General features: G+C 40.0%; 6 protein-coding genes and 1 long non-coding RNA gene across 14 annotated transcripts in view; 2 read left to right on the forward strand and 5 right to left on the reverse strand.

Moving 5' to 3' along the window:
• Positions 1–998, reverse strand: part of dclk2a (doublecortin-like kinase 2a) — a 45170-nt gene extending 44172 nt beyond the window's left edge. For 3 of the 6 annotated variants that reach the window (XM_031752186.2, XM_031752185.2, XM_031752184.2), the window contains exon 1: positions 120–996. In XM_031752186.2, coding sequence (XP_031608046.1) covers positions 120–525 — 406 coding nt within the window. In that variant the 5' untranslated portion in view covers positions 526–996. Of the gene's footprint in view, positions 1–119 lie in introns of all 6 variants that reach the window. The other 3 variants (XR_005613454.1, XM_031752188.2, XM_039613792.1) reach the window with 2 other exon arrangements.
• Positions 999–50312: 49314 nt separating this feature from the next.
• nr3c2 (nuclear receptor subfamily 3, group C, member 2) lies at positions 50313–140042 on the forward strand. 2 transcript variants are annotated; one of them, XM_039613465.1, is made up of 9 exons: positions 50313–50770; positions 52330–54159; positions 96841–96968; positions 107369–107485; positions 115931–116269; positions 117804–117948; positions 122105–122235; positions 133115–133272; positions 134482–134637. In XM_039613465.1, exons 2-9 carry the CDS (start codon positions 52349–52351, stop codon positions 134635–134637), a joined length of 2985 nt encoding a protein of 994 aa, XP_039469399.1. In that variant the 5' UTR covers positions 50313–50770; positions 52330–52348. The 2 variants fall into 2 exon arrangements, with proteins under 2 accessions (XP_039469399.1, XP_039469400.1); XM_039613466.1 differs by lacking the exon at positions 50313–50770 and having other exon boundaries at positions 52349–54159; positions 134482–140042.
• Positions 97006–110264, reverse strand: LOC120440627. The gene is made up of 3 exons (XR_005613410.1): positions 110118–110264; positions 107383–107478; positions 97006–97021 (listed from the first exon to the last, which is right to left on the reverse strand). It is a non-coding gene; the product is annotated as an uncharacterized LOC120440627 (long non-coding RNA).
• Positions 140043–142282: 2240 nt separating the features above from the next.
• On the reverse strand, positions 142283–192373 carry arhgap10 (Rho GTPase activating protein 10). Of its 2 annotated transcripts, XM_031752180.2 has the most exons (23): positions 191753–192373; positions 177526–177621; positions 177327–177388; positions 175692–175763; positions 175375–175476; positions 173773–173883; positions 173308–173412; positions 172614–172743; positions 172015–172121; positions 171777–171871; positions 171099–171180; positions 170876–170918; positions 170703–170771; positions 170190–170264; positions 166913–166997; positions 165403–165461; positions 163934–164039; positions 160546–160705; positions 158100–158241; positions 154153–154318; positions 148963–149064; positions 147452–147543; positions 142283–144114 (listed from the first exon to the last, which is right to left on the reverse strand). In XM_031752180.2, exons 1-23 carry the CDS (start codon positions 191904–191906, stop codon positions 144026–144028), a joined length of 2304 nt encoding a protein of 767 aa, XP_031608040.1. In that variant the 5' UTR covers positions 191907–192373; the 3' UTR covers positions 142283–144025. The 2 variants fall into 2 exon arrangements, with proteins under 2 accessions (XP_031608040.1, XP_031608042.1); XM_031752182.2 differs by lacking the exon at positions 147452–147543.
• A 1806-nt stretch (positions 192374–194179) lies between these two features.
• Positions 194180–210555, forward strand: prmt9 (protein arginine methyltransferase 9). Its single transcript, XM_031752329.2, has 13 exons — positions 194180–194506; positions 195987–196186; positions 197573–197721; positions 198559–198795; positions 198973–199140; positions 199291–199393; positions 200828–200937; positions 201071–201263; positions 202485–202668; positions 204321–205011; positions 205117–205270; positions 209328–209450; positions 209725–210555. Exons 2-13 carry the CDS (start codon positions 195989–195991, stop codon positions 209962–209964), a joined length of 2550 nt encoding a protein of 849 aa, XP_031608189.1. The 5' UTR covers positions 194180–194506; positions 195987–195988; the 3' UTR covers positions 209965–210555.
• A 1-nt stretch (position 210556) lies between these two features.
• tmem184c (transmembrane protein 184C) lies at positions 210557–216967 on the reverse strand. The gene is made up of 10 exons (XM_031752330.2): positions 216359–216967; positions 214682–214812; positions 214565–214601; positions 214249–214454; positions 213378–213452; positions 213185–213278; positions 212972–213084; positions 212769–212868; positions 212490–212661; positions 210557–212130 (listed from the first exon to the last, which is right to left on the reverse strand). Exons 1-10 carry the CDS (start codon positions 216473–216475, stop codon positions 211820–211822), a joined length of 1356 nt encoding a protein of 451 aa, XP_031608190.1. The 5' UTR covers positions 216476–216967; the 3' UTR covers positions 210557–211819.
• A 4735-nt stretch (positions 216968–221702) lies between these two features.
• Positions 221703–233400, reverse strand: ednraa (endothelin receptor type Aa). The gene is made up of 8 exons (XM_031752158.2): positions 233137–233400; positions 231701–232213; positions 230116–230243; positions 228140–228338; positions 225381–225533; positions 225112–225245; positions 224824–224932; positions 221703–224456 (listed from the first exon to the last, which is right to left on the reverse strand). Exons 2-8 carry the CDS (start codon positions 232166–232168, stop codon positions 224319–224321), a joined length of 1329 nt encoding a protein of 442 aa, XP_031608018.1. The 5' UTR covers positions 232169–232213; positions 233137–233400; the 3' UTR covers positions 221703–224318.
• Positions 233401–288358: the final 54958 nt, after the last annotated feature.

The raw sequence follows: 288358 nt of genomic DNA on the forward strand, positions 1-288358 counted from the left end.
AGCATGTCTGAGTCGATGCACATTAGGCCACCATTGATCTAATCTCAAGTACTGAGCTCCTGTCATCATTTGCGGTCACGCAAAGTGATTGTTGAAGGCTTCATCCATCATCACCTTACCCTCTACTAACTCATCCAGGCTGGTGATCTTCCTGCCCCCATCCAGCGTGTACAACGTCCGGACTCCTTGCGGAAGGTTGACGTTGTCTGACAGGGACCGTGTGAGCTCCATGAGCAGGGCATCCAGGGATCTGAAGCGGTCATTAGACACGGCGTACACCAAACCTTTGAAATACTTGTCACCATTGCGATAAAAGCGCACCTTCCTGGCCTTTTTCTCGGAGGTGAGGGACTGGAGAGTGCGTGTGCGGTAGAAACTACAATGCGCACTGTGCGCGGGGCTTGGCACCAGCCCGTTACCTCTAGAGCCACATTGAGACCCGGAGCCCGAATTGGTCCTCGGTGGCCGGTGAGGCTTGTCTCGTTCCTCAAAGTGTTCAAATTCAATACTTCTGCTTAGCGACATGTCGTCTCTCACTTTATCTGACCGCTGCTCCAAACAGGAAACCAACTTTTATACACAGAGAGAGAAAGAGATGAGGGATCGATGAGCCAAATGAAGAAGGCAGCCTACACGTGTGCGTCCCCAGTCTCCACTTTAAGCCCGGTGTGCCTACCTAAAGCAGCACCAACAGCTCCAAAATGAGAGAGAAAAAAGAAAGTCAGGATGTGACCCCTCAGTCCGCTGAATCTTATCAGATCGATCCGTTAAACTGATTCATCGACCGTCAACAAAACACAGCAGGAGTAATAATCCAGACGCCAGCTCGAGATCAGATATCCGGTTGAAAATGTGTCAAAAACTCGGCAGCTGTGCTTGACAGACATCGCAGTGAATCTCTGTTATCTCACAAACAGCCACGAAATGTTAGAAAAGTTCGGCACGCCGCACTGAAGCCGCCTCCTCCTCGCATCCTTTCCTCTAACTGGTCGTCAGCGCAGGCTGTCAAATCAATGGATAATGAGACGGAGGAGGAAGCCTTCCGCATCTCCGGGTCCTAATGCTCTCTATTGTTCCGTTCATGCATTCAAGACCCGAACAATGAAGTTGAGGTTTTACATTCCGGCCAGATGACCTCAGACTGAGGAACCGTAAGAATGATACACACCCTCCCCCGGAGAGCGAGAAAGTACATTCTTAGCTGACCTGGGATCAGTACAGCACAGCTACTAATCTAATCTCCAGTTATGTATTTTATATATTACCTTTAGTTTACAATTAACCCCAAAGACATATATCAACCTTGTGTATTTAAATTGCAGCATATATATCAGATGATACCATTATTAAATATTTGCTCATTTGCGCTCATTATGTGTTTGACACACTTTAATAAAGGCTGAAATCAATAGCATAATATAATATAATATAATATAATTTCTTTCTTTCTGTCTTTTTCAAGAAGAAACTTGGGGTGGCTTTATCTTAGATACATAACAGTGATTAAACCATTTACCGGGAGCGCTCATGAGCTGTGTCGTTATGGCATACAGTGGTGGTTGTGCCAAAAAGTGATCTTTCATGAATGATATGATGTCATTTTGAGCCACAAAGAACATTATTATCACAAGGTAGATGCTCCAACCAGTTTTTTTTTCTTTTCTTTTTTTTTTTTGGGTAAAGTGACTTTTACATAACTTTTTGTATCTGGTTGAAAAATGTAATTGGCATAAAAAATGTCTTTTTCAAGATAGATCTGGCCAAGAGCAGAAATTACAAGAAACATAACATTATACTTCTGTAAAGATATTTTAAGTGCCCAAAAAGGACTGGATTGGTTATAAAGTAGCTGCAATAATGCAAAACTGGTAATTTCTTCATTATAAATATAAATAACCCCTTCTTAAATCCTGTTGACCAGTACAAGCAGATAAAATACACAGAAAAAAACACACAGAAATATCACAAATCACTTTTTGTCACTAAACTTAGCTTACTGGTTAGTGCACAATACCACTGACTCCACCCAACCCTGGCTTTAGCTACTTTGTGTGTGGCATTAGTATTGTAATGGTGTTGCTGTAAGCTGTGAGATTATTCTCTACATAAAAAAACAAACAAACAAAAATGGACATTAAAAGATTTGAAAAATGTGATATGATGAGTGTCTATTTCTTTTTGTGACGTTTGGATGGTAGGGTTAGAAGTTGGTGTGAATAACATAAGCACATGGATCTATCCTACCTCGTTTTTTTTGGGGGGGCGTGCTAACCCTGCCCCTGTTTTCTTGGCACAAGAATGTTTCCAGCACCTTGTTGAATCTACATTAATAAGGATTAAGGCAGTTCTGAAGGCAAAGGGGGATCTAACCTGGTATGAGAAATGTGTGACTAATAAAGTCTTCTAAGTCTACATTAGACTAGAAACTTCTACCAACCACAGCAGAGAAAAGCCCTATGATTTAAAATTAATTCTTCTTTTTCAAACATTTGTTGAATTTGGCCATTTAACATTTACAGAATTTTAAAAAGAGGATATCAAAGAGAAGTTTGTGGATTGAATGCAGCTGTTTGACAGAGGAAGATTGCTAAATGAGTCAATTGCTATCTCAAACATCCGTCATGTTGCTTTGAAAAAAAAAATATATATATATATGTATATATACATATATATATATACACACACACACACACATATATATATGGCACATATGCATAAAAAGTACACGCATATGCGCCAGGCATATAGATCAAGCATGTTTATGTTGGAGAATGTCCCAAATACTAAGCTGGACTTTCGATTCCTGCCAAATAGTGACCTTGGATTATACTTGGCAATGCCAGGTTTACTCACCACCTGGTGGGTTCCTGAGAAACTCACCACCGTTTCCAACCAGGCTCTCACTCACCTGCGTCATAACCTGGCACAGCGCAGACCTGAGCAACACCGTCAGTGCAGCTTGTCAAAAAAAACCAGGCCAACCAGAGCTGCAACGGACAGGCTGGGGATCAGTTAACCCACTTTTAAAACACTGTAGCCTAATTCCTGAAGCCAGTGCCACAAAAACTAATGAGTCTAACTTTTGGTATAAGTCAACTTAAGGCTGATGAACAACTTCTCAACAATTATTTGACACATGAAGTCAGAAAAGTACGTCAAATATGAACATGGAAGAGAATGAGAAGAATTAAAACTTGAAATACATCCAGTATGCGTGGACTTTAGTGAGATCTCAGATGAGAAGCCAGCTTTGGATACGCATTGTTTGAGCAGCCTTTCTGGAGGAAGTTGTTTAGCAGGAACCAACCCGGCAGAGGGAAATCCTGTACAGAATGACAAAGCATAAAATCCCTCAATGACAAAAATCCCTTTATCTAAAATATAAATAACAATTAGGCTGACAATAAAGCGTAATCCTCCCCTGACCGGTTCTTTCGATACTTTCTGGCCAGCTGCTAATACAGTGAAGTTTATAAGGGATTTGGGGGATATTTCTCACACAGGGATTTGTATGAAAATCACTTAGCAAAACAATCCAGTCTTAACAAAACAATGCAAAGCAAAACGTGTGATCAGTTACAAAGCGCTGCTGGTTTCAGGTTCAAACCACAAGCCATATAAACATACTGAGAGCTATTCATTTAGAGAGATGAAGGCGTTTTGGCTGTAACAGCTCAGCCTAACACTGTACTTACACTGAATTTAGCACAGTGGCATTTCTTAAGTGCTACATAGGTCCTCGGGAGCCCACATCATGACAGCAACAGTATCAAAGCCATGTGGAAACTCACCCGCACTCTGTGCGTTATTGACACAGCAGCTGCTACAACACTCACACAATTTCAGATTGATGTGCCAATAAAAATGAAGATTTGGTTTTGGGGCCAAAGGTTAATGGAGAGAGAGGCAGATCTCTGAAACATATGGGTCAGACTATATATCACAACCTTAGCCAGACTGAACATTTTAAAATTCAGTTAAATGTTGATGTGAAAAGTTAAAAACAGGAAACCCTGACCCAAAATATCATGTGAAGGTTAAAGGAATTCCCTTCCAGTCTAGTGAAGCTGAAGAAAATAACTCTGTCACCCTCTAGTGTTCAACACTGAACATTTAATGACAAGTTTGTATATTGTGTGTATTTTGCTTTGACTACAACAGTCACAGATGACACTTTTTACTGAATAAATTTTGCATAAAAATTCACAGGAAATAAGTCATACAAACAGTTTTACCTCGGAACAACTTTTAAGCATGATGTAATCATCATGTTGGTGAATGAACATTAGTGACACGGTGAATTGAAATGACCAGTATACAGTATTTTATGTATACGCATATATAAATGTTCGAAAAAGAGATAGAACAGCCAACAGAGTTTCATTAAATCCTGATTTCATGCAGCTCCTCTTCACTCTAAGAGTCCTCAACAATATGACCATCCCTGCCAGCGCTCACTGATCGCACACACCCGTGACACTCTCTTGTGAACAAGAATGTGAAATTCTATGCCTGACCTCCTAAACCAAAGGCAGTGGCAGAGTATCAGGGATTCAGAGGGTGCTGACTCTAATTTCAGTTTCCTCACGCTTGGCTGCAAACTGCACCAGTTTTGCATTGGACTTTAGACTTTAGACAAGCCGAGATCACTGACGAGATCACTGACGAGATCACTGGCAAACAAGGGGTCTTAGGTTACCCAACCAGACATACCCTACTTCTCCGCTGCACCCAGAGGATCTGCTTGTGAAAATCACAAATACAATTGGTGACAAGGCATTACACTGGCAGAGCTCCAGGCTAGTTTGACCAGCTCTTTCATCACTGTTGTAGATTAGTGGGAATCTGGATTAGTGCTTTGACCAGCACCAGAAAATCTCTGGCCGGTTGGGACTCCATGTATCCATCCCTCCCTAAGAAACAAGGATTGGCCGTGCATTCTCAAGTTCTCCCCCACAGATTTCTGTGCATCTATGCAGTGGTAGCATCTTGACCTCACCTTCATACTGTGGTATGCCTGGCTTTAGTAGCAGGTGATTGGCGTGTCTAGTCTAAGTTTTCCAAGACATTGTTCTTATTTTCACCTCACCTCGCCTCGGGAGACCCTGCAAGGAGGTGATGCCTGTGACAACATGGCTACCAGCGATACCCAGGCATGCCATTCTTTATGCTACAATAAGCAGTTTTGACAGTTTTGTCTTATTGTACAGAAAAAAAGAAAGAAATTGATGATTGATGATGTTAAGGATGAGTGTGAAATTCTATTAAAACTTGCAAAATCCACATTTCTATGAGACATTTCCATTTATTGTTTGCCATATTATTGAAAATGTAGACATGCGGTGGAACAATAAATGAAGCAGCATATACCACATTTGCATGCTAATGAGCAGCGTCGTAAAAACCACAACTGTCACCTTAATGCGAAGTCCACACTTTGGGCCACAAGCATGAAATAAAAAATTCATCCTTGACACATGGAGGCTTTTATGTGGACAATAAATGTGAGAGTCATAAATTATTTCTATAATTTCACCAAGTAATCTCCTGGTGTAAAAGGACAAGTGGCTTTTTATTTATCTGGTAATTTGCCCGCACCACAGCTTTCACACTCACACACACACAGAGCCCATCATGAAAACAAGGACAATATTGGTCAGCTACAGGTCTGTTGTTGGTAACTGTCTGAAATGCACCCAGCACTTCTTTTGCAGCCAAAACAAATTCAGTTATCTCAGGTCACGTCAGGTTTTACACCATTTGGCAGCGGTGACTCTGAGGGCCCATGTTTTCCCACAATGACCCAATTCTCTCACATTCTGTTAAAGGTAAGGCACACAGTACTGCTGCCAGGTCAGCTGTTGCTGTAAGTGAGCAGCAGCTAGATGCCTGTGTCTGGGCGCAGAAGCAGGAGGAGTTGATAAGACAGTGTAGATACTTTATTCCATTTCCCATAGTTTGTCAGGCAGCCAGGTAAGGTGTAATCATGCTTACAGATGCACCGTGATTGTCATTCTGAAGGACACAACCATCATAAAAGACATTAAGGCAAAACCACTGTGGTGCTGTTTTGTTTAAAATCCAACTTAAAATAAAGATCTGTGAAATGTTTTACCACTGTCACATGGCTGTGAATGACATTTTATTAAAGTAGACGAAATTTTTAAAAAACAGTGAGAGACATCATATATTAAGAAACATGCATCCCAAAACCCCTTTTGCCTTCAGAACTGCTTTAATTTTTTATGGCATAGATTCAACAAGGTGCTGGAGACATTCCTCAGAGATTCTGATCCATGTTTGCATGATAGCTTCACACAGTTGCTGCAGATTTGTCAGCTGCACATCTATGATGAGTTGTGGAGGCCATTTGAACACACTGAACTCACTGTCATGTTCGAGAAACCGAGTTGAGATGATATGATGTTTGAGAGATGGTGTGTTATCCCGCTGGAAGCAATCACAGGTAGATGTCATCATAAAGGGATGGACATAGTCAGCAACAACACTCATGTAGTCTGTAGCATTCACACAATGCTTAGTTGGTGCTAAGGGACACAAATGTGTCAAGAAAGTATCCTCCACACCCTTACACCAACAGCAGCAGCGTGAGCCATTGATACAAGGCAGGATAGACCCACGCTTTTATGTTGTTTAGATCAAATTCTGAACCTATCATCTAAATGTTGCAGCAGAAATCGAGACTCATCGGGCCAGAGAACATTTTTACAATCTTCTATTGTCCAATTTTGCTGAATCTGTGTAAACTGTAGCCTCAGTTTCCTGTTCTTAGCTGATAAGAACAGTACACGGTGCGGTCTCCTGTTTCTGTAGATCATCTGCTTCAAGGTTCATGCTGTTCTGGATTCAGTGATACTCTTCTGCATACCTTGTTAAGTGACTTCAGTTACTGTTGTCTTTTGATCATTAATTCTTCTTTGACCTGTGGTATCAACAAGGCATTTTTACCCAGAGAACAGCTGCTCACTGGATATTTTCTCTTTTTCTGGTCATTCTCTGTGTAGCTTTGTGTGAAACTCCCTGCAGATCAGCCACTTCTGAAATGCTCAGACCAGACCGTCCGGAACCAGCAAACACGCCTCATTTAAAATGACTTTCAATGCAGGATTTGAACTTCAGCAGTTCATCTTGACCATGTCTACAGGACTAAATGCACTTAGTTGCTCCTATATGATTGGTTGATTAGATATTAGAAATATAGAAATGTTCAAGGAACTTGGTACATGGTATTTGTAGACTTTCTCTTTATGGCAGCAGTTTTTAGGTCTGACCACAAGATGGGGGTCTTACACCTTCCCTTGTACTTCTCTTTTTTCAGCATTGCAATGATATCCTTCTTATATTTCATGTTATAAAAGATGACAGAGAATGACTTGGATACATCAGAATAATGAGCAACATATTCATACACCTGCCATCAACTAGAAATTTTTGAGTCAGGGTATATTTCTCCCATGGCTCTTCTTCGTTCTTTTTCTTTTTCTTACACAGAAGCAATGATAATTGAAATAAAAATAATAGCAAATGACACTGCAGAAGGATCTTATTTTGCAAGGGTGCAGAGAAGGAAGATAATATGTTTCAGAGAAAAGGGATATGATTCAGTTAGGTGAGAACAACATGAGGTATATGTCTCGAAGAGATGACTTTTCAGGCTCTAAGCAAGAGCGGAGAGTATCTGGAGGAGGGGGAAAAAATCTCTACCACGAGGGGAAAAAACAGAAAAGAGTCGAGTCCCTGCAGGGAAATTGGACCTGATTCATAAAATTATTACTTTATTTAAAGGAGTAAAATCTCAGTAATTGAGCTGAAGTATCAAAGAAGGTATTCCTCATCTCTCTGTATATATTCACCCACACAATATTCTATAAAAAAAAAAAAAAACAGCCCACCTTCAAACCCCCACACTGCTATGCTACTATGTGCCACTGCATGTTCTGGCCTTGACCTAACATGACACACTCCCCTCTCATTGAGTGTTTCCCACTGAAGAAAAACACACCTCTGATCAATAACGCACTCTGCGAGTCCTCAGCAGGAGCAAAAAACATCTAGACATTAATAGCACTGTTAATCTGTCAGAGCCGGTACTGGTAGATTACAGCTGAAGGGGTCATCACATTGAACAGTCAAAACTAATCGAGGCTGACACATGTCAGAGCGAGGCATTGCTCCGGCCTGATCTCATCCAAGACATCCTGCTCCTCCCCAGAGAAATCACCGGGCCTCTGGCCTCACTATTGTGAAAAGCTGCATGCACCATTCCAAAGACATAAGGACTATAAACACCGGCACTGATCTGTCATATTGGCTCATCAGCCTTATTATACCCCATGTTTGTGTTAAAGCAGCTATGGAGGCAGAAATGTCTACACTTGTGAAATTTCTTAAGCTTTGTATTTGGCAACAATAAAGGCATAAATGCTGATATCTATGAAAAAAACAAACAGTTTCTTATCATCTTTTCAGTCTGCAGTTTCAAATGCTACACAACTAGCACCAGTCTCACGGATGCTTTTCACAGGATGACGAAAAAAATGTCGTAATTCGTGCAGCTTTAAATAGTACATTTAACTACTGTATAAGTGTGTGTGAACTGTTACAAACAGATGACTCCATCGCAAGTATTAACTGCGCTATTACCACCCTCCGTGCAACAATTACCCAACGTGAACTATGATGCAGTTTCGCTGGTCACTGCATGTCACCACAGATCTTGCATAAAATTCACAGAGATGTGTCAGAAATTAGCATTGTGAGCAGTTGGGCATTGACGGTTGTCTTTCACTGTGAATATCAACCACGGCGCTGGTGAATAAGTCCTTTCTCATCTGATCTTGTCACAAACTCCTACAGACCTCTATGATGTCAGAGCCAGTCTGTAGGTTCACGCTATCATGAGCATGACTGCTGTTAAATACAAAGGATCCTGGTAAACCTTACAATACAGTAGGTAGTAGTAGCTGTTGGTGAATAAAGTGTCATAATGATAATTTACAAGGTCCACTCACTTCAGCGTGTGGTGAGTGGTGAGTGCTTATTACACATTGTTGCTACTCTTACCACCATTTAACTCTTTTAGAGCCTAAAATTACTTATTTACAAATAAACATTTGAATATGATCAAATATTAATACAGATTTGCTTCAGTGGTGGTTGCATCTCAGTGATTGTTGCAACTGGGGTCAGCTGATACTCTAGATTTTTGTAGTTCTGAACAAATAAATAACACTTAAAGTCACCTTAAGGACCATTTTAAGTCTAAAACTATTGCATAACTATACCTGAAAACTACATATAACTATTGCCACAAGGAGGTTTGAATATATAGTACTTTCACCTGTTATTAGTTACCCATTAGTAGAAACCAGTGCATAAGTACATAACAGATGATGGGATTTTGAAACAAAGGTCCAATCATGCAAAATATTTATTTTATATAAAAAACATTTTAAATTTAGTATTGAAAATTCTAAATATGTTAGAATATGTTATAAAAACATACACCGTGTTAAACAGACTAAAAAAAACAGCTGTCAACACTTTTTGTGGTCAGAGCCAGGCCTTCACTCTGATGTGTACAGAGATTTTGCCAGTCTTTAAATATAGTGGAATAGTTATAAACTGTATACACTGCACCCATATTTACTGCATAGAATAGAACATGCCCTTAATGTCCTTAAAGGTTTAATATATCATTGAATGAATGGCAATTATTCTCCTCAGAAAACACAAAAAACCTGAAAATTAACAATGCATCACCCTAAAAAAGTCATCTACATGGATGTTTTTCCTATAGATTAAATGTCTATATATTTGCAGGATATGTATATGATTTAATAGCTGCATCTTCTTAATATTATTGTCTTTAAATACTTAGTTAACTATGTGCTTGGCATTGGTGACATGCAGGGAAATATACATGTTCAGGGGAGAAAGAAACGTCTCTATTAAACCTTTGCTGTCAGCTCCAAATGATTTACCATTCCTGCTATAACATATATGGTAGGAGAAGTACATTCAATAGATGGCACTGTTTCCCAGGCCTTGGCCTCCTTACCGTCCTCCTCACTGCTGCACAGCTCTCTCCATTTCTCTCTCTCTCTCTCACCTCTCCTGGGAGCCTGGAGTTGTTCTGTCTAGAACCCACTTCTCTAAAATGTTGAACAGACTCTTGGCCAAAGCATACCTGGAGCCATTTCAAGCAATATCAACCACTGAATCAAAAACATCGCTGCACTCATTGTATCAAAATATATAACTGAGGATTGGATAACAGTTTTGGTTGAGATGGATGATCTTGGTCTCACACACACACACACAAAATAAAAGTTATATAAAGATCAAGGAGATTTATAGGCAATAACATGCGTTTATGCTGTGATTATAAAAGTGTTATAAGTCAGTGCAGACATGACAGTGATATTCTCTGCATGGTCCAATATATTTTTACATGCAGTATTTTCATACAGTTCACAGCCATGCTGGTATGGCATGAGCATGGGCAGGTATATATAGCTACTATCCTGACTTAAATTGCTTTTTCACCTGGGAAGAGTCACTGTCACTTTTCATCGTGCTGATCATTCAGAGACGTCAACAAGTAGCACGGGTCTGCTGCCACTGCCAATCATTAAAGGCTTTCAAAAGCCTGTTTAAAAAAGGCAAGAAAGGCGGCAGGATGAACAAATGTTGATTTGTGTAACTTAGGGAGAAATATTGTTAAAATACAACTTGGGATGGGCAACGGTTGAGGAGAGAAGGAGATGGAGGAACCTACTAAATGATTTGTGAGACAATTTTTTTCTTGTCTGAATGAAAAATTAAAAAAAAATGTCTTTATGTCTGCAAGTTTAAAAAAAAATCAGGGACTTTGACTTGTGAGCGCAATTAAACCGATGCTTTCAGACAAACCTGCAGAAGCATATTGAAAATGAAATCATTTCCACTGGTGCCCCCTGAAGTTGATCTACCTGCAGATGATTGACAGCTGCAAAGACGTCTGGTTTAAGACTTGCAGTAAGCGGTGAGATTAATTAGAGTGCTGCGTGGTGTTGTTTGATTAATTATAACACTGATCACAGAACGGAAAAGTGTGGAGGGAGAGAGAACGGCTGAAGCTTGATTGATGAGTCAGTGTGACAGGGAAAACCGCCTCAGCTCATGAGATTCTCTCTTAAACCTTGAAGCTCACCAGCTCATTCTTTCTTTTTCTTTCTTTCTTTTTCTTGAAACCTCAAGTGCACAAACACAATGTGTGTTCAGCTTCCTTTTGTTTCTTCAATCAGACGAATAACAGGGTTTCAAATAGCATAGCGGCCACTTGGTTCACATCGAGCTACCTTCTTCGTGGAAGTTACACCTGGAGCATGAGACAATCAGCGTGGTTGCTAGGTAACGGGTCTCCTCATAGTCTGTACCGTAAGCTCCCAGCGAAGCAAGCTTTGCTCAGTGAATCACTCCTTACATGACAGTAGTGGACTACAGTAGAAGTAGATATCCTCTGTGTGTGCGCCTTTGCTATAGATGAAGTTTAACATCAATGCTCACAGGATGTATCCTCCACCCCCCTCGCTTTTCAGAATGTTCACAGCAGGAAAAGGACAGATTTTTAAAATAAATATCATGTCTTGCTTTCAACTCCGGTGTCCTGGTAAATGTTAACAGCTGACTGGGACAATACCCGTTAATGGAAACAACTTTGCTTTTCACAGTAGGATCATCTCTTATATTAAAGTGACTCACTGCAGAAACTTTGCTAGGCCAGTTGGCATTGGATCAGTTCCCATTTCTTCATTTCATTTCTTCTTCACAGCTACTCATATCACTTTACAAAACTGATGGGGAGTCTTTTAACCATCAAATTTGTATTTATTTGAAGCATTTCTTTTCTCTTATGATGATCACCACCAACTGCTGAAACAATGCATGTTCCCCACTTAGTTGCTAACCTTGTCTGATTGGATGATGATTGGAAACAACTAATGATGAACGAATTAGTTAGCTGCATGTAAACGATGGCCATATTGATCCAGTCTCCATCTTGGTTATTTGAATCCAAATGTGACCACAGTTACATAGGAAGGCAACACGATTAGCACTAGCTCTCTATCTGGCTATGTTGGCAAGGAGCATTTGTTATATATGGTGATATTAATTGGGATGGCAGTGAAAGCGCATCTCTTTAAGCAGCATATGCATAAGTCAAATGTGCAGGCAAGAAGCAAGATTTTTAGTTTCTGTTTGCAGTCCACTCGTGGTTCAAGTACTATTGACCAATTACAGTTGAGCAAGCTTTGGTGGTCGGTGGTAGTTTGTGTGGAAAGCAAAAGAGGAATGGCATTTGTTGAAACACATTGCATAGCCATTGGCTATTGTCTGACAACAATTTAGCTTGTTTGTTTTTATTGTGATTAACACACACAAAAAAATCTGAAGAAGTCAGCAGACTAACCTGTGGATTTCCTGGAGAATTAAAAAATATATTTACCAGAAAACCGGAAAAGCTGACTTCTTAAAGTGTGTTTTACTACATCTGAATGCTGAACAAATGAAGGGTGGATCTCACTGAGAAATCACCTCCATACTCTTTCTAATCTACTTTACTCTAAATGGCAAAATGATTTTTAGACATTAGAGAAGACTTGAAACTAACAATTGAAACTTTGAACCCATGAGGTAAATGTTTGCTTTTGTCGTAAATATGATGCAACGTAGGATCATTTTCCTACAAACTTCAGTTACAATTCTTTTTTACAAACACTCTTTTTAATCACTCTGCTGTCCATTAAAGAGACTGCGCGTTTAATTCACTTCACTTTAATTTGCTTCACTATTCAGAACCTGAGGCCCAATCCATTTCTTATATACAGGAATGAATACTTAGAAAATGAAGAGAAATAAAGAGTCAGGTGATAATTCCTTTGGGGTGTTGCTACTTCCAGCACGCTGACTAGTTTCTGTCTGTAAATTTACTTTCCTTTATTTTTAATGAAAGACTAAGTTAGTTTCTTCTGCTGCTACTACCAATATGATTTCCTCTTTTAGGAAATCAGGAAAAATAATAGAGTACAGCTGAACAGCACCGCATCAAATCCTCTGCTGAACGAAGTCAGAAGAGGTCCTTATTGTTTGTGAAGTGTACAAGTGTATGGGGATATATAATCCATGGTAAATCTCTGTGTAATGAGCAGTTATTGGCACTTGTTTTCGAGGAGCCCTTCTCTTCAAGACAAATGAATGGTTTATGATGATGGAGACGGCAGCACTGAAATCTGCCCAAATGCCTCTCCGGCTCAGCTCAATAGTGTTGTTTTCCTCTCCTCATCGGTTCCAGCCATCTGTTGCTCATTTCATATCTGTCCATTGCTTTTTGGCCCTGGAACCTCACATGTTTTGAAGCTTCGGGTTAGTGTTTGAATTAACTATTAAAAATGTGGCTTGCCATAATCAGAGAATTGTGAAGGAATAACACCATTTCAGAAAGTACCGTGCAATTTAGCGTTGCTCAAATGACACGACCATAACGCCACAATTTGCAGAGTTTGTTCACCCGAGTTACCGAGAAACATTCAGCTGTAGTGGTAGATCCACTACACTTTTAATTCTGCGGTTTTTCATATGAGGACATAATGAAAAATAATCTGATCCTTAGCAGATTTGTACATAAATACAACCTCAGATGAACTACAAAAATGACATATTGCACTGTGTGTATTTAATAAAAACTGAGCCAAAATGCAAAAGCAGTGTATGAAAAACTACATACAGCCTTACTGCTTCCAAAGAAATTAAGGGGTATTAGAAGCCAGGGCCTGCTAATCAAATGCTCCACATGAACTGATGATCAGCAAGTGTGACCACCTCTGTAAAAGCACAAGTCTCTGCTTACTGGGAGTTTCCAGGTTAGCATAATGCCAAGGAAGAAAGACATCCACAATAACCTTAGAGAAGAAAGTGTTGCTGCCCATCTGGGAAGGGTTACAAGACCATTTCCAAACATTTTGAAGTCTATCAGAAAGATTATTCACAAAAGGAAAACATTCAAGACAGATGCCAATCTTTGCAGGAGTGGAGGTCCCAGCAAATCTGCTCCAAGATCAGACCGTGCAATGCTCAAAGAAACTAAAAAACAACAAAAACCCAACTAACAGCCACAGACTTCAGTTAGCATGTTAAATGTTAGTGAGTTCAATGAGAAAGTACAATTAGAAAGCGAATGAAAAAGTGTGGCTAGTTGGAAGGGATGCCTCTTGTCTCTGAAATGAATATATCAGCAAAGCTGATTCAACTTGACTGAAATGCTGGGACCTTAAGAGCATAAAAGAATGGGCACATACCTCAACACTGTAAAGGAGAGTGGGCCAAAACTCCTCCACAATGATGTGACAAACTGATAAAGTCATACAGAAAATGATTACTTCAAATTATTGCTCCTAAACGTTGCTCTACAAGCTGCTGAATTACAGGGACGTGCTTAATTTTCCACCAGCTACTTTTGAATTTTGGTTCCGTTTTTGTTAAATAAATAATCACAGAGTGTAATATGTCACCTGTTGTTCAGGTTGTATTTAAATAATTCTAGAACCCTGTAAAGACCAGATGTCCTGGCACATAAAAACTTAGATAACTATCATTTTCTGACAAACATTTTGTGAAAGAGGATGTTTTTTGTCATATGACAGACAGAGTTCTGGTTTTACTTGTAGTATCAGACCTGTGCTGCCACCCAAATACAGTGTAGCTGTATTTCATTTGTGGTGCTCCAAGCTCTCAACAACAAACAACACGGTGCACCAAATTTGTCACATCACCTCTTTTTTAGAAATTGCCCTAATGGATCATCTCCAGAATATACTATGAAAAGTTTTGTGTTTAGGCTATTTCTTTAGCAGAAAGTCCAAAATTGTTTAAAATTGTTTAAAGTGTGATCTGTCGACTATCCAAAGTAAGATGAGGGGAAGACATCTCCATCCCTCACTTAGTTATTCCTCACATTTTGGATATAAAGTTTCCTGCAGCACCTTTGGCATCACTGCCTGTAAGTTTCTTCCCTCATGTGGAGGGTTTCATCGCTCTTCTCCCACTGTGCGCATGGTGTCCTTGAGTTTTGTGTTTTGTATGTGTGGCCTGTCTTCTCCCCAGGTCGTCATGGTGCAGACGTGGCTGTGTAGCTTTCAAAATGTATCACTGCAGATCTTTTTACCACCACATTTTAACGAGTGTGTACAGGCTACATGTAAATGACACTGGCAGAGTAGTCCACATCCCAAACCAGCATTTAAGATCGAAGGTACCGTTAGATGTAAAGATTGGGATTTTTGACCTTGATGGTGAGGAAATACCTTATTTCGAGACATAAGGTGATATAGAGCAGGCTGCAGATTTATTTTGGACTGGGACACTGTTGTGGTGCTACAGTTTGGCACAGCTGCTCTTGTAAAAAATTTTGATACCCCCAATAAGAGTTCCGTCTTTTACTGTGATTAAATCCCTCCGGCCTGTTTGCAGTAAAAAATCTCTCTCCCTCTCTTTCTCCAGATCCCCCTCCTCCCACAGCCTCATGTTTGCCTCTGCCTCCCTCATCATTCTCATTCTCTCCCACTCCCTACCTCTGGTGACCTACACAGAGGGAGACACGGGTCACTAAGTTCAAGGCTGTGTATTCACAACAACAGTCTGGTCAAAACTCTTGTAAACCGTCTTTAACTGCAGCCACACCAAGTAACTGTAAACAGGTTGTTTTTTTTAATGTCAAATGGCAGGTTGGCATTATTGGATTTATTCACCACTTCTACCAAGGAGCATGGACTATTTATGGTTGCAACTGTCTGTGTCTGGTTTTTATCTTTGTGCTCCTAACAGGGGGGAAATCTAGTGGTTTTAGCCACCTCATGACCTTTCTATTAATACCACTATTAGACCATAGTTAGCTTACTTTGGCAATGCTTCAGTGACTGAAAACACTGGCTAACTGGGGAGATTGCCATTGGTGTAGCTCTGCCCTCTGAGTGCTCTCTTAAGTGTCTCTTTTAAACAACTTGAAAATGTTTTTTAATGTAGTGTAGGTGCTGTACAGACAGATGAACACATCGGAGCAAAAAACCTGCCGTCCAGCGTTACCTTATTCATTTCTTTTTTGCAACTTGCTGGTGCAGCAGTGATGGGCATATAGTTCAAGATTTAGTCCTGACATTGCTTATATCCTGTTCAATCTCAGCCATTAGGTTTGATCTCTGCAGAAGCATCAATCAATTTGCCAGATTCTTTAAAAAAAGGAAAAATTATCCCCCACATCTGACCTCTTTTTTCCTAGAGTCATATATCTATACCTGTTTCCTTTCACTCTCTGCACAGCCGTATGACTGACTCCATTTAGCCTACATTTGTCCTTTGACGATGACTGATCGTTAACCAAATGCCCTAATTGTTTAATTAGGCTGAGGCCAGAGAGCTGTGACAGCTGCAGTGTGATTCATGTATGCTGCATTTTCAGCAGCAGTAATGGCTAGATGGCAGGCAAGGGAGGGCGGGGGGGGGGGGGATGCAAGGAATGATGCGGCCTTTGGCAGGAGAGCTGGCATCTGTCACCCATGTCAGCATAATGGGAGTGAAAAAGGCAGTCCGAAAATGCTGCCAGGTAACCCGTGGCCTCCATTTTTCACAGTGGCTGAGTTAAAACAGCTTAAAACTGTGGTCTTATGATTTTTAGCAAGTCAGACCATATTTGTAATGCTCCAAAGTCACGGCTCTACTAATAAGCCACTGACAAGTAGATGTGAAACGACTGACATGGACGTGATCAACGTGAAGCTCCATCTTGTCCGTTTTTTAGAAATTATTTTGTGGCCTTGGTCTACTGGCTGAAAAAATGAAGCTGGCTCTTTGGGCTCCGGGTAATTGTGATTGATTGGCAATAATATTAACATGCAGATTACAGTAAAAACTGTTCAAGGCTCTTCTCTATAAAAAATTAATTGCATTTAATGTGTATATTTATTCGATCATTTTTAATCGAGCCAGCAACAGCAAAAGTCGCATGCTTCCCCAAAGCCCCATGAGCAGACTGCGTGTAGTAGTTGTTGAAGTAAATATTAATAGACAGACAAGAGCGCCGGCTTGAATATTTCAAATCAGAGAGGCTGAATGGTGTGACTGAGTCCAAGCCTGTGTGCTGCGCTCCATTAGTGTTGTGTTCTCCACTACAACCGTCCCCCAGGGCCGCCGAACCAAGTGGAATACAGTACTGTGTTCGCAATCTGCGCCAGCAGTCTTTCCTCAGTGGCTGCTGACTGTCTATGGGCACGTTTACTGTGGGAAGAGTTGAATCGCATTTCTTTAAGCATTCTTCAGGAATAGTTCTCAGGGCTTCTTAAAGATCCTTCAAAGCTCTTCTTCGGATGTTGGCTGCCTTTTGTTCTGTTCTCTGCCAAAATGATCCCGCACTGCTTCAACAATGTGGAGGTCCGGGCTCTGGGAAGACCAATCCATGACTGATGATGTTCCACTGTGTGTGTTTGGGATCACTGTCATACTGAAAAATGAAGCTCTTGGCAATTACACTCTCTCCAGATGGTATTTTTCACAGAATTTTGCAGATTTTCATAATTTAGTCTCCAACACCACTGGCTGAAATACAGCCCCAAACCATGACAGAGCCTCCACCGTGTTTTACAAATGTCTGACACTCACAGTTGTACCTCTCTACTGAACGCATATAATGACCACAGTATAACCAAAACTTTCAAATTTGGGTTAAGCACTCCATCAGCCCTGTTGCCACTAATTTTCAGTCAAATTCTTGTGTATTTTGGCACAGCTCAGGGTTTTCTTCCTGTTTCCTTTCCTTAGGAATGCCTTCTTGACAGACATCCTTAAGTTAGGTGCCTTTTTTATATTTATTCTGGTTAAATAATAACATGAGTGAAAGGTCATTTTTACCTCTAATGTTATTATTTGTTAAAATTGCTTTAAATATACTATGGTAGTAGTATATATGTATTGCAGACTACTGTCTATTCCTTGGTTTCTTGAATTGGCTCTCATAATTTTTTTGCTCACTTATGGACAGAGCTTCACAAAAACCTGAACACCGTACACACATGAAATCACTCAGGCTTCATATTCTGACCTTTACTGTACGTCAGCAAGAACCACTATAGTCAGAAACAGATTTTTATATCTCTAGCTGCAATAATTGTATTTTGTGGAAAGCAAGCAGTAAGACCCAGGAGAGCAACAATCAATAACAACATATATGACAGTAATTCAATCAGACAGCATGAAAAATGAGGTGGTAGGGTGCAGGTGGGTTGCAAAGCATCCTGTAAATGCACAGCAGATGTGAGAAAGCTAAAAGATGCATAACTCACACACACCCTATATGAGACCTACCAGCTGGATGTGTAGGGGGAAATCAGCTGATGTGCAGATTACAGTCGTTTCAAGACTGTCTGGCACGGTTGCTATGCTCTCTGAGGTAGTGAAATGATAGGAAGGAAATGATTTCTCTTTGAGCTCATAAACACAATGTGGTGATGAGTAGAAGGACACTGAAAAGATGGCGCACAAAGCTGCTGGACAGACAGAATGTTGGCAGGTGCAATGTTATCGATGGTTACACCCTCGTGCAATAAAGAGGATGTATATTGTGTCACGAGACGGCTGATCAATTTGTTTCACTAACTCATCTACACGAGGCATTTTGTAGAGGGTATAGCAAACATGGCAGTCTGCCTTGAAACAACAGCTGTTATCTCTACATTTCAACCTTTTTTTCTCCAAATAGAATTTCGACTTGAAGCTTGAAATTTCACCTTTATTTTCAAAATGATCAATAATATTTTTTTTCTTAATGTCGTCCTAATTTCCTTTGAACTTCAGCAGGTTCTCTTGCCAAAACACGTTGAGTTTCTGCCATGTGCTTGGCTGATTACATAGTATAGACATTTCAGTTTTAATGCACCACATAATAAAAAGTCTGCAAAGCCTTCTTATGAATATTCATCAGTCGTTCACATTGCATTGAATTCTAGCTTTCATGATTCTTACTGTAGACCTACCTTATTTGTCACTGCCAATAGCAAGATGCTATCCTCATGCTCATAATGTGTCATCTTGTGTATGTGTATATGTGAGAGAGAGACAGCCTGCATCTCATCATGAAGGCTTTCAGCTTGCGTCAGTGAGGTTAGAGTTGTAAAACCTCGTCTCAAAGATGCTCGCTAAATTTTAATCACATTCAACAGTTTTTGAATGGACCAGTAAGCAGGTTTAGTTTGGTTAGCTAGTTTAACTTAAATTTGCCAGTGATATTGTTGGAAAACTGTTACAGGTATTCAAATAAAGTCAAATAAAGTATTGAAGGATAATTTATTTTTCCATTATACAGCCTGTCTTCACCATCGCTGTAATGTTGGCTGAGCAATGATGAAAACCTGTAGAGTTTTATTACTGAACTCCATCATAAATACTAAAATACATATTTAAAAAAATATTGTATTGATGAGTTTTAACTCTGTAGTCGTATATGAATAGCTCTCAGTGGAGTAACAGTAGAGTAAAAAACACTCCATCAGTATTTTATAACTATTTGATAAAGTTTGGAGACTTGAGCCTAATGGTTAAAAGACACCCTGACTTATAACCCTGCAATATGAGTCATGCTCCAGAAAAGACTTCCCATAATAAAACAATATTTTATTAGACATAACTATTAAAATCTGGTGCTGTCGCTTGATACATTTTCTCACCCTATAAGCCTCTATCACAAAACGTGTTATACGAGGATTCAGAGGATGAGTTACCTGACGACGAGTTTTACAACTTTGTGAACAATTTTTTTGTCTTTTTGTGCACAGAAATGTTCCTAAAAAACTTAACAGTCAGTAGTGTACAGGGAAACACAACCGGCACTGATGGTGCAACAATCAAACAAGGAAGAAGAAAGACGCAAAATAGTCAAAAATATAGGTGATGCTAACAAACCAAAACACGAATTAAAACTGCAAAATATTAAAATATGTATTTGCAATGCACAAGAAGCTGAAGAGTCGCCTAAAAACACTAAAAAGATTTGAATAAAGTACATGCATGATTAAAAGGTAATAAAGAAGAATTACTTCATCATCATCGTTCAATTATATAGCACTTTAAAAACACACCTGGTAGACCAAAGTGCTCAACAATACAACTATAAATAGTAATAATACTATTATTTAATACTAATTACTTAACAGTTACGTAATACAGATTATCTTATCGGAGATCTGAGAAACCTTCACTTTAGTTTTTCTGTGAATATTTCACTACTCAGCAACACTGTCACACCCCCCCCCCTCTCTGGTTCTGACCTTCCTTCTTTCTGTTCTCCTCTGTCTGATCTCTCATTTGTCATATGCATGTGTGTGGGCGTGAGTATTAACTCATAGGTGTGGCTGCCCTAGTTCCCACCGGCACACCTGATCTTCATCTATCATCTCCAGCTGTATATAATCCCGGTTCTCCTCCTCCTCCTGGTTCTCATATACCCCTCGTTAAGCTATTCGGTGTGGCAGAGTACTTCAGTCTTCTGAGTTTGATACTTCGTTTGCTTGCTAACCTGTGAACTTGTGCTCTGTGCTTTCCTGACCTGTTCTTCTTTGTCACATATTCTGTCCTGGTGTGCCTGTCTTCACTGCTTCTGGCCAAACCTGCCTGACCCACTCTCACTCACAAACCAGAGCCTGTGGAGAAAAAGTGAATCATTCCCAGTATATACGTTTGTGGAAAACAGAGAAGTCTTACCTGCAAATTCCACCTGTAAAAAATAACCACAACAGACCTGTGTCTGCGACGTGTGGGAACAGTGAACACTTACCAGCCTGTGGTAACTAAACTTGAACCTACAAAACCACTGTTTGAGTATCAACATCAGCAACATCCTGAAAATTTGCAAATTGTTAAAGGTCATGAATTAAAAAGTGTAAATTAAAGTCTTTGAACTTTTTCCAGCATCCAGCTGGTGTGAGTATTTCGGAAACTGCTGCCCTACTGGGATTTTCCCACACCAACAGCTCTAGGGTTCACAGAAGATGGTCTGAAAAAGAAAATATCCAGTGGGCAGCAGTTCTCGAGCCCAAAATGTCTTGTTGATGTCAGAGTAGAAAGGCCAGACTGTTTTGGGCTGAAAGGAAGGCAACAATAACTCAGATAACGTCTCATTATAGCCAGAGTAGGCAGTGGTATCATGTGCATCTATAAGAGACAAAAGACTGCACAAGGTGCCACTCCTGCCAGCTAAGTAGAGGAAACTGAGGCTACAATTCACACAGGCTCACCAAAAATGAGAAAATAGAATAAAAGTGCTTCCTCTGATGAATCTCAGCTTTACTGCTGCAAAGAATGGTTGGGCCAGAATTTGGTGTAAACAAAATAAAACCATGAATCTCGCTGTATCAACCATTCAGGCTGCTGCTGGTTTATTGGTGTGGGGGATTTTTTTTTGGCACACTTTGAGCTTCTTAGTATCTACTGAGAATTGTGTTGTCATTTTGATTCTGGCTTATTTAATATTCTAGGTTTGGTTCTTTTATTTTTTTTTCTGTTTTGTGTATTTTCTGGTCTTATGCTATCTAGTCTTTAGGTTTCTGTTAAAATGCCTCCCTGTGATCCTCATCCCATGCTTTTTCACTCTTGTCCCCATGTTTATCTCTGGTCTCTGTGTTTAATGTTCCCTTTCCCTCTCCTCTCCCTGTCCTAGTGTCAAGTCCACGTGTGTTAGTCTGCGCCTCAGTTGTTTTATTTTGGCAGTCTCTTTTCCTGTGTACATTGTGTTCGGTTTTGCTTCCTGTCTCTTTAGTCTGTGTTACCTCCAGCTGTGTTCCCACCTGTTGCCCATCCTCTCATCATCCGGTGTGTGTATTAAGTCCCTGTGTTCCTTGTTGCGTTTTCCCGTTTGCTGTGTGTTTCCCTGAGCTCCTTGTTTCCCTCTCTACTCCTAATTAACTCCTTTTCCCTCAATTCTAGTTCCTAGTTTCCAGTTTCTGTATTCTTGTATGTTTATATTTAAGCGCATCGTGTTACAGCTAATAGAGCTGCTTCTTTTGTTTATCCCTTTTGTCTCCAAGTCCTGCGTTTGGGTCCTACTGGTTTCTTGAACACAGCAGTTAGCTCTGGTTCTGTGATGCTATCATGTCAACGTGAACCAAAATCTCTGAGTAATGTTTCCGGCACATTGTTTGAATCTATGCCTCAAAGAATTAAGGCAGCTCTGAAAGTGAAAGGAAGTCCAATCTGGCATTACTAATGAAGTGCCCAGTGAGTGCATATACACACAGTCACTGGGTATCTAAAACTACAATTTTTTTATATAATCTGTAATTTGCTAAATGTTTTATAGCACGACTCATTTTGCACATGTCAAGAATAAATGGCTCCAGCAAAAATAATGATTTAGGTCCAGGTAAGCATTTTTCTTTCTCAAAAATCATACAGTTCATTATCTATTTTGCGGTTTCTATATCAGAGCAGGCAGATTCAGACAGAGGCATGATCAAAAACTGCACAGACTCCTAATGGTAAAAGCATTGTTGGCAGGAAATTTACTGCACAGTGTGGCTAACTGTATTTTTTACTTAATTCAACAGGAATATGCATACTGAATTATTAGGATGTGGTGGATCATATATTCTTCCTGCTTTTTAAAATTTTCCTATTTTGGTAATGCATACAGTAGGCTTACATGAATATGCAGCAGAAGAAAGCGCACAGTGTAATGCATGCTGAATGCAAAGTGACATCGACATAGAAATGGATGACTGATTACATCTGCTTAAATGGTGCTGTGCTTATAATAGACCATCTATTCCCCTCTGAGCAGACGCTACCAAACACAGGAGATGAGGCAGTAGTCGACTATGACCACGTTGCTCCAGAAATGAAAAGTTGTAAAGGCTCCTTTGGTATCCAAAGTATGACTTGGGTTCACGGGAAGCTCATTAACACAGCAAATCCCCTTGATCTTTTCCAATTAACTGTCCTGGCCAGGATGATGTGAGACATGCAATTAACAAAGGCCAGTGGCTGACTCACCCCTCATCCCCCTATTTCATTACTGGCAAGCCTTGGATCTGAGTCAGATTCAACAGCTGACATATGTGCTTTAACAATCTAAGTGCTGTGAGTTTGATGCGTAGCAGGTCGTCTTCCTCTGTGCTGTAATTATGGAGATGGCCTCCTGTCATTGGGAGAGTTGGTTCAAGGTCTCGCTCAGATGGCGAGGGGTAACACATAAGTCGATCATCAAATGAGGGAGACGATCAGAGAGGTGTCTGACACCACACAGATTTTACATCTATACACTGCTGTGTTTGATCTATTTGTGTAATGGCATTACTCAGCTAGATTCACCATTGTTTCCTGTTTTGTTTTTTCATTCCTGTGGTGAAACTGTGCTAAAAGAGGCAAAAGTTAATGTCACAGACACAAACTAGGGCATTATAAATCCACATGTGATGTGAGAAACAGAACATTTCTTTGTACTGTAGTGCAAAAGTAGTAGGTTAAGAAAATGTAATAATTAGGTCTGACTAGAGCCTCATGCAGATTTTTTTTTCTCATATTGCATGACAAGTACTGATTGGACAAGTGATGTAGCCCCAAGGGAGGCAACCCGATATGAGACAAAAGCGTCAAGTCATTGCATTCATTTCCATCTTCACTCTGACACTTGATCCACTCCAACACAGATTTCCAGCAGAGAGCAGTTTCAGTATTCCCCATCTAACTAGATCTATATGCCCACATGTGCCTGAATCAGTTTAATTCAACACCGATGAGTAGCCATGCCAACGTAGTGGTTTTATCTGGGTTTTAATAGTGGAACAACAAAAACAGTTCAGCATGTTTCTCTGTTTGTCATTCAGCAGCTATGCTTTGAGGGTGCTTGGGAACAAGAGGAGACTGTTTCAAACACCCCCCTTGCAGAACGCACCTTGACCACGGCGTTAATCCCCCCCGCAGCTACGATTGGCTAATTGTTAGTCCTCCTATGGTGCTCATTAAACGGATTGTTTTTTTTTTTAATTGAGAAAGTTTCACATCACAATGCCAAATGAATGAGTCAGCTCGCTGGTGTGGACAGACACAAAGGTCCTCACCCAGGCAAGAGGGGAGGGATTTCAAGGAGAAGGTGGAGGAAGAGTCAATTTGCAGAGCTGTTCCCTTTAGTATCCGTGAATCAAGCAAAGCTAAGCTGAACTCACTGCTTAAATTAAAACACAGGGAAAAAAAACAAACATATTTTCCCCTCCCTCAAGTAAAGCTGTAGGAACACAGAGAGCATGGAAGGAAAGAAGGAAGGAATAATTTCCATTAGGAAAAGGAAGCTTTGCCAAACGCAACGGCAGATTGTAGGTGTACTCAAGAAAGCTTCACTGCTCCTTCCTCTATTTGTACAAACCTATTTTTAATTGTCCAACATATCCAAAGAGGAAAACAAATAACACATAAAATAAAATGGTGCTGAAGAAATTACCATGCTTCAAATACTCTCCTGTTGAACAGCTGCCAGTGTGCAAAAAGCTCTGAGTCTTTGAAAATGTAGTCGGACTGAAAATGTGGCCTTACCATTTTGACGCAAATGACACAATTAGTGGAGGGAAGGGGAGAAAAAAACAAAAACGACAAAATGGAGATTCAGAAGCCTCTTTGAAGGTATGATTTGCATGTCCTGTGAAGCGATCATGTTAGTGGGCGCACAGACTTCCTGGCTTTAAATGAAGAATTTGCCGCCCACCAGCACGGACGCATACAGTGCCCACAAACCAACACATGAAGCCCAGTATGTATATGCACACGTGAAACATGGACACAACATTGCATTGACTCAAACGCTTTCCCTTAAAGCATGATTGTGATCATTGTTTTTGCCTTAGTTCACCTTAAAAAAAATCAAACCTGTGAGGATTATATTACTGGCTCCTTTATTTGGAAAGAAAAGTGCAAATAAGAAAAAGGAAATACTAAAACCTCCTCTGAATCCAATCTTTATTGTGAATTTGGTTTCAAAAATGAGACATGCACCAGGTTTTTCTGTCTATTCCTCTGTCTAAGGTAGCTTCTTGTTCCCAATACCCGAGTGGATGTGTGTGTTGTGCGTGTCTGTGGCTGTGTGTATTACTGCTACTGTATTTCTCTGCATGTGTGGGCTGCTGGAAATCAGTTTTAGTGAGAGTGAAATTCAAACTCCTTGGTACTGTCTGGGTAGCTGCATGGGCTCAGATTTCTGGCACTGTAATGTCTCCGTATTTTCATTTTGTTTGCTATAATATTCATCGCCACATTACATTTAATGTTAATTAAATGTAAAAAAGAATCTAACCAACACATTTTGAAAAAATGTTGATCGTTGAATGTGAAGCAATAAAACTGCCAGGGTCATGGTAAACAGGAGAGATCACGCTGGGAGGAAAGCTGTGCTAGAAGCAGGGTTGTCACAATACTGGAATTTCAAGCTTGATACCAGAAATCAGGAAAATGCAAAATGCATTTTTATACTGTGGGGCAAAAAATATAGGGGTGGGTTACACATTTGCCTAAAAAGTAAATGATCCTTCATCCAATCTTGCGAGATGCAAATCCCTTCGGCTTTGCATCTGGTGTAAAACTCTGCCCATATATACATAAATATGTGGAGTTGTCTACTATGGTGATCCCTTGTGAATACAAACAATAGTGTCAGACAAATAAACAGTTTTTAATGTGACTGATCTATTGCAATAGACAGACAGACAGACAGACAGACAGACAGACAGACAGATATCTTTAAAGTATGTATATATATATATATATATATATATATATATATATATATATATATATATATATATATATATATATATATATATATATATATATATATATATATATATATATATATATATATATATATATATATATATATATATGTGTGTGTGTGTGTGTGTGTGTGTGTGTGTGTGTGTGTGTGTGTGTGTGTATGGCAAAATGTTAAGACTGTAGTGTCAAAAAACAAAAAAAAAGTCAACAATATTTTCAGGTTAACTGAGGTAGTGGTGTGCATCTGGTGACTTGGCATCATATTTTCTTTGCTAATCAACCAGAGTTGGTAAAGTAGGCTGCCACTGTTTTTGCCTAGTTGCTGGTATGCTTTACTCAGCTTCAATCTGGGACTCTAAGAGACACACAACACTTTTTAAACACAAATAATTGTGTAATATTGTTAAAATAATGGAACACATTAGAAAATTACAGATGCAGGACTGATAACGTTTGTTGCCTAGCCCAAATATTGATGTTATAATTTTATTATTATAGCCACTAGCCACTGTTTTAATGATAACTTAACAGAGAGAAAATGTGACTACTGGATAAAGATACTTTCCTCTGTTCCCTTATTTCCATAGGAGGTGCCACAGCAGATGAATCTGAGAGTTTGATTTGGCAAAAATGTTATGCCCTTGCAATTATCTAAGCTTGTGATTGACACTAGCAGTATACTTGCTTATGACCTAAAAACATTTGGTTTAGACTTTTCTTTGTAGTTTGTTGAATCTTTGTAGAGCCTACGATTTCACCTATGTAAGTGGCCCAGATTGTTGCCAGCACTTATGGTTGTGTGTGGTAATTACATGTTAATTACCTTGTGGTGTATCCAGGTGGGAAAAAATATACCAGGACTTTATTCCCTCAAGTTTTTCCACTTCTTTGTACATTCCCTCACATCCGTTGCCACAGTTTTGGAAATCTGCCTCCAGGGATTTACTGACATTTGGACATCTGTGAGTATTATGCTGTTTACTATTCCTTATATTGAAGAAGACTGTTGACGAATATGATGAAGATCACTAATAAAAAATAGCTAGAATTGCACAGGAGGAACTGACAGTACTGAAAAGGCCAATCACAGTATCAACTTGATATAGTTACATTTCCAGGGAGTCAGATTACTATATAGGTTACATTACTGGGTTTCAGGAAGGCTTGCGGTTACAGCATACCTATTCCCCCCTGAATCACAAACCCCCAGTAAGGCTGGGTTTGTGGCTTTCATGTAAATGCTAATAGATTAACAGTCAACATTAACTGTTTAAGAGCTTTACTGACCTCTCAAAATGAAAAGTGTCGAACCGAGCTGTGAACTTCTACTAGTTCAGCCGCTAGTGAGGGGAGGGCCTGTATGCCTGTCTGTCTGCAGGGTGCTGTGTGAAGTTGTGTCTCAGCTGAAGGTGAAGAGAGCACAATACTGTTGCGAATGAGTAACCTACCAAATCCGATGGTAAATATTAGTACCGATTAGTGTCTAAATATGCACTATTCTTTTGTTACATTATAAAAAGGAAAAAATGATGCCTTTAAAAGATATTTGCTGATTACTGAGAAGTTTTAAACTGTGGTTGTGTGCAGGTTGTGAATCGCTGGGAGCTAATTAGTGACATGTTCATTTTAATAGCTTTTGTAAGGTGTGAGCGTTCACAAGAGTTGCAGACAAAAGCCTAGAACATATGCAGCTCTAAGCAGTGCCTCAGGTCTCGGCACAGTGCAGACTATTAAACTGAAATGATCTGAAAGACCTATCTGCCTCTTCAGTCAGTCTCAGTATCGTCGTGACACTATTAAACTACATCTTTAAGTGAATATGAAAAAGATGCTTGCCTTCAGTTACCTCTTATTTATCGACTGTGCGTCTTAATTTTCAGCTCTTGTCATGAAATATTCACGATAGCCTAAATTAGATGGATTGACTGGACCAAATATTGACAGCAGCAAATGCAAAAGGACTTTGAATCCCAATCGCCAAGCACGTAAGCAAAGCAAGCAGCAGCGGTGTGTCATTTTAAGATTAGCATTATGGGTCACCTTTAAAAGAGGTCTAACAAATGCCACTTTTATGTGACTTCTCTGAGCAGCGTGAAGCAACTAATGGAGCTCTAAAGTGGTCAAAGAGACGGTGCCACAAATTGCGGGCACATCAATTACGACAACCGCAAAAGTATTTACAGCAGCAGGGGTCTCAATTATCACACGACAAAATGCGCTGGCAGAGAAGAACGGCGCATGCATGTAAATGTTCACAGGAAACAAGAGACGGGTGCCACGACATGACATTATTAGTTCGATGTGTTCGTTTCAGTTGTGCCTCGTTTTTCTAAACTGTTTACTTATCAGTACGAATATTTTAGGTACTCTTGGTGGTACAGTTTGGTGGAGATTGGAAAAATTCCAACATCTGGTTGATTGGCTTTGAATATTTATGGACTCCAGAGGGTGCAGCCTAATGACTTTGGTCTATCACCATGAGGTTGACGTTTCTGGATTTAACTGAAATGTTTTTTTTAACAGTTAGAGAAATCTAACTGTTAAATAATACACTCAGATTGTGAGAATTCTGCTTATTTTGTCGCCCTTTCATCTTGCACCGATGACAAGCCAGACCATTATTTTGGTTTATGAACCAAACGGCAGCAAAACTAATGACACTTCTGTACGGCATAGTTCAGATGTTGATCTTGTGACCGTGTCAGCATGTAGCTGCTAAAGTCAATTGATGGCTTTCACGTCTGTGCCCAAGGACAACTGTAGGCTCAAATTCAAAGCAGTCATCTGGCATGTAAGCTACATGCTACACTCAGTGTGGGCGTGCAGGAAAACGTGACGATGACCCCCGCAAGACCAACAAGATCTGCAGTGTTTAACATGAAAAAGTCTAAAAGAAAAGCCAGTGTGCAGCTGCTTAGCATGGTTAACGCCAAGGACGTGGAATACAGGACTGGACATCTTCACGTACAGATGGAGTACCAAACATGCGCAAAGTCTCATATTTTCAGAAATGGGGGACCCGTGATTCATGTAAAATAATAGTTATAAATCCAAGATTTACAAAAGAGCAACAACAACTCTCTTTTATTAAAATTACAGAAGTATGTTGGGTGTACATAATGAACAATAACAGCCAGCCTCTCACTGCTGTAACTTTTATACTGCTGTGAGCTACAGAGCTTGAAAAGTCTTATTAACCTAGGTGCCATTCATTAACATCACAATATGCATATGCATTTCTATACTGTACCGCCTGCATTTCCAATCCTGCGACAATTACGCAGTTACCAAGGATTAAGGGATCCTATATTTAGGAGCAGTTACAGAGATAAGCAATTATTTTCAGCACCGAACAAATTCAAATTAGAGTCTCTCAAGCAGGGCTCTGTCATAATGACCATATAATTCTATTTTATCAGACTGCCAGCAAAATACTTGCATTAGTGTAATTTGAGATAAATAAAAACGACCTTGGACCGCAGTTTGATCGTGTAGCTGGCTACTCATGGTGCCATGTATTGTATAATACAATCCATCTTCCACAACCAGCTATATGTAACACATGTTTTGGGCTTAAATGTCATTGCTGTCATGAGCTTAACGCAATATTATAAAATGTTATTAAACATACATTATCCAACTTCTCAAGCTTTGGGTACTGGGTCACCTCCCCATGTTACGTTTAAGATTAAATGGGCTGTTGCCATAACAACGCCGAGAGGCATGGGCAGCGAGTTTCCTCTTCCTGAAATAGCCTGCAAAATTGTTTAAACAGATAACTGGGAATCTGGCTGCTGGCCAGGAGCGTGCCCCAGTGCCTCATGGGATATTAATGGTAGCCCAAGCTGAAGCAGGTCCGCAGTGAGGGAATAGATCCCAGAACCAGCACGACACATCTCCCCTAATCAGTGCTTTAAAATCAGCTGTGCCTCTGCTAATTGGCTTCATTTCAATCTGAGGATGTCTCCATTTGCTATTGAATTAGAGCAGTGAGGGAGTGCTGTGAGGCATGTTGTAGGAATACATGTTTCTCAGCTGAAATCACACTTAGGATTAGCCCTGATTTCCACATTTCATTTGCCTGGCACTACTAGTTTGTACAGTGCATGCAGATTTGTTCTTGTGTCTTTACTGACTTCCCTCTCCCTGCCCCGTGGGGCTGCCGGTAGATGAATATCAGCTCTTTTGGCAGCGTTCTCCATGTTCTTTTCCCCAGTGAGCCCATGGGCCCCTTGATGAAAGCCATCAGTCACCGCTATGGGATGACCTGTCTGCACTGACCACCGCACACCTCCCCCCTTGACCACTAGACTGTGAAGGGGATGTCTCCATGAGCACCCTCACACAACACCAAATCATGATTTAATGCCTTTAATTTACACTGTCTCAAGGGCTTATCAAAAGGTTAGCTCAGGAGCACTGAGACAAGTCTATAAAGGTTTTGCTGGGACACTGCTACACAGGACACAGAGTACATTGTAGCACTGACTTTTGGATGCCATTTAGAAGTGATATGAAATCCTGATTGCAGCAGTAAGTTCCTGCTTAGTTTAACGTTCAGTGCTGCAACTGCATTGCATTTTGGCAAGCAGAGCATGCTTGTCTGTTGTTGTATCCCAAGGGACCAGGCAAGTGAGAGCGATGTGAAGCTGAGTGAGATTAATGCATGGTAAATGGAACATGTGCTGGGATGACAGAGTAGATGAGGAATGATGCCTCCACGGGAGATGGAGAGTGACAGGCTGAAAACAACATAGTACAGAGGGGGACATTCCCATGAATATTCCTCCCAAATATTTCAGCAAGGAAGTGCAAACTGTGGATACAGTTTAAATCGGCGTTGCAGGCGTTTGACGCAATTTGCTGTAATATTTTATCACAGGAGTCACATAGTAATGGTCTAATTGAAAGCGATTAAATGGTTTATTAAGCAAGGCCTGGTTGGGCAGCAGCGAACAACACAAAATCCATGCAGGTTTCATCTGTTGTGTGCCACCATGACCACTTTATGTCTGTCATCATCATTACTTGAAGTAATGTCATTGGAGAGCATATGGAACGGTAAATCCTGTTCCCGTGGTCCTCGTTACTGTAAATGTTCCTCCTACTCAGGCAATCAAAGAGATAATTCATGTAGCAATATGCTCCTGTAGGTCAAAGTAGGACAGAGGATGCACAACACGGTGAAGATGACGACTTTATAATGAAGACTGTATCAGATGTAAACATGTAAATGTTTGATCAATTGAAAATATCAAATCTCTGCGCAACATAAAATATTCAGTGTTAACAGCACTTCTTGTGAGTGATGAATTCTATATTCATCACGGAGAGGTTTTTTTTGTGCATTATTATCATTATTAGTATAAAGATGTGCTAAATTATAGATATCCATCAACTGTAGGATTTTGTAACACTTTTAAAAAAAAATTGATTTGATTTAAAGGCATTAAAATCTTTATCTTAGGGTAAATACAAGACATATAACTGTGTTCTTAGGAATAAAACGTTTTTTTTTTTTTTTTTAATGTTTTTAAATCAAACTGATGACATTAAATATATTTTTTTAGGCCCCGCAACTTTTGAAGCATCACCTGTCCCACATTTTTCAGGATGAGGAATGATCAGGTAAAATGGGCCAGTCAGTCTGCAAAGTGAAACCTAACACTGCATGTAAATACCTTGAAAACATCAGTTTAATGAAAAATGTAACAATCGCCTCTCCTCTACCCTGATTTGGTATTTCTCTTTTCCCATCACTTGCAGGCATCCTGTTTTCTTTCTCTTACTTTCTGACCTTTGTGTCTCTTTTCTGTTCAGTCCTTTTTGATGTGCTCTCTGCAATGAATAGTTTAACATTACTTTACTTCAGCATCTATCACTTCTTTATCACCATTCCTCTTTCTTCCTCTCCATTTCATGGAGTGTGAGATGGTGCGCATGACTATGTTCACATGTGCATGTTAGTGTTTCTATGCACGGTTGTGAATATATACAATGCACACACAAATGTAGTTAAGCACACACAAACACACACCATATGCAAAGATACTTAGAAGGGAGAATGTGAGGAAGGCAATAATAAAGCATGCAATAATAAAATATATTAGCAATATCAATTATTTTTAATATGACGATCCATCAGTAAGGTGGCCCATTTTATCTAACACATTAAAGTAAATTGGGCCAGTAGCTAAAAGTGCTTTTACATTCAAATGAAACTTAAGTGTAAGTTCAATGGGAAGATCTGAATTCATTCATCTGCCTGATATCCTGGGTGTTCAGATTACCAATATATTCGTTATACATCACATCTGCTTTTCCACACTAATAATCTGAATACTGACGTCATTAATATTATTACCTCAGTCCAGTCATTCTCTTGCCCACCTTCAGAAAGCCAATCAGTCTCTATACTGTGTGCTTTAGCCCTAGTCTAATTAACAGATAGCTTATTAATCAAATTCTGTATATCAGTAAATCATGTTTAGTTCTTCCAAATGATCTCTCCTGGTTGACATTTGATTTATTTTGCAAATATCAGCACTTTATCTGACTGAGGACTTCACAAGTATGAATCATAACTTATGTATGTTCATTTTTTTCTCACTGACAAATAAGGTATCATATGTCAGGCCACTTGCCAAGCAGTTTTCTCAGGCAGGAGGCATTTCCTTGTCCATCTTAGTAACCTCAGACCAATAAAATCGAATGCTAAATGTCAACAACTAGTGTGGCAACAGTTTGCAATGGTTTACAGCCATTGCTGTTAACATTTAAAGAGTTGAGACGTTCAAACCTTAAATGGCCTGTTTTACCAATGGCACAGTGTACCTGAGTCCATCTTATATTTGGTCATAAATGTGCTGCAAGTCTGCCACAGCATTTTTGTGTATAAAGGCATCAGGAAGGAGGGTGATGGTGACTCCTGACTCACTTGAATGCAACCAAAAAGGTGACAGATTGCTAGCTTGCCTCTCACCAATTAGGGTCCATGAAAAATATATGAATTTCACTTATTACTCCACTATACCCCAAAGCTTCTGCAGTCTGAACTAATACAGTCATCTACAGGCAAGAAAAAGAGGTACACTGTAACAAAAGTCAGTAAAACACCTGCGAATTATTCACTCGGTCAGACTCCTTGAAGGTGTCTAGGAACTGAAGACTGCAAAACCTCATTTTCTATAGTACTCAGATTAAAATGCTCACAAAATTTACTCACAACACCTTCATAGCCTTTGACACTGGATTATAGCAAGCAGTTGATAAGAGCTCAAGGCACTATTTCAGTTCTTCACAATTAGAATAGGTTCCATGCTCATCATGTTACATGGGACAACAATGGAGTAAATATCAGTAATAGAAGAAGTGTTTAGCCGTGACTCTCTCTGTATTACATTCCTTACCACCGAGTAGTTTCAGTGACCTCATACTTAAGGAGCAAGAAATCTTCAGATAGAATGCACTTTACAAACTCTTTATGCACACAGTGATTGACAGAGTTTAGAAGGAAACTCAAATGTTCATTCCACATTTTCATGACATCTCTCCCACAACAACCACATGCTGAGTTGGCAGAGTGGGCGTACTACTACTAGCTCAGACAACTCTAAAGAACCGCCATGTGTCTTGGTAGAGGAAACTGGCTAGTGTGTACTCTGCTCTTCACAGCAACAAAGTTACCTAGAAATACACTTAAGGTTGGGTGTTTGAACCACAGACTGCATATTAAACAAGGCAGCCACTGGTTGCTAGGGAAAAATGAATATTCCCCGACTAGCTGCTAGTGGACAGTCACTGTTGACCTGATTGCTAAAGCCCCAGTCAGCCCCAGCCCAGAGAACATTAAGCGACTCCCTGGTAACTATTGGGTTCTAGGAAAACGTGTATTCCCTGACCAGTTGCTTGCTGTCACTGGGTGAAACTGGTAACAAAAGAGCATGTGGTTCTCTACTGAAAACCTCCCTGCAGTGTCTTTGGTTGCAAGGAGAATGTCACGATTAGCCATAGTTTGAATGGAAGATGCAAACTTGGCAGTGAAACTATGTGTGATGACAACTGGAGAATGTTCGCCTAAAGTAAAAGTTGTGCCTTTTGAAACATGCTAGTTTCTGTGGCATGAGGCACAACTGTTGGCAATTGGTCTCAATTTCTAGTTTGCACTTTTTCAAGTTTCACTAACGCTCAGTAGTTACATAGTGAATGTTTACAGAGAAGTCGCGATGATCTGCTAGTGACCGAAGCAATCAGAAGGTGGTTTTTGATGTAGTATCTCCCTGTGACCAATTTTACCCAGTGACAGCAGGCTCCAGCAATCACTCAGCTAAGGTTCAGGGAATAACCCTTTTCCCCTATCCACAGTTGCCAGTTGTCCTATCGATCACGTTTATTGGTTCCACTTGGTACTGGGATACTGGGAACTGATTCTCTGCAAGAACAGGTTCTCGATTCCCATCCCAAGTGGTCCCCACTGTTGGGTGTAATCAGTGACACTGCACACAGTGTCATTGTGCAAATGTACTGTTTATAAGGATGGGGCAACCTGCCACTTGGATGAGTGATGAAACATTTCTCCCACTGAAAATGCTACGTCCAGATTAACAGAATCAGCTTTTTGGGATTTACTTGCCTGGATGATTGAGCATGCATCAACATTATTTTACACCTGTTTATAATTTTTGAACATGTCGGGAATTTCAGGGACCGGCTTCAAATTGCAATTTGAAGAACTGCAAATTTCTGGCAGGGTCTTTCTCAGCTTCATTTTTCAGTCTCAGCAGTAGCTGCTTGCTTTGGGCAAAGCCTAGCTGTTTTGGATATTGGTGCTACCTGCAAAGCTCAAAGCTGATAGTGGTAGTTTCACATTTAGATATGAGAATGACATTGATCTTGTCATCGGACTCGAGTACAGCAAAGTTAAGAAGTAAGAAAAAAAATAATCCGTCAGCTAGCAGAAACTTAACAACAACTTCTACTGAAGTTTTGGCTTAAAATTTTACGCAAAACTATTTACAATTTGTTCGCATGTCAACAGATCCATTGTTATTAGAACTGATTATGTGCTCCATTGATGAGGATGGATCACGTAACTTTTAAAAGAAACAATAGATGGATGGATAGATAAGCCAGCATTAAGAGAAAAAAAGGGAAAATTGTGAAATCACCCCAGTCGCTGGCAAGAGGGCATATATGCCTTGGAAAAAAAATCTTTGGCTGCTCTGGAAAAAGCTATCAATAATATTGAAAATTGTAACTTTTTTTGCAGACCAAAAGGAATTCATTGTTTTTAAGAAACTGTGCAAACAGACACGCTGTAGTGTGGTCAAATAATTAACAGTTTTATAGCCTAACCACTGCTTTTAATTTCATATAAAACCTCAACACAATCATGCTGCAGTCTTTCTAAGTATGGTATTTTTTGTGTTCGGGCAAAATGTGTTTACTCATTACGGATAACCCAGTTCAATCTGATTTGATATTCTTACTGTCAGAACACACATATGTTCCTACTCCATCCTCCACGTTGCAGTTTTATTTCCTTTGCTTCAAACACAAACACACACACACGAGTGTGCTTTTGTTGCTTTGTACTGGAGAAGTTTCCTTTGACTTTGTCTTAATCCTAAGTTTAAAAATGAGAAAATTTCCTGTGTGACGCTGCAAGCACATCTGCAGCCTTCGCAAACACGGAGATAATGAGGGCGCAAAAGAATAGAAAAATTAAAAAGAACGAAAAGTTAGTTTGTGAGAGGAGATTCCTCCCAGGCAGTTGAGGCTGGTGTGTGTATATATAGCAGAGCAGCCTTGCTTGTCTAAGGGGGTGTGCATGCTGATGGCCATCGATTGAAACAGAAGGTGTTGTCTGGCACTTCGGGCCATTCACACAGACTTCTGGCTTTGAGAGCAGTTATATTAACAACTTTGCCAGTTTGTAATTAATATGAATCTGCTGTTAGAGTTTGATGCACCCTGTTTCACTGTGCTTGTTTTGTAAGTCGCGATGCTTCTTTGCCATGTCTTCATGTGTGTTTACCAGGAGTAATATATACATCTGTTTAAAGTTAAGGATCACTATGAAGGATCATAAAAGAACAGAAATGAACAGCATTTGAATCAATTTGTTGAATAATAGAAAATTATTCTACAGCTAAAAATATTTTTGATAGTTTGGCAAAACTGCCGAATATCTGTCAGTTCGACCTTCATAAATGTGAGCAATTCTCTCACGTCATTATAAAATCCTAAATCATTTTGGGACCAAGACTATAATGATCTGGTATTTTAACATAAAGAAAATAATGAATGAATCAGTCAAAGAAATAGGCCATAATTAGGTCATAATAACAAAATACAGAGCCACAGACAGAAATACTTACTATTTATTTTTTGTGTTGTTCCTAAAGTGACAGTATGTACAGTATCGCCGCTAGATTTCAGCAGAATGCCGATTGCACTCATTGACTTCTTTTCTCTTTCCCCTCCCAATTCAAGTGCATAATCCTAGCTACTGTGGCTTCTGTAGGACAAACAATCTGTAGTGAGTGTAGGCTGTCAGTCTGCTGTTTATCTCAGCTGCCAATATGTGTTCACCTCTATTTATTCTGGAGGAGGGTGTAAAACTTAGTCAAAGGAATCTGATAGGAGTTGGTGAGTCAGTGAAGCTCACTTCTATCCAATGACTGTGATACTGAGGTAAGGTTTCTGTCTATGAGAGCTCCTGTTTTTGCCGCTGTTAGCCTCTGTTAGCTGCTGTTAGCTACTGTTAGTCGGTGTTAGTAAAACTCTCTTTCAAGTGGATCTAACATCGTTGGACTCTTAGTGAATAAAATCTCATATGATGTGAGAATGCAAATGTATTGATCCTTCATATTTTCAGTCTACCTGCAGATATTGATTAAAATTTGCCTCTATGGCAACAAAAGACTTCAAGCCATATACATAACATGTGATTAGGCGTAATTGCAATGTCCATTTTGACCACTGTTTACGAGATGGTGGGTCAACATGTTCAATCTGCTATCCTTGTGCTGGTGTTGTCCCTATATCATCATAATAATGCTGGTTCAGGATCAACATCCCAACTGACCAATGACGTCTGAGCATTCAGTTAGCAATAGCCAAGAAATTAGCTAATGCTTTTAAAAACCATCACTAGCAAACAACACCAGTAATCTATATTTTCAGCAAATCTAACTTCATAATATATATTAATTTATATAAATTAAGAACTTAAACACTTGAAATGCCCCCCCACAATGGAATGCTATGAGATAACAAGATGAAACATTATTATGATGATGTAGGAACAACACCAAAACCAGGGCAACATGGCAGATTCGACAAACCGGGACCTGTTTCTATGTGTTTTTAATAGATTAAACCTAAGTTTATGAGAATGCATCAATTTGATGGAAGACATAATTACACAGTATTCTTTTTTCTATTAAATAACCTCAAAAAATTGACTGACTGTACCTTTAACTTGCCATAATCTCCTCCATGAGCATGTCTCACTTTGCAGTCCCAGGGAATTTTAAGGAAATTGGCATATACTTTTTGCTGAAATCATTTGATCTCATATCAGGGAATGTGTGGCGGTCAAATGGTGCAAATTATTACCTCTGCTAAGTCTACTTTATAGTTTGTGTGCCCAATGTGGCATTACTTCTCCTACTCATACCCTTCTCTCTCTGCTCACTCCTCTACAATCACGCACCAAAGACAGAACTTGTGAACTCGTGTTCACAACCTGAAAAGTTTCTAAGTCTTGTAACAACTTTAACCCTTCCCCATTGGCAAAACTAATCCTGTGAAGAAAATGATCATCAAAGCCAGACAAATTTACACCTTAGCCAAGTATCATGAGTCTTGCAATTTCACACAGACCCAGTTTTCCTCCACAGCAACACCAGGAAAACAGCCAAGTTTGCCACTTTCCAGATGGAGGCTAGGCTTTTGAATAATGACTAGCTCTAAAAGTTGCATTTGAATCTCTGTGCTACAGTGTTTACAAAAGTGCTGATCCCTACACCGGTGCTGAAGTCACAATACGCACAGTAAACTTTCTCACACATCAATCTCAAGAACACATTTACGCCTCATTTGAATATGGATTTCTGTAAGGAGAAACTATTTTCACATCAGTTCGCGTTAAAATTACCAGAACTATTTCTTCTCTCACATTTTTTTTTTAGGTATTTGAATATTTCTCACTTCTCCAAACATTCTGCTGTCAGGTGTGTACATGCACTGCACATATACTGTAGGTGGACAGCAGAAAAATGCGCACCGAGCTTGTGTACACAGCTCGAAGATGAGCTTCTTTCCCTTCATTTCTATCAAGGCGATTCTCCTCTTCCAGTCACTGCTCTCTCTCACACAAACACACATATGCGCACACTCACTCACACACACACACACAGAGGCACACTCAGTGCACATCTTTGTAGCGGCTCCTTCCTCAAATAGAAAATGTGCACTAAAACATGACAGCACTGGCGGCTAGTCTCCGAGAGCAGCCCCACTCTCTCTGGCCTAGATTCTTTCAAATCCGCTCTGGAAGTGCCTGCGTCCTCAGCTGCACTGCCAGCCCGCCAGAGAGTGAGTGAGCAAGCCATCTGGCTGCACAGCACATCAAATCCCAATCTGTGTTAATTTGAGTGTTATGGGCCATTGTTTATTTTTGAAAAAAAAAAAAAAAAGAAAGACAGAGAGAGAAAGAGAGAAAAAGCTCACTCGCAGGATTAATAACCCTTTTGTAGTTAATTGAGTGCTTTCCCCAAAGTTTTTGCACCATGCCAGACACGCTGCAGGTCACTGCTGAAAATTAGATGCGTCTAACCTGGCGACATAAAGATTTTATATAGCTACGAGACAATAATACCTCGTAGACTGTGCACAAATGAAGCTAATTCATAAATGGAGCATTTTTATAAATAAAAAACGACACTATCTAGGCCAGTAATCACGCTGAGCAGATAAAAGTAATTTTGCATTTGTTTCTACCACCTGGTGAAAACATTTGGACTCCCATAGGCGCTCCTTGATGTTTATTGTTTTTTTATTCAGATCCCAAATAACAGTCACCGGCAGCTACTCTTCCACAGGTTTTTTTCTTCTTCTTTTTAAATCCCTCTGCATTAAAATGCTTTGATAAACACATTGCATTTCCATGTTGAAGACCAGATAGACAGATAATTTTCTTGAGGAGTCCGTGGCTTGTAAGTGCAACACAGCTACTCGCTAAACAAGTAGTTGAAGCCATGTCTCTTTTTCTTTGTCCCCCCCCTCCTTCCTCTCCCTCTCTCTTTCGCTTTTTTTTTTATCTCTCTCTCTCTCACACACACACACACACACACACACACACACACACACACACGCACATGCCACCCACCCTGACACATGGTGTGTTATGCAATGGGTGATGCCTAATTACCACTGACATCGCGGAGACTGTTCACTGCGAAATTAATCATGACACAGGCGTCAGCTTTTGATTTTTTTTTTCTTCGCCAAGTGCTCCGAGTTCGTACCAGCCGATGTAATTAATAAACCAAATGCACACAAATACTGATTAGACGCTGACACTGATGTCTTAATAATAACGAGGCGCCTTAAAAACTAATGTCAGGTGAGAGATGAGGAGAACAGTGAGTGCGGAGAGACAGAGAAATTGAAACTAATTATTTTCCAACTATTAGGATGAGGTTGTTTTCACTTTGAGGGGCTGTGGGCACGGAGAGGGAAATAATATAAGAGATCATGTGTAACAAGGGTGCACGAGTGTATCTCCACACAAATTCCAAACAGCTGTGAGCCCACAGTAGCTCATAGAAGGCTAGAGAGCTATTTATAAACGCGGCATTGTACTGGAAAGAGCTTACAGTATATTCAGCCATGCATAACATAAACAGTTGCTTTTCAGTTAGCAGAAAAACCTCGCTGTTACTTTATTATTACAAATAGATGAACTGAGACTCCAGAAACGCAGCCCACCCATATCTGGCATAATTAATGTGACATGCAGCTCATCAGAGCACAAACCTCTCTACGAGAGCCGGTTGCTCATTTCAAGAGGTTTTTGCTGCCTCGGTGGCAAATGATTACAAGCCAAGCAGTTTGGGACGAGACGCAGGCTAATTGATTTGACATCTCACTTTTTTGTTGTTTACCTCTCATACAGACGTCCTTTTTTTTCCCTTTATTTTTTTTTTTCATTTGTGTGGCTGCGATTAGCTTTGATCTTCCACTGGCTTCAAAGTGTAATGTCTCGGAGTTGTTCATTTGGAAAACACAAAGAAAACTTGTTTCCCATTTGAGACACGACTAAAGAGAACAGTGCACGGCTTTTGCTTTAGGTCTGTCTGATGTGTCTTATGTTTTTCCAGCAAAGTGCACCATTAAGCTATTTTAGACCATTTCAACTTTAAATCTTTGCTTCAGCTATTCTCCAAAGCCTCAGCTCCCGTCTGCTCTCAAGCTCAGGTGCGTCACTGAGTGCACCTGGAAGAGCAGAGTTTGGACCTTAGAGTACTGAGAGATACTCTCAGAGCTTATTTTCCTTTTTTATTTAACATTTATCCTTTGTATTTTTTTCCCAGTGCATTTTTATATTGTTTTGTGTGATAGCAGAGAAAGTAAGACTAGGGTAAAAAAAAAAAAGTAAAACAGAAAAAGCCCTCACCCTGACTTAAACAATGTAGGCTGGAGTTATATGGTAAGTGACACGAACCAGGTAGGTCAGGATGCCCGTTTTCTTTTGATTGAATTATTATAAACAATTTTTTCCTGTCTATACACGACATACGTATCATGGGCATAGCATGGAAACTTTGGGCTTTTTTAAAAGATTTCTTTGAGCTGTTCTACTTCCAGTGTGGAATGGCCGCCCAACCAGTCACAGCAGATGGCCCCGCCCCTCCTTGAGCCTGGTTCTGCTGGAGGTTTCTTCCTGTTAAAAGGGAGTTTTTCCTTTTCACTGTCGCCAGAGTGCTTGCTCATAGGGGTCATATGATTGTTGATTTTTTTCTCTGTATGTATTATTGTAAGGTCTACCTTACAATATAAAGCACCTTGAGGTGACTGTTGTTTTGATTTGCGTTGTGAAAATAAAACTGAATTGAACTGTACAACATACATACACACATACATTTAACAACTTTAACTAACAAGAATTGGTACACAAATCTGAATTTGTTTTAGATTATCTCTAATCGGCACAGGATCAACTCTTTTGTGTGCTAAAGGCTCTACAATGTCTATTAACTTGACAATGCCAAGTTCTATTAATTTCTCGTTAGTTTCTCTTTGCCAGCATAAAAATGTATTTGTTTGACAGCAATCTTTGGATTGAGCAACACATGAACAATGAGAAATGACAAGGAAATCAATGAAAATCTAAGAAGGAAAATTGTTTGCCAAAGTCTGGACCATAATTGTCACCCTGAGATGAAAGGGAAATTGGTTATGATGTTCAGGAGCAACCCACCAAGGCTCAAGCCTACAGGAACACCAGCATTACTGTCCCTTTTTGATATGTGACAAATCAAGAGCTAAACAGTTGACACTTGTACATGGTTGGGTGTTCCAGCAAGACAATAATCCCTAACTTACATAAAAACTGGTTTTGGAATGGACAAAGCAGGCTAAGCAGCTTCTCAAAGCTCAACTTTACCCATATTGAACATTTGTGGACTACCAACAAATTTAAATGAACTCTACAGATTCTGCCAAGCAGAGTGTTCAAAGATTCACTGTAAATTATGCAAAAGCTTGTTGAAGCAAGTTTTAAATCACCATGGACTTAGAGGATGGCGACCGCGAAAGAAGCCCACATGCCGAGCCAAATACCTTCTTGAGAAAAGTTTCATGGTCAGACAAAGTTTGAGCTATTTTGCCACACTGAGAGGTGTGTTTGAAGGAGGCTTTCAAACCTAAGAACACTACCAGCTGTGAAGTATGGCGGTGGTAGCATCATGCTCTCGGGTTGTTTTGCTGGCAGTGGCATTGATACATTTCACAAAACAAATGGAATAATGAAGAAAGAGGACTTTACCTCAAATCAATGGCTAAGTGTTGAAACTTTGATACATTTGGTTGTTCCAACACGACAATGATACCAAACACAAATCAGAACTGGTTTTGGAACTGGATAAAGCAGGTTATCCCCCCCCACCCAATGCCCCAACATCAACCCTTAAAAGCTGAGATTTAAGGACATATTAGTAGAGATGTATGTGTATATTTGAGCCTGCGTGGATTAGAGAAAATCCAAAATAAATTCTAGATCTATGATCTATTTGTACAATAATTCCACCTTGGAGAAAGAACGATTGAAAGAAATCATTGAAACCCCCAAATTACAATGGTAATTCATGCCCATAATAGGTGGATGTAAACGTCTGACCACAGATATAACACACTTATACTTTGAGCGCTTTCTACTACAAGCCTCATTCACCAAATCACACAAGTGCTTCTATTTAACATTGCCATAAAAGATGCCTTGATGAGGAGCCAGAGACCTTCAGTTTGGTAGATGACAACTTTCTCAGGTGCAGTATGGAAGCACAATAAAGGCAATCAGTGTGGCTTTTGCCCAAAACGTCTTTGGAATTCACCAAAAATTCGTCTGTGTTTGACCCTAAGTGTATCATTACACACTTCCACTGTCCTGGTGAAGGTGCATGTGGAAATCCAAATATGATGAGTCAAGTCAAGTGGCTTTATTGTCTTTTCAACCATGTACAGTGGTACAGTACACAGTGAAACGAAACCATGGCGCTACATATAACAGACAATCAACACAGGACTACATAAAGTGCATCACAGTCACTTCTGATTGTGGTTGCTCGATTCTACCTGCATCTGAGGAAAAGAACAACACAGAACGCACAGGGAAAAAATAGCAGGGGAAAGAAGTTTGTAAATAGGCCAGAACGTGTTTGCACAAAGTATCAGCACAGAGCCATATGTGCGAACACATGCGCACACAAACAGAAAAACATATGACAGTCACAAGAGACCCGCCGTTAACATACAGCACAGTTGTTTCCATATGCAAAGGCCAGATTCTTAGATCAAAGTTTTTAAGCGGGATCCGCTTTGATTCACTGTGTAGATTTGTTTAGAAATGTGTTTTATCCTCTGGTGAAACTACAGGCATCTAGGGACATGTGTGTCGTACGTGACAGACAGAGCAGCAGAAGGTAACCTTTACAAATGACACACAAACAGCTAGACAGTGCATCAGAGTAAAGGTGGCTCCTCTAATCCTCTCTCCTCCTGTTGTCTGGTTTCTTTTGTCTACTGTATCACTACATTACATCCCAGGCAGAGTGACACACTGAGCTCGGCCATTTCTTTGGCTACTGTTCTGATGTTCTGTTTGCTTCAGGGCTTTACCCGCCTCACTCCTTCCACTCAAGACAGCAGCAAAGAAAGAACCACTACAGTAATGCCTGTGTGTTAGCACTGTGATAAGTGTGTTGACACTTTGCTTTAGGTAATTTAATCTATATCTTTATACAAACGGCACTGCTTACACAGTAAATTGCCTATAATAATATATCTACAGTGGGTATTAAGATGATTTTCATAATCAATCTCAGAACAAAACCACCTGTGTTGTATCATTATGTTCTGCAGAAGTTACACACCCTTAATATCTGCACACCCTCTACAGACAAAATAACAGTTGGTATAATACAAAGGCCAACTCAATTTCAACTTTATTTTATATTTCCATTTTATCTAATATGTATCGGGATATTTATATATTAGAGATATTTGTATTATTAGACCTATTTTGTAATGTTTTGTACAATTTAATATTGGCGCTTTAACTTGTTCGTTACTGGTCTTATGGTTTTGGAGCAACTGTGACCACATAATTTCCTCTGGGATTAGTAAAGTATTCTATTCTGATCACTCCAACAACCCAATAGTGTTGCAGCAGACACAGGCTGGAAAAATACTAAAGCACTGCCTGTACAATACTGGGAGAAGTAGTGTAAAGAATATCTGAAAGTCCATCCAGAGTATTGGATAAATAGGTTTGTGTCCTGTGTGGACCAAAAGAAGCTTTTTAGTTTTTATTTGTATTTTCTTATTAATTTTAAGTTTGGAAAGGTTTAGAAAGGATCATTGTTTGGGTTAAAAAAAAAAAAAAAAGGATCATTTTGCAACACAATTCACAACCAGTCCAGAAAGTATATCTTGTTGTTAAGATACCAAGCTCTGACATCTTAACAACAACTGCCTCTGGTGCTGTTGGTCAACAGGGAAACTTTGCTAGTGCTGGCAAAGAAAGAGAAAGGGGTGAAGGTGTGTTCAGGGGCAGTGAGAGAGAAGAAAAGGTGGAAGTGTGGAGGGGAGAGGAGGGGCTTTAAATGTGGGGACTCTGAGTTGTAAAGAGAGAGAGCTGACTGATATGATGGAGCCAAGGAAGGTTGATATGTTGTGTGTGCCAGGTGGAAGAGAAGTAAGTCCACAAGCATCAGAGGTGGATTCCAGCCCATAAAGTTGGTCAAGATAGGGCTCTGCGATATGACCAAAATCTCATATCCCGATATAAGGCATTTCTCATCGCCATAACTATATATATCACAAAATAGTACATTTTCTGTAAATTCTGTGAATCTCAGGCAACTCGACTTGTGTGAAGTGTTTTCAGCTGGGCGTTGTGTGCCTGGAGTCGAGTGTTTTGACCGATGCATGAAACGATATATTTTCATATATAAGTTGTAACGGCTGACATTTTCTTTGTAGTATTTGGTGTGGGGAAACGCCTGTTCTAACGTTTGAGTCTAAGGTTTATTTTGAGCACCTGACGGCTTCTCATCCGTAAACTCTCTCCATACTCTTTCACGTGATTCTTGTGTAGGTGGTTGAAGAGGTTTGCCATGTTTGAGTCTGAGGTGGGGACCAGTTTGTGCCATAATTTGCATAGTACAGTTTTCTGGTCCGCTTCAGACTTTTCATAACTAAACCATGTCCGTGCTACAGAGGTAACCCCTTGTTTAGGAATAAGGGCCTCGGTTTGTTTTGACTGGTCCTTCTGTTTGGAGCTACCTGGTTCTGCCTCATCTTCACTGGCCATGCTGGTATCCTCTGTGCCTGCATCCATGTGGTGACCATGCAAACGATGAAAAAATGTTGCCGTAAACTGTGTATTTTGTGACACCATGAAACAAACGACAGCATTTAAATTAAATTAAAATTAAATGTTTTAATTTAGTCATCTGATATATTTCGTCATATCACACAGCCTTAGGTCAAGATGACCTGCTGAAGTAGAAAGAAAGCTGATTTAAGTGACTTTAAATGTGACACGGTTTTATATGCCAGACAGACTGGTCTGTACAATTCAGAAACTGTTGCTCTGCTGGAAGTTTCCCACACAACCATGGATTTTTTTCAGCAATGGTCTGAAAAAGAGAAAATATCCAGCGAGCGCGGCAGCGAGAATGCCTTGTTGATGCCAGAGAATGGCCGGACTGCTTTAAGCTGATAGCTTCAACAATAGAAAAGTCTTGATCTCTGATCAGTCTCATTTAGATAGCAGGGTCAAAGTATGGCAGACATGAGGTCCCTTAGTACCATCATCTCAGACTGGTTTCTTGAACATGACAAAGATTTTACAGTCACCAGATCTCAATCCAACAGAACAACTTTGAGATGTGGTGTAACAGGAGATTCTCATAATGTGCAGAAGCAGTGTGACGCTATCATGCCAATATGAACCAAACGTTTCCAGAACTTTGTTGAATCTATCCCACGAAGAATTAAAGGCAGTTCTGAAAATGGGGTCCAAGCTGATACCTGATAGGTGCAATAAAAAAAGGTCTGTGGTGAGTATATTTTACAGCTACAAACAAAAACTGCCAAATTCATAAGGTGTTAACGCATGCATACCTTTATTGCTTAGCATCTTTTATTGCACATCTGCAAAACAATGTCATATTTTATATACATCTCCAATCTCCAATTAGAAAACGTGTCAAATTTATTGCGCAACAGAATCAAGTGATAATTCAACACCAAAGCATACTCGGATGTACACATTGCAATCTGGGCATTTGCTCTTAAAGCTCACTCTACCTTGGCATCTAAATGCTGCGGGAGGTGGGGGGAGGGGAGGTTGGGTGGGGTGGGAGTGGTGGGTGCAAGCAGGCACCAGGAATATGAATTCATAATGTACTTGACACAGTTTTGTTGAACAACACATTATTTAGTGATAATTTTCTGCATGTTAATAATCTGATCTGAAGTCAGGCTGTAGCCTATACGCCGTGTTCCCACTGAATATGTATTTCTGACCACACTGAGGGTAAACATGTTATTTAATCATCGCCGTGTTGTCTGTCATCATTGCTTAAGTAGGGTGAACAAACCCCAGGTGTTGTACACATAGTACGAGAGACTTTTCTGTAGGGAGGCTGGCTGAACATGCTCGGGATTTAAACGATACGTGCCATCCGTGCAGTCAGGCAACTTAAGGTGAACTGTGATCTGTGTCAAAACGTGGAGCTGGAAGGTAGCTTTATTTCTGCTGTGTTATAACAGACACAGTAAGGTTTTGCATAACATGCTATTTACTTGTAATAGCATTCTATCTATCTATCTATCTATCTTAGAATCAGTAAAATATGCCTTTATTTTAAATAAGTGTAAATTTTCACACCCATACAGTCACACTTGAATGATTCAGTATGTAATTATACCCTTGGGTGAATTAATTAATATCTTGCCAAGTTGGTTGTGTAACTCTTCAACTTTGCATTTATTCAAATGTTTGCAGTGCGGGGATATGATTTCTGTTAAATGAACTATTTCAGGAACTGGTCAACTTTGATTACCAGGTGAAAGTTAAATCTAATTAGCTGCCTCTAAATGTTTAACTACACACGATAACTGTGAATAAAAGTATCAATCGTCTTTGAAAAGCATGAATCCCTATAAAGTTAGCAAATAAATTTTCGCTTTTTTTTCTTTCTCTCTTGCATTTGCTCCATAAACTCTCTTTATTGTTATGAAATGTAAAAGAGTTCATTCCCAATGTTAATTCACATTTATTAACATTTGCAGTAGCCCAAGGCTAATTTTTTTCACATGCTGCCTACACTGACCATGGCTGCAGAGTTCAGATACAAAAACATGCTAGTTCCCATAACAACCCCATTTAAAATTCAATGGTATGTATGCCCGTGTCTGACCTTCATAGGCTTATCATCCAACTGTGAGGTTATTCAGTCTGCGAGCCAGATACGACAGCATGTACTCCTCATCTTGAAATCTGCATCGGCCAAAGTAAAGAACGGATTTTTCATCCAATCATATTAGTTATAAGAAACTTACTATGGCAAGTAGACATGTCTAATGAACTGTGAGCTACTAGACAGTGCCTGACCGCTTTCTCCTTGCCTTACAGTCTGCTACCACACAAACACTGAGCTGCACCTGACTGGTTGATTGCCTCTCAAGGGCTGTCTGCTTCAAACCAAACTAACACGGGGAGCTGTTTGCAAACTTTTTCATGTAATCCAGCAAAATGTGCTTTTTAAAAAACATCTAAAACAAGACAAGAGCCATGCAGCTGCTGAATATCTTTTCCTATTTGGGAAATCTTTTGATGATCAGAGGTACAGGTTAAGGGAAACACTCCTGTATACAGTCACCTACCCCTCAACTTTATGCAGATGAGAAGTTGTCAACTTTCTGCTCTGTTGCTACCAGATGACATTGAACAAACGGACATAATACATGGAAACATGACGGATGCTGTGAACACAATCATAATGACTGCACAGAGGCAAGAAATGTAGCTTAAGTGTTAAATGTTAGGTGAATAGTCACCCTTTAGTTTATAGTAATGAAAAGAAATTGCATTTCCCCTCACCTCAGCTTTATTTTTTATTGTTTCTAAGCTCACTTGAGGTGGCGGTGGTGGTGGTCTTGCAGCCAAAAACTGCATTGCTTTGGTTCACCCTCAGGAATCTTATTAGCAGTTAAAAGTCAGCTGTTTTCAGTGGAAACGCTCTGTTAAATCTAATTAACAGCACAAGAAAACAGGTGGAGAAAACTTGCAACTATCTGGTGAGCAGAGCTGCAGCTAAAGAGCCACGTATTTCCCTCAGGGGTTGGTGGAGACTAAAGCAGAGCCAAAAGGAGAGTCAGTGCTTGCATTTATCGAATATTCAAAGACAACTTCTGTGTGAAAAAGGCTTTTGAATCCGGGATGTAAAAATGCCAAGCTCGATCAAACACTTGTCTGATGGACTTCTTGGACATAAAGTCAACACATCATCATTTCGACCCATGAAGTCAGAGTTGTGAAAAAAAAAAAAAAGGTGGTAATGGAATAGTTTAGTAACTGGTGGAGCGACTGCATTATCGCTTTATCTGCGAATGGATGACCCTCAAGAAAAACTGAACTGAAACAATAAGCGGATTGGGGGAGGGTGTCGGTGATGGACTTCTTCTCTGATTAAAAACTACATCTGTAATTACCACACGATGGGGACAGGGTCTTCTGCTGAGTTGACGAGTGTTTTGTTTCAGAGTTAACATGCTCCAATTCACCTGTCCCCAGGAGGCGCAGCATCCACTTCTCTGTTTTGCAGCCGGGCCTTTCAGCTCCTGGAGTTGTCTGCTATGTGTCTAAACTGGAGTGGAAGCCTGCTCCTAATCATGGCAATCACTCATCTGAGAGGACCCCTACACACACACAGACACACATGCACACCCTCCCCCCAATCACTTCAAAACACAGCTTTTTTTAAACTCCCATATATGTACAGTGTTTTCAGGCTATTGCGATTATCATTGATTTGTCTAAAATGACAGTGCTTGGAAGCTCAGAGAGATTCAAGGGGGCTCCCTTCAATTTCTACCAATGAGGGAGCCAATTATTACTGATTTCATATCAGCCGTGTTCTGCTGTCAGTCTGCAAATTCTTAGGACTTTGTCACTGTGGAAGGAAAATCTGTGGTGCAAAGCTAAATTAGATTTGCCCATGATGTGTTTGACTGGCACCCATTATGCGCAATGGACAAGTGGGAGCTGCATGAATGGGTGTGGGAAACATTGCTTATATCTCAATTCTGCTGCGCTTTTTTTCTGTTTTTGTGAAGCAGGTCCCCATTCATGGGTGATTAACAGGCAGATCAGGGAGGCGGGCAGTGTTGCTTGGTTGGCTTTGACTAATCTAACTGCTGCTGCCTGGCTTGGGAAATGGCTACAGGCTGGTATGGAGTATCCAGACAAGCAACGAAGAGAAACGCTGGAACTGCTGTATAAAGTGCCACCCTCACAGTCAAAACCCCTACACACTGCCTGTTATGCAGTCAAATAAATAAAAAAAACCCTACAAAGTGTGATTGACAACTCCACAGATTAAACTGATTATTGGATGTTGCTGGAGTAAAACCAAAGTCAACACCATGAGATGTGGGTCGTGAAATGTAAACAGCAGCTTAATCCAGATGACAGAGTCACAAATGACGAACCCGAGAACATTTATTTAGTTAGTTTTTACGTTCGAGTGAAGGCACCTATGGACGTTAACCATGCACTGCAATCATCTCATCACCGAATGTCAGGTGCGACATGCCAGCGAGACAGCGTGAACACGCAGTGACCAGATGGACACGGATGTGTCACCATCAGGGATGAGTGGATGTCTTGCACTTCATTTTAAAAGAAAGAAGGTGTCCGAATGTCCACACTCAGATAGGAAACATTCTGTGACTTTTATTATTATTTTCTTCTTTATGAAGACAGATGATGTGGAGAGAGAGCTACAGGTCAACACGCAAAAGCAGAAAGTGTGCATTTGGATTCATTAGAGATTAGAGGGGTTTTTTAGTTTGACATGGACGGAATCAAGTGACAGCTTGACCACTCTGTAATTTGTTTCTGAACAGCAGCTCCACCTAGTGGGGGGCAGCCGTCGCGCTCTCACCGACTTGATTGCAGTCTTCTCTCAGCACTCGCGAGGGTCTTATTAGCTCCACGTTCACTGTGGACGAGGAGGGGAGGAGGGGTCGTGCGGGGAAAGCACCTGAAATACTTTCTTGTGGTCTAAAATTGCTATGCGTGACCGTGACGGGATCTCCGAAGTGTCAGTTGGCAGAAATGACTAATATTGAAAAGTCACAAATGAGAAAGAGAGAGAGAGAAAATATAACGTAACAAAACTTGCAAGACTTCAACAGACAAAAAAAAAGAAGAAGAAGAAAAAATGAAATCACGAAAGCCTTACTGTCGCCATCACACGAGTTTCTTTCACACAGCTCGGTGCCCTATTTCCAGACGGCTCCGTCTACCTGCGCTCCGAGCCCCTCCCTCCCCCTCTGCCACTCTCTCTCTCTCTCTCTCTCTCCTCCCCCCCCCCACCTCCACCACCTCCCTCCTCCTCGGAGTTTGTGTTGCACTCGTTGCAGTAGGAGGGTCCATGTGCACAGAATGACGTCGCTCTGACTGCAAGTCCGACTCGACTCCTTCGTTTGTTTTTATTACTCTTCTTCTTCTTCTGTTTTTTTTTTTCTTTTCTTTTCCAGAATCGTCAATCTTGGAAAAAAAATTTTTTCTTACGGCCATAATGTGAGTGTGATTATCCGTCGCTGCCGTCCGACCCATCGCTGTCGTTTCGTCCTGTCAGGAGCAGCGGCTCGCTGTTGAGGATTACTAGTGATAATACGCAGTAGACTTCTCCGGTGTGTCTATCTGTCAAACTGGCAACAATGTATTGGAAAGAGTAGAGGGGTGAGGAGGTGGGGGGCGGAGAGCACGTTGGTTGATATTTATTGACTTTGCTTCTTTTTTTTTTTGCGTTTTTCTTTTTCTGTCCTCTGGATTATCGCTGCCCAGCAACACAGCCACCTGACAACTCTGAATGTCGTAATTAAGGTAAGGACGGACGGAACCCTGTGTTTTGACTGTACATTTTTAATTCAAGGTGATAATGAAAGCAAGCCCCCCTCGCAGTTGGAGTCGGGAGAACTGGATACTTACGGACACTGGCCTTGGTGCTGTGGAGGAGAAATCTAATAACTTTTAACCGGGACCGTTAGCCTCTCCCCTCCGTGTCTGCTCCTTAATAAAAGTGGCCAAGAAGTTTATGCACTTTAGGAAATCGCCACCGTGATTTAGAGCAGCGTTCGTGGATTTAAGGTGCATGCGCTCACCTGTCTGCGGAGAGTGAGATACATATATATATATATATATATATATATATAGGGCTGTCAAATTCTGTCTAAAAGAAGTGGCTTAAATAATTCATACTTTGATTGTAGTGCACGTAATCATTCAAAAGCAATACATGCGAGTTTTAAAGCAAAAAGAAAGAAAAAAGGAGTGAAAAACGGAAACAATATAGTAGACGGACGGGCTTTTGGCTTCTTTTTTCATCTACTTTTTGTATTCTGCGCACACGCAAAATGCAGACTTGTGCATGTCCTGCAAAGGCAGAGCGATCGCGGCAGGACAACAAGGAGGGGAATTATGAGTCTGACAGCTGTTCGGGGTGGTTTTTTTCTTTCTTTTCTTTTTTTACTTTCAAAGTCTCTGCACATGTGCACAGGACAGCCTGTCTTTTTTTGCAGACAGCAACACTTTAACGCCGATATCTCGGCCGCTCGCTGCGAGCCCTTCGCGGACTTGCACCGTTGCATGCAAAATAAATAGCTTGAACATTAACCCCAAATCAGCCAGAAATGAATGCACTCTGTTGTGTTTTATCGTCCGATTGTTGCCAGTGATGTTAAATCGTTTTTAGCACACAGGGAAGCCGCTCCGGCCGCCTAAAACAACAATTCAAGTTGTGTCGCAGCAATGTTGTGGCTGCATGAGCGATAACTATTGAGTGACAGCTTTCGGGCCAATCCATGAATGGGGCCTGATGAAGCTGCTGGATTTCTGGCCGAGCTGGCCAATAGAGACGCAGTAGAGGTGGGAATTAAAAAAAAAAAAAAAGCCCAGGCGACGTCACGTACAGATAAATTAACCCTTGTGGTCTGGGTTTCTTTAAGTTATCGCTGCATTCCCTGTAGTGCGCCGATAAGGGGTTTGAATCATGTGAGAGGGAAATACTGTACAGATTTATTTTGGACTTTATTAGATTTAACTTGTTTTCAAAAAAATATGAGATACTTTAATGTTAAAAAATGTTGCCCGTGTAAATAAAACAATCAAACAGAGGCTTCACACTCAGAAATTTTTCAGTTCCTCCACTTTTTTTTTTTTTTTTTGCCTTGTTAGGTTTCACTTAAGTGCAACTTTTTATAAGCTATATACAGGAGGCTGATTAGATTTTAAAGGGAAATAAAATTGCATAATCCTGAATATGTAACGTAATCTTACGTAGTCTCTTTATCAGAAAGTAAATACTCTTAAAAACCTTTGCCAACTATTGCAGCTCGACTGACCCTTTTTTTGTTTGTTTTTTGTCTGTTTGCCATGTTTACTAGGTAACTCAATGAGCCAGCAATGGAGACCAAAAGATACCAAAGTTTCTTTGATGGAAAGGACACAGAGAACAGATGGCCTCAGGTCCCTGGCACTATGGAGTACTGCTGCAGTACAGAGGATTCAAGTCTGACTGGCAGTGATATCCTGATGGACATAGTTAATGTCAACTGCCCTGCTGGAAGCCCGGCCACCGACTGCAAAGACAACAATACAAAAAAGCAGGAGCAGCCAATGCTGCAGCTCAGCCAGAACCAGCCATTTGTTCTCCCACACTTCAACAACTCACTCCTTGGTCATAAGCAGGAAATGGACTCCAAAGAGCTTTCCAAGACTGTGGCTGAGTCTATGGGCCTGTATATGAATGCTGCCAGGGAGGCAGATTTTGCTTTTAACCAGCAGGGAGCCAATACCAGCCCAGGAAAGCTGTATCCAGCATGTGGACGGCCTTTAGAGGAGAACCAATGTGGTCCCACAAAGAGCCCCAAATTGAAGCCGTTTGGTTTCCAGCAGCCTAGCGCGACTCCCAGAGAATGCACCGCGGGGACCCCGGTTAGCTCAGCATCTATGCTGGCCTCTTCTCTTTCCTGCAGTCCCCAAACCTCCAGTGCCATTTCCAGCCCTGGAGGCAGCAACAATATGGTGTCGTCTACCACCAGTCCTCCTACGTGCTTTGCGCCTCTGTGCTCGTCTGTCAGTAGCCCTGTCAGCCAGACTTCGTGTGCTGCAACTCTAGCCAACATCAAGCGCAGGAATTCAGTCACATGTAGCCCTGTGGAGTCCAGCACCGTGGGCTCACCGCCGCTCACCAGCCCGCTCAATGTCATGAGGTCTCCCATGTCCAGTCCTCAGAGCATGAGTAGTGTGAGATCCCCTCCATCCTGCAGCACTACATGTAACATTAGGTCCTCTGTCTCAAGCCCAACAGCTGGCAGCTGCTCTGGCAACACCACCAACAACTGCAACACAGCAATGCCCTCCATCTCCAGTCCGGCCACAGCAGGCACCATGACTGTCAGCAGCCCACAGAACCCCTCCTCTGCCGGGTTTCCTGTGTCCAGTCCTGCTGACGGACTGGGTCTGGTGCAGAATGACACCAACAGCCCGGAAGCAGCAGGGCTGACCAGAGAAACGGACTTCAAGAATTTCGAGTTCCCTAAAGTAGAGATGGTAGACGGGGAGGTGTTCAACGTCGGATTAGATCAGATGGGGATGGTTAAGTACATAAAGAACGAGCCTGGGACTGACTTCAGGAGCATGTGTTTAGGCAGCTCCAAATGTAACGCGAGCAGCACGCCCTTTATCACACAGATTAAGAGTGAGCCAAACAAAAGTGAGGGATGTATGAATCACCAGCCCTACGGTGAGCAGTCACCATCGATTGGCCTCTTCCCTGCGTCTGAGACCACTTATCTGTCCCTGAGGAATAACATTGATGAATACAGTCTTTCTGGTATCTTAGGACCCCCTGTCTCCTCTGTGAATGGGAACTATGAGTCTGATGTGTTCTCCAACAATGTCCTGTCTAAAGGGGTTAAGCAGGAATCCACTGATGGCAGCTATTACCAAGAGAATAACAGCATGTCCACATCCGCCATTGTTGGAGTTAATTCCGGTGGACACTCATTCCATTACCAGATTGGAGCGCAAGGAACAATGTCTTTCACGCGGCACGATATGAGGGACCAGACCAACCCTTTGTTGAATCTAATTTCACCCGTAACGGCGTTAATGGAGTCGTGGAAATCTCACCCGGGCATGTCCCAGGGGTCTCTCGCAGCCAGAGGTGAAGGATATCCGGGTCAGAACTGCATCTCGGACGGCATGTCGAGGTAAGGAAGAAGAAGGTGTATTTAGGCAGTCTCTGTGTGTGCCTGTTTAGTGTAAATATCAAATCATGTTTGGGTTTTTTTTCTCTTCAGTGTACCTGTATAATAGTATGTCTCTCCAGGGTCTCCCATAGATGGAGAGCCAGTTTTTTGTTTAGTTTTTTTTGTAATGGGACTCCTGTTGCACAGGGGATTTAGGGCGTTTGCTTTGAGAAGTGCAAAATAATAACAACAACAACAGGGCTTGGGAAAGGCAGCGGGATGCTGGCTGGGGGAACAGGAATTAAAGGACAGGGTCCAGGTCATTGTTGTAGCAGCAAGTGACCACAACATCATCGTCTCTCTTATTACAGGCCTGTGTTCTACTGTAAAACAGAGGCAAAGTTTGCTTCTTATCAGGGGCCTGTGTGTATGTACAACAACAAAATTTATTGGTCTGTTATCAGAAGGTCTGGCTGAGACCTTGTGTAATGCAAATATCTGCTTTTATGGGCCCTAGGCCTTTGGCAGCATTATAAATTATGAATGATTGATCACAGGCTTTGGTTGCCAAACTGATGAAATAAACAGTTGATTTTTGTGAGGGTGGTGGGGGGGGGGGGGGGCTGGAACAAAACAAACAGGCCGAAGGGGGAAAAAAATCTATAACAGCCGCCAATCTGACATAGTGGAACTTTGACACAATTGTTGTGGTTCCAGTGTATTCTAATGTCCCGGCTGCATGTGAAGGAGGTGAATTATCAGCACGATTAATAATAGTGAATGCCACAGCCGTAAGCCATAAAACACACGGTTGTGTTGCTGAAAATACATCGCTACATTCGCCTAACAGTGACGGATGCTGCTGTTTATTTACAGTAAATCAAAGAATGGTTTGTGGTATATGGAGAATTTGCACGTATTATAAATGTTTTTAAATAACAGCGAGTGCCTCCTAGTGCTTTATAAAATACACTTTGCTATAATCTATTTATGCTTGGGGATGTCATAAATTCACAGTTTTTATGAGCTCGAGCAAAGACGCACTAAACAAAACCATAAATGACTTCCTGCTTACTTGGATCGCTTTTGATAAAAGTCAGACGCTTGCTGTAAGATAAGTGCAGCGCTGTATCCGAGCCTCCGCTGGGATTTTGATGTACATTGCTTTGCTATGTTTGACTGACCATGCCAAGTCCAAGCTGAGCTCGGGCCGAGATGTTGCACAGAACCCCGTAATGGACATGTATTAGATCAAAAGTTTTCTTGATTGATTTAATTTAAAAAAAACAAACAAAAAAACTCTGCAGATCTTTTTTTTTAATTTCTCTGCCGTTTTCCATCATTTTCTTCAGCTCAGTTACTATCATTCAGATTGGAGGGATATTATTTTAGAAAAAGCCGGCATAATAAAGCTCTTGATCACTGGATATTCAATTAGGTCATCACTAGAAGTATGATTTACTGCAGAATAGAAATGTAATCTATATAATTGCTACTGCTTCTAAGGGGTTGATTGTTGTGTTTAGAATTTACCTTAAAAAGAGAGGTGTCAAACACGAGGTGTGCGGGCCAGAACAGGCCCGTGAAAGGGTCCGCCGGAAGTGAAAATCGTGGAGAAGGAGAGCAGCAATTTTCAGTGCACTTTGCACCAGGAAGTATTCTGTCTGCAGGTCATTAAGATAGACTCATGTTATGGGAGTGATTGTCTGGACTGTTAATTTCATCTGAGACAAAGATCTGAAACATCATCGGTTTTACAGCCTGCTTACTGACAAAGACGTTACCCTTAGCCAGCCATACGTCTTCAGGGGAAGGTGGTTAAGGCAAAGAGCCGTGCCGAGGCGCTGGTGTTTTGTTTCTAATGACTGTAAACAGAATGATGTGAAAAACAGAAAAAACGTTGAAATTGCAATTAAATTTCTTAAGATTCCTTAAAATTCTGCTCATCTTCTGTTGTGTAAACGGATGGTTCATTAAACATGAATAGTTTGTCAATGCACGCTGAAAGAAATGTAACACTTACATCAAATTCAGCTGCATGTGGTCTGTGATCTACGATGGGTTTGACACCCCTGAATTAAAGGTTTATGTACTTATAATAACCATTATTCAGTGACACAAGATAACCAGATGAATTCCTTTTAACCTTGTTCACACCTCACAAAAAATTCTTTTGTCTTGGTGTCATTTTTGTTCTTTTATGTGTTAAACCTATATAGCAAGCACTCTGTGCTCTGTGCCTGCCCCTGTGTGTATCTGTGACAGTGTTTATTTCTTCTGCATCTAAAACATTTGGCCTGATTATCATATCAAAATTACACGCTTTCTCCCGTTTGACGCGCTTTTCAGCTTCATACGTACACACTTGTCTAGAAAGTAGATACTGCGTCTGCTTGTTTGTGCATGTGCTATAACAAGGCTTGCAGCTCCGAGGAGACTGATACAGCCCCGTTACCTTGGAGGCGACCCATATGGCAGGAGCCAAAGCGATGTTGACGGGATCACTGCCACCTTGGTCCTAATGAGATCCAGCTTAGCCCTAATGTCAGACAGGATGACAGTAAGAGGTGGGCCACATGGCAGGCAGTCAGGCAGACAGGGAAGCAGACAGATGCAAATATACATGTGTACATACAATACATGCACACACACACACACACATGCATACTGTATACATATATATATGCATTAGGCAGAAGGCAAGACTGCTTTTTTTCTTCAGAGGTTACTGCCTTCTTTCAGTTTCCTGTTGTACTACTGGTGCTGTATTGATTGACAGCTATACTTAGGCATAAACACAGGCTTAGTGTATCCTGCCTGAAATTTGAAAGAGCACTGCAGGAAAATCTGTGGTACTGTCCAGCTTTGGACTGACTGCATGGTACCCGGGCCCAATATTTCATAGGCAAAAATGTTACGTAACCATTAAAAAGCACAACTAAAACTCTTTGATCCGCTGAAGCCTTGGATGACAGAGTGTTAAATCCCTTGGCTCTTTTTTTCTCACTTTGGTTTCCTCTGTAAATGGTTTTAATTAAAAATGGCTGCTCATCTGAGCAGTCTGGATTACTTTGTGCAAAATGTTTTAACTTAGATTCAGAGCAGAGGAGGAAGGGGGGAAAAAGGAGTCGTGGAATATTTGTATTTATGTGATGTTTAATTTAAACCTAATGCTAGGATAAAGTAGAAAGCCAGAATGGAATATCACATGTTATTAGAAGCTTGAATGCAGAGATGTTCATTTAATATATGTGTTATAAATGTATCATTTCTGTATTTATTTGATTTTTTTGAGGAAAAAAAATAGAGTGCGCTGCAGTTTTGAAGATATATAAATATGGTAATGATCATAAAATGACCTACATTAGGGCTCTGGATTATGTTTGCTCACAGCCTAAATCTCCAAATCTCTTTTCACCCTATTTAGGGCATTTTTGTGTTGGTTTTCACAGCAATTTTGCACCACATAGAATTTCTCTAAAACTTGTCAGTGCTAACCTTATAATTTCATAATCCGACAACTCGAAGCCAACAATGCTTTTTTCAATTTAAATAAGCCCTGGCTGAAACTTGTAGCTTTCAGCCCAGCAACAGGAAAAGTTGCCCAGCGCTGACAGACACTTTCATTTGTTTTAAACTCGCAGCCGGTTTCTATAGATTGAACGAAAGCCCGTCGTGAAGAGGCACCAGATTCGAGCAAGGAGAAGGCTTCACGCTGGACTCTGGCCAACTCTCAATGTTCTGCAGAGGGATGAAAAGGCATACTCCTGAGAGCGCGCTAATAAGGCTTTAATTGTATGTTCCTCCACTAAATTAATGGATGGAAATGATTTGATTAATTCAGACACTGCTGGATACTAATATCCAATTAAACCCCAACACCAGGCATGCACAGGGGCTCCCGGTGCATTATGGGTTCCTGACTATGAAGCGGACAGCTGTTTCTTTGGGTTGTGGAAAAGGACGTTACAGGTGAAGGTGCTGGGGAATGGCTCTCACGTGTCTGCCCAGCAGACATAACAGTGTGGCAGAGATATTGTCTTTTGTTGCGCTCAAGCGTTTTAATTATATGCACTCTCATGTGTGCCGGTGAATATTTAATTATATTGTAGTAATTAAGTGAAGACTATGATCATTTAATTGTGCTGGATATCATTTAAACCACTTATTCTGGCAAACTTCAAGGAGCAAGTTCAGATTTCTGCAGTATTAGTGTTGCTCTTCTTCTATTGTGTAATAAAATGTAATGAATGTCAGGCTGCTTTAGAAAAACTCTCTTAATCTTGAGTGTGTACGAGTTCTTGTTAACTACGTCTCAAGTGCAGCCCTGATACTCATCGAGCGTGAGTGCTGTTTTATGCGCTCGTGAGCAAGATGAGATTTATCATATTTATATATGTATATATGGAACTAGCACATAATAGCATAGAACTTTTTAACTAATACACTGGGTTTAGCTTTATGAGGATTGAAGATATCATGTTGCCATGCAGATTTTAGTTGTCACATGTATACAAAAACTATTAATAAATAAATAAAAAACAAACTAGATCTAAAACTATAACTCCATGTCAAAATAATAGATATTTGGTGGTTTAGGAAGAGACTGTGTAACCAGCTGTTAACAGCCCACTATTAAGGGGCTCTCAAAGGATGTTGGGAAAAGGATACGCGCTATTTATTTAGAAGAAAATGAAGCTACATTACGTAAAACCAATTTAGTCAAAATGCGTTAGCCACAGCGTTGGCACGGCATACAGAATAATCCTTAAATAAAAAGACAGGTAGACAGCCTATGCTTCTACAATCGAGTTACACGTCTTTTAAATGAAGTTAAATGCTGCACGTAAAAAAAAGTAAAGTACAGTACGCTAAAATGCACAAGCACATCCGTGTACGGGGCTTTCTGTCTTCTTGGCTTCAGTGCAGCATTTAACTAAACCAGTCCTGCCGAGCACTCCTCACATTGAGCACAGAATAAAGTAAGGACAGAGAGTAGTCTAAATAGGTTTAGATTTTCAGCCTGTGAATCGTATTAATAAAATAAAGCAGTGGGATACCGCGGCTTGTAGATGCAAACTGGATTTTCAGTGTAATAGGATTTGTTAAGTTAAATCAACTTTAAATGTAGATCTCACAAATATAAATCCACACAGTGTTTGTCAAGCCCACAGAGTGTTATTGCCTGAACCATACTTTTCGTGACCTCATCATACGTATTTAAATTTTTATCCCCTTTTATTTTGAATTGATGTAAAAACAGATGCATTGAAATGCAATAAAAAAAGATTAATGTCTAGAAAAAAATGAAAAAAACAAACAAAACGTGTGCAGAAACACACAAGTTAATGAACACACACACAGACCACAAGGATCCAGTTCTTTCAGTTCTTTTCTGTCTTCTGGGTAGCCCAGCACTGGTTGGTGTGGGTGGATTGGAGGCTGTGTAAAGCAGAGTCGAAAGGCAGCATTCAAGGTATGAATAGTAAGAGCTTGTCCAAGTGGTGAATTCAGCTGTCTACAGTTCTTAAAGTCTAAAAATGTATCCTTAAAAGTGACGGTAAAAGCTCTCCGTGAGGCGTTTCGGCTCAGGAAAACCTGTAAAGAGCAGTGAAAATGTATTTTATGGAACTTACAAGTTCGTACAACTATGAATGTACATATTTTATGTATAGTAACCTGTGTTTGTGATGTTGTTGGCCTTTTCTCTGTGTAATAGTTAACCATTTTATGGGCTTATGCTTGGAAACAGTTTTGTTCTTTTCAAAACAGAATTTCAGTATTGCAGATATCCTCAGTTCAGTCAGATGTTCATGGTGTTGTTTGGCCATGGTGTTGTTTGGCCAGTGTGTTCACTTAGGTTATAAGACAATGAGTGTAAGTTTTGAATAATCAACACCAAGCTTTTCCTGATTGATTGGTATCACTCGAGCAATTGGATCACAGTTATCTAAGCATTTTGAGGACATTAAATTATCACCAACTTGACTTGGCAGTAGTGTTTGCAATTTTAGTACCATCACAGCCAACTATTGCTGTGCTGCAGTTGCTCTCAGCTATTAACTGTCCCTGGTGTGGTCTTTCAGGCTGTGTGAACCATGTTTACAGCAGCAGCAGCAGCAGCAGCAGCAGCGGGTCACTCTTTTCCACAAAAAACTGATAGACCAACTGGTTTCTCAGGAGCAGTGAGCAGACATATAAAGTAATCCACTAGTAAGTATAGCTGCTGAATAGTCACATATCTCGTTGGGTGTGGCTGTATACCCGAACAGAGCTAAAAGGGCGTAAATGTTGAGATTTCTCATATCAAACAAAAGCTCATTTGTTTGATTTGTCTGCATTTGCTGGATAATCTGGTAGTTTTTGCTAAGAGGTTCACCGCAACAACTTTATAAGGTGATAATATGTCGGTGTTATGTTTATGGCTTGTCGTGCTGCCCAAACTGTATTTATGGTGCTTTAAGGGGGAAGTAATGGTCACCATTAAAATGTAAAGAGACATATTTTCACCTCTGTCAGCTCTACTTTCGCTTCTACGAGATTTGGTGTTGCAAGCAGCTCTGTCCAACGCTCTGTTTCCATTACTTCCTTTACTGTTACTGCTCCAACACAGCAACGCTGAATTCATTTGTCGGCTCCTGCCGGAAGAGCAAAATTACGTTAAGAGTTGAGCTATTTTTCCTGCTATAAAATAATCTTAAAACCAGCTCTAAATCGGGTACACATCTGATCAGAACATCCCCCCTTATTTTAACAAGCATAGCCATGAGGATAAAGTGAAAGCCAGTTTTCCTTTCCAGCTTTTATGAATGGATATGTTTTTTACCTTGTGCTACCAGAGTGTAGGAGTAGATGCCTACAGTGGATGTAATCTTTTTAAAAGAACGCAGATGATACTGTGTAGCACAATGGTCGGGTGCTTTTGTTGCACAGAAAAGAAATCATGTTAAAAGTTCCCACTCAGCCTCTCCCACACACAGCCATGAAGGCGCGCGCACACACACACAAGTACACACACATACAAGCACAAAACGCTGCCGCCATGGTCGCCAACAGCAAGAACAACAGCACACATTCTAGGCCGGACTTGACACTCCAATAAAAGTGTGGTTACTGCTGGCCAAGGCTCCTGGGATTTCAATGCTTGTCTTGTCCTCACTTGAACTTCTTCCTGAAACACAGTCTGGTGACAGAGGGCCAGATTTCCACTAGGCCGGTCCTGTAGTTGGAGATCTACCCTCTATTACCTACCGCTGACATTCCCTTCTTTTGTTGAGGTTATTAACAAACTGCATAAAGGAGGTGGAAACTAAATACCGGAGCTGCAACAAAGCATAGTGCATGCTTCTGTGTGTTGCCCTGATTTCTGTGGCGTGCTGCTGTGTGAGATGCTGTGGCCGTCTTTTGTGCACCAAGTACTTTGTTTACCTAGCATGCAAGAAGTCTCAATGATTTCTCACAAGTGCTCTTGAACATCTCCTGAGTCATGAGCCTTGTGGGTCAGCTTGGCGATTTAGTCATACACCGCAACTAGAGGAAAATATGCGCATATTAAATCACAAATTATAGAGATTAACTGGTCATAAGAGCCTATTGCTATTGTCATAAATAAAGAAAGTACCGCTTGTTGATCTAAATGCAAGGTGATGTCTCTTTCACTGGCTGGATATTATTCATTCAGCGCTATAAAGCCCAATTAGATCTATATTTCATTTTTGGTGGAGAGGATGCAGAGAGAATCCATTTCGATTCACTCTCTCAGCATATAATTGTGTTCCTCTTGTATCCTGATATATTTGACTAAGCAAACAAGGCATGCCTTTATCATTCATGTTTAATTAGAGCTTGCCCAAGTATTCGTGCCAGAGTGCTTACGTTTAAGCCTGGTGTTTGTCTTGTCACTTTCTCTATGGAAGGGATGCCATGAAGGAAGACACTTCCAAAAAATGTTAATTGTTCAGCTTGAAAGGTTCCCAAAGTAGGTCATGCATAGTTGGCTCAAATAAACCAAAGGAACTGCGTTTGTGTGTTGCTGAGTTGTTGTTGGTGGTGGTGGTGGTGAGGGGGGGGGGCTTCTGGGCGTTTTACATAACACTTTCATTCTTCCCTGAATAAAACACACACACACAAACATAGACACTCATACGAGGTGCATCCACTTTTACGTCAGCAGAACCCGTGATTCAGAAAAGTGTGACTGTGACTTAAAACCATAACTTTGTCGATTTTACATTCACAAATACAAATGCGAAAAATCTGAGTAAGCAGCGAGCACTGATCGATTTTCTGAATCGCAAATTGTAACAAGTAAAGTTGAACTCGAGCCTCTTCAGTGAACCTCATAGATATTAGTTTAGTCTTGTTTTCACTCTAGATTAATACATCAGTTCTGTGCAAAAGTATTATTTATTTATTTATATTTTCCTGCTGAGGAGATGTTCTTGTAATTTTTTAGAAGTGGTCTTGAGCAGTAGTTCTCCTTTCTAATTCACTTTCAGTCCAGTTCTTGTACCTGGCCATTTTCAGAGGAATCATTTAAGCATCTACTGTACCTCAAGGGATGAACAGATCTCGTGTCTATACATAACAAGCAACTTAGCAAAGAACCAATTTTTAAATTGTATTTTTAGGCACTTTGTTCCCACCAGCGTGCCACAAAAACACAAGTTTGTTCCAGATTTTGTTGAATCTATGAAAAACACAGTTTGACGGGCATAAAATTGTATTTGTGCACAAACAAGTTGATTTCCAAAGACCCACTGGCTTAAAATTTGACGTGTCTTGGCTTGGCATGCTTTGTGTCCTTAAAAATGTTGAGGAAACTGAACAAGTGGAAGACAAAAGGAAAGTTGGCAGGCCTAGAAAACAATCTACAGCAAGGGCGAGGAACTCCAGGTCTCGAGGGCTGGTGTCCTGCAGGTTTTAGAGCTCACCCTGGGCCAACATACCTGAATTAAATGATTAGTTCATTACCAGGCCTCTGGAGAACTAAAGGGCATGTTTAGGAGGTCATTTAGCCATTTAAATCAGCTGTGTTGGATCAAGGACACATCTAAAACCTGCAGGACACCGGCCCTTGAGTTGCCCACCCCTGATCTACAGCATATAAACAGCATGTGTAATTCCTGTCCTTAACAATAAAAAGTTCACCAAAAACCTGATACATGACCCAAGAGATGAATCAGCCCTTTCAGTTAATCCATATATCGTTCACTGAAGCATCATCAGAAATGGTCTCAGTGGAAGGATGCCTGTAAAGAAGTCATTCTTAAGTAAGGGAAACGGGGATAAAAGACTGACGTATGCCACGTTACCCAAGGAATGGATCAGTGGCAACAGGTCTTATGGACTCCAATTTTCGGATTAGTTTTCATCAATATATATGGAGAAGGTCAGGAGAGGTACAACAGTGAGTCTCTACATTCATCTGTAAATGACAGTAGAGGCTCTGTAATGGTTTGGAGCTGCATTTCAGCCAGTGGTTTGGAGGATTTCGTCAAATTTTATGGAATGATTATCCCCAAAAAGTACCAACATATTTTGATCCACCATGCAATACCAAGTGTAAAGTATTTTAATTGGCAACAGCTTCATTATTCAGCATGACAATGATCCCAAACACACTGCCAGTTCAGTAAAAGCATACCTGGATATAAAAACACACAGTCATGGACTGGCCTCCCCAGAACCCGGACAATAACATGATCTAATCAATGTGGAATCATCTTGACAGAGAACAGAACAAAAGGCAGCCAAAATCCAAAGAATAGCTTTGTGTTCTTTAAGAAGCCTGGAAACTATTCCTGAAGACTTAGAGAAGTTAGAAGACAGCTTTCCTGAGAGAGTTCAGCCTGTACCGAATAAAGGCGGTGATACCAAATATTACATTACAAGGTTGTTAGAATTGTACAAACTCTGTTTTTGCCTTCGATACTGTTACTTCCTTTATGTTTTCACACATTTCAATAAATCGCTGTACCTATTTCTCATTTCCTAGAAAAACATTAAAAAAATGAGAACTAGCTCAAGAGTTTATCAAAGTAACTTTAATAGCAAATAATATTAAACCATGTGAAGCACTGAACTATTTAACAAACTACATATACTACATATCTAGTAGTGTAACTACTAGTAACTAGTCATGTTCACACTTGTGAAGCTTTAAAATGGCTGCCATCATGACCTAGAAAAACATGTTTAGTGGGTACCCCGGGCTTCCTGCTTTGCTGTGGGATAAAAAACATTAAATGATTTGTGCGTGTCCTTTGTCAAGCATTTAGAAGAATCCATATGAGACTGTCCCACAAAATCCCTGTTATTGAGGATGGGGCAGCTTCCTGTGATACACTGACCCAGAAAGTAAAAGGAAGCTTCCGAGGATCAAGTGGCAGCTCGGAGAAAAGATACTATATTATAACTGAACCTGTTGCTAAAGAGAGAATTCACTAGTCTGGCGCTGCAAAGGGGTAAACATGTTTGTCAGGAAGTGTAATATGAGCCTGGTTTTCTGTAGAGGAGAGAAGAAAAGCCATAATTGAAGGGATATTAAAGGGTCAGCGTTCAAATTACACACACACAAAAACAAAACAAAAACTTTTCTTTCTCTTTTTTTTCATGACCTTGGGTTGTGTCTAGTCATGCAGAAAGTATTAGTTTCCCTTGTCTAGGTACTGAAATTGTTTTCATTGTCATACCTGTCAACCTTCCTGTTTTTCCGATGATTGACCTGTATTTTTTTTTACTTCTCCTCCACCATCCTCCCATATTTTCCCATATTTGTTTAAAAAACAGAAGAAAACTTAAAAAAGCCCAGCCCGTTAGATGTGTTTGTTACGATACATTTCGCTGTGGTGTAACAAGAAGAAAAAGCAGGGCGGCCCTGCAAACTTTCGGGCCTTTGTTTTCTGGCAGTATGGGTGTGAAGGCGGGTGCAGGCATGATTTAAAGGGGAAAAAATGATTATTAACACTTGTGACTCACAATTTAATAACAATTCTTGACTCAAGTCAAGAATTTGAATATATATTTTTGGGACTTCTGGTGTCATTTCTGACATTAATAAATGTCATTATATTAGCATGAATACGTCTGAATGTACTAGTGAATCTCAAAACGTATTTACTTACCTCCAGCAGTACTGAAATCTTTTTACTAGATAAAGCTGGTTGTTTATCTATCTTTTACTTTGTTCTAATGAATGGTGGATGTTATAATTTATCATATAGTCACTAGAATGTGTTTGAATGTGGTTGAGTGTTTGGGAAAAACAATTAAGACACTGTTGATTTAGCATGAAGTCCGCAGCTCTGGAAAATCCTCTGATCTTACTGTTCTCCTGGTAGATTTTACTGCACTGTACCTGGCATAGACAAACGTGCCACTGTTCTGTGTCTGCATTTTGTTCTGCTTGCCTCCCTCTGACTTGGCTAGTACTGCCTGTTTCACTGTAACAGTCAGTCTGGGGCTGTTTTGGGTTTCGACTGTTAAGCAGCAGCTTTCTTTTTTATTCACATTCTTGCTCAGCTGCTGGACCTTGGATAAAATGAAAGAAGCTGACTCACCACCATACCGTAATGTCGGACTTTTAAGAGACGCAAAAGGCTGGAACGTGACATTCATAACTTCATTTTTTAGTTTGTCTGACCACATGCATACTTTCCAAAAGACTGATATCTACCTTATTGTGGTTAAAATGTGAGATTGGCATTAAGATAAACAAGACACAGTGTAAGATGTGATGTAAAGCACGAGTCAGGTTCATCGAGTTTATTCACTCCGACTAGTTGCCAACACTTCAGTGATCTCTCATGTAATATGTACATTGAAGTTGTTCGTACAGCCTGAAACAGTCAAATCCTTTGCGGCAATGATTGCAGCCTTTTAGGTGTGTTGTTGTTTTCCGAGCAACAGCCCTGCATTCAGCTACAAGGATGTACTGTATCCCTGGATTGCAGAAAGTAAGCATCGTCCGTGAGAGTAGGCACATTTTATAATTAGAAATGAAGACTGATTAAATTAAGGCTTTGCTAACTCAGACTGGTAAAGCCTCACATTAGTTTTTACTAAAATTTGAACTGGATTGTTTTTTCTTTTACCCCAATCTACAATCTAAGATGGTTCACTACCAGCATGCATAGAGGGAATTTTGATGAATCACACTGTCAATATGGGCATCACCATAAAACATTGTTTTTCTCATTATGAATTTGTAATCCTAATGTTGCAAGCTGTTGCAGAATAAATGGCAGTGCAAATGAGCTTTTGAGCTACACTTATGGCACTTGGAGTGCATACAGTGTCTCGGTGAGCATTCACTATTGTATAATTTAATACCTTATGTGTTGGATGGTCAGAAATCATTGTTGCATTCAGCTGGCAAGTTTACATTTTAAACCTCCTTTCATTGTGCCAGTGCATTGTCCTCTCACACAACACTAAGCTAATGCTGAAAGGTGTCAATGAATTGCCATTTCAGCACAATTTGTATATGGAAGAGGGAAAGAAAGACCAGTTGTCATTGAATGCATCTAGTTTCTTCTGGGTTGTCTGTGAAGGAGGATCTTATCCTGTGATTGTTGCTTACATGCCTGAAGTTCTTTCTTCATTCCAGTATTATTACTCACACTTGTTTCACTGCCTCAATGCTGGTGCGATGCTGTGTTGTTTTAACTACCTTCGCAGTGGTATGTTTGATGAGTTGATAAGATGACTGTCTACCTGAGCATGTCTAAAATAGAAACACAACTGCAGAAAAAGGGAGATGAGGAAGTTATGAAAAGTGATGACCTACTTTTTCATATGACCTGCTGCATACAGGTTAACCTTGGTCAATAGTGAGGTGGGAAATTACATTGAGTTTATAATAGCACGAGGCACATGACTACACTTCAAAGCATGTGTGTCAGTGTTTGCACAAAGAATTAAAATTGCTCTCAGAAAAGGTCAGATTTTTTTGCCATGAATTTACTGACTATGGAGAGTCATTGGAAAAAGCCTAAGAAATGTTTCTTCCCTTTAGGTTGAATACCAAACCATGGACACATTTGTCTGCTGAAACTTCCATTAAACTTTGCTCAAATAAGGCTACTGTGTTCTCATTGCCAATATATAGCAAAAGCATAAGCACTACTTTGTGCATATTTTAAAACTGAAACTGGAATAGCTGGCTTTTAATGTAGAATGAATGTGTTTCACTGATCTTAATGGATTTTTTTAACTTGATTTTTTTTTTACATGAAAATCGTATCTCATTGGCAGTATGCAGTGGCCAAATTTTAGCACTCTACCGTTTTTTGTTTTGATAACATGTCGAAAATTCAATTCCAAAACTGAGCCGAGTACTGAAATGTGAATGTTCTCCACCAGTGTGATTTTTAAGAATGATACCATCACTGATATTTGGTGATTTAAAAACCTGATATATTGGTCGATATGTTTTTTTTGTATGTTTTATTACTTACGATACTTTACTACGATAACATGGCAATGCAGTTTAATTTGTTTTTATTGTGAGTGCAAACAATTGTACTTAAACAACTGTGCTTAAAGGAGATATATGACTGTTACACGTTGTTGTGTTTGTGGCGTTCCAAACATGTATTGCCAGAGAGCCCTCTAGTGGACAAACTATGCAACATCAACGCTCGTAACATGATTGAAGGGTGTTTCTTCTTTTCTTCTTTCTTTTTTAAAATTTTTATTTATCAGCTGTTTTAAATACATGTACTGATATATTGGCAAATAGCTTAAATCAGCCAATTATATCACCCAGCCAATATCAGCCTCACGTTTTAGAGGAGGAAACTTAACATAAACCATTTTTATACTTAAACTTCAGGCAGTTTGGAAAATCAGGTCAGGACATCATACAGAGTTGCCCTCCTCACATGTAGCACAGAACAGGAGATAGCCTGTGGCAGATGTGTTCTCACTGCTAAAAATATTGCTGGATGTTAACCTTGGTAGCGCAAGCAGGGGGCAGGACACACGGCTATGAATTACCGGTTTCATTCCCACTCAGGATGATCCCTGCCAGCTAGTATTTGATTTGGGGAAAAATAAGACTGATCGTAGCGAAACAGCCCAAATGAGCAAAATCCAATAGGCAAAGTTCAATATAGTCATTTGAAATATTGTATATAAGAGCCATTTGAAGACGGTGCTCACATTCAGTAAACTAAGCGTGTTTTAAAAGTTGCTTAAGTGTGTGGCTTCTTTTTGGGGTGCATAACATTGCACACATGCAACATCAAGTTAGTTTGCTGAGCGTGGCTAATGTTAGCATTGCAGGCACCAGCAGCCTTGGTTATATGCCAGTTCCCTCTGACACAGCCTACACACAACGGTCAATTTTCCACATCAAAGTGCTGGAGAACCACATTGGTTAGCGGGGCTGTCATCTGTCTCACTTCACATCTTGCTTGTTTACAACTTCCTGTCGGCGGGAGAGAGAGGTGTGCTGATGTGTGCCAGGGCTACAAGTTCACTGGCATTGCGCGTTACTAAGTATTTTAACAAAGTAGTTAAACGTGCAGTCACATACATGCCTGATTCTCTTATATTATGAAAACAGTGTACTGGGGCGATGGTGGGATGGACACAGTCGACCATCTGATCTAAGTTGTACTCTTGTATTCTTCTTTAATGTTGAGTAATGGTGAGAACAGTTCAGGGTTTAAGGTTTTTTTTTCCTTACTGCTGTCCTGATTTCTCCTTGTGACCTACTGTTCATTTAATCCAGCATTAGCGCGAATCAAACAGCCACTTTACCACTGAGGAAACAAACTATCCACAGCTCCATTTACGTAAGAATAAGACTGTTGCTGGGAACAAAATCAGTGTTGATCAAATCACTGAAAGTAGTGGTGAATAATTAACAGAACAGCGCAATTAAAAAACACTGAATGAGTCATCGTTTATAGCCAAATTCAGAACAGAGATTAAAATAAGTAACTTTATGATTATTATCAGTAGGTGCCATGAGCCCGATACAAATTGCTAGCAATGTAGAGCAGCGTGTGCCCTGTATATTAAATATTTCACGTCTGTAGACTAGCAGGTGCTGTCACATTAGGTACAGGTCCCATTTATTTGTTGTTTTATTCTCCTGGCCCTGCTATGAGTTATTAGAGCTCCCATCTGTGGGTTGTATTAGAAAAGTTATACCGACAGCATGGCATTGTTTTCCCTGTGTGAACAGAGCTCCATGCTCATTTCATGAAATATGAATTAAGGGACAAACACTCAGAAGTGTTCAAGGGGCGATTTCCCCTTAGCGATTACGCTGGAGAGGTGCCAAAAAAAACTAAACAGGGGAAAATTACCATACTATAGCAAGACAGGAAGAACCTGCTGTAAAAGTACGACACTTGATGCGTTTGCCACAGAGAGAGAAGGAGCAAGATAAAGAATATAGACTGAGGCGGAAAGAAGGAGAAGACTGTTGCACATTTTAATGTACTGCATCGTTTAAAGGGAGTTTTTCTGATTCTTAAGCAAAGAAATGTGACAGGTTTTTCAAAAAGACGTGTGAGTAGTAGTGGTTAGGAAAGCAGGAAAGTTAGGAAGTTGTTGTGGAAGGATGGAATAATTTTTTTTCTGAAAGGATTAAAGGGAAACTTAAAAGTACATTTCAAAGAATTTTTTACAGCAAGGAAAAAGTACAGTTAGGTCCATATATATTTGGACACTGAAACAAGTTTTGTTTTTTTTACCTCTTTACTGAAACATATTCCAGTTATAGCTATATAATGGACATGATGTAATGTGTAGACTCTCAGCTTTCATTTCAGGGTATCCACAATCAAACTGGATGAAGGGTTTAGGACCAAAAGTAGTTGGACAATTGATTCAAAAGCTATTTCATAGGCAGCTGTGGGCAATTCCTTTGTTATATCATTATCAATTAATCAGATAAAAGACCTGGAGTTGATTTGAGGTGTGTTGCTTGCATTTGGAAGATTTTGCTGTCAACAGACAACATGCCGTCAAAGGAGCAGGTGAAACAAGCCATCCTTCAGGTGTGAAAACAGAAAAAACCCATCTATTAGTAGTGGCAAAATCTACACTTTGATACAGTCTGAGAAACAAAGAAAACACTGGTGAACGACAACAGTGGTGGATGATCGCAGAATCGTTTTCATGGTGAAGAGAAACCGCTTCACAACAGCCAACCGAGTGAACAACGCTCTCCAGGAGGCAGGCACAACGATAGCCAAGGCTACCTTAAAGAGAAGACTGCATGAAAGTAAAACACAGGGTTCACTGCAAGGTGCAAGCTACTCATAAGCCCAAAGAATAGAAAGGCTGGATTGAACTTTGCTAAAAAACATCTGCAAAAGCCAGCACAGTTCTGGAAAACATTCTTTGGACAGATGAAACAAAGATCAACATCTACCAGAATGATGGCAAGAAAAAAGTATGGAGAAGGTGTGGGACAGCTCATTTCACTGTTTGAAGACTAAACATTGGACAGAAAGTATTAGAAATGAACATTTTATTTTCAGTTATTTAATTTGTCCAATTACTTTTAAGCCCCTGAATTGAAGGGATTGTGTTAAAAATGCTGTTCCTCACATTTTGTTGCAGTCTTGTTCGACCCACTGAATTAAAGCTGAAAGCCTGCACTTGAACTGCATCTGAGTTATTTCAATTAAAATCCATTGTGGTAATGTAAAGAACCAAAATTAGGAAAAAGTTGTCTCTGTCCAAACATATATGGACCTAACTGAATGCAACTGTGCATTAACTAATGTTTTTTTAATTGTTTTTAAGGCCTCCCCTCTCAATCATGTCTCCTAATACTGATTCATATAATCAGTGCGCGCGATTATTCGGTTTCAGACCCCGACTCAGCACACACCCCCATTTACAGTCCTTAGATCACTTCCACGGCAAAATGCTGAGTCAAACCCCGCTGTGATTAATGGTGTTGAAAATGAGGGCATGTCACATATGTTGCCACGTTCAGAGATGCAGTGGCCTCAGCAGAGATGGCCCGAAGGCTCAATCACTGTACCGCCTGCTGTGTATATAATCTCATCATGAAGCATCTTCCACGTGTTGAAATGATTTGAATTCTGGCTCAAGGTTTATTTCTTTTTTTTGCCACAATTTTCATTTGCGCTAGTAAGGCAGTTATCTCATTGTCACGTTTGTGTGCGCCTCTCTGTCCTCCTGTGGTCTAATTTACATTTGATAGTACTGCACAAAGGCACCATCAAATGGATTTGGAGATGGATTTCAGTTCACATCTATCTAATGGATTCTAACAAGTGGTCAGACTGGATTTGATTAAAAAAAAACACACACACACATCACAGAACAATCTGACAATTTTGGACCCCTCATTTTTTTGTCTCTTTGTGGCATTTAACAAACATCTGTGGGCTGCATGATTTAGTTATTTCCCCTCAGTGGTCTCCCTTTGGTTTTGGTCCCCTTGTGGCTCCCTTTTGGGGTGTGCACACACCATCAGACACACATAAATAAATGCACACTTGTAAACAACCACATCTGCTTAGCGGACATGTTAATATTTCAGTGTGGCTTCTCAGTTTTGTGCTCTTTTATATTGTATCCTGAGAGAATAAATGTAGTTTGTAAAAGATTTAAAGATATATATATATTTTTTTTTTTTGTGAATGATGCAATTGAGAATTTTCTGGAAGAAATTCTGGAAGCAGAGTGTTATCTAGTGCTCGCAGGGTTTGGCACTGGTAGGAAGGGAATGTGGCTGAGGTAATTATTTGGACATCGGGAAGCCAACGCGATCACAGAAATGTAGGTAAACGTCTGTGCTTGAGATACCAACAAATCCTGTGGTGTAACCATTAGATCACAGGATTCAAATGAAGCTGAACCTTTATTTAGCAACATCTACACAAACATAAGAGCAGAACCTATAACTCGAGAGCAATGTCTGACCAAGGTCTCAAAGCTCCATTAAAACACAGTGAATGCACGACAACGGGCTTCTTTTTTTAGATGGCTTCGATCTATTTTGAGAGATGGGTAATGATACAGGACAGATACTGAAGGACATTCAAACCTGTCAACTCCTCTTTCTTCACACCTCATTGGGCAGAGGGAAGATGGCATTGATGAAAGGTCGCGGTGACTCTGATTAAAAGGGAATATATTCAGCTAAAGCTCGGACAGCACGGGGTAGTTTCTACTCGCTGTCTATTGATGGATCGGGTAATTGATCCGATCTGTCCTCGCAGAGCTGAGCTCTCTCTGCCTCCAGCATCAGTTAACCCTGCAGTGTATTAAAGTCAGATTAGGCTCTTCCACATAAAGGAGTGTGCCAAGGGGAGCGCTGCTGCACCTTCACGTGCGCTAACACACCTGTACTCCACAGGATGAGGAAGAAGTAAGCCAGATTATCTGAAGAATACAAACAACCTAATGGATAGCAAGTTATTTCTCCATGATATTCATTTTCCAAAATTAGGTTTGCAGTTACAGTAATACCTGCTAAAATGACACTAGAAAAAAATGCATGAAATTGTACTTTTTGTAGCTCTCATGTTACCTCACTTTCTAAGTAGCTAAATTAATGTACTTATGTTTTTCTATGCTGATCTTATGTTGTTTTATTGTGATGTTTTTTGCACTTCTGTAACACTGGCATAACACTCTGCATTACTGAGAAAAGGGAGGTGTTATGCGAACACGGTTTAACTTATAGCATACTATCACTTTGCAGGCATATGACACAAAGAAGGTGCAAAAAAATGCAGGAAATTGTGCTCAAATGAAGCTTCTACAAAAATGAAGAAACTGAGCGACACTTTAGGAAGAAATAAAAAGTTTTATACTTCTTTTCCGGGATCTACACACGTCTAGGATCTGCTAGAGAGTGCATTGGAATTTCTGGGGCAAATGATTAATATGCACTACATCTCATTTACATAAAATGATTTTTTTTTCTGCAAATAAGGTCTTATTTTACATCCACTGTTAGTATTTTGTCCTCATTTTTCTAAGATATCACCACCAACCCCCAAGGTGCCCTGGGAAAGACTACCTTCTCTATCACTGCTTTAAATTTTTTCATCCAAATACGTTATATTTTTTGTGGGCTTTATTAATATTGCACACTGTCAATATTGGTGGGTAGAATATGAATATAATGGATTTGCTTCACAACAGAAATTTGGTAATGTTAAAGAAAAGTAATGCAGATTAAAGAGTGGTATTAAATTGTAGTGGTAAAAAATTATATAATAGCATTGTAAAATTATACCACTAGTGATATTACCCATTCAGTATACATACTATGGGCTAAACACACTCATGCATACACCCTGGTAGTAATGGGTTGGATTTTTTTCCCCTTCAAAATTCTGCATTCTTTGTGGCACAGATTCAACAAAGTGCTGGAAACAGAGATATTGGTCTAGCATCACACAGTTGCTGCAGATTTGTCAGCTGCGCATTCATGATTCATTCACCCACATCCCAAAGGTGCTCTACTGGGTGACTGTGGAGTACAGTGAACTCATTGCCATGTTCACGAATCCAATTTGAGATGATCTGAGCTTTGTGACATGGCAGATTATCTTGCTAGAAGCAGCCATCAGAAAATGTGCACACTGTGGCCATAAAGGGGTGGACTTGGTCAGCAACAATACTCAGGTAGGCTGTGACCCTTGAACGATCCTTAGTTGATATTAAGGAGCCAAAGCGTGCTAAGAAAATACCTCCCACACCAGAATGGATCCATGCGTACGTGTTGTTTATGTCAAATTCGGAAAAGCAGAACCAGGTGGCATTTTTCTAGCTTGTGACAGGAGTGCCGCTTGGTGTGGTCTTCTGCTGCTGTAGTCCATCTGCTTCAAGATTCGACATTTGCGTCCAGAGATGCACCTCTGCATACCCAGGTTGTAAGAAGTGATTATTTGAGTTACTGTATCCTTACAAAAAGACAGAACTGCTGCTCACTGAATATTTTCTCTTTTCTCTGTAAACCCTAGAGATAGATGTGCAGAAAAATCCCAGTAGATCAGCAGCTTCTGGAATACTCAGACCAGCCCGTCTGGCACCATCAACCACATTTAAAGTCACCATCACCTTCCTCACACATTCTAAAACTCTGGTTAAGCTTCAGGAGGTTGTCTTAACCGCGTCTGCATGCCTAAATCATTGGATTTCTGCCATGTGATTGACTGATTAGATATTTGCATTAACAAGCGGTAAAACAGAACTGCACGGCGAGCGTGTGCATGCAGGAGGGAATCAGCCTAAATTAAAGCTCGTTCAGAAACGTGAAATAAGCCCTCCTTTGTCATTTATTATGGGAGCCACATAAAACTTAAGTACTGAAATAACTTTAAAAACGTGTCTCACTTAATTCATAAAAGTGCCTTTCGAAGGATATGTAGCCTAATTTAAAGTGAAAAGAAAATGAAGAGGAGCAGAAAGATGGATAGAAACTGATGAAGTGCTGCACAGAAATGGACAGATACTGATCAGAGAGACAAAAGAGCAGCGGGTAAGGGCATTTGTAAGTCCCCTTTTAATTTATTCCATATTGTTGAGATTTCAGTGTGAAAAAATCTCAATAAAGTACCCCACATGACCATAAGTAACCCTCATATATCAACCCACATGTCAGTAAACGTATCCCCATGTTTTTAATTATGTAAAAATTGATTTACCCAGGAAATACATGTGCCTAATAGTAATGATTATAGTTGCTAAAATGAGACATGGGTCTGAAAATAGCGCAAATAGTATGAATAAGTTGCTTTGTCCTTGTGCTACATGAGAAGCACCATTAGAGAAAGCATTAAGGCCATGTACAGTATGCTGTTTATTTTAAACAGCAAGAGGAAATACCCTTTACAGTGGATGCCTGAAGGGAGAAAGGAATGTAAGGCAAACAAAGTCTCTTGCCCTTCCTGTCATCTTTTCCTTCTGGCTCGTAGCCAGAGACTTGCCACTAAGTTTATGCATCAGGCTTGAATTTTAAACATTAAACAGCCCGGCTTGCTGCAGCTCAAGGTGAGGCACCGAAGACCAAGATTTAGCTTCCCTTTGACATTTTGAAGTGAAACGAACATCCACGTCTGAGCAGAGACGGTAGCTCGCTATTGTTAACAAGATATTTTAATGATTTTTTTATTACCTAGCTTGATGTCTACTAACACCGTAAGAGAGCGACAAGAAATAGATATATGGAGCGACTGTTGTTCTGCATATTGAACACAGTTCAGAGAAATGACTGCTTAGAGAGGAAGAGCGAGTAGACAGACCAGACAAACTTGGCAGGAAGACTGAGCTCTCACAAGAACGTAGAGGTTTGTTCCAAAATCAATGCAGCCTACTAATATTTGATTCTCCAAAAAACGAGGCTTCCATTGGCAGACGCGATGCACGCAAGCACACACTCTCCCCAACTGCAAAACCCTGCACTGCCCTCCAGATTACATCAGATAGATGAAAATTTAAAGTAATCTGACACTTAATTTGTTCAAGTACACCTTAGGGGAAATAATAAGATGTGGAATTTGGTGGGTTGCAGCTGAAGCAAACCACAAATAGTGCAAACCGCCAATCAGCTGTAACAACTGTTTAGAGGGTGTATAATATAGCGAACGACTCGTATTTAGATGTAAAACCACAAAGCCTAATCAAAGCAAAGGTTTGACCACACAGTATATGCGATGTGCCGTGTGGGATTTGCCCTTTTGCATTGTCTTGACTGAAAATAAAGAATATGAGGTTTTGTATACTAACAGGTTTTAGAAATGCCTCGAGTCCTCCTTCACTCCTTGAAGGTAGCTACTGGGGATTTCCTGAGGGTAACTACCTGCTGTGATGTTCCCCCAAGAACTACATAACCTCAAGGGGTGTTTTTTCTCTGTTTGCACTTGCACATCCAATAGGAAGGTTTATGCTGCTGGTTGGGATAGCAGCAGTAAGGCTACAGCAGCAGCAAGCAGGTGGATGTTGCATTTACCTCTGTGTGTTTTCAAAGTTTCCAACATAATTAGACGACTTGTGAATTCAGACTTGTGTGTTGTCACCTATAGAATAAGCCACTAACCTTAGAGGCTCCCTCCATCGAACTGAAGCTCACAAGTCGCTTATGATGGTGTCCAAAAAGTAGGCTAATGTTACCAGCACATGCTAGTCAAATCTGACCAGGGATAGCATCTAGTAAAGGTGATTTCACATCTGTTTGGTCTACTTAAATCAGTCTCTGGTTCATTTACCCCCTTGGTGCAATTGGAAGTTAAGAGGAAGTTGTAGCTAAGTTTTGAAAAATATTTTGCTTTGATGAGTCAGAATCACCTTGTATTTCCTCTGTTGCATATAGATTTAATAAAGCCTGGATCGTACTGCCGGGCCATGTCCTTCTATAAAATGTCTATGCTGATATTCTTTAATATGGAACTTGAAAGTGCTGCACCTCTCAGCGTACACTGAGATGAATCAGCGTACACGTCACTCAAAGGTTCCTCTTGTGCTGGAGGGTTTCCCCTTGAAGTATGAGCTAAAATAAGGGAAAGAAAATTTTAAAGTAATGCACTTAAGGTGATTTATTTATCACACTCACACAAAGGTAGATGCATAAAGAGGAATTCCAAGTCTTGCCCAAGACATGCAAACATGGATAAGGGCACTGAAGCATTGATCTTCTGATTAGCGGACAATCTGCTCTATGTCCTGTATGCATTTTTCATATGATATTGGCAGAGGCTTGTTTAACAATCTGGAAATAAACTGCAGATAAAACTGGGGGGGGGGCAAACGAAAACATTAATTCCCAAAAACTGAATGAGTGAAGAAAGAAAGAACATCAAGCTCCACTGTGAGCTGGATGTAAGCAGAGGATGCAACAGAGAGATGCCTGAGAATAACTGGAAGTGCAAAACTATACATTGTATGCAAATCATGTGTGCAATCACACACCGTCCTGATAGATGCGAATGTGGTAATTTCACTCTTCACTTCTGTCAAGACAAAGAATTGTTTCTGTGTTAACCTTTAAAAATCTTTCCTCATTACATAACCACCTACTGCCCAGTCTTTGGCATCTGATAAGCCAGCACCTGGAGCAAAACACACCCACCACACGGCCCCTTGTTTAGTTTTATTGCTGTGCTGCTTTCAGACTGAATTCCTGGTGGTGCTCAAAGTGCGTGAGAAGGTGCCCACATACATCCTTACAGAATAAACTGGAACAAAATTCTATACGAAGCTAGAATATTTTCAGCTGTCTATCTGGAGTATATTAGACAAAAAGCCACAAAAAAATGATTAGAAATTATTGCTTTTCAGATTGCTTGAGACTGCCTTCATTACGACTAATTGGATTGAATGGTGCCCACTCATTGGCCCACATTTATACATTTACATCGTATTTAAGGCGCTTAATCTGAGTGGCACTGATATCATGAGACTGACATTTAAGCTCTTAAATCCGAAGGATGTTATAAGGGTTTTAGAGAGAGAGAGAGAGAGAGGGAGGGAGAGAGAGAGTAAGGGGGAGGGAGGGAGGGAGGGAGTGCAAAACAGGGTGAGGGAGCAGAAGAAAGAAAGCAGCGAGAGGGTCTCAGTGACTGTGTGCTCAGAGAGACAGTAAAGTAGGAATGACAGTGTATGGCTTTTGTTAGAAGGACTGCCAGCACGTCAATTTCGATATAACATTTTTATCGACACCCTCCTCACCGCAACCTGACAGGCGGGCAGGAGCTCAACTTTTTACGTTCCACACCAGAAGTTCAGGGTTACTGAAACAGGTTTCTTTGGCAAACTTTGGAGGAAGTCTTTCTTTTACCCCCTGTTGTCTGCTGCTTAAGGAAGTATGCGAGACTGGCAATATTTATTCAGTTGACCTAGAAAAAGCTCTTGCTATAACTGCGCACATATTCTGAAGTCAAAAGTAATTTTTGATTTTATAGTGGGACTATACGCTGCATGTGGGTGCACAATGTACCATGTAAGCTATTTACTGCATGATTTGCTGTTGTTTTGGAGAATCTCAGGGGGAAATATATTTTTCTTTTTGGGGGGCTTCTACATCAGGCAGTGTACTGGAATGGTGATGGCTTTATTCTGTCAGTAAAAAACATACGTGTTAAAGCTCCTATTATTGCTCCCCCCTAATTGACAAACAAGCCAAATATCACCTTGTTACTGGAGTTACGCTACACTCGCCAGACACTTTATCAGGTACACCTTATTAGTATTGGGTTGGATCACCTTTTGCCTTCGGAACTGCATTAATTCTTCATGGCATTGATTCAGCAAGGTGCTGGAAATTTTGGTCCATACTGATATGTTAGCTTCAGACCGTTGTACAGATTTGTCAGCTTCAATGATGCACATCTCCTGTTAGACCACATTCCAAAGTTGCTCTATTGGTCTGAGATCTGGTGACTTTTGAGTACAGTGAACTCATTGTGATGTTCAAGAAACCACTTTGAGATCACTTGAGCTTTGTGCCATGTTGCACTGTCTTGCAGCCATCATAAGATGGGAACATTGTGGTCAAAAAGGGATGGACATGGTCAACAACAATACTCGGGTAGGGCGTGCCATTTAATTGATGCTTAGGGGCCCAAAGTTTGCCAAGAAAATATCACGCAGACTGTTACAACACCATGAGCAGCCTGAACCATTGATATAAGGTAGGATGCATCCATAATTTCATATTGTTTATGCCAAATTCTGACCCTATCATGGGAAAATTGTAGCAGCAATCGAGACACATCTGACCTGGCAACATTTTTCCAATCTTTTGGTGTCCAGTTTTGGTAAACCTGTGTGAATTATAGCCTCGGTTTCCAGTTCTTGGCCGATAGGGGTGGCACCTGGTGTGGTCTTCTGCTGCTGTAGCTCATGCAGCTTCAACATATTGTGGATTCAGAAATGCTCCTCTGCATACATTAGCTGTAACAAGTGGTTATTTGAGTTACTCCAATCAGCTGAAAGCAGTGTAATCATTCTTCTCTGACCTCTGGCATCATCAAGGCATTTTTGCCGAGAGAACTGCTGCTCCCTGGATATTTTCACTTTTTGGACCATTTTCTGAAAACACCAGAGATGATTGTGCCAGAAAGTCCCAGTAGATCCACGGTTTCTGACACCGAAAAAGCTAATTTCTAAATCCCAACAACCAAGCCACATTCAAATTCTCTTAAATCACCTTTCTTCCCCAATCTGCTGTTCAGTTTGAACTTTGGAAGGTCGTCTTGACCATTTCTGTGTACCTAAATGCACCAATTTGCTGCAATGTGATTTGGCTGATCAAATATTTGCATTAATGAGCGGTAGAACAGGTTTTCCCTAATTACAGGTGTCTGATAATCATATATATTACTAACTAAATTAATAAGTTAATCAAGTCGACAATTAAAAGAAAATGAATATCATTGTTACGTATTATGAGTAATCCTTTTAGCTGCTTTTGAAGCAAGGAGCTAAATATTTTCTGCTTCTAGCTAATAGGATGCGAGGCCTTGCAGCTTTTCTTTCTCATATGTCAAGTTTAATTGTCTTGATTTAAGGCCGGAGAGTGAGAAAGCTAAATTTGTCATTACATCTGCAATTTTTATGAGTTTGTCACAGCAGCTATCTTGTATTGGCTCACTGCTGACATGCTAGCCAGCTGAATTTTGCTAACACTAGTCAGTCAAAATATCCGTGAAATCTTCTAATAATCTTTTAATATTGTGAAGATTCCTTAAAAGGATGGGAAAACTTTCTGAGCTAACTTAGGTGGGGACCAAATACTGTGTAAATACTGTGTATAGTTATTTATTTATTTGTACCGTAAGTCTTGCCGTTCAACTTATTAACACTTTAGTGGTTATTTTTTTAGAGATTCATCAAATTAATAAATGCTTACAAATATCCTTAGTCAAAATCTTACTATTTTTTTTAAAAATAGGTCATAGTCTACGTTACACAGACTACGTTACAGAGTGAAATTCTTACGATGGCTTCTTCCTTATTTCCAATCACTTGGTTTATGCTTCCTTTCACTGAAGCTGCTGCTATATTTAGCCAGTTTATAGCACTACCTGGCTGTAAACAGAAGTGCTGCAGATTACAACACAACTGTCCATCTGGACATTAATACACAATAGGAACCCAAAGCCATTTCACCGGCTACGGACAGACTGTGACGTTCACTGCAGGGCTCACTTTAAGCCTTCCAACATACATTCATCCAAATCCACCAGAGCAGGCTGGACAGGGAGTGTTTGCATGGAGGAAAGATTCCTTTGATGTCTAATAAGCAATTATTGACATATCACCACAAGTTCCTCCTAAACTCACTAATCCCGAACAGCAACTTGTTTGATTGCTTTATTACACTGATTGCTTTTGACCACCACAAATGATGCAAGCGTTCCGCATTGATCCTTTGCCTTGTGTCTTACGTTTGTTTGCAGATTGCTCAATAATCCAATTATTGCAGCACAGCTTTCTCTGAGCCCCTCTTATGTGTTTAGAGACACCTCCTTAGCATGCAGGCGAGAGGAGGAAGAGAAGAAGGAACGGGGGAAATGGGGGAAACAGACAGAAAACTCGGAAAGTCGGAGAGGCTGTGCGAGACGGCCGCTGTGGGAGGGAGAAAGAGACAGAGGGGAAGGGGAGAGCGAACGAGTGAAGGAGAAAGCAACCACTGAGGGACTCTGTGGCTCTGTGTGTGTTCATGTGAGAAAAAGAAAAAGACAGAGGGGAGAAACAAAGACGAGAACGTCACAGGCAAAGCCAAGGTTACCTTTACAAATGTACTGACCTTGTGCACTTCACATTAACCTCCCTCTCCAAGAGAATTAGTGTGTATCATTCCCCACTCTGCCTTTCCTAACTGCACCAATTGATTTCAGTGGCTCGAAACAGGGAAATTGAATGTCCTGTTATTGTGGCTAAAGAGTGGAAATACATGCTAATGCTGCACAGACCTGCAAAAGCCCGTATTTACTCTCGGTCCACTGTTGTCTCTCTGGATAGATTTGGTGTGACTAGAACGGCCCCCTAGGGTGCAAGACTGTTGGAACAACTTCATAAGCCGTGGGATGGCTTAAACTCTTTCACAGTTTTCTCACTCTTCCTCCTTGATGGTCGGGTTTCAAATTCAGGTAAGGAAAGAGAACAAAAGAATGAAGAATGGGTCACTGAAACAGTTTCAGTGAATGGCATGTAGCATCGTTGTACTGCATCGTGGCAGCCGTTCTAACCCCGTTTAATCGGCGGCGAGTGTATTAGTTCTGAATGATGGCCGAGGGCGCCAAGCTGCAACGGATTCATTTACGCGATGCTTGCGCCACGTTAATAACACGAAGCTATCGAAACAAACAAACGAAAAGTTTTTAAATAGTCGTTTGTACGTTCAACCCAGACACAAAAGGGCTCCGGGGTTGCAATGAGTTTAAAGAGACAGCTCAACTAACCATGTATGGATTTTTTTTAATGCTTGCGGTATACAATAGAAGATCTAAGTCTTCAGCATGAGGCTGATGTTGATGTTTGGCTTCGTGATGGCACACTTTGCGATCTTCAACAAATGGCTTTAATCCACATAAATTAGAAGAAGTTGCTCAGCGGGAGTCAGAGATTACGGGGATAATGCACGGAGTGTGATTTGTTCATACGAGAGGAGAGACGCGAAGGAGCAGAGAGCCTCTGACAGAACAGCTGAGGAAGCAGGAGTGTTTACAGAGGCACTGTTAAAGAGCAGCAGCTGGGGTAAGGACCTTTCAGCAGCATACCAAAGTCAGTCCTCGACACGAAAAAGGTGGCAGGAGAACATCAGTGGAGAAATCAGTATGATGAAGTAATAAAAGTTTCTTTTGAACCAGAGAGCTTAAAAAGCTTGAAAGATGTGGCCAAATGGCAATTGTTTCACATCTGGGAAGAAAAAAGAAAACAAGAATTTTTCTTTTTTGAAGAGTTACGCTTTTGTCTTTTGCTGAAGAGGATCGCGAGTTAACTACAGAAACAGAGAGACGTTGTTTCACTGTAATGACGGGCCAAGCCAGTTGCTGATTTATTCAGAACAGAAGAGAAACCTTCATCTTGAACCTCAAAGGAAATGTACAGCCTCTCCAGTGGAGCAGCGGGCCTTCAAGTTTCAGCCTTTTGGGAATTATAACTTCTGTATTTAAAAAAAAAAAAACCCACACAGACAGAAGCATATGCCTGCTTTACATTAACTTGCTTACACCAGCAAGGCTTTAAACAATAACATCTATGTGTAGGAGAAGTAGGTGTAAATGGAAATCATGACCTCTGTTTCCCAGTGGAGTTTGCTGGTGACAGATCTGTTCAGAGCAGCATAGCACTTCTTCTGAATTTACAGTAACTAGGGTTTGTATACTTTGGCCAGGCATCCCAGTGCAACGGGGCATGCCTCACCCTTCAAAATGGCTGTTATGACAGGCGTCCTCATATAAAGCCTGTGTGGACAGACAGAGGATGGATGGGGGGGAAATTTACATAAAGGGGCGTTAGTGGCACACTGATCGGCTGCCAGTTTGGTGTCAAAAATCTTTATGCGCCGCGCCAGTCATGTTCTGAACTGTGCAAAAGTCATGAGCCACCCCTCATTTCTTTATATTTTGCCTCCAAGGAGCCAGACTTGTAATTTAATTCAACTTTACAAAAAATACATGATATCTCTATCTTATTCAAAATCATCTTCAAAAAATTCCAAGGTGATTTCCAAAGAGCTGGTAGCTGGAAACCTGGTATATCTTGGCATGATCTGCAGTGTGTCCTAAAAATGAAGGAAACTCAACATGTGCCGTATAAAAGAAGAAATGGCAGCCCTAAAAAGCACATGACCAGTATCTGTAAGACTCTTCAGAGTCCGGACTTCAACGTTTTTGAAGCAGTGTAGGATCATCTTTACACAGAACAGAACAAAAGGCAGAAACATCCAAAGAAGAGCTTTGAATGTCCTTCAAGAAACCCTGAGACCTATTCCTGAAGACTACTTAAAGAAGTTCAACGGGAGGAAAACTTGCTACGAGAGTTCAGGCTGTATAGAAGATAAAGGTGGTCACACCAAATATTCACTTTCAAGATCGTTACAATTGCTCAAGCTCTGTTTTTTGTCTTATATACTGCTTTTCAATGTATATTTGCACACTTTTTTAATAGATCACTGCACTTGGATATCACTTGCATATCAAAATATAAAGAAATATAAAGAGGGGTGCCTCAAGACTATTGCATAGTACTGTATATTAAGGTACAGTATACATGTATGTGAATATATGTGCTTTATGTGGGTTTGACAGACATCTTTCCCAATTTCACCCAAGTCTCTTCATGTCTCAGAAAAAGCAATTACGCTCTATTTCCTTTTATAAAGGTACTCATTAGTGCTGGCGGGCTTCGCAACATGAAGCAGAACAGTGAATAGATAGAAAATGTAGAGCTACAAGCTGCTTTTCTGCTGCACAAAGCAGTGTTTCAATAGGGAATCCTTTGTTCACTGTGTAAATCCCCACGGCCTCCTGTTTAAGAGCTCAGCATGTCACTTGAGACTAAACGGCTGCTCACAAAAAAATGTAATTCAAATATTTTTTAAAATCCTCTCAGGTTGGACTCTGAGTAGTCTCTTTAAGAAAAAGATCTATCTTTAGAAAAGCTACACTCTAATTCTATTTTTTTTAATCTTAATCTTCATAATAACAAAAACCTCTCAAATAAGTTACCCTTACCATTATGCCACTGTGCTGACTTTCACCGTCTTCTCCACCTGAGGCCCGTCTCCTGTTCTTAAATATTTATGCAATGAGCCCAAGATGTTATGTATTTACCATAAAATTCAGTTTCATACACCTCAAACAATGACATGAAGTGTATACACAATGTGGGGAGGGGAAGAGCAGCAGGGAGTGAGAGGAAAGAGAGAACCTCTGAATCAACAGTATTTCCCACACATGGAAAATGTGGGAGATATTCTGGGCCCCTGGAGTATTTAGTTGGGCTAATGTGTTATTGGAACAGGACATCTTTGTGGTAAAACCTGACGATTTATTAAAAGTGCAGCATGAAGGGAAATTATAAAATGGAAGGAGATTTTTACCTTGTGCACATGTCTGTACTTTTATGCATAGGGTTTACATGGATATATTCATCATGTAGTATGTTGTTGCTAGGTGTTCTTGTAAGTAGATAAACTGAATTTAATTAATAGTTACTAATTAATCCACTTACTGTCAGAAAATGTAAATATATTGGTTTCTAGTGATTGTTTTTTGGCACAATTTCTTTAAATATTAGTTTTTCTCCAATATAATCTCAAAGATAAAGACAAGAACCAGTTGAGAAGCCAGAAGTCATTGTTATAAACTGTATGACAACTTATCCATCCATCCATCCATCTATCCAATATAATTCAAGTGAATTATATTTTGGCAATATATGAGATTTATAATGAAATATATACCAAAATAATTAAATATTTAATGATAATTATTTTATTGTTTTCACTAAAAACTGTCAGAAATCCAAATGATTGATATTAAAAGGATGGGATGTGAAATGAGTGTGAATACGCATGAGAATTTTTGCTGTTTTTATTTGGTTAAGTTCTGACTTCAAATTTCTGGGCACTGTATACTGTAGAGCAGCGGTCCCCAACCCCCGGGCCTCGGACCGGTACCGGTCCGTGAGTCGTTTGGTACCGGGCCGCGAGAGTTGAGGCTCAGGTGTGAAATGTATGGTTTTCAGGGTTTTTATCGGTTTTCAACGTTATTTTGTTATCGTTTTTATCGTTAACTTGGTTTTCCTGGGTCTTTTCACGTGTGTTATGAATAAATCTTCTTTTTTTCGGTACCGGCACTAGTTTTATTTTGTTGTATTCATCCGCGACACCTCATTGCCGGTCCGTGAAAATATTGTCGGGCATAAACCGGTCCGTGGCGCAAAAAAGGTTGGGGACCGCTGCTGTAGAGGATGTTTTATTTCAAAATTCTCTTGCACTTAAACACCAAAAGAACAATCTGTAATACCTGATATGGTGTTTACCACAGATAGGCTTTTCAATTTGAAAAAAAAAAAAAAACTGCATCTTTGGTGCAGACGCTTTCATTTATTATGGCTGTAGTAGTTTTTTGCTTTCCAGGTTTCTCTTATCTATACATTAACATTCAGTCTTTCGGTGTCACACACACACTTTACGTGTCCCGAGGCTGGCAATCTACATTTTGAAGCTAATGACTTCTGTGAGCCAGATGCTACCGTTTAATGAAAAAGCGTGGAGAGCTAAGTTAGGTAACACTAGGTAGCTAGGTTAGCATGCTACATTCATAGACGGTATAAAATATGCACATATGGTCATGGTAACTACGTACCTGTTGGTTTCTGAAGTGCAGCTTTGAAGCCGTGAGAGTAGTGCCATCTATGAAATTACAAAAAGAATAAAAAGCAGATGTGACGAGGAGGGGGGCATGATACTGTAAGAGCACTTGCTCATTGGCTAACAAATTGTCAATCATAAGCCATTAGCCAATGAGTGTACCATATTTAATACTCGATGTTAGCGTCATTTTTCTGCTCTGGAGGTTGGTCATTAGTAGCTTCTGTCTTTGTTCTATAATGTCAATGGGCAAACAGCTTATAGGTCCATAACCGCACCCGCCCCTTTGGCAACGCTAGGCTTATACAAACAAGGGGAAACTTGCACTATATTTTTGACACTAAACTGTTTGCCTTTTTTATTTGAAAAACTGAAATCCACAATGTTCACCTAATTGCAGGGCAATTATTTATGTTATAAGAAATTTATCCAAAATCACTTATAATTTTAAAATGATTGATTTAAAATAGGTTCAATCTTGGTGGTTAGTTTGAACTGAATTTTTTTTAACCTTTTATTTTCCTTTCCTGTGCCTCATCATCACTCATCACCGTCCCGGAAGTGGCTGGCCATAAAAGGTGACATGAGCGCCTGCTCTGAAAGGGCAGCCACATGCACCACTGCAAATCTTTCACCTTATTAAATATAGATCTATAGTCACCTACACCTGTGAAGCCAGTCTCACCTGAGCCAAGGTTACAATGACTGATGTTATTTTTAACCTCTTGTTTTGAACAGGAAATTGGGATCCCATGCGTGTTACAAGTTGTGTAAGTGCAGCGATGATGTATGCTGATAACAGTGGGTAAAAACAGTGTCCCTTGATTTTTCAGCCACTCACACCCTCCCACTCCTCATCGTAGTCTCTGCACACAGCAAGCACACATCTCTTTGTGCAACATGTTAAATAGACTTTGGCGTTAGAGCAAGTCCGGGCACTGGGCAGTGATGGCCGGGTGCATCTGGTGCATGATAGAGATGCAAGAGGTAAATATGCTTGATTTGCTGAATCGTGTAATTACACCTGCACCGCTGAGCTCCTCGTATTTCTTTTTTCATGAAAACAGTATTAAGTGAAATCATTCAGCTATTCTGTTTCCTCTTCGTTAAAGCCTATCTGGTCAAGTTTCACTTTGTTTGAAATGAGAAATCAGAGAGTATTTGTTTTCTGTTTGTCACGCTGCTTAAAACATTTCATAGCATAACAGCAGGAACAAGGTGAGACAGCTTCACAAACATGACACGCGATACTTCTTTATCTTCGCTGCAGATGCTCGCCGAATGTGAATAAAGTTACCGAGTGAGAGTCGGAAGACTTAGGCGTCCATTGGTTTTAGGTTTTAGGGGTTGACCTTGATCAAAGATCAACTGGGTGTCGGATTAAGCCATGGTTAGGGTTGTAGTCATGCAGAGATTAGCCAAGAGTGAGATTAGTCAGCACAAGCATATGTGTACCTTTGATGATTCACTTTAGGTTCTCCTTTTTTGCTGTAGTTTTTTTTTTTTAATGTGAGAACCTAATTGCACTATGTCCGTCAGCAGGTGTTGCATTGTTCATCCAGAGACCATCTGGGCCTGTAATCCTTCGGAGATGAACACCAACATTGTGTGTGTGTGTGTGTGTGTGTGTGTTCATGTGTACCAAATGTATGGGACCTTTTGTACTTGTGAAGTCCGAATTGTTAAGTTGACCTTTTAGGGAGTAAACATTTATAATGAGCAGGCGCAGTGCTTCTGGACAAACTGTAGACATGATTCTTTGAACTATTCATTGTATCCGCTGACAGTTTTGGTTAATGTGCATTAGCTTATTGTCTTGGGGAAGAAAAAAGAAACACAAAACTGTGAAATATGGAAACTGTCCTAACCGACTACCTTGTTGAACTGCTCCTAAGTGCATAGAAGTCTAAAGAAAATATGTGAGGTTCTGCTGTTGTTGTTTCTATCCATATACATTCATTACCTGATTGGCTCCTGATTGTTGCTGTCTGGAGCAGTTTGACTAAGTGGCTGAAAGCAGGCAGGAAGGAGACTCCTAGCAGTTCGTAAGACTGCTCTTCTGCTGTTGAACCTGTCAGATGCTATAGAAACGCTGACTGACTGGAGAGCAGCTCACAGCAGCCGACATCCAGAATGTAAGCTGTGGTGTTAACCACCTGGATCTCGGCCAACCCCAGACTTGGTTTTGGCTCCTGTGCACAGCCAGCTTCTTGAGGTTGAGGTTTCATACCCTGTGACTTTAGTGAGCCGCTTGACTATTAGCTCTACATACAATAAAGCCCCTAAATAGATCCACTTGACAGCCCCATTGCTAACTCTATCCCTCAGTATATATCTTAATGTACTATGGTTTGTGTGTGCAGCATTTCCCCTCGCATATATACACTGGACTCGCTGTCTGCTCATCTGACACGTTTGTCCTGGCAGAATTGTAAATGACTGGTGGGTGTTAAGGATGATCACATGTGACAGCCAATGCGTAGGGTTGCTGGCAACATGTGTTAGCGCCAGTGTACATTAACCTACATTCAGAGTGAGGCCTTTTTGTATCACAAGGGAAAGGAAAAGGTCATCTCTTGAATAAAATATTGTCTGGCACATTTCATTTCTCTGCACTCACAAGCTCAGGTCTTTTACATTTACATGCTTTAGAGTTGAAATGCCAACCTTTGGCCTATGATATACTTTAATTTTATTCGGTAGACCCTTCTTGCTCACAGGAAGGTCAATGTAAACAGGAGTCAGCTGCGTACTAACTGTTGCTAGAAAGTGGAGAACAGAGGTTAATGAGTTTGTGGCATGGAGGTGGCTCAGGTCAGAGCTGATCCCTTAAAGATAATCTCCCTGTCTAGGGATTTGTTTTTCTCATTTGTCCTAGGGCCTCTAAGCTGAGTTTGGAGGTCACTTCCTGTGCAGGCAACGGGGCCCAAATCTGGCTATAGACAAATAGTACGTAAGGAGCCAGGTACTGCTCGGAGTTGGTGGAAGAGAGAGTGAGAGAGAGCACAGTAAGCAGGAAATAAAGCTGAAACATGAACATCAAGGGAGGTCGGGGCTAGAGTTTATTCATGCCACTGAAATCAAAGGATTTGCTTCTGTAACAAAACCAGATTTATCAGCGTGACTTTGAAGTGGTCCATTTGTGTTTTCCTTCGTGGAAGTGAGTTTGATTCAAGTCATTCCTGAGCCGTGCTTCACAAAGGTGACGAAAACAGGTTCCCCTTTGTGTATTTAGTTAGATTTAAGCCCACTGTCCTGCTTATTTTTGCTGTTATCACATAGGTTTAGGTTGGGGAGGGAAATGCGAGTTCGGGTTCTAATCGTGGAATTTCATGTTCCTTTGTGTGCTGAACATTTTGTGTTTATCGCTGGCCCCTTGTTTGCATTGTTTCTCAATTTCCCATGTCTGGAAGTCAACCTGATGCCCAACAATGAAGTTTCTCAACATGTCAGCCGAATTGTGTTCCCAGCTGTTTCGTGGCTGTTTTCTGATTCCAGTCCAGAGCAGCTTTGAAAACTGGCAGCTCAAAACCAGAAAATTAGCGAAGCAGCAACAGATTGGTGTGAGGAGCACGTGAGGAACTTAAGTTCTCCAGTGCTTTAAAGACAATGCTGCAAGACTCGAGGAGGTGGTTTGCCAAAGCTGCTGCAGAGCTCAGCAAATGAATAGTAGGATTGTTTTGTCTGAATAAATTCAGCATAGTAAAAGCTGTTGCCTTGTTTTCTGTTGCGGGGTTATTGAAAAATACATTTTACAGGTTTCTGAAGGCGAGTCCACTCAAGTCTGAAAAAGAACACTCCAAGTGGAGAAAGTTTTTAAGATGTGGGACTTGCACCCAAACTTCTGCTCATCCGTTGTCCGTGTACATCATTTCTAAGGCAGGGGATGCAAGATGCATCTAAATTAAGCTTCTTGCAGTCCTGGACCTCTTTGGCCTGGTTCAAGCTTTGCGCGTTACCCTGTGAACTCTGTGGACTGCGTGTGGCCAAATGAATGAGTGGGTGTGCTGACCCCTTAAACTCTATAGGAACTGTCTATTTTTCGTGTAGCATTATGTAAAGATGAATTTTATCACGGCTACACTAAACTTTTTAATGTACAGTTTGAAAAGTATGAAAAGCATGCATGCGAATACAGCTCACCAAGGCTCACAAAGACTTTAAGGGTAACATATAATACTCGTTTTTTTTATTCTGGGACTCCACAATTGTGGCTTTGCATGATTCAGTTCAAGACTCTTTATTTTCATTATGCAAGCATAATGAAATTATGAAATTAAGCAATACTCCCTCACATGGCACATAAAAAGACTTAGATAACATAAATATAGTGACATAATATGAATACAAATACAACAAGACTTAATATTGGATGAGGTATATACCTGAGGGTTGCTATCATGTGAAGGTGAGCAGTAGAAAGTGAGTTGTTTTGCATATTATGAAATGATTTACAGTTTATTCTTTAAAAAAATCCTTACTTATTCAATGTATTAAATACATTTTTTGACATAATGTAAAGTAATCTTGCGATACAGAGAAAAAAATTACCTCAAGTAAGCGCTTGGCGACAGAACTCTTAACAGAAATAAAACGCAGAGCAAACCGAGCTCAGGAAGGCTCTCCATCTGCCTCAACCAGTCTGGGTGAGAGGAGAGTGGAAAAGAGAGAAAAGATTATTTAACTCATTCTGCCTGTTATGCAGCTCCTGAGTTGAGCCTCTGCCTGGAAAGAGGCAATATTAGCTCAGGGCTCCTTAGGCCATCGTTTCTAAAGGTCAGCTTTATTCTGATTGGTCAGCTTCAGGAAGCCAGCCAAGGGGCAGCACCTTAACCCCGTGAGTGCTAACTCATCCTTTGGTTGGTGTGAAGGTTCCTAAATAAAAAACACTATGCAGCTATCCATCCATCTTCTTAACCGCTTGTCCGGTTCAGGGTTGTGGGAGGGCTGCAGCCTATTCCAGCTGTCATAGTACAAAAGGCAGATTACATCCTGGATAAGTTGCCAGTCTGTCTAACATGCAGAGACCACCATTCAACACTCACGGCCAATTCAGACTGAACATTTAACCTAAAACGCATGCCTTTGGACTGTGGGAGGAAGCCGGAGTACCCGGAGGAAATCCACGCAAGCACAGGGAAGAACTTGCAAGCTCCACGCAGAAAGGCCCCGGCCAGCTGGTGGATTTGAACCCAGGACCTCGCTGCTGTGAGGCGACAGCGCTAAGCCCTGCAACCAAGTAATATATTTTCACTTACTTGAGTGGAAACTGGCAACTTCTCAAACCCACCCATAAATGTTCAAGCCTGATCTGAGTGAGCAGCACAAATATTCACAGAAACAAAGACAACAGCAGCACATCTCAGCTCGGTAAATAAAACATTCGCTACCTGACGCACGACATATTTACCCTGTGCTGTAAATAGGTGTAAGTGTGGAAAATGTGCTTAAATGTCATCTCCTATCATAAAACATGAAAGGTAATGTAGCTAGTAAAATGTTTTTGTTTGTTTTTTTCTCCCGTTGTCACCAAACAAACGTATGGTAGCACCACACACCGACAGTTATTTGCATGCTGGAATAATTTAATTGCTTATAATACAACTCAGTTAAATTGTGAATGCAAGAAGATCACCATATAAAGAAATGTGTGTAGCCTGAAGCCTGAGTTTTTGGTTCAGGAGAAGTACTCAGAAATTTGGATACCTAAAATCTGATGTAAAAGGTACATATGTGCAACATATAAAAAGCATGAATGAAGTTTTGGGCATCCGCTGGCTTCCCAGTGTCTAATTTTATACTGGATGCATGCGATCAGTCCCTCTCTGTCCTCGGCAGGCACGAATTACGGGAGTTTCCAGCCATGATAATCCTCCTCACCAGATAATAACACCCTGCCACATCTTTCTGAGATTCATGCCCCCATGCTTTACCACTTAGCCAAAATATCTCAGGTGATTAATTTCATTCAATGCGGGCGACGGTGAGGAATTAAGATGAGGTTGAAATGCTCAACCGCTCCGGCCACTCTAAACCCGGTGAGTTATCCTCCCGCTGCTCTAAAGGTACCCACTGCTTGTGTAAAAACAAAGCCTCTGGGCCGTTCAGCTGCAGCTGCACGCTGAAGAAAAGGTTAAAGTTGGGCCAAAAAAAGCATCTGTGATGTTGATGTTTGTAAGTTGTTTATGGAATTTGAAAACGGGTACAGCTTCAGACATGTTGAGTCCAAACTGGATACTGTGTAGATCAGAACGATAGCGGGCGTCGTCTGTATCCTCCCGTCGACCAAGGCGGTATGAACGCCTTAAGAGGGCGGAGTGTCTGCGTGCGTGTCTGCATTTCTACGGCTTTGTTTACAGTCAAAACAGTGGATTTCTAAAAGGAAGATAAATGTGATTTCGCTCTTATGGGTAAGGTCACCTAAAGTTTGCGGGAATAATCCATGGAGGTGAGACAACATGACAGCTTTGGGTTTAACATGAGAAATGCAAACACGGCTTACATAATACAAATTATTGGCTGGTGAAATACTCACATAAGCCCTGTAGTTTGACTCTTTATCAATTGTAATGTAGCAAGAAAAAAGAAAAGGCAATAAACATTCACAGGTGTGCTAAACATCTTAAGGCTGATTCCTCTTTCTTAACCAAAAGCAGCAGTCAGAGTAGATTATACTGTAACCTTAACACATGTGTAACACAAGCCTAGCAAAGAGGAAATCTCATATTTCTGTATGCTCAGGTACTCTCTGCCCAATGCCAGGGTCACCTTCACCAGGAAAAATAAATCCCTCGTGGCTCATTAACACTACCCATAAGACCTCTCTCCCTTTGAGAGGCGGCGAGTGGGTGTCAGCCTAATGTTTATACTGTCTGCTCATGGTTATGTAAGCCATTTCGTCCTCTTTCTAACTAATCTACCTTTACCTTTCCCAACATGCCAAGTTATGCGTTACATAAATATTCTTTGAACTGGTCTAGCTTAAGGTTTTTCAGCATGCCAGGGTGTGTATTACATAAATATTGTAGGCCAGACTGTAGAGAGGTACTGTACCGTGGAAGCTGTTTTTTCTTTTCCCTTTTTTCTCTTTCCAGAGTCAAGGATGCTTCTCTTTCATGAAGGGCAGGTTCAGGGAGGCTGTGGCACTTAATCTGAACTATCCCTGTGATAACAGCCTCTAGAATGAGCGAGTCAGTGCGTCTGCACGCGCGCACGCACAAACGCGCGCATTTATCTGTACAGTAGGCGGCCGGCTGTACAGCGGTGTAAACAAAGTTCAGCACACACGCGTGTGTTTGTGTGCGACAGGCAGTGTAACATGCATGATGAGGACATTGTTTCTCTGCATAACAGTGCCCTGTCTGTGGTTCACTCGCTTGTTTACTGACTCTGTCATGCTAATGTACTTACAGCATGCGGGTCACAGGGTTCATTTCTAACCACGAAGGCTCGCTGTCGTCCATCATAAAGCCGTTTCGTGCCCAGTTATTCACCCATAATGACGTTATCTTGATAAACCCAGAATAACTCCGGCCCCCTGGACTTCCTCTATATGTCTCCCTCGTTCGTTAGTTTTCTTCAACGGCGTGGTTTCTATAGCAACTAATTGTTCTTGTTATGCCTTAGTCAAATGATTGCTGCCCCTTTGTTGTGACCTGTATTAACCTTTTTTATGGCTATCGGAGGATATGCACTTGGGCCAAAGAAGACTCCCTGATAAAAAAAGAGAGACCAGCTGTGAGTGACTAGAGTCATTATCAGTTTTCCGGATTCTGATAAATCTGTGGCTAAAATGACCATCCTTCCTGGCTGTAGCTCTTAATGACTGAGCATTCCTGCTGCAGCTGAGAGAGGGTGGAGATATTTGAACCATTTGAAGAATGCTCTCAGTGTGACATCCGAATTACTCGTAAAAAAACCCCCCAAAAAAACAAACCACGAGGCCAATTTGAGCAACATCTGTCCTGCGGTTTGGTCTACACACAGTTTGGTGGGCGCACTGGGCTTTTCTCTGCCTTCAAGATAACACGCTTCTTTTCATTTTTGGTTTTTTCATTAATATCTTCCCCAAGCAGCACGTTGGTCTGATAAGGAGGGAGCAAGAGCAAGTACAAGACACACACTTCTGTTTGTACATTTTGGTGGGAGGAATCGGGCATTGTGTACTCGTACTCATCTGGGCCCTCATGGGAAATACACAGCAACTAAATCAGTTGTTAGCTTTGTGTGTTATCTTTTAAGATGAAAGGACACTGAAAACAATGAAACTGCTGCCCTGGGGTTTCAGTTTGAAGGGAAAAAAAGCAACTGGAGCGAAGAATGAGACCTTTGATCTGTGCAGTCAGTCCCATTGAGTTAGTCTGAGACTGTACCCAGAAATAGAGAAGACAGGGGTCAAGAAAAGAAAAAAAAAAAGGTCCCATTCCCGGTTCACAGCAGTTGCCTGCAGAACTTTTTGCAGAAATAATCATCCTGTGCATTGTTTTAGAACTATTATTAGGGATACCCCCCCAAAAAAGAACATCTGTACTGAGTCACCATTAACTCTGCTTTCTGACTCTGTTTTTTTTAGTCTTTTTTCATGATGAAATGTGACACGAGGCTGTGGGAATTAACATTTTAGACATCTAGCTTTAACAAGACATTTCACCAAGTCGCGCATCATCATTTAAGTTTCATCAAAGCAGACATAAACTGTGACCACTTAATATTTCAAACCACTAAATTGGCAGACCTAAAAAAGGAAAGTCATTCATTTGTTTTGTTCTTGTGGCCCAGTAGTCAGATACACACACACAAAATATAACCACTATATCCCCATTTTGGTTTCAGCTAGGGGCTGTAATTGCATCTACTGTAAGCTTATAAAAATTGTTACAAAATTGCTAATATTCTTTGTATATTATGTATGTGCAAACTGTAGGCTTATAGCACTGCTAAAACAGGCTGATTTGGGAATGTCTGGCTGCTCGTTTTTAGTTCTGGGCTACTGGCAGACGTTGGTGCACAGTCACTGCAGCCTGGCCTGTCTGCTCTGGTTTCATAAGCAGAGAGAGCAAATGACCTATATACTTCTCTGAGGGAGGGGAAGTCACCTTGTTGGTGGACCAGCAGGCAGGCAGGCTGGCACGCAGCGACAAGGCTTTAATGTGCGGCACTATTAAAAGGTTGACCACTGACTCGATATTAGAGGCATACTTTAGAGAGACCTCTCATCTGCTCCTCGTGTTGCTCTTGGCCGTGAAACTTTCCGGGGCTGTTTTTCTTGGATTGGATTGTCTTCCCCTTAATGCAGTTTGGTGATGGTGTGAAAAGGCCAATGTATGGGGGGAATATTCAGCATATAAACATGCTGGAAACACATCTTGATACGTATTGGATTTGTGCACGCACACACCCTTGCACTCACATTAAGCTGAAACCGTGAGGCCCGCTGCCAGAAAGATCAAGTCAGACAAACACCTCACCAGAGACTCCTCTAAGCGTCCTAACAAATTGAATGTGTGTGTAGATGGACAAGAGGGAATTAGATCAGTGGTCCTGATTGTATCTGAGTGTGCTGTTGCTGTACCCCTTTCCAGCTCGTCCCCTGGAGGAAATGCATGTGCATGAGAGAAAGAGACTGGGAAAGAGACAGAGAAAAGGGGAGGGGGGGGAGAGAGAGAAAGAGAGCGCTTGGCAGCTGGTTTGATGAAGGATGTACGGAGAATGTTAACCAGACAATCACCTTGCATCTTATTGATTGAGATGGAAGAGAGGTAATTAGCACAGAAAAGAAGGGGAAGCTGAGGCCACTTTGAATGTTTTGATACAAGGTGTTCTCTCTTTGTACCAATCTACATGTTGTGTTCTTTGTGTGTGTTTGAGCATGAAGGGAAACGTTTTGTTAAAGATTATAGTGAATGTCCTGATTTTTTTTTTCTCTTGTGTCTAGACGTGACAAAAACTTTTGTGCACGTAGAACGTAAATGTTAACCGGTTCACTGTACAGTACAGCTGTGCTGGTGGTTACTATAGGACAGCTGATTAATGTAGGCCCATTCCAGTTTTACTCACACCATCAAATCTACAGAAGAAAGAGCAACACCTAAAACTCATTAGATTGAAATTTTATATTAAAATACTGTGAATTCAATGCATATATAAGACTGGACTTCTTTTTTAGTTTGAAAATATAATTTGTGGTCTTTTGCAAACTGGATAGGGTTTTTAAATGAGACTAAATGATGGGAAAAATGTCAGTGTTACTTCATTGGAGCTCTTGCATTGATAATCCACAGTTGCTCATGGTGACGATATATCAGATTTATGGAAATGTTTCTGTTTTCTACCAGAAGAGATTTGGGTCTAGAGCTCCACCTCGTCAATCAGTCCATCGGCCGGTATTTACAGATGTAAACTAATTAAAAAAAAGAAGTTACATCCAATGTAGAATCACTAATTAGCTTCTACCAACTCGATTCTCGATCTTTTATCCAACATCTTCCTGGAATGGTCCACATTTAGGTTTGGCAAGCAGAAACATTACATAAAAATAATGATCTTTCTTCGGGTGGAAACTGACACATCAGGTTTTACCAGTGACACTCCTCGCCATGACCCCCATGGTCTCATTTTCAGGAGTGGGTAAACTGCAAGTCTTAACTAATTCTCCCATTTAACGGCGCATTAGTAAGAACATACTGTTTATCCTGGGATTTAATGAGCCTGTAATGGCAGGAATCAGTCAGTGGTAAAAGAAGTAAATGATGCCAGAGTAAACAACGCCTTAGATCAGCAGACTCATCACTCGTGTCGTCTTGCCTGTTTGTTGCGTTGTTTCGAGTAAATTCAACACGTCATGCTATTTACAGTACAGCACACGTCAGTGCTCATTCACACCCGTGATCTTTGGCCTTAAACTCGATATATATAGTTTTACCTATAACACAGTAGGGCTTTTGTTCCACCGTCGTTTTTGACATTTTAGTCCACCTCTGAACTCTTTTTCCAGTCCGGTTTCATGCCAGAGAAGAGGTGTTTTGGATCCTACTTAAATTTGACACCCTGCTCTGTGTCTCTCTGCTTATTGAATTTAAATAATCTCCTCTATAATTCTTTCAGTGTCATCCTGGTAAGCTTGGAGAAACCATAAATCCGAGGAGCGTAAAGCCCTCCTCTCCCGGTTGGCAGACATTTTTATGGCTAGCCACATTGTGCTGCTACTGTCAGTGGGTTGTAAAAACCCAAGAATGTTTCACAGGGCGCATCATGCCGTAATGCAGATGGGAAGGGGACAGTCAGCCCTGGTTTTATTGTTGACTTTTGAGTATTCCTTGTTAATTTATGCCTCGTCTGAAGAACTCTTATGTGTGTCCTTTCAGCTCGCCACTGAGACAACCGTCCTCGACGGCCAAAGTGTGCCTGGTTTGTGGAGATGAGGCATCGGGTTGTCACTACGGCGTCGTAACATGCGGAAGCTGCAAGGTCTTCTTCAAAAGAGCTGTGGAAGGTATGGCATCATCCCACATTTAGACGAGATGTCACTGGCTTGAGCTTAAAACCCTGTAGATTAAGCAAACACAAGGGAGTGCAAGAAAACATTACCACCTCTCTGACAAGATAATAAGTAAAACAGCAAGGAAATCAAGAAACATATCGACCAGTTGATAGCAAACACAGTATGCGGCATAAGAAACACACAGTGTGTACAGGAAACAAGCAAACAGAGAGACTGGTACAAGCCAAGTACACAATAACTGCATTTGAGGCAACACAAAAAATAATGAACAAGTAATTGGTAAAAAGCTGAACCTAGGTATGGAGCCATTATCTTTTGATTGCTCTTTTGGAACAACATTGATGATTAGTTGACGTCAGTGTTTTTGTATCTGCAGCATATGCAGCCTTACGTGTTTTCAAATTGGCGAATGCGTTTCTTAATTGATGTTCTAGAAATTCTACTTTTGTGACTAAGATGCTAGTTTTGTTTGCCTCTTTTCGTTGCTGTGCTTTGGACTCTCATATTTTTTATACAGGAAAAAAAAGAAAAGACACATTAATACTGTTCAATTACGCTGCAGGGATTTCTAATTAATTATTTCACTCAATATCAGATAAATGAAGAGAATCGCTTAAACTGACAGTTACAGCTCTCAGACTTATTGGCCGATATTCTGCTTATGTGGAGGATCTTATACCAGAGCGATATGCTATGAAGGACACTAACAGCCAGGCTTTCTTTGTGTTAGCTGGCGTGAAAAAACTTCAAACCCAGTCTTAGATAATAGGTATGACATCGATGGTCACCATCTTTCTTTGTTAAGCCGTGCCTTCTGTTTCACGCATCATGTGACTCTTCTTCTACACAAGACAATCCTTATGAGTGTCACCTACTCCAATCAGAGATACTGTTAGATGATGATGACAAAGTGGTGAAATTAAAATTCAACAAATTCTGTAAAGTACAAAACGTATAACAGTAAAATGCAACACACAAAAAATAAGATGGAAATAAGACCAGAAAAGTGCATTCAGCCATTCATACCCATTCACGCAAGTTTGTTTTCTATGCTGAAGTGCTTTTTATCTAACATTCACTCACATTCAGAACAACTTGGGTACTTTGACATGTAGACTGGAGCAGTCATGGATTGAACTGTCAACTTTCCGATTAGTTTCCTCCTATACCTCCTGAGCGACAGCCACCTCATCCATTCATTCTCCTCCACTTATCCAATTCAGGGTTTCGTGGGGCGAGCTGAAGCCTATCCCAGCTTTCACAGTACGAGAGGCGCAGGGCTAACAGAGAGAGACAGACAACCATTTGCACTCACATTCACACCTATAAGCAATTTAGAGTCAACAATTAACCTAACCCCACTAACTGCATGTCTTTGGACTGTGGGAGGAAGCTTAAGTACCCGGAGGGAACCGACACAGTCACGGGGACAAGATGCAAACCCCACACAGAAAGGCCTCGGCCAGATGGTGGATATGGACCCAGGACCTTCTTGCTGTGAGGCAACAGTGCTAACCACCATGCCACTGTGGTGCCTACCTTTGCTTTAGTTTGTGACATATTAAAGTGAAATAAATTTATTGATTGAGTAGGTATTCTTGGTCATAATTAGTTTTCAGTTTCAGTGATCTAATCTCTGCCCCAGGAGCTATACATCCAGCAATGTCAAACAGACTAAAACTAGAAGTATTAAAAGAAAAATCATACACAATCACCAACTGAAAACATTTAAATTCCAGTGAGAATATCAAGTTTGCGCAGCTGTAACTTGTAACAGCTGGACTTCCCTCTGTGGTTTTAGTACGGTTAACAGTTTGCACATATAAAACATATTCCTACAACTCTATCATACTTAAAACATGCTCTAAATAAAAGAATCAGTGAAACATGACGACTGCTCCCGACCAGGTTATGTGTTCAGCACAAGTTACCACGGTGATTTATCCAGGTAAAAAGACTGATGACTTTAATCTCACTTCGTAATGTGCCTCTAATGTTAGGTATGAAAATGTTAATGAGAAAAATGGAATAAGTCATTTTCAGATGTGACAACAAAGTTTTAAAGAGCTCACTTAAACAAGGACATGGTGGCAAGTTGCTCTTTCCACACATTCAGCACACTGTGCTTTTTTGCAAGAATTATTAACCAATAGTTGCTTTTTAAAATTTCCACTACACTGTTGCATGTATGCAACAAACTACTGTTTAATCTCACTAGACCATCTGTTTATTTATTCCTAAAATATCATTGAAATGACCAAAATTAGGCATTACATTTATAGAGTGAGTCATCGGGGAAGAAAAAAGCAATTCAGTAGGTAAGTCTCCAGCAGCAGCCCTTTATGTTATATTTAGCTTGGGGAAAATCAGCACCAGTCATAATGTGCTTTTCATGTTGTGCCTGTTGCCTGAGGCTTTGGCCTAACTCATTTAGATGAGTGTTTGAATGCAAAACACACTTTTACAGACCCAGTGAAGGCGGGGGGGAAAAAAAAAACAGGAGCAAACAAGGCTGCTAGCCAGCCAGCCGTCAGGCCCTCTAGGTGTTTTCCTGACCATTGAAGGAATTGCATTCATTCCCAATCAAATCATGCCTTAATTTGATGATATTTACACACCGTCATTACGTAGAGACCTAAAACCAGATTATGTGTCTGGGGTTATCGAATCAGACATGCCGTTGTTCTTGCTTCAAGCCTGTCTGGCACAACGCCGGCGGCAGATACTCAAGATCGGATTTTGTGCGGGAGCGCTAGTCAGGTGAGGCACCGGACAGTGCTCACATCTCTTTGTAATTACGGCACTAAAACCATATTTGTTGCTCTTATAAAAATACCGAAAAGGCTTCAGTGATTGCATAATGCCTTTCAAATTTAACACGGTGATCCTTACATTCATATTTTCTCAATATTCAGTATTTCTCAGGGTTTTTTTATGGGAATTTCCTCTTGATTCTGCACAACCAAAAAAAGAAAAAAGGCAACTGTGCAAACTATGAAAGCAACCCCTAGAGTGGTGTTATGTCATCAAGTTTGCATGAGACATGTGAGCTTTTACCTTACTTGACCCCCCTCAACAGCTACTGCTGCCGCTGCTGAGGTGGATGGAGAGCGAAGCAAAGGATGAAAATAGTGAGAGAAGGATTTTGCAAAGGGAAGAGAGATAGAGGACGGTGAAACGGATACAGCGAGGGAGGAGGGGGAGGAAGGACAAAGAAAAAGTCAGACGCAGACCGAGATAAAGAGAGGAGGAGCTGGGAGTAAGTAACATGGAGAGGGATGGAAAGTGATGTGTCAGCAGCGAGTGCCGGAGAGGTGTAAGTCAGGACGTGAGGAGACGTTTCACTCCGCCCCTCTCCCAGTATTTCCTCCTCCTTCTCCTCCTCTTTTCTCTCAAAGTTAAAAACTTAGACTTGGCATGGGAGATATAAAAGAAGACTGCAGAGAGTGGGCATCTGTACAAGGGGAATAATCCAGCCCATGCTTAATTTCTTTTGGCACGGCCTGCCTCGGGGGACACAAGTTTTCGGTCGGCTGTAGCTCATTAGACGACTAACTGGCTCACAGCCCTTACTACAGAGCTAGCATTCTGAAGTCATCAACAAATCAGATGATATTCTGTGATTGTGAAGAGTCTGGTTTTCAATTTGAGTCATATAGGTCATTGCTAGGTAGCTTTTCTTTTCTTTTTTAACATCACCGGGCCTCAGCACGGTTATCCTTTTGAAGTCTACATTTTAGATTTACATTTAGACCATCTGTTTGGAATATCTATTGGCCACATGGGCCCTTCACTGTCCAAATCTGTTCACTTACAGTTCTCCTCAAGAGGACTAATATTCATTCCACTTAATGTTGTCATATCTACCAGAAGGCGCTGCCAACTGTACACTATAAAGTTTATAACCATGAGCCTGTGAAATATATATTAATATTAAATTAGGTGTTGAGAACTCTCTGGCTCCGAGTTTGCCAAAGAAAAAAAAAACAGCCCTCGGTTCATTCTTACCTCACAACATACAGTATGCATTAAAATGATTTATTCCAATGTATTTATTATTATATATTAACATTACACGCCCTCTAATTGCTAACGCTCACGAGATAAATGTATATCAGAGGCACTGCATGAGAAACACATGGCACTTACATAATCCCCAGTAGCAATCAGTGGGAGAAGTCCATCACGCCAAAGCGGGCATTTTGCTGATTACTGGGAAATATATAAGCCAATCAAGTTGCTACATTAAAAGTTGAAGTTTACGACACTTTGTACCGTGTGGGGGGCAAACGTTTCTATTCGTAGTGCAGATGTAGATAAGTGCTGTTATCATTTGTCTTGACTTACTGTGTTAGCAGTGTGAATTAGCAGGACATTTCAAGCTCTTTGGTGGGATGAGGCATCAAAGCGCCGCGAGATGCTGTGTCGGCAGTCGGGGTTGAGCCGTTAATTAAATCACAATGCTGTGTATTTGTGCTTATGTAGAGCAATTATAACCTGCGGGAGGAAAAAATAATAATTTTTTAAACTTGTTAAAATGGCTGTTGACATTACAGCTATATTACTATTCATTTAGATAGTCCAAAATAACTCCCTGCTGGCTGCTGGTGGCAAAACGTCCTTTTAGAATACAGAGGGCAGCAACAACAACTTATTAAAGTACCTGCTGCTGCTGCCATTCATAGATTAGAACTATGCAACACAATGACTGATAAGCAAAATAATATTTAAACACTGTGGTATACAGTACTGCGAATTAGGCTCAAACTACACATTTTGTGTTCACTTTGGATTAGCCACCCAGCTGTATTAGCACCATTCACTCAGCATCATTTTTGTCCATTCAATCATGGTGACAATGTAAAACCAAGGGAAAAGATTAGTCACATAGGCCTAGAGACTGGTCTGCAACCATATGACAAACACATGAAGCCTCTTTGTGGTTGTTTCAGTCACTGGTATATTACTCCAGCTTTAGTTTTATTGGAACAGAAAAGTGTGACACAAACCAGAAATGTAGAAGGTTCACTTTCAATTAACATATTTCACAAGGCACAGCTTTTACTTTGAAGGTGAACTTTCTCCACTTCTGGATTGTTCGCATCGCACTTTCCCAAAATGCACTATTTGCAGACCAATGTGAAGAACTACAGGCAACCGTGGCAAACTGCTAGCAATCAAATCAATTGCTAAAAGTTTTCTGCCGCTAACCAGTCGGGGAAAACACATTTTTCCCTAGCAACCAGTGGTTGTACACGTATGGCAGACAACTCTAGAGCAATGTGCGCATGACATCTTGTGAGAAACCTCGATTTCATTTAGCTGTTTCTTGTCCCGCTGTCTTGGACTGCATTTGGCAATGACAGCCCTTCTTCTACAAATAAGATGTGCTGCAGAGATTCATTGTGAGCTCCTGGGCCACTTTAACTTGAACCTGACAAAGGTGGAAATATAGTTCATGTGCCAGCACTGCAGAGCAGAACAGGGACTATATGGTTGGCTGCTGCAGTCAAAGCCAATAAGGTTGGAGTCTGTCCACGGGATCTTATTTTTTAATAATACACAAAAAGTATTTCAGTCTGTGGGAAAACTGCATTATTAAAACTACTGTACTCTGGATTATTCTGGCTAAAAGGCCAAAATAATGTTGGGATTTAGCCTCTAACCTAAAAGGCCTGTAGAAACTGTCTACAAAGTGCAACACCTTAACAAAACAACAAAAAAAAACCCATCTCAGTAGTATTTAGTAACTTTGCTCTCACACAGTGCTGCGACACCAAAATATCAGTACATAGATAAGCAATTACTACAAATAATCCACTTTATCTTTTAGAGAATGGCAGCTTTTGTTAGACATTAACTGTATTTACCGTTACATCTGACATGTTATTGTCCGATAAATAAATATAGAATGACTTATGAAGCTCACAAGGTTTTGCAGCTGTACTTATGTTATTGACTAAACTGTCATGCAAACCTGCAGTAAATGTCTTGAAGTTAATTCTTCAGGTTATGGATTAGTCCTGCGCTGCAGAAAACAACCCTCTGACATAAAACAGCGCTTTGTAAATATGTGCCATCGCTGCTAATGAAATGTGGAAATAGCTGAATGCATTCATATGTGCTTCTTTCCTGCTTTCACTCCTCTAAAGACAAGTTTGTTGATACAAGACAGCTGCACTCAATAAACGGCTCCATGTGGCGCACATTTGAAGCGTTCAGCGCCAACTTATTATTCACATGTCATCAGTGGCTTGGCATGTCTGCTCCTCGTAATAATACCAGGCCATGCTTGGAGTTTACTAGCTGCTCTTACTGTTCCTCTTTTTTTTTCCTAAACTTTGGGTTTACGTGATACACGAGAAATTAGTCAACCTTGCTACGCCCTCATTCAGCTCTAAAAATCCGACTGGGCCGTGGTTTCCATGGCGCTCGTGTCAATCCAAAAAACTCACTCTTCCTTGCCTCCTCAGAGGAAGAGGTCGTCTGAGGACACGTCTTGCCCGGTTTGTGTTTGGATTGGCAGCTCTGCTGTCCAATCCCGTTGTTCAGCTCAGGCTCGGGGGGGAGGGAGAAAGGCCTCCCTGCAGTGCCTCCTCGGTGAATGCTTCAGGTTGTGTGTGCAGGAGCTCATGTAACGACGGTTGGAGACAGAAGTGTTGTCCCGATCTCAGCTTGCCAACACGTTTCCCACATTACACATCCTTTAATCAGAAACTGCATAACAAAGACACAACCGGAGGCACAAGAGGAAAAGGAATTCAGGTGCACGGCTCAGAGTAAAAATGACTTACTCTAAGCACGTGTGTCGCTCCGATTACAAATAGGCCTGTAATGATATTAGAAGGGATATCTTATTACACTATTAAATACTGTTAAATTATGCATTCTTTTAGGAATATTCATATACATAAACAATACATGAGGGCTACAAATTATTTTTTTATATTAAAATTGTGCACTTGAACAACATGTCTTGCACTACAGACATATTCTTGTTTAAGCGGCTGTTCACTATGTTCTATTTAATGCCTCATTTTAGCAATAAAAACAACATACATAACACTGTCTACTGTCCTATAAAGCCTGTTGTGGCACTAACAAGTACACCATATGTTTTGGTGCTTGTGTGATGATATAACTCGCACTACTTCCTCCATGCCTTCAGTTCCTCTGGCCTAGGCTGACCTGCATGTCTCCCCAGCGGATATAATCTGACCTCCATCTCTTCCTGCTCCCTGGTGATACCTTTGTTCTGTGACTTCAATGTGGGTTACACCTTTTGTGTTCAACCAAATAAGGGCCGCCAATCTGATGGGCTTTATCACTGTCTTCACTGGTAATTGTTTTTTTCTTCTTTTTTTTTTAAAGATACAGCACTAAGGGAGTGGCGTTACGTTATAAAGTGCTGCTGCAAATATGCTTGCCGTACCAGCTCCTGCTCTGTCCATTAAAAATAGGTATACCAGCACAATTATGCAAAAATGTCTTCATCCTTTGCAGAGGCGTTCAGGATGCTTATCAATTTGCAGAGAATTATTTTCAAAACGCGCCTTAGACAACAGAAAGTTTTCGCATAGTTATATTGCAAGAAAAAAAAATGCCTAAAAGCTGGGACCACTTGGCATCTGAGATTTAGATTTAGTAGTTTTAAATAAGAGTAGACAGCAATATTGCCACAAGTGGCTGCTGTTGTACATTATAAAACTCTAGATGCTACATTATGGGCTAAATCATAACTTAAAGCATGACATACAACACAAAGGAAGGAGATCGGGGGCAAATCTTGGCCCTTGGAGTCCATCATTATAAAAGGAGACACATTAGTAAACAAAATAATAACAGCTTCGATTTACATCATAATATAACTTCTCCAGCCTCTTTTTGTGACGATCCAGACGGGAAAACGTAATTGTGTAAAGCCTCATCCAACACAGCTGTTTGTGTGCTGTCCAAAGAAGCGGAGTAGCGATGCCATTGCAAGGCAGTGATTTGCATACTGCTGGCTCACTGGTGACAACAATTACATCTCTGTTTTTTTTGTTTGTTTTTTTTGTGTTTGCTATTTTTGTATCTGTGTAATGATAGGTTGCATAAACACCAATGAACGGTGATCAGAGAATTGACCAAATGCTTTGCGAGTCAATAATTAAATTACTGTCGTCCACGATTGCGTTTTGTAGTTAGGTCCACAGCAACAGTACCCAGTGAAGAAGTGTGCGTCCACTGGCGAGTGTCCTTCAGAGAGGCACGGCACCGTTATCGATGCGCGTCTGCATCTGTATTTGTGAGGTTATTGTCACAAACAGGGGTCTGACCACTTGTGTTTACTGGCTATTTAAATATGTCAGGTTAAAGGCTGTATTTTAGCAGAGGCCTGAAGCTGATTTTCGCTTTTGAGAGCAGACGTGGTGTAGCTTCCTGAGTGGCCAGAGTGCTGTAGGTCAATTGGAAAGAAAATTTCCTTCTTAGAAGAATTTCCTAATAATGCTTCTTACATTCGTATTTTCTAAATATTTAAAATTTCTCAGTTTTTATTAAGGGAATTTCCTCTTCATTCTGCATGAATCAAGAAGTAATTTAAAAGGTAAACATGTTGCGCGAGTATATGTGAGCGCATGCACAGTGTGCATAAATAAATTCTCATGCTTGACACACACACACCTACACACATACTCACACACAAAGTTGCACACGTATTACCATCGGACTGCGACTTTGGCTGGCTCTTAAAGTGTGTTTCACTCTAACAATTATTAACAAGATTCACAGGAATGAGCCAAACAGTTGACACGAGGACTCCAGACTTTTCCGAACTGCCTTTCGGTCTGGCCTAAAGAGGCGCAAATGTGTGATTGTGTATACTGTAAGCATGTGTGTGTGTGCGTGCCCGCACGAGGATTGGGGGGGGGTGCAGGGAATGGGATGGCTGCGTTGTGTTTCCTGTGTCGCAGTTTACTGTTTTTTAGAGCAAGAAAAATGGGCTTATGTAACGGTCATGTGATTTAGCCAGAAATAGTGGTGGGGCTACAGCTGCTGCCTCTCCTCCTGCAGCTCGGTTCCTTGGCTTTTGGCAGCAGCCAGACAGACACACTGCGCACTACTCCTGCTAGCTCAGAAAACAACTTCTACTCAGTCCTACACACAAATACAGTTACTGTACTGTAGGTGCAACAAAATGCAATGCACAGCAGCGTTGTCGCTGGAGATAAACTGCATGTGAACGCCACACGGCGAGCTCCTGTACTAAAACCATTGCAATCCACGACAGAAATTGCGCGTACTTTGAGAGAAACAAACAACTGACAACAAACGTGCAAGGGAAAATACGGAGCAATATGCACAGACATGCAAGCATTTGCATGCGCGCAACCATGTATGTGTTTGTGGGAGGGACACACAGTTTTAACATAAGCCCTGAGGGAGCTAAGCCTTATACTTAGGTCACTAGGGTCACAATGGCACACTGTACCACTCCATCCGGGTTGGGTTGTGATTTCAGTCCCTGTGTGTGTGTGTGTGTGTGTGTGTGTGTGTGCGTGTGTTTTTATTTCTTTCTGGAATCAGATACAAGATTTGCATTATTTATTTATTTTATTTTTTGAAATTGCCAAGTGGAGCAGCTTTGGCTGTATGTGCATGTGTGCGCATGTGAGATAGTGAGAGTGAATGACTGTATGTGTGCATGTGCATGAGCCTGTCTGTGTGTGGGCGTATGGCGCTCTGAGGCTGGCGGACGTGTGGAAAAGGAGGGATGGAGACGCAGGCGTAGCGAAGGAGAAGAGTGGAGGAGGAGAGCGGAGCTGTACAGTGAAGAGCTAGTGGAGCGGAAGGAAGCTCTCTGAAATGGGAGATCATTGGGTTTAGCTCAGGGCTAGGCAGGAGGCAGGAGGGATTCTCGCCATGTTAGCATCACTGTCAGGAATAGTCTAGCTGCAGTCAGAGTCCTGGCTCCGGCGAATTCTAAAAACCCTCATGCTATTTACTGTCTAATGCACTATTAGTCATACGCTGCGGAAGGTGAGAGTGGAATAATCACTATTTTAATCATTTTCACAGTCAGAATCGTGAAAACCGATATTGCCACACATTTTTTTTTACAGCTTACCTTGATGACCTACATTACAGTGGCTCACAGAGATCTGACATTAGAATGAAACATTTCCTGCCATTCATGTAATTGGTTGTATATTTCCTGGAAAATGTTCAGAACTATTATCCTTCCTCTATAAGTAACCAGCTTCTATCTCCTGCTTCGCTTTTTTTTCTTCTAAGAAAAAACAAAAACAAACAAAAAACCCTGTTTTCTCCACTTTGAAAATATCACTATTATTCTGTGTCAAGCTGCAGGATTGTCATCATCAAACTGACAGGGTCTTGTCTCCCTGTAGGTCAGCATAACTACCTGTGCGCTGGGAGAAACGACTGCATCATTGACAAGATCCGAAGGAAAAACTGTCCGGCGTGTCGTGTACGGAAGTGTCTCCAGGCTGGGATGAACCTAGGAGGTAAGGAGTCACATCCTCATTACACATTTGCCCGGTCACTTGTCTCAGATGTGGCATTTAAGTCAGCCTCTGTTTGCTTCATAGAAATTATAAATGTAGGTCCGTATATAGTCACAAGAGGCCCTGGGATGCTGAGTCAGAGGATGTTTGTGTTTATATTATGTGTCTGAATATGATATGCATAATGCATCTACAGCAGGTGTAGCTCAACAATACTATATACAGTACAAGCTAAAAAAAAGCCTGCAGACAAGTTGCAGCATTGTGGTATAAGGAAGTATGACACTGTATTTTAGCGGTGAAAATTTGTGTTTTATTTATTTATTTATTCTTTTAAGTGAAATATATTCATTTTTTTGCCACAGGCATATTCCAATTCAGGGTCACAGTGGTATGTGCAAAGCTAAAAGCACACTTGATAGATTTTCACTCCATTAGAGAGATTGAAATTACAAATGGTTTCCTATTCTACGCTCCCAAAGGGAAGTGAATTTCACCACAAATGTAAACACATAAAAAAAGAGTCCGCTTAAAATTGTACAGACATTTGAGGATTTTAGCAATTTACTAGATAAACAATAAAATATATGCATAAAGGCATATTGGATATTGTAAAAACTCAGGGAAGCTTCAGGACCTTAAAAATAGGATAAATAGTTTTAGGTTGACTAAATAATTGAATATTCAAAAGGATTTTTTGTTAAAAAAAATCCTCACCAATGCACTACTGAAGCCATGTAAAAGAAATTCTAGCTCTGAATGAACTATTATACTCTTTTTTTTAAGGGATTTCTATAATACAATACCTTTTAATGTTACAAAAATGTTAACCTTCAGAATTACACCATAAGAATGGCCACTTGAAATGAACTCCTCAGAATAAGAGTGAAATGCCAAACTTTTTAAATGAGAGTACAACCTATTTTGTTATAAGGCCTATGATTTGAAGTGGTACATCCAATATTTGGGGCAAAGTTTATCCAGGAAGCCGGCCAACCAACTCACAGCATAACAAAACTCACATAAACAGACGCTGATTAGGAAAATCAATTTCGGAAAAGGATTTTAAGATCCATTTTCTGTCCTGTAAACTTCTGGAAGCTTACTTTTCCACAGACAATTTAATTTGCCTCTATATATTTCAGACAACAAAACAATATGAAATGGATGTAATAGTGAGTTGCTAGTGTATTAAAGAAACAGAGCCCACTTTGTTTTGGTGGGTATTATAACGGTCTGAGAGCAGACACAATGTTCACTGTCCGTGAAGAGCTGGGTATACGAGGATAATAAGTCTATAGGTGGATGCAGGGGTGAAGCTGGATTTTAAAGCAGAATACCAGAGCTAGATAGCCACAGTATTATAAAGTGTTAGTCATTCAGTCACATTAAACATTGCCCTTCAGCACAGCAAGTTCAGCACACATGGGGCTGGAAAATGGCACCAAAAAAGTAGTTTGATTACAGATACCCTCCAGTAACTAGCCACATACAATACTTTCACACCCAGCAATGTATCAGCACTCATAGCTTGAAGTAGTGAACAAGTAGTTGAACAGCTTGAACACTGTCTCTTCTCTCTCTTCTTTCAGTATTTCTACGAGGTGTTGAAAAGCATCATATGACCATGAGTCACAAATAAATAAAACTTAAGGTTGCCAGCAAGTGTATTTCTGAGTAGCAGCAGTGTAATCCATTGAAAGAGACTTCAGCTGTTTATACCTAATTACTGTATGCTGTGAAGACCAGTAAAGAAAGCTGACATGTTCCCAAAACTTAATAATAGACATATTTTTGTAATGCTCTTTTAATATCAGAATTTTTTTTGTGAAGTTTGCCTTCCAGCCAACAAATCTGAGAATATTATTTCATGCTGTGTAAAGTGTAAGTAGTCCCTTTTATAAATATATATTCCTACTGCCGCTATAGCATCATTTACTAGAGACATGGGATCTGTACCATGACGCATGTTCAATCTGGAAGTCGTCTGCCTTCACTTTGGCTACCAGTGGTTGTCCTGGCAACATTAAGCTAGTTATTGGCTGATTCTTTTAACTTGGAGCATCTCCGTGTGAAAGAGGCAGAGTTGACCAGAAGCAACATTATCAGAATCATGAGTGAAGGATGAGTTGCAGTGATTCGAGCAGATAAATCAAACCCCAGATGGATAACCCCTCTATCGTACAGGCACCACTGAGTTAGTCAGTTCAGCCCACAGCTACAGTAAGTGCAAATATGTAGAAAGCAACTATAAAAAACAACAAATTAGCATCATTTTAAAGAACTTTAAGAAAAAAGTAATGGACTAGCTACATGAATTTAAAGCAGCTCATGCAAATTACACCAACCTAGTGAGAGCCGAGAGCACAAAGAAATAGCAAATTTGGTAACTGTATCTAGTATGTGATATTTATTATCGTTAAAACAAACCTGAAATACCACTGAAAATTTAGCTTATTGACATTTGTTTATTATCTAACGAGTAGCAACAGCTTTATGTGGCTCAGTAGTGGATTATACATGTGGCAACAAGTGAAAGCTCTGGTTTGATCCCGGGATGAGACAAAAATCACTTTGAGTCAGGAAGAAGGAAAAAAAAAAAAATCTGTCAAATGAAACATTGGGGAACTACCTGCTGTGGTAACCCCAACAGGTTTGTGAGGTGTCGTCGTAGACGGCATTGATTTTTATAGTCTCGATTGATGCCACGAGATTAGCGATTTCACCGTCCTCGTCTTGGTTTGGAATAAAAAGAAGAAAAAAACAGACAGTGATGAGGAGAGGCGGGTCTGTCTGTAAAACCAGTTGTTAATTGGCTAATGGCTTAATCACAAGCAAATGAGCTTATTGTGGCAAATCCTCTTTTTGAAGTATGACCAGGATTTACAAACTAGATGTAATATTTTTCATTCAGCATGACCCAGAATGGGCAGAAAAATGTTTACAGAGATGAAGTCAGAAAGCTGTTTTCCCACAGTGAACTATAGCACGGGAAGGCTCTTTGTAATCACAGCTATCGCCATCTGGTGGGCTTCGGGTAAAGTGCAGGTTGAAGGTGCTCATTTTTCCAACCGGAAGCTAGAACCGTGTTTTATGTTGTCTTTGGGTATGTCTGTGTGTGCCATATATGTTACTGGTAAAAACAGCTTCGGAAGAGAACTCATTATTGCTACGAACAATAGGCAGCCAGGAAAACTAGCTTGAAGTAACAGCGTGCAGTTACGTCAGAGAGACATCTAGCAAGTAAACTCAGATATCAAAAAAAGGTGGAGCATTAGCTGCTAACGTTAGCAAACAATATCCTTTTCTCCATGTAATTAATAGTCTGAGTAAAAGAAAGAGGCTTGATATGAATTGGAATATTGTAAACACTCAATAATTTACAATGGTGTCTGTAAATATTACACTGCATGCACTGATAAGAAAAATCTGTGTGCTGTAACAAAAAAAAAACAGTTATAATTGTGATAAGAAATGCAGAACTGACTGTTTTATGTTTAAATATTATCTGAAAGCAAACACATTTTCTATGCACTGAGAAGAGGCGAACGTGTCAGTAATAAGCAACCTCACCGGCTAATAGGAGTAGATAGGTGGGTGCAAGGATGAAGGTGTCTTCTAATATGTCAGAAGCAGCAGTGTTGGTGTCTGATGCAATGTAGCACAACAAGACAATAGACACAAATTTCTAGGTTTAAGTAGATTACTCGATTTCACTTAGTCTGTCATGTAAAAAAATGATTCTAGCCTCAAATTTAGACACAGATGAGACCAGACAGGAGCACATAAAACTACAAGAAACAAAACGGATGCAGTGTTTGACTCCAGTCAGATGTTATAGTTATGGTTACCCTCTGATAATGCACCTCAGGCCTCACCACAGGCAACAGTTGTAAAACCAGCAATGTTAGCGCATGCGAGTATAGCAAGACGCCAGTTTAAAAGCAAACAATTGTCACCTTAAGCATACATAGCTTGGAATATACGTATCCTCTTTCTGTAGTGCTGGGGTGTTGAAAGGCATCACATAACCGTGACTCAAAAACGAACTTAAGGTTGCCAGTGAGGCCTCAGCTGTTTGTCCCCAATTCTGTTGTGATGACCAGTAGAGAAAGCTGCTGCATTTAAAACCATTTTAGTGAGGTGTGCCTGAAAGCTAACATTAAGGAAAATTTCATGTTTTGTAAAGGACAGCAGTCTTTTTCATTTTTCTGGTGGTGGCAGAGCATCAGCTACAAGAGACCTGGGGCTGGCATCATGATGCAAATTGAACTTGGGGTTAGCTGGCTTCACTGAAACCAACATTTTACTGTTATTACCGCTATTATGAAGCTGGTTTAAACTTTTAAAGGCGCTTTTTAACTCCAGCTGTGAGCACACTCAGAGCTGCCGATTTGAATCAGCATCGGAGTCGTAAATGTAGTGCAGCGTGCAAAGAAGCACTGATAAATTTCATCGTGACGACGGAATAAAGTAAGATATCGAAAAGCGAAAGAAAAACCACGTAAGCTGCACAAATATACTTATTATCAGGGATGCAAACATGGAATCCATACAAAAGGTGAGGAGATTGTCAGGTCAGAGAAAACCTGCTGGGGTGAATAGTCACTTTACATGCTAATAAACTAATTCTGTCAGTTATTATGAGTTAAAACAACTCTGGCTAAAACATATACAAAGAACAGATGTGGGAGCTGATTAGGAGCGACCTGTTTTTCACACAACCCTTGAAGCTTTCTCTCGATTCTCTCAAAAAGATGCTGTTTCCTTCAAGCCATGTTTGCTTACATTAAAACTCGTTTGCTGTTCAACCGCCGTGTCTGCACATTTACACCCGACACATTGTCGGGTATTGCTCGTGGGGTTATCTATGAGCATGTTTGGAGCTGTTGATTAACATCTATGACAGAGCGATTAGAAAAGTATGATACATAATGAAAGAGTGATACCTGCAAGTTGAAATTAAAAAATAGCTAGACTTTTTTGTCTGGTTTCCTAATGATGAGGAAGCTGTTGTAAATATGTGATGAAGCATTGCTGTCTAATGCGCGATGAGATCAGTGGAACTGAAATGCTTCATTTATATTTGAGGGAATAATTTAACAGCGTGAGGGTTTTTGTTCTAGTAAAAGAAAACAGAAGGCTTTTACTGTACTTTCCGTTTCCAATTATCATCACAAAGACTCGCGTGTTAGTTTAAGCTGGAGCGATGAAGAAAGTGTGTAAAGACACTGACATTTTGGAGCAATTAAAACGCTGCTATTTAGGTTTCCCACACGAGATCATGCACACATTCCTCAAGAGTTGTCTGCCATATTGGACGTGATACATAGGGGTGGGGGAAAAAATCGATACTGTGTAGTATCGTGATATTTTGTTTGCTAATAATGTATCGATACAGGGACAGCAGAAATCGATATTTTGTTACAAAAGAAGTTTTTGAGGACTGGAACATGCTCTGACTTCAGAGCATGTTGATCAGCTCCTTTTTCTGAGCAAGAATCCTGACATTACTTCACTGTCCAAATGTGTTTAACTTTTTTTATGGCAGCAATAAACATGAGTTTGCTTATTTTAATTTAAGACATGTTTTATTTTAATTAAGTTTAAAACTTTTTTATTTAATGTAAAATAATATTTTATTTTAATTTACTTTAAAATTCTTCAGTTGCTGAAGGGGCTGCATAGTTTTCACAAATTGCATAGTTCAGAATAGCTATAATTGTACCAGATGGTTGCATTCAGTTAAGTTGGACTAGACTGTAATACAAACGGTTCAGTTTGTCAACAATAAAACTGACTGAAATGAGAGAAAGACTGAGTGTGAGACTTTGTTATTAGATAAAATGAATATTGATAAAGTTTACCTTTATGTACAGAATCTGAATATCGCAAAATATTTTAAAAAATTGCAATAATATCGTATCGTGCGTTAAGTATTGTGATAGTATCGTATCGTGGGATGTATGGTGATTCCCACCTCTAGTGATACAATCATTGGTTGCTAAGGAAACGTATTCCCCAGACTGACAAGTATAGGTTCCTGGAAGTTGGTGGCCCTGGCTAAGTCCAGACCCTGATGAAGGCCACATGCCGAAACGCATCAGCCACCCAAAAAAGTTGTTGTCTGATACATTAAGTGTCGCTGGAGTCTTCACGTCATCTTCTCCATGCGCCTTGGAAATAGGTGAAGTTGTGCCAGAAAAAAAATTGTGGCTCTGGCTAAGTGAAATTGGTTGCAAAGAAGGTCCTACCAGCGGTGGGGAAACTCCAGGCCTCAATGGCTGGTGTCCTGCAGGTTTTAGATACGTCCTTGATCCAACACAGCTGGTTTAAATGGCTAAATTACCTCCTCAGCATGTCTTGAAGTTCTATAGAGGCCTGCTAATGAACTAATCATTTCATTTAGGTGTGTTGACCCAGGGTCATATCTAAAACCTGCAGGACACCGGCTCTTGAGGCCTGGAGTTCCCCACCCTTGTCCTACAGCAGGGGTGGGCACCGAGGGCCGGTGTCCCTGCAGGTTTTACATGTGTCCTTGAACCAACACAGCTGATTTAAATGGCTAAATTATCTCCTCAACATGTCCTGATGTTCTCCAGAGGCCTGGTAACGAACTAATCATGTGATTCAGGTGTGTTGACCCAAGGTGAGATCTAAAACCTGCAGGGACACCGGCCCTCGGGGCCTGGAATTGCCCACCCCTGTCCTACAGTAAAAAAGTATTTTTTGATTGCTTTGGTTGCTAGCACTTTGCTACGGTTGCCTGTAATGTTAGGGCAACCGCAGCAATGTACTAGCAACCACAACAGTCCTTGCCAGGTCCTTGCTAACAGCTTGGGGAATACCTTTTTTCCTACAACAGGTGGTTGCCAGGGGGTCATTGACCACTCTGTAGGCCTGTGTGATTGGGACTTTATACTTTTTTGCCAACAACTTCCAGCAACCACTCACAACCTGTTGAGAAATACTTATTTTTCACTCACAAATGGTGGTTGGCAGATGGTTGCGGACTGGTCTCTAGTCCTGTGTGACTGGGGTCTTGTTCACTTGATCCTACATCGTCACCATGATTGTCACACATCCAAAATGGCCCAAGGAGTTAACGTCACATGGTTAGTGGTCAGATGTCCTTTATTGGTTAGAAGCTCTGTTTTAAAAATTAAAATCCTGACAATAAGACAGAATTAGAAAGCAAAATTCTGACTCAACTAATCTCTATAAACACGTTATACTTTAACACTTAAGGGATGAAAATGGAGGAGGAATAAGGAAGGTAAAAACCTGCCTATACTACGAGGGCCTGGGGGAATTACTTCTCCAGAAGGAAAGTGTTAAATTTCAAGGTATTACAACTGCATTTGCAGAAAGCTAATCCTAGCCATCATTATTGTCTGTCTGGCTAATGGCAATGTAATTAGGCTCGTCATCAGAACTGTGATGTATGATACACAATGAAACCGCAATACCTGGAGATGAGGTGGTTATAGCGACAAAAGCATCAGGGCTGGGCCGGAGCCTATGCCACCTGTCACAGGGTGAAAGGCTGTCTCTTCATGTCAGCCTTGTGATAGATTGCCTTCATGCTCAAAATCACACCTACAGTTAATTTAGAGTTACCAGTTAACCAAACAAACCTGGCTTTGGGAGGAAGTTGGAGCATCTGAAGAGAAGTCACACTGACATAGCAAGAGTGCCTGTCAGGAACTTTTTATACCAGCAGTAGGATGGCCAGATGTCCCACCTTATGTGGGACCGCACAGAATTTTCATACCCCGTCCTTCATCAGACAACGTCCCGCATTTTGATTGGCTCTAGTTAAGTTTCAGTTTAAGTATTTACCAGCTGTGCTCCCACAAATGGTTGATTTTTTGATATACTATGAGATTATACACCCTAGACATGGCAGAAAGAGTTAAAATTAAACATGCTTGTATCTGTTGTTTAAAAAGCTCCATGAGGAGAGAAATTATGAAGGCTTATGTGCCTATATCTTTGAGTTTTGAGAGAACAAAGAGAAAATGCCAAGAATCAGATGACCCCCTATGAGCGAGAACTTGGCGACAGTGAGAATGAAAAACTTTAAGCAGGAAGAAACCTCTGGCAGAAGCAGGCTCTGTTAAATTACTGACTAACCCTGAGTTTAAAAGGAAATTAGAATAACACTTATATGATAGTATTGATAACTTATAACTAGTAATTAGCTGGTTTACAGTGCAGTGTAGGTGACTGTATTGCATCTTAATGTTTACCACCTGCCATAAAACTATATGATTGTGTGAGTAAACAGGAAATTGAACAAACACTTTTTATGTGATAGCAGCACAGCAGACATAAATGTTTGACTTAAGTAGTATGTTATTTATACCCATAGAGTGCCTGCCACATAAATAGAAAAAATACCACCATTAACACTGTTAATAAAGGCTCTTTTGTACCCCGCAGCACGGAAATCCAAGAAGTTGAAGCTGAAGGGAGTCAGCGAGGACCTGCAGGGCTCTAAGGATGGCCAAACTGCCACAGGGGGCGCTGGAGGCTACCTGTCCTCAGAGAAGGAGCTGAATGCCAGTGCTGCCAATGCCCTGGTGCCCCACAGGCCTGGGGTGGTCACACCTTTTCTGCCGCCCTCCATCTGCAGCGTGTTGGAGCTGATTGAGCCCGAAGAAGTGTACTCTGGCTATGACAACACACAGCCTGACACCACTGACCACCTGCTATCCAGTCTCAACCGCCTGGCTGGAAAGCAGATGGTACGCATGGTGAAATGGGCCAAAGTACTTCCAGGTTAGTGACCATTAGTGCAAGAGGGCTGAAGCCTAAGTGCTGTTTAGGAATGTTTGCTAGGAATGTTTAGGAATGTTGGAAAAGAGTGGAAGCAGTCCCTAAAGACATGTCTAAGAGAAGTAGGTTATATGTGCACGGCCTTATAGTTTACTGCTAACAAAAGAATTGATATTCAGTTTTATTTACGGCTGAATCGAAAAAAGTGGTAAGCTGGTAAAAATACCAGCCTAATAAATCAGAGGGGACTCTATATTGTAATTATGAAGAGGGGTTTTAATGAAGATAACATGCCAACATCTTCACTTTTGATCTTTTTCGGATAAAACACTGCCAGTTTTGTCAGAGCACCCAATTTTGATTTTAAATATTAGGTCAGGAAATAATTCTGCGGTGCATCAACAAGATTAGAGATGAATCCTATTTTACCATTTAATAAAATCAAGATTAGGATTTCTTATAGAAGAAAAAAAAACAAAACTAATTTACATCAGTGTTGCCAGTTGTTATGTGAACAGTTTTCTCATTAATTTTTTCATATACACCAGAGTACGGGAAGCTGAGAGAAAATAATGTTTGAGGAGGAATAAACACGTTCCCCTAAAATTCCAGTCAGTGGCAGACATAATGAAAGATGCCTCACAGGTAGCTCTTTGAGCCTGTTTAATTTGCTGTATTGCAAATATTTGATACCTCCACGGTGTCTGCTTGCCATATCCGGACATATAAATAGAAGCCAGACAGAAGGGTCAAAATGAGCACCTTCGACTTTCAGATATGCCCCCTGCCTGCATTCAGTTTACATTTGGATGTGGCAGAGCGACACGCAAGGCAGCACGGGCCAGCAATGTCAGTAACAGCAATGTGCCCAGTCTCTTGTTATGTTAGTCATTAAGCACACATACTTTTCTGATGTTAACTTTAAAGCAGCCTGTAAAAACACACACACACACACAGATCAGATGTAACAGTTTAGAGAAGACTCTCATAACGTGATATAAACTGACTAAACAGTGTTGACAGCCAGGCATTTGACATACCTTTCCCACAAATGTTTTCATACAAATCATTGTTTTTGGCAGATTGACACGCATATAGACTGAAATAGTCCCTAAGCCCTGATAAGTCACTTGGGTGTCCTTAGTTGGCCTGTGTGTTTCGGATAAGGAGGGGTTCCTTGCCTGAGTTTGATTGAGAGTTTGGCAAGTTTCCTATTTGAGTCTATTTTTGGAGCTCCGTAGATGGCATGCCAATATCTGGAGGCCTTGTGGGATTTGCATGAAACAAGAATGGGTGAATACTTCCCAGTGGTTATCATGTCTAAATAAAAAACTGGCACAAAACTGCTCGCTGTAGCACAGATACACGCCGCTTAATGCATAGACATGAATAAACACGCGCACGCACACACGTGCCCGGCTAGATAAAGGCCTCTTTAAGTTGCTGCTTAAGTCCAAATGCATTAGCTCAGTGTTCCTTGCTGCATTTAAAACGTGACGTTATATCTGTCTGCTGTGCATGTGTTCATGTGCGCTAGGTTTCCGGAGCCTGCCCATTGAGGACCAAATCACCCTGATCCAGTACTCATGGATGTGTCTGTCCTCCTTTTGCCTCAGCTGGCGCTCCTACAAACACACCAATGGACAGATGCTCTACTTTGCCCCTGACCTCATCTTTAACGAGTAGGTCCACACTTCCATATCTGCAATATAACGCACACACGGCTCTCATGTTATTAGATGGTATTGGTCGTAACAGTAAGCAGGTAGCAGTACTGACACTAAATGTGTTAAGGCAGTGAGGAGATATGCTTTTTATCAACCATCTCAGTCATCTATTAAAGACATGAAAAAGCACAATTTGGTTGTTAGAGTAGTTAATTAGTCGATATAGTAATTGAGTGAACAGCCAGGCTTAGACTGTTAGTGGCTGGTTCTATTTTTAAGCCACTCTTGAAATGCTAATTTATGCATAAACATAAGGAAGTAAGCAGTGCATTTTGGTTCTGTGCTATTTTAAGCATTTTATTAAGCCACCCAAAAGCTACTAAAAGGCCACAATGAGGTTTTGTGGTAATGACTTTCCTCTCAGGAAGTCAGGATGTACTTTAAACGAGGTCATAATCTCGCGCCAGATTTCTGGCACTTTACAAGAAAACACGTTTGTACTTTCTGATGGTCCTTTAATTGCATCAGGCACAGACCATCAAAGCCTGGCAAGAGCAGTCAATAGCCCAGTTGATCTGTGTTAATATGTTTGAACAGGGGAGCAAGCAGAAAGGAAAGGTATGCTATATATGCTATACATATACATATATATATATATATATATATATATATATATATATATATATATATATATATATATATATATATATATATATATATATATATATATGTATGTATTCTGATTGGAGCTGCAGTGCGTGGCCAGTAATGAATTGAATGTTGTAGAATTAATCAAAGAGGAGAACGGTAACCTCTCTAGCCAGCCTGCTGTAGAGGAGCATGTTCAGTCAGAGGCTGCTTTAAAAGCTCCCAACTAATAGCTTGTATAAGTCAATGTCACTGGGTCAGTTTGTCCCAAATAAATAAATACAGAGACACAAACAACCAAATAGGAGCACAAACTCTATTGTGCAACACAGCTACAGTAAAAGCCCTTTTTTTTTGGTTTGGGACCTAGGTGTTGTATTACTGTGCGCTTAGCTCACATCCTAAGTTTCATTTAGCGGCAAATGAGACACAGTGGGTTAAGAATTGTGTTTCCTACTTTGAAATCGGTTTTAAGGGGAAAATCTTACGCTGTGATAGAAACCGAAAGGTTTATGTGACACATTCAGCTCTGAATAAGTCCTAACACAGAGAAAAGATGTTAAAAAAAAGTAATAGCATGAGTATAATGAATGATTATTCATCATTTATATATAAATATATATATATACTTTGCAGTTGCTGTGTTGGTTTCTATACAGCAGCCCTTCCCTTTGACAGATGGGCCTGGTATTAGGCTTGACAGAGCAGAGGAGATGTAGACTGGCTGTTGGTGGCGGCCTGGATGTTGGTCACATGCTTGCTGCTCTATCAGGGCAGCCTGGATGTCACTGCCATGTCACTGCCATCCCCGTTGAGTCTTTCTGAGCGAAGGTGTGTGTGCGTGCTTGTTGTTGTTGTTTTGAGGTCAAATATGGGCACACAATATGTCCATAACTTTTTGAGGTCCGGTCAGTCTTCAGGGCAGAGGACGGTGTCCACTTGTTTCTATAGCAACAAAGTGCTTATTGGCCTAGGGCATTAAAGCATTTATTGAGCACCCTGTCCCCTCACTTAGCTGTCTGCAATTGAGTCTAAATACAGCAAGCATGGATGTTCATTTTACATTAAAAGCTATGTACATCTGTCAAATTTTGTCCATTATTATCAGTAAATTCCTTCGTCAGATCAAATCAATTGCCCTAGATTCAAATATTATAATTATAGAGTGCAAACAGTTGCTTTTACTTTGTAAAAATGTGGAAACTACATGCATCACAGATGTATAAAAATTATTCTGCTTATAGCTGTTCATATAGGAGGTGGCTGTGGCTCAGGAGGTAGAGCATAGAAGGTAGAAGATTGGTGGTTCAATACCTGGCTGCTCCATTCTGCATGATAAAGTGTCTTTGGGCAAAATACTGAGTTACCCGTGTTGCTCCTGATCTGTTCTTCAGAGTGTGAATGTTAGATATGAAGCACTTAGATAAAATAAAAAAAGTGCTTGTGTGAATGGATAACTGTGACATGTCGCATAAAGCACATCTCAAATAGAGTAAAACTGTGCTATATAATCCATCCATTACCATATTATATTTTTTGTTTCCTTTGTATTTATCTAACTTGTTACTTTCATTTGAATTTAAATTTTGAACACAGGCGAACAGTTTAACTGCTCAAAAACATACCTAAAGTCAAACAGCTGATCTAAACTTCTCTTTATTCTTTGTTATCAAGTGTTAACGACTCGTTGTCTGTCCTTAGTGTGTAAAACTGTAGCCAGTGGTACAGCGTTATTTAAACTGTGCCATTGATCCCGTGGCTGCTCAGCTGTCAATCAAACACATATAAGAGTCCTCCCAATGAGCCCTTGTGATCTGCAAAGACCCTTTTGTGAACCTTTAAATTATATTAACAAAGTTTTTGAGAAATTATGTTGACATTGATATTTGACAGTTTGAAAAAAGAGAACACTAATTGTGATTTCATTTGAATTCTAAATGATTTCCTTTGTCCTTCTCTTGTGAGCAAATATATTTTGGGGAGCTCCTCACAGCTGAAGGAGACTCTGAACTCTCCTTTCTCCTCAGTCTTGTGCTTCTTCCCTTTTTTGCCTTAGAAACAGAGAAAGAAAAGGAAACCGAGTGAGAAGAAGACAGACACACAGAGATACAGAGAAATTGGAAAGCAAGAGGGAAGGAGAGAGATTGCTGCTGTCTTCTTTTTTCTTCTTCTTCTCCTTCTTCTTCTTCTTCTTCTTCTGCTTCTTCCCTCCCCAAAACCAGGCGCTCATTTTGGGCAGTGATTCAGCAAAATTGATTTCAGGAAGGGAGTGAGTGAGCGCGAGAGAGAGAGGTAGCGATAGAGAAAACGTGTGGAGACTTTAGAAACTCCAGCCCAAAGTTGTATCAAATGATATTACACCGCACTTTGCGAAACTGCTCACATACACGGCGCTGCTCAGCGGGGAAGCGGGCGTGCTCAGACGTCACAGTTTATCAGTTACTTAGCGGAGCCGACAGCTGCACAGTAAATACTGTAAAGGCGTTGCGTGTCTTTTTTTTTCCGTGCTTTAATGGGAATATTATGCACTCGTTTCCAATCGGCTGCTCCCGGTCCCCTCTACAAAATATTACATGTAGTTGTTATCAGAATAAGTCTCCGCCCGCGCTGCCTGTGTAATGATGTGGTGTCACTGCATTGTGGTTAAAAGTCCAACCTCTTTCAAGTCAAGGCGCACCACTTGCATTTAATTACTGTAGTCCTGATGCGGTGGTGATTTATAGCAGAGTGAAGTGGCATCCAAAGCCAGAGAATCTGTGGCATCTGCAGAGAGTGTTTCTGATTGGCTTGTGCTTTATCTCTTCTAGTGTTTCTTGCTTTCCTGTTTTTTGTACCGTTTCTTTGTGTGTGTGTGTGTGTGTGTGTGTGTGTGTGTGTGTGTGTGTGTGTGCGCGTGTGTGTGTGTGTGAGTTGTGTAACGTAGCCAAGATGATTTTAGCGATAAAATGTGTGTGAAAGAGAAGGGGAGTGAGACAAATCAACGCAACTGGTGTATTTTTGACACTCCGGTGCACAGGCACTGATGCTGATTGGTAAGCATGCACATGCGTACTTAACATATGTTTATGTGTGTGCCATTTCTGCCAACATGGATGTGTTTGGAATTACACACAATTTTTCAAATGTGTTTTTCTTGTGTTTTTTATGGGGATTGGGGTTAGATATGGGGTCTGATGTAGGCTGCCACAGCTTTGGAAAACTGGTGCATCTGTGCAGTGAGACCGTACGCAGCGCTCTGCAATCTGGGGGGATTTGGTATTCTGGTCTTAGCCCAGACTGGAAGGATCCTCCTCTGCACTGTGTGGAAACACTGTTTCACTGGACTGAACTAGTTTTGGTAGGAACAGAGCGAGGAAGCCTGTTAGTGAGTTAGCATCGACAAAGAAAATAAATAAATAAATAGAAATAACCAGTGAATGAACTGAGAATAAATGTGAGCCTGTACTGGGGAAAGGAGTGTAACAGAACACCGACACAGTTGCTAGTTATTAATTTCTTTTTTTTTCTGTCTGTCTCTCTTCAGGGAGCGCATGCAGCAGTCGGCAATGTACGACCTGTGTCTGGGCATGAGGCAGGTGAGCCAGGAGTTTGTGCGATTGCAGCTAACCTACGACGAGTTCCTCTCCATGAAGGTCCTCCTGCTTCTCAGCACAGGTAAGCAGTGGACTGGAAACCTGCATGCAGGCTCTTATTTATTCTCCACTTACACACCTGGCTATCATAGACTGCACACTAATAATCGAGGCATCTGTTCAGAACCACTTTGGACCTTCCTAGTACCTCGCAACACCTGCCACATTTCATGTGCGTGACTCAGCATTCAAACCGTAGGTTCAGGCTCCCAACATTTCCGCTGATGCCAAAAGTGCCCAGATGAGATGAATCCGATGTTTTGTGAACCCGGGAATGCTGACGGGCATCTAACGCTGTCTTTGTACTGCACTGTTTAGTTGGTGTTTTCAACAGCGTTATATAATACAGATGAACAAATCCCAAATCTCTTTGTTTTCATTTCATGTTGTGACCTAAAAAAACCTCCCTCATATTTAAGGATAGCGAGTGTAGCTTTAGCAGAATCAGTATGTCATTGTTGCGATATAAATCCCCCCTCGCTAACTTTAGGATCACAATTATGGGTGTCATGATGTGGATTGCTACAGCCTGAGACAAGCTGCCTCTTCTTAACCAAAAAGGTTGCCATCTCACAAAGGAAACGTGGCGATGGGGTGTTTTCTGTTCAGTTTCACCACACACCTTCGAAACACCGTTGGCAGTATCTGCCTTCCTGGCGCCCACGGTTCAATTCTTAGTAATTCTTCAACATAGACAAAGAGTGTGAAAAATAGACTTGGTGTTGCAGGCACCTGTGGCAAAATGCAGTGTATGCAAAATGAAAGAGAGATGGTGTCATTTCTCGGTTGTGCTCTGGTTTATTTTCCGTTGCTGTTTTTTTTTTTTTTTTTTTGTTTGCCAAGGATTAACACTTGTGTCGCTCAGTACTGAGGGTCTCACTGTGATACCACCTCACACACACCACCACTACAGCCACACAGAGAAGATACGTTGGACCAAGTTGCTCAACTGGAAACCGAAAGTAGCCTCTGTTTTTTCTTTTCACTATGACAACAGAGTGAGTGGCTGTGGTCAGGTCAATAGTAGCAGTCTATCAAAACTTTACTGTCCACACACACACACACACACACACACACACACACACACACACACACACACACATATACACACACACACTTGAATTAATGAAAAGGTAAACACAAAGCTTTAAATCACAGCAGAGACCTGATGCAGTCTTGCGTTTGTCTGTGTAGGGTGTCGATAGATGTGCCACATTCAGAAGGGCACAGAAAGGCTGTAGTGAGCGATCTCATGTTTCCATATAAAAAAACTTGTTGTATATTTTTACTGGACTCATTTATTTGTTTAAATGAAAACTTTTTCAAATACTTTCAATTAAGTACATCTACTAAAATACTTAGAAATCTTGATAAAGTTGTACTTGTGTCAGTATTGCAGACATTGTACTTTATGCTCCACAGTCTGTATTTGTATTTGACAGCTGTAATTACTTATTACTAGTAAAATATACAGACAGGATATAATACATGCAATACAGATTTCTGAGTTGCAAGCATATATATCTGAAAATGCGTCTGTCTCCAGTTACAAAGAGAAGGATTATCAGAATGTAACCAGCACAGAGGCCAGAGGGGCTCCAGCAGCGCAATAGTCCAAACACATTGGTTCATGTATCATGGATGCAAGGCATGGAGAATAACTACAGTGGACAGTTTCAGCATATTTTCAGTGCTTGGGTTTTTTCTGAAATACAAGGAAGCTTTGGTGCCTGTAATGACTTCTCTCTTTACACAGCAGGGACAAAGCAAATGTTAGTAGCACAAAGAAAGTGTAGCCCACATTTCTTCAGGTTGTTCCAAATAATTTTGATCCAGCGGGAATGCTAATATTACTAAACTGTATTTCTATAGCACCTTTCAAAACTGGGGTTAGGTGGCTGGCAGAAGTTACAAAAAATAGAAACTACAAAATGAGAACATTTACACTAGATAGACCATAATGTGTTATACAAAAGCAGGCTATGAAGTCAGAGAAAGTTTGATTTTTGAAACTGAAGGGCTGATTGAGCACTTTGAATGCTTTAAGTAGAACCTTTAAGTCTTATTGACTTATCATCTTAACATTTTTAAGTTATATCGATACAGATATGGTGTTTTTAAATCACTGATATTTTTTTTTCTTTCGGCACACACTAAACCTAAACAGATTTCCCAGTTATTTATGAGTCCTTGCTAAGATAATGTGAGAGTTCAGTTTAAAAATAATCTTGTTTTATTGCCACAACAAGACGTGGATGACCCTTTTATGCCCGTCCCGACTCTGCCCAGATCAGCTGATTGTTGGGTTTGTTGAAAACATTTGTTGCCAACAGGGAGGTTGCAGGGTGCAAATTATGCAACATCAACCCTCATAACATGGTTCAACTTTGTTTCTCCCGTCTCTTTATCTAGCACAACACAACAGATATATATAAAACCAGACATCTGGGAGCATGAGCAACAACTCTAGTTTGTTTGGGTTTCACTTCTAATTGCTGTTGCTATATTTGTGTCACGATTGTGTACACATGCTTTATAGCATGACATATATAGATATGTTTAACATGTTTTAAAGGTGTCTTTCTGTTGCCTTGACTTGCTCTTTTCTTTTTTATTTAACTTATTTAATTTTTTAGATACACACATAGCTAATATCAGTTGAGCTCTAGCTTTAAGCCCGGAGTGTGGAACCTGTGACAGCTCCTGATTCTCTGATCTGAGAGCCTGGGTGCAGAATAAGAGGTTAAGAGTTCTGAAATATAAAGCAGAAAGATATTATGTAGTGATTTCAAAGTAATCAATATGTCCTTAAATTAGATTCTGTCACAATTGGGAAGCCGGTTTAGTTCTGGAGTACTCTGTTTATGAGTGTTTATGAGTGGCCTTGCTGCTGTGCTTTGCACCAACTGGAAACTGGAAACTGCAGCATCATTTTAGGCATCTATACACTGAGATGCAGTGCTGTATAAAAAAGAAGTAAAACCAGCTCTAAAGTAAAAGGTCTGTTACTTATGAACCAGCCACTGCTGAACCAGTCTAATAATGTACTGCAGTAACATATTATATTAGTCACAAAGGTAAATTTATACTTTATACTTTAAGTGTGTTTTGCTTCTAATAATTGAACAGGACTATACTTTTGACTTTGTCTGTCATTATTATTATTATCATTTAATATTTTCAACTTAGTTAAGCGAGCAGTGAATACTTTAAAAAAACACTTTGATGAAATTCAAAGTATTGAATGGAAGGGAAGTGAAGTCTACAAGTATTTTAAACATGCACTGTACCGCGAGTAGCAGAGGAAGGCCGATTTTGGCTCTATAGCTCAGCGACATATGGAAGAAGAAATGTGAAAGCGTTTCCCTGAATATAAACTCTGAAAGAAGGAGAGCTCTAACTGGACTTTAACAATGTGGATGTCAGAAGAGAAGAAGAAGCGAGGCAATGCGGAGAGAATGAGAAACCAAAGACGGGAAAGTTCGATTTAAAGAGTGAACACACTCTATGGAGTTGACGGAGCAAGGGTTGGTGAGAAAGAGACAGGTGCACAGCTATGGGGAGAAAGAAAGCGAAGACAAAGGGAGTGTTGGGATGGCGGAGCTAGTCCTTCTGTTGCCGCGGCCTCCCTCTCCCTCTCCTCACTGGTCCTCTGGAGGTTTTCCAGAGAGCCCTGCTGTACTTAATAAAGGCCAGTCAAGCACCAGGCATTGCTCCAAGACCTGCTATTTTTCTCCACTTCCTTGAAACCCGGGCTAGAATTTTGAAAGCGAGGGTGTGGATAAAAGAAAGTGGGATGCAGAATCAAAACAGGGAATTTAAGATGCTTCACAGTTAGCTCAGTCTGCTGCAGTTATTGGATTTAGTCAAAATATAACATTCAAAAATGAGGGAAGGGGAGGGAAGAAAATAATCATTCAACGCTTCATCTTTCGTGTCTATTCCGAAATGATGGAGTGACTGTACTGTACGGAGGTTTGGCAGAGCACTTGTGGGTAATTTCAAAAAAAGGAGCAGTCTATTGCAGGATTTTCTGAGGCGCTGTAGGAGGCTCACTTAGTTACCATCATTCAGATATAATACTCGGGCCTTGTGGAAGGAGTAGCAGGAGAAATGTTTACAGAGGAGGTGTCAGAACTTGTCAGCTGAGCAAGTACTACACAGTCACCGAGTTTGCGAGTGCCTTTAGGCTGCTTTGCAAAAGGGAATGTGTGCGCTGCATGGAGAGAGAATAAACGAGTGAAACAGACATGCGAAAAGGGATAAAGGGAAAAGAGACAAGGGCTGTTATTCCTCTATGACCTTGGCTAAGGTTTCAGTCAGCCCGCGGTGTCTCATGACCCTGTTTGGATTCGGTACAGTAGCAGCGGCCTGCTTGAACCGGTTATGCTCCTCACCTCTACAAAGATGTAGATAAAGTTGATGATCTCAGTTATTTGTTTTCTTTCCAAACCGTCATCTTGCTTCTCTCCAAAATGGCTCCGGAGCCTCATTCCAGATGGGACAAGTGTGTGTGCATGTGTGTGTGTGTGTGTGTGTGTGTGCTGAGCTGACTGGGGCATTTTGTGTGACACATTTTTGACTAAAGTAGTTACAATCTCAAATACTGTGTTCCTTTTATTGCAGCTGGTTATTTTCCTGTTGCATAATCTTTTAATAAATACTTATTGTCATTCAGCACTTTCACCTGCTTTATATTGCAGTCATAATCAGGACTAGCTGCAAACTTGGTTACTATCAGGAAGTAAATCACAACCAAGAGCCACCCTGTCAGTTAGGCATGTAGCAACCGAGAGCAGGAAGCTGAGTTTGGCAAAAACGCATGCTAAGAGCATCTTCTCTCGGCATCAGATATGTGCTTCTTCCTTTGAAACACATTAAGAAAAAGAGCTGTTGGTGGTTGCGGTGCACACGGTGCAGCGTCTTAACTTCCAAAAAAGAAATGCAGCCCAGTTGAAGGTGCTCTCGACCTGCAGCAAAAATCAATTTGACATCATTTATAGTGGTATAAATGCCCTATTTCAGGGCCGGTCATGGTACCGCCCCTGAATGCCAGATCAGTTTCTAATCAGGGTGTATGTGGGTCAGTGGGAGAAAAACAAAAGGTCCAAATGCGACCAAGGGTTTTAGCACATTCTCATCATGTCAGCCATGAAATCAGCACAGAAATCACAGCACCAGGGTACAATCTGTTTTCTGGAGGTGATTGTGCCTAAAAGTATGACGAAAAGAATTACATAGAAAGAGACAAGAAGGAGCACACACACACACACACACACACACACCAAAATACACATTCTCAAAGTTATTGACCTACAAAGATCTGTTTTAAAAAACCTACAATTTTGACTGACAAGATGCCGGCTTTGCCTGTGAATAGAATAGAATAGAATAGAATTCAACTTTATTGTCATTGCACATGCACAGGTACAGGGCAACGAAATGCAGTTTGCATCCATCCAGAAGTGCTTTAGCCATGATATAGATATATTACAATATATATTAGCAATAATATAGATGTGTAAGTATATTACAGAAATGGGTATGTTATAATGTACACGGTATGAAGTATGTTATGAATATGCTATAACTATAAGTATGTACAGGCTGTAGTGAGTACAAGCTATGTACAGGCTATGAACAGGATATAAATATGAAAAAATCTATACAGAATATGAAATAAAAAACTATACAGAAATATGAGATATACAGTTATACAGAAATGTGAACTATGCAAGTTATAAACAGTTGTAGGATTAAAAATTATTGTATGTACAGAATGATTATTTACACAGAACTATACAGTAGTGCAGTTAAGATAAGTGAGATATGTGGATAATTTCTACAGAGGCTATATAAAGTGCTAGTGGTTGTGGGTGTGTGTATGTTCAGTCCATGAGTTTAACGTGGGTCAGATGTCAGGAGGCAGAGTTCAGGAGTCTGACAGCTGTGGGGAAGAAGCTGTTCCGGTACCTGGTGGTCTTAGTCCGGAGGCTCCTGTAGCGCCTCCCAGAGGGCAGGAGGGTGAAGAGTCCATGTGATGGGTGACTGGAGTCTTTGATGATTTTCCCAGCCCTTTTCAGACACCGCTTCCTGTAGATGTCCTTTATGGCAGGAAGTGGTGCTCCGGCGATGCGCTGGGCAGTTTTCACGACCCTCTGCAACGCCTTCCGGTCCGAGGCAGAGCAGTTCCCATACCAGACTGTTATACAGTTGGTCAGGATGCTCTCGATGGTGCAGCGATAGAAGTTCACCAGGATGTCTGAGGACAGGTGGTTCTTCCTCAGAGTCCTCAAGAAGAAGAGGCGCTGGTGAGCCTTCTTGACCAGCTTGGAGCAGTTTCAAGGCTGTTCACTCTGCAGAATTCAAACAAGCCCTATCAGCTGATTGTTGTTGCTAACGTTCATATAAAATGTTTGGAGCTTGAGGCCAGCAACGTGTTCCTATTGAACATGTTTCAGTAGGTAATTAGGTTAACTAGCAACAAGTCATTAACAAGATTTGGTAGAAAAAAAGAGAGAGGCTGACAGTGTTTCAGATAATGAGGGGTTCACCAGTGTGTAAAGACTGTGTGGTTGTGTAGTTAAAAAATACCATTTTTCAAGATAAAAATTGTAAAGAATTTGGGGGGATGTCATCATTTACGGTGCCTAATATTGTAAAACGATTAAGAGAAACTGATTAAATTTCTATATGGAAGTGACAAAGATGACATCCGGTATTAAATGACCATGATCTCTGAGCCCTTAGTCACCAGTGTATTAGAAACACATAATTCTGTAGCAGAAATCACTGCATGACCTGAGCAACATATTTTTGTCTGACCATTCACAAAACTCTATCATGTAAAAGAAAACACACACACACACATATATTTCTATAAAGATCCAGAAACACTTCGTTTCTGATCCTGAGCTAAATTAAGAGGGACTGAAGTGAAACAGAAAACTGTCATTTGGTTTGATATAAAAAATTGTTTAATTCTTTATGAAAATCACAGATGCTGCATCCTCCAGGCTAAACAGGAGATGAACCATCTGGCTTGTGAATGACTGTGCAGTTCAAAAGCCAGTGATGGTGGAACAGAGTTAATTATTGCACTTACCATGTGTAACTTGCACATCTGTGAAGGCACCATTAATACTGACATATTTTAGAAATATCAAAATCAGCGTGTCATTTTCAAAACACACTAGACCTTCCAGCAGCCTTTATGTTGTATTAATTTGAGGTCTTACTGTGTTGTAAAGCATCATTTTTTAAATTTTGGCTTTAGGAAAACTAAAAATGTTGCCTCAAAGAGCACACCTGATTTTTAGCTTTGAGAGGTGAGATGTTTCTTAGTATGGCAGCAGCAGAATGTTATTTAAGAGGTTTAGCAGGCATGCATACAGTCAGAAAGAAAGGACAGCCTCTGAGGTTTTACATATCAGGACATGATACAAATGAATATATGAAAACAAACAAGAAGAAAAAATTGAAAATTAAATACACTCTTACTGCTTCTTTAGGAAATAAGAGAAATAGGAGGATGATCAGCAGCCATGGTGGTGCTAATGAAATGCACTTGATTAATTTATCATCTTATTGATCATATTATTCACAAGTGGGAAAACGTTCAGAAAGATTCTCAGTATTCCCAGTGGTGGACATTCCCGTAACTTCCCTCCAAGGTCAGACTGTACAATGGTCAGAGAAACTGCAACAAATGCAAGAGCTACACATCAGACTCAGGTCTCAGTTAGTTGATGGAGGGATGTCAGAAGAAAGGATTTTCTCTCTAAAAAGAACAGCAGCACAGCTTTGTTTCCAAGGTTGCATCCGAACAAACCACAAGGTTTCTCAAACAGTGTCATTTGGACAGACAAGATTAAAGTAGAGATGTTTGGCCAACATCCACAGTGCCACATTTGGTGAAAACCATTAGCACAAACACCTCATGCCAACTGTCAAGCACGGTAGTGGAGGAGTGATGATTTGGGCTTAGTTTGGAGCCACAGGTCCCGAGCATCTTATAGTTGTTCTGCTGTAGTATAAGTATTCTAGAGTCAAATATGAGGCCATCTGTTCAACAACTATAGCTTTGCCTACACTGGGTCATGCAGCAGATTGGCCTGAACAAGAAAAGAATCAAGGTGTCCAAGTCTGGACCTCAACCCTGATAACAGTCCTGTGTTGGGACTTCAAGTTATTGCTGCAACATTGCTTCTACAAATTGTTGAGTCATGGGTTGTACTCAGTATTGCGCACCCCGCTTTTGCAGTTTTTGCTTAGTTGTGTTAAATAAGTAATGACACAGTGTAATATGTTGTGTTGTTTTTGTTCATCTCAGATTGTATTTAAATCATTTTAGCTGGTAAGGCCTTGAGGCAACTGCTGTTATGATTTGGTGCTATATAAATCAAATTGAATTCAACTGAATAGCTCGTTTTCTAAAACCCCAGGGTGTACTTTTTTTTTTTCATGTATCCATGACATGATCCTTTGCACAGGTGGGAAGACAGAGTGAGACAAAATGATACTGTAGATGTTTAAATGGATCTTCGTGGTGTAATTACTGTGTTTTATTCATTATTATCTAGATTTCTAATAGACCAGTTTTTAATTCTAAGCGCCACAGTCCAAGTCATTGTTATAAGAATGAAAGGTTGACGTTATTTAATAGCTCCGGGCGCCGAACGTTGCGCTTAATAAATTAGGTTTGGCTAACAAAATTATTAGGCCCTTTAAATTACATAAGCACCATTGTTTCCTTTTCTGCTCTCACTGTTTCTGAGATAACTTTTAATCAATGCCTTTCACTATATCTGTCATCCTTCATGAACCAGCTGCTACACATGGAAACTAATTACTACTTGAAATGGTGAAAGTGGTTGTAATGAGTTGCTAAATAGGCTCAGGTCAACAGCACAGGAAAAATGTGCAAAAACAGGCTACTGTGTGGGTGTCAGAGCATAATTCACTAAGCACCTCTAATTACCCTTAACACAGTTACACATTAAAGGAACATACCGCGGGATGTGCATGGCTTAGCCCATTACCTGCAAATCATATTTAACACGCATGTTCCAGCCATTTTTAAAATGCGTCAAATGTTTCAGCACGACAGGAAAATAAATTCAGAGACATGCGAGACAGGAAAACAGTCACAGTTAATTAGTAATGTGCTTTGTTTTGAGCAGAGTTACTATGAATGGTTAAAAACAAAAAACAACTTCGCTTTTGGTGTTTTCAAGAATTCTCAAACAACTAAGAATGAATGCTGTAAAAACCACAACCCGACCAACATTGGATTGTTTTTTTGGGGGGAGGGGGGGTAAAATGAGTTGCATGTGCAAGATGGATGCAGCCATTGTCGTGTCAACCGCTGATTACTAAAGCTGTTTTTTACACCCTCAAGATGAGCATTTTTTTCTATCACCATCGTAGCTTTTGAGAAACCACCCATCACACGGGGGTGGATCTGACTGTGAAACTGCATGCTCAATGGCTGATGACTCGTCACTCACATGGTGAGGAGTACCTTACTTTATCCTCCTTTTTCACTATACTTGCTACCATCATTTACAAAATGACCTTCATGTTTTACTCAGTAACACTTAAAACTAGCGATTGATGTCATCACAAAAGTGCTTACTGAGGTCAGCAGAGGAGCTGAACATCTCTTTGCAGCTAGTGGAGTTGCCCCTTGCTGCTCATTAAGAAGAATGCACGTTTAGAAACTTTCATGTTGGCTAACAGCATGTGATTGACAAGTCAGCAGCCAATGAGCTGGAGGTGTCACAGTCACTCCTGCCCCTCCTCATCACATCCGTTTTTTGAAGCTAAAATGGCAATAGTAAAAACGCTAACCTCAAGGTTTCAAATTGAGTCTTCACAACCCAACGGATGGTTCACGGTAGCTATGTCCATCTTTATGCCCACAACCCGTTTCCATCTTTTATATACAGTATATACAGTTTGTAAACAGTGGAGTTGGAGCCACAAACTATAAGATGAACCCATTTTAAATTACTTCAGGCATCTATTTGTAATATTTGCGTTTTCTAAAAAAATAAAACTCTTATGTTTATGTGTAAGTTTAAATGTGCCAGTACTGATATAGATGGGATAGACCAAGATCAGGTGTTAATGTAATATCAGTCAGTATATTGAGCTACATCAGGAACAAGCTGCCAATCTAAAACTGTATGAAATATACATTTTGCTTTTTTTAACGTTTGTTCTTCAGGCTTTCAAATCAAAAGCTTTTTGGATGTCACAGTACAGTACTTACTTTTAATTTCATCACATCATAACATCCCAAATACAACCAACTTGTTGGGAAAATGTGGATAACTACATTTTTCTAATGTGGGATTGATTTTTACTATGCTGGTGTACTTTTAAAAAAAATTAAAAGACACCTGTTTTTGACTACTTTTATAACGAATACAGAAGTAATATAAAGAAAACCAACACTGTCACCCAACAGTCCTGATCATTACTTTAACACATTGCCCTCACTGTTTTAAAATACAACCACAGATGACAAATTGAACATTAACTTGCTCTTCAGATTCCTGTTTTTTAAAACCAACCCTACAGCCCACTGAATATTTATTGTGATAACACCATTAATTATCTGAAAAGCATTCAGCAGCTCTCAGCGTAGCCCAGATAAAGCACAATAAAGACACAATAGGTGAATATTTCTTCCTGTATATGTCTAATGGAATCGCAGGCTTGGCTGTTCAGTACAAAGTCCCCTGCAGTCACGTCACAACGGCTAACAGGTTTAAGAAGAGAAGTCTGCACTGTTTAGTCCTGATTGCTAGTATTGGGTCATTAAAATTTAAATCAGGATTGTTGTACACTCATTGCACCCATATGAATGACGTAATGATTTGTCTGATTCCCAGTTCCCAAAGAGGGTCTGAAGAACCAGGCGGCGTTCGAGGAGATGAGGGTTAATTACATTAAAGAGCTCCGGCGTTCGGTGGGAAAAGCAACCAACAACTCCGGCCAAACCTGGCAGCGCTTCTTCCAGCTCACCAAGCTGCTGGATGCCATGCATGATGTAAGTACCCTTGACCCCCTTTGCCAGTTGCATACAGTACAGCCTTCCCTTGGCAGTCTTTCTAGTTATGCACTTTAGGGCTCTGATACGACTGGAAATGTTCTCAGTAAAATGGCAAAATAGTGGATTTGGATAATGTGTTTACTTAGCAGTTCAATGGTGCTGTGGCTTGGAATAAGGATTATTACATCCCATTTTCTCCCTGAGGGAAGGTTATTTTGGAAAAGGCAGTGATGAGGCTTGTATTGGTGAATGGAACAGAAGGGGATCGATACCAGCTTGCAGTTTATTGGAGTTCACACTGGTCACCGTAGCAAATGTGCAAAACCAGTTTTTTTGTTTTTTTTTTAAATGCATGGGTCAACAAGTGCGTGGGAGAATGACAGTGTAGGCACAGCCTCTGGAGGTGAGCGTTAGCAAGAGAGAGCAGTCATAGAGATTCAACGACCCTAATGACTGAGTGAATGGGGTTAGTGCTGGGCAGATGACCTTTCTTTTAAAGAAGGGCTGCCCAGACAAAAATCAGTGGTGCCCCCAAGTGGTAAAGACAATCAGTGAAATTCAGTTGCAGTTTACACACATTTAAAAAATATACATGTACAGTACAGTACTGTGTGAAAGTATTGCGTCTTTATATTTTGCTTCCAAGGAGTCAGACTTTCTTGCAATTTTTTAAAGTGGTCGTGAGCAATTGTTCTCCAGGCTTTCTGAACTTCCTTTATTGGCTGCTTTTTCACTCATTTTCAGTCGGTACAAGAAGTGGACTGAAAATAGTGTACCTGTGAATAATTCAAGCGTAAAACACAAGAGATGAACCAGTTTGAGGTGTATTCTTAGGCGCTGTCATGAAGCCATTCTCAATGAAAGGAAACAGATTACACTTTCAGCACGTCTGATGAAGTGATGAATCCAAATATGACATTTATGGTTGAAGTCATCAGTATATATAGAGAAGGTTAAGAGAATAGGCCCTGCCATGGTTTTGGACTGCATTAGAGCCAGTGGTGTTGGGAATCTTGTCAAAATGTATGTAATTCTGAACTCAGAAAAGCACCATCGTTTTTCTAGCGAAATATAAAGAAATTAGGGGTGGCTTAAGACTTTTGCACAATGCTGGTAAGTAGGACATAATTTAGAATTTAGAAAATAAAGTGAAAAAAAAAAACAGTTATGTTTCTAATAATCATATTTTCTCTCTGTGGTGTCCAGTTGGTGGGGAACTTGTTGGACTTCTGTTTCTACACCTTTCGTGAGTCCCAGGCCCTGAAGGTGGAATTCCCCGAAATGTTGGTGGAGATCATCAGTGACCAGATACCAAAGGTGGAGTCAGGCCTCACTCACACGATCTACTTCCACAAGAAGTGACTCTTTACACAGATGGGACAGAAGCGGCATTAAGAACTCGAAAAAGAGGAGCGAGAAAAGTTCAGGGAAGAGAAGAAATGTGCTGGGAAGGCCCGTCCTGCTGGCCCGCACCGTGTCGCTCAGTATGCCAGCGTCCTCGTACTGTATGGAAAGATTTATTGATGATGGTGACAGAAGCAAAGAAAAAAAAACAAAAGAAAAAGTTTGGGGGAGAAGGATTTGACCCTGCAGTCACCACGAGCGGTTTAGAGCTGCGGATAGTTTGAGAAGCCGAGCGTGACACACCGAGAAGGACTTGTGACAAATGTGACAAAGCATCCCGAAGTACACCAATGTCCCCCTGCCCCAAAGACGATAACAGTATTTTCTATGGAGATAAAGCCATACATTTCTTAGGACGCGCTAGACACATTCACTAAACACACAAACACACACACACACACACACACATAGAGGAAAATCGACACACTTAACTGTCCACATGCCTTCACACAAAATGCACAGGTGCACTCCACATGCACTAGAAATGGGACTCCCTTACTTACAAATCTAGAGAAAAGGTTTTGTTGCAAATATTAACTCTGGCTTATGCAGTCTTTCACAGATAATAGCACTATGAAAAAAAAATTATGCCAATATTTACATTTGCTTTGCAGTGTAGTGACGAGACTGCAGGGCAAAAAAAATAAAGGACATTAATAAGGAGGCACAGAAAATCTAGACTTAATAGACAAAGGTCTATTTGAATATATTCCAAGGGCTATACGAGGATCATCATAAGCTGAATAGTCGCATCAAATTTAACAAGGTTCAATTTTAAAATCGGTATCATATAAGCCATCACTGACATTTACATGCTGATTTTTCTTTTTCAAAGTTAAAATGTGTAGTCAAACAATCAAAACTAATATGCAAAAGTCCAAAGCTAAAGCTGTTTTGAAACACAAACGTCTCTCTCGCGCGTAAAAGAAAGCTTTGCACGTGATGCTCCCATGTCATAAAGTCACTATTTTAGAGGCATCGTGGTGTAGAATTAAAGACAATATTGACGAGAGACTTTTTACCTTTGTGCAGAAATGGTCAGGAGCGCGGCAGGATGGAAAAACATAATGCATTTACGGAAACAATTTCAGTACGGCCCGCTGGTAATGGATTTGACTGAGGTGCATCCATAGTAATTGCTGTTATTTGTGTTATCTCCAGAGCAGCTGTCCAAATGTCTGTTTTTACTCACAATGAAGCGAAACCAGCCCTTTGTGAACCGACACTTATCTACTCTTCCCAGAAAGAATAAAAAGCATTTTTTTTTAAATAAACGTGTGTTGCAAAGGTTTTAAGTTTTTGACAAGCCAGTCGTTTTACATTTAAGGTGCTTCGTTTCTACAAAAGCCAGGCAAAACATAACATGTACAGTAACTTGGTAGAACAGTCCATGCAGTACGCCACGTGGGCTCGCAGTTCAAACACGCATACTCTGTAAAGTCGATATAATCCAAGATGGAGCGTTAACTCTTTGCAGTGCTTACAGTAAAAACAGCTAACGTATCAAACCCCAGGCAGATGTGTACAGGTATTAACTTCTTAAAAACACACTCTATTCAGCTGTTGTACAGAAGATGTTTTTTGAGGTACACGAGGACGAGAGCTTGATGAAGAACAGACTTTTCGTGTTGGTATGATCACTTTTCCCTCACTTTGCTTATTTCCTTTTTTTTTTTTTTTTCCCCTATCTTTGGGCCAAGTGCTACTATTTTAAAAGCATGGCGAGGCCCAGTCATCTGGACCATTAGCTCGTCTCACACCCCACTGGTTTCCGGGTGGTTGTGGAACACTACTATGATGCTACTGAAAAACGACGAGTCGCTGGGGAAGAAAAGCAGTGCGCGTGTGTGTAGGGGGGGGGGGGGTCGGTGTGTGAATATTACTATTCTTTTTTTCGTGCCCTGTAAGTGTGTATTTACATGTGTGTATGGAGTGCGTGTGCGTTTTTTTGTTTTGTTTTTTCCTCCTGGCAAGCATGTGCATAGATGATCTGCTCTTTCGGCGTGGGTATTATGCATTAATGTTATAGGATTATCCTATTTCCACATTTAGATTTTTGCACAGAGAAGATACAATGTGAAATGAGGCGTCGGTGCAGCTCGTAGGAATTCTCTGTTTCGATAAGCAACTGTGATAATGCGAGGGGGGCAAAACATTCTGCATGGTCACCCCGGCCTAAAGTTAGACACGACATCATTACCACATCAGGGTGGCCGCGTGCTGTATTTGTGGCCTCGTGCTCATCTGAGGTCTCGTCTGTGTTGTTATTTGCTTTGAAGTTGGCACAACAGATTAAGTAGGTAAGTAAAGTAACTTTACTTACTTATAGCTCTTTTGCACTTGTACCTACTCAGGTTGACTCGACCCGGTTTTTAAGGGTTTTCGAGTAGGTGGTGTTACCTGCTACCAGGTTCTTTTTTTAGGACCTTCTCGGCGGTTTTTCCAAGCAATTTGAGGCAAACCGAAAATGTTACATCAACAGGCCACATGGCACTGATTGCCTAGTCAGTGGCGTCATTCCACAAGTCATGACAGCGACTCCTTCACCAAAATTTTTGAAACCCAGCAACGAGAAAAATGGCTACACAAACAAACAACACTGTGGTCCTCGAGTTTGACAAAAAGAACTAGACCGAGCAGCAGGTAGCTCATCCTCCATTGTTGTGTTGTGTTTGTGTCACGGGACTTACTGTACTGTATTTGGTACTCGATTGTAATGGAAAACAACCAAAATTGAGTCAGTCGAGTTGAGTAGGTACTAGTGGAAAAGGGCTGTTACTTACTTCATTAATTGCTTGGACGTTGGCGTAAAAAGATAAAAGGTAAGTAAGTAAAATCAGTCAAAGTGATTTTACTTACTTATTTACATAACTGCTTGGAGGTTGGCATTGTTGGGATCACGACTGTCATTCGATACTGTATTTTTGGGGGAGAGGAAAGCAAAGCAGGGTGTTTTAACTTTTTGTCATTCCCAAATCCGAATCCTTTTTCAGTAATTCACAAAGAGGTTGGTGTGTGTGTGTGTGTGTAGGCCCGGTTCACTCATGAAGGCTAGGATTCTTGTGTTTTGCCATAAACTTTATAATAATTTCTCCTGCGCAGTCATTATCATGCAGTACCCGATCCATCTTTGCCGTGCCCTTATGCTGATCTGTCACTGTTTCTTTATTTTGCTTCTTGTCTTTTTTTTTCTTTTTTCTTTTCAAGAATTCAAACTTAAAAAAAAACTATCTAAAGGTTCATAGGATGAATGGGAAAGTATTTTTGAGAGAATTATATTTTGCTGGAAAACAATATTTAAGTACTTTGTCTAAAAACGATATCCTTTTTGTAAAATGAAATGTTATTGCATGCTTTTTGATGAGATGTTTACATTGTATTTAAAAAGAAAAAAAGGGAAACTTGTGCCTTTTTATCTCACCTGATTTACAGTTTTACAGTATATATTGTAAATAATACAGCAAGTCCTTATGTTGAGTGTAGTATAAAACATTTCTACTTTAACCATCTTGTTGGAATATTGGAAAAAAAAAGACAAAAACAAACAAACAAACAAAAAAAAATTAATGTGTGTTTCCCACTCGCCATGTCCTGTGTGTCGGATCACAGAGGAGAATTTCAAGAAAGGGGTTGGCACCAGGAAAAGGGCCAAACAGAGAAATGAATGTATCATACATCGTGAGAGACTTATGGAACTTACTACCTGAATGTTAGAGAGAGAACATTTATTATCTTCTTATTAAGTAAAATTATTTGATTCTGCATCTTTTTCCTTTTTTTTTTTTTTTTTACTTTTTGCATTGTTGTTCCCTGACTCATAGGAAAAAAACGATTTAAAAAAGGATTTATTTTGTAACGAGATGTATGAAGTGATGGATCCTTGTTGCTGTTGAAATGATTTCCTAATCCGTGGCGGTAATTGTTGATGAGCACCACAATAAAAATCAAGAAGTCACAAACGATTGAAACTGCGGATATGTGACGGAACATTATTTTTGGCTTTGTGCACACACTGAGAGAAGCTGCGGTATACCCGACCATCCAGCCAATTTCAATTATGACCCCCCCCCACCACCACCACCTTTTTTTTCTGGACCTTCAAATTAAAAGTATCAAGAAATGCAAAGATGATGATGTTATCAAGCTCCATCTCCTTTATCGTCCTCCAGATATATAAGCTGGCTATTTTTTTAATAAATACTTTTGGATATAGTTTAGTGGGACACGCACTTGTTCGCTTGCTTGCAGAGAGCTAGATAAGAAGATGAGTGTCACTCCAGTGTCGAAATCAGAAATCTGCTTAGGCTGAACATAAAGACTGGAAACAAGGGGAAACAGCAGGGAATGGTGTCGTTTGAGGCGCCGTCAGGTGGGGCTCAAGACCACAGTGTTTGAAAATGAGCCACTGCTGGCATAATAGGAGAGGAGACAGACCTGGCACTCGCACAACGGCAAAGGTCACGGTAGAAGTATCATTTTTAGAGGTAAAACCTTTTTAAAATGTTATTTCGGGGCAGATTCTGCAATTCGTTTTAAACACTTACGGAGGTTTAATGTCCCAGTGAGCATTCAAATTCAAAATAACTGCCCGGATCAACGTGTGGAGGCATTTGTTGAAGGGCTTTGGGACCATCAGTGGTGGAGTTGCATTGTGGCTGATGTGAGAGTGTCTACGGTCAGTCTGGTAAATTTTGGGGAAATTGAATTCTAAATGAGCCGACTGAGAGCGGTATCAAAACATCTCATCTCCTAACTCTCCGCTAAAAGGGACTGTAAGTGTGTTTCCCCCAAGTGTCGAGGCAATGCTTCGGAGGAGCGAGATTAATGTATTGTTTACTTAATGGTCATCAATCACCGCCCACTGCAAACAATAAAATCAACCCTTACCCCCTACTTGGGGGAGCGGCTCTATCTTCAAAGCTGTCGGCTCCTAAATGAACTCCCTCCCTGTCGGCTCGGGATAACTCGGGATTTTTGTCTTTTTTTTTTTTTCTCACTGCTGTGTCACAGTACACTTTGGTGGAGTCACTGTACGTGGAGTCCCATCATCACCATTCTCTGTTCACAATAATGATTCGGGTGTAGAGAGACTAAGCCATATCTCCACAGCCATGGCAGTGCATTTTCCTATAAATATATACAACCTTTTTTTTTTAGTTTCTTTCTTTTTCCAATTTGAAAATTGACTTTTTTACTCAGATGCTTTGTATAATAATTCTCAGCAAACATACAGTAGACAACCCTCACTATAAACCAATAAAACATCTTCGAAAGCAGTTACTACTGTATATCTTGATGCAGATATTGCCATACTTGTGTTTGCAAACTATTGCAAGATTCTAATAAAAAACCATTAAATTGAAGCATTTGTTGTAATTTATGGGTTGTGTGCAACTGTGTGCGTGTGTGTGTTTTAAAGGCGCATCTGTACCAATGAGAAGCTAGAAAACGTTTACATCATGGGACACATATAGTCCACTTTGATCTTAAGTGGGCCGGGCCATTGAAATTCACTCTTTCTGTCAATATAGAGTTGAACTGAAATTGTAAGTAAATAAATGTGAAATAAAACATAAAAAGCTCTGGCTTGTAGTTGCCAAGACAGTCCTGTGATTAAACTACATTTTTACTCTGGACCATCAAGAAGAACAAATGAAAAATAACCATGGGAAGATCTTTATTAGGAGGAAAAGGTCTTTGCCGGACCGATTCTGGCCCCCCGGGTCTTGGATTTGATACCCCTGCCCCAAACTATAAGAGTTGATGGATGTATTTGAAACAGCTGCATTTGTTGGGTGGTGATATTAATAAGGTAAAGAAAACAAAACAAAACAGAGAGTTAGAGGCAGCAGCAGGTACGCCATTCACTAGGAGAGGAGATGAAGAGAAACAGAAAGAGGGAAGAGTGAATAATGACAAAAAGGCAGCGGGCAAGCGTGAGACTTTTACAGTAAAACGGCGCCTGTGGAGAAAAATCACCATTAACCTTGTTAAAGGCTGATCTGAAAACACGCCTGCTTTGCCAGACTGTAGAGCAGACAGTATTACTTTTTTTTGCTCATTTTCCTCCCTCTCCCCCTCTCTCTCTCTGCGAATCCACAGCCCTCTCCAAATCTCCCCCAGATTTCCAATTGCTTTCACTTGTAGTCGTGCCAGATAAACAGAATCTATTGGATCAGGCTGATTTCACGGCTGCACCCGCACACATGGCGGCTTCTGTGGCCCACTTTCTCAGCTGAGGAGTCCCCCCCCCACCCCCTTTCCGCACACACACAAAAACACACTCTTTCCTTTATGTTTGAAATTCACTTTCCTCCAAATTCCCACTCAGTTTTCAGCCCCGGTAATACACCGAGTCTACGAGTGTGAAGCGTGATGGAGACACAGGAAAGTATTAAGGCAGTTGTGTCATTTTCTCACGGTTGTAGGTAAACTGCTGCGCTGCTTTGATCTGGGCTGAGTCACGGCATGGTGTGTGTGTGTGTGTGTTTTGGGGGCTGAAGGACACTGCGTCATGGGAGGTAGAGGACAGCTGGCACACAGCCGGTGGGGGCCTGGGATGTGAGAAATGAACACATCTATCTGGATTTTTTTACTCACACGCATCAAGTAAGTCGACATGGTGACACTGATGTATACATCACCCCAGTCTGATGCACACTGATGAATAATGCATGCACAGGTAGGCTGACCTCAATCTTAAGTGGCAGTGGAGGGCAGCTCAACAAGCCTCAAATATGAGAAGCCCATCGCTGTTCCTATTCAACAATTTCACACAATGACGAGAACTAATAAATGAATGGAGCTTAATTGATTTTGAAACTACTAGAGTCTCAATGAATCACTGGCTGAGGCGGCAGGGAGCAGAGATGAGCCTAAATACTACTGAGAGAGAGATAGGTAGGCAGATCGTTGCAGCATGGCATGCTTTCTGACTGACAGTCCAAAGCAGAGTGTGAGAGGCAGGCAGGGCGCACGTCTATGATTCAGCAGTATTCTGGTGGAGGGAAGATGATGAAGAGCCATAGGAGTGGGTGGCAGTGGTGGTGGCGGTTGTGGTAGTTGAGGGACTATTGTGCCCATCTCATTAGCTCTGCCTCATTTCATAATGTTAACGTTACAGTTGCTTCAGGGGGGCTGGTGGACATGTGTCACCCACCAAAACCACAGCTAAAAACCTTTAGCATTTCTTTAAATGGACAAAGCCTGCATGTGTTTACGCTGCTAAACAGCGCATCAGCCCGCTCACTGGAGGCCTGAGTGTAGCAGGGGGTGCACTGATGGTAATTATGTAACGGAGGCCGAAGCTCTGGGTCTGGAGGCCATTTGGTGTGTTAATTACACAGATGTAGTCTAAGAATTAACATGCGTGAGGCTGAGATGTTAATGGATCAGGGAGTGTTGGGGTGGGGGTGAGGGGGTTGGGGGGTGGATTAGTGTGTTTTTCCTCCATAAAAGATTAACATCTATTTTTAATCCCTTTATGGAAAGTTATTTTGGAAGTAGCTTTTAGTCGGAGGGGCCCAGCGTAGGTCAATATAAAGAGGAAGGCTTACATTACACTACAGGGTTCAGTGTATGTGAAGTGGCTGCAGCATGAATCCACATTTCATCATTTTATTCTTAGACTCTGTGGGAAACTGGGAGCCTTTTCAGTGACACAAGGGATGAATCAGCAAAAAAACACACACGTTTCACATTAATAAAGCTGCACATTTCCCAGACAAAGATCTAAACAGCAAACATTCGTTATAACTCTCAGTCGGCACAATACGGCCATGAAATGTGTGTCGTTTAATAGGCTGTTGTGAGATTAGTCCAATTATTAAAGAAACTGTTAAAGACCTCAATCTGTAAAAAAAAATAATAAAATCAATTATTGTATTTTTTCATGACAAGAATACACAATGCAGTGAAAGAACAAAAATAGATATCTTTATTTGTTTAACATTGATCAAGAAGTTACCCAAAGGTAAATTTTTAAAAAAGAGAGAGAGAGAAAAGCCAAGAACCTTTACAAACGTCATAAATCATTGTCTTAAATTATTGTAACCTCAGCTGCAAACACAAACAATCAGCTGAACCAAAGCTCTCAGACAAATTAAAGTGTTTCGCTGAACAGCTGAGGGATAAAATGTATTATGGTGTGCGCACATGCTAAAACCAAATCTAAATGACAACCTAAAAAAACCCATCCATTACTTAGCGCAGTAAATATACTTGGTCGTAACTCTTTAGGGCTTTGAAAACTCGAAGGATGCGAAACGGTAAAAATATTTTAAAGTACTGCATTTCATGGTCTTGCTCACAATAAAACACACATTTCCGATAAGTTAATAAAGAACTAATAAAAGTCCAAATTCAGACTTTCTGGGAGTGTCTCATTCCTTTGCTCTGAAGAACCTGAGTAACGTTGAACAAACCAAACGGAGGATTTCAGAAGAAAAACACTTGGCTTCGATCACCTGCCGAAATCGACTGTGGCTGATTGTCAGATGTTAGTGTTTAACCCAACAGGTTCCATCGGGTGGCTAAGAGGCGTTTCTGAAAAAGGAGTGTGGCAGCAACGATACGGCACTGTAAATTAAAATGAAAAAAAAAAAAAAAAGAAGAACAAAACAAAACGTGCAATCAATGCGCCAATTACACAAAATACAATTACATCAGCAGTGTGGCTCCTTCTGGATGTCTAGCTATTCTCAAAAGAACAGAACATCGCAAAATGGTATAAATGAAAAGTTTGCCTAATCGTTTTCATACATACCCGTATGCATGTTTACACCGGGTGCTTTGACTGTGAAGGCACAAAGGGCATCTCAAACAAATTTGCGTGGATCAATGTCAAGGGCCATGAGGGGTTGTGAGGGGGTCAAATGTTACAGTGGTTTTGAGTGCTGACATTCTACTTTTTGGTTTCTGAGGATCACCCTTTGACTTTGAGCTCATGGATACCATGTATAACAGGGCAGAGGGCGCTCAGAGAGACGCTTCTCCTCTGGTTCTGCTAAGTTCCTTGGATAGAGGCTACAGCATCTTCATATACAGCAGAGCACTGGAAGTGCAATCCCATTTTGCAATTACAACAGTCAAAAATCAGGTGAACACTTGGCTAAAATGAACAAACACATAAACATGCTTGCAAATGCATTGTAAAGTCTACTTGCCAGCAACAAACAAACAAACAAACAAACAAAAACAAAAATGCACCAATAACATCATATGGTGTTGTCATTACTGATTGAGAAAATTCAGGGCTTCGATTGAACGAGGCTATCGAGGCACGTGCATCTTCCCATACTTCCCTTGGTGAACGTGATGAAATGTTCATAAATATTTCCTTTTGGTTCTACAGCATCTCCACATAGTTTTCAGGGATGAGGCCCCTCTTCCCCTCCAGCTCCCCCTCCAGCCAGCCCGGCTCCCTCGACTGGGTCACTGCAAGAGAGGACACAGTGTCACCGACGGGGGGGAACAACAGCATGGGAGGGGATGAGGTTGGGAGAGAGACAGAGGACACTGGGCCTCCAGTGAGTACACTGTTAGAGAGTGAGGAGGGCAGAGGTTTAAAGGAGGATACAGCGATTATTCAGTTACAATAAACTACACTGTGACCCTGTTAGCAGGACAGATATGTCAGAAAGCAAATCCCAGGCTGCCTCGGAACATAAAAAAAAGGCCTAATATTTACTTTAAGTCCAGTGGTCATTTTGTTTTTATTTGGCCCTTTTAGTTTAGTCATTTTACTCAAAACTGAAAGAAATAAGAACTTAAAAAACAACTTTCATATGGGTATAGACAAGTTAAGTCACTGCCAAAACCTCAAAGCAAAACGGAGCCCGTTTTTAGAAGGTTGCGTAAATTGAAATAGAAACTAACATCTCACTTTTTCCTGGAACAGAATGGGAATTTCAAAGAAAATTTTTGCGATCTCTGCGACATTTTCGACATTTAGTATCTGACGTCACCTTGCCATACAGGTTTATCTGTTGAGTTGTGGTGGTATTAAATGAAGTGCATAATGAGTGGTGTAACAGTTAGTTGTGAAAAGGGAAGCAAATGCAGAGAAGCTTTAAACCTATGTTTGTTAAACTAGCAGTCCCCAATCCCCGGGCCACGGACCGTGAGTCGTTTGATACCGGGCCGTGAGAGTTGAGGCTCAGGTGTGAAATTCATGGTTTTCAGGGTTTTTTGCGTTAACTTGGTTTCCCTGAGTCTTTTCCTGTGTGTTATGAGTAAATCTTTTTTTTGGTAACAGTACTGGTTTTATTTTTTTTATTGTATTTGTCCGCGACACCTTAAAGGCCGGACCCTGAAAATATTGTCCGACATGAACCGGTCCGTAGCGCAAAAAAGGTTGGGGACCGATGAGCTGAACGACCAGCAGGGGGCGACTCATGCGGCTAGAAAAAAAAAAGCCCAGCTAAATAAAAGTCCATGAAAACATGGCTCTTAGGTCTCTTACTCTGTGACTTGAGTGAGCATTTTCCTGATGAGGTTATGGACCCAATCCCTCATGTCAGCTCTTGTTAAAAACAACATGACATTCATTTTTAAATCATAGCACCATTTCAAACTGAGCGCATTGCAAAAAAGCGACAAGAAATTCAAAATTTTCCAGATGCAGACTTGCTGTGTAACATATACACTTTAAACCCGTTGCATTTTTGCGAAAAATGAGTTTTTAAAAAATGCACCGTGAAAAAAATTAAGCTGACATTAAGTGATGATGAGCTGGTCCTGATGTTTCTGCACAAGAACAGGAAGAAACTAAGATTCTGGGTTTATTCATTTTTCAGGAAAAGACAGCAGGGAGAATTTGGTTTGATCCAAGAGTTGAAGCTGTATCACGGTAGACGAAGCTTGAAGGTGTATTATATATATAAAAGACACACTGAACCTCCAACCAGTTCACAAGTGGTTTCTGGTAGCTGTTTACCAACACTTGATGAAATCAGTTGCAAGGAAGGTGTTGCACCAAAACCCTGCTTGTGATCGTGTTAGTCTCTAGCAGGTTGTTGCCCTTAGTGTGCACTGGCTAACTACTAGCAAAGTCGCAGTAAAACCTGGAAAAAGTGCAATACAAACTGGAAACAGAAAATGTTGCCTTCAAAATAAAAGCAGAGAGTAGTTGCAGATATGCCGGGCATGTTCCATGCAAGCCACCAGCCACCACAGCAATCTGTTAGCAACTAACACAATCGCAATGAAGTCAAGGGAACACACATTTTCCACTCACAACCATCTGTTGCCAGATAGTCATGGACTGATCTCTGTGTCACTGGGGCCTTATTTACCTGACTGTACACTGTGACACATCCAAAATGGCAGATAAGTTAATGTCACGTGTTTAGCAGTCACGTGACTGAAAAACTGCAATAAAACTCAGAGGACGAGAACAATTTCAATCGTACCCATGCTTTTAAAATAATGTTAAAATGTGTTCAAAATATAGAAACATGGAACACAAAGAAAAGTTCTGCAAAAACTTTCTGCTGGAAAGATTACACAAACTGGACATAACTCCAGTTCTTTATAGTGTGAATGTAGCCCCCCCTTCACCACCACTGACTGTGTGGGTTGGCTAGAGGGGGTCAAGTCTTCAGGCTTTCATGGCCATAGCCACCCCATGTCTCCGCCCCTGGGACCTGTCTTCCAATGCAAGGACTGTTGTTAAAGGGCCGTTTGCATCCACTATGGTTTGAACTGGTATATATTTTATAGTACAATGGAACAACAAAAAAAACTTTAGGTCTCTAAGGTGGCTAAGAATCGAAGAGAATAAATTATAAGCAAATAAGAAATGCAGATATGTTCTGCTAATTTTAAGGGTTAGGAAACATCAATATATGTCAACTTTGTCTTCACACATATGCACAGACTTGGTAAAGAGTCAGACCTCTTGACCTTCTGCACATCTGCTATGCTCCAGCTTTGACTTAAGACCACAAATACATTTAGAAATAGAAGTGCAGCAAAATGTCAAGGGTTTTGAAGACACAGCAAGTAGATGTTTAGTTGATTAAAACCTCGGCACGTAACATTTATGTAACAATGTCAGTCGCTTCCTTTGAAGCCAGATTAAGTGCTGAAGGACACACAGATAGTAAACAAAGCTGTACTGAATGTGCCCAAACTTTCTTAACAGGATAACTGGAGATTTATGTTAAAATCAAGAAGAAACAACTTCAACAAAATAGTTATTTAAAATGTGAGAAAAATAAAACAGGCTCCAGAGTATGGTTTAATCTGACTTGAATGATTACTTTCTTAATACTTATAAATCCACTTTCTATTAAATTAAACGTTGCTACTGTAATCATGTTTTGAATTGCATATACTCCTCACACCAATACTAAAATACAGATGCACACATTGCAAACAGTGCAAAAATGTAATGCTACGTAATCACAACAACCAATAAATTCTTGGGTCATATCAAAAGCATCTCCACAAGCAGGTTTGCTTGTACATAATTCACTATATACACTTTATACTATCTGTGTCTCATAAAGGAGGGTTCTGACAAAAATATAAAAAATAGGGACTTGAAAAATCCTCATTTCCTCTATGAGTGATTAAAGCTCAGTTGAGCTTCGTCTCAGAGACACCACAGACCAAATCTGTGTCTCCTGCGCAGCCCTCCCCGTTCTCCCCCCTCCTTGTCTCATCTCTCTGTTCAATTGAAGATCAGATTGGCTGTTCGGTTTTCCTCCAAATCCAATATGCCAGGGCTGGTTCTGAGTGAGCGACTGGTGTAGGCGATAACACTTACCACCGTTGAATATGTCGCCGACGTGGAAGGAGAGCTCAGAGTCGTGCTCAGCCTCACATGGGTACACTGCCCTGGCTTTCCTGCTGGTGACACTGAAAAATGAAGGCAATCAGTGAGCTGGCGGAGCTTTGGGAAGGATTACCGCACAGTTCAATCTGGGCCTGGGGCCTGCTTGTTCATTCACTCACTAGCCTGAAACAGCAGAAATGGGCCAGGTTGGAAAATAAGAAAAAAAGTACTGAGAGAGGAGCTGGGCCACTACACAGCCTTGTCTTGCCCTATCTCTAGTCTAGACAGTCCAAGGAGCGAGTCAAAACACAGCTACAAGCACGTGTGTGTGTGTGTGCTCAGACACAATGGGATGCAGCACTGTTTGCAGCAGATTTTGTACAGCCAAAAAGGAAAGCACACATCAGGTCTGCGCAGCAGACAACCATCTATGGTGAGATAATTAAAAAGTAGCAGGGGGATTCTAAAGTAGGTTTGCACACAAACACAGGTAGAAAAGAAATCTCCCTCCGCAGCGCTTCGGCTTTTAAATTCCCATTTGTGAGCTCAGAAGCTGCATTTTAAATCAGCCCGATGTAAAAGAGCGCCGTCAAAGAAACCATATTCATCGCACCGCAAAGGTTAGTAAAAAGACGTATTTATGCCATTCGGTTGGCAAAAACATAAAAACCGTCTCCACAGAAAGCTTGTTTTGCCCACCATTGCAAAGTGTTATCTCGAACGCCAGCAACATTACCATGTAGAAATTGTGCCTTCAACGCACGATGCCCTGATAAATATTTCATATTCTTTTTGCAGAGAGGCAACAATGTAGGATGAGAAAGGAGAAAGAAGATATACAAACTGAAAAAAGTTTGTGGTCACAGAGTTGTCAATACAACAATGCTCAGCCAAGTTCCTGAATTCAGAAGAATTTTGGAAGAATGCACTCATGTGGAACCGCATTTGGAAAAACGAAGACTTTTATTTTGATGAAAACAACATTGATGGATTGCCCATAGAATTACCACGCTGTTTGCATACTCCTCAGCAACATCTGAAGGCACTGAAAATGAACTGAGCATTTATTTGGAGGCAGGCAGGGCAATTGATCAGTGCAATGGGCTGACTGCGTGCACAGTCCCATCCACTTCTCTCAAGGTACCATTTGAGGCTTGACAAAGGAGAAGGTTGCTGCTATGGCCGATGCTTGTGTGGCATTCAATTCCTCAAAGGTAACCAAATCACAGAAAGAGTGAACAACATTAAAAAGAAAAAGAAGGAAAATATTTGATGTGAAAAGCTGCGCTGATGCTAGACCATTGAGACACGCAAGATAAGACCAGCGAGTTAGTAACGGAGGAAGTGATTTAAAACAGGAAAAGAGAGTGAAAGAATTTTTCCGCATGACATTCAAACATGATGCGAGCGTGATAGTGAACAATTCAGACAAAACAGCAAGGAAGGGAGGCCAACTGCAATTACGAAATTAGAGAGGAAACTAGCAAAGAGCCCTGTCTTACCTTTCCTCTTGCCTTTCTTTGTCAGAAGTAGCCTTGGTAGCAGCAGTTTGACTCTCTCCTGACGATCCAGGAGCAGAGCAGGAGGCTGCTGCTGTGCCAGATCTGCAAATAAAACAGAGCAGCTTAGTCACCACAGATTCCATGGTGTCGTCTACTGACTGAAATTATGGTCAGCATTATGTCACCCATCGGTTTCCCTCTTTGGATCTTTGGATTTTTAGCTGCTGACAACTTGTTTTTTGAACACTATGAGAAAGGGGTGTCTCTGACTGGAATATTGCACAATTTATAGTTTATTTAACTGTTAATTTAACCATAAATGACAAAATGAAACATTTAGACTTAGAATTAGCATTTAGTGAGGTCATAAATCAAAAGAGAAGTAGGCTCATGTAACCACACCTTCTGTACAATCACTTTGTTTTGCAACTAGAAGAGTCACCCCCTGCTGGCCATCAAAAAGAATGCAGATTAAGGCTAAGGACATCTTATACATAGAGTAATGTTGGCATACTACAGTATAGCATGTGGTCATATTTCCATCAAAATAACACGATACCAGCATTAATGTTCTTGTGTATTCACACGTAGCGTTTGTCATTAAACTACTCCCCCTGCTTTCTACATAAAAACAAAATTGTACACCCTGGTCTTGACTTGCCGAATTGAACTGAACTGAGAATCTAAAGTTAAAAAAATTATATTTTTTCACCCTCAATAAACACGAAGCAAAGATTTTAATATAAATGCAATTGAAATATACGAACTCAAAGGTTTATTTATTCAAATGCAATTTTTTTTGTAAGGAAAATGTGCTTGGTGTAAACTAAACATATACCAGTCAATTCAATTTTATTTCACCAGATTCCATTAAATATAACATTTATATATACAATATAGCAAAATCACAAGGAAAATTTAAATTAGTTAACGTCACCATTTTGAGCTGATTTTTGTGTGTGTACCCAGTGAAGATGTTCTCAAGCCATTATGCGTTTCTTTTCTTGGTAAAACCTGTGCCTACAGTAGTGTGCGCAGGTTCTGCACAGTCACACGTTGACTGTAGTTTTATCTGTTGCGGTAGTAGCTGTGCTTTAAACTCGTTGTCAGGGCCAACAAGTCTATGGCCGACCTGAAGGACTGAGGTAGGGGTCCTGATAAAGGGAGAGTGCAGCAGAGGAGAGCAGGAGTCTCAGCCAGGCATCCCTCTGTGCTCCATGCCTGCCCCAGGGCCAGTGCTAATACAGCACATAATGAGCAAATTGCTCCTAGCTGCCGCTCCCATAGAGACGTTAATAAAGGCAATTAGAGGGAGCAGCTGGGGAGGGGCTGGAGGTTGAGAGGATGTTGTGAATAGTGGTTACGTTGGCACTAGCAGGGGTGGGGGGAGAGATAGCCTTAAGGGAGAACATGGTTGGGGATGTTATGTGGACATAGGTGGAGGTGAACACAGCGCTGTGCTCACGTTTTCGTCCCACGCCACCCCCTCGCCCCCCGTAGCTGCTTTCTTCCCTCATTTCTTCCCCTGCTTCTCTCAGTGCTCTTGTCCATCCCCAGCGGTGGCTGTTCTGTTTGGGCCTGGCCTGACTGTGGGTGATTTATAGCTCTGCAGCAGTGTGGGGCCACTGTGGTGCTCAGCTGCTCCACATCAGCATGGGGGACAGTGCGCTGCAGTGCAGCAAATCCACTCATTAACCTGGTCCCAGGCACAACCACTGTCCGCCTGGGTCGAAGCCAAAAGAGAGGAGAGCCGAGGAGCGCCAACACTTGACCCACCAGCAGGTGAACTCACTCACCTACACGCCACATCCAAAATTAGATGATATTGAAAGGAGAAAATGTGAACATCCACATATTTCAGAAAAGTTAACTGATCTGTCTGACTGTTTCTCACTGCTGGGAAGAGGATTATGCAGCTCTGTGAAGATCTTTAAAATAAACAGATATCTAAATAATAATAACAGAATAAACAGTTAGGGAAATCAGGAACGCCACATGGCTGCCCTAGAAACTTGTTAAATGCACCAGAGGTAAATGGATTTATCCAAAAATTGCTTTCACAATTACAGCTAAGCCAAAGCGAGGGAAATCGTTTGCCGTTTCTCTTCAGCAAAAATAGCATCGAGCATGAATTGCTCTTCGTTGTTTTTTACCCGTCACAGGCCTAGCTAAGCTTTTTCTGTAAAGATGATTAAATACAGTAAATAGGGACTTGAAAATGCAGTGCATGAAAGGCCTGGATGAAAATCCCCTTTCAGATGCCGGTAATATTTAGAGTTTTCTTTAAGAGTATTAAGTTTCAAGTTGGGAGGATGTGCATGTATATTATATTGAGCAGAGGGCATACTGTAAAAACTAAAGGGCATCATTATATCAAACTCAAACAATATTGCAAACACGGAATTTCAAAGTGAACGGCACCTGGAGGTCTTCTGGTTTATCGTTATGAACATCGGGGTTATCACGCACTGCCAGGTTAGTAGCAGGGAGAAATTCATCAACAGCAGAGGGCTGCTGCTTCTCATTACTGCAGGAATTTCAGCCTGGAGGATCCAAGCCTTGTTGATCCTGGCGTGGAGCTAACATGGGGATGAGCGGGGCTATCGACCGTCTTTCTACCAAAGGACGAAAGGCAGCGGTGGGATTTAGTACTGTTTCTAGTAGAAAGTGGGATCAGACCTATAGCCGAGCTGCTTGCCCAGCAATCTCCAGTTTGGGTGGGCAGGAAATAAGCTCTGATCCACCATTTTATGATCCACAGCTGTCTGCCAGTGGGAGGCTTGGAGGGCTGGAGGTGGGGCAGCAGCACAGAGATAGAAGGAGGCCAAAAAAAAAAAAAAAGGCCAGAAAATGTAACCTCATTGGGCAGCACTTCGGGCAACCGAGCCGCTGGGAGAAGCTGTGAGTGAATTCAGGAAGAAGAGGAGAAATGAGGCAAGACATGGAAGTAGACAGAGAAGATAAATCGTGCCACTGCCCACAAAGAGTTACTGTATGATACAGTGAGTCAGGATGCATTTTTTTGTATGACCATGCAGATTTTTGCCATGCTGCAGGACAGAGACTAAAATATGTTGCTTTCCAGGTGCGCCTTTGAGCACGCCAGAGAGCAGATAACACATTTCTGAGAGTGGCTGGAAGTAATGTAGCAATTGCCATCCCTACTGCTCTTTTTGGCTACGACTCACGCCGAATCCCTGGGTTCCACGCCAGAGAGCTGCTGTGCTAACAGGTCTCTACCATCTCACATGCTAAGATTTATGAGCGAACAAAGCCAGGGCGACACCCTGTGACATATGGCGCAAGTCTTCATAAAGGGACAGGGGCTGCGGCTATAAGGGTAAACAAGATGAATATCTCCCCAATGTCAATACGATTTACACGGCCAACGCACGGCCACCTGTCTCCCAAACAAATAAGAGCCGAGATTTACGACCTCCTCCTGGTTGCTCCTTCCGTCCTCCAACATGATGCCACATATGTGGGAAAGCACAAAAAAATAAATAAATAAAATACCCACAGGGGAAAAAAAATAGAGTTGGTTACATAAGGGCTAGAGAGCCTTGTCTGTCTAATCCTGCAACTTAGAAAAAAAACAAAACATGCCTACACTCACAGGCGGGCAGGCACCCACAGAGGTCACAGAGAGAAGAATCACATTGTCCTCTGTCAAGTTGTGAGGAGGATTTGTTTTTATTTTACAACTCTTTTCAGCTGATGGAAAAGGAGAGAGGGACAGTGAATGAGGAAAAAAAAAAACCGAGTCTATTCCAAGGTGAATCTGTAGACATGACACAGCAGAGAGTCTAACATCTGCAGCATAACCCAATAATTCATCTCTCACATCAGCATTCAAGACAAGTCATAGGCTGAAAACAACAAAAAGGACCAAGGACTTAGCAGTGAGGACAGAAAGGAGAAGCCAGCGAGGGAGAGAGAGAGAGAGAGGCATGGCAATGCATTCCAGCTATTAATGCATTTCCCATCTAGTACAAAAGACTAATAGCAAGAACAATGGGGCTGACACTCTAATAATTAATTCCACTTTACCTTGAATAATCTGTTATTTAATTAAACTCAAAAATGGCAACTGTGTAATGTGCATTACAGGTTAGCAAACGCGTGATTCACACGAGAACTGAGATGCTCGTTTTCCACGATTCACAATGTTCAAAAATAGGTAAGTGTGCATTATTAATAATGATTGTTTTATCTTGCCAAGTATGCTTTTTGCCCAGAGTGGTAAAGAGGGAGCTGAGATGCAGCTGCTAAGTGCAGAAAAGTGCAACTGCTTCCCATGATGAATGAAAACCAAAGTGTTTACATGAATTTCCTTTTTAATAATGTCCACAGGAAGAAGTCGCTGGACTTTTGGCTTAGATACGCTATTTTCAGGTTCTTGTTGAAATATGCGCGCTAATATTCAAAGGATTTCATTCTTCATTTTAGTCCGCAAGTGTGCATCAAAGTTACTGTCGAGCCAGATGATGCAAAACTGTAAAGCCGTGAAAGGGAATTTCAATTTTCTGTCAGCTGAGGATGACCAACGGTGCCCTGAGACAAACGCTAACATGTTGCTAAAAGATGGGCTTTTCTAAGGACATTTTCAAACTGGAAGGGGGGAGCATCGAATCCCCGATGGTCTGATTAAACTACACCGGCTTGAACTGGAACACAAAAAAACTAAAATCCAATTGTTTTAATGGAAGACTTCTGCTCCAAAAACACTAACAAGAGACTAAAAAGAATATGAATATACATAAGAACAGGTACTCACAGAACCACAGTAACCACGTCAATACAAAATGCAAGTGAATAAAAAGCCTACAATTAAAATAATGTACTTCTCTCTTATTTGTAGTTTGCCTTTTCCTCTGAATCATCCCCTACACTTCTGAGAAGTTCAGCGATTCATATCTTAAATTAATCAATACATTAAGTGACAGGAAATTGGCCCAAAGTCTGATTACCAGACTAACAGCTGTGCTTTGGAAGCAAAGACCAGTTAATTAGAAAACACTCTAATCAAACATTAGTTATTAAAAACAGAGTTTACCTTTGAGAATGGGATAACTTGACGTGAAGCACTACTAATTTGAAATCATTTTCATCTGTGCCCTGTTAGCTGAAGATCTCACCTCACAAACATGCATTCTGACATATCGATTTGAGACTTCGTGAAGAACTCACCCGGAGTTGCTGCCTGAGGAGAGGCTGGCATTAAGAGGGACGTGGTCACTCTTCTCCATATTCACCTCTGAGGCCGAGGCTGATGATGACTGCGATGATACAGATTCATTGCTTCCCATCGATGTCTCATCTGGAGCTGGGCTGGAACCGTCTCCCACTGCTGACGCTGGAATAAACAATTAACACGTGTTTGTTTGAGTTAATTACATCTTTTTAAATAATTTTAGTCGACGGTAAAAGGTTCAGTCTGCTCAAGCTCGCCGACGATAAAACAGCTGAATAATTTATCAACACATGAAAACAATGCTGCATCAACAAGGGACTTTGTAAATCAAACTGCTGTCAAAGCAGGCGAGACTTACAACCAAGTTTGTGTTGTTCGTAGTGTTACACTTGTGAAGTCATAGACAGGAACCTAAGAGACAGCTGGGAGAGCCGAGCTCTTGTTTTTCACTTTTACTGTGAAGTAAAGATTGTGCTTTTAGGAGATGAGGGAGGCACAAAAGGGTAAATGTAAAAAAAACAACAACAAAAAACCACAAAACAAAACCAATAAATACAACATTTATCTTTCCCCCAATAAATACATCAATTATGAAAATGTCTAAGAACCGGCTTTATGTACAGTACAGTGATAAACTCTTGAGCCACCCTCATTTCTTTATATTTTGCTAATAAAATAGGAAATATGTGCAGTGATTTATTGAAACATGTGCAAACATACATGGAAGTACAATATATAGGCCAAAAACAGAGTTTGTACAATTCTAATGAACTTGAAAGTCAATATTTGGTACAAACACAGCCTGATCTTTCTTAGGCAGCTGCTTCAGGAATAGTTCTCCAGGCTTCTTGAAGGACATTCAAAGCTCTTCTTTGGATGTTGGCTGCTGGCACTGTTCTCTCAAGATGATCCCACACTGCTTCAATAATATTGAGGCCCGAGCTCTGGGGAGGCCAATCGATGACCAACAGTGTTACACTGTGAGTTTTTCTATCCAAGTATGCTTTTACTGCACCGGCAGTCTGTTTGGGATGATTGTCATGCTGAAAAATGAAGCTGTTGTTGTTACAACTTGCTTCCTATACGCAGCACTAGATGTGAGCAGAAAATTTCTGCTAGCCTACTGTTCAAGTTTTTGGTTTAGAGGTGGAAACCCATCAAAAGAAAGTTTGCTTAGAAGGTGGTGATGCCAGGATATAAATCTGGTTGTAAGAGACAGAAGATGGCCTGAGGGTCTGCACCAAAGATTAATTTGAACTGTAAATCATGCAAAGCTTCTCTAGTGGAGTCCAAGAATTAAAAAAAAAAATCTATTGATTAAACTTTAGACCACTTTATAATGAGTTCAATTTATTTTATGTATTATTATATCATTGTATCAACAGATTTTGACAGTACATCTTTTGTAAAGGGCTCACACCCAACAGTAATAAACTGGCAGCTAAATCTTTAGCACCTTTTACATTTTAATTAAATCAGTAACAAACATGCAAGTGATCTGTAATCATCTTGAGGATAAGAGCCTTGTAAACTGTAGTTGTTGGAAAGCTTCCTGACACAAATACTCTGATTAATGCACCTCTCTACGCATGGTGTGCCGTCACATCTGCGCGGATATCAGACACCCAGCACGGCACGTAGACTCATAAGAAGAGTCACATGCATACATAAACACTGCTCTCTCTTACCCACTTCAGCATTCTTAAATTGCTTTTACTCTTATTATGTGGGACCCATATAAAAGACACAAAGGTTAAAAAAGGATTATGCCTTTCATCCCTGATATTAAAATACCCCACAGTAAAAGCTAGCACAAGGGAGACAAAGAGAGGCAATCTGGTAAGCAGATTTAGACTCCTTTGGTATTGTAGAGGGGGGGAAGGATTTAACTGGCTGTGGATCAGAAACTGCTAGAGTTAGAGTGTTTGGGTCAGTGGGTCAGGTGACCAGCTCTCCTGATGTACCAGAGTGGGACTCTCTTATGCTGCAGTCTCCCAGTCAATCTTTAGAGAAAGTAAATTTTTAAGTAAACAAAAACACAGAAAAGTCCCAGATGCAAATCCCTTCAAACAGTATTACAGAAAGAAGGTGATTAAGTTCAGTGTGTCATCTGTAGACACTGTTATTCTGCATAGCACTCATAAGGGAACAGACAAAGTGAGTGATTTAGAGCTCAGCAGGGATCAGCGGTAAATACACTTAGTTGCCAGTTTATTTGTTACACCTACCTCAAACTAATGGATACTAATATTGTTGCATGAATGCATCCGACAGTGATAATGTTTAGTTTTTGTTTAAACCCACCCATTAGAAAGATGCTGATTCGACTTCCTGATAATTCTGGATATTAACTTTGTGTTTCTGCTCAACAACACCGTATTACATAAAGCCTAACCTCCTTGGTGCACCTCACAACCTGGCAACACTCTATTATGATAATTAATGCACAAAATATGTTAGAGAGTGAGTGTACAAATTAGCACTAAAATAAATTAGCACTAAAGTTTTCCCTTTTCAGGTTCTTTAAGACAATACATGTTGGATTTTAAATTGTCCCCCAACTGAATCTCAACTGGCAGCTTCCTTGTGTAGACCTAGTACCAGGGTGGACCCCCTTTTTCCTTCAGAACGGTCTTAATTTTTTGCAGCATAGATTCAACAAAGTGCTGAAACATTCCTCAGAGGTTTTGGTCCATATTGACATGAGAGCTTCACAAATTTGCAGAAAATTCTTTTGGCTGCACATCCTAAAGATGCTCTATTGAACTGAGATCTGGTGACTGTAGAGGCCATTTGGGTACAGTGAACTCATGTCATGTAAAAGAAATCAGTTTGAGACGATTTGAGCTTTGTGGCATGGTGCGTTATCCTCCTGGAAGCAGCCATCAGAAGATGGGTACGCAGTGGTCATAAAGGCATGGACACAGTCAGCAGCTATACTAAGCTAAACAGTGGCTTTTTGAATGATGGCCAGTTGGTACTAGTAGGCCCAAAATGTGTCAAGAAAATATTCTCTGCACCACTGCACCACTACCAGTTTGAACCACTGACACAAGCCAGGCTGGATCCATGCTTTCATGTTGTTTGCACTAAATTCTGGCCCTATCATCTGAATGCTGCAACAGAAATCGAGACTCATCAGACCAGGCAAAGTCCATACAGTTTTCCTTGTTGGTCCAGGGGTAGCCTTGGTTTCCTGTTCGTAGCTTAGGACCGACATCCAGCGTGGTCTTTTGCTGCTGCAGCCCATCTGCTTCATGACTTAATGAGTTGTGCATTCGGAGATGCTCTTCTGCATACCTTGGTTGTAACCAGTAGTTACTGTTGCCTTCTTCTCAGCTTGAAACAGTATGGCCATTCTCCACTGACATCAACAAGACATTTTTACCCTCACTGTATAGTTTCTTTTTTGTTTCATCTCTGTAATCTCTAGAGATGACTGTGTGGGGAAAATCCCAGTAGATCAGCAGTTTGTGAAATACTTTGCTATTTTCTATAGACCAGCCTGTCTGGCACCGACAACCGTGCTACAATCAAAGTTATCAGTTTGAGCTTCAGCAGGTCATCTTCACCATATCTACATGCCTAAATGTATTGAGTTGCTGTCATGTGGTGTATCCACATATCCACACATGTAAAATGGAAGTAAAATAATATTTTCCAGCATAACAGATTTATGTTCAGTTCATTTGCACTTACTAAAAGTCTCAGGGCAGGTATTACTCATTTGTTGCCACTTAAGACCTCTTGGGCCCTACAAATGAATAAATGCTAAGTGAGATGCTTGCTGAATCACTATAGTGCTTTACAGCTAAAGTGAGGAGCATTTGAACTTCTAGAGCAAAAAAAAAAAAAAAAAAATCCTAAACACATTCACAACACCTTTCATTTAACACACCAAGAAATGTGAAAATATACAGGTACAAACTTGTACATCTCTTACCATTCTGAATGTCAAGGGCTTGCGGATTGTAGACAGCCAAAGGCCGATTCTGTCGACTCATTTTCTTGGAGTGCCTCGTGGGAGCAGAGAGCACCGGGGCATCAGGTGAGAGAGGGCATGACTCGGGAGCATCTGTAAAGATCTGAATACACATGTGAATAAGTCTGTAGCAAAACACAGCATACACAGTGCAGATACTCCTAGACTGTTGAGCTGCAGCATGTCCTCAACTGAACCAATGTGTTTTGAAAAACTCACAGTCTTTATGTAGTTGTGGATGGAAAAAGATATTTGCAGCAGCAGCAAGTTCTCCTAGGAAAAGTTGAGCTGCTCATTGATTGGACCCTAAAAACTGCATGTGAACAGATTCGTGTGTGTGTGCGCGCATGTGTGTATATGTGTGTGCCAAAAATATTAAAAAATAACTAACTAAATAAATAATCACTTCCCCCATCCAGAAATCCGGGTCTAAGTTAAGGTGACGTTTCTCCTCCGAAAAAAATTGACCCAAAGTCAAATAAACAAGGTTTGGACTTGAGGAGGACTGGCCAACTGGCAAAGCCTGTTTACACCGGGCCCGTGTTTACATATAAACTTCAGATGTGGAGTTAAAAGAGAATAGGGCTGCAGAGAAGAGGAAGTCTCAGCAGAGCCTCAGAAAGGATCACAGATGAGGAGAGGAGGGAGGTAGGGAAGGGAGAGGAGAGAGAGAGAGAAAGTGGCAGAGAAAGTGAGCGAGAGTGTGAACGGAGAGGCAGATAGAGGAGGGGGAGGGGGGGGGGGCATGAGAGAGAAAGTTTGTAGGAGAGAGGCAGATAGAAAAAGTGAGAAATCTGATATGGCTGAGAGTTTGTGCTGCCTCTCTCTTCCCCTCTCGCCTCTCTCTGCAGATGGAGGTGAATGTAAAGCAGAGTCTACTGTTGGTATCTGGGGGTATCAACAGTCTGGAGTGGGACTCAGCTGTGAGGGAAGTTAATGCCCGTCTGTCTGTCTGCTCAACTTTTCCCCTGCTCAAACATGCTGTACTTTCTAAAATGCTCTTGCTGCATTCTAACACTACATCCTTTATCAGCCGGCCAGTGCTGGATACCTCTAGGTAGTCTAAGGACACTAGCGGTGCACGCGGGGCTGGCTGGTGTTGTTTTTGCACATTTGCGCACTCTGCCTCTGTATTTTCTCACACCCCATTTTAGATCTGTGAGTTTGGGTAGAGACATTATTCGCAACACGCCTCGTCTTCATTTTAATGAAGCTTGGAAGGAAAATAAACACGACGAGCTCCCGGTTTCATCTGATTCTATGCAGCGAGTGCAGCGCTGCTCCAAACAGATTAGAAAACTAATCTCAAACCTTTTTCTCTTCTGACACGGAGAATTATCCCCGTTTGAGGATTGACACCGATTAATGACATTCTGGGGGAGATTACATGATCCTGTGAACTACAGGTTATGAAACAACTCACAACCAAAATAAATGCATTCAGACAGGCCTTTCTGAATGTAATAAAATGTATGCAACAATCTACGGAGTAATCAAAAGGCTGAAATTGAAGAGAAAACCATGTGTTTGATTCTGGTAGAAGCACTTAGGGCTCCCCCTATTGGAGAGCCACACAAAAATATGTAAATTAAACTAACATCGAGCTTCTCTGCACCTCAATAACTGGGTGAAGGGTATTCTGTCCAAGCATGTTTCATTATCTGAGCTCTATGTCAGCTCAGAAAAGCTTCCAATAGCCACAAATTACCCCATCATCTAGTATGATGCATGTTTTTGCCAGAACACTTACTCAAGAAAGCAAAAAAAGATTTTCAATGTACACATATAAACCACCCTCACCAAAAACAAGAATACCTGCAGAAGAAAAGAGCATCACATCTCCCCTAATTGAGACTCTTATTCGATCCAGATGAAACTCTTCTGTCAGACATAGTACAGTACGTGCACTTCTGTTCCAAATAATAATTTAGGAAGCGAAACACAAAACTTCTAACAGTAATAAAGCGCCCCATTCCAAAAAAGACTCGCAAACACATTTTTTGCTGCACTAGCACATTTATAATCTGTCAGTTTCGAGTAATTATGCGCCACACAGGTAGGTAAACAACAAGGTGCTGTGAGCAGCTTACTGATGTCATGTCACCTCAGATTTCATTTCGTGCTGTCACTTGTTACCTGGCACTGCCTACAGTGCTTAGGTTTTAGTGAATATAGTTGTGGACTGCGAATTGCAAAACAGTTGTATAGAAAATGTTGCACTCGCAGGATGAATTCAATGTGAAGAATCAACGCAGTTAACGTGTGTACAATCAAAAAAAGACAATAGAATACAATAGAGGGATATTCCTATAGACACAGTATATATAGACAATAGTGTTAGACACTTACACAGTCTATAGAGTGCACTGCACTAGGCATATGATAGATCATAAAGTCTGTGTGTTACCTTTTCATGGTGTTCAATGAGGATTTCCACCACAATGTTTTGGAACTTAAGGTCCATGATGGCGGCGACAGTCTCCTCCTGTGGCCTCATTAATGTGGGTCCGAACACCACGCCCAGGTTGGCCACGGTCATCAGATTCTGCTTGCTGTGTGCCGCCACGCTGGGGAAAATAACCACTCGCATTATAGCCACTTAATTTCAACTAAACAACTTAACTTCACAAAGACAGGGTAGTCCAAGAATTAAAAAGGGCAGAGCTCCAGTAGCGTAACTGTAATGGATCATTATTTCCCCCTCCCCCCAAAAAAGTTACATAAGCAGATGAGAAAGGGAATCCAAAAATAATGTTAAATAAAGGCTTAGTCACTGGCTGAAAAAAAGCCCTTAAACACAAGACAAGTTTTTTTACCCTTCAAAACTGGAGGTGGTAAACCACCCAGATCTGGATGCACTCATCTTCCAGCTCATTAAGTTAGTAGATGGTGGCCTATGCAACAGCTAGTTCAAAGACATTTTTAAACACAATGTAAAATAATGAATTTGATGCCAGCAACAAATTCCAAAAAGTTAGGACGGCTTACCGCTGCACTGTAGCAGCTCTCCTGTGACTGTGACTTGTTATTTGTATTTGTATTTGTAATTTCATTATGACGCCAATAGGCCCTTTCAGACATGCACTCCTTCCCATTTATCTGATGGTGTTTGAACTTGTCGGCTTCGTGTCTGTATGAGCGCCCTGGCCACAGTTGCGATTGCAATCTTACCAACTTGGCGTGTGTGACTTTTACTTATTTTCTCTACAACACAAGCCTAAACTGCATGCAGTCACATTAGCAGATAGAAACACACGATTAAGACTGAATCTTGTTCAGCTCACTGAAAGGCTTGAATGTTTGCTTTTGTCATCTAGAATCGCTATTCCTTATTCAGTAAAGGGGTCGGGGCAGCTGAAGCACACACAGGCCTGAAAACAAAGGGACACTGCTTCTAGTGACAGTGACAGATGTAACTAAAGAGTGAAGTTACACTACTCTAGCGTGACTGTTGACAATGCTTGTGGGCACACAGGCAACAAGTCTTGAAGCACATTATAGCAAATATGCGCGCGTATGGTGTCTCTTTTTGTCATTGTTACATTTCTCAATTAACCCAGGGGGAATACTAATGCAAACATGACCCAGCATCCAAACATGACCCTGTTGTACCATGTACAATGTTTTTCATGTCAGGAAAGGACTCATGGATGACTCGTGAATGTAGGATTGTAGGTAGAACCAGTTCAGCATCCTGAATCTTTTATTTCGGACTGTGCCACGGACTGTGGGTTAGCAAAATCTGTGCACATCTTTTTAATAATTATGGTGCCTTCACAGATGAAAATCACCCATGCTATATGCACTAATGTAACCCCATGCTATTACAGATGCTGGTTGTGATTCCCAAAAGTAATTACTAATTTCAAATGCTCAAATTCTCTGTAATTTTAGTTTGAGAATGCTTAAAACTGCTACCGAAATATTTGCTCCTGTAGTCTTTCACAGCATAGAAGCGGTTAACACATTCACCTCACATCCAAAAGATCCCTGGTTTGAGACGGGGAAGAGACACGAACCTAGCCTAAAAGAAGGGTGGCTTGTTCGTGAACTCCTAGTGCTGGTCCCAAGCCTGATAAATGCGAGGTTAAGGGTATTTCATGTTAAATGTGTGCCAAATCAAATATGCAGATCCATTTGCTGTGCTGATCCTTTGGGAGCAGAAATAAGGGAGCAGCTGAAAGTACCACGGAGTCTTTTCCTCTGACTCAGTGGCATTCACATCACATTACTGATCAGTTCTGTTTGTTTTTTTAACTTTAAACAACCTGCCTTTTATTGTTTTGTCACTTGTTGATGGCATCAGAGTCAAGCATATATTTTTTAAAAATCACACTTTCAATAATTTGGTCTTCTTTTTACTTTAGTAACTGTAATTACAGTGTTGGTTCACATCCCATTAATATGTGAAAGAGATTGGCCAAACTGACACCTTGCAGCACTTTATGGTGCTTTGTGTCATATGAAATGTATATAAACCGCTTCAAATGTAAAGCTCCACACTACAAAAAGATACTACAATTAAGTTCAATTACTATGAACTTTCTATTTTTGTTCACATATAATAACTTTTGGGGATTTTTTTCAGATTTTCTTTTCAAAAGCACACAACATGACCATTGATTAAGCCTTCTCTATGTGTTAATCTCAAAAGTGCTCTTTTAATCATATTGCCAACACTGACATGCAAAGAGGCCAGGGGATGATCCACCTTACCAAATGATATTTACATTGAGGAAAGACTGGAGTTTCATTTAATGTCACCTACATCCATTCCAAACCTGGGAGTTCAGTAGGTACAACTATATTAAGTGGTCAAAAAAAAAAAAAAAGTTGGGAAAACCTTTATTTGAAGAAAAAGTTATAGGGACAGGTGAAGAGATTTCATACTCCAAATATGATGATATGCAGTGCAGCTGCAGAGAGACAGTTTAAATAGCTTCAAAGGATGCCTTTGAAGACAAAAACATTGGTGACAACTCACATTTATAACATCTCTGAAACCATTTCAGATAGGAGTGTGAAATTCTGGCTTTGCTTCCTTCCCCTGCAGGACATGCACACACGCCAACTTCAGAAAAATATTCGAGTCTCTCCAGTCTGGAGAATTTCACGCTGGATAATCCAAATTCAATTTCAATAGCGCTGCCTTTTTACCACAGCCTGATTCTGCAGCGGGTTTCTATGAAATAAGATCCACCAGACTTTCACTGCCTCAGGGAAGAGGGATTATTTACTTATCTTCAATTTGCTCATATTTAGTTTATAAAAAGCTTGCTGAGGTAAAACCTTGTAATGTTAGCTAACATTATTTCTTAAAATCTTTCTTCCTATCTAATCTCGCAAATGGAATGATGCACAATAGTGGTCCGTCCAGGGGTGTATACAGTAATCTCAAGAGAGGGCTTAATTTGAGTGGTCTATTTCATTTCGTTTCACCCGTGGGCTGCAAAACAGCGTGATGAACAGGTACGGCAGGCTACTCAATCCTCCCTCGACAACTTTAAATATACAACAAAATGACCTTAGAGAAAGCAAAAAAAAAGAAAAGAAAAAAGAATCGAGACGCTAGTGGCATCAATTTTCTTACCCAGCAGTCACTGAGTAGACAGAGAAGAGATGGAGTGACAGCAGGGAAGGGGGAGTGAAGAGAGTGGGAGTGAGGGAGAGAGAGAGAGAAAAAGCATGTGGAGTGAGAATAAGGAGACAGACAGGAAGAGCAGAAAGAGAGAACTGAGAGAGAGAGAGGGGGTGGAGATTGGCTGAACTATGACCAAGGAACTATGAACACTCACTTGGCCAGATGCTTCATAAGCAGCCCGAGGACTTGTCGATTCCTCTCCGGTAGTTTGTGGACCAGGCAGTGGACGGCTTGGATGCGAGACTCGGGACTACCGCCCTCTGTTCAAATGCAGAAACAGCCGTGTACTCATATTAAACTACAAGGAATTCTCTGTGCTCCTCGCGTGGCAAGGAGCCAGCACAGCTCAGATGGTACACTGTACAGTAGGAAATTTAAATAGATGATGAAAAATTCTAGTCGCTGCTGATTTGAGTGAGCCCTATGTTACTTCAAAAAGGCCTAAAAGTATTTATCGGAAGTCTGGAAATGTTTTAAAATGCGCAAAAGTTGGTGGACCTTTAAGCGTGCAACAATCAGAGGCTATCACTCTCAAGTGTATGGGATTAAGCATTAGAGGAAAATACATCCCAGTTCAAATAAACGAAGAAGAGGTGTGATGGTGATATATGGTCTGAAGCCTCCCAGAATTTGGCAGCAGGGACCACTATGCTGGCGGAGAAGATAGCTTTACGTTACTGTCGCTACCGTATAAAGGGTTGTGTTAAAACCCCCGAGATCATCTCTTAAACACTTCCTCACACATGGGCATCTGACCGCCCACACGCTAACACACACAGGCACACAAAATATCATTACTATGGGAACGACAAGGATTTAAACATGGCAAAAGCTTCTTATGGATGCTGTCATCCATCAAAAAAAATATTCATTGCTAATCCATTTTTCCCCCCTCGTTATGAGGGCATTGCGAGCGCCTGATAAAAATGTCAACCTGATCCAATTATAGCACTTGTTGTAATAAGATTCAAGTTTGGCTTGATTTAAAACATTTCATACAGAAATTATGTTATGTGGGCAGAAAAAAACCCTCTTTTTTTCCCTTCTTTTTTTTTTTTTCCTCTTCAAGGTCACTGGATGATTTGGATCCAGGATCTTTAATGGCTTTTTTGGCCACAAATTTAGTCCCATGTTAAACAGGTAGAGATTATATGGAGATTGGAATAAGCTCGTCTACAATGAAAAGACAAATGCAACTAAGCCAACGGGAGCTGAAAGCCTCTTTGGTAGGGTTAGAATCAAGAACAAATGCACTGAGTGCTGCGAGTAAGTAACACATTACTGATACCACGCAGGAAGACATAAAAAGGCAATAATTAGCAATCAAGACACGCGCACCACACAATAGCTTTCAGACATGAAAAAGGTGACCACTGTTGCCCAACTTCCCTTAAAAGCACAAAGTTTAAACAAAGTTTGTAAAATTTAATTTAAAAGTGTTTTTACTGTGTCTCACTTCACTGCTCCTTTTCAATAACCCCCTGAAGAAGAACTAAGTAATGAACTCAGCTGCTTCAATTGATAAAATGCCCATTTCGCACTGATACGGCACATACATACACTTCTGTTTGCGTATGGTCTGCGCTCAGATGAAGAGCTGGTACATGAGGCGGTAGAACTTACTTGCGGGGCTAATGAACTCTTTGTAAAGTTCATAGGTCATCAGCGGCTCAGGAAGGCTCCTTCGCAGAGATAGTGAGAGAAAGAGAGACGGGTTGGGGGGGTGGTGGGAGGGAGAAGGAGAGTTAAAGTGAGCAAGAGGGACAGAAATAGCTGGCACACTGTTTTATAGGGTCTGCACACAGCAATGATTAATGTGGCCAGGCCAGGAGATGGAATTAGACGGTGCACACGTTGAGATAACCAAGTTCATCTGAAGGTACTTTCACACTGCAGCTGGATAGTGGCCAAAGCTACTTAGCCTCAGAGGAAACTGAGGAGACTGAGGCTGTTTTACTTCAGCAGGTCATGCAAGTAAAAGACAAATTAGAAAAACACTGTGTTGATTTAATATAGCATGTCAATAATGATAAGAGTATGGTAACTAAAATGCTGAGGTAAAACTTCCCAACTAAGTAATGTCCTAGAGTCCACAGTCCTCTACATCAGTCTGCTTTGTGGAAATGGTCAGTGCACACAAGTTTAACCCCTCTGACTAGGTTTAACATTTACATCCTAATTACATAGCAGTGACTGTTTGAAGACCTCCATAGTGACAAAATAAAACAAGTAATCAAAACCCCCCACCCCAAAAAACTGTATTAGTTTCTTTTTAGTATTTTTAATATGCATAAAAGAAAGCAGGCAAATTCCCAACTTTAAATGCAAATTTTCCTCCAATCAAGCAACAAGCAAAGCCAACTCAATTTGTTGCAACAGCATGTCGACAAAATCAGATTGGCATTTAAAATTATACCGCTTCATCTTCTTGCAGCCAAACTACATTTTTAATCTCTGAACTTCACCCACACTCGCTGCCAACCTGGAAGGAGTTATTGACTGTGGAACATGCATATCATGAGCATTATGAGCTCGCAAGGAGTTAATTATACAAAGGCACTCTGCATAATTAAATCTGTAGCCATTTTATAAAATAAAGCATCAACGCTGGATGCAGTGTTTCGCATTCAAGCAAGCGGAAAGGACCGCATTCATCAAAGGAGTTGTCGTGGGGTCAGAAATAGACTTGCTTGGATACACAACAGCATAGTTTGACGGTTTACAAGATGAAAAAAAATAATTACCTACTAAGCGACTTTCCCCCAAAATAAGAGTACCTGCATTCTTAACTGTGCAGCTATCATCATCTAATGAAGACAAAAAGCTACTGTACTCTTGAGCTGCTGAGAAGCAGGTTACAGAGATGGCGGTAAGCTCTATTTGTCATATTTCGAATTAATTAGAGGAATTAATTAAAAGTTTGTTAATAGGTACAAAATACAGCAGTTCAACCAGAGGGTTCAGGTGTAATGTTGAGAGCTGAAGTGACTGCAAAAGCAATCAGAAGAATCAATTACCTTATTTAAACACTGCAATGTTGTAGTATCAATGCTTGCCACTGCTTGGTGAAACAAATAACTCACAGGTGTGTGTGTGTGTGTCTTTCACATTAAAACATCACACTAATCCTTACCTCAGATAAAGCTTCAGTGCACTTGTTATTGTCTTAACATCCCAGTCTTCGCTGGCTGACAAATCCACTTCGTCGCTCTTCTCATCTATAAGAATCACAAACTTAGCATCACTGCAATTACTCACTGACTGAGGTATTCGCACCGAGGCGCCAATTAACTACCCTGTTCATATTATGCATAACATTATGTGTTATTTGATGGGCAACCTAGAAAGTCCAAATATGTGATTTAAATATGTAACTTGTAATTAGCCATATGAGGATAAAAAGCATTCCTGCTAGCCTTCGGGGGTCGAGTCTCGCCCCAGAGGATATGGAAGGAAGTTGCAGCATCTGTAGAGGGCTGCTGGCTTTATACTCATTACAAGTTTAATTAATCCCTTACTACTTCACTGACTCCACAGGGACTCCAAGGGTGTGTTGTGCTGAAAATTCGCGGGGGTGGGGTAGGGGGGGCTTTAGTCACACCGTAAGTAGCCTCTGATGAATTACAGAGGAAGTGCAATGTGTCAGTGAAGTGTTTGGACTCAGACACGTGTACAGCTTAGGGTCTTAGCCACCACACAGACTTTAGCTTCACGGGTGTTAGGTGGTCTGTTAATAGGAAACGTATTTATTTATTTTTTTCTTATTTGATCTATCAACTGCAGGCAGGAGGACCGCGTGTCTCTCCATCTGCGTCATCCACAATATTGCCTGTCCAGTGTCAACTTCTGAAAGCAAACGTTTTTAGGAAGCGTGTGTAGCCAGGTGTGTCTCCATATGTGAGACTGATGGAGTTTGCAGAGGCGCTGTACTCTTGCACAAATAGGCCTGATTTGGCCAGGTCGGTGTATGCAGAAACACAGCTGGAGCAGTTGGAGCAGCACTGATTGCAAAACTGTTAACGACACAGCATCCACCGAGGTGCAGTTCTATATTATTTTCTTTTGTGTTAGCAACAATAAAGACTAGGGAACCAACACCGTGCTGTGTGGGGACTTAATAAGCACAGTGGCAGAGTGATATAACACCAGCAGAAAAACTTTTCATCATACAGAAAATATTAAGAAGGGAAAAGTCTGTTAAATAAAAATAGGGAATTTACTCTCCTTCACAGACTTTCAAATTTGAGGATAAGCTGATTGAAAGCCTGGTCCAGTATGAAAGTAAGCCTATTCATGAGATAAGTAAATAGCACGTCCTGACCCAAACCCAAACAAACAAGTGATGTGCAGAAATTGGAAATGAAGCGATGGTTGTGTGACGTATGTGCTGTAAGGATGTTCAGTGCCACTAAAATGTAAAGACTAAGATGTGCAACTGATGCCAACTGGAAAAAGAAGAAGGGAGGAAGCAAATGCTGTTCAGGATTAAGATGAAGCAACAACCACATGCAGCACCTGTCAGTGTTTGCTTCCTGCGTGACTGATTTGTTCTTTTATTCTCAAACAACCAGCTCACGGGTAATTCTTTCCAAGTGCCTGATCCACGGTTAAACACTTTTCCCCATAACTCTATCACGGTGGATTTAGGAAACGCCTATATCCCCACCTTTCCTGAAAGGTCTCAAACCAAAAATAGCCGACATTCAAACTAGAAAGGAGTCGGAGGTTATAATTTTTCTCTCAAGATTTTTCATTTATTAATTTTCTGTAAATTATACAGTCAAAAAAGTACCTCATTAGCCTCACATTTTAATAACAGCACAGTTCCTTCTTACTTCAGGTGTGGCTGTTCAGAGCAGCTATTACATGAGTTTATTTTTGTGTTGTGCACACTCACACTGCAAAATGTCCTAACCGCCTGCTTGGCTGATCTAGCGACAGATGACTCTCCTTTATCATCTGGTTTTTTTGGGCATAAAGAGGCCACAGTGTGCCTGGTGGGTCAATATTCAAGCGATATCGTTTAACCAATGAAGGTGCACCATAAACCTTTTCAGCAGCTGTTCAGGTCTAATTCAGTGTTTAACAACTTTTGCTTTGAACTGTAAAATATTAAATGCCTGACTTTGCTCCTTTAATGTGCATTCATTAAATTTACCTATGCAATTACATCTGGAGGACCAAAACCTCCAATTCAGCAGCTATTATGACCATATCTCAACCGACACCACACGCTGCCCTGCCCGTTCTGTCTGAACCACAGACAGGTCAGAGAGGGATCGGAGCTCACTTTTACAGTCTTCTTCCTGTTATATTGTTGTCTGTCATTCAATAGGTGCCGCTCTCTTTGTTTGTACTGTAATATGATGGGAGAATTTTGTATCACTTTGTCCTCTCAGATTGGACCGTGGCCATGTTGGTGGGTGAGAGATGAAAAGGAGGAGGTGTGGGAGGATCCAAAGTCTTTCTTCAGGGTTTAAAGCTTGTTTCACCCACTCACTGTGAACTGTTGTATGCAAGAAATGTTTGTGAATGTGTCTGTGGAGAAGTAACACACAACTGCTGTCGTACATATTAGTCATTTCAGGGATAAAATACGAGTTGCGTTTAGATAGAAATATTTAGGCGCAGATGAAATCATTATTTTTCTTTAAATGAGCAACATGCAAATTCTCAAGACCAGTGATGGAAGTTTTCTATACTTTAAGGCTTTAAAGAAACTTCTGCAGCGGAGCATTAATGGAGTCTACCGCATGAGTCGGCAGGCTGGGAGGCTGCAAGGTTTTGGAGAGGAAGCTGAGACAGGCTGGCGGCTCCCTGAGTTTGTTGTCATTCTGAACACAGAGCTGAAAGTGAGCTGGTGTCTGCTGGAGACAGCAGGAAACCAGAGAGCAGACAGGGAGCAATGGAAAGGACAGAGGACAAGTTCTATAGAAAGGGAGTTGAGTGAAAGGGATTCGAGACGAGTAAGAGGCATAAAGGTAATTGAGAAAGGCAACTGACAGACTAAGCCATCTGCGAGCACACGAGAGGCCATCTTACTGGCGTGCTAATGAAGGAAAAGCCAAAAAGCAGAAGAATGTGAATAGGATGGACCTCGTCGGGTTGTCTCAGGGGACTTAAAACTGAATGAAAGCGAAGCAAAGCTACACGCTGGCACTTGTTGCACTTCAGAGAGACATGGGTACATGTGGGCTGAGTCACGGGATGATTTCCAATCGCTATCTTTTTAATATCACCCCTAACAGACACATCCATTACATCAGCATATTCAACTAACTAGGGGCGACCTAATTTCAGAGAGATAGTGCACCGGCATTAAATTAAAATTTTTAACTTTATTTAGTCCTTACTCAAAAAAAAAATTCTATGTGAGAAAATCCATTTACAGAGGAGAATGAAGAACTTACCAATCATTAATGAGAGGAGCTTCTGGACCTTGGAGCTTACCCCCACAATCCTATACAGGCCTTGGTCATTAATGCCTAGAATATAACAATAATAAAAATAATACACCTCTACGTGCTTATTACTTACAATACAATAATGACAATACTGTATTTACAAATAATAGATTTGCTGCATGACTTCAATTTTAACCACATTCATTATGAGGGAACAACGTGCATAAAAATATCAGTTATTAGCGCAACTTTTTATGAAAAGGTGTCCAGATAAGAGCAAATAACTAAGAATAATGCAGTGAAAAGGCAGTTGCATATCTTCAGTACAAGGTGCCTGCAGGTGATGCTGGGAAGCCTGTTTCCTTTTCAATACTGGAGAAAGTCTGCCCCCTTGTGTACAGATAAAGGCTTGCATGCATGTTATCTATTACTATTACTATCCACCAACACTGAAATTTACTGTAATTTTCCATACGCTAGTATCAGATGTTTACATTATTAAATATATTTATAGCTCACCTCTTTTCTCTATTGCACTGATGGAATTCTTCACAAAACTGAAACCAACATCATCCAACTGAGCGTCGACTACAGGTAGGGAAAAAATGAAGAAGAAAAAAACGCCCATGCTTATAAAATTGTGATATCATATCATTTTACAGATTCAATGTCTGGCACAGCTGGATCCTTACTTCCTCGCTCTTTAGAATAAGTCCTTGTAAGATAATGCCCGATCTGTTAAAGTAACAAAAAAAACAGACAGTTTTAAAGTTACACAGTATGTTTTTGGGGAGTTCTAAGTATATGTTGGTGTAAAGCTACACGTATTTGCTCTCTACAAGATGGCAGTTAAAAAGAATGTATTAAAACTCCATGATTGAGTGGTAGATGATGACATTGTGGAAGCTGACTCACAGGCTCCTTCCCACCCATGGCTTGCATCCAAAACTTGTGGTCATCCTCAGACAGAGCCTGCACTGTAAGCACCGTTCCTGGCCTGGGAGAGAGCCATACCGCACTTGTATTAGGCAAAGCATCAGAGGTACAGTTTTGTAAAATATTAAGCAGTGGATGAAATGTACTTGCAAAAAAGATTGCTTGTACTACAAAGAAGAGGCCAGCTGGTTTTATGACACTTCCAATCATGTAGGAACAGATGGATATCAAGTTACTCATTACAGGCCAAACAGATGTGTGCACTCACATTTCCATTCTAAATTTAAGGTATTGCTCTTCTATTAATATTACAGAAAAGGGGCGGGGCAGGGTTAAGTTCTGTGACAAAATGGGATATATATTACAGCATGATGCGTGAGGGCAGTCCTCCAAAGCAACCCCTGCAGTGCTGCCCTCGGCTATGCAAAACACATAGCAACAAACACCAAGTGTGTGTGTGGAGCTAGGCCCTTTAGCATAACAGATCTATGTGCTCTGTGGACAGTCTGTGGACAACATTTACATTGTCTTCAAGCAAAAGTCACCCAGCAGGCAATAACAAATAATGTGTCACTAGTAATACAAATTAAATGACAAGTTTAATACAAGCAAGATTTTATCACCATGTGTTTGAGAACATAGTAAGTGACAATATACCGATCTGTTATATCGAGGTCTAAACAGAACCTCCGGTCCAACACATCTGTCGTTTTCCGGACACAGGATTTGAGTGTGATGGACTCCGTTTCCCCCTGGAACAAAAAAAAACAAAATATGGTTGGTTATTTAAAAAAGAAAAGACATGACAAAATGAAAGTTGTAATGGAAAGTAAAAGACTGAATAGAGTCTGATTTTTTTTTAAGTGTGCGGCACTACAGCAGCACTGCCACTCACAATCTTTCCCCCTGATCGATGGTCAAAAGTCACCATGTGCAGGATCTTTTGCTCTTTAACAAATGTGCAGTAACGCTTGACCCAACTTGAACCAAAAGGAGGTGGCCCTAGATGAAGCACAAATATTAACGACATACTGTAAACATTTCACGTGGTTTAAGTCATAACAAGCCCTTTTGGGGTCTGCTGCAACACGCTAACACACAATTGACAGTTCCAGTGTGGTTCTCCCTGGATAACGCTCGCAGTTTTCGTAATCTCCGTTTTAGCGAGCGAGTGACAAAAAAATAAGCAGCAGTAAGCAAATTCAGTTAAAACATCTACAGTGTCAGCAACTCGTGCAACTTCAGGAACTTAGCCTGTGTTTCAACTTTCTGTGTCACGCTACATCAATGTTGCTGCTGATTTACATAAAAATATCTGATATACCAGCTCCATTTACACATTTGTATAGCAGCAACAACAAAAAATCCCCTCTTCTAATAAGGAAGGGTTATATTTGTGTATTTTCTTGCTTAGAGTTTGGCTGCCTGCTGTACTTTATATACTAAAATGTTATACACATATTATTACACAGTCAAAAACAATACAAGTCTTACGTTTTTCCTGTACATAGAGGTAGCCTTCAAAACTGATGGGACTCGTCTGTCTGTATTCTTGCGGTGCCTCCCTGATCCTCTTCATCAGCTCGTTTACTTCCGACCGAGTGCCCTCAAATCGATTCCTTGTCTAAGAGGGAGAGGAAGCAAGCGCACACTCCAGGAAGTCACTTTCGGCCGCTTGGTAAGGATGACCTTCCTATCCAGAGTCCTTGTATTTTTTTCTTGTATTTTTATGGTTTCCTTAAAACACCTTCAACTTCATGAAATTATCTGCTAATTTACAGTATATAAATGTAAATTCAATAATCAAAGGGTGTCCTGCAGAGTAGGAAAAATCGAAACAACAAAGGTATGACCTGAAGCGGTTAAGAAAACAAAACATATTTTTCTCAGGAGTTGATGGCCAAATGAAGATAAACAGACAAGTAAATACTAGATCTGAACACGAAAGGTAGAAAGAAGGCAGATTTATCGTGAGTTGATGTTTTTATAAAGGGAGTGATATGAAATCGAGTTGTGTTCCAGTTTAGTTAGAGGCCTTTTTCCCTATTTACTGATCAAAATGTTCAATTTAATCTTCTGTTTACTACACTTAAGACCTTTCTTCTGTTCCTCTCACAGGGCAAGGGAAATGACATATATAAACATTTGCTATCATGATAACAATTCAGCAAAAAAAAGTATTATTTACATTTTGAATATTAATCTGCAGCGCTCGTTTATAATGGTCAAAGTCCTTGGCGAGCTCAAAGCCCTGGTGATAAAAGGTGAAGACTGTCTGAAAGAAGGCCAGCATCTACAAGGAAAACACATGAGACAAAGAAAAAGATCAGAGATAAAAGGTCAGCAAGTGAAAGAGAAACTTGCAAACTATATCCACATAATGACAGGATATGATGGAATTGATTAGTAACTTTCCAGTCACACTTTGCACAAGGGGAACTTTCAAAGACACAAACTCGATTTAGTGTGGGGTTGTTGAAAATGCACCCCTAGAAACAGAGCTCTACCTTTAAATCCATCATTTCTTATTGTAAATCAGGCTAATCCCATGTACTGTATACACTAGCACATCAGTTTTGTTTTAAGACATTCATTGTGGTATGAATGAAACACCACGCCAGTGCTTTCATGCCATTTTAGGTCAGTTACTCACCGGTTCCACACACTCAAACTTCTTTCTCTCTTGGATCTCCTGCAGTTTGCACACGTAGTCCAGCGACTCCTCCTGAAAGTGCTTCCTCATGACTTCCACCTGCGTGTCTGCCTGGAGAAGTGGAGAACACACCCCATCATAATTATAGTTACAGGCAGAAGCGGGGAAGCAAAGAAGAAACATCACAATTTTAGTTTTTTTGGTGCAATTTGGGACGCTTGAGGTCTACCTTGGTATGGCCTTATATTGGTATAGAAGACACACTGAAGTTAGTAAATCAAAATCTGACACCAATGTTTAGCTAATTTCTACCACCTCCACCAAAAAAACAGGTTTGCTGTGTGATCAACCTCTATTTTTTGTCTCTTCAGACAAAGAAAAGCCACACACGCTAAAACTTTGACAGGAAAGAGACGAAAACTGAAGGAAGTGCAGGGATCCGTCTTCAAGGACGGCAAAAGCAGTCCTTGAAGTCAAAGCGAACTTAAATGTCATTCAGACCATACAAAGACTGCACAGGACACCACGGCTTCCTTCCTTGTAGCTTAATGTGCATCTGTTGATAAAGTGAGAAACACAATCTATCTGATATCTATCTATCTGGCCATTATCACTGCTTCTTGTGCTTTGCAAGCCAGAGCTAACCCCACTGACCGAGGGTGAGAAAAGACACACCAGTATTCACATCTACAGAACAAGGGGGGTCACTTAACTCTAACCTTATATATATTTGTCCTACCAGTAGGGAATTTCGACACAGAAAAGATCTACTTATTTCATTTCTGCGATTGTTAGCATTTGAAAAAATGCCCAGAAGTATCATAACCATCCAGGAACTACAAAGCAGCAAGGCTTGAAATACTAGAAATACATTTTAAGTGCCATAGAGTATACTTTCATACTACGGCAAGTTTGTTTCAATATTGTCAAGTAAACATCCAGCTCTGATTACTACAGATACCAAAATTCTCACTTGTAGTTCACACACCGGGTTTATATTTAGTATAAACTGTTCACTGAGTTGTCCTAACAGCTGATGGAGTTCATGATCCTTGTGGTGAGGAATGAAATACTGGGTCTATTTATACAAGTCTGCTAAAAATCAGTGTTGGTGCCACAGACTCTTGTCTTATAAGAGTCCCAAAGAATACAAAACCCCGCAGTCATGATGTTAACAGTTCTAACCACCCTCTGGTTGGTGGATCTAACGTATGGGCAAGCCTTACAGGGTTTCATCACAAAACACAGACAAAAACACTGTTTTGTAAAAGGTGGCTCAGTTCGCCATAACTCAAAAAATGTCAGCTCGTGGTGGTGCAGCAGGGATTGATCCACAAACTGCAGCAGCCACGGTCGACCTCGGAGGTGCGGTACAAAAGAGCACGCATTTCCTTTTCAAACAAGCCAGGAAAACTATTGCTGTAAGGCATGCCAGTGGAAACCCAAAGCAGTCGACCAGGTTTTGCAGCCTCATGCCACCGAAAGATAAAGCCAGAACCGGAATTCAGACACTAAACAAAACATCTGCTTGAATAATCTTACTGTCATAATAAATTCATATCATGTACGTCACATAGAGAGGTCAGGCAATGATAAAGATACCTCTTGCAGTTGCGGCTCTTTCTTCTTTGATGACATATTTAGAAGCTTTTCCAAAGAACTGTAGTACTTCTCTGTTTCCTTTTCATATCTCTTTCTTTCCGTCTTAACAAAATACAGGGAAAAACAGCAGTAAAATTAAAGGAGAAGAAATACTTCCTTATTTTGGGGAATTAAAGTAAGAAGCTGTATGTGTAGTAAAATCCATTAAATATTAACATGAAACTACAAAATGCATTTTTTTATAGTTATTAAGGGCATCAAGCCTACAAAAACCAGACTCTTTAAGGGAAAAATATTTTGGAATGAGAGGCCCTTACCCTTAATGCACCAAGCTGCTCTTTCCTGAACTTCTCCAGAGGTTTCATTAAGGTTTCTGTGATGTTCCTCATCTACAGAGAATAAATGCCTTCATTAGTGCTCATTTCAGTGACATGCTTCATTAGTAAAACTTTTACTTACTTATTTACTTACTCACGACATTCAAAACTTTCCAGTCTCAATGAATGAGCAGCTCTCTGTAGTTACTTGCCACTACTCTTGCCACTTGTACCATGTTGCATAACCCATCCTTTCATTTTAATAATGCTTGCATGCTTTTCAGACATTTGCACATTGCAAAACAATGACAAGAACATGTGGAATTTTTATCCGTTACTGTCCTTCCTTACTAGGTCATTTAAATAATGCTGCACTGGCCCATATTTACATACTTGAACTGCCACATGAAAAAACTGTGGACTACCACCTGGAGCACATTTGGCTTTGCACCAGTTGTTGTCTATTAGCATGCTAGCAAGGTAAACAGACAAAGTATAAGGCCACACTCTGCAGCTTCTCTGCTCAAAGTGAGTCAAGATCACATTGAACTGTAAGTGTAAACATTGAGACTTCATTCCCAGCTCATCCACTGCCAATTCCTAAAAAATAAAAACCCAACCCAAAACATAAATAAGTATTTAAAAAAACTGTACTGCAATCATTCTCAGCCAAGATGGCTGTAACTTTATATAAACAGTAACAATAGAATCTTTGTGGAGATTTAAAGCTGAAGTTCGATTGTGGCTTCTTAACAGTTGCCAACATTTGAGCGGCTCAGTGTTTCGCTTTTTACCTCTAAACACTACTAAATACTAAAAAAAAAATCTTTTTTTTAACTTCCAGTAGTGCATTATTAAAGTTACTGTACATTAATTCATTCCTCCAGAGTTTCTCCTGTGCTGAGAACAAAGCATGTCTGTACTTGTTTGGCCATAGTAGTTTTCCTTACGCTGCATGGTGATGTCATCACACTTTACCCTGAGGAATCCTGCGCTACGTCTGTGCTTACGGTCTGAGCCTGATGCTGTAACAGGCATCTCTGCACGCTACTGATGATGGGTTCACTCCCTAACCACAGACACTACACACACAGGCATTACAAGAGGATGGCTGTTTATACAAAGTCCCAATCCCTGGAAAGTCTGCATCTGCATTGTAAGAATGTTTCAAACTAGCAGCACTGACAAGTGTATCAAATCACTTGTTATAAGATGTGATTTTTGTGGTTATACTGGCAGCTATAATATTGCTACCTGTGGCAGAATAGTTTTATGGCAATATACGGTCATAAACACTTGCATTGTTATGGATCTTGTTGGCGGTAGCACTTTATTTGATCTGACTTGGTACTTAAAGTTTGGGTGTGTGATGAGTGTTGTGTGTAATGTAGTTATGGACTCCTGCTCTCTCTGTAGCCACGCCCAGGCAGGGCATGTGACAGTGACCCTTAGACTGCCAGAAGGGGAGGATATGTGCAAACGCTAACAATATTGCAACAATAGCAGCATATAAATAGATGCAAGTATCCTACATTATGAGTTACAACACTAGACACACACACACACACACACACACACACACACACACACACGCTACAGCTGGCTTTCAAGTAGGTTCTAACTGGTCACTCTCACCATCAGCTCTCTTTGGTCTTCAAGGTTTTTGAGGAATGCTGAGAACTCTTGCAAAGACTCATCTGAAGAAAAATCAAAAAAAGAATAACACATACAGGGTTAAAGATATTATAATTATCAGTTGCACTCTTCTACAGCACGTGTTGGCAACAAACTTATGGTTAGCGCCTTCAATATGAGGTGGTCAGCCCACACTTACCGATACATTTCTCATCATCGGTCTTTGCATCGCCAATGTACTCAAACTGAAACTCTCCCAGGCACTGGGCGAACTTGCGCTGCGCCATCCCAAGCTCTACAAGGAAATGTCAAAAACATAGTAAACATCAGACTCATTGTATTAAAAAAGGGTTACAATATAAATCATCACACACTACAACTGTGTGTCATCCTGGGCACCACCTGTGGAAAAGTGACATAATAAAGATAGTCTTGAAAAGTAGGTCTGCTGCACTTAGCTTGTAACCACAGTGCAAACATCCTGTCTGTCTACATCCTGTTGCACATCAAACCCTCGTGCACCAGCAGTGCAGGTACCACTGCTTCACATTTGCCACAAAACAGGGCAAACTATTTTTAGCAAGTCACACAATACACGAGCAAATGCTGTGATGCTTACAATGTGATGCTTAAAACCTAGACAGCTGTAAGGCCAATACATCTAAGTTAATATACACAAATTACAATATCGATTTCTCAAATGCAAATGCAATGCAATATTATATTTTCCTTTCCTAAATAAATGAAGAATTACATGAACCCCAAAACTAGGAAAATAAAATAAAATGTGTGGTTTCTACAGCACATTCTTTGGTAATGCTTTTTACAGCCTGACTGAAGAGAGGTGACTAGATTACTGGAAACTTAAAATCATCACACATACAACAGGACAGCACAGCAGTTAACGCTATCGCATCAGTGAGTGCAAAGGAAGCAAAATTGGCCAGAGGTGTGAATGTCAGCATGAATGGCTGTCTTTCTTCCTGTGTTAGCCCTGTAATGGACTGGCAACTGTTCCAGGGTGTAACTTGCTTCTCACCCTAAGACAGCTGGGAGAGTTTCCAATATGGATGGAAGGACGGATGGATAGTAATCTGCCCCAACATACCCTAAAAACAGCATGAAGCATTCCTCAATCAACACCAAACTTAAGCAATGGAGATAACTAAAAAAAGTCTTTCACACTGTTATTCGGATTCCTGGCTTGTTTCACATAGAAAGCACCCTAAAGATACAGAATACTCAGGTTTAAGAATGAACGTCTGTTTAGTCATATTTATGTTAACCTTGTAGTATCTGGTGGCTCAGCTATTAAAAGGCTAACACTTTCAACCTCAACTTTATTCGGCTTGTTTATCTGAAACCCACTGCTGGTCACTCTACACTCTAAAGGTGTTAAATCTGTACAGTCCCAAAGTACACAAGGCATATTAAAACCAAAACACCTGTGGTTTGGGTCCTCTGGCCAGTTGACGTGGAACTACAGGAAGTTTAAAGGATCTTCCAGACAATGGGGCAGCTTCTTATTATAGTATTGTTTGTTCTCTAAGCAGTTTTTCATATAGCATTTGGAGGAAATGCTTTATTTTCTTGTGAGTGAGATCCTTGTTGATGTAAGAGAAAAGTATAAACAGCAAATGAAGCATCTGAAATGCATACAAGCAGAACTTCCACAATCACTTTCTTCCTCTTTAGCAAATATACTATAACAACAATAACTAAAACACAAGGATTCATGACTTGGTGGTGGCTAATGACAGATCATTGCCTGACCCCTGAACAACTGCAAGACACAGAACAGAGTAACGTCACATCGTGAAGATTGAAGTGAGCTATAGTCATCATTTTCTGTATATATAAATAGGACACTGCACAAGTTTCATTAAGAGATGCAAACAAAGACCAGCAGTGGAGTATCAAAGACTGACTCCTCTTTAAAGGTTGTAGTCTTTTATTTTAATAAAGCCAGAAGAAACGAGAGGGAGGTGTGTTCGGGATGCCTTATTATTGTCAGGAAAGAATCACACAAGTTTCTGTAAGACTTTATTAGACAAATATTTATAGAAGACAAATGACGTCGTAAACTTGTTTGAATCACACCAAATACATGTGCAGCTCATATTCCTATTGTGCTTGTACTATAATGAAAACTTCATTCTGTCTCAGAGGTGACTTCTACCTGAAGTAAACAACCTGGTGAATGATGTGTGTTAATGCTCTAAATATGGGTTAAAAAGGTATTATTTTCAAAATAAAAGTATAGCAAATATAAGCCTGCAGGTCATTATTTTGGAAGCAAACGCATCTAAGGTGAAGGTGGGAATTATTATTTTTGAAGGGACTGTAAATCTAGCAGGAATCTAAACCACACCGACAGCAAGAATTCAGCTCAGGGTGTGCAAGTCCATAAAAGGTGACTCTGGTCAGACTGCTCTCATCCTTAATTGGCAGAACACGGAATGACTACAGACAACAGAGGCAGGACATGTTTGCTACCCACTTTGATAATAGATAATTTATTGAGTAATACACAGTACTGCATAACATCCAATGCTTCTCTTTGGATCCGGCCTCCTGCAAACGTTATGCAATGTCTTCTAATGTGAAGACCTGGCACTGCTGTTTAGGCAGTCCACGAGAGGGACAGTGAGATTCAGCTGCGTAATCAATTAGTCAAAAGCACTCAGAAATTTCCCCCAAATGCTATTAAGGAGTCCTTCACCGTAATGCTGTACATGCTGAATGTGGTTTGTCGCCGGCGTGCTGAAATCAGCAAGGCCTTCGGTGAAAACACCATCTTCTGAACTGCAGCATATATTGATGCTTTGAAGTAACATATGATTCAGCATTAATGTGCTGTGAACAAATGTTTGAGTTACCCATTCCAGCTGCATCCCTATAGTATCAAGATCCTTCTCTAACTAGCTAGGGGGATATGCAAAAAATAATTTCATATACATCATTACAGGGCCCAGACGAGGTTTCCAGATCCTTCGTGTAAAGATTTTGATTTCACATGGTGGAGTTTTAACTTTTTGCAGATGGCTGGAAGATGGGCTCAACATGAAATACATTTCTGGAAAGTTTAGCTAACTGGTGAGCAACTTGGAGTGAGGATACCATTTGATACTCCACCATGGTCACGTACTCTGCAGACAGTCCTGAAAGCACTGTAAGAAAAGGAGGCAGAAAGTGTTCACAGATTCTTAATTACCAAGCATCATTTCTGCCTCATTTTTGTGTGAAAAGGTTCTCATATTAATGTGTAACAGTAAATCTAAATGCTGATACAGCTGTGAGATTTCCCAGATTTATTGAACTTCTTAATAATGAGATACACTTACTATTACTTAATTATTGTAATTCTTAAACTGTTTACCCAGAACGAAGCAGTCCCTCACCACAGACAGACCACACACTGTTTTACTTCTGCAACATCAAGTTGATGCAACTTGATGCAACTTGGTCGAAGGCTGCATCGTAGGGTTACAAGGCGTCTAAATCACACCTGAGTGGATGGGTGTTTCCTCCCGTTTTCTAATGTCTTTAAGTTACCTTTTTTGAATGGAGCCATTACCGGAAAAAAAGTTTTATCAGCATGGAAACCCTTTAAAAGATAACCCCCGCTCCAATGCATTTATCCCCATTTGATGACTTCAACAACAAAGTATTTGCAATATGAGTCTGTGTGCTTTGAAGCAGCCTGCTGAAGAACACAAGAAAAACAAGTATTGTCAATTAAATCCTTGCTCAAAACCTTTTATAGAAAAGCAGTTTTACTGGAGTGCATTGCTTCTTTTCATTCTCAAAATTGTGCTTCTATTGCTCAGTCCCCTCTGTTGCTTTTGGCTTTGCTTGTTTGTTGTCAATGTTAGATATACCTTCCCCCCCCCCCCATATTTTAAACTTACAAACTTTGTGTTGGTCAGTGTTATATGCGGTCATCTTTAGTAGTAGTATTAGAGTATAAGCTTTTAAAAGCATAGCTCATTACCAACCTTTCATTAAGGTAATTACTTGATAGGGTAATGGGTAATGAGTGACCTTTATGGAGTCCTTGGTCACCTGCAGGTCTCGAATTATGCAGAAACATATAAATGTAGAGTGGAAAGTTCAACTGCTGAATGACACAGTAAAAAGATGTTGTGACAACATTGCACTGAACACTGCCACACCTTAAAGCCTCAACACACTACATTGTGCCTGATGTAAGGTCTGAATCACATGTCACTAAAATTCAATGCCATTCAAGCAATTACTGTTATATTGCAGAATGTAATGTGCATGCTGTAATACACAAGTTTTCTGCAGGGGTCTTTTTTTGCAGTGTTTAAGTTGCCTCAGGAATTCAGTTCTCAGTGAGGCGCTCGCTTCTCTGCCTTTCCAGATTTAAACAACTTACACAATAAGTTTCCAACAGAGTTGGGATGATTTATAATTATAAAATTAATGATGTATAAAATACAAACAAAAACAGGGTGCAGTAATTTGCAGTAATTTTTAAAAAATGACAAAGACTTTCTGTTCATGAAAGTTACATTTAGCCTAAAAAACAGACAAAAAGCTGTTTGCAACTTTTTATGCCCACAACTTTTTTTAGAAATTCGATATCTTCTTGTTGTACTATTTACAATAAAAGGTGAAATTACAGAGTTCCAGATGTTTTGGGTTGTAATCAGTTTTTGATGACATGTACTGTTAGAGAAAGATCATGGGGGAAAAAAAGATACAGGTCTTTACTTTATTAGGATATGAAACATCTTTTGTGTATTAAAAAAAAAAAAAAGGTAATACGAGGCTAACAACACTGTGGATAATTAATATGCACTCCAGAACACTGATGTCAACGGACAGATTTGCATGGTTTTTATTAGAGCCACATGTGCAGTGCAGATCACACCCATCTGCAATCTGATTACATAGGCTGCAAGCATGTTTAACACACTTCAGGGTGGACAGTTCAGGCCAAACTGTGGACTTCATTACATAAAACACAAAGAATGAATGTTATCCAGTTACATGAAGCTCCAGCAATAATCAACACCAGGCAACACTCAAAGAAGGGGGAAAAGCCCCCCCACAAAAAAACCCCCAGCATTGTTTTCCTGTACAGTTTCAACAGCATAGATTAATTGGATACAATCAGTCCAGTGATAAACAGTGTGTCAGATGAGAGGTCTGCAGAAGAGATTGAAACGATATTTCTTTCCTTCAGGACAGCAACTATCACATACCACACACACTAGGGCACGCAAGAGTCCAAGGCAAAGGCTTCGTCTGCTTTTTGCCTTTTAAAGCAAGGCATTTCAGAGCAAACCTGGGAACTGTCAAACTTGGCTAGTTTCTCCGCAGAACACCAGAGACCCTACTCTTCTGGATTTACAGTGTGAGTCATACAGACCCCACCTTACTTGTATCTGATACCACAGGCTATGCTGTTCTATAACCGGAAAGCAAAGGAAAATAAGTGGCCAGCTATGTGACATTAGCACTGGCATGCCCATTCAGGAAGAAAAGACAAACAAAATGTGAAGGGTAGTGAATTAAAGGACTCTGGTTATTGTAGAGTGTCACCGATCAAAGGGCAAGACTACTTAAAAAAAAAAAAAAAGAAAAAAAGAAAAGAAAAAGAAAGAAAGAGCAAAACGAGTGAAGAATCTTTAATAGAAACCTCTGGAAAAAATATTTTAAAGCCAGACATGGTGGTTGTCCTGTAACGCCCCCTAAAAAGCCAATCATCTGCTTTATATCAGCTGAACTAAAAAAAAATAAGCCCATTGTGCTGTTGCACATAGCGTAGAATGTTCTTGTACTGCATGGCATTTGTTTAGTGCTCTGATGGGATAAACCAGAGACCTTGCTTGAGTTGGTGCTCTGGATTAAACCATAAATGATGGAGTAATGCTGTGAAATGCTGCTCTTGCATACTTAAAAAAAAAACTTTAAGTATCTTTTCATACTTAAAAAAAAAATTTAATCAGATTTGACTGTTGAGTCTATACATAGAGTTTTTTATGCCTCAGTCTCACTGAATCAGAGTTTTGACTTTCTCTCTATTCGTGTTTCTAGTGTCTTGAATTGTCAGCCCAAAATAATGCTTAAGCATTACCTAGATGGCTGCTGTGTGGCTAGACTTGTGATAAGTACTATGCATAACTGCCAATCATCCCTATTGCCACTTCTCCCAGGAAACTTCTGTAATCTGCATGTCCCTCAAGCTTTATAATTAATAATTGAAATACATCTTACCCAACTTACCAGATAGTCTATGAAACACAGTGTATGTACACAACCCACATACTAAATAAAATTTCAACACATCTGTCAGCGCAACCTGGCAACCCACAACCTTATTCAAGGGTGTGTGCTCACTGTGCAAGCAGAACATTTAGATGCTGAATGCATTAGCTCATCATTTTAACTTTAGGCTTGCCATTCCACCAAAGATATAGTAAACAGCAAGACTTTAAAGACACAAGACAATAAATAATGGTTAGTCTTGCCTCTGAGGAAGGTCTGAGGAAAAATATAAGGACCATTGATTTGAGCATGACTAAACTGTTGTTTAAAAAAAAAACCCCTCCTTCCAACTGTGAACAAGTTGGAAGCTGGGCCACAAAGCACTCATCTCTATAGAGCCAGCTGTGCATCGACTTTGTTGGGACCAAGTTAAAAGTGAAACACCTGGAAAACACCAGAAAAAGTCAAATACTACAAAAATATATACAATTTACACAGTGAAGTGTCACCAAAATCACACATTGCTGATCTCCTGTTAGTTCTGCAATAAAGGGAGCTTTAAAAATTTTTTTAAATATATTTGATAACTTTGATGTTGTACTGTGCTATAAAACTCACTTCAGACAAAGGTCTGGTGGACAATAGTGATATTAAGTTCCCTAACTGCCTGGTCCTTCACTAAAAATCACTGATGAATCCATTTAATTTCTCAAACACTGTGTTAATATCAGGTGCTTTAAGAACTGGCATTCACAAGAACAAAAGCAAAAAATAAAGTCAATGACAATAATGAATCTAACACCAGGAAAAAAACAACAACTTTGAGTCATTGTACTGTCAAGATAGTTGATTAATCTACAAAATGGTCTGTTGTTACAGTGGAAACAGCTTCGTTAATGGAGCCTGATTGCTTAAAGCACTGTGTTGTAACATATATTATTAAACTGTTTAGAGCAATCTACCCATTGGAAAATACTGGCACTTACAAGCTGAATATTAATGTCAGGAAAATGATTGTAGAGTTACTGGTTGCACGCTCACCAGTGCTCTTTATAATAAATGGCCTCATGTTTTCTGTTACACTGGGCTTTACAGATTAACATCACTGATAATCAACATCAGTTACCCCAAATCCTTTTGAACTTGCTGAGTGTTTTAAAGCAGAAAGTTTAACATGCATGTTGGGACTGCAGTAGCTAAGGTTTTCTCCATAACAGACTATAAAATGTAAGTCCATGTCAAAGGTCAGTTGCAGAAGAAGTCCACAGTGTATTTATTGGCATCTGTTGGAAAGTTGTTTGTTATGATTTCTATAGTCTCACCAGATGTGCCACTTAGGTCAGGAGTTGCCTAATGCAGGCCCACAGCGTTTACATGCCGCGCCTTTCCACAGTCTTTCCTGTTCCACTCTCCCATCTTTTCCAGGCTGTATCCCAGCTCCACTTGCGTTCCACCTTTGCCCTCCCCAGAGCCAGCTCACCCGACCCCTCCCACAGCTCCCTGACCAGAAAGCATGCATTACTTCATTTACGTATCCCTGAACCTCAAAACAAGTATGCTGGGTGAGGCTACGCTGTCAGTAACAGCCAAGAGGCTGATCACAATATTTCAGTGTCTGAGGTATTCTTACCCCCTCAGATACCAAAAATGCTTTTCTTTCATTATGCAGTGAAAGGTGTCCTCACCAAAAAAGGAGCCCTTCAAAACACTGCAATGTAATATACTTTTATAGTAGACCTCTTCCTTGGAGAGAGAGAGATAAGGAGCGTTCCTCCCACATGACTTCACGTCTTGTGCTAATGCGATTTTAATGAAAGATTGTGATGTGGCTCTTTGGCAGAATCAGTAATGTGATTACAGAGACAAGCAGTGAGCCAAAGCACACTATGGCAGGCTACTCTTAAACCTGTCTGCCAGACAGAAAGAGACCTTCACATCGCTGGGCTTTCAATGTGGAACCAAAAGTGAAAATGAAGTGAACTACAAAAAATTACACTTATGGAATTGTTTTTCTGAACTGTTTGGTCAATTTACCAGAGCAAGTCCAGCTGTGGAAGAGACAGGCCTGATCTTGCTGCAACTTTGTCTAACTTCAGTTTTCCAGATTATTACAACACAAAAACACAATTTGCAAGGGGCAGTGGAGAAGTGGGCAGTGACAAGACTGCCCAAATAACAAGATCTTCAGAAACTGAGAACTCAAAACCTCCTGGGGGAGCAAAGGAGATATCTCTGTTTACTAAAGACAACAGTGACGTGTAGCTGAGAGGGTACAGACAGGACACAGTTCCTGTGGAGGAAACCCTCTGAAACAGAAGCACATCTGCATGCTGCTCCTCTAATGGGCACTTCCATGTCATGGCTCTCTGGCCCAAGGCCCCGCTTCAAAGTTTCCTCCCAGAACCAAGGACTTTCCATACTGGCACATCCTCCCAGCTGTAGCAGCCAAGGGAGTTACTGAAAGGCTGAGAACTGACTGCATTTCTAGAACAACAACTGTGTTTTGAACTGCCCAAACAACTGAGCCTTCCGAGGGCAACACTAAAGGAAAAAAAAATTATCATAAAACTCAAAAATCCATACCTAAATTGCATTCAAGATTAAATCTGTTGTTCACTGCAGACATCTAAATAAAACATCTGTACAATACTGTCGAGTGTTGCAGCTTATTGTGAAGCTGATAGTGGCCATCTTATCCTGCAGATTAAACAGCTTAGCGGCCTCAAATCATCTCTACGCATCAAGAAAAAGCACACAATCTTGCATCTAGAAATGTGACCCTTTTAACTTCAAAGTTGCAAACTACAAAAAGCATACTTAGAAGAAAACTTCTGATTGTTTGTAGGATTCTCTCTAAAGAGACTAACCAAACACAGGGTTACGGTCTCAAGAGACGCTATTATCAGAGTGTATCCACCTAAACAGAGCTAGACGGTGATTGAGCTCCACCCTACGAATGTACATTAACAACACTGTACCTTACTTATACTTTAGGTATAGCCCAAAATACTGTAAACTTTGTAATACCCCTGTGCTTAGAGAAAGGGCCTGTTCCCACCCAGCATTAACATGAGTGGTCTGGCAATAAGTGGACAGCTTCACAGTACAGATGTAAAGACACTTAGGATGCATTCAGCCATAGTCGTTTTGTTTCCTGTGTACTGGACTATACTGAAGGACCGCCTAATCAACTGGCATGTAGGTCCATGCAGGACCTCTGCAAACAAATCAGGAGCGGGAAAGGCAGATTTTGTCACTTCGAAAGCATCTAAAGACTTTTCTACTGCCCTCTGAAAACTGATGTACTTTGATCAAATCACCCAAGAAATAGCTATGCCAGCTATGAACAGGATCAAAAGTTTAGAGCAGGGTGACAGACTTTAAATCTATTATTCTATTTTAAGAATCAGAATATTTGTAGAAAATTATCTATATAGCTTCCAATCCATTTTAGGCCGCCAAACTCTACTACCTTCAGTTATTGAGCTGACAGTTCTGACATTACAATGACAACCCATTAAATTACAATTAATTGCAATAATTAATTTTCTTTTTTCAGTTATACTAAGCAGACACATATTTACAGTTTGACAGAAACCTGAAAGGACTATATGAATTATGAGGTTTACTTAAAACTAAGTAAATGTTATGAGTTTAGCTTGTACAACCATCCTTGGCAACAATATCTTGAAGTAACCATTTTCTGTATGGCTATCAGTCTCTTACATCATTGTAAGATAGACTTTTAAGACTGTGCACATTAAGGTTTGTGGACATTTGTAAATGCACATCTCTCTTAATGTTCCACCACACCATTTCATTCAAGTTGAGGTGTGGGACTTGGCCATTGCAACAATCTGATTTTCTTCTTTTTCAGCCATTCTGTTGCAGATTATCCGATGTGCTTTGCATAACCCAATTTGAATCAACCTTGAAATGAAATGAGGCCATCTGTTTGACAGCTAAATTTGGACCAACCTTTAGCTGTCGTACAGATGACCTCATTTCATTCTGCAATACTTTGGTATACAGAGGAGTTTGTGGTCAACTCAGTGACTGCAAGGTGCCCAGGCCCAAACCAATACCCCCCCACCGCCATGCTTGACAGTTGGTATGAGGTGTTTGTGCTGATATGGTGTGCTTGGTTTCCATCAAACATTGTGTTGTGTCTTACAGCCAAACATTTCTACTTAGGTCTCATCTGTCTAAAGGACATCGTTCCAGTAGTCTTAGGGTTTGTTCAGATGCCTCTTTGCAAATCTAAGAAAACACTTTCTCCAGCCAACTCTCCCAAACAAGCCAAATGTGTTCATTTTTTTTCCTAATTGTATTGCTATGAACTTTAAAATTTAACATGCTGCAGAGTATGAGATGTATGTCTTGTTTCCCCCCCCCCCAGGTTCTCTGAGCATTGCACTATTTGACCTTGGGGTTGAATTTGCTGATATGTCCACTCCTGGGAATATTGTGATATTGCCTTAACGCACCTGAATACCCAGACAAGCAAGCTTCTAAAACTTGTGCTTTTATATAGCACTCACACTTGCTAATGATTAATTAATCAACTTCATTTGTTTAGCTGGTACTCACTCTTAACTTCTACAGACTGAGGAAGTTGTAAGAGTCCTTTTTAAAATACTACTACTAAGTGCCAAAAAATTACTTTACAAATTTTCTTTTGTCCTAACAACAAAAATATTGTTGTGCTTAAGACAAAAAAGACAATAAGAAGTCATCAAACTTGAGGCACTGATAAATTATTGAAATTGATGATGCTTAATTTTTTCTTGATCATCTGTTGTTCACCAATAGAAGAAAGCTACTCAACCCTGGACAGACTAGCTTTGTTTTAAATTAACCTTCAGCACAGCACAAAGAACAGCCTGAAATAGAAATAGAAACCAAAAAGTGCTGCTTTAAGTCTAGATAACATCTAAAGCAACCAAGCCATGTCTAACAATCTGCTGCAGTAGCTCTATAATGTTTAAATTGCTCTATTGCTGCCACTACCAAATAGTGTAAATGGCTCCTGATTAGAATGATAAAAATACACCAAAAACAGTTTTGTTGACAAAATAGTTTCCATTAAAGGCTTCAGCACAGGCCAAGTGAATTAGGCTGAGCAAACTTCATTAATGTCAGAACATAACATGACCATCACTTCCTTCCTGAAACAGATTTTGCAACAGTCCCATTGGGAGAGCATGACCAGGGTTTCCTACTTCTTGTCATTTTCTGAAAACACCAACACAGACTTAGTGACAGCAGTGATACGCTAGCATGCTGACTCTACTTTAAATCTACAGCAAAAAAAGTACAGTCACATACGATGTTAAATACAAGATACCACATGCCCTACTGAAACTAGACACTATGTCACTGTGCCAGTTTATACCAACACAGCAGAACACCAACATCACATCGAATGCCAGTGAGTCACCAGAACACTGCGGAAGTTATTCAAATTTTTTGTTGGTGCAAGTAAAATACTAATACTACCAACATTTCACTTTGTGCATCTGCAAAGGTCTGAGGCATATGTGACTGTATTGACATCTGCACACCCTCAACTGTAATGGCACCAGCTCTGGACCCATTTTCCAAGAGGACTGAAAAGAAGCATTATAAAAATCCTAGCTGAGGGGTCCGTGTACATGTCCACGGTTTACCATAACTCTGGCCTAAGGCATGAGAAAGTCACGAAAATTACAGCAGGCATTATTAAACGTACATAACATAAGGACCGTTTCCTCATGGTCAATCATTGTGACAGTTGTATAGATGAAACATGTGTTTAGACAACTTTACATAATGTCCATAATGTCCTTTTAGATGGTACACAACTATCCTCCTAAGATCTTTACTCAGATTGAAAGAATTTAAGTTTATCTGTTAAGTTTTAAAGTTTAAGTGTCAAGGGAGTCACTATGATGAGAGGGGTCAGAGTAGCAAAGAGCTCCAATGAGACCATGGAAACATTCAAAAAGGCAAAGACACAGGCCGACAATCCCGGCTGTGCACAAAAAAGCAGCCAAGTAATGACACAATCAAGAAAAAACATTTTTAAAAATGGACTTTCCAACATGAAACTTTACTATCTGCAATTATCTCTCAAAACTGTGTCCAAAAAATGTAATTTATTGAACATTTTCTGATACATAAAGTGCGAATAATGCACTATTGTGCGCTGAGTCCTTGTCCAGCCTAACCTCTCAGTTGTGAGGGGAAAAACTCACGCTCAGTGCAGCCACACATGGCTTAGGACGCGACCCGCCCAGTCAGAAAGCAAAATCTGGTGACTTCTGTGCCTTTAATGTATGCATTTAATAGCTTGCTAAAAGTTCCTATTTACGTATTTGGATCATTACTAAACCACAAAAAATTCAAGTTTAAATTTTGAAGCAAGTAAAAAGATAAATGAAAAATGTTTTGTTGCATGTAAATCTACATGTTTTTTACATTTCTGGGGGGAAAGAAATGGAAATTTTGAACTGCAGATTTTAAGTCCATGTAGAATACACATCTATAACATGAACAACTTGATGTGATACATATTTTTGAGTCACACATAATTTTGTCTAATTAAAGCACATTTAAGTGACCTAATGAACAAACAAGCACACACCACATAACAACCAGTTAATATGCACCTTTGTAACAAAAAAAGATCTTAAAAAATGCACCACCTCAACTTTATGTTAAAACAATGTAATCAAAATAAAAAGACAATCCATACGCATTTAAAAATACATAAAAGGTTAAAATATTTTGTAAGTGCCTAAGGTTTTTTTGTAAGCTAGAGTGTGGCTAAGACTGAATCTCAAGACGAGATGCAAAGGTAAATCTCCTTTAACACCACAAACTGTTTGCATCAAGAGTACGGTTTTCATGTACATGCAAGAACACTTAAATATCTCACATACCACACACCTTGACCTTACAATAAAAAACTTAGGATATAAATAGAAACATTAAGATCAAAATCAGAGAGCCAGTTTTGAAGATCTGTCAAAATATTTTGTTGCTGTAGGAAATATTTAACCAAACTCATATACATATAATCTTATGTTTGTGACACGCTAATACTTTACAATATTAACCCTGACTTTGCCTCAAAGTCTGCTCATGCAGTGCTTGTGTGCTGTGTAGTCAGCATGAAAAAACACACTAGTAAATGTGAGCTTTGGGAGACTTTAGGCTTTCCTTGAAGCAAGTATGAAAGTCACACCTGACACTAAACAGCAGCACAGAAACAGACAGACAATAAAGCAAGCCTGAGGGTAAATTTTAGCACTCATCAGCTTAAAAAAATTTCAGTAAAATGGGATTGGTATTATTTTAAACCTGTCAGATACGGTGTTTCAGAAACTAGAAATGATTCATAGCATTTCCAGTAAGGCAAAGCAGTCTGTTTTATAAGTGTTTAAGTCCTAGCGTTAAGCACAGGGCAACCTACAGACAAGCCCAGCCCATGAGATTAGAGTTCAAGGAGATAATGTAATCATTTTAACCCAGCTGAGGTGTGTGACTGAATAAATAGTGTAAGGTGTTATTAAAAAGAATCCAGAGCACTGGTTCACACCGACTCAAAACTTTCCCCATAAAATAAAATAAAAACTCTTACATTTGGCTTCCCCCACATTATCTCGTTACAATAACCCTTCAGCTACTAACGAGTGCCTCATAAACAGAGATGCTACAAGCTCTGCAGTTTCTTATTAGGATTTCGTTTTTCACTTCTCTTGTATTTCAGGTGCTTTCCCCAAGTGTCTTTGCTCATTTCTCAGCTTTATTCGTCTCACGGCTAATTTTCATCTTTTTCCCTGTTTGTTTAATAAGCATTATTTTTAAAATAAGGGCGATATGTCTGGAGCAAACTTTGATGAATTAAAACACAAACGTTACACTCTGCGAAGGGAGTGGACTCTCAGTCATGTACACATCCCCGAGTCTAAGTAAATATTTGCACTAAAGCCTGGCACTGCAAAGTGTTGACAAATTGAGCCAAACTGAGAGACTAGATCTAAAAACGTTTTTCCTCTACATGTCCATTATATTCTTCACAGCTAGCTTTAATTAACCTCAACAGCCTCGCTCATAACATAATCCATGCCGAGTGCTCGATTTTTCTGTCACTCAACACTGATTTTCTTGCACCATTTGAATATTAAAAACGTCAAACTTACGCTTGGTTGCATTGATGAGGTTCTTCCCATCTTTGTACAGCTCTTTGATAAACCTGTTAGTTTTGTCCAGCTCTGCTTCGTGTGACTTTATTTTGTCCCTGAAGCTCGGGCTGTCCAGATAGCACTCACTAAATTCCAGCGGGTGTAGTCCCATTGCTGTGACAGATTGATAGCTTCGTTTTCAAACAACGGAAAACTCACACACACGAAAAAAAGAAGCGCAAAAAATCCCGGTTCAGTTTGCAATTCGAGCAAATAAATAGTCGCTGCTGTTAAATGACGGGTCGTTTTTTAGGAGGCTCCGAGTCGGGCTGAGAAAGCATAGCTACGTGAAGAAGTAGCAGCAGCAGCTAACGGTGTTTAGCATGGTAACTTCTGACACGGGCTCATGGGTGTTGTTCCACGGCTGTCAAATAAAACCAGAATGGCTAGCAAGTATAACGGTTAAGAAGTGATAAAGATACGATATCGCCTGAAGTATTCATCGGAAGTCGGTTGACATGAGTGGTCAAAAAGTCAGAGTGTCCTGTGTCCAAGTTTTTCCTTCCTCCATCAAATGTACTCCACCTAGCTAAAGTGACAGATTGAGAAACTCTGCTACTGACATCTGCGTGTAGCAAACTTCTGCCAGCAGTGGTTTGCGCCAGATGGCTTAGTCGGGATACTTCCGCCTTCGTTTCTTCGCATGCCCAATGATCGTTGTTTTCGTTTTGTGGTGGGAACAATGGTGTAATGGCAGGTTTTATTTAACTAAAAGTAATAGTAGTATACTATAAAGTGGATGAAAGGTTGTTTTGCGCTGGAGAATCAGGCGGTGCTAACTTTACAGGTGTGTCTTTGGAAAATCAAAGCTCCCCTCTGGTTCTGTGTGGGCTGAGGATTGACTTGTAGTCTTGCCCATCCTTACTGTAAATTCTTTATAGGTTGCTTCTAAGGGGACACATTTTCTCTTATTTATTGATTTATTTTTTACTGGTTTTATGCCATAGGTCTCCAGGCTTTTTCAAGTTTTTCACTGCAGTCCTTGTACCTGACCATTTTCAGAAAATATTTTTTAAGCCATTCAAGAGTGACCTGAGTCATTCAAGCCTATAAAAGACATCTAACACAAGGGATCAAAAGGTGTTGTGTCTCCACAAATAGAACAAAGGACCACTTTCAGTTTGTATCTATAGGATCTTTGTTACTAGCAATCCATTACAAACAAAAAAAATGTTTTCGGGGCAGCCATAGAAAACAGCTTGACTGGGAGAAAAGTGTTTTTGCACCAACGGATAAATCAAGTCTTCTGAATCTGAATCTGAATCTGAAAAGGTCAGGAGAGAAGTCTAGAGAAATCTTTAGGACAAAACACCGTGGGGACTCTGTCATGGTTTGGGGCTGCATTTTAGCCAGTGGTTTTGGGGATCCTGTAAAAACGGATGGAATTATGAACACAGAGAAGTACAGTCAGATTTTGATTTACTATGTAATACCATGTGGAAAGCATCTAATTGGCAAAAGCTTCATTTCTCATACTAATGCTGTGAGACATCTAGATAGAAAAACACACAGGAACACTATCAGTCATGGTCTGGCCTCCCCAGAGCCGTACCTTGATATTATTGAGCAGGTTTGGGATCATCCTGACAGAGAACAGAACAAAGGGCAACCAACATCCAAAGAAGAGTTTTAAATGTCCTTTAAGAAGCCTGGAGAACTATTCCTGACGAGACTAACTATAAGAATACTTGCCTAAGAGAGTTTAAGCTGTGTTGAAGAATAAATGTGGTCATACCAAACACTGACTTTCAAGCTAGTTGGAATTTTACAAACTCTGTTTTTGCCTCATTTACTGTGTTTTTGTGTACGTCTGCAAATGTTTCAATAAATTCCTGCACCCAGCAAAATATGAAGAAATGAGGGATGGTTTTTACACAGTACTGTATAGGCTTTGTATTTCGGTCGGAAATGTGTAACTTTAATACAACATAAAAAAACACAAAAGATATCAGTGTGGTCTAACCCCAAACCACATAGATAATTGGATAGCAGCCTTGACTAAAGTCTGTACTACCCAATTCTTGTTTAAAACAATAACTATATTTTTCCCCGTATTGTAAAAGAAAACGTTTCAGTTGGGTTAATTCACCGAAATTGCCAAATTACAGAAGGTCCCAAAGAGGGAACTTCCATAGGGATTTTCCTGGCTGGGAATTATCTTGACTTGTCGCGGTCTTTGATTTTGCCTTAAAATCCGCCCGTGACAAGTTCCGCGGGAGTAAAGTACGAGGCAATGGCGCTCTTTGTACGTCGGTCTGCAAATAAACAGATTAAAAAAATTCACTACATTTTTTGCGGTGCGTTTGTCCTCTTCACAATTTCAAATCAAATTAAACGAGTGTAAAGGCTGCACTTTCGGAACCTTGCTCTAGTTGGCCACATGTTTCCTTCGGAGCTATTCAGCGCACGGACACTTGTCTTGTTGAACGGTAGATGCACGATTTATAGCAGAAATGTAATTGGGCGTTTGAATCAGCAAACACAGAGCCTGAATATGAGATTATGTCCATTTTTTGCGGATAATTTTTGTTAGCAACTTTTAGAATATCTTCAGGGTGCTGCTGGGAGAAGGACTGTCAAACAAACATGCTAACGGCTGTGTTGGATGTGAATTCAATGTTAACGTTTGTGTATTTGCCAAATTAACAGCGCCACTTAAACATCCCCGTAGTTTATTTCTAAACATCAGCCTGTGGACAAAACCAGCATACAGTAAGTGAACGTTAGTGATGCAAGTTAAGGAGTATTTTTTAATTGCTGTTATAAAGCCGATATTATGTTGGGAATAATAATGATAACTTGGCATGCCTATTTCGAGAAAAAAAATGAAGATCTAAAAAGTATGACTAAATGGAAGGTACAATATACAATCATAAAAGAAAGTTTTCACAGGTCTGCACCCCGGATTCAGGAGCAATACCTGGAGTAATGGTTTCTGTATCATTCAGACTCGCATTGTCGAGGAACTTTATAAAGTTGCATTAGTTCATTGAGGTTGGAAGGCATTCATTTATGCACACCTCTCTAAAGGTCCAGCCACAGAATTTTAGCCGGCTTGAAATCTGGGCTTTGATTGAAATAGCAACGACTTGATTCTTTTTCTGTTGTAGACTTGCTGCTGTGCTTGGCATCATTGTCCTGTTGCATGACCCACCTTGCACCAAGCCTTAGCAGCTGGATTAATGTCCTTACATTTGAGTGTAGAATGCTGTGGTATATGGAGTTCATGGTTGACTCAGTGACGGCACTGTACCGGGGCCTTGTGGCTGCAAATCAAACCCAAATCTTCACCCTTCCACCACGATGCTTGACAGTTGGTTTGAGGTGTTTGTGTTGATATGCTGTGTTTGGCTTTCACCAAACAGCTGCACTTTAATCTTGTCTTTCCAGAGGACATTGCTCCATCAGTCTTGTGGTTTGTTCACAAGCATCTTTTCAAAGCTAAGCATTGTTCTTTTTTAGAGCGAAGAGGCTTTCTCCTGACAACATTTCTAAACATTTCTTAAACAACACTTGTTTAAGGTTTTTCCAAATTGCAGTTTTATGAACTTTAACATGCTAACTGAGGCCTGTAGAGTCTGAGTGCACCCCCCCCACACACACACACACACTCCCACTGTAGAAGGATTGACTTCAAATTGTTTGGAAATGGCTTTGTAATCCTTCCCAGACTGATAGGCACCAACAGTCGCTTCTCTGAGCTCATTGTTGACGCTTTTCCTCCCTGGCACTGTATTAACACACACCTGAATGCTCCAGACCAGCACACTGCCAACACCTCTGCTTTCATGGAGGCGCTCACACTTGCTGATGATCAGTTAATCAAATGTATTTAGTTAGCTGTACCTGGCTACTACTTATGCTCTTAATTCCTGTGAAAAATGTAAGGATGCACGTTAGCTGCTCTTTTTCATATGGCTGATTAAATATATAGCATTTTAATTTGTGTTTATTTATGCAGTATTTATCTTCTGCAGCATTGCTTTACTCAATATCAAAGTTTTACTTGATTTTGAAAACGAATCTCTGTTATTGACATTTTTTATTTCACTGCACAGAAAAGCTCCTTTGTTTTTGTCTTTTCTGGGTGTAGTGCTCTGGGCGGGGTGGCTTGAAAGTGGCTTCAGATTGTACATATGGTATCATGATTATCTTTTCTTAAAGAATTTCCATTTATTGCTCTTAATTTGAGGGATGCCTAACACCAGCACACGGCAGAAGCACAGCAGGAGGACTCGAAGGCGCCGCCGAGCCGATCCTGCCAGGAACGAGCTGGTCTCCAGCTCTCTGGAAAGTGCCCAGCAGTGCTTGTTCAACCAAGATTATGGAACTGCGTTTGCGCACTACCTCCTGGTGCTCAACCTCGCACCTGTGTTTAAGGACTTTGCAAGGGTAATTACTGTTTACACTACACTGAAAACCAGTCCGTCAGCACTCAGTGCCAAACGCTGTCCACAGATAAGCAGTCACAATTATACACGCACAGGTCAAATTTTACAGCAAGCGAGCAGGATTTCCTGATACAGTGCTTCTCTGAAATGAGGATCACCAAAAACTCACAGTTATTAAAAGCAAAATGAAAGAAAAACATGGAAAAAAGTGTAAAAAAACCCCGTAATTTAAAATACCCTAATCAGTGCATACAACCAGACTTGGAAAGTATGGTGTCACTGGGACAGACAGTGAGTGAGTGAAGTGAAGATGAAGGAAATTCGGTGCACACGCTGCACGTAAGAATGAGAAATTTGATGCTGAACAGAGAGCCGGTGAAGAGTCATAAATAGAAGTGTGATGTGAAACCATCTGTGTGGTCTCGTAAGTCATCAGTTTCATGTAATGTTAAAGCACATCACAGGTCATCTACTTTAGAAAATGTTGGTCTGTGTTTTGTATTGTTTTTTTTTTTTAAGTCAAACAAAAGAAAATATGGGTGTCAGTGACAAAGACTAATCAGAATTATCCCAGACAATAGATAAAGACTATGACTGATCCTTGAGGAGCACTGAGCACTGAAATTTAACAAAATCTGGTTTCAGATAACAAAAGGCAGATGTTTTTCAGAGAAAAAAATCTGAATATGATCTGTGGATAAATGGTATTTATGCCTATAGCAGCGAGCACTTAGAGAGTAATAGGGGTGCTCGAACTGAACCCTACACAAGCCCCGGAAGACTGCAGTGGAAATTAGGACTCGAGGACTGTTACAGAGATGGTGAAACTTTTGTTTAAGGGATAAAATCTAATCCAATGGTGTGCCTGGAGTACTGACCTAGTCACATGACCTCTATGGATATAATGATCTACAGTGTCACAGAACTGATGTCATTCAAAGACGATTTGAAGCTTTAGAATTGCAGTCTGAGTTGAGGTCCTTTAGTGAAACCCAAACTGAGGCTTGTTTTTATGCTGTGCTTCTTTAATGCATACAAAATGTTTGACCAAAAAGTGAGTTTGGATATAGATGCATAGTTCCTGAACACAGGAGTTCTAAGTTAGGTTTCTCTGAAAAGTGAGCTGGAAGGGAGCATGCTTAAAATACAAAGGGATACAGCCTGTGGGCAAGTAAGAAACCATAGCTACTACAGAAGGGGGAACGCTTAGCTGCCTTTAGCAGTGAAGAGGATCATATTACAACCGAAGAGCTAGAGAATGGTTTAACTTTTCCCTTTAAAGGCTATAAAAAAGAGGAAGAGATGATTACTGGGCCTAACAGCCATCATCTTATAACAAAAAAAAAAAAAATAAATCCAAAGACATTCATTGAAATCTCTCCTTTAGGAGTCCTTCAGGTTCACTCTCTTCAAATGGGCAGAAGAACTGGACTCTCTGGGCCGCATTCAGTACCTTTTTGATTGCTATGAACAAGCTCTGGAACTTTTCCCCGATGACGAGGTGATCCTAAACAGCATGGGCGAACACCTGTTCAGGTACTCTTCTCTGCAAACTGTTACCACAGATACTGTGAGTGTAAAAAAAAAAAAAAAAAAAAAAAAAAAAAAATATGTATTCAATTTTATTATTAGTTTCTCAGTTTTTTAAAAATTGTTCACGAGTGTGAGGAGAGTAGGGTGGGAGGGCGCAGATGGATTTGTGCAGCGTGCGCAGTGACGTGGAAGCTGTGACAGTCTTCTCTAATGAAGAGAGAACTGTAAAAAAGTTGCTTCCACTTTTGGCCATGAGCTGTGGGTAGTTACCAAAAGAACAAGATCGCAGATACTGACGGCAGAAATGAGTTTAGTCATTCTTCGGGGTAGCGGGGGTCTCTCTTAGAGCTAAGGTGATGAGCTCTGTCATTTGGTAGCAGGCTACAGTAGAGCTGCTGCTACTAAACATCTAAATTAACCAGCTCAGTGGTTCAGGATGCCTCCTGGGTGCCTCCTAGGTGAGGTGTGTTGGGTGTGCCCTACCAGGAAGTGGCCTCAGGGCAGACCCGGGATACGTGGGAAAGATTACATCTCTGGGCTGGCTTGGGAATGCCTTGGCGTCCCACCCTGAAAAGCTGGAGAAGGTAGTGGAGGAGAGTGAGGTCTGGATATCTGTGCTTAGACTGCTGACCTCACAGCCTGGACCCGAATAAGTGGAAGAAAATGGATGGATGGATTTAAAAAAATCCTATTATATTACTTTGCTTGTAGTATATATTATATTATATTATATTATAGGATATGTGTTTTAAGCACTTGTGTTTCTTAGTTCTGTAGCATTTTACATTCTCTCAATAAATTATATTTTAATGCTTTTTTTTCCCCCCTTTTACCATCCAGAATGGGATTTAGAGATGAAGCTGCAGGTTATTTTCACAAAGCTCTAAAGATGAGACCAGACTACCCAGAAGCCAGAGAGAACTTCTACCGTGTGGCCAACTGGCTGGTGGAGCGCTGGCATTTCTTCATGCTCAATGACCACGGGAGAAACCAGAAGTACCAGCAAGCCATTCAGAAGGCTGTTCAGAAGGGCTGCAACACTGTACTTGACATAGGTACTGGTACTGGAATCCTTGGGTGAGACATTTTCCATTAGAATTTGAAACCTGTTCATTTGCTTAAGTTATCCAGTGTGATTTGAAAGTTAAATTTTGACTCTTTGATACAAACTCCAGAGTTAGTGGCGGATTTATGCTTCTTATTGTGGCTTCAAAGGTGAATTCTTGTCCTGATTTCCTGCTTCTCTCTGTGAAGTATGTGTGCTAAGAAGGCAGGGGCTGCTGAGGTGTACGCCTGTGAGCTCTCAAAGACCATGTATGAGCTGGCCTGTGAGGTGGTGAGTGCTAATGGAATGGACGGCAGCATCAAGATCCTCCATATGAAGTCCCTGGAGATGGAAGTGCCAAAGGACATACCGCACAGGTGCACTTTGTACTTAAAATACTTCTTAATCACCCTCCAGGTGTTGTAGTTTAGCCAGTCTCAGTGTGTAGTGGTGTAATGATCTTTGTTTTATGAAGTCTTTAAAAAAAAAAAGGTTTTTCCATAAATGCTTTTATGCTTCCTACAAAGGGTATCACTGGTGGTGACAGAGACAGTAGATGCAGGATTGTTTGGAGAGGGCATCATAGAGAGTCTGATTCATGCTTGGCACCACCTCCTGCTGCCGCCCAAGGTAACTCCTAATCATTAAACACAAAGATGAGTCTATAAACACGGCAGTCCTTCATAAACTAGTAAATAAACTGCAGATGTCTAGCTGCAGTCATTAATGCATTCATACACTCACAGAGGGATGACACTGGGTTTGGGTGAAGTTCAGTTTCTCCAATGTTCAAGTGAAGTACTTTAATAGATTATTAAAAAAAACACGGACAATTGAGCGCTCAGTACTTAAAGTTAACACATATCTTACACAACAAAACAAACTGAACCATGGTTGGGGCTTTGTCTGAGATCAGATTTAAAAAAATAACGATTGAATGTACGAAAGAAGCAATGCTTGTAGCTTAAAAATCCCACATAAATAAATAAATAAAACATTTAGACAGTTTTGCACATAAGCCATGTGGATAAAACGAATGTAATTAATTTAAAAAAATCACATAAATTCAGAAGATGTATGTAGGTAGGTGAAACAGAGATAGAGAAGGTTTGCTTCCGATTTCTAGGTTTCAAAAGTCTTCTAGTGAGTAACACTTCCTATTGAACTGATGGGACAAGCATCAAGAAAGCGATCATGTGTTTTATCCCAAAAAAAGAAGTTCTGGCGTAATCTCTGTGTCACAACTCAGCGTTACCAGTTTGTAGGGTACAGGGATTAAACCAGTTGTTGTTGGTAAAACTGCAGGGAGGAGAGGACCGGTCAAATCAGCGAAAGGAATAAAAAGACAGAAGCGGGTTAACAAAGCAACAGTTACTTAGTCAGTAATAAAAGGAAAATGAAAGCAACACTCAGGATATAATTATGTCTAAGAAGTGACCATTTGAAACGTCTCGCTGTGGTGTTTATGTGTTTGTGTGTGTATCTGTGTGAATGAGAGAGCTGAGCCTGACCCAGCCCGCAGCCAGTAAAAGAAATACCTCAGAAATGCAGATAAACTCCACTTATTGCATGCTCAGCCTGAATCAGTTTAGCTTATAAGACGTTTGTCAGTGGCGTAGACCAAAAGGTGCAGTGGTGGGCTGCAAAAAATGCAATTCTAGTCACCTGGTATTGACCTGAAGTGCTTAAATAAGGCAACAAAAGCAGGTTGAGCTTGCCGATTGGTTGGCAGAGTAAGAGGAACTACAGAGCAGGATCCGCCTATGACAAAAGCACAGAAAAAGCTACATGCGGGCGACACTGGCCTGGGTGGTAACACAGTGTCAGCACAAGCATCTGTTAATGTATAGCCAAGGAGCTGCCTGTTAAGTGTCAGAATAACACATACAAAATCAGAGTTTATAGTGTGAGATGTGACAGTTCAGCACATCCAGTAACTTACAAATAGTTTTACCCTGCTGTTAAAGCCAAATGTATCCAGTCGACTTTTATGTGAAATGTTAACAATATTAATAGGATTAAATGCTTAGTAGCATTAGCAACAAATATGCCTTTTCCCCACAGAGGGGTGAGAATGAATTTGGGGAGCAGTCTGCCACAGGACGGGTCATCCCCGCAGGAGCCACGGTCTTTGGTATGGCTGTCGAGTGCACTGAGATCCGCCGGCATCACAGGTAGACCCAGGAGTCGATTTGTGTTCCAGCGTATAGGCTACTTTTCCTCCAGCGACCTTAAAAAGAACACTTGTGTTCACTAGCTGTCTGCATCAATCAGCTGACTGCGTGTCTTTTTTTTCTTTTTATGCAGGCTGTGTGTGACAAAGGTGGGCGGTCTCTCCATGGCTGCAGCTGGAGAGCTCCACAGCCCAGTGAGCTGCAGCTCCGAACCAGACGACTCCATGGAGCCGTACACTACAGAAAGACTCAGCAGACTGCCAGGAGGATATAAACCTCTCACAGAACCATTCACAGCCCTCAACATAGATTTCAACAATGTGCAGGTGATGAGGGCTGAAACATATTCAGTAATAGCCAGTATGATATTAGTTTATTTTGACTTTACTTTTGCGTGTTCCTTATCTGCCATAGAAATGACCGGAATAATTTAATAATGAGAAAAAAATGATCTGACCACGTTACAGGCAAAGGATATTTATTCACACACGTGCAGTAAGTGGGCTGTCGCCTCGATGCAACACTGCCACTTTAGCAGATAAGTTATACTTAGATTTATGCTGAAACCTGCTGCTGGTGTCTTGAAAACTATAGAAAATGAAACTTTTCTGCACTTTGTTCTTTAACATTTGGAAGGCGTTCCTTTAAGAACCTCTTGCTTATGAGATTAAGATTATTATGTGTAGATATTGGCTATTTGCTGATAGATCGTTATTGGCATTTATATTGGCTGATAAATTACATTAAAAAAAAAAAATTGAGAAGCGATGGGAGAAACACCCTTCAACCGTGTTTGAGTGTTGATGTTGCAGAGTTTATCCACTCGAGGGAACTCTGCTAATTCCCTTTCAAATCAACCTTTTCATAGATACGAGTGCAACTTGGAAATTTATTTTTCTAGTATTGGCGTTCAAATTTTGAACTATTTTAACATATCCACTGGCATGCTTGCACTAAAGTAAATATTGTTATTTTTAGGTGGAATTGAAACATCTCAGATGATGTTTGCTGTATTGCATATTAAACTGCTCTTTGCGGTAGATGAAAATGGACTGGTACTTGTGTAGTGCTTTTCTACTCAATTTGAGGAGAAAGTGCTCATTACTACAAGCCTCATTCATCCATTCACATGAGTGCTTTTTTTCATTCTTAAATGCCTTTGTCTAACATTTACATACACACATGATTAGAGATTAGAGGAACCAGTTATTGAGCCACTGACCATCTGATTAGCGGACAACCTGCTTTACTTCCTAATCTGTAACCGCCTCACTGCAACTCTCAGTGCCTGCCAGCAGCATGAGAGGAGAGATTTAATAGCAAAACAGTGGTAATGGTCTTGGAGACTTGTAATTTATGAAAGTGCAGAACAACATCTGCTTATTGCTCAGTCTAACAAGCAGATTGTCTTTGAATTACTTTAAAAGCAGTAACATCTGTCAAATTTATCAGCCCTTCCGAGTTTAAGCTTGAATTGAGTTTTGATTTTAGCTCCTTCACAGATCTGTTGCTTCTGCTTTAAGTGTGACATGTTTTGTAACCTGTAGGAGCTGGAAGGTCTGAGCTCCAGGGAGGTTCAAGAGATCCGGCTGCCCGTCATTCAGCAGGGAGAGCTGGATGCTTTGGCAGTGTGGTTCCAGCTCCACCTGGATGAGGAGAACAGTCTGTCTACTGGACCCCAGGAGGACACTTGCTGGGAACAAGCCATCTACCCCTTCCACAGTGCCAAGGGTAAGATGGGTGGACACTTCCACATAACCAGTCCACTTCTTCATTTGCATGAATTGAGCATGTTTAAATGTAACATCTGATCTGCTTGTGTTTGCTTCTTGTTTATCTTGCATTTCTGTGTTACATCAGATGAGGGCAGTGTGTGTTAAAGTCTTCTCTGTTTAATAATGTGTGGATTACTTTAAGAAACATTTTAGCTTCTAATAATCACTTCTGTGTTGTTATTTTCTGGGAATTTTCCACTACAACATGTAATTTATTTATAAAAATCACATTTAGTGAAAATGTAAGACCCATTTAAGAATTATGGGATCGTCTCAAATGAAAAGAGCGTATTTTTAAGGCTCACAGTAAGGCTATTAAAGTAGCATAAAATGGATACTATGAAACATTAAAACTGTCAAGACTTTTAAAAAGTTTTAATTGCTTTCTGAGCTTTAAATTAACTTTGGCAAATGTACCTAAGGGCACTGCATACTCTTTACTTTGCAACCATCCCAGGCCAGCGTGAACTTAATAGCCACCGACATTAGGTGACATGTTCCGGTTGGCATCGCAGTACATCATCTTTGAAACAGGCCTCTACAGCATTTCACTGCAGCGCTAATTGGCGAAGGCAGCCTCAAGGGTGCTGCCACCTTTCCCGGTGATCACCAACATCCGTTTCCCCGCTGCCCTGACGTGTGCGCCCTGATCGCCTGTGACACTCTTTAGTGTTCATGAAATTCTTATAGGCAATAAATATGCATTTTCCTCCAACGCCTGTGACGAGCCGCGTGTTGACGCGAAGACACGAGCAGATGTTATTCCTGTAGGAATCCTCTCGCTGCCTGGTCCCCTGAATTATAATTTCTCTGCTGGATTCCTTTCGTCTCCTCTGTGCTTTTTGTTTTCCATCCTGCGTGCCCATTTCTCACATTTCAGCAGCCATCTAAATAGTTTTCAGTATATATTTAAGATGTTTTTAACTATATTTTTTAGTGTCTATAAATCATGTTTATGTGTACTTATTTTAAAATAATGGTTTTGACACAAGTGACGTTTGTTGCTAACACAAAAAGATTGAGAAGGAATCTTGAGAGCAGAATTTCTACAGATTTGGTCACAGCCCACAGGGTCATAGACAAAGCATGTAAGAGCAGACGTTTCCTTATCTGGAAGGAGGCAAATACTGAATAGTATGCAGTCAGAAAATACATCCTTTTTTAGTTCGAATCAGTGTTACAAAAACAAAACGTGGTGCTATTTATTTAACAAAATTTAAATAAATAAAAATGATTCAGTAGCTTGTAGAAGCAGCTTTAACAGCATGAACTTGGAGTGATCATTTTCTGTATGACTTTATCAGTGTCTCTTATTATTGTAAATGAATGACAGACAGATGACCTCATATTTACTTTAGAATACTTTGGTACACAGGGTTGTTCGTGGTCATTTGAGAAGCCATACACAAACAAGAACCAATAAAAATGATCAAAAACAGGCAAAAAAATGTATAATTACGTGTTATTTAAGAGTAATGCATCTTCAGTAAGGCCTAATGGTTACTCTGAATTTTCAGTATGATTTTATCTCTTGAGTATCGCATCAATCAGAGGCTAATTGTTTGTCATCAGGTTGATCATTTTCCTTCATTGAGTTTTTTTTCTCAGGTTTTGTCCTGAAGCCACGAGATGAGCTGATTGTTGAAGTCTCCTGCCGAGATGCCTACCTGAGGCTCTGCAGTGTTGCTGTGCTGAGAGACGGGCATAAAATCAGTTTAGACAAACTAATGGATTCTCAGTATCCTGTTTCAAACCCAAACCCTGAGGCAGAACTGTGCAGTGCATTAGCATGTCTTCAAACTGATCAGAGTCAAGCGAGAGACTTCTGCATGCTGGAATGTTCGGAAATGGCGCTCCTGAACAATCAGGATTACCATCAGAGTTTTTGCACCGCGTTAGCCAAACTCATCTCCCAGCTGAAGGTTAAGTGCCAAAACCAAGAGCGAGGGTCCGCTTTTCAGCCCGGCCCCGCTGTCGCCACACGCTGCGCGAGCCCGTTTTATGTGCTGGACGTGTCGGAAGGCTTCTCTCTGCTCTCCCTAATCGCTGCCAGCCAGGGTCACGTGAAAGCCTTCAGCTCGGTGGAAAAGAAGAAGCAACAGGAAGTGCTTAAGAGACTGGCTCGCTCCAACAATATCTCGGAACAGCATTTGGAGTTCTGGCTCAACAACACGGAGGATGAGCAGGGGATGCTGCAAAGGCCTTCCAGGGAGAAGCTCTGGAGTGCCATCATCCTGGACTGTGTAGAAACCTGTGGCCTCATACGGCAGAAGCTGATGGAGAAAGCGTCACTGGCCAGGTAGGAGTGTGCGACTGATAAAGTATTTTGCTTTCGCATGTTTTGATTCCGTTTTTAGTGCTTTGCTTTTAGACGTGTCAGCTTAATTTCTATCAATTATCCCAGATGTCTGCTGGAGGAAGGAGGACGTATTTTCCCGGGAAAGATTGTGGTGTACGGTATGCTGGTGGAGTCTGAGACTTTGCTACTGGAAAGCGCTGTCCAGGGTCAGGAGCCCACACTTGGATTCAATATTGCTCCTTTCATCAACCAGTTCACTGTAAGTATGCCTGCAAAATCTACCAGAACACTTTATTATGGTGTTTTATTTTGCATGTAAAGGACTCTGTGTGTGTGTCTTAAATTGGTAAATACGTTTGTTTGTTTGTTTTCTAAAAATATGCCTTTGATTATGATCCCTCCTAATGTTAGTTTCTATAAACTTGTCACCTTTAACATGGATTGCTAAGCTGTGTACAGAGCACCATGTAGTAGTGCAAAGTTCAAACAACTGTTTGATCAGAATCAAACAAAAGTGCCGCAGTTAAAGTTTGGAGCTCCATCATTCGGGGCAGCTGTGGCTCAGGTCAGAGTCAGAAGGTCAGTGGATCAGTCCCTGGCTCCTGTAGTCCATGTGCCGAAGTATCCTTGGGCAAGCTGCTGAACCTGGAGTTTTGTGTGAATGTTAGCAAAAGGGCTTGGGGACATAAAAGCACTGTATGATTGTGTGTAGGGTGAATGAGACTTGGTAGTAATAGAAAGTACTTTGAGTCTTGAGTAGAATGGCGCTATGTAAGTACCAGACAATTTACCATAATTTCCATGTACTGTGGGTGAAAATTATACTTATTTCCATTTAGTTTAGAGTGGTTTTTAGGTAAAAAAATAAATAAATCCTTTTTTATCTTCTTACACTGGGTGTTGATGCCAGCTTTCAGTTCATTCACCTTTGTACAGACTCAGTTTTAGCTCTTGTCTTTTTAAAACCACCTTCCCTAAAACCACTTTCTTTGATTTGCCTCCAGCTGGCTTGTGCTTGTGTGCACCATCTTTTCCACTTGCCGACGTGGAGGTTGTTTAAAAAAAAAAAATGGCAGCGTCTCAGATCCATCTGTACATTGAATCCAATCTGGAATATGGAGATTGTGAACATCCACAGGAAAAAAAAAATTACCACAGTTTGATAAAAATTATATGATTACCTGTGAAAGGACGAATCCACTGGCAATCAGTATTGACTGTTGTTTGAAAAGTAAATTTGACTTGCTTTTTTTTTTTTTTTTTTTTTTTTTTTTTTAAGTTAGCCTCCAAAACATTTGCAACCTGCAACGTATGGCTAAACTTTCTGAGTCGGATGGATCAGGTGTGTATGCTACGCTTAGACCAGGGGTGCTCAATCCCAGTCCTCGAGAGCTACTGCCCTGCAGCTTTTAGATGCGTCCTTGTTCCAGCACACCTGAATCAAATAAATGGCTCGTTATCAGGCTTTTGCCAGACTTGATGGCATGCCGAATTGGTAATCCAACTATTGGATTCAGCTGTGTTGGAGTAGGGATGCATCTAAAAGCTGCAGGACAGTAGCTCTCGAGGACTGGGATTGGGCACCCCTGGCTTAGACTGATACCTCTGGCTGTGCCTGAGAATGACCATATAAGGAAATCCCCTCTTGCTGACACCAGCCAGACCCAATAATAGAAGAAAAAATTTAGGGCAGCCTGAAGCTTGAGCTTTTAGCTTACAGAGATTACTTGTATGTAATTATTTAAAACTTTTATACCTTCTAAGGTATGCAGAAGAGGGTCAGTGAGCAGACATGTCAGCTAATAACAGGACACTGAAGCTACAGTTTACACAGGCTCACAGGAGTATTGTTGCTGACCATGTCCACCCTCTTCACTCCATGTCACAAAGATCAAATCATCCCAAACTGGTTTCTTGAATATCACAATGAGTTCACTGTACTCAGATGACTTCCACAGTCACTAGATCTCAAGCCAGCATTTATGCCATGAAGAATTGGTCCATTATTCCATAACCATATTTGTTCCTTCTAGAAAAAAACCCAAAAAACATTTCTATCAGTGCTTTTTTTATTTTATTCTAATTTTTGCTTCATAACTTTTGCACTGTCCACTTCCTGCTGTGACAAAACAAATTTCCCACGTGTGGGACTAATAAAGGTTATCTTATCTTATCTTATCTTATCTTATCTTATCTTATCAAACATGCTCCAAAACTTTAGTTTTTGTATTATTTCTTCATTCATGCTTAAGCAGACCAGAATCCTTGTCTATATTAGCATTTTAAATTAAGCGACTTATATTCTTCTCAGTGTAGATGGCACAAACATTTTTCAAGACTTAATTTCTAAACAGGAGGATGACATGAAATAGTTGTTTTACTTATAACAGCTTCATAATTTCAGTTACGAAGGGTCTTCTTACGATCTATAGTGGTTTTAAATTAAGTCAGATCTGGGCTAAATTACAGGGAATCACAATCAACCCAGATTGTAAAGCCAAGACTTTTTTAGTTTTCATAAAACAGTTTTTACTTTGCTTTTGTACTTCACTGGCTGCTTGTATCTGATATTCTGTCTCATGTTCATGATGCAATAACAGTCAATATTGACAGTTTTCGCATACAGTATGCCATGTTTGTAAGCCTGCATCATTTACAAAGATCGTACAAAAGGGTTATTTTAAATAGGACTGACACGTGGTGCAGTGTTATTAAAGTATAAAAAAAAATATCTCCGATCGAATGTGACGTGCCAGAGATAATCAGGCGGATTGGTAGAAAACACACAAGTACTTCATTTGGAATACCAAGGTCCAGGACTTTGTTTTCTGTGCTCCTCTTTTGAAGTGTGCCTCTGCGTGAAACAAGCTGTGAATTTCCTTTGAATTTCTTCTTCTTTATTTGGTCTGGAAATATTTTTTCTTTCCCTAGCATGATGTTTGTGCTCTAATTTTGCAGGCCTCTCTCGGGACGGTCGTTTGTTTTAACAGATGTTGTCTTTGAAGCCCTCGGCGGAGGGCACTTCCTAACACAACTGTCACACAAGACACAACACATAGCTTGGCCCTAAGACATTCCTACCTGAATACATCAGTGCACATTACATCAGGCACATCAAACGGTGGGCTCTGAGGTCTACACAACTGCGACAGGGAGGAGAAAAGCTTCTTTTGTTCTGTAGTCAAGGAAACTGTGGCAGTTTCTGTGCTGCCACTTTCTGGCAGGTTTTTAGGTCTGCTGCGGCCCGTCTGGATGAGGTGGAAGATGTGTTTTTGAGCTAACCCGTGAGGGAGTGAAGTCCCTGCTGAAAATAACATCGTGTGGTTAAATACTAATTTTTGAGACCAACAACACTGAGTCAATTTAGCTGTTCCTTTATTCTTTTTAATCTTAGCCTGCTATTAAATTTTAAAATAAATCTGTACCTTTAGCAGAAGTAAACTGTTTTTTTCTTCTTTTAAGAAATAATAAGAAAGATTCAACAAAAGCTCCTTTTTTAATCTTCTGCCTGAAGCTTACTTTCTTAAAATTTTGGTGACTGAGTGCCAATTTCAGAGCCTGTACATGAGTGAGATCCACACAAGATTAAAGCCTATATACTTACCAGTCACTTTATTTTTAGTTTTAAGTGCTTATGAAGGCAAATATTTAATTAGCGAATCACATGGCAGCACCTTGTTGCATCTAGGCATGTAGACACGGTGGAGACGACTTGCTGAAGTTCAAACTGAGCATCAGAATGGGGAAGACGGGTGATTTAAATGAATGTGAATGTGGCATGGTTGTTGGTGTCAGACAGAAACTGCTGATCTGGTGGGATTTTCCCACATAACCATCACTAAGGTTTCTACAGAATGGTCCTAATAAGAGAAAATATCCAGTGAGCAGCAGTTCTCTTGGTGAAAATGCCTCATTGATGCCGGAGGTCAGCTGATGGGAAGGTGACTGTACTTCAAAAAATTACTTGTTCTGAATACACAATGTGTTAGTGGGTGACAGCAGCGGAAGACCACAATGCATGCCAGTAAAGGAAAATGGGTCCAACCTGGTACTTGCCGGGTGTACCTAATAAAGTGGCGTTTATGTGACATTTTCAGAGCATAAATGCCTGTTCTGGGCCATACTGGGTAATAGTATTTATGGGTAAGTATTTAGAGTACCTATACGTATTTATAGTAGTTATGGCATTAGTTGACACGATCAGTATTTGTTAATGTTAGGAAGGCTTTGTCAGGATAGAACAGAAGTGCTATGGTTGAATTGTGGGTGAATGAAATGCAGCATAATTGTTCTCTTTCCTTTATTATATTTTTTAGGTGCCGGTCCATGTGTTTCTGGACTTTTCCACACTGGAGTGCAGACACCTCAGTGAATCTGTAGAGCTCTTTGTTCTCAACCTCATGGATGCCAACGCAAACTACATTAACAGAGAAGTCAAGGTTAGTTGTACATCAGCACTTTCAGTGATAACATCACGACTGGAATATGTATTAATTTTTTTTTCTTTTAAAGTAAATAAATTTAAAAAGAAATATCGCCTGTGATAGAACAGGGCTGAAGTGCTGAAAACTGATTTACACATGAAATCTGCTGATAAAAAATCCACAAGCATGAAAAAAGAAGTAGAAATGAGTCAGATCTGTATTTGTCTCCCCACAAACTTTTAACCTCACTTTACTTTCTGACTTTGCCTCTTTGGTTGTGAATGAACAGGTCCAGGCTACATCTGCAGGCAGGATAACTGCAATTCCCTTCTGGTATCACATCTACCTGGACGAAGAGATCAGTGTGAGCACCCTCGGCCAGGCTTCTCACTGGAAGCAGGCCGCCGTTGTTCTGCAGCAGCCCCTGGAGGTACGAGCAGGAGAGTGGGTCCGCCTCGCCGTGAAGCTTCACAAAAGCACCATCTCCATTTTGGCCCATATAGAAAGCACACCTGAGCAGATGGAGTGATAATCGCTCACTTTTTAGCTTATTTGTAATACATTTCAGCCGACTGTTGTATCAGCTGAGTGATAACAAAGACAGTATTGGTCTGTCAGATGTATCAGAGTCGGTGTACTTGTTGTCTGATGGCCATTTTTTTTGTTACAGATCATATTGCAGAAAAAGATGCTTGCGGTAAATTGCATGTAGAAATTGTGTCATCATGTTTGCCCAGCAGTTCACAGCCTGCTGTTTACAATACTCTCAGCACTGTCTGCAGAATACGGATGAGAGTATATTTCAAAGAACACTGCTGCTAATATTACATTCCTAGTATTTTTTTAATGCCCTTTCTCTATTGACATTTTTCATGTAGTACCAATCTCAAAACATTGGGATCACAGTTTAGTAACTCCCTGCATGAAAAAACCCTTGTTAGAAGTTTAAGGAAAAAGCCTGCTGTATATTTTGTTAAAGGAAAATAGGTCCACAAGGACTTGTACTTACATTTGTAAGTAGATAATAAACACACACACATAATTACAGACTCAGTTGTTTTTGTAAACATCATTCATTTGACCTATGTTGCATTTTTATAATAAAGGCAAGAAAAACGAAGTCATATTTCATCTGATTTATTGAGGATATCCGAGATGGAATTAAATCAAACAACGGATGTAGAACAACTGATCTGATGCAATTGTGTCAGTCATATTTTGAAAGAAAAAGAAAATCCCATAAGGCAGTGCGACACACCAGAGTCAGGCATGATGCCAATTACCCCTCGCTGTGCCACACACTGATATCCCAAAACTGTACATTAACGATGGCAATATCCCTGAACAAATGTGTGAATTCACAAAGAAGGAGCCTTTAAAAACCTATGGAAAAACAAATGGCTTTAGTGCAACAGGTGCAAAATTATTTCAGTTTACAAGAGACAGAAAACATCTTACCAAATAAAAATGATCCCAGATTGAAAAATAAAATAAAAAACATTCCACATGGAAACATTCCACTAGTTACACAGCACACAGAACAAGGCATCTGCGAAGACTAGCGGATTTTATTAACTGTCGAGTAAGCCGTACGCTTTAAAGCATAGATAAGAGCCAACCAGAAGGTGCTGATTGTACTTTTTAAAACTGAATTATGATTTTAATAATACTAGGATTGTTTAATTGTATATATTCGTACTCTTCTGAAATGGAGTATACTACATTTATATTGATACTGTGTGATATTGTCAGTTATGACCCCTTTTCTAGTGATGTACACGTCATTGTACCACGGTTAATTTTTCAAGTGAAACACGATCGTGTTACCTCTGCTCTTTTCTCCCCTCTGTATCGACTAGTTAGAACGAAATGACTGCAGATATCTGTAGTTATACTAGTGCAGGTTTTCAGTTTATCGAAAACCAGTAAATGCATGATTTTCAATTTAAAGGTTGCATATTTCCGTGTCACATCTGAGATTACGGCATGAATGACACGTAAAACGGTATAGTTTTATTTTTGGAAAACATTTCTCCATATTTCACTTATTCTTCAGCGAGAGCCATGTTTTGTCTGATCTTGTGTCTTTCCTGGGTAAAACCAATTCTAGTTTAGCCTACTCTCTAATAAAACATAAAACAGCAAATTGATGTTGCTTACTAGTCTTTTAGTACCATTAAATCACCAAACATTCTTGAAGCTGTCACTGGAAGCAGTCCATTATGTCTTGCATGTTTTTTGTCAGACTTTGACTACTACATGGTCATTGTGCCCTTTTAATTGAGTTTGTCTTGTTTGCATCAGTGACGTTTGAAAAAATGTGGCAAGGCTATAATTGGGCCCTGCCCAACCATGTCTGGCAGAGTCTGTTTGCGGCACCTAAGCTAGGTGATCACAATGAGATCTGCCTCTGTCGGGTCTTTGGTTTGGTTGGTAGTTTCTTCATCCTGGGTTTCTTCAGGTCTAGCCTCACACCCTTCCTCCCACAGGGCTGAGCCGAGCCCAGCGGGTGCTGACAAAGAGTGCGGTGCGGGGGTTCTGCCCAGGCCCTGATAGTGACCCTTAGGAGAAACTGGATTACAAGCTGCTTCGGTGATGGCATCTTGAGACGCAGAAGAGAGCAGGCCTGATCGCTCACCATCACTTTGCGCCTCATTGAAGTAGGACTTTCTTGGACGACCCATAACTGTTCTTCCTGCAAATGTGGACAAAGAGAAACTTATTTTTTTAGAGAGGATGCAGTAAAGATCATGTTACGATGGCTCACACCAGTAGCAATGCTATTCATGTAGCAGTGCGTAGTAGTCAGTTCTAGATTATCACAGGTACATCTGCAGCAGGAACTACAGTACAGATGGTTTTGGTAGGTGTTTTTGGTTTGACAGAGTTTTTTCTGCTTGAATGGGATCACAACCATCACGTGGTCATTGCCATTACCATTTTGTACAGTCAGAAAACTGCACAGGAATAGCTTAAATAATCACTCACAAGGTGAACAACGATACCAACTAGCTTATGATACTGTAGCACTTATAGTACAGCAGGAACACGTACCAACATTGCGGACTTGTTCAGAAATATCTGCTCTGACATCGGAGATGTCCCACATTGCCCTGAAAGAGTCCAAACAAGACACCTCTTCGGCCTCCTGCACGTAAGGTTTGTAGGTGAAGCTAAAGTGATGGGCAATGGCTGCGAGAAACATCTCCACGCATATGATGAAATCCTAAAGAAAAAAAAAGTGGACAGCTTCATTGTGTTGCACTATTAGGTCCCATAGAATATATTAGTTCTGTTGACCTTGGTCAGAATGTTTGAACTATACTCACGTACCTGTAAGCCAGTAGCTACAGCTTCCACACTTTGCCAGTCCCATGTGCGCTTCTCTGAGATAATGCCCACTTTAACCAGCAAAGCAATGACCACGGCTTGCCTAAAAAGATTTACAGCAATCACAGTTTCATTAGCCTTGTTTTTAATGACTTTTTCAGAAATATCTGGGTCATGTCATGAAGTTTTAACACACTGAGATTTACCAGAAAGAGACGAAAACCACCATTTTCACACACAGGAATTTGCCGACTGGTTTGATTGGATTCAGCTCCTCTCTCAAAGCCTTGTAGAAGAGCACCAGGCAGTACATGGCAAACTAGATCAAAAGAAGACATAGAAAGGAATGGGAATGAAGGAAGGGAATGCTTGTAACAATTTTTAGTCCATCTTTTAACAGGATTTAGAGCCACCATTACCAGCTGTGACATATTGTTGAAGATCACCAGGTATGTCCATGCGTTTTTGAAACTGAAGTTGCCTTCATCGTACACTTTACACAGCTGACAGATTCTAGGAAGGAAGAGAAACACACAGCTGACATCAACAGACACCAAACAAAATGTGACTACAGTTAAACAATAAATCAGGTAATAACCAGAGGTTACTCACAAAGCAATGACTGTGGTGACAGGTCTTACTACTGTGTACTGCAACACTCCCAGCTTACATCTCAGCAGCAGAACCCTGCAGAGGAATTTGATCATCTGAATTAGAAGTGAATTGGTCTGAAATTCCAAGCAAAAGCCCGGTGAGCAGAAGTATCTCAGGATCACTTGGGCAGAAGCCCGAGACCGGCTTGATGATAACAGTTAACACCGAACTGTCTAAGTCTCCTCAACACAAACTAAGTTATGGCCCATTTTAGCCACATTGTATTTATATTCCTATTAAAACAATGAGGTTGATGATGCTGGCCATTAGGACTTCTTTTTATACATCTACACCAGTTTCTTATATACAAAGGACACCCAGATAAATATGGGCTAAATTAACAGCACACTTGACCAATTACCAATTACAGATGTTGTGTGACTGAGGCTAATTTGAAGCTTGTGACTTTCACTGACTTGTTTGCTTTGAGGAAAAAAAAAAAAAGATTTGAGCTCCAAGAGTTTAGTACATTAAGATGAACCAGTTTCATTTGTTTAAATTTACAAAACCTCTCTGAAATGAAAATACATCGAAAGAGAAAACATTGTGCAAGAAGACCGATGCAGATTAAATCTCTAAATTTTGGCCATTTCATTGAGACAGTAAGGAAACCTGACTATGGCCAATAATCCCAGTAAAACGTCAGTAGATTGTCCATAAAACTAACATTTTTGGGTCAAAGTATAAACAGATGGTAATGTTTAACTAACATCGCTTTTACAGCAAAGGTATGACCAACACTCGAGTGCAGCTAAACTCTGGGTCAGTGAATTTAACCTGCTGACAGCTACAGTTTGACATAAGAGGAAAAAGTTTAAAGGGAACTCACTCTCCCATTGGCCACGGTGGGCAGCAGCAGAGAGGGGGCAGGTGTTTCTGCTGCTCCTGAACCTCCAGCATCAATACCAGGTTGGGGTACTGGTTTTCCAGGTAGTTAAGCAAGAACGTCATGAAGTTGTAAATGACATACGCCTCGTAGCACTCCCTGCATGTGTCAAAATATATTGCTATACTGGGGTATTTCAGTGCAATCCACTGGAAACAAAAAAAAGATGAAAAAGGAACAATAACAGGAAAAGCTATGAGGTTATATAAACTCATAAACCGGTGTGCGATGGCTTTCATTATAAAAATACATAACTCACACTGTCCAAGCTGTAGATTGGAACCATCCACAATATCCTTTAAATAGAAAACACAAAAGCCTTAAACATCTGTTCTGGGCTCCTATTTGTGGCTAAAATGACTGTTAAGATCTTTACCTGATGATAGGTTTTTGAAGCTCTGGCTGAGTATAATGCACTAGATGCTGAAGGATGCCCCATAATGATATGGGTATGGTCATGAGGACAAAAATCCCAGCGATGAACCATGCTTTGTTATGAGTGCCAACCTGCCGGGACATGGAAAGGAACAGTCAACAACATTTAAGTCATTTAGCCATTGGAGTCTTGGAGGGTATCATTTAATACAAAGTCAATGGTGAAAGCAGTATTCAGATTCTGAAGTACAGAAACATTACAACCATGTAAAAATACTTAATTTCAAGTCCCGTATAAAGGGGACGTGTTTAACTAAATTGCAGTGCAGTGTGATGACTTGGATAAAGATAGTTTTTAAAGAAAGTACAATTAAGGAAAGACTGTTTTAGTAGAACACATCTGAAGAGCAATGAAGATGGTGGTTATTTAAAAAAATAAAAAAGGTCATCTATATTACTCTAGCAGACTTTGAGTTTTGAAAAAATAAAACAACACTTCAAAGTCTTTTTAATATGTAAAACATCAGCAATCTTAACAGTTATAAAACATTTAATGCCTTATTTACCATTACTCGCTCAACAACCTTAATATAGATTCCTATGAAAAAGTATTTGCCCCCTTCCTGTTTTTTTTTTTTTTTTGCATGTTTGTCACACTTTCCATACTGGATAAAGATATTCTGAGTAAATAAAAAAAGCAGTTTTTAAACGACAAGCTCTTTTATTCAGGGAAAATAAAGTTATCTAAACCTACCTGGCTCTATGTGAAAATGTAATTGCTCCCTAAAGCAAATAACTGGTTGTGAGACCCTTGGCAGTAAGAACTGCAGTGAAGCATTTGTGATAACTGGCAGTAAATCTTTCACATCGCTGTGCAGGAATTTTGACCGAACCTTTTCTTTGCTGAATTGTTTTAATGTCAATGCACTCTTATTTTAGTGGGCTGAAAACTCTTGGGAAGGTTCACCACGGCTCCAAGGATTCTCTATTTTTGGATAATGATCCTCAGCTGTTTTGACTTTCTTTAGATCGAGCTATGATGCTATGAAGCAGGCTAAAAGTTGAGATTTTTAGCCTGCTACGCTTTGTCAGACAGGTCTAATTTATGTGATTTCTTGATTTAACAGGTCAGCTAAATTGAACTCAGCGTTCCAAAAATGGGGTTAATCACAGTTAATTCAAGATTTAACAAAGGGGAGAAAGTTACTGCTTCACAGTGTGTCAGATCGATCTGGATAGTATTGCCCTTAATAAATTAAATTATCACTGAAAAACTGCATTTGTTATTTACTTGGTTTAACTTTGTCTGATTTTAAAATTTGTTTGATGACCTGAAACACGTACGTGGGGATGTAAACAGGAAGGTTGGACATACTTTTTTACAGCACTGTACTTTGCTATTACTGCACAAACTGGTAGGTTTGCAAATGCATTAATAAGTGGTTAATGATGAATAATGAAGAGCTAACCAGCTGCTAATGTACATGATAACAAGTAGCCAGTTGATGGTGAACATGTTTGTCTTTATACACAGTTGTACCCAAAATAACACAACGTCACATAAGTACTGTAACAACTCACAACTCTATTCAAGTGCAGTATGTGAGAACCACGTGTTATCTCTGTGTTAAACCAACACATCTCCCCAGAAAGAAGCATGAGCAACAACTGCACTGACCTTTGACTTCTGCAGTTCCCAGATGCACAATGGCAGGACCACTAAGAGCAACAAGATGTACAACACAACGACCAATGGCCGGATCCATCTTCTCCAGTTCCCACAGGAACACGGCATCTTTCACAGAGACACTACAGGGCACCCCTTTCTTTTACTAAAGACCTGAACAAACGTCTTCAACACTTTACGCACTTTACGTTAGCTTAGCATACTGTTACCCTCCTATCGGCTAACCGCGACTCTAAAACAATCCTTTACTAATGTGTAAACGTATGTCGACTTCTTCTCTAACGTAGCGATTCATTCATGAGAACAAAGCTGCTTGATAACAACCAGCTCATATGACTCCAATTTTAAAAGCGAGGCTGCTAACATTAGCTTGTCAGCTGATTCACCATGTAAACAAACGGTGCTGGAATAGTTCCATACTGCCAGGACACCAGGCTCCACAAATCTGTAAAATTATAATTCACACTAAATCAAGAGACTAGTTAAAAAAAAATATAAATATAAAAAGTTACAGCCGGGAGAGGTTTAGAGATTAAAAAAGTTTCCAAACTGCTGTTATTGTTGTGTGAACTTCCTGTTTTTTGCTTCAACTAAGAGCTCCACCTAAACCCCTCAACCTGATTGGTGGAATTGTGGATAGTTTGGTTGAGCTATAGCTTCCTGACCGTATGATATGTGGTTTCGCCAGCAGATGGCAATGTGAATTAACAATTATCAGGATCCCGGCTCATTTGCTATATGTAGGGTATCAGACGTGAAACAGATTCAAAACATTGATGCTGAGATAGTAAATATGTCACTTTTAGGACATACAGAGCTTGAGTATATGTGGCATTTTTTTCACATAAATTTTGTCTGGCCTATTTAAGAAACGTTTGGGTTACTGGTTTCAGTGAAATGGCAAATGGGATTTATTCCCATTTCCACTGGATACAGAGGCCTGTATGTAGAACAGTAAAGAGTTTGTTTTGTTTGACTCTCAGATGAGGCTGTGCAGAAAGGATCCAGAGCAACACTAAGAACAAAACTATTGGTTTATCTCTGTTCCTATTTTAAATTTCTATCTAAATTCATAGAAATGCACTGTCTATATTTGGGCAGGACTACAACATATCAGAGGACTAAACGAAGCTTTAAATTGGGATTATTTATTGTCTCTTGTTTATTCCATTTACTTTCAAAACCAAGCCAAAGATGAACATTTGTGGGTCGAAGTTGCTTTATGGGTATTATTTTCTTTAAATAATAAAAGTTTAAAAGGAGCCCTTTTCTTTTTATCCTTTCTTCTTTGTTTGTATTTGTATGTGCAGGCGTATGAGTGTGTTTCTCTGTAAAAATGAAGGGAGGCAGAACTTTCCTTTCTGTCGCACCATGTCTACACTGCCCCACAGTCACAGAAATCACTGGTTGTTGGAGGACAGATTGTTCATGAATTTTGTATCAATCCTTTTGGCTTTTATGAATTAGAAATAGTCTTTGCCACAAGTAGCGCATGCGAGTGCCATGGTGGGTAGCTTGGAGGGATTGCCATGCAAAGTGGCATACAGGGTAGAGCCATGTAAGGGCAGGGTAGATAAACATATGCCGTGTTTGATCAAACCCAAAAACATATTTAAGCATAAAGGATGTGGCGTCCATCAAGTCAAAGTGAATCGCAGCCATAAGTGCAGTATCTCGTACGGTATAAATGGCAAATGAGATGAACAGAATGGATGGGTCTGCGGAATGATAATAATAATAATCAATACAGAAAGAAGGAGACATACTGTCTGGTTGCTGATGCATCAGCCAAAGTGCACCTCCTTTGTCAAAGAAATATGTAAGACTCCAGTAGTTCAACAATTACTTATTTATCTTAATATGTCTGCCAAAGGCCTTTGTGTCAGGAAATGTTTAGACTCACTCTTACTCTCACCACTTATAATATTGTTCAGGAAAAGAAACACGGAGAGGAGGGAATCAAACAAGTTCTTCCAAGTCACACATCTATCTATCTATCTATCTATCTATCTATCTATCTATCTATCTATCTATCTATCTATCTATCTATCTATCTATCTATCTATCTATCTATCTATCTATCTATCTATCTATCTATCTATCTATCTATCTATCTATCTATCTATCTATCTATCTATCTATCTGTGTGTGTGTGTGCGTGTCTATGTGTGTGTTCCTACATTACCAAAAACAAGTTAATTTTTATTTATTTCCATGTACTACATTGCTGTGAGTTCTCTGTATTTTTATTTGTTTGCATTTTTGATTGATTTTTATGAAAATAAATTCAACTTATAATTCAACATTGCTCTTCTGTAGTTGTTTGCTTGTTTAGTAATCCAACCTTGATCTCAAGCTTTAAGAAACTCTGTTCTAATATAACCAGTCAGCTCATGTTTGGAGTCTGTACACTGGATGTAGTTATTGTTGGATCTTGTAGTTGAAGTTATTTTAAAACAGATTTCACTTACCATAAATAGATCCCATGAGCCAATAAATTAATAAATTAATAAAATAAATATCTGTGAAAGTAACTAATTCTTCTTCTTCTTTATTTTATTAAGAAAATATTATTAATAGAACCAATAAAAGCAACTATATAGTATATATATATATTTAATAATTTTAAACAATTTATAAAGCACACCTATTGAAAAAAAAAACACATTTTAAAAGTATCCATATGTTAAAATAAGAAACAGATTAGGATACAGTAATGGTAAAAAGGAAGTACACCCTGTTCCAATTCTAAAGTTGTCTTGTCAGGATATAATAACAATAATCTGATTCTTAGCAGATCTTTAAATTAGGAAAACCTGAGATGAACAGCAAAAGATGATATGACACCATTTTATTATTTATTTAACAAAAACTGGGCCAAAATGTGAATTGTGTATGAAAAACTAAATACAACCTTACTACTTCCATAGGAATTAAGAGGGTAAGTAGCAGCCAGATAATCACAATGATTGATAATCAAATGTGTGTGAGTACATATGATCAGCAGACATTTTGCCAGTTTTCTAGCCTGAAGTCTTTTAGGTGTGTGTGTGTGTGTGTGTGTGTGTGTGTGTGTGTGTGTGTGTGTGTGTGTGTGTGTGTGTGTGTGTGTGTGTGTGTGTGTTAACACAAGGCCAAGGATGTAAAACATCAGCAATGATCTCAAAGAACCAATTGTTGCTGCCCATGAATCTGGGAAGGGTTAAAAGGCCTTTTCCAAATGATTTGAAGTCCATCACTCTACAGAGAGAAAGATTATTCACAAATGGAAAATATTCAAGGCAGTTCTTCCCAGGAGTGGATGTCCCAGGAAATTCAACTCAAGGTCAAAACAAAGATAAACTGCAAAAGAAAAAACCCCAAGAGCTAAATCTCAGACTCTACAGGCCTCAGTTAGCATGTTGAATGTTAGAGTTCATGACAGTACAATTAAAAAAAAAGACTTAACAAGTTTGGAAGGGTTGCCAGGAGAAAGTCATCTCTCTAAAAAGAACATGGCAGCACAGCTTAGGTTTGCAAATGAACAAACCACTCAAATGAATAATGTCCTTTGGAAAAACAAGACCAGAGTGGAGCTTTTTGGAAATGTTTGACAACGCAGTCTTTGGCAAAAACCAAACATAACATATCAGCACAAACACCTCATATCAACTGTCAAGCACGGTGGGGGAGGGTAGATGATTTGGGCTTGCTTTGCATCCACGGGACCTGAGTACTGTGCAGTCACTGAGTCAACCATGAACACCTCTGTTTACCAAAGTAGTCTAAAGGCAAATGTTAAGCTGTCTGTTTGACAGCTTGAGCTTGGGCCAAATTTGGTCGTGCAACAAGACAATGATCCCAAGCACAGCAGAAAATCTACATGAAGAAGAAAAAGAATGGAGAATCGAGTTGAAATGGCTGAGTCAAAGTCTCGACCTTAGCCTGATTCTAATGCTGTGGTGGGACCTTTAGAGAACTGTGCATAAATGAAAGCCTGCAAAAATTAATTAAATTGATGTTGTAAAGAAGACCACAAGAATGCGAGAGACTGATAAAGACAATAATGTCAAGTTCTTGATACAAAAGATGTTCCTGGATTTTAGTTTTTCACACATTGATTGTGCATTTCGGTTTATTTTTTGTTAATGACACAATGACAGGGTGTAAAGCTGTGTTTTGCAGTTCATCTGAGGTTATATTTACTTAAGTTTAACACCTGCCAGTGACCAGATTTTAAAAAGTTCTTTTGTGATCTGTAAAACCTTGGGACTGAAAGAGCATGTGCATTTCTTTTTACCATGACTATATAGGATATGACGGCTGCACAGACTTGACACTAAAACTCTTGGGTCTTTCCAAATTAAAAGAAAATGATATTGTTTGTGTCCTCCTGTCTAAGAAAAAATCTTTCAAAAATAGGAATTTCTTTTGATTATATGAAAAGGTCTTGATAACAAGTAGCCATCAAATATATTTGCCTTGAACATTGACTAGTTTTTAACATATTTTTACTGTATCCACCAAATCAGAGTTAAGCTCTGCTTGGACAAGCAGTCTGGATCTTTCAGATCCTCTATTTGTTTCCGGGCTTTATTTAATTCACTGCTGGCAGAAGACAAGATTCCCACCAAATTCTCTCCTGGCTTATTTTTTATTTATTTATTTTTTTGTCTCCACTTCATTGAACTGTAACATATGACATTTTAGTGACTGCAGTTTTGAGGAATTTCTTCAGAGTTACAGGAAACCGGTTGTGATATAATGCAAGGAATATGAAACTATGTCATAAAGTTCATGACCAGGCTGAGATTTATCGCCAATAGCTGAAACATAAACCAGACCGATGTCTGATAAACCTTGACTGCTACAATGGCCTGTTGGTCTTGGATGATTTTGACTTTGTATATAGGGTTACACAGTTCTGGTAACTGTCTGCTGTTGAGTGTGATGGAGTGTAATCTTGGGTTATTGGCACATTTGCTCACAGCCAAATTGTCACATAATACAGATTTAGGGAAGCAGGGTTTAGATGCATTTAGACAATTAAAGCCATGCTAAAGACAGACTGAAACGAGGACTGCACAACTATGCAAACTATGCTGCTAATGGTCAAACTTTTCAGTCCTCTGCCCTACCCTCTGAGCGAGTGAATTATAAGTATCACATTCCCACCATCCAAGCCGTTCCACATCCTCTCTCCTGACATTCGCAACCCTTAGGGCTTGAGTGCCAAGCAGGTCAGTGTGTTTCAAATCACTCCCAGACGCCTCTTTCTCACAGTTGCAGATGAGAAACAGGAGGGGAGGGGGGACCTTGACTTCTTAGAGCAAAGCAACACAATGGTTGAGTAAACGTCCTTGTTTCCTACGATGGAAATTGATTTATTGGTATAAGCAGCAGCATTAACATGAGGTTAACACGTTAAATCAGTGACAACAAACATATACGCAATTCATTTTTCTACAGATTATTATGAATAGCTTTTGAGTAGTGGTAAAATAACACTGTACAGATAGAAACTGATCTATACATAAGTGTGCAAAACACTCCAACTAAAGAAGTGCTAGTATTTGCAGACACAGCACACACTCACACACATGATAGTGCACATTCAAAGTCACACAGGTTTACGGGTATCTCTCACAGATGTAGAACACCAGAAAGGAGCTATTCTGTCCTGTCTCCTTAGCATATCGCTGCCATCTTACTGGGGGCTCCACGACAGAACAAAATATTATGTTGATATTCACATAATGGAGCGCCTACCAGCTGTAACAGTTGTTTGTGACTTCTGTTGCATTGCATACTAACCCGTGAGTAAGATGGCAGAGAGTTTACAGCTTATTGCTCAGTCGTTGGGTCCTTCTAGATCAATGGTGTTCCCACATCAAATAGAATAAGGCATTATAGTTGTTTTGTGGTGGGACACGGGTGCCACATAAAAATACTTGATCATCATTTTGGGAAATGCTCCTCTTCGCTCTTCTGGCATCGTTGAGTTGAAAAGAGATACAGTACAAAGCTTAAGCCATCAGTTTGTAAATGTAAAGGATGTAAACACAGGAAGAAACTAGCAGCGATTCGGATTTCTGGGAATATGAACGGAATTTTGCAAACTTATCGCGGCTTTGGCACCACTGATCGGCAGTGGGATCAGTGAAGTGATCAGCAGTGGGGGCTAGGATTACTGTTTCTCGACACATGATTGGAAAATATACAAAAAGGCTTACACATGCAACATAGAGCTTTGGTTGTCCACTAGAGGCCCATTGTGAGTAAGCCCATAAAGCAATGGGCTCGTAGCCCATAAGCTCTAGGTTAGGTTAGCTCATCTAGGAAATAACTGCACACAGTTGAGAAACAGTCCAGATTTGAACAAGAATGTTCTTTACATAATTACCTATTACATTATACTATTTGACAAAGTTGCTAAAAATGGCTAACATGGCTAAACTTGATACATGGTTCAGTTTATTTCTCAGTCATTAACTTCACTAAAAATGCTTTGAAAACATCTGAAGCCAGTGTAGCCACACCTCTTATTTTCTTTCAATACCGCTTATAAAAGTAAAACAGACACCATGATTTTACAAGAAGCCAAAATATGTTTTGGAGATATAGAGGTATCATTAGCTAGCTTAATGTTCTTTTCTGTGACCCCTTTGAGTTAGTTATGTTCTACCAGTGATGCATATAAGTATAGATGGATGTGTTATATATATGATGAAATGTGTTAATAATAACCAAGTCAGGTCCCCTGTTTTCCCTTGTTTCCTGTCTTTATGCTAAGATAAGCTAAACTAAGCTAACTGTGTGCTGGCTGTAGCTTCACAGTGAATTAAATGACCGGCAAAAAACCAAGTATACACATTTCCCAAAATGCGAACCCACCTCTAAATGTGGAGTGTCTACCATCTCACAAAGTATTCTTTACCTATGTCTTTATAAAGGTGATTTAGGCTGAGTAAAAATATTGTTACTGCAGTCTAACACTTTATAAAAGTGGTCATTACATGAGTATATATTTGCATTGGGTTATAAAGCAGAGATGTCAAGAAAACTGTTGTATTTGTATGTTGAAATTCACAGTGTTGTAGGAATTTGTTTTGGTCAATGGTCAGACTTTTGGTTACTCCTTTATCTACCTGCAACCCCATGTTTCCTGTTGAGTCAGCTGCTTTAAAAGAGGACCTGACTTTTTGTGAAGTCTACTGTGCAGTATGCTCACTAGAAACTAGAAAAAAAATTGTGTTTTTGTCAGTGATTTTGTTCAGATACATCCAGAGTGCACCCCTTTCTTGATAACTCAAAAAAAGCAGTGGGACTTAAACATCAGGCGAATAAACTTTAAAGTCATCCTCTAGTTTATACCACGTAGTAGCTCAAGGAATAATAAGTATGAGCCAAATACACTGTACAACAACTGTCACTAGCATGCTTTCCTGTTTTTCATTATCAGTAAGTAGCAAACTCCAGGGGACTCATCACTCGTCATCCCCTCTGACGGAGAACAGTCAGCTTTTTCCTTCCTGCAGCATCCTTCCCAGTGGTGCTGCCCTTTACAGGAATAGCACACTTGGCTCCTGATAGAGAGCAATTTATAGTGAGGCTCAGCTGCTTCCCTTTAAAAGTTCTCCTCCTCCTGCTTTCCTCCTCCTTCTTCTTACAAGCTACAGAGTCACTGTCCGTGGGTGTGGGAACAGAAGGAGTTTGTTGGAGGAAGTTTAGTCTGCTGAGAGGCTCAGGAAACACCAGCGTATTGAAGTTCCCCAATCCATTTTCATCCCTTTTATTCCAGTTCCTAATGCATGCCCGCCAGATTCATGTTTTGCTTCTGCAGTCCTCACGTAGATTATTGTCTGAATGTATACATTTTTTTGATTTATGTATTATAGTATGAGTATTGGTCACATTTTAAGTGCTTGATGGGGATACGGAAAAGCTTCAAAGACCCTCCTCAGCCGGGAACTCAGTTGCTGTACTTTCTGATGCTGCGGTCAGTGTGGAAGTTGTTGGGCTCTGGACTTTTACACTGAATACTGGTGCCATTCATGGGTCCGGTGCTGCTCAGCTGATTGTCGGAGTAACACCAGCAGCACAAACACGACTTGGAGAACATGTGAAGAGAGGAAAGGGAACATTTTAACATGGCAGCGTTTGCAGACAGGATTTTTCACTCTTGTAGATCACATTTCTCGTTTGCTCCCTCGACTCCTTTCTCGTGCAAGCTTGAAACATGGTTAATCTCAGTCTCGGTCCCTTTGACATAAACTAACTCGTGACCTCGGCCAGTAAAATTAGTACATAAATCATCAGGCTGCTTTTACATTTTGGTTACCAAAAGTCATCACAAGCTAAGAGTTGTTTGCTTTCCCAGCCTGACCAAAAACATTAGAAGAAGTGTGGGTGTGTGGAATAAAAAAAGAGTGATTTTGCATGCATGCCACGTGTGTATATATCCATGCCTACCATACCTTGAAGCAATTTTTGAACTTCTTGCTGACAAAGTAGAGGATAATGGGATTTATGCAGGAGTTGATTGTTGCAAGGTTGAGTCCAAAGTAGTCCAGGATCAACAGGAAACTAAAAACAGAGAACAGGAGAAATATTGAAGAAATAATTTTCAAACATTTTTGGAAGCCTAGCTTCCAAAGAAGCTAGTGACACCCTGAGTTAAATCGCCCCGTGCACTCCCATACTCTTTTTCCCAGTAGATTTTTGAGGAACTTGTTTGTCAGAAGTCTATTCTTCTAGAAACTCACTTGAGCAGCTCACATCGCATTTTCTCTGTCTGGTTGTAAATCATCTTCTTAAGAAGCCTGCTAAGGTGCAGTGGGAACCAGCAGAGGGCAAAGATGAGGACGAGGGAAAAGACAGCTTTGGCCACCTCTCTCCTCTGCAGAGGGAAACAACAGATTACTGTGTAGTCTGAAGATGATGTTTAGCTAATGAAATGTCAAATGTTAAAGCAATGGAATAAACACTGGGATTATATTTAGAGAGAAAAGGCTATTTAGAAATGTTGTTGAACCTGTTTGAGGTGCTCACTGAGAGCGATCCGGAGGCTGCCATTCCTGCGGTTGAGCATCTCGCAGGTCATGAGAGTGTAGAAGATAGCTGTGCAAATCAGTGGTACACAAAAGTAGAAGCCAAACAGCCACCAGTCCTTTGCATCTCTGTAGAACTAGAGAGCGACAAGCATAGTGACGCAGTTAGTTATGAAAAACTGCAATAAATTCATGTTTTGCTGCGACCTGGGAGTTTGAGACTAGGGAGCTGAAGGTTTATGACCTACTGGGAGTCCAGACCGCCGAGCTCCACACATTTCCCATATATACATATTTATTGATGCCCCTTAAGCTTATCTTTGCACATACAATAATGTGAAAAAAGTACTTTTTCACATGATCACATACAGTCCTGTGAAAACACCCCACGATTCAATAGCTGGTTGAACTACTGTTAGCAGCAATAACTTGAGGTGATGATTTTCTGGAAGACTTTATCAGTCTCTCACATCATTGGAGGAATTTTGGCTCACTCGTCATTACAATGTTGCTTCAGTTCATTGAGGTCTGTGCGAATCTGTTGATGCACAGTTCTCTTAAAATCCCACCGCAGCATTTATTTTTTATTGCTTTTTCTGGTATGTTTGGGATCATTGTCCTGTTGTATGACTGAATTTTCAGACAGATGGCTTGACATTTGACTCTAGAATACTTTGGCATACAGAGGAGTTCAGTGCTGACCTCAATGACTGCCAGGTGCCCAGATCTTGTGGCTTCAAAAAAAGCCCAAGTCCTCACCACTCCACCATTGTGCTGACAATTGGTATGAGGTGTTTGTGCTGATATCGTGTGTTTGGTTTTTGCCAAACATGGCATTGTCAAACACGGTCAAACTTTCCACTTTGGTCTCGTTTGTTCAAAGGACATTGTTCCAGATGTCCTGTGGTTTGTTCAGATGCAACTTTGCAAACCTAAATTGTGCTGCAGTGTTCTTTTTAGAGAGAAGAGACTTTCTCCTTACTCCACTTCCTTTCTCTTTCCAAACAAGCCGTACTTGTTCAGTCTTTTCCTAATTGTACTGTCATGAACTTTAACATTTAACATGCTAACTGAGGCCTGTAGCTCCTGGGGTTTTGGCAGCTTCTCTGAGCATTGCATGATCTGACCTTTGGGTGAATTTGCTGGGACGTCCACTCCTGGGAACACTGGAAACTGTCTTGAATGTTTTCCACTTCTTAATAATCTTTCTCTCTGGTGAATGAAGGACTTGAGATTCTTTGAGAAATAGCCTTCCCAGAGTAATGAGCAGCAACAATTTGCCTCTCTAACACTGTGTGTACTCCTTGACATGGCGCTAAAACACACCTGAATGCTCCAAACCAGCAAACTGCTGAAATTTCTGCTTTTATAGAGGTGCTCACATTTGCTGAGGATCAAGTCTCCTCTTAATTCTTATGGAAGACTTTTTTTTAACCCTTTAAAACCAAGCGTATCGGATTTGATACATGTGTTTTTGTGAGTTTTTGAGACTTCTGCATCATCAGCGTGACTTTTTTTTTACCCTCAAAAAATCATATAAATTGCATGACAAATTTGTAATGACTAAATTGCAAAAATATGGCTTATGTAGCAAATGTGATACAAATTAAACCTCATATATGCAGATTCAAATTTTAGCTGTTTCTATACATTTTGTCTAAAGGTAATAATCTATAGTTCCATTTCATCTGCTATTCACGTGGCCCTAACATTTTTAAAAAGCCTAAATAAGATGTCATATGTGGTGTTGGGCTATGGAAGTAAATTGAAAATCATTAAACTGGACTTCATGCTATAGTAGAATCTATGCTTTTGTAACCGAAACAGTTCTCCTCACACCACTACCAGCCTCCCCCTGTACTCCAGTGTTAATGAAGTCCATGTGAATGCTGCTCTGTACACAGACTGTGTAGCAAGTCTGAAATCAAGCCGTTCTAATTACACTGTGTATAATAAGAGCCTCTGGTTTTCTGTGGTTCTAAAAAATATTCTAAATATGCACTTTCAAAACCCTACAAATCAGACCAAACCTTATTACACCAAGTTTTTCTGGACTCTTTCACTTCGTAGAACCACTTCAGGTTTTGGTATCTCGTGCTTTATGGACAAAACAGAATTTGGTGTCTTTCAAAAATATCCTATTTCATTGCTATTAAACAATGGCACAGACTTTAGCACTGTATTGATATCTGGGAGAGATTACCTCAAGGGTATGCACATGTGGCCTGAGCCTGAGGCCCCAGGTCTGTGTAATTGCACTTGGCCTGCAATCAATTACGTGGCCCAAAATTGTGAAATAGAGCATAATCGCTAAGAAAGACTAAGACGGCCAGGTCTATTCCTTTAATATTCACTGGAACGGATTCATGTCTGCATTCTAGTTTTCTCAAGGTCTAAACATGCTTTACTGGGGTACCGATGCTTTAAAAACATGCGCCCATATATGATAAAAATAGCACACCAGTGCACCAGCTGTCCATTAGAAACACTTACCGACTCCAAACGAACAATACAATGCTTTTACGATGATGGCAATGATCATGATGGAACTATTATGCTGATCTTACACTCTGAGTAGTTCTCCCACGTGTGTGTGTCCCATGTCAGCAGTCCAGGATGAGCATTTTGCCTCTACATTACAGAATCCAACAATTCTTTTGCACATTCTGGCTTTAGCGCAGTCTAAAAAGTCGGGCACAAAATGCAATTTCTTTAAAGGGATGGCAAAGTGGTAACAGCGCACCTCCATGAAGGCACTCTGGGGACTAAGCATGCAAGTGCGTATGGTTTTGTTGCCATAGTCGAAGGTGATCAAGTCGAAACCGATGGCCTCCGGCACAGCCAGGATGAGTGAAAGCACCCAGATGGACACGATCTCAATGACGGTGATCAGAGGGATGCCCACGCCCTGCACTCTGCTCCACGATGCCACAGCCCGGTATCTGAGACACAGCAAGACACAAAGTTATCACCTGGCATATGGCTTTTTATGCCATAACTGCTTAGATTAAAGCACCGGCTGATTTTAAGTTACTGCAGTAATGACTGTAATTGCTGCAGTTATCCTTACAGCACCCTGGGATACAAATAATGTAAGACGAATATAAAATGTCAGTTTAATGTTTAAAACAGGTCAGCAAGAGTTCAGCTGTGTGATAGAAATGTAATACTAAAGTAAAGTTTTCTTCATCTCTCCTGATTGACAAAGCTAACAAGAGCTTCCTTATGCATGGCAGCACACCAAGCACAACAAACTGCTCAGTCAGCAAACACTATCAAAATGTTAAGAATTCATGAGCAGAGATGATCAATTGTTTATTTTAAATATCTAATATTTATATCTTTGTGAAGCCTCCAAACAGACTGGCCCATGTTGGCAGAGGGGTCTGTGTGTTGGCTTGTGTTTCCCGTGCACTGAATACTTGTTTGCTTGTTTGTTTCATTAATGGAAACCACTTGTCGAAATGTTTTAGTAAAATCGGGCATCAAGATTTTATAGCAAAAACAATATATTTTTCATGACACATTTGAATTTCTCTGTTGAACAACATGGTGGCATTTATATTTTACTAAGTGGTAATGTATCCACCTTTTCCTCTTCCTCCAACATTGAAAAGATACAAAAGGGACTCAAGCACTTTCATAATACACACACACACACACACACACACACACACACACACACACACACACACACACACACACACACACACACACACACACACACACACACACACACACACACACACAGATGAAGATATGCTACATTTCCTGGAAACAAATGGAGAGCATCTGCACTTGAACTACAACCGTACAGCGCTGCAGCCTGGCTTTTCTCATAACAGAGGTCATTAATATTGTCTTCTTATAGCTGAGCCCCGGTGCTCTAGGTGAGCCTCTTATCTATAAAGTTGAGCGTAGTAGATAATATGAGATGACCGTGAGCTTCAGCACTTCATGATCATCAATTATTCATTAAGGAAATTCTATTAAGGTGCTATTAAAAAAAGAAGTTGTCAATATGCTTGCAATCAACATACTGTAGACTAATGTTAACATCAGAAGTAATGTGTGCAGCTTATATATAATATACGACTCCATAAAAGAAGTAAAGAGTCTCTTTTTTTGAGGGGGGGTTGGTATGAAAAAGCACAGAAGTTGCAGTGAAGCAATAGAAAAGAAAGCAAAGGGATGACTCTTGAGTGATTATGCACAATCAGCACTGACGTAGTGTAGCAAGTTTCCTGGAACAGATGATCTTAGCATTCCTGCCATTATCCTGAAATCCAATCGAAATGCTCATACATTTTGTTGAAATTAATTCCAACATCTCCTGTTTATGTTAGAAAAAAATATTTGCGAGCAACTAATCTAAAGCAATGTTCTCTTGTGCCGAGCACAATATGGATTAATTGGCACGGCTGGTCGGCCAAATCGAATTTGTTTAATTTTCTTTCCAGTTGTTTGGCTGCTGTTTTCAGCTTCTAATTTTTCCATCTAAGAAAAGCGTACGCTCTGTAGGAAGCTGCTGCTTTTAATAATGGGGAAAAAGCAAAAACTGGTTCACTAGTTAATAAAACTGAAGTTCACACTTAAGCAAATACACGCACAGATGTCAGGGAAATATTGGTGTACAGTGTGAGCTTTTTAAATGCCAGATCCTCATATAAGAGCTCTCTACTATGTGACTGAGCAGTGTGGCAGTGTGGCAGCACTGACCTGTCGACGCTGAGGGCGCACAGATTGAGCACTGTGATGCCCACAGATGCTTTCTGCAGGAAGGGAAATAACTTACAAAGGTACAGGCCCACAATACTGTCATTGAATGGGAAGCTTGATGCCAGGAGCTGGAAAAAAAGAAAAAAAGAAAGAATTTAAATCCCATTTAGTACGTATTCTTTACGCACATCAGCAAAACTCACACTTCCCCGATGTATCGTTAAAAAGTAAATAATTTTCTTTGTCTTCACATGCGTTTTACAAGCCTGCTGTTACTGTAGTTTTCCCGACTAAAATGAATCCTTTTGCATAATTAAGACCTTCTTAGTGGATTTTACTTTGAAGCCCGTCAAAGATCCGGCAGTGTCATCTTAACACCACTGTCAGTCTGACAGGGACCACTTCCAGTATTGGAGAAATCTCAATATTGGCTTTATACTTTTATCACTAGTGTCTAACAGTTGTTTTCTACTACTTCCTTTGGTAAAATTAGTCAGGGTCACGTAAGCACTTGGACACTGAAGCGTTTTTCAGCAGCACAAAAGTTTTGCAAAGCAAAACAAAAGACAGTGTTTCTGGAAACAATGTCTTTGCCCCGAGGAAGACAACAGGAGGTTTCAACATTGTAGATGTGGCTCTTTCTTTGTTTATGCATAAACTGCTCCCCCATGCAGAAGGATTGTTGTTTCCTCTTTGCACATGTGTTGCTCAGACTACAAAGTCACTCTGCCCTCAAAGTCCCAAGATAATTTTAACCAGGTGCTTTTTTTTTCTTGGTTAAACCACATCCTATAATGAGCTCAAAGGATCAGGTTGACTGATCGCTTCATTTTGCCATCATTCTTTATTATTGCAAAAAACCATGACAGTGTTTACTGAAAGAAATCAAACGAAGGCAGGGGGCCCTGTAATGATTTAACATAGTCATTCACATTCTGAAGAGGTTCCAGCGTAAACAAAAGCGTCGACTCAAACCAAACTGAAACGAGCTGCAGTTGTGCTCTCGTGACAGTGTCTTTTAAAGATGCTGATAATCATTAAAAGACTGTTTAACATGTTTAACAGTTGCTTATTTGGGTAAAACTAATAATAATAATTATAATCCTCATAAAGACAAGAATAAAACCAGTCGATTTTAAACATGACCAACCGAATAAGCTCCCATGTTCCTATTTAACCTCACTTTTATTTGGATTATAAAACATTTAAGTACAACAGTTATTTATCACTTGTGGAGCAGTGTGATTTGAAAAGCCTGTCTCAGGTCAGCGCAAGGCCAGTGATGTGTGTGACTACAGACTGATTCTTATGTTTAGTTATGTCAGCCATACTGCTGCTTGTCTCATCGCCACACGAAGGCGATAACAACCCGGCTGATTAGGCTTTCCCATCTATTTGTACACTCACTCAGGCCCTTTCCCACTCACCCCCCTCTCCCCTCTTCTCCAGCCTGCCTGTAATATTCCACTTTATCTGTGCATATCGCCTTCGCTGTCCCTGCATTTCATCATATTCGCAGCGAGACGTGTCACTCAGCAGCCTTGACATGAAAATAAGAGTTTAGAGTAAGCAAAAAAAACTGTACCTTGTACACATTGATGGGTATATCAATGACAATGTAGATAAGGTCGCCCAGGGCCAGGCTGGCAATGAGGGCGTTGGGTCCATTCCTCATGCATTTGTGCTGGTATATAATCCTCAGCAGGGTGCCGTTGCCCAATATCCCGACTACAAAGACTATAATGGAAATGGTGGTGTTGATGTACTTAAAATGCGCGCTGATTGAGGTAGCTACAGTGCAATTAGGTGGCTTCTTTACTGTAGTCACGTTGCCAGAGCCAGATACCACCGCTTGTGTCCACTGGTGGATGCCGGGCGCCGTGCTTGGACTGACAGTGCTGTAGAGACCGGATTGGAGGGTGGAGTGGACGAGAAAGCTGGAGAGAGGGTCCTGCTCCGCTTCAGCTCTGTTTATCTGGCAGATTCCTCTGGCTGCCATACAGGCCATTAGCAAAAACACATGTCCAGCTGGAGAGCCCATTATGGGACGCATTGAGCGCTTTGATATCACTGACAGAAAGATGGTCCCAATGTATCACTGGTAAGAAGAGAAAACAAACAAAAGCAAGAAAGACGTGGTTATTTTTCAGAACGCTCACAGTAAATCTGAAAAGACGGGAGTGTAATGTTAGAAGTCAGAGATGACGAGAAAGTTTGATGGCCTTAATGTCCCTTTCAAAAGCTATGAGGAAGTTCAGCAACATCTTTATGACTTCAAAAAGGTTTTGCCAAGGGGGCACAGATGGATGATGCCAGGAGTAGTTACAGTGAGGATGAGGCATCAACAGAACACGTCGGGGATCTGTTTTGCTCTCAGTCAATCCTGGATGAAGCAGCACTTGGTTGTATCGATAATGTTGCAGCTGGACGTTGGGGTTTTATCTCAGCTTGTGCCTTTTTGACAACAAGCCCTTCATGTGAGTTTGATTTCCTATGTTCTGCATTCTCCATCTGTTTCTAATTTCAAAAAGTTTAGACTTGCGGTACTGAGCTTTTTATAGACACGCTGGATTGATTTCTAGTTAGCTGAGTAATGCAAGAGTCCAGGTTAAAATAAAAACCAGATGAAGACCCCAAACCCACAGAACTAAGAGATAGTAGTAGTAGTTTATAACTTGAATCCCTCTTCTTATTAAAAGGAAAAAAAACAACAACCCTACAACAACAACAACAACAACAACAACAACAAACTTTCTGGACAAAATCAGAGTAAGAGAGAAAGTTTTAAACTATCACATCCACGGTGAAGCGCTTTTCATCATGTCACAGTACCGGCAACTCTTATAGCCCAGAGTTCTTCCTGTTCAAAGTCCCAGCTGTCACCAAGTACACAAAGAACTATTTAGCAGCCAGCCCTTCAAGTAGCATCACAGTTTAGCATCAGCATGACACTGCTGGGATCTGTGACAGCACACAAACTGATCTATCCATAAATAATAAATACATTTGGTTTTCACCTACCGCTTCTAAAATGTCTGCCTGGCCCCCTTGGAAAGCGTCAGGCAAACTTTCAGCTGAAGCCCCCAGACATCTGTATCACATCACATGAGTAATTAACGCACTATCAAAGCCGCAGCGTATCCCACTTGGTTTGAGCAATGCACCCGTCTGCTCTGAGGTGCCTTCGCATTATGGCTCAGAGTTTCCTGTGGAGAGTTTGCAGTACGTCTGAGTGTGCGCGTGCTCAGTTGTGTGAGTCTGAGGTTTTGTGTACCTCTACATGTGTATATGTGTGGGTGTGTGTGTGCGTGTCAGAGCACCAGTGAGAGACACTTTGACTGGGTGGGATAGTAAATCTCCACCTCCCTTTGGTAACAGACTGGGCCCCCTTTGGAAACATCACCCTCCTCTCTTCTCTCTCCTCTCTCAGAGGCACCGCCTGCTGACAGTCATCTCCAAGGCGCAGCAGCACCCACACACACACACACACACACACAAGGGCAGGGGCATCTGGGAGCCCAACGCCCCTCCAATCTGCCCCTTTCCTTAAATCCCTCCCACCTCCACTTTCAATCCCCTCTGACTCGCATTATGTCTTGTATACATTACATACAACTGTTTCCTCACACAAAAGGCAGAAGAGATTAGACTGGAAGGAGGAAGGCAAGAGGAAGTCAGTGTCCATGTTGTGATGTTGTGTTTGTTTCATCTAAGAGTGGGAAACGGAGACGGGAAGTGGGAGCTAACCATCAGTCAGCCTTTACATCAACATACTACGAGCTGTGTGGGTGGCCGAGCCACATCACACTTTCTTAACTTTTGATTTATTTAAGGTGTGAAGATGTATAATATCTGTTGAATAAGTGATAAGTTAGGGAAAAAGCATTAAACAAGCGTTCTGCTCCATTACCAGACTTCTAAATGAACAAATATTAAATCAGCTTCACCGTTTTAAGGGGGAAAAAAAACCCAAAACAGAGGAAAAATAAACAAAATTCCCAAACTGAGTGCTGTCTGAGATAACTAGACGCCTGAGATGGGAGAAGAAGCCATTTCGATGTCAAGCGAGAAGAGTGCTTGTGCATCAGTGTCCATTATGGATTTCAAAATAGTTTATGATGTGAGCTGAGAGCAGGAAGAAGGCTATCGAAGTCACCGCAATCTCTGCTTTGCAATGCCAAAAAAGCTGACGCAGCAACTGCACAAAGAGGAAAACACCACTCAGTTGTATGCCATTCCTGATACAGAACTGGCTGCATATAAGCTAAAAGTGAAAAACTGTTTTCTCAATAGATTAAATGGCCAAAAAAGCGACAAAAAGTTGTGTTTTATGTTGATTCTGAGCATTTGTGGACTTTCCAAAGTTTTCTTTTGCATAGAAATAAGCCTAAACCTGCACTTTATGTCAAAGGTATTTCATTTATTAGGCACTTTTGAAAAATTTAAGCTGTATCTACGTTACAGCGATACATATACACGCAATTGTTAAGAAGCAGTAGATATAGTTTTGTGTGCAACATGCTGTAGAAATCATATATTTATTATTGATCATGCACACACTACATGACGAAAGAAAGAGAAATCCGGGTGAAACGTACACATACATGCACACATGGTATATGCAAGCACTCACTGATTGGCTGTGGCCCTGAGCCCTTCGGTGTCAAAGGGCGCTGAGTGAATATCCACTCAGTCTCTATTGTTTAAATATGTTTTCTCCTGAGAATTTTAATTTCTCGTGTGAGGCTCCGTGCCGTAGGTTTGTACAAAGGTTTCCTTCTACCATCGTCAATCCAAACTAATTGATGAATGATGAATGACCTCTTTGCAAAAGTGATTAATCACTAATGTGTTATAGTTATGGGCTCAGTAAAGGTTATTTATAATTATGAGAAAGCATGTCACAAATTATTTTCTTGTTTGCATCATGTCATTATAAAATATTTGTCCTGATAACCTTAACTAATAAAAAATATTCAATTTTCAAGATGAGGTTAAAAATTTATATTATTGCTATCAAATGTAAATTAATACTATGTGTTAAATTCATATATAGTTTAACAATAATATATATATATATATTGTGAATAAAACTTTTATGCTTCCTCAGATAAAGTATAATTTCAGCACATATGGTTGATTTTCAGGTACTTTTCCTACAGTCAAATGTGACTTAATTGGGTAATGCCAATATTTACAGCCATCTGAAATTAAAGGGATCGTGTTTTCTTTAATTGTAGTCATGAATATATCATGGCTTCTGAATTAGTTATGGTCAGCAGTGGCGAATATTTAATTTATTGGAACGTGATTTGCTGACGGCATCTGATTTCGTACCCCTATTTTTTCCCCTCCAAAGTCCCCTGATTGTTGGCAGCTTCTATGACATTTTAACTTTTTTTTTTTTTTGGAGGGGGGTGGGGGGTAGAGTCTTTGTTAGTAAATCCATTAATATATAAATGATGAAACCTTTACCTGCTCCCAGTTGCTTTGGCTTTCATGTTGTTGTTGTGTTGTTGTTTGGATCGTAATCAGGTATTAATGCCATTCTGTCTGAACTCAAAGATGGCAGGCTGCCTGGTAATTCATATGCTTGTTCTCTGATGGCATCTGTCGAAGTGTGCTCTCTGCATATTGGTACATACCCTATGGGAAATTTCAATCCAGCCCCAGACTGAGTGGGATGTAAGCAATTTCTTAACTGGGACACTTGCGTGAAAACAGAAAGAACAGAGAGAGAGAGAGGGAGCGAGAGAGATACTGGGAGAGAGGGACCGAAGCAGAGAGGGAGGGAGAGAATAGGTTTGAGGCCAATCCTACAGTGACAAGCAGCGACAGAGTGAAGAGGGCTCAGTATACTGCCTGGCTTTATTAATTTGGGCCATATGGCTCACGCAAACAAAAAGTTACAGCACACAAGAAATTTTGACTCTGAATGGAAGAAATTTTCATTGTAGTCTGATTAGTGCCAGCACTTGACTTCATCTGAAATTTATCAATATAATATTAACAGACTATTTTAATTAGAAGGAGGGAAGCTTTGTCAAAGCGGCGATGATGATGACGGCTGATGAAAAGAGCCTGTAGAAAAAATCTGTTCATGAGAACTCGTCTGTTTTAAAGTTCATGAAACTTACTACACTGTGGCCTTGAGGCAGTGGCAGTATGTTGTTTTTGTGCAACTTTGGCTATGCTAAATCTGCAGGAAAAACAAATTGTTGGGGTCTGGGAGCTCCTTATCTTTTGGAACTGCACATTTTCCTCAAAACAGTAATGTAAAATATGACAGTAATCCAGATTTTTTGTCTCATTAGAGAAATAAGGTTAATAAAACTAAAAGCCAGTTTCTAGAAATATGTGTATTATTTCCGTACTTGGCTTACGGTACATCTTTATCCAGAGATGGCAGAAAGGAAAATAAAAGGAATACTTCAGATTAGCTCAAACAGCTTGCTGTGAAATGTGAGGTGGCAGCTTGTTTTGCTCTTAAGAGTATTGAAGCTTTGTTGGTTCATGTCTCAGAAATACATTACTAGACATCAGCTTGGAAAGCCAAATGCTCTCCCACTCCGGCCTAATACTGCTGTGATTCATGCAGAATGTGGTTTGTCACTGTCTTGCTGAAATAAGCAAGGTTGTCCCTGAAAACGATGTCATTTGGCAGCACAGGTTGCTTAGAAACGTGAAGATATTGGTCAGGGTATTGCTTACCTCCTGACCTAAAAACTGATTGGTCAGACTACAGGACATTTTTCTGCTTCGAGCTTGATTTTATACGTTTTACTTTTTATATGGTAGAGTTATAAGTTACATTTGCGGATGCGGCAAAAAACTGCTTTAAGTGTCCACAAACACACATTATTTACAATTTATCAAATCTGTCTTTTTTTTATTCTTATTTTTTATATAATGCAGAACACCAAGGTCACAGCCATGCGGTGTTGTTTTTTGGCCTTGTGTTTTTGCAAACAGAGATTTCACTTTTTTTATCTTATGTATTAGTTTTTGTTCAGGACATCTTTAGGACAGTGTGATTGTGTGCGTGTGTATGGGTGTGTGTATCTAGCCCATTAGAGCCCAGACCCATTTTTATTGTCAGGAAAACTTTGGGAGAGTCAAAGTTGGAACTTTAACAGGAACTTTCCTCAATGTGTAAAGAGGCGGTGACACATGTGTGACCCTGGGTTCTTATGGGCCAGACGTCAGCAGTTTATCTGCATTGGTGGCTTTATTAATGGTGGAGTCCTCAGTATTTACATAGTGCGCTGTTATTAGCAGCTAACTGGCGTTAGCTCTGTCCAGGGTGTAACCCACTTTTTACTCTATGTTAGCATAGACAAACTCCAGCAAACCTGTGACTCTAAGTTAAACACGCGGTTAAGTGGGTTGATTAAGTTGCATTTTTATGTATTTGACAAGCGTTCCTTTACAAGTGACACAAAATCCCCTTAGCAAACCAACTTGTTTGGCGAGAGCATCCAGACTAAATCATGACCTCTTATAAATGTACCTCGGATCTACTCTGCAAGCACTTCTTTTCAGAAAGGTGTTTGCTTTCCAAACTTTCTAAAATCAATCTGGAAACAACTTGGATATGTCAAGAATGGATTTAGGCTGGTATTTTGAACAAGACTTTTCATTTGCTATGAATTTTCAAAACTATCATCATGCCATGCAAACCCAGTACTGATGTCTAAACATAGAGCTCTCAGACAACATGGTAACTGATAGTGGAGTCTCTCACAGCGCAGCCTAGACACATTCCTGTTTATAATCTGGCTCTTGTTGGACAGAGGCTCAAAGCACTGATAAACTCAGTCTCTGCCCATCTCACTTTGCTTTCCCCTATCAGAAAACCCATGAGTGCATGCTCAAAATTTCTAGGAATAATTATAACTCCATTACACTCTGACCAGTAAACACTTCAGAGAATACTAATCGACTATTAGATATTTTCTTTTTGGTATTCTTTTAAATTATTGATTTCTTGTGTATGTTCTCTGTAAATCTTCACATTTGCGTAGAGCTGTGGTGCTGCTGCGCTGCAAGTCTCACCAAAATGCAGTATAAACAGCCACTGAAGCCGCGATCAACACTTTGCTGCCTATACTTCAGTTAGGTTACATTTGAAAAACATCTGCGGACAATTTGAACATGGCACGCTACTGGTAAACACAGCTGTAAAGATCAAGTGGCCAAACAGAAGATAACAAACCTCCGTTAAGAAAGACTGATGGGATTTACTTGTTGAATTTCCAGATGTTGCTCCGGTCAGTTACCTGATAATGATCTAATATTAGACGACAATTTCAGCTTCTTTTTAGGAAACTATTCTGGCCCTCAGAAAAACAAGAGAAAGTGTTGATGAAATGGCTGTGCGTTTAGCTACAGGTGGTTGAGCCTAAAATGATTTACTTCAATCTGAAACACCGACTAGTAAGTTTACATGTGTAAGTGACGGCAGTCTGTCAAGAGCTGCCCTCCTGTCTGCCAAACCTGTGCATGTGTTTCTTCCAATCAGTTCCCAACTGCCCATTATATATACAGTTGCTATTTCAATCAGACAAACCTCCTGCTTTGCCCTCCGTCTCTCTCCAGAACACTTAATCCCTCCACTCATTTCCCTTGATTGCTAGCAGTGTTGCTTTCTGCTTTGATGTAGGGCACTGGGCCCATTTGTATTCCTCTGTTATACTGCCTTATGAAACTACTGAAGGGGATTTTTTGTGTGTGAATGCTTAACATTTATAGATGGTTTTTAGATGGATTTGTGAGTTAAAGGTTGATGTGGTGCAAACTACTATAAACACCAGTTTAACATAAAAAAGTCAATAATGGGGACTCAATCCCAAAAATGATTTCAGTTTTGTTGCCTTTATTAGAAACAATATGAGTTTTCTGTTTATTATTGGTTAAAACTGGCATTGAATGCAAGATAAACAGTACACCATGTTTTTTGATTGTATTGATTTAAAGTTAGAACCACTGTATCTTCTCTGCATCGTCATTGTGGATCCCCCCATCACGCACACGCACACACACACACACACACACACACACACACACACACACACACACACACACACAACAGCAAAACAAAAAAATAAAACAAAATAAAACTGCACATTGGATTTTTAAGCAATAAATTACAAAAATGCTGGATGTACCAAATATGATGCGAATTAAACGTTATATATGCAAATCAATATTTATTTATTTTTTTAATTAGCATTTAAAAAAATGAATTTTATGGTTTAGGCTTTAAAGAGTTAAACATAAACCCCTTTAAGAAAAGTCATTTTAAGTCACTGACCATTGAGTAGTGTACTACTCGATTATTAGCCATTTTTAGCATTTTAGCCTATGTAACTGATTTCACAGCATCAATATCAGCTGTTATTGTGCATATAGAAATGCAAGGTAATCCCATACCCGACTATATGCTGCATTCCTTTTCCTCAGAAGTTGGGTGTTGGGAGTTACATCACTCCCGTGTTGCGATACCTGTTTCCATTTTTTGTGCAAAAACACCACAGCATGTTCACGAGGGAGCGCCTGGTCAGTGGTCTGTGCATGGTTTACTTAGCAAGTCACAAATACAGTGGCAGTAAACATCCCAAGTTTTACAGTTTTACTAATGGCACTGTTACCACCTTTGATTTTGAACTTGAGGTTGGTGGACCATCTCCAATTTTCTAAACTGGAAATCTGACTTCAGGGCTCATCTCTAGCAAAGTATAGACATCCCTCCATCCTGAGTAATAAAGCACACCACTACCACTGCTGTTCCACATCAAATGGTATACAGCATTATTTTTGTGCCATGTATGGTTACACTTGTGGGAATCTTCTTTTCCTGAGAAAGTATTGGTAGGCTCCCACACTTGTACATATTTGCTGCCCCTGTTAGTTTTAAAAGGAAGCCTCAGTATATATCCAGCCTACAGTGCAGTATCTCTTTAACCTTAGACTTTTTTGAGTTGTTGTTTCACAGCAAAGAACAAAAAGAAAAACCTTGGGGACTATCGATAATAGAATTTTGCAGGTATTTTGAATTAGAAATAATATTTCTGAATGAGAAAATGACCACTAAAAGTATTTACTAGTTCTTGCAACTTTTAAAATGTAAACTACATGGACAAAAGGACAGGGCCCTCAGGTGTACTGGATCAGTACCTCGCAGCTTTAACATCACTGTGGGGGTTTTGGCTAGCTTAGTGTTAGCATGCTGTCTGTGCAGGCCAGTCAAGTTCTTTCGCACCAAACTGACTCATCTATGTCTTTTTGAACCTTGCTTTTTGCACTGGTGCACAGTCATGTTGTAACAGGAAGGGGTCATCGCCAAACTGCTCCCACAAAGGGAGCATGAAATTGTCCAAAATTCCTTGGTATGCTAAAGCATGGAACTAAGGCAGCAGTCCCCAGCCTTTTTTGCGCCACGGACTGCTTTATGTCTGACAATATTTTCACGGACCGGCCTTTAAGTTGCCGTGGAAAAATACAACAAAATGTACTGGTACCAAAAGAAAAGAAGAAGAAGATTTATTCATAACAGACGGATAAAGACCCAGGGAAACCGAGTTAACGATAAAAACAATACAATAAAACTGATAAAAACCGATAAAAATCCTGAAAACCATAAATTTCACACCCGAGCCTCAACTCTCGCGGCCGGATACCAAACGACTCATGGACCGGCACCGGTTCGTGGCCTGGGGGTTGCGGCCCGCTGAACTAAGGGGCTTAGCTCAACTTCCAAAAAACAACCCGCACACCATAATCCCCTCTACACCAAACTTTATACTTGTCAGACAGTGCAGTCAGACAAGTACCGTTCTCATGGCAACGGCCAAACCCAGACTTGTCCATCGGATTACCAGATGGAGAAGATTAATTAGAGAACACATCTCCACTGCTCTAGTGTAAAGTGGTGGCGTGCTTTACACCACTGCATCTGATGTTTTGCATTACGCTTGGTGTTGAGACTTGGAAACCCATCCATGAAACTCTCTACACTGTGTTCTTGGGCTAATCTGAAGGCCTTATGAAGTTTGGAAGTAATTGACTCTACAGAAAGTTGGCGACACCTGCACACTATGCAACTCAGCATCCACCAGGTGCTTGATTTGACACACCTGTGGCCATGGAGCACCTGAATTCAATGATTTGGATGGGTGGGTGAATACATTTGGCAATAAAATGTAAATATGCTTTATGTTTTTCAAGCCTTTTGTGTGGCAGTGAAAACCAGTGAAATGATACCTCACAGATGAATACATTTAAAGGGAAAAGCTGATGAGATTTTGCGTGTATGTTTTTTCACTGTTAACAAGCAGCCAATGTCTGATGTACCTCGTTTCTGCGTGCCAAAGATCTTCATAGTCTCTACATCAAACACAATAACCCCAGTGTGTTGGGTTATTTCCTTTCATTACAAAAACAAAAGAAAATAAAAACATATGGATGATGATTATACATTTGGTGTCCTGCTGCGTGAAGCATCCAATACTGCACCACATTCACAAGTGAAAACAGTCCAAAACAAATGCATTATCTACTACAGGAAATGATTTTGTTCCGCACCGTCTGTTTTAAAGATTTCTTCAGCTGGAGCTAATGGGCCTGAGTGCCAAAGACAGGATAGAAAAAAAAATTAAGAACACGCTCGAATATTGTTAGCGTTGATTTTTTGTTTTATCTGAAAGAACGGTATAAAAATGACCAGCTTCAACCTCCAAGCAGAAGAAGTGAATACACTGTCTGTACTGTGTTTCACAGTGTTTCTAAATGTTTTTTGACGTCTCATGTCATCATGCTGCCAAACAGCTGCAGTGTTGCAGACTGCAGTTATCTCATAAGACCCTCTCACATTAATTCATTACCATTTGTGGTTATATTTTGTTTTTCCTTTCTGTTGATTAAGAGACCACAGGGATTTCCTGGCCTCATCTGGCACGTCATACCTTATGACCTCCTTCTGAGTTTTACTCCTCTGGCAACTCCCCGAATCTTGTCATTCTCCCTCGGGTGCATGTGTAAGGCACAGAGCGAGGGGGAGTCAAAGGTTAGTGGGGGGAGAGAAGACCGACACCATCTGGCAGTGATTACGTGTCTGAAGAGAAGCCGAGATATCACTCCCGATGTGCTGTGAATGTCTATTTGTGGTGTTTGTACTGAACATGTTCGTCCTGTATTCTGATAACAAACAAAAGCCTGAGCTAAGATAGTCTGATTTTTTATGTATTTCTTTATTTTTGCTTTATTTACTGTTTGGAGCACATTACTGTTTTAGCACTCTATCAAGCAGGAAGTGAAAAACTGTTGCGGTAAAATCTATAAAGAAATTATAAAACCTTTGTTGGCCTCTTGCTTTAAAATACAAGGATAATCACGATAATTGCTGTGATTCATTGGATATGCATATCTAAGCACTAGCCAAATCAATTAGCCTCAAGCATTAAACTGACCTTTGACTTCCATAATGGGGCCCCTATTCAGCCCTGAGGGTCAAAGGATACTTAGAGGCCCACCTGTGTAGACAATTAAAACCAGGAAGCTGCTTTTTAAACTGACACCCAGCACTGAGAAGGTAATTTTAACATGCGGCTCATGTGCAGCACTTCAATATTTACTTACGCGTTTCAGTGGAATTAGTTTACAATATAGCATATTGTAAAGGGTTTAATTGCTTCTCTGGTGAGTTGATTAGTTATTAATAAATAATTTGGAATACTTCACAGATTCTCCACGAGGGGCTCAACGTACAAATACAGACAATAAATGTGAATGAATGCCTCATTGTCTGCAAAGCACATATTAAATTGTATTAATATTTATAATTGCTTTAATATGTGTGATTTACAATCAAAACAAAATTAGATTGTTTCAGTAGTAATAGCCATAACACTCAGCGTAGGCCTATAAAGCTGTCACGGCAAACATGTTAGCAATTTCACATCTAGCAGCAACATTAGCTTCAGTTTGGACTCGGCTTCAATACTCACGCTTTAGCTTTACCTTTAGCTTTGTTCTTTTCTCTGAAAACACTGCGGTGGCTGAAAGTGACACGTGATGATGGTAAATCAAAACAGCAAAGCTGTGTTCAGTAACCTCACAACAGTGGAGCTCAAAGATGACAAGAAGCTAATACGATGGCGCTAGGCACAGTGCAATACAAGAAGTCTGTAAGAGGAAGACCGGGGCTGTCTACTAGATGGAAGGTCAGTGGTTTGATCTCCGGTGTCCTGGTATTTAAGCTGTCAAATATGTCTGTCATGAATGATATCAAGTGATTTTAAGCAGAAAGGAAATTCCTGTCGTGATGCAGAAGCTGTAATTAGTTTTTAGTAAAGTGACTTTCATATGTTTATCCATTTATCCAAATAAAACTGTCATTAATGTTAAACATGCCAAGATCTAGTGTAGAGGTGAATAGAAATTGCAACATAAATAACACATAACATATATCATATAGATATTTTAAGTGGCCAAAAATGACTGGATTGATTAGAGTGTAGGACACAGAGCAGGTACAATAGAGCAGGGTCATAAAAATGCTTGCAAAACATGTAAGTTCTTTATTTTACATAAAACCCCTTTGTAACTCCCTGTCATTACAGGCTATTTACCAACGTAAACGAAGATATTAGACATAAAAAACACATAGAAACATCAGAAATCACTTTATGGCAGACGATTACTTTTTTTGGTCCAACACCAGCCTCTCTATTCTGCAAACATCTTTAAGGAGCCCCTCTGATGACATGGTCCAAAAAATAAATAAACTGTGGTCACAAAATACTACTTCGTGGGCACGAAATAGGTATAACGTGCGCACGAAATGCTAATTTGTGGGCGAAACACTTGACCGATAACCGTGATCCTTCCCAGGCCCTTGTAGTTGGTTGACAATAAAATCTATCCCAGTGTCCAGGTCGTACTTATGTCTTTAAAGCAACTGGGCTCTCAATATCCTGTTTAAATGTCTCTCTGTAATAATGGTTCCTTGCATTGCCAGGCTTTTCAAAATGCATTTGTAGCTCATTCCCAGCCTAAAATAAAACTCAATCATACTGTCTCTGTCCATGGTGTATAGGTTAAGCCTACTCTTATGCTTATGTCTCTACGCAGCTGTCCAGGAATTGTATCAATATGATGTGCGCACATTGTCTATTTCGTTGCCACAAATGCGTAATTGCTGCCACGTTATACCCAATTCGTGCCCACAAATTAGCATTTCGATGCATACGTTATACCTATTTCGTGCCCTCTCGATATAGTATTTCGTGGCCACAAATAAGTATTTCGTGGGCACGTTATACTATTTCGAGGGCACGAAGTAGTATTTTGTGGCCACAATTTTTTTTTTTTTTGGACCATGTCATCAGAGGGTCTCCGTACATCTTGGGGCAAGAAACTGAGTTTTGAGTTTCCCCTGATGCATCCATTGGAATGTGTGAATGTTAGGTTAAAAGCACTTATGGACAGAAAAAAAGCACGTGTGTTAACATGTGTGTGAATGGGTGAAGGAGGCTTGTAATAGAGTGAACTCAAATAAAGTAGAAAAGTCCTGCATAGTTACGGGTCCATCTTTAAGATAAACTGATGCACCCTACAGTAAGCGATAACTGTTAAGAACCCAAATGTCACAACTTATGATTAATCTGTGTGTCATTCATAAAAAAATAAAGGAGAAAACCATTAACATATTTCGATATGTCTAGCTTAGAAATTGTGTACTTTTGGACACATTTTTCTATGTTTTTTTGCCACGCAGTTGTACCAGAGTCTCTTAATAGCTGCTTTCCGTCTTCTTTCCTTATCACTCATGCAATTAGTTTCAGTGTACAAAGACTTTTACTCACCCCGTCTTTCACACTGACTCATGTTTCCTGTGTGCCATGATCAAATGAGGGGAAATGGGCACTGCCTGGGCAGGGCTACCAAGTACCTTGCTGTATGTTTTGGAGATTTGGGTTATTAAGCACAGGCGCCATGCCTTTATAAAGCTACTGTGTGTTCATTTAGTTTGCAGGATTTCCCCGAGTCTTTTAGTGGTTGTGGTTGATAAAGATTGTTTATGGACAACATAAAAAAACACTTATTTTAAGAGAAAATTTAATAAAATGTTTTTAAAAAGTAATGAATTGAGAGATATAGGACCAGACTATTTAAAGGTATTATTTTTCTAGTCTTCTAATAACATTCATGGAAACTGGTGATGAGAGAGTAACTTCTTTTCCATACTGAGAGATTTGTTGACATGGTGAAACTGAATTATTATCACGATAAAGGCAGACTGAATGTAGTATAAATACTGACTATTTAAGGCCCGAGAAGCAAGAAACTTTCAATTCCAACTATGAATATTCACACAAAAACAAGTATTATCAGGGGGCCAGCGTGTCAACACCCTCATGATTCGCAAAGGGCATAAACTCAAACTAGCCGAGTGCCAAAAATGAAATCCTGAAAAACTATGAGCGATCATCATCGTCATCACCATTTCCTGTATTTGTTTACGCAGAACGTTCTTGCAGAAGATAGAACTGCTGTGACTATCGGTAAATGTTAAAGACTATCAAAAAAATGCCAGATAACAGCTCAGATTTAATACATGACTGTGCCAAGACAAGCCTGGAGTGAAGCAGACCGTTTCCTTGGTTGCCCAGCAAAAGTTCAGTTAGTGTACACACAGAGTCATGTGGGCACCATAGCCAAAAACTTCATTCGGTAGTATCAACAAAGCATGCGCGGTAAATCTGGAACAAAAATTGTTAAGAACTTTGTTGTGTAAGGCTTATCCAACTCATTCCTCCCATTCTCTGTAAAACTGTGCAACAGCTCTCCTTGTTGTGACAGCTGAACACATCTGTCAGGACGGATTTCACTGACACAGTATTAAACCTTCATCTTGCTGTTTCTTAGATTTACAGTGTACATGTTGTTTATTTATTTTGGACATTTTTTTTTTGCCATTATTTGATAGTGGAGCAGTGCAGATACACAGAAAGGGCCGCAGGTCAGACTCAAACCTGGACCACTGAACTCTGGCCGTGTTGCATACACTTACCTACCTACATTTTGCATGTAATTAGTATCCCTTTAAAACCTGAACCATGAAATAACTGCCAGAAATCTTTAATTTTTTGATAATGGACTGTTTGTTGAACCTTTAGACAAAATATATAAAAAGATATCAACTTTTAATCTGCATATATGAGTCTTAATTTGTATCACATTTTTCTACATAACCCATATTTATGTAATTTATTCATTAAAATTTGTCATGCCATTTATATCATTTTTTGAGGTTAAAAAAAAGATGACGTAGATGTCTCAAAACTCAGAAAAACACATGTATCAAATGTGATATGCTTGGCTTTAAAGGGTTATGTACGTTTGTAAAATTTAGGCACTGGAATTGAGCAGAGAACGAAAACAGGGGAAAAGACAAGGAAAAGTAGTAGAATTCCAGTGAAAGAAAAATTTCTTAATCTTTGATGTAAACTCCACATTTATTTTTTCAGTGCTTAGTAGTATCCCTCATGATCAATCCGCATCAGTCTATTTGTGGTCATTTGTTTATGCACAGCTCTCTTAAGCTCCCAACACAGCATTTCATTCGGGTAGAGGTCTGTACTTCTACCTGGACCACTGCACCCTTTTTTACATAGCTGTTGTAAATTAGCTGTTGTACTTTGGATTCGACACTACCTGAGCAGTCAAAGTGCTTTATGCATATTTATAAAAACTCTTTTTACAATGCTTAAGTGTTTTCTATCTAACATTCACACTCGAACTGATGCATCACAGAGCAACCTGGGTTTAGGAAGTTTTGCTCAAGGATGTTTGGCATGCAGACTGGAGCAGGCAGGAACTGAACCACCAACCTTCTGATTAGTAGGGGTGGTGATACATAAAACCATAGGATTTGAAGAGGGTGTACTTTCTTTTTGCCCTGACTTTATGTACATAGTGTATGTATAAATTAATTTCCACCTGTCAGCTTTGCTACAGAAGGAAATACTGGGATGAGCATGTGATCATTAGCAAAATGTTCTTGCTATACTCCTGTATGGGCGTCAGCCAAGCTAAAGTAACAACATTAAGAACACAATAAAAATAATAAATAATATATAAGTATTATTTTTATATTACAGCTGCTAATAATAAAATTAATAGTAATACATTAAAAAATTAAATAATGAAAAACACAGAAAATACAATTAGAATCAAATTAAAATTTTATTTCAATAACAATAATAAAATATAGCATTGACAACAATTAGTCACAGTAATGGGCCCTCCTGAGCTGTTGGCAGCATCTGCTGTAACTGTTGTTTACAACTGAGATTGTACATCTCAAAACTATTCTTTACCTCATAAATCTCTCATGTTACGCAGTCCAATTGGAGTTAATTTGATTATATCTATTTTTCTTGAACTATGAAAATAAATTTAAAAAATCAATAGACTAACTCAAGTTACAGACACAACACAGACATCATAAACAACAGGAAGGCAAGCTGGATCAATGATTTAGAAATATTTGTATCACTTTTTCAGTGCCATAAAAAGTATAAGACAGATCTCATGGATGTATAGCTTTATTGGTGAAACTGGGTGGAACATGTTGGAAGGTGCGCTGAGGCCACGAGGCACAGATCAGTAGAGCTGCATGAGAGGCTTCGTGTGGTTAGGGACCCTCAGAGGAGAATAGATTACATGTTTAGAAGTCTTGGATCACAGTGCAGCCTACAGCCATACCTCCACCTCCATCTGGAGCCCCGGCCACAGCAGTCAAGATAATGACCCAAGTCATGATCTCGGCTCAGATGGGCTTCAGCCATCAATATGTCTAACCTGAGGATGGACCTGACACTGCTTCTCAGCAGGAGGTCCACTGTTCCTGATGTCTATTTTTAGATCGTTTCTTACAACAGAGAGAACAAAATGCGGTGTTAGAGACCACTGAAGCGCAGTTTTTACAGGAATGTACTTCTCAAACATTGAACAGCAACAACACCTAAAAGCAATGAATAATTAGCATTTTAAAATGTAAAATTAGCATCTAAAGTTAGATAAGTGCTTTATTTCATCCTCTAATAAAGACTTCCTTAGGTATTTGTTTAAAGCTGTACCTGACTTAACTATTAGGGTGGAAGGTAGTTATATGAATTTCTTCACACTCTGCTTTTGATTGACTGCAAGTAGCATTTCTTCAGTAACAGAAAGTGACTAATTCACCCTGTCATGTGACTTTAGTTTGGAGTCAATGTAAACTTCCTTTACATTGTTTTGTCACATTATTTTTACTAACCTAGCATCTATTTTCTCTAAAACGCAACCACCAGCACCTCACAATGTCAAATGCAAGGTGAAGTTGTTCTCACGCTGGGTATGAATTGTGAAACTTTAAATATTACTTCCTGAGGCTTAATGAATACTGGCGCCCTTTCACTTAATCTCAAACATGTTGGCTTTCACTGTAATGATCATTTGATTAAAAGGCCAATCTAGAGCCTTATAGTTAAGTAAAATGGAAAATAAAAAATGGTAAAGAGATTCTTAATGTCTTCAATCGCTCTCCTGAGAAATGCTCTCAGAACAGAAACAAGCAAACCTGCTTGATATGAACTGTGAAAAATCACCAGTTAAGAAATAAATCGAAAGACAAACTAAGACAAATGCTAAACTTTAATAACTCTTAATACCCCATGATTAATACAGAGAAATCCATAAAAACCAGTCTGAAAGTTTTAGGTGTGATTGAACTAAATGCATTATTTAGTAAATCATGCATTTGGTGCTCATTAAATTTCAGTAAATAATGCTAAACTATACTTTTAATGGAGGGAGAATGAACTTTTCTCAACCTAACAGTGACCTTCTTATGAAAGAACGCCTACTAATGCTTGTTTTCATTGACAGGAAAAAAACCCAGTGAAAATGGATTACTTGTAACTTTGTAACATAGTACACTTGCTGTACACTCACTGGCTTTCCAACTTCGATCCAAGTACTGACAAATTCAAGAACTCCTCACCGATTGTGTCCTGTAAAGACTGCAATCGTTAGTTCCTTAATAAATTATAAACAGAACCTGAGCAGACCTGACATGCCCTCTAGCATATTGTGAATGCAAGGCCACCCACTGGGAGGCTCTCCAATCAAAGATCCGAGTTGCTCTTGGTGTTAGGGTGCAAGACCGGGATGAGTCTGTTCTCAACATTTTTTTCTGATGTGTATGCTCCAGAGCTCCACCGTTGTGCTTTTGTTCCTCCCCAAAGGACCCGGTTCCCAGAGAGAACACAAGCACTCTCATGAAACTTGTCCAAGAAAAACAGCCACCCCTGCGACCTGCAGGGACTGTCAGTGTGGGCCTCCAAATCCTCCAGGGAGCTCCCATGGGCTGAGTATGGGGCGCTTTAATTACACTAGGAAAACAGTGTATATGCGTGTGTGTGTGTGTATATATGTATAGCAATTTTGAAAGACTGTTTGAACCAAATGTTCTTTTGAATGTCTTGCAATTTCCAAATAGTCCACCGGACTACATGAATGATGGGAGCAATAAAATGTTTGGAGGGACTGTAGAAGGAAACAAAGGATACGTGTGAGTGTGTTTTGGTATGTGTGTGTGTGTGTGTGTGTGGAAAATTGGCCTGGGGTTTTGTGCATAAGGCAGAACAACACTGTATTAAGGACAGAGAACCCAAATGAGATCAGAAAAGGTTAAACTGGTCAAAATACGGCCTGTTTCTATTCATTATCACTCATTATACTGTAAAGAATTTCTGAAGGTTTCTCGGTATGGGTGAATCATCTAAGAAACAGTTCCTGTTTATCACTGAGATAAAGTAAAAATACATTTTTTGTTGGAATCATATCATTCAGTTATAGACATGCCCATGCATCGCACTGATATTTACAACAGATACCATTTTAAACCCTGCCAAAACAAACAAAATCCTTTAAATGACAGTAATTACAAACCAGGACCATAACATATACACATTTAGGTTCGCTCCCTTTCCCTCGCTGCAAATGAGAACCAGCATATTTATTTCTCAGGCACAAGCAACATATTAAAAAGTTATATTTTGTAGTATCACCCACACTTGCGGTGGAGCAATCAGCAGTCCGCAGAGTGAGTAACACCATCGCCTTGTAAGCAGTCCCCAAAGTACACTTTAGTTCAAATGATCCTTTTTGTAAACAAAACCTCTCAGTGCAAAACAATACACATTAAAACAAGGAATGAGAAAAGATAGTGTAAAAAAATACTCAGTGCAAAAAACGAGGGTAGAAACACAGACAGGGCTGTGTATACTGACCAGTCAGACCAAAAAATAACAAAAAACAGAGTGATTCCAGTGACTGTTATGATTTATTATATATATGGTGAGCCCTGGAGTTCATAAAAATGAAAACAAAACTACTATAGTGTGACTGACGTGGGTTGAAGAGTGCAGGTTCTGACAAACTATCATTTTATCTGAGAGATGCCAGTCAACAGATCTGTCAGCAAGCAGCCTTAGTATTTTTTTTGCATCTCTGGAGAGAAGATTCATTGCTAATAAATCTTCCAGATTGGGAATTTCCACACAACTTTCCCATAGTTTTGCATTTCGTATCCCCTGTCAACAAAGTGCTGATTAAACTAAAGCCTAAATGCCTCGATGGCTTTTAACAAACAGGCTTTAATACGGCTTTAAATACTTCCCGACTTTACATATGGCAGCACTTAATTGGGAGAGACTTGATCTTGGTCGAAGGATTAAAGATGAAAGAACATACAAGTTTGGAGAAAAAGAAAAAAAATAGTAACGCAAACAAATAAGAAATACGACTACACGGCGTTTTGCTTGCTAGACTGAGCTGCGTTTGTTTCAAAGATGTTTCAGATATCACGTAAAAGCTACGTGAAAAAGACTGCTGTGAAACGGTGACCTCAGTGGAAATGGGGAGACCTTCCTCTGATGTTGGAAATATTTATTTGGCTATTCAGCCTATCTGCTGATAAACTTTGTTAAGTACTTGTGATAGACGTTTGCACTTTTTCTTTTATTTAGCTTACCGTTACTGATTTCCTCACTATGAAAAAAAGCAGTTTAACACCATAATTTGCTATAATGAAGCTGGTTACCTCATTGTCTATAAGATAATGTTACATCAAAAGACCTTAAAGGAAAACAGAAAATCCACAGCAGGGTAAACTATCCACTGCCATGCGAAACAGATTTTCTTCTAACCTCTTTTGAAGATAGGGAAGAGACGCGGTCAAATTCTAGCACATTCACTGAGCAGAGCCTGCTTTTGTGCTTCTCCTAAAATGGCACTAAATTAACAAAGGTGCCGAGATGGATTATATACAACTCTGAGCATATGTAAATATCCACAAATAGATGTAACTGTCTAAGATAGATAGATTGATATTTGAACCCTTTCTTTGTGCACTTCATGAACAGCTGATGCGTAATGACATATGGCAGATCCACCAGTCGTCTCCATGCTAAAAGAAAAAAAGTATATTTAGAAACATGGTTATCATCATCAGGTTTGTTAAAGTCAGCTGTGGCAGCCGACCACACTTTGGGTAATCCCTTCAGACTAACTCGTACCGCTCCAAACTGAGAACAGCAAGGCCGCGTGTATAATCTTTTGGAAATGATCTCGTGCTGCTTACTCTTATTGGCAATAAATTACTGAAGCGCAGACTTTGAGTGAAAGGCATGTTTGCAGACCAGCTACAAACATGCGTGAGAAATTTCTAACCTCTCTCAGGGTTCAGTGTGCTTTGGCTCACTGCCTGGAGTCATCAAGCTGCGGCTGATGTTTTGGGCCTCCTGAATATTAACAAACATATAAGAGGATAGTTTCTATAAAAAGTATATCAAATAAATGATCGAGTTGAAACAAACTTTTTGGATTTTGAATTGTTTTCATAAATATATGAAGGAAAAACAACATTTAAAAATCTTGTTATAAATTATGTGAACATGAGATTTTGTTATAAAAGTTGAACATTTTACATTTTCTACAACCGCTTGAGGACCTTGTTAGAAATGGTGGTCTAATGTTTAGGTAGTCAGATCACTTCTAGGAAGATTTTTTAAATTTATAACGCCTGGGAAAGATTAAATGTAATTTTACCGGTTTTTTTAAAGAAAAAGCTGAGAATGTGAGATTGTTGGTCAAGTGTTGCTTATTTGTGCGTAAGAAGATAGTTTGTAAAACTGTGTTTTAAGGAAATGACCACTAGATGTCATAGTTGCTTGGTTTTCAGGGATGTCAAGCAGTGCGGTTGCAAATCTTTCCAGAGTTTCCTCTATACCCTGAGAAATCTGATCAGGTGGTTTGTTCTTTTGTTAGCAGGCTTGCAAAAATATAAACATTACTAATATGGCATTTTACATCATGTGTTGCCAAGAGTCACAGTTTTTCAGTTTTTCAGTTAGTGCTTTTGCTGGTTTACATAAGTGGGGCACAAATTTTTATTTGAACACTAATGTAAATTTACACATCTGTAAATGTGAGTGTTGCTTTATGTGTTTTTAACACAAAAAATATATAAGGTTTATGATGGGACTCTACAGTCCTTTTAAAAATATGAACAGCATCAACACCTGAGCAGTAGTCAGGAAAAAAACATTAAAATCAATCATAAATACAATCTCCAAATACAAGGTAATACAGCAACTCACTTAAACTCATTTGCAAAACTCCAGCGTTAATGCAGAAAAAAAAATCACTCTACCTTTAACATTTCACTTTCCTTCTTCACAGTTTGAACAAAAGCAGGGTATCTGCCCCCACACGGGCCACAAACCCCCCACCTCCCACCCCTCCCTATGCTTTCTTGCTTCTTCAATTTCTTCCCTCTATAAATTTCTCTCACTGTGCATCTCTCCATCTTTCCAATTCAAGTCAGACAGATGCCTCTCCGGAACTTCAGAGCTGTGGAGTGGAAGTGATGAAAGCCACAAGCCGGGTCCCACTGCAAGACCCCAGCTTCTCGTCTGCCAGCGCAAACTCCCTCATTTAGAAGCACATCCTGGAACTGGGGCTGCTTTTTAATTAAAGCCTTGGTGGATTGGGCGAGACCCAGTAGAGGTTGCGAGGGAAACTTTAAAGTTGCACTTGACAGGTATATTTAAGTTCACCAAGTTTGACCAGATGGAACATGTATATTGTATAAGTCTTTGAATATTGTGGTGGTGGTGGGGTGGAAAGAAATATATCAAACAAGCAAAAAGAAAAAAAAATACATTGGGGGGGGGGGGAGGAGGAAGCATAGAAGAGTGGGTGCTAGTTGAGGGGATGCAAGCATGGGGGGGTGGATGAGGGAGCCCAGAGCAACTAGCATGGAGCAAGCAGAGCACAGCCTTCTGGGTGAATCTTAGATGTTTCGGCAAGGAGCATCTCAGGCATTAATTCACTAAGAGCGGCAGTCTTTATCTGGCATCAGATAAAATGAGACATTTGAAAGACTTAATTGTTAATATTCATCAATATGTCTAATTATGCAGCGGAAAGTTGAAAAATGCATTGCGAGTTTCTCCTCAGATGAATGGACGCGTCCCTCGGAGAGGACACTTCTAACAAGTCTTTTTATGATTCATTAATCCACCTTCACTAATCAGCAGCATCCCAACATCGGACAAACAAACACCGCTAAGTCAACGGATCAAAAACAGCCCAGTGTGAAGTCCTGAAGCGCACAAGGCACAAACATCCTTCAGCTGTGCTTTGGAGGAAAAACAAACCTCATTAACCCTTTGCTATTGGTGACTGTTCTTCATCCAAAATGAAAAGTTTTCAAACTGTCAGTGCGAGCTATATGAATAAAAAAAGTACTGCACAGAAAAGCTGAGCATAGAAATATGTGAGGAGCATCAGGCCTTCTATAAAAAAAAGGATTAGAAAGATATTTAATCGTTTCCTACTGAGTATTTAATTTTAATAAAAAACAAACCTAAAAAAACCAAAAGGGTACAAACAGTCCATTCTTATCTTCTGAGTGGAGAAAGACTCAGGAGCTTTGTATTTGCTCCCTCTAGTGAATCATTTTAGCAATGACAGACTGGACAGCTGATCATGAAATATCATGAATTGTTTGTGAATGAGAAGGAAAAAAAAAGACGAGACAGTGTCTTGGGTCTCTGCGTGTTTGTATTTTACATGCTGTTTTCTTCATTAAGCTAAAATAAAATATTATCCTGTGTTTTCTGGCAACTCCTTTCAAAAACCCCTTCAGTCAGAGAACATCTTAAATCCTGAGAGCTCAGCGGGTCAGCTCAGCTATTTCCCAACACCCAGCACTTCTTACCCTTTGGCCACAACCCAGCACCCCAGCACTTTCACTTTGATTTCATCATCATCCTGGACTTAGGTAATTGGGGAATGTCAAACTGTTAAACAAGCACTTTAAAAAAAAAAAAATTCCGATATATCCTATAGATAGAGAAATTCATAAAGTGTGCACAATTTAATCTTTCTTCGTTAAATAATTTATCACCATTTTTTTAAAACTTTATGGTTAGGTGTATGTCATATATGAAAGTATAATAAATCCATCCTCTGTATAGTTTCCATTTTACGCTACTATTTTACAATAATGTAACAGAAGGAATATTTTTAGTGGTTTTTTTGACAAAATCGCTGTAGCATTAACAGCGTCTCTGTTACATCTGCACGTGCTCACATTTTACACTTGCGCCTTTCCCTATTGTGCATGTCAAAAAACATCTGATGTGAAACAAGGCCTGCCTGCCCATATCAAAGTCATGTGTTTACCCACTGTAGGGTCCATCTAACCCATAGATGGTACTTCAGTGAGCAGTTAAGATTTAAAAGCGCTGTGCAAGTTCTCTTTTGCTTCTGTGAATTAATAATCAAAGAAAAAGGGAAGAAGGAGCGAGGCCTTCAAAAATCAATGGACCCATCAACAAGCCCTGGTGTTGTGTGTGCCTTCCTTCACCTGGGTGACTGAGTGTGTGCATGAACTTAGGTGTGTGTGCGTGCGTGCGGGCAGGCGCGTGTGTGTACTCACATGCTTATACCCATAACTGCAGTAGTATGTCGATGTCGGCAAAGCTGCACAAAGCGGAGCAACCGTTCCACCGGTTGTACATCTAAATCACTGGCAGAGAGTGGATTTAACTTGTGTAGAGCTGCAGCCCTTTTTTTGGATTTACTCCGTCTAAACACGATGTCTCTTCCAATCAGTGTGGTCGTGTCTGCATTATTGATACAGTACGGGGCCTGAAGGGCCCAGGCTGAGATGGTACACAGGCTCACATTTGTTCTCCTGTGAGTCTGCAAAGGGTTTGACTCTTTTGAGAGTTTAGAAGTAGGTTTGGACAAAACTAAAATTACGGTTTAACTGAACATGATATTAAGGCCTCTTTAGAAAGAAGTATTAGTCGGGGATCACGTCAGCTGCCTGTACAGGAAGAGGGTGAGAGGGACCGTGCAGAAAACGAATATAGGTTACAAGATGAAGAAAAATCAATATTTTGATTCAAAGTCTTTCTTTCAATCCTCCCCGATAATCACTTAATAATACATATGACCCATCAATGCTGTCATAACGGTTGTAGCACTAGTATTATCCCCTAATCACATACTGAAGGAAATAATTACTCTTAATTATTAGAAACGTCATTGTGGATTACGTGAGACATCTTTAATGAGCAGTTAAATGACAAATTACATTTTTAAGCCTAAAATTATCCAATTTTAGCTTTTTAAACACATTTCATAAATTAAAAAAAACTGAGAAATTATGAATCATTCATAATAACAATTAGTTACACCATCAATAATTAATTTTACAATATCATGTACAGAAGTGACACGAGTGATTGATATAATGACCGACAAAAAGTTCATGACTTAATTTTTTTCCTTCTGTTATTGGACTCCCACAGTAACTGTACTAATTTTATTCAGCAAACATTTAACATTAGAAAGTCGACTGATGAAAACAAATTTTTAAAAACGTCTTTTCACAGCATTCCAGCCTCACAAGGCTACATTTTTAATTGAAGCGTAGTTTAGTGAAACCCTGTAACAATTAGCTGTAGCACGAGTGAGGATAAATTTAAGAGCAGGGCACACTTCTGACTTACTGGGCTAACGTGATTTCGCGTGACTGTGATTGGCTAGATGAGGGTTAATTTAAAATCTTCTTTTAGCGTGAAAGGATAAATTTAAACTAAAATTTAAATAGAATTTCACGTTTAATTTGATAGCATGCATGGGCAGGAAGTTTTTAAATGTGGGGCTATTAAATAAATATGAATTAATTTTTTTAAAAAACAATTTGTTTGTTTTTTCTGTTATTGACTTATAGTAATTTGATATGACTAAAACTGATTTGGCAACACATAAAAGGATTAATTCAAGAATGAATGCATTATTTTAGCAGTAATATTCACTGTTGTTGTAAGAAAAAACCTTCAGAAATGACAACATTTTCCCTGAACATCTAATTATCTTTAACAAGATTCTCGAATGAATCTATTACATCTGTGGGCTCAGCTGAATACGTTTTCCACACTTCTAATGAATATAAATCACAAATCTATCTGGAACATAAAGACCTAATCAAAGCTGGTGTCAAAATATAAAACAGCTCGTGATGACCGAAACGCCGTGTTTATGCAAGCCAAGTTTAGATTTTAATATTTTAAGTTACAGGGCAATATTTATTTTCATCTGTCATAAAGGAATTGGGGATGTGGTTTACCTTGATGTGTTTTGATTTATTCTGCAGGCCCTCAGGTTATACCCGTGAATTAGAGCGCATCAATAAGGAAAGACCATCTCCCCTATCCCAAAAGTGATAATTACCAACATCACTATTGATCTGACTATTGATGCATTGCTAATTGTTTCTTGCAGTTTATTTATTTAATTCCATCTCTTGCCACGTGAATGTGTTGACCTTGTGCAGCAGGAAATATAAGGGATGTTGAGCGGAGAAAAAACCCCCCACACATTAAGATTCGACTTAAAACCTTAAAACAGCAAGGACTTTTCTCTTTTTTTCCCCATCCTAAGGAGAGAAGTTGGATCTCATGAGGCTGACGAGCACAAGCTGAATGGCAATTTGAGTTGAGCATCAGAGGATATGTTAGTTTCACTCCAGCGCAGCCTTGATGATCTTCCAGAAAGCCTCCGTGGACATTACCGAAGGTTCAAGATGGCATCATATTGATCAACTACAACACCGCATTATCAGAGATATAGAATAATGATGAAGATTATTCATCATTAAGGCAGTATTGGATTTAACGCATCAAAAATGTATTCATAGCTCCTAAATTAGTTTCTCTACACGTTGGCCGTAACAGAAACTCAAGGTCTGGCTTCATGTGTATGTAATTATAGCTGGGATAAATAATAAAACAGGAGAATAGTTTTAGAATTTAATCTTTGTTTTTGTGGCCAAAATCCATCACATAAGTTTAAAGACTATATAGACGCATTTAGTCTACACATTTACATAAAAAACGTATTTTCTATCGATTATTTTCACTGAAAAATGCCGACCATGTAATGAGATTCGATTAGTTATCAATGTTTTACATGCTTGCAGGGATATTTTAACCATCAGAAACTATGAGAAAACTTTTTGGGGACTGTGTCATGGTAGTTGACCAGGGTGTAGGAGTAGCCTATAAGATTTAATTCACTTTTAACATTTGACTGCATAAAAGTTATGGTGATTTTACTGTAACACTATAAAATACTACACAACTGCAACACAATAGGTCAAGTCCACTGTGAGGAAAAACCACTAAAAAAACGTAATATATATAAGAAATTAACATTTAAGTTATGAATATAATTATAAAGAAAATATGCAAAACTCTTTTTGTATTTTTACATTTTTCTTACTTTTTATTTTTCCTTTATTATGTATCTGTAACAGTATATTGAGGATGGAAGTCATTAAATTGGTCTGCATTTATATCACAAGCTGTGGCATGTAATACAGACCAAACCCCTTGAAATCAAACAACTGACTTCCAGCAGGATTGTCTTTGCATGCAGGGATGAATGAACTGTCTGCATCCCGTGTCTTTGTCGTAACTCCAAAATATATTTGCGCTGTTACATGAAGGTAGGTGTTTGCAGCAAGGAGTGATAGCACACACTAATGTGGGCAATCCACTTACTGTGTGTCAGACCACAGGTGATTTGGGCTGCATAGGACCCGCATCATAGCCAAACGCAATGTGTGCGCACATGTGGGTGAGCGGCTGTGTGTATGTGCATTAGTGTGTGCGTGGGGATGTGGGGAGTTGTCATCCATGGAGACAGTTGGCCCTTGCCAAGACATCTGGTACCCGTCACACACTTTGCGGGTGCATGAGCTCTTCATTGGCGTGACCTGCCCAGTTGTGCCCACCCATCAGGTACCTGTTTAGACCTTTAGTCAGACCTGTAACAGAACATCGGCTGGGGCCATGTAGGTGTGTAATGCTAGGAGTGTGTTAGGCTTGTGTCCCAGCATGATGCTAGGAAGTCCTTGAAGAGGAGTCTCTTCATTCACCACACATTGAGAGCTTTTGGATTTTGTCCAAGAGTGAGGTGATTATCTAAGTAGATACGACATCACTGGCCTGAGGATCAGCCTGCATGACTGGTGACCTCGGTATCTCCACGCATAACCCGTCTGAGTCTCATCTAATGAATTATTGTGTTGACACAATGGAAGGTGATGGCTTTTGCTGCAATATGAACACATACACACATGCACATATTTACAATGGATGTCAGTAGGTGATGATTTGAAGATAATTACAGTGTATTTATTTTCTCCTGCTCTTCCCTCTGTCTCTCCCTTCGACTCCCGCCCCTCCAGATTGTGAAGCCAAGCCTCTAGCAGTGTAGTGCTGAAGGTGTGTTTGTGCTGTTATGCCCTCTGGCTTGGCTGCCAGCTTACTCCCACTGATCTGAGCCAGAAGGCAGACTGCCGAGGAATACCGATCACCTTGCCCAGACCGAATCCTTTGAGCTCTCTCTGGCATCTTTCCCCTTTCTGCCAGTTTCCTCCTCTGCTCCTCTCTCCCCCCTTCTGAAGTTGACAACAAAGACATCCTCGGGGTCCTCCTTGATGTGAGACCCACTCTTGATCTTTTTTCCCTATGTTTTTGTACCTTATAGTTGCACTACTTTCATATTCTGCTAGCACAATATTTACACACTAGAGGACAAAGAAACAGGGGTCTTTTCATGTAGGAACCCCTGCCAACATGTTAATCACCCAAAGACCTGAAGTGGTCATGTTGGCCCGGCAGAGGCAGGATGGACATTAGCGAGACACCTCTCACATTGCTTTGTATTTGGCCAAATCCTTAAGATTATCCATCTATCTGTCTATGCTTCACTTCGTACACCTGTCAGTAAAACAACTAGTGCACCGTCATCTGAGCCATCCTATCCAAAAGGACTCATCACTCCTCTGCGCATCATTCTGCTGCTTCTTTCCTTACCCCACCCCACTCCGCCCGTCAAGCCCCCAACACCCCACCACCAACCCCCTACTTCCATGAAGAGAAATCTCTGAAGAGCTAATTAGTGGTGGAATGGAGTCCAGGAACAGCCAACAGAGCTGAAGAACGGAGATTGGCGCTCGTGGTAGTTTTATCGGTCAGGGCCTGACAGAGGGGTGACAGTGAGTGGAGGCAAACCACCAGCTCACGACTGACAGAGACAATAAAGTGAGCCTCTGAGACAGAGGCAAAGAGAGTGACAGATAGGCAGGTGATGTGAATGCTTGCTTCTTCTAGGGGCTTTTCCTGTGACCTATGCAAGCTGCACAGACACAGCCACCATCCCGTCTCATATTGATAGAGAGACGGGATAGAGAGATGAGATATCTTGGATCCGCTACAATTTCAAAGCATGTGCTTGATCTCAAATAATAATATGCCACCATTAGTACTACATAAACATTACTACATGTATTCTTTAAACTACACTTCACATATTTAAAACCCTTTATATCCGATCCCATTAATGTATCCGGTGGATGAGAATGAAAATTTTATACAAAACATTAGTAAAAAGATATTCCTTTTTTTTAACGTGCATTATTTTCATACTTAAACCACTTAAATCAGCTCATGGCAACAACAACCAGAAAGTATTAGTGCACAGAATAAAAACATTATTTAAATATAAGAACAAACTGTGGTCTGGTCATGTGAGCAACTAAAAGCTGTTCTGTAAATTCTTATTTAAGGTTTTTTTTTTTTTTTTTTTTTAAAAACTGTGTATTTTTAACCAAATTAGCTTGGGTTTAATATATCAGAGTACAATGGGTATTTTAAATATTGAAGAAATTATTATTGTAGATATACTCTTCATTATTTATGTGTGTATTTGTATTCATAACTGTAAGTAAATGCATTACAGATAAAATGAGAAAAAATGCTTCTAATAGCACAGCTGTTAGAGCCCTAGCAACAGGTCTTGTGCGAAAAGGATGGATGGTAAAATAAGGGGGTTCATTTTTACAGAAAAAACAAGAAAAACAGAACTACTGCCGATATGAAATCAATGCCTTACTTTAGATCACTGCCTTGAAGAAGTTAATGCTGGTCCTGATGATTTAATAATGCCACAACTTGTGGAAAGCTGTAAAGCTCCAGGAGTTTCTTTTGACTTTTGAAAATTTGGAAAACCTTTTGAAAACTGCTTTTACCTGTGCCAGTAAATATGCTCTGGGCTGCGAGCTGGAGATCGCTGGGTACTGAGAAAAAATAATTGTGTTAACTGAACTTACCTAGAATTTACATCAGTGGCTAGTAGGTATTTTTTTGTCCACATGTTGTAGGGGTCAGGTTACTTGAGTATCCCACATTAGTTTCTCAAGGACCGAATGTTAAATTTATGATTTTAATACATTTTGAGAGAACATTTAAAAATAAAGGGGAAAAAAGTCAGTTTTAAAAACTTTGTATCAAATTAAAAAATGGTTGTAAAAAAGTAATGAAACACTATTGGTCTCACGGTTAATAATCAGTCAAGACAATTGAAGTGTTAAGCTGGGCCAAAATCCAATCTGGTTCTTCCACCCTCTCTCCCGCTCCGTGATGAGTATGAATCTGCGTTAAGTCACGACTGTGGTGGGTATCCTAATTAAGAGTTAATGGAGAAATTATTATATATTAAGCTATATTAAGATCATATCCCTCACCTGTTTTCATGGCACAGACAAAAACTTTTTTTCCCCCCTAAAATGATCCCACTGTCTTCATCAATTCTCTCTTTTTTTTTTTTTTATCATTTACTATTACCATTTATATCAAGGACCTCTATTCTGGCCATAAAACTGGTGCTGCGCTTGCCCGGAGTGGTTATCAAGCCCTCATCAATGTAGACTTGTGTGTTGGGGCCTTTATAAAACTATATATACTAATGTTAGCTTTGCGCTAACAAACTTAGTCAGCTAAGGCCCTTGAAAATATAACATTACTCACAGGTTTCTAATGGACCACATCCCACTGTCAACATCTTTTAGCTTATCTAACAGAAATATAGATTATAATAACCAGCACTGGGTGTTTTAATCACATTACAGTGTTCTGTAATGGAGTAATTATCTTACAGTATTACAGTAATGCATTACTGCAATGTAATAATTCAATAATCACATTACAGTTGCATTTATGCCTTTACTTGCATTGCAAAGGGTGGACATTTATCTGTGTGATGGGCAGACAGAAACTATTTTTTCTGATCAAATGTGTCTTTTTTCTGTGCACTTGCATTTCAATCAGACAATTTTGGTTTGTGTGGAAAGGGGGGTTAAAAATTGTTGAGTGATCCACAGCTTTTGTGGAAGTGGAAATATGGACATGGCTTTTATTTTCATGGCGCAAGAAAGACAACAATGTGATGGTAAAGAAGAAACGCCAGAAATGACTGCTGATAACACAACACTGACTGTGCAAACAAATACAATGCAAAGCCAACAAGCTAACATAAAGGTATGAGTGAGTGATGCTAAAGCTGAGTATATCAGCCTGAGCCCAGCAGCCAGAGCCTGATCTTCAACAGGTAACAGAAGCAGAGATGAGGAGCTACACTTGTAGCTTTGTAGCCTCAGTTTTTGCTCATCTTTGTTTCTTCACTGGAATGAATGGCAATCACTGTGAAGTGCTCTTTGGGCTGTCCTTTTGTTTCTTTCTTCTCTCTCTCTCTTTTTTTTAAAGTGTGCTGTCAGCTTTGTGTTTGCACTTAGGATGAGCAAACTAGTTTTGTGCTTGGGTCTGTAGCCAAAGGCTCCTATTGTTAACTGGAAGTTATATGATAATGGATCCCAAGCCACGTTATGGAGTAAAAGAGAAGTGTAATGCAATGTTCCCTCTAAGCTGCGCACGTGCGCAGTTGCGCACTGCTGGCACGTCTCTGCGCACAGAAAATCTGTGTTGCGCACAAAAAAATTAACCTGAATTGAAATTAAAATTAATACTTTAACAATTCTGTTTTGCAGTGTTAGTCAGTGAGTGACTGGCTGCTCCCATATTGTATTAGAACGACCTTATCCCATAGTCCAGCCAATAATGCGATTCACATTCGTATATACGCAGCTAATCAACGTGGTTGACAGGCTATGACAGCGTCCTTATGTGCCGACACCGGTCTTTTAGCTGGCAAAGCGGCGTGGCTGATGTGGAGTGAAGCCAAGTTAATGACAACGTGTACAACCATTGGAGATGTGAGCAGGACAGACGGAACAATTGACGGGAAAAGTGTGGACTTTATACCAGTTTTTAAATTGTGTTGATAGTCCACGTAAAATCAGAGTTGTGATAAAAAAAATGCAATGTTTGGTTTTCTTCCTGAATACTATCGTTGTTTATATTTACTGCAGGAAGAAACGGTAAAAACAAAAAACTGCGTTTTATAAGGAAAACGCTCGAAAGGACTCTCCACCTGTGAGCAAAAACAAACTCCACCCCCCTCTCCCTTTCCTATTCGTCCAAAAAAGTACCATGTCGACCAATCAAAAAATGATATGGCAACGTGGCATCTAGTTGTTAAGAAACGGGGGGAAGTTTTAGGAGTGACGGCGGTGCTTTGATATGTGAGAGATTTGCGACGTTTAGCGCAAATCTTGTGTAGTTAGTGTGTAGTGTAGTTTTGCTGTGTGTGTCAGAACAATGAGGCGAGTACTGAATGTTACAGGTGTTACAGCAGTGATACATCTCATGTTGTCAGGCCTGCAGGTATCAGGCTGTTGTTCTCCTTTATCTCATAGGGACAGAAATTATTTTTTGGAGTGGCACAAATGATTTGTGTGGCATCAGATTTGATGCAGAACAGCTGATTGTTCTGTAAATAGTTTGAAATGTTTATTTAAAAATGCCTTGGCTGCATTTAAAAAAAGTAGCTGCAAAAATATTTGTTGTTTGCCAAACTGAGTTACTTTTTTGAAGAAGTAACTATATAATTAATTGCCCAGCATTGGTCATTATATACTGTATTTGGCAGACAGAGAGTTACAGGACTCTCTCCCAGACCACAGACTCATAATACAAGTCAGAGCTTTTTTTAAAAAGAAAGAAAGTTGTGTTTTCAAAATTGGAGTTCAAGTTATTTTTACTTCCAATAGTGTTAACATACTACACAGGTCAATGACTAGATTTTTTTTACATTTTCATTGTAAGTGGGCTAAAGCAGTTAATTAAAAGTAGTCTAACATAAATGTAAATGCTGTAATTTGATTATCTTAATAAACCATGTAACTTGGATGGATTAGATGCCGGCGCGACCACAGTGCACAGGTCTGATGTCGCTCACAGTGGTCCAAGGGACCGCTCAGGGAGTTTGTGTGTTCGCTCAGACACGTGAAAAATTAGAGGGAACATTGGTGTAGTGTAACAAATAGTAGTATGTAACACATTTTTTTTGCAGCATCACAGGCATTCTAAATGTTAGGAACCTACAGTTTCCCCATCTTCTTGCTTTTAGCACTTCACATCCTTTGGCCACATTCTGCCATTTTCTCTTTAAATGCTCACTTTTTTAAAAATTTGCAAGAATTTATTTGCTAGAAGACAAAAGTGACAAGAAGAACCTTCAAGTTAAGTTTAAGCATTTGCGAAACCACTGTTCAAACAGCCGTTTTATGCAAGAACACAATGTAGCAGGAAATATTGCAGAAAAGGGCCCCGATGGCTCTTAGCTATTGCATGCAAGGTTAATAATGCTCTTAAAAATAACCATATTGGGCATATTGTACAATATTATTTACATATCTTTTTTTTTTGGCCTATATTAGTTATAAAAAGAGAAGACTTTGCAGCTTTCTGTGGCGATAACGCTTGACTCTGCACTGCCTTCTGCTCAGCTGTGATGCATATGGCTGTTACTAATTAAAACTATGGTGTTAGGAAGTTGTGCTTGACAAACTTTGTGATGTCACTGTTTCTAAATTACTCTTATTCTGTAAAAAGTTCTCAAAAAGAAAGAGCTTTAATATTGATACATAATAGAAAATGTGCAGTGTATACCTGTACCGACATTATTTATTCACACCAAGGTTGTGTGCATGCATCTAGTAGGTGGCCATGATAAGCCCCTGTCAAATCTGATTTTAAATTGAAATGTCAAATGCTGTAGCTGTATCGCTTGGCAAGTGAAGCCAAGTGTAGGCACCAAGGCTGGAGGCAGCGGAACTAGTTAAAAGGCAGTTTTATTCAAAAGCTGACACAGAAAGCAAGGGAATGAACTGGGCTGGGAAAAGAGGCTGGAAAAGAGCTAAGCTGGTAGTAGGAACATTAGAGCTATGGCTTGGACTGATGGCTCGGAGCCTGGGGCTGTGGCTGGGCTGGAAGCTGAGCTGAGCAGGGCAGAGGAAAATGCTGAGAGGAGGCAGGCGGAAGGGATTCAGGGAGCTGGAGCCGAGCTGAGCCAATGAGGGGATTAGATGAGGCGGGAGGTCTGGTAACAGGGATTGTTCATAAGAAAAACTACACAGGAAAACAAAGGCATGTCCTCTGTACATTGCTCATGATCAGCTGGGCAGTCACACTATTAGGTTCTTCAAAACCCCAAGGAGGTGCTTGGTCAGAGAGGGATATAGAGCGGCACCAGCATCCCGAATAAGATTGCCTTGTGTATATTGAACAAACCCTCTTTCTTAATAGGTTTGGCTTTACTAATATGTTTTGATAACCAGTTCACTGCTTTTAAGAATAAAAGAACTGTTGTGCCACATTGTTTAAGCTGGTGATGTTCTGCTTCTGGCCTCCTGTCTCCACTTCTGTGATCCACCTTTACCAGTGAAAAAGGTGCTGGTATTGAATCTATTTCCACCATACTGATGCAGGCACGGCACCATAAAATTGGAGGGGCCAATTACCGACATCAGTGGCGAGTAGAAGAAATGAATAGATGACTTTTCAGATGCGAGCTGTAACTTCTGTCCATCATTCAATTCAGACCACTAAAATTCTTCCAGTCAAAACCTGATCATCAAAACCTTTCATGCTAAGCAACAAAGGGTTTTGATTAGCAAATAAAAACAGTTTCAAAAGCCACAAGTACATAAATGACACAGCACTGGCTTTTGGAAAGGCACCATTCAAAGCCATGTGGAAGAATAGACAGGAGTGGATATAATATGGTTATATAGTAACCACTCAGCTACTATTACAAGGAAATTTGGGACAATATTTTGCATTTTCTGCATTCAAGTCATCAGTTATTTCATAATTTTCTTGCAACATAGTATATACTGTAGGTTATACAGCAGCACTGTAATATAAATCACAACAAAACTTCATGTGCTTCATCCCAGAGTATCCCAAAAGGTTTAAAACTGCCATGAAATGAGACACAGTAACTACTGTATAATAGTAGTTACTGTGTCAAAACAATGTTAACGGAAATCTCTAACATTATTGTATTGTCTATTAGTCTTCCACTCATGTTATTCTTCCATGTAATTTAGATATTTTGATTAGCTGTTGGTGTGAACTCACCTAATTTAACACATAAGTGATTCATTTACCAAAAAACAGAAATTAGCCATTGTTCTTTACCCACAGAGAGCATAATTTCTCCATTTGTATATGACAGGTGATATCCATGCACTCAATGTTGATATCAGTGGAGGATTTCATAGATGTGCTGCACAGCCAATTCGGCTTACTAAGGGGACATTAGTTCCTATCTAATGAGGCATTAGTTTAATCAGATTGAGGATCAAGAACCTGCACTTGCATCCAGAGAGAAATAGATTACTCCTGCCATCTTTACTTACTACCTACACCTCACCAGCGTTACCTTACTAAAATGTTGGAGTAGTAAAATTTTACTTGTGACTTTGGAAAGTCAGCTGTTTCAGACTCCACCAATCAGTGCTTCCAAGCAGTGACTTCAGCTTCTATTCTTATTGCTCCAAACATTATTGATATTTTTCCACTACTTTTCTTGCTTCAGTGGAGTGAGAGCATTAGCAGACGTTAAATCCACATAATAAAGCTGTATTTCATATTATGATGTAGTTATGTGCACCCACATGGTTGGGGACTGTAAAAAACAGGTGGATGCCCAGTCATGCATTCACTTTTTTTTTCTTTTTCTTTTTTTGCTGTCAGAGAATGATTGCAACTAGTTGCTGTGACCAACTTGTCTCCAAACAATCGTGGTCTGATGTGGATTGACTGCCATCAGACAGATTGATGAAGGTTTGCAAGTAACAGCTGTTTAATTTATAAATGCAGACACATTGCAATCAATCAGAGCTTCTCTGTAACTACGTTACTATTTGTTGAGAAATTTCTGCAGTTCTGGACTCTAGAAGTAAATTTGAATTTCTCCTTCATTTGAATTTCTGTTTTGTAATTTTCACTGATTTGACATGGCTAATCACTAAATTATCACAAACAAACTGCATGTAACTGCCTACCTGACACCTTCAAATGCAAACTAACAGCAGACTGAGTGTATAATGACTCTGTCTTATTGCTGTTTTGAAACCAGCAACTAACCGTGAGTAGTCACGGACATGTTTGAGGCAACCATTTTAAAGGCAGCAAGACTGGAAGTTCCAGTGTTTAATTAAGTTGTTTTTTCTACCAGTATACTACAAACATTAAACACAACTGTTAAGTTAGTAGACTAACATTGCCATGGCGCTGGATCTTCAACCCATTTTTTTGAGTTTTTGCATTTAAGAGATGAATGCAAATTATGTTCTAGTTCTGTCTTATTTAGTCTTGAGGTTAGTTTTTGCTAGTGCCTCTGAGTTTTGTTTCTAGTTCCTTGTTCCTTTCGTGTATCTTAGTCTCATCTCCGTGTTTGTCTCCCCAGCCATGTCCACACGTCTGTCTGGTCTCTCCATGTCCTGTCTGTCAATTTGGCGTGTCACAGTCCTGGTCTCAGTTTTCCCATTTCCTATTTTACTTTGATAGTCCCATGTGTTATGTGTGATATGTTAAGTTTTGCTTTCCCTGTTTTATTAGTTAGAATCTGTTCAGATTTGCTCCCAGGAGTACCCACTCTGCCCTAATCCCCCTTGTATATATTGTGTGGGTCTCCCTCTGTTCTTTGTTGCGTCTTCCCTCGTGGTGTGTGCGGGTCTGTTAGTCTGTTTTACCTCCAGTTAGTTTGTCCCTGCCCTGTTTTGTGATTTTATAATAATCTTATTATAAATAAAGCTCTGGTTTTGAGCTTAATTCCATCTGCAGAAGGTCAGGCAGGGAGTGTGGGTCCACACTCTGTTGCCAGATGACCGTCACATCACAAATATATATTTTATATTAGCCTGCTGTTTTGGTAAACAATTTTTTATATGTATAAAACCACCTGTAAGATTTGTGAGCCATAAAGCAGAAGAAAAAGAAAAGTGTTTCATATCTTTTGTCTGCTGCCCTCAACTAAGAAAATCAAGTTTATCAGAAGTTTATATAAAACCAGATAAAACCTCATTCATCACACCATGCTGTGTATCTACACAAGCCAACAATTTCTGCTCTTATATAAAAAGTGCATCATATATACTGTATTCATCTTAACTTTATCATGTCAGTGTCTTCAAAGACAGAAGCAATGACAAGAATCAGCAGGCAGAATATGAGTGAGGAACACACACAAGGATTTTTCCCTGGCAGGTATCAAGAATGGTTTAAGAGTGAGAAAGTATCTAACACAGGAACAAAAGATTCTAACAATGTTTGCTTCACTATACCTTTGCTAACACGGCCTCAGTAAGGTCAGAGAGTTGGCATTACGCTTTTATGATGATCATTTATTTATTTTGTGAAGTAAATCCAATCAGAATGCCTGGAAGCTACCCAGATAGCAAACAGGGATAATTAGCATCACTGGGAGAGGTGGCGTCTCCTTGTACTCTGGCCTCTGCTTGCTTTTATCTGTAGAAGAAGTGAGGTGGTGAAGGACTAAATATTAATGGAGCTGCCCATAGTCAGTGAAACTCACACACACTGTCTAGCTTTAAGGGCTGTATTTCAATGCTGAACTATCTCCTCACATACGCTAAGAATGACAAACATAATTTCATTGACTTTTTAAAAAACTTTTTTCTCTTTTTGCAAGTGAACGCTTTAATTGAAATTAGTGGAGAATGCACTTTGCCTAATTTTTATAGCCATAGTGATGGACAACTAGAATTAGAGGAGGGAAATTAGATGCATCAGTGTCATAATACCGATTTGATGTGAGACTGTTGGATGATGGTTACTGTTATGTAGTTTAAAGCTTTTTGAGAAAAAAAAAAGGAAAATAAGATGTTCAGATGTCTTTGTTATTGAATTAGAGGGTGATATTGCCTCATCAGTTAATTATGTATGTAATTAATTGTTATGATATAGTTATGTGTACCCACATGACTAGGTGCACTAACATAACAGTACTTAGCAGATGAAGCAATGTAAAAATAGAGTTTTTTTAATTTGGAAATTCAGAAAGTCTTCATTAGGGCCAGCAGTCCAATATTTCCTGCAACTCATTTTGTGTGTTATCCCACTGAAGGGCACCTGTTAGCTCTTTAGCCATTAGCTGTGCAGCACTTTTGTTATGCTTATTTGACAAAAACTTTAACTAAAAATCTGATGTCTTATGTGCAATCAATTGACAGACTTGGCAATGTTTGTTCTACTAAGAAAAACGATCTTTCTCCCTGTCAGTACCTCCTGATTTGTGAGCCTCAGACTACTCATCATTTGGCTCTAGGTTGCCTCTCGTCAGTTCTGCTGTCCATGATGCCTTTTTTGCAACTTTATCTTTTTGGAAACCAAGTCCAGCTGAACAACGCAACAAAAAATTGATGTAAGCCAAAGTTATCTTACTTTGGTGGATGTACACCTGCTTTTATGTGGTTCAAAACAAAGGTTAGTTACTGTGATATATCAAACTCATCAGGTTCAGGTTCATTGCCATTTAGTATTGGGATGTCTCTCAGTGGAACATCAACAAGCAGCATTTGTATCAGTAATGTATGACATATATTTTTTCTGGAACTTGTAAAAAAGAGTTTGTGATTCATTTAAAATTGGTTTTGGTCAACTAATGTTTCGTTGAGATCAAACACTTCACTTGACGTTAGGTTATCCTCTGGGTGGGATTGTCACTCTAACAATAAATGCAGCTTGCAATATGGAGGACATGTAAATTTTGCAATGCTGAGAATACATTGTTTTAATAACACATGGCTGCAGAAACTGGGACATGGCATGTGAATGTTGTGCTAATATTCTTGACCATTTGAGCATTGAGGGCCATTCAATTCAGCTTTGTTTATATAGGACCAGTTCACAATAACAGTCACTTCAAAGTGCTTTATCTTCTAAGGTAAAGACCTTACAATATTAAAAACAAACCACAACAATGACACAATCCCCGATGACCAAGCACTTGGTAACAGTGGAAAGGAAAGGAAAAGAAGGAAAACACAATAGTACATTCATGTAGTTGTAAAAAGCATGATAATATATTAAGTCATCCAAAGTGTTCAGAATACGTTACTCTCATTGAGTAACGTAACGGAATATGTTACAAAATACATTTTGGGGCATGTATTCTGTAATCTGTAGTGGAATACATTTTAAAAGTAACCTTCAAAACACTGCACATAGTCCCTAAACACATTGTTCTCTAGGGCCTGGAAAACTGCGGGGCCAAAGGGTATTACTAAAAATTCGAAATGTCCCAGGGGTGTTTTAAATGCAGTTTTCCATTTGTCCCCCTATCTGATATGAAAAAGATGGTAAGCATTTCAAAGGTCGATGCAGATCTGGTTTTAAATGCTGCTCTGCTGATTGCCATAGATTAATCACAGGTGGCAGGAGCAGGTAAGGAACCAGGACTCTGCCCTTGTAGGTGGACACAGGAAAGCACATAGAAAAACACCAGATACTCACTCGGATCATGGTAGGCTCCATTTGTCTCCGAGGCTATTTCCTTCTCAGGTTGATGGCAGTGTTACTCCTTATATGTTTTCCCAAACATTGCGTTCTTCCAGTTATTCATGGTAGTCTGTTTGTGCCAGCATTATCTAAATTATTATTTTGTATTAAACCACACAAAAAGTTTAGGAGTTAATAAGTACTTAAAGTGTCAATGAAAATTAATGAAATAAAAGGGATCAGGCAGGGGTCTAGGATTTCTTAAAAATGTAGTGGGATAGAAGGGATCCGGCAGTACGCGCAAAATTGCAAAGTTTTTAAAGTCTGTCAGGAATAAATACAGAGTTGGGACACTAGGAGCTTTCAGGCTCTTGTGCAGCGCTCTGTGCTTTAATATAGATGGTATTACATAAGAAGGTGTCACAGTGCAATGTATGGGTTTTGTAACACGGATGAAATATCAGTATCTTGTGCTTATGTAAAGGTTTTGATATCTAACCTGGGTTCACAAGTTCCTTGCTGTGGTGCCTCCTTTTTGCTGCTGGCTGTATGTGTCAGATTGAGAGGAGAGGCTGCAGACCATAAATTATACCTCTAATGAATGACTCATTAAACAGAAAATGCTGCTTTTAATGAATTTTGTACCATTCATTTCTGCATTTGCTTATAAATTTTACTTTTACTGAATGTAACACTTGGACTGTTGAGCCCTATAGTAAATTCTGACAGCTGCAATTAATTGCCAGAACATTGTTTAGTGAAGCTTTTGGCAAATTAAAAAATATATATACATCTGTTTGTCTATATGGACTCTCATTTGTATTTTTATGTATTTAATGTAAGTTTAATTGGTAAAAGGTCTGTGAGCTCTGTTTGTTTCTACATGTACATGATGCATTTTCATACTGGACTGTAAGTGTAAGATTAGAAGTGGGAGGGAGCTGGTAAATGTTGTATTCAGTGTACCTGAAACATGTTGGCACTGCAGCATTAAAAGTGCCCACCACCACCGACTCCTTTCTCATTGTCCTGCAGTACTCTTGGATGCTTATCATAATGGTTGTCCAGTCCTGAAGGTATTTCTCAAGGCACTCCGAGCAGCAATATTGATTAGTGCCTCCTGTGTACCAGAGGTCAGGTTGAACTGGTGAAGTCTGTTTACCTCTATTTGGATTATTACTTCTTGTAACTAAATGAGCAAAATGAAAAAGGACAGCAGATGCAAGAGGGTAAACTGGGGAACCATTTCTTCCTCCAAACAGTAATTGATTAGAACAACTACCTTCAGTCCTTCACTGTGCCTACTAGGGAATTGTATTGTCCTGTTTTGTGCCTATCTTTTGCTCAAGACATTCAGTGTATACCTTGGGGTGTGCTAATTTATTAATACTGCCCTAATGACAACTGTATTCCCAGATATAACAATGACCTTAAGAACATTGATTTTCTTTTTTATGTTGCAAAGCACTTTGAACTATAAATCTATTTACATTTGACCCTCAGACTGATCTAGAGACAAAGTGTACTTTTGAGTGGTATTACAAGATGAGCATTTAGAAACTAAAGAGTCAGATCCAATATTGAGTAGCTGTAATTTATTACCACTGTAATTGATCTTTTATTGTAAAAAACAAGTACAGAAATAATAGTGAATGAAAAGGTTTTGTAAAGTAGGAAAAGCTATTTCCTAAACTATAATCCCCATTGAACATGTGACGTGACACTTGTTACAAAATCAGTCTAAAAAGTTGAACTCTTGCTAATGCCGAAACATTTACAGTAACTAATATGCATTATACCTAAAAAATAAAGCAATGGAAATTTAATACAAACTCGCTACACATGAACTACAAATCCCAGGGTGCATTTCTTCATCATTTAATCATGATTAAAGTTCTCAATCAAGCAGAAACCTCCAGCGCTGTAAAAGTCAGTGGAATTGTCAAATATTGTAGTTCCTTTAGTGTCCACTGGCCAATACCCACACACTCCCGTATTAAAAATATCCAGGTTTAAGGCATTAAAAGGTATGTTTAAAATGTTTTACATACCCTTATTCACAAAGAGTCACCTCTTCTGTGTAAATGTTCGGTGTTGCCTTACTAATGCAACTCCAAAGAGATTTGTGTCTTCCCCCGGGATCAAACCAGGGGATCCTTTGTTTGTTAGGCAAACATATAGGCCAATACACTATGGAGCCACTAACTTAAGCTATGAATAACACAATAGATATATGAGTTTACCCCTTAATAGCTATCTATCAAAATGTTACCACTCTAAATCAGTTTTTACATACATCTTTCTAGGTTCCAGCTGAGAGTGAATATTTTGCTGTCACGTTCACACTAATGGCTAGTTTCGAATCACCAGTTAACAAGCAGATCATTTTAATCTGTAAGAGAAAACACAAACTCCACAGAAAGGCTCCAGGTGATCAAAAAGTTTGTCCCAAATACTACATGTTCTTTCTTACTACAGGGGCAGGTATGCTAGCTCTTTCTCATAAAACACTTCTACCTTCTTAGCTCTTTTGAAATAAAACTTGAAACCAACCAAATAAGGAAAATATAAAATATCTTTGAAGCTCGAGGAAACCTGCTTTAAGATTTAACTTACTTTGCAAACAAGAAGTCACTTTTCTGACCCTAAAGTTGTGCATGCAGTGAAAACAACATGGAGAAGTGCAAACTGCAGACAAGATAAAGTGATGTTCCCCAAATTCAAGTGACTATGAGACTTGGGCAGAGCCCGAGATAAACGTTTTGTCAACTTCCATGCGAGAGATTAGACTGCTAATGAGAGTGAAGAATACCTGTGATTGACATATAACCTGGTGATGAATACATTAGAGGGTGACCAAGGCAACCAGAGACTATGAATGTCCACAAGCAAATTGCTTAAGGCTATGTCCATCTTTTAAATACAGTTTATAACCTTGCATATGTACAGGTATGTGAAGCCAAGTTCTCTTGCTTACTTACCTGATTTCCTAATAAGACAGCGTTTGTTGTTTATTATACTTTGGCTGCTGCAGCTACATAACACACACGACGTCTGTGCGAGGTTAGGAGGAAGTTACAGGGAGATGGCCGTCGCTTTTGCGGGCTCTAAGTGGAGGTGACAGCATTAGACGTGGTGACCTTGTGGGGGGAACTAGTGACTTGCTTCCTTGTGACTGAAGGAACATATCTGGAGGCACCCTGCAAGGCTTTTTGGTTTACGAGGGCCTGTCAACAAGGGAACCTGCATGGCAGCGGCAAGAGTGGCTATTTTTTTTATTTTTTCACATCGACAAACTCACTTCAACTGCACCACCAGAACTCGCTGTGACTGGCTAGGCTTTGATGGAAATGCGGTTTGTAAAGGAAGTGTAGATTGATAAGATAAAACATATTTCATCCTGAAAGTGTACAGTATATTGATTTTGGAAAGCTGTATGACATAAAAGTAACATAAGGTGCCTTAAAAGAAATATGAAAGCTTGCAGATGAGGAGGTACATTAAGTTTGAGCCTTTTCATTCATCCTTGGATCAGTGATTATTCGCAAAATTATACACAGTCGATACTTCAAAAATGACTTCAAATTCATAAAATGCTAAATATATACAGGCTGGTAAAAGCATGCAGAGGACTGTCAAGGTTTTTTAAAGGTTTACTTAGGAAGAGTAATAGATGAGATATGTCAGTTTCACTGTTTATAAGCCCTCTCTGTCCCCAGAGGGCTGCCGTAGCCTCTGGCCATTCTCCCCTTACCTTAGGCATCATCTGGAAAAAAAACCTGATGCTTCTAGTCATTCTGCATCCCTGCATCTGTCTGAAAATAATTGGTCAGGAACCTTCTCTCCAAAAAGAGTCCATGAAAGAGTAATATCTTGTAGCCAAAACACACGTCTGACAGATCATATTTGAAACAAAAAAAAATATAGACCTACACTATGCACGGTTCAAACCCTGTGCCCAGTTTAAAAAGTTTCCTGGACTTTAGCAACATCACGCAGGTGGAAAATGTAATTTAACACCCCGAGGTTTAAAACGAGCAGACATCTCCAAGAGCTTTTCTTGGTGTGTGTGTGTGTGGGTTTACTTTAAATAAGTAAATTTATGTTATGTAATTTAAAAAACACACCCTAAAGGATGAAAATAATCAACATTATACCAATTTTCATTGTTTTATTAGTGGGATATGGATGTTTTTTTAAGTGACGTTAAAAAAAAGAAAGGTAAATCTTGCAGTTGTTGATGGTTTTGCTAAATTAACTGTTAATTAAGTAGCTCTTAGTTGAGTCTGCTGTAACACAATTTCTTCCCTTTTTTGACATTTTATCCTTATCTCAGATTTTTTTTAATCAAAAACAAAGTAATGTAACTCTGGATCCAAAAAGCAAAGGAAGTTAAGTTGCAAAAAGCTAACCTGATGAAAATACTCAGCTAATAATGTAAAAGATAAACAAATACTTTGGTTGATGAGCTTTGTGGCTTTTTATTTCTCTGTGTTAGAGGGTTATTGAGGTTGTTTGATTTAAACTCTGGCCCAGATAACTGCTTGTCTCACATGGAAATATTTTTCTCCAGCGCTGTTTTTGACCATTGTTCCTGTGAACAACAATAGATAATTCATATTCAATCGCATCCTCATATTCGTGGGAATATATGCACAAAAGGAATACTGTTTACACTGGATATTTCAAATAAGAACATATATATATATATATTAAATAAAAGATACATATTTACCTACTTGCAATCCAATGTTGGATGGGATATCAATGTATTCGGCGGATTAGGTCTGAATTTTCACTGCGTAGCCAACTCCTAATAATGTGGCATATCTACATTTGCCATTCTTTTTGGCCACGTCTAATCTGGCAGAAGAAAGGCTCCCGTGCTCAAGTACTGGAGGGAAAACAATACCATTGGGCTTTGCTCTACCTGTAAGCTCACAGATGAGACAGAGACAGAGAAAATTACGGGGGAAAAATCATTATTCTCTGAATGAGATGTCTTGGGTTTGATCAGGCTGCGAATCAAAGCCCATCTCTTAGACTACTTAAACATTCACTTTTAAAATTCCAACCTGATTGTACTTTTATGGAAATTTCTTGCCATCAGTGTCTGCATTCTCTCCTGTCTCCAGGTCCTCTTGTATCCCTGTAGATATCTGACTCTGCCCTTCATTAGAATTCTCTTGGTAAGAAAGCAGGAGAAATGAGCCGAAGATGTAAATTCAGTAGAAAAGAGAAAGGTTTAGATCTTTCCCTTTTTTGTCCAGGGAATTAAAAAAAAAAAGGAAAGAAAAATCATGGATATACCGCATGATCGACTGACATGAGGGCAGAAGACTCAAGAATTTCATTAGGAATATGTTACAGTGCATCAGAATGTCTGTCATCATCATGACAGATATTATACTGCATCAGTACTGTGGTTCTTGTTTTTAGTGCAACTCTGAAACAATGGAACAATATAAAGTAGTGGTTACAAATTAAAGACATCAAAGCCAACACAAAGCAATAATTACAGAGGAGGCTTCTTACGTAGCATTCAGAGGAGGAATAATATAGTTTTCTTTTTTATTCTTTCAGACTAAAAAAATCTAAACCTCTGCATAATTTTGTATATTTTTTGTGTTGAAGCATATTGATTTGTTCAGAAAAACTGTCCCAAACTAAATGTTTCTGGCTCATCTCATGTAGTTGTTGTCTATAATGATCAGTGGACAAATGTCAAATATACAAATTTTCATTATAATTCATAAGTGTCAGGTGTAATATTAACTTTCCGTGACATCAGTTCTTTTAGTTCTAGTTCACAACCACCAATTCTTTCCTTTAACTAGCTTTCTTTGTGTAAAGTGCATCTGGCATCTGATATATCTGCTATTTACGGTGCAAATTTGTGTGAATATGTGAATTTGTCAGTAAGTTATAGAGATTTACAAAAGAGGCTTTTGAAAAATAATCTTGTTATTATTTCAGGTTTCTTCCTATTAGTTTCCTGCTATAGTTTGCTTGGATGCTTCACACAACATTTTTAGTGTGTAGATCTCTTCCTTTTAATCCTACTGAAATAAAAGTAAACATACTAAAAATGTAAGCTGTGATGTGGTAAACAAAACTGTGTGCTTTTCCTTAGAACAAAATTGTACATGTAACTGTTTAGGTACAACTTCAACTATTGTCCATGTCTAAAGTGATGTTTAATGTTTTAGTTTAATGATGTTAGAACAGGGAATGGATTGCAAATTATTGTTTACCTATCAAAGTTAAATTCCTGTTTCCAGATATTCCAAATAGGATAAAGTGTATGGCAGCTCTGTACTGGATAAAAAATACATTTTCTCTAAGTGCACATAGATATTAATGCTTTTGACTGCATAATAATAATATTAATGATAATAATATTAATAATAATGTGAATTCACTAGATAAATAAAATCTTAACTGATATTAAGCTAGAAAATGAGTCAAAGATGGTTTAATGTAAGAGTTAGTTAAAACTATACTTGGACAGTTATAATATTGAAAACCTGCCAAATATGACTGGACTTTTTAATTTTTTTGTTATTGTAAGATGGTAAGCACAAAGCCCCTCCCTTTCTCTATGCTGTGTGATATGTGTAGAAAATATGATACCAGGAGCAACCCTGGCCACAGTCACATCTCCATTCTGGTGGTGAGATTATCAGAAAAAGCCTTTCAAGTGAAGATGTTATGTGATGACTGCCTGCCAGGGTGGACACAGGAAATATTGAAGGCTGTAATGATGCCTGAATGACAAGGGAAATATCATCAAGGGCAGGAGTCACATGGCAGCCAACCAGTTCTTCTTCTTATTATGAAGAAGTGATGTACTGACTCCCAGATGCTAATCAGTCTCCCAGAGACCTCAGCGCTGTGTGTTTAGTACAGGTTTACAGCTCTTCTTAGCCCTCCACTTTTATTAAAAATGATCTTTCAGACACAAGGAAAAGGATGTTCTCTCGACAAATGTTAAAATGCAATGCAAAGTTTCAGGCATGAAAGGCGAAAACTGTAGGATTATTCCACAGCTATTCCAGGGAGGATGAAAAAGGAGGAAAGAATTGGAACAAAAACATCAAAGGGCCATAGAAAAAGGGGTAAAAATGGAGAAAAGTTATGAAATATTTAGCAGCAGGTCCCAACAGGTGGTCAAGAGTGCAGTGCAGGATTTTACATCACCATGAATATGATCCTTGAACAAAATTTAAGTATGAAAATTTTCAGCTTCCAATTAAAAAGAAAGATGATTCATGTACGAAAAAAATGAAGCACAAAGTTAGAATATTGCTAAATGTAGTTAGAAGTACAAAAACCATTATGTTGTTATAAAATGATTATACTGGAAAATACCAGAAAAGTAAATAGAAGTCTGCACACTGAAATTCTGAAGTAATTTCCCATCAAGACTTCAAACCGCATTTCTTTAAGATGTGAAAAACTGCTTGAAAAATACAGAACAGATCATTTAAAAACACTGAATTGACCCTTTGACTGTTCATTCACTTCTCTAAGAGAAACCATTCAGACTTTGGCATTTGATTACACGCTGTCCTTTTGAATACAGTATTTGCTGTTATTGTATTTGGGGAATAAAGGTGACAAATTCTAAACTGATTTGTCACAGAAATTGTTCACCACAATAGGACTCACTACAAATGTTGCAAAAAAATGGGAAATAAACTGGAATATGATTAATCTACCTTTTACACAAACCCACATTAATTCACTGATGCAACAGTTAGGTATGAAAACCTCTCAAAAGTCAAACAACATTATCACTATTATTAGTATCATCATTATAATCCACTGCATTTCCTGCAGGACTGAGAGGAGGAGAGAGTCTGCAACCTAAAGTGAGGAGAGTATGAAAGTCCCACTACTCTTTACTCGCACCACATGTAATAATTACTGTCATTATATAAGTAATAATATAGCTTTTTTAAAAATTTTAATACATTGTATTAATCAGAAATTAAGTATTCTGAATGATACATTGAAGTTTCTCAGATAAATCTTTCAAAGAGCCACCTTAAAGTTATTGTTACATCTTGACTTTTTAATGATCTATAGTACATATTCATTTTATTAACAGTAAATTGACATTCGTTTCCGTAATAAAATAAATAACTAACGATAATAACCAATGGTTGTTTTTTTTTTATGAAGGTTTTTTCTTACTGATAAGTGAGTCTGTCCTCCTTCCCAAAGCCTCTGGTATCTGAGAGATATTCACAAGGTGTATCTTTAGCCCTGATTATGTGAGGCATGTGTTACAGTAGTACTGCAACAAGTCTCACTCCCAACTAGTTATATTTTAACATGCACCTTTTCCTAAAGCTGTGTATGTAGTTTTGGATCATAAATCCAATCAAACATCCAGTGAAGATAAAGGTTAAAAGTGAAAATAAAACTAAACTGAAACAGGAGGCAAACTGCAGTCTCAGCTAGCAAGCCTACATAAACATCAACTATAACTTTTTATCACAGATCCAAATTCAGCTTAAAACCAATCATCAGTCAGTTATGAGTCATATCACGTCAGTTGGAAGGAAATGCACTAGAAACAGGGCAATAATGAGTGTCTCCAGCCTGATCTAAAATCACATACTTTGCTGTAGAAATACTACATTTAATTTATCTTAAATCTTTCTTGTCTGGCACTACTCTGTGTATAATTTTTAGTAAGATCAAGTTAAAATCAGCAAACACTTCCTATCAGAAGTAGGATCGTCAAGGTGTGCGTTGTCTCAGTATATCTTCTCTATCTTCCCCTTCCTCATTCTCCACCCACAGCTGTACGACCAAGTTAATATGGAACTTGGTCACCTCAACATCTGTTCTTTCCTGGTGACACATCTGCAGGACATTTCGCAGCAGTTTAGTCGCCCAGACAGTAAGGTATTTTATACTGTACGGAAAGACTCTCTTTTAACATTTAATCTGCATGAAGCTAACAGTAAATTATGGACGACAAGTAACAGCAGCACATCAGTGATCTTTTAAGACAAGCCTTTTAAGTTTTGCCGGTCTTTCACAAGGGCAGATCTCCACAGTTGAACCTTGTATCTCTAAGATTATTAATACAACCCTTAGGGAGAACAAACTGCAAGTCTAGCAACTACTTTATTAATCTCTCCTTAAATTAAGGAGCAGTGGTGGGCATCCTTTTCCTGTGGTTTTCCTTTTCAGGCTTTACACACAGTGGAAGCCTGCATAGGTTCATAAACCCAAATGTCCTGTGGCAATTATTAGACACACTAACGACAATGCAATTAAGACCTTCGCCTAACTAAAAACAACTGAGTGTGCAAAAAAGTAAACTGTGCTGGAGTGTTTTTATTTGCCTTAATTCATAGACAGGTCCTGAGTCTGCCTTGCAGGTAAGTTTGAATTTCATTTGGCTCTGCTCTCTCTTAACAAACGAGATGAAGAAAAAGGGGTTAATTAACATATATTTACAAATTATACTATTCAAACTAATTTAGTTTCTGCAAAATGAATCTCAATTACAAAGGAAACTGGAATGGAAATTTCTGAGCATTAAAATGGATGAGTGTTGTTTTATGAGAGAGTCTTTAGCATCACTGATCTTTTATTAAAGTTATTCAGTAGCCTTTTGCAGGATTTGAACGAGCAGTGCTTACAGAAGATCACATGACAGAGTGTTTCCAAATTATGCATGAATTCATTCTCAGCATGCAGCATTCGTGGGGAAGAAATGCCACTGGGAAATTTTGTAAGTGGTCACTTTTTATTTCTTTGTGGCCGTGTGCAAGCACAGCGTCACAGTAAAGTAACTACCTGGCTGCAATTTATACATTTGTTTGACAAATAAAGGTTCTAAGAAGGCCTGATCAGCGACACACCTGCTAATTTTTGGCAATTCTTTTTAAACATAATTGTGAAAACTAAATATCTAATTTCTGATCAAAATAAAGGAACTTTTGTCTAGATTTGCAGTATTCTGTTAAAGCCAAAGCACTTTTTAGGATAGACCACATTGAAAATATGAATGTATGATACTCATGATGAACCTACTAAATATTTATGTATAATTTTATGCAGTATATTAGCACTAAAAACATGATTTTCCTTCTTATCCATTGCTATTTGTCTAATATGTCAAACTTTGGTATTTACAGTAAACACTAAAATTAGACATAATTAAAATTTGAATATTGTGTGAATAAATATTGTGAGTATTCTGATTAATATTTTAGCTATTTTCATTTCTTAATAGCTCAAACACTGAAATTTCACACAGCATCCAGAGTAAGACTCACATGCATTAGTAACAACAATAACAAAATAATACATTTTCACAGTGAGTCCTCTCGGAGCACAACAATTATGAAGCCATCACAGCAGAGAGAAGCCTTAGTTTTGTTCTCCATATTTCTTCCACATTCCACTCATTACTATTCATTTCAACAGTGAATATACATATCATGATTTGATAATGCAACCATAAAGAAAGCTTTTCTTTCCCAGCGATAAAGCAAACCATTTGTTCGCCAGCTCCATTTTTTTTGTTCCTTTGACTCTGTCACACACGATTTATTATTTATCCCAGTCTTCTGTATTACAAATGGTCTCAGGATTAGGACAAATCAGGGCTCTCCAAACTATCAGGAGGGAAATGGATTCCTGAACAATTTGTGTCAACTGAGAAATTGGCAAAGGAGTGACAGTGGCTCTGGAGAGGGGCCAAACAATGCCTGTATGTCACAGGAGGAAATCGCACTGTTCCACTTGAGACAAACACAATTTCATATTAATGAATAATTGAGAAAGTTTAGAACTGGGTTGGGATAAATGTGCGCGGGCGTTAGATGTATCTGTGTCATGACAATACTCAGATTGTTTCCAGCTGTGCAGCCGTATTTTGTGGGATTAGGCGCATTGATCATCTGGGGTCACAATAAGACATGTTTTGGGAAGTTTTTTTAACGTGTTGCTCAGAAATGCACATTATGAAATGTGTTTTGATGGTAAATTTAGTGACTTCACATAAATCTTAAACTTTTGGGTTAATTTGAATCAGAATAAATTCCCCCAAACCTTATTTCAAATTAATTTACTTACAACTATTATTTGAATTAATTGCTTGCAAGATGCATTAGCTGATGTTCTCCATGTATTCATCAGCATGAACTCGTGCCGGTGCTTGTTAACCTGTGCCTGGGTAACAAGGCCGGGCTCGTTTGTTACATGAGAGGGAGGAGAAAGGAGGGGGTGGTCGACTCCGAGCGCAGTGCCTTGACTGGAGACGAGGACGCTCCGTACGGCTCCCCCATCCATGCTAATGATCCAGGCTCTGCACATAATTAAAGCCCTGGTACCCCTCTCCTGTGAAACGCAAGGGGGGACTTACGTACGTCTCCCAACGTAGCTAGAGGAGGTTTGGAAAACTTCTGAACATCTATGGTCCATTATGTATAATTTCAAAACACATCCCAAGTATGAGGAAAAGAAACTTTTCATTTTTAATGACAAAATCATGAATTATTCCATTTATTGTATACACTCACTCTTTCAAAGGTATCTGGTCCATGAAAGGTGAAACTGAATCAGGAGGAAAGTCTTTTTGCTGCTAACTAGGACTTACGGTCACAAACGACACCTGTTGAGTGCTGAGGAGACGAGCAGAAGCTAAATGAGAAAAAACATTAAAGGGCTACACTTTAGCGTTACCGTGTTTTTTTGGCGTTCTTCTTTTGTTTTACTGGTAATTTCCCTTCAGTCTTGTTTTTATGAATCCAGAGAGCTCAGAACAAGGTGATGTGTTCAAAACAAAAGTTTTGACAAGGATTTTTAAAATATATTTGTCATAATAACATTGTTAAAAATGGAAAGTAGCATGTGGTGAAGGAAATGAATTTAAAATAATCCACATTTCTTTTTCCATTTCCAAAATGTATTCATGTGTTCTTGGACGTTTTAATCAGACGTTCTGCAGGGGGGCTTCTGAGGCGCTGTGCTTTTCACTGAGCCTGAGACGTTTTGTGATAATCTGTTGTCTGAAGTCTGAAAATTTCAGACATGTTTCTTGTTTTAATTACAATATTACTAGTTGTTGCATATCCTGGGACTGAGCTGTGTGCTTGTGGCTTGTGAGACGCTTGCGTTTATAAACCAATAATGATTATCTTTTATACATGATTCATTAGTATGTCCTAAGGAAACACTGCTTTTTTAATTCCTAACAGGCTGACTTGACTGCTCAGTATGTGACTGCATTGAGTAATAAAAATCGAAAAACTCTATCCCTGTTTTTCTGTTTTTGAGCTGAAGAGGTAGAGAGCGCCTCGCGCTTTAATTGTTATTCATTATGTATGACAAATTGTGTTTGTTATTTAACGCTAATGAACTACACCAATTAAAAGTAGTGCACTCTTGATTTGTGGTACATTTTTATCTTGTCTGCAACCTAAAGTGTAGTTTTCACATGTAGCCAATAGGTGTCCCTGCAAACCACACAAACACTGCACTGTGCTGCCCTGCCTGCAACCTGACACTGACTTAACTGGAGACATAACAATCGTCACCATCTTTTACTATTACAGAACTAGAGGCTATACAGTGACAAAAATGCAGGGAGTTTAAACGCGATTTAAGTTTTCATATATTTTTCTTTACTTTTTGTTGGAGTAGTTAAGCCTAAAATACAATCTAAGGCCTTTTTAAGGCTTAATGAGATATATAAATGGGATTATAGGAAATTATGATGTATGCAAATACATCACACATCGCCCAACTCTAAATTTATCCCATACTTAATAAGACTGAATTGAAAACGTTGAATGTTTGAACAGATTCCCAAGACATCTGAACACTGCTGAAATATAGATGCACTAGAAAATTGATGTTATTCAGCTTTGAAAGTGATGTAAGACCACAACACAACAAAAACATTAGGCGAGAGGTGGTAGTGGTGTCTCGGTTTGCCCCTTTGCTTCTTTGTGATCACACTGGCTAACTACTAACAGACACTGGCCCAGTTCAAACACTCAAAAAAAGGATATTCCAGTAATAATACACAAAGGGACTTTCCAATACATTGATGATAAAAAAAAACCCCTCCTGATCGTATCATTTGATGACAGCACAGATTAGATTACAAACCTAAGCATGCTACAAATCTCATCTGTCAGTTATAATACCCGATTTGCCTGTCAGTTAACAGTCCCTGGAGCTAACGCCTCCATCAGCCTCTCCTCATTACAATTTACTGTTCCCAGCAACTGCAATGAGCTGCAAAGCAATAGTGAAATGGACATTTTTATGTCAACAGCTTCACGCTTTTACTGATGCCCTCGCTGATAATTGCTTTTGCTTCCAAACCCAGCAATAACCGAGCAATAACCAAAACCTGATGTTCCTCTATGTTCTGCCTCCTTTGTTCTGTGATAGCTTTTAACTGTCTTGAGTGCACTTCTGCCTTTGCACTGCTACATTTGGGCTGTTTTGGTATTAATGATGTTTTATTGTCTGATGCACTGACTGTGGAGGAACTTTGTCTTGTTAAAATGTTAGTTGGCTTACAGTTACAGTTAACAGTTTGCCAACGAGTTGCTCCTCTTTAAACTGTGTGTAAGTGTTTTCTGTCCCTTGGTGATCTGGTGGTACTGTTGTCATTTTTCATATTGATCAGTTTATTGAGTCAAAGAACGCAAAGCTAAACTAAAAACAAGTATTCAGAAATTATCTTATATAAAGATCAAACAGTGCTAGTGCTGGCTGTATATACTCTTGTTTGTGGAGCAAAATTTGCAGTATATATTGAGTCAGGTCCGTAAGTGGCGCTTAACTCAGTTGTTTTGTTATTTTGTCTGTCTACACCACCAAATGAATTTAATATTAGGCAGTGAATAGTGTGCAGATTTGCACCTTTAATTCAAGAGGAATTACAAAAATATTGTATTAAGTATTTACAGAGTACCAAACTTAAATAGATTCTCCAGTTTACGAACCTCAGGAGTCTGCTTCTTCTTCTTTCCTCCATCAAACTGTCCCTTGCCCCTATTTCACTACTATGGGGTCCAGAACCTTCTGCTGCTTTGCTCCTCACCTCTGGATTTCCCTCCCATCTGACATCTGTAACACCTCTTTAAACTGCCATGTTCACTTTGGTTGTCTTCCACCTATCAAATGAATCCTCTGTTCTCAGTGATTCTGCATACTGTAAACTTGTTTTACTGACTTGATAGTCATTGTTTTGTTTATTCTTACTGTTTTTAACTCTTCTGTGTAGCATGACCTGTATTATTACAATGATGACTACGAGGAGTAACTGGACACCTTACTGAATTTGCATTTGGAATTTACAGTTCAAGGTGTTAGTGCAAGCAAATAAAACCGATACACAGAGGAACAGAAACTTTATTAGTGAATAAAGCAGACTCTTAAGAAGAAAGAACATGCTGCCAAATTAAGAACACTTTTGAGGAAACATGCTTTGACATCATTATCAAAGTCTATAGGAGCTACATTTGTTAGTGTTAATTTAGGGTTTTCCTTGACATGCAAGCCAATGATATGACTGAAGAACACATAGAAAACAAAGAACCTTCACTAGATAACATCTGAAAAAGTCGGTGCAGGTCTGGAAGAAGCTTTTGGGTCCAGGTGAAAGAAAGATGAACTTGAGAATAGAATTTAATAGAGAGGTAAGGGCTTGTGCAAAGCTTACATCATCATCATCCTTCCTTCAGTACTGGTAATGCAGGGTCTCCGTTGATTTGACTGTTTATATGTTGTATCCTATAGGTATGATATTAGATTGAGATCGGGGACATTTCTATGGCAAGTCAACACCTTGTTCCATTTTATTATGCACTGGGAGAGAACATCATCCTGGTGCGAGAGGCCGCTACCATCAAGGGATGTACATCTGCAACAGTTGGAACTATCCTGAGTAAATGTTAAAAGTCAAAGTGATCTTTACATACAGTAAATGCCGGTACCCAAGGTTTCTCAGAAGAACATTAGTCTGGTGCACAGTCCACAGTGCATCCTACTGCCAGTTCTTCACCAGGAAAGCAATTCACGGCATCCTGCAGGCTGAGAATGGTCCAGTATTTGCTTCCTGCATGTATCAGTGAGTCTTGGACGCCCATGACTCTGTGACCAGTTGATTGACTCCCATCCCTGGACAACTTTGGTAGCAGAATACTCCTCACCTCCATCACATACTGGCAATTTTTTTGTCTGCTTCAAAATAACGTCAACTTTAAAAGGTAAGGTTTTAACATTTTTTAATACTGTTTGTTAGCATGTTTAAAACATGGATCAGTTTTATAGGCAGAAGTAGAGGGTACGCAAAACTGTTAATGACATCTTCCTTATTCCTAAGTGAAAACCAGTGCACACAGCAAATAAATAAACATATACAAATTGGATAACAAGGTAGCCACAACAAGTACTATAGAGGATTCTGGTAGGTTGGCCTTTTTTGCCTCTTGTTGATATACCATCTGGCCCATGTAACAGCTACATCCCTTTAGGCCTGCAAATAATGACTTTCCATATCCTTGCATCTAACTTGTGCATGGCTTATTGTGCTTCAGGGGAATATGTGACACTTTACATCCCTCCCTTTTTCTTTCCTAGTCTTTACTACACCTCTGTAGTTGATGTTTTTTACTTTGGAGAGAGGCAGACCTTCGCTTGCAGGATGAAAGGCAGGGGTAGCACCCCTCAATCATTCCGCCCTCCAGGAGGCAAGAGGAACGAGGGATGAGAGGGATGGGGGGGCTTAGCAGGGTGCAGAGATGTAAGACACACTGAGATACAGCTTTGGCTAGTGTAAAAACTGTTGACTTTTTTCCATTCTATTCCTTTTCTTTCCTCTTTTGTTGCCTTTGGGGACGAAAGGCATGCAAATATTGGCTCAGGACCATTGAAACTACCATTGAAAGCATATTTAAAATGTCAGGCCACCGCCTGGAAAGTGAAATGGTTGGAAAGTGCATCTGCTCCCTAGTATTGTGGTAAAGACCTCTGTCCATTTGCCAGACTGTGCCTTTTAAAAAAAAAAAAAAAAATATTTATTTATTTTTATTCAAGTACTGGAAAAGAAAATCCCACCAGCTGACATTTCTCAAATCATATCAAATATCAGCAAAGAAACATAGCTCGATGAAGAGCTGGCGAATCCCAAATTAACTTGTTTGGATGTGCCCCCAGTCCTTTTTCATCCTCTTACTGTAGTTCACATTTTTCAGGAATTTGCTGAAACAACATCTGTGCAGTCCTGCTGGGGGTAAAGGGGTAACAGGGAGAGCCGTATACTCTGAATTGTTACTCTGATCCATGTGCAAGTTACCCCTGGGGAGGCTGCAGGGCCTGGGTCAGCCATATGGTGGCAGAAGCCCCCGGAGGAGCCAGCCCGATAAGCTGGATCAGCTTCAACACTTCCTGACCGAGGCGTGGGCCACACCACCGAGCAGGTAACCGAGGGGGATGGTGGCAGCCACCCCTTTACAGCAGGAACCACAGCAGCACCATTAGAAGCCTGAGGGCAGAGAAATGGAAATGGTTTCATCCAAGGCATCTGCAATGCTAAGCGAAATTAAAGTCAGGGCTGCTTAAAGTTAACCTAAATCTGCTGAGCCTCTCTGATAAAATACTGCAAATCATAACTTGTTGAATGCAGTGACTGTTTTTTTTTTTTTTTTAAATTTGGATGTCAGACACATTTTCGGATGCATACCAGTATTTTAAAGTACTAACACTATACTACTTTATGACAGTAGTTTTGAAAAAGATCATTAAGAAACTCAAAACTAGTGCAGCAGTGTTTAGAATGGACACATATATTCAAATAAAGGCATATTTTCTCTTTTATTTCTTGAACTTTATCGATTACTTTGTTAAGTAATTGAGTAGAGAATTTATAAAATGAACTCACAGAGCATTAGCATATATCAGCATTAATAGTAAGAAAACTATAAAAGGAAGTTAAAAAAAAACAGTATTAATAAAAGCAAAAAATAAAATATTTTTTTATGTGTGAGGCAGACACAGACCGAAGCCACCCAGCCCAGCCCAACGTGTAGCAAGTTCAGTCAGACATGTGAGGGAAACTTATCCTCTTAACTAAAATGGAAGAAACAGATCCATATTTTCTTAGATGTACTAGGGGAAGGCCCTTAGTGAAAGTCTGATCATTTCCAGTCTGATAAATCAGAGTGCCCTTTATCTACTGGGCACAAGTGGGAGATGCTGCTAATTTCCACTTAGTCAATATTAATCTTCTAGCAAGCAGATTGGCAACAGCTAGGGCATTCTTTTTAGATGCAGACGGGGAAAAAATTTAAGGAAGGACCCCAAAGAGTTCACTAAGAATGTTTGGCTCTACTTTTTCCTATCTTAACTCTGATAATGTGTCAGACACTATATGGACAAAAGCACAAGGCCACCTATACCCACAGGAGCTGCTTGGGCATAGAAAGCCATACCATGAAGCTCCCAGCACACAGTTTATGTGCTGATGTCAACAGAGTATTGGTGACTTTTAGACACTATGCACTTCGCTGTAACTTTTCATGGTCTGCCTCTTCATTGGTGAGTTGCTGTGGTTTCTTAATGCTTCAACTTTGCACTTTATTTTTAGGCCTTGACATTTTTCAATTGATTTCAACATATTTTTCATTGACTCAAAATATGCTGACGAAACACATTTTTGTCCAAGTGTGCTCGGCTTTCAAAATTCCTGAAACAAAGAATTTGCTGCTCACTTGCAACTGCGTTTGTAAAATCTGTAACATATTGTATTGTTTAAATAGTTTAGTCTGCTGCTGTTACTGTCTTGGAAC

This window comes from Oreochromis aureus, linkage group 6, assembly GCF_013358895.1.
Source record: "Oreochromis aureus strain Israel breed Guangdong linkage group 6, ZZ_aureus, whole genome shotgun sequence".
NCBI lineage: Eukaryota > Metazoa > Chordata > Actinopteri > Cichliformes > Cichlidae > Oreochromis > Oreochromis aureus.

What these genes read in the sequence shown, in the direction of transcription:
- nr3c2 (XM_039613465.1), top strand. Translation starts at nt 52,349, where the DNA reads ATGGAGACCAAAAGATACCAAAGTTTCTTTGATGGAAAGGACACAGAG. An exon ending in CTTCAAAAGAGCTGTGGAAG is followed by an intron (nt 96,969 to 107,368) that starts GTATGGCATCAT and finishes GTCTCCCTGTAG; the next exon opens with GTCAGCATAACTACCTGTGC. An exon ending in ATGGGCCAAAGTACTTCCAG is followed by an intron (nt 116,270 to 117,803) that starts GTTAGTGACCAT and finishes CATGTGCGCTAG; the next exon opens with GTTTCCGGAGCCTGCCCATT.
- arhgap10 (XM_031752180.2), bottom strand. Translation starts at nt 191,906, where the DNA reads ATGGGACTACACCCGCTGGAATTTAGTGAGTGCTATCTGGACAGCCCG. An exon ending in ATCGATCAGGGGGAAAGATT is followed by an intron (nt 171,872 to 172,014) that starts GTGAGTGGCAGT and finishes TTTTTGTTCCAG; the next exon opens with GGGGAAACGGAGTCCATCAC. An exon ending in TCCTCAGGCAGCAACTCCGG is followed by an intron (nt 149,065 to 154,152) that starts GTGAGTTCTTCA and finishes TTTTATTTGCAG; the next exon opens with ATCTGGCACAGCAGCAGCCT.
- prmt9 (XM_031752329.2), top strand. Translation starts at nt 195,989, where the DNA reads ATGCCTAACACCAGCACACGGCAGAAGCACAGCAGGAGGACTCGAAGG. An exon ending in TGTTTAAGGACTTTGCAAGG is followed by an intron (nt 196,187 to 197,572) that starts GTAATTACTGTT and finishes TCTCTCCTTTAG; the next exon opens with GAGTCCTTCAGGTTCACTCT. An exon ending in ATGGGCGAACACCTGTTCAG is followed by an intron (nt 197,722 to 198,558) that starts GTACTCTTCTCT and finishes TTTACCATCCAG; the next exon opens with AATGGGATTTAGAGATGAAG.
- tmem184c (XM_031752330.2), bottom strand. Translation starts at nt 216,475, where the DNA reads ATGCCGTGTTCCTGTGGGAACTGGAGAAGATGGATCCGGCCATTGGTC. An exon ending in GTCACCACAGTCATTGCTTT is followed by an intron (nt 213,279 to 213,377) that starts GTGAGTAACCTC and finishes CTTCCTTCCTAG; the next exon opens with AATCTGTCAGCTGTGTAAAG. An exon ending in CTGTAGCTACTGGCTTACAG is followed by an intron (nt 212,662 to 212,768) that starts GTACGTGAGTAT and finishes TTTTTTCTTTAG; the next exon opens with GATTTCATCATATGCGTGGA.
- ednraa (XM_031752158.2), bottom strand. Translation starts at nt 232,168, where the DNA reads ATGCGTCCCATAATGGGCTCTCCAGCTGGACATGTGTTTTTGCTAATG. An exon ending in TGCGCCCTCAGCGTCGACAG is followed by an intron (nt 228,339 to 230,115) that starts GTCAGTGCTGCC and finishes GCTGTGTCTCAG; the next exon opens with ATACCGGGCTGTGGCATCGT. An exon ending in AGTTCAAAAATTGCTTCAAG is followed by an intron (nt 224,457 to 224,823) that starts GTATGGTAGGCA and finishes ATGTTCTCCAAG; the next exon opens with TCGTGTTTGTGCTGCTGGTG.